The sequence below is a fragment of the Carcharhinus amblyrhynchos genome, chromosome 11, assembly GCF_965287045.1.
Source record: "Carcharhinus amblyrhynchos chromosome 11, sCarAmb.v2.hapA, whole genome shotgun sequence".
In the NCBI taxonomy this organism is placed as follows: Eukaryota; Metazoa; Chordata; class Chondrichthyes; order Carcharhiniformes; family Carcharhinidae; genus Carcharhinus; species Carcharhinus amblyrhynchos.
The window spans coordinates 48,777,447-49,045,266 of NC_137334.1; the positions used below are offsets into that span (position 1 = coordinate 48,777,447).

The following is a 267,820-nucleotide window of genomic DNA, read 5'->3' on the forward strand; positions in this document are numbered from 1 at the left end:
TGGATTTAATGGCATTGGGCACTTTAGTTGTCTGATAATCTATTGTTTACAGCTATCCATTCTTTGCAGTAAGCTTCCATAAGCAACAGTCTGTGGTGACCTTTTTATATATCGATAAATATTGGCCTGGTCCCGTAAGATAACTCCTGCGCTATTACATTCATTTGGGTACAATAGAGAAAATGGTATGCTTCCACACATCAGCTCCTAATGGAACAAAAGTTATTGTTCATTGAAGAAAAAATAGATTTTATGGCTTGTGCACTTAGTGCATAAATTAAAGGTGCTTTTGGATTTTTCCACTTTTTACCTCCAACATGTAATAGAGTCACGGCGAATGGTGAGAAAGAAAAATGGATTTACATCAAAAATATCTAGAAATACTTCGCACGCAATACTTCATTTTCCGATGCAATCATTGTTTTATTAACACGGCCATCAGCCGTTTTGCAGAAGATGTACATACAATGATTAAAATGACTAATCTGTTTTGGTAATTAGAAGAATATTGACAAAGGTAGCTGCAAGAATGTTTTCCTCTTGTTATCATGGAACCTGCGTCGTTCGATTAAATCACCAGCATGTGTGATTGTGCTCCAGTTGAGAGTTTTTGCTGAAATTGAGTTTTTTTTAGATAGGAAGTAATTGGAAGGAAATAATACAAAACTGGGAAGATGTTATCCTATTTTCAGGATGGTTCAAAGCATTTCACATCCAATAAATGCATGTACTGGTTCTGTGTTAGCAAATAGGCAGCAATGTCCAACATAAAATGCTGGAAAATCTCAGCAGATCTGACAGCATCTGTGGGGAGAATAGAGCCAATATTTCGAGTCTAGATGGTCCTTCAACTCTGACGAAGGGTCATCTCGATTCAATGTTGGCTCTATTCTCTCCACAGATGCTGTCAGACCTGCTGAGATTTTCCAGCATTTTCTGTTTTTGTTTCAGATTCCAGCATCCGCAGCACTTTTGGCTCTTTGTTCACTTCATTTGTTGAGCTGGTTACGAGGGGCATATTTGTTTACAACACTGGACCAGCTCCCTGTTTTCTTTTTAGTACAATGGGATCTTGTCCAACTGAAGTTGCCTCAGTTTAATATATCTGAAAGGTGTTTTTTTCCCCAACAGTACAAGTTTCAAATTGTGTTCAAGTCTTGATTTGGAACTTGAATCCACAACATCTGATTTGCAGGTGTACGCTGCGGACTAAGGCAAGTCGCCGCATGGAACAAAGCTGCAGAATGATGGAATATTATTTCCAAACAGCCACTCGTTTTCTGATACTATAGAAAGCTAAAAATTCCAAGTGTTTCTAAACCTGATATTATGCAGTCTTATTGAATTAAAAAAGCTATTTTGCAAGGAACACTCTACGTGTGTGGAGTTTAATTTTCTGTAAAGTAATTGAAGCCATACAAGAATGATAATAACTAGAGCATTTGTGATGGGAGCTCATAATGAACCCTTGGTTGCACAGATGTTTAGAGAAACAAGTAGATGCAGCTGGCTATCTTAATCATAATGTGCAAATGAGATGTGCAAAATGAACCATTCCTGATGGATCAACCGGACGGAATTGAAGCATTAAATTCAGAATTGAACATTTGTTTTCCTTTTTTTAAAAAAAATCCACACTTTACGCAACCTTGCCACCAGGCTAAATGGAGAGTTTTACGTAGCCAGCATTTGTTTTTGTGTGAATGTGACATCCTTTGTAATTTTTATACTTAATACATTATTTTAAAAAGGATTAAATGTTTCTTCGGAGAGCCTGCAAAAACATCAGATAATGTTCAATGATCGAAACAGCTGGTTGTGAATTACTGACTGTTCTGCCGAAGCTTTTGCACTGAAGCAGTGATAGTGAACTAGGAGCATATGCTGATTTTTTTTTAAGTCGCAAAATTAACTTATTTTAGATTACCTAACTACTGGGAGTGGGTCATTCTGTGGCTAAATCTAAAATACTTGCAATTGGCCATCACCGAAGCGAAGGTGGGAAACACGTCTATTTCATTGAGAATAGTCTTCTGTTACTTTCTCAGCCCAGACTTCAGAACGGAGTGGATGCTGGAGGTCCTAGAATATTTATCGTGCCTATTACAGTCTCCATAGGCATTGCTAATGGCTTAAAGAGAAATTCAAACTTCCGGTTATTGACTGAGCGGGGACGCATAACAGGACTTCACATTTTGCTACATCACCTTTTACGAAGAATATTAATTCAACATTTTTTTAAGAGCAGCTTGTACTTTAAACAACTGAATAAAATTTGCCACTTTCTACTTGAATGACAACCAGAAACGCCAATCGTGTTACTTAGTTTCCAGTGGAGATCCAGTTTTTCTAGAACCAATCTAGAGTGATTTGTAGCAGATGGATTTATTTCTGTACTTTTTCTATCTTCCATGGAGTTTTCCTGAAGATTCTTACCTCCAGTTCCAGCTTTGATTTGATTTATCATCAAATGCTTGGAGTGAACCTGCATCCATCACCCTCTCAGGAAATGCATTCCAGTTTTTTTCTCATGTTGTTTTTGTTTCTTTTGCCAATTACTTTAAGTCTGTGCCCCTCCATCATCCTCAATCCTTGGATGAATGAGAGCAGTTTCTCCTTATCCAGTCACACCCCTCATGATTTTGAGTATCTCCATCAAATCTTCTCAAACTCCCCCACCCTCCCAAAGGAAAATAGTCCCAATTTCTCCAATCTAGCTTCATGACTGAGGTTCCTCACCCTTGAAGCCATTCTTGAGTCTTTGCTGCACCTCTCCAATGCCTTCTCACTCTTCCAAATGTGCGGTGCGGTACCCAGAACTGCATGTAATATGCCAACTGAGGCTGAACTAATGTCCAGTACAACTTCAAAATAAATAAAGTACAAGAATAAGAAAGTTATGCCTCAAGAAAGCCTAGGATCTATATACTTTATCAATGACATATGCACATGTACACCCAGATCCCTCGGCTGCCGCACTCCCTTTAGAGTTACACCCTCTGTGGTTTCTTTATGTGCTTCCTACAAAATTGAATTGATGCACATTTCTTCATTTTGAACTTCATGTCACCTTGCCACCCATTCCACCAAATTGTCTATGTCCTTTTCAAGTTTTACACCATCCTCCTCACAGATCACACTGCTTCCAAATTTTGTATCATTGCAAATTTTAAATTTGTGCCTTGTACACCAAAGTCTGAATCATTAATATATTTTAGGAAGAGCAAGGATTCCAATGTTGACCCCTAGAGAATTTCACTACAAAACTTCCAGACAAAAAATATACATTAATCACTACTGTTTCTTGTCACTCAGACAGTTCCATATGTATGTTTGTGCTGTCCCTTTTATTCCACGAGATATAACTTTGCTCACAAGTTTGTGTGGCATTGTGTAAAATGCCTTTGGAAATCTATGTACACCACACTGACAACATTGCCGTCATCAACCTCCTCTATTACCTGATCAAAAAAAGTTAAACATGATTTTGTCTTAACTCTGTTCTTTTTTAAAATTAAATCTAATTTGTGCGAGTGATTATTGATTTTGTCCCCAGTTATTATTTCTAGAAATTTCCCCACCACCAAAGCTAAACTGACTGTTCTGTAGTTGCTGGGCTTTTCATAGAACCCCTACAGTACAGGAGGAAGCCATTCAGTCCATCAAGTCTGTACCAATCACAATCCCACCCAGGCCCAATCCCCATAACACTACGCATTTACCCTGCTAATCCCCCTGAGAGTAGGGTCAATTTACATTGCCAATCAACTAACCTGCACATCTTTGGAGCATGGGAAGATCCCACACAGACACAGGGAGAAAGTGCGAACTCCACACAGTCACCCAAGGCTGGAATGGAACTCAGGTCCCTGGCGCTGTGAGGCAGCAGCGCTAACCATAGTGCCACCATGCTTTTTTGAACAATGGTTTGATGTTTGCAATTCTCCAGTCCTATGGACAATGCCTCTGCAATTTCCAGTCTCAGTTTCCTCACTGTCTTTATTATTGGCCAATGGTTTCCTTATCTTGCTTCAATTGCTTAGAACCTTGGTTAGACACTTTTGGTCCCTTTACCTTTGGAACGATATTGTTGCCATAGACTGCAACAAAGATTTACCAGAATAGTTGGACTGTCCTAGGAAGAGAGATTGGGGAAGCTGGGTCTGTCCTCTTTTGAAGAATGAGAAATGATCTTATTATAACTTACAGAATAACTAAAGGGATAGCCAGAGTAGATTCATTAAAATGTTTCGCCTGGTTGGGGAATCTTCATGTGGAAATGCTGGCGTTGGACTGGGGTAACACAGTAAGAAGTCTCACAACACCAGATTAAAGTCCAACAGGTTTATTTGGTAGCAAAAGCCATTAGTTTTTGAAGTGCTGACTGCCCCTTCATCAGGTGAGTGGGAGTTCTAATCACAAACAGAGAATATAAAGGCACAAACTCAATTTACAGAATAATGACTGGAATGCGATTCTTTATAGCTAATCAAGTCTTAAAGGTACAGAAATGTGAGTGAAGAGAGTGTTAAGCACAAGTTAAAGAGATGTGTATTGTCTCAATACACATTGAGGAAGGCCTCAACTGGGATCTTGGGTTCATGTCACACTGTCTGTAATCCCCACGAGTGGCCTGGACTTGCAAAATCTCACTAACTGTCCTGTCTGGAGACAGTACACATCTCTTTAATCTGTGCTTGAAATTCTCTCCACTCACATTGTCTGTACCTTTAAGACTTGATTAGCTGTAAAGAATTGCATTCCAATCATTATTTTGTAAATTGAGTTTGTGCCTTTGTATGCCTGTTTGTGATTAGAACTCCCACTCACCTGACAAAGGGACAGTGCTCCGAAAGCTAGTGGCTTTGCTACCAAATAAACCTGTTGGACTTTAATCTGGTGTTGTGAGACTTCTTACTGGGGAATCTTCAGCAAGGAAAAGCAAGGTCAAAATAAGGGAGAAAACACTTAGGACTGAGATGAGGAGACATTTGTTTACTCAGAAGATTGCGTAGCTTTGGAATTTTGAACCCCAGAAGGCGCAATCATTGAATATGTTTGTAATAGAGATTGGTATTTAGCAATCTATCAATGATATAAATGGCTTGGGAAGTGTGTAGGAAAAAGGCATTGAAGCAGATGATCAATGATAACCATATTTGATTTGACTTAATTTATTATTGTTGCATGTATTGGGATACTGAGGAAAATATTGTTTCTTGCGTGCTATACAGACAAAGCATCCCCTGCATAGAGAAGGAAAGGTAAAAAAGAACTTGCTATGTCTATAATCCCGTTTGGTACTGGGAGTAACCTGGAAACTATTTTTAAGGGCCTGCTGTTAATTTCCTATCTCTCTAAATTCTGTCTGCAGAATCACATCCGTCTCTCTGCCCAAGTCATGCATACTAATGTAGGGCACAGCTGCTAGCTGTTCACCCTCCCACCTCTGGAAGCCTTTCAGTGATCCTGGCACCAGGAAGGCAACAAACCATCCTGGATTTACATCTGTAACTGCAGAAATGTCTGCATCTATTCCCTGAACTATCAAATCACCTATCACCATTGCTCTTTATACTCTCCTGTACATCTGCATCAGCCATGCTACTGCAGATTTCACTCTGGCTGCACTCCCTGGATGAACAATTGGACGAGAGTCACGTGGTTTCAATTCAACTGGGGATCATTCTCCCGTTTCACTGTCCAGCGTCCCATATTGCTGGGCAACAGAAGGGAAGTAATGTCCGTAATTTAATAACAAATGAAATCCCATTAGGTCATGATGTGTACTGTTATTGATTGGAGTTAATGACAGGATGATTATTGGCTGATTTGTATTAATGTTACTGGATAATGTCCACTGGAAAGGTGAGCAATATGACTTTGGGATTCTATAATTGCCTTCACACAGGCATTGTCCTTCAGAATATCCCGCATTCTATACCCTGAGAACAGGCTTTCCTCATATCATTCTCCCATTTGTCCATTTGGTTAAACAAAGTCACGTGTTCAACATCAGTACACCACATTTTTGAGTCTTTGTATTAGCTTTAGTGGCTATACATAGCCTCAAGAGGAAGTCCCTGTCTACAGGGAGGGTTTAAATTAGTCTGACAGCACAGGGAAACCAGGATATTAGATCAGAAAGTGATACTATACTATATAGAGTCCTGGAGATGTAGATAGCACCAGAATAGGGGATAGCAAGTGAATGAGGAGGGGGTGAGGGGGAATCATAGGGAGGGAGAAAATAATCAAGTCTAAAACAGGGCTAATGTGCACGTACGTGCTATAGTAAATAAGACTGGTGACTTACAAGTGCAGATTATCATGTAGAAATGAATTTTGATTTGATTTGATTTATTATTGTTACATGTATTGGTATGCAGTGAAAAGGGTCGAAAGTAAAGGAGAGGGTACAGGTACGGGAAAAGGCCAAGGATGTCCCAATAATAAAGGGAGTAGAGGGCATGAGTAAGGTTGGTAGCGTTCCTGCAAATAGGGTACAGGCGAAGGCTGGGATGAAGGCACGAAGCATTCGGAATAAAGTGGATGAGCTGGTGGCGCAGATCAGCACAAATGGATACGATCTGGTGGCCATTACAGAGACATGGCTGCAAGGTGACAGGGACTGGGAGCTGAATGTCCAGGGGTATCAAGTGTTTAGGAAGGATAGGCAGTAGGAAAAAGGGTGGGGGGTAGCTCTGCTGATTAAGGATAGCATCAGGTAGTAAGGGAAGATATAGGAGCCAAAGAGCAGAATGTGGAATTGTTGTGGGTGGAGATTAGGAACAGCATTAGGAAGACGCTGGTGGGTGTCGTCTATAGGCCCCCGAATAATGATCTGGAGGTGGGGCGGGCTGTTAACGCGCAAATAAGTGCAGTGTGCAGGAATGGAACGGCGATAATTATGGGGGATTTCAATCTACATATTGATTGGTCGACCCATGTTGGACGCGGTGGGCTCGAGGAGGAGTTCTTGGAATGCTGCTGGGATAGTTTCCTTGAACAGTGTGTGTTGGAGCCGACGAGGGAGCGAGCTATCTTGGATCTGGTGTTATGTAATGAGGCAGGTAGAATTAGGGACCTTGTGGTGAAGGATCCTCTTGGGAAGAGTGATCATTGTATGGTGGAGTTTCTGATGCAGATGGAGGAGGAGAAAGTAGGTTCCCGGACCTGTGTCCTTTGTTTGAACAGAGGGGAGTACGATAGGATGAGAGAGGAATTGGCAAATGTTGATTGAGGGAGCACATTGGAAGGTAGGTCTGCTGGGGAACAGTGGAGGATCTTTAAGGAGATCTTGGTGCTCAGCAGAAATTTATTCTGATGGTTAAAAAGGATCGTAGGAGGAGCGATAATCAGCCGTGGATAACGAAGGAGGTAAAGGAGAGTATTAAATTAAAAGCTGATGCGTTTAGAGTGGCTAAGAGGAGTGGGCACGAAGAGGATTGGGAGAGGTTTAAATATCAACAAAGAATGACAAAGAAGTTGATAAAGAAAGGAAGGATAAGCTATGAAGCAGGGCTAGCGCTAAATATGAAAAAGGATAGTAAGAGTTTTTATAAATATATAAAAAGGAGGAGGCTGGCTAGGGTGAATGTTGGACCCTTATAGGATGAGAGGGGGATTTAGTGGTGAGGGATGAGGAAGTGGCTGAGGCCTTGAATAACTTTTTTGCTTCGGTCTTCACGGAGGAGGACGTGAATAGTTTGCCGGGTGTTAACGATGGAAAGATGGGAAGAGTGGAGGGCCTGAATGACATTATTGTTACTAGAGAGGTAGTGCTCGACAGACTAGAGGGACTGACGGTGGGACAAGTCCCCAGGACCGGATGGAATGCATCCAAGGATTCTGAAAGAAATGGCAGAGGTGATAGTGGATGCCTTGATGATTATTTTCCAAACCTCGCTAGATTCCAGGGAAGTGCCGGAAGATTGGAAAACAGCTAATGTTACGCCGTTGTTTAAGAAGGGTTGCAGGCAAAAGGCAGGGAATTATAGGCCGGTTAGTTTAATGTCTGTTGTAGGTAAAATGTTAGAATCCATAATCAAAGAGAAAATAGCGAGGCATCTTGAGGAGAATTGTTTGATAGAGCAGACGCAGCACCGTTTCGTTAAGGGGATGTCGTGTCTGACGAATTTATTGGAATTCTATGAGGATGTGTCTAGATAGAGGGGAACTGGTGGATGTGGTGTTTCTTGATTTTCAGAAGGCGTTTGATAAGGTGCCGCACAAGAGGTTGTTACAGAAGGTTAGGGGGCATGGAGTTGGGGGTAGGGTGTTAGCGTGGATAGGGGATTGGCTGTCAAATAGGAGGCAGAGAGTGGGGGTCAGTGGGTGCTATTCGGATTGGCGGTTGGTGACTAGTGGAGTGTCCCAGGGATCGGTGCCGGGGCCTCAGCTATTTACCATTTATATAGATGATCTGGAGGAGGGAACCGAGTGTAAGGTGTCGAAATTTGCTGATGACACAAAGATCGGTGGATCGGCAAATTGTGTGGAGGGTGTGGAAAGTCTGCAGAGGGATCTAGATAGGCTGGGCGAATGGGCGAGGAACTGGCAAATGGAATTTAATGTTGGCAAGTGTGAGGTTGTCCACTTTGGTAGGAATAATGTTAAGAAGGACTGCTACTTACATGGCGAAAAGCTGCAGCAGGCGACGGTGCAGAGGGACCTCGGGGTCCTTGTGCATGAGTCACAAAAACCCAGCCTGCAGGTGCAGCAGGTGGTCAGGAAGGCGAATGGGATGCTGGCCTTCATAGTGAGGGGGATTGAATATAAAAGTAGGGAGGTCTTGCTGCAACTGTACAGGGCACTGGTGAGGCCACAGCTGGAGTACTGTGTGCAGCTTTGGTCGCCGCACTTACACAAGGATATTTTGGCCTTGGAGGGAGTGCAGAGGAGGTTCACTAGGCTGATACCGGAGTTGAGGGGGTTGAGCTATGAGGAGAGGCTGAATAAACTAGGCTTGTACTCGTTAGAGTTTAGAAAGATGAGGGGAGATCTCATTGAGACGTACAAGATGATGAATGGGATGGATAGGATAGAGGTGGAGAGGCTCTTCCTGCTCAGAAAGGACAGTAGGACTAGAGGGCACAGCCTCAAGATAAGGGGAGGGCAGTTTAGAACAGAGTTGAGGAGGAACTTCTTCACTCAAAGGGTGGTGAATCTCTGGAATTCTCTGCCCGTTGAATTGGTGGAGGCTGCCTCGCTAAATATATTTAAGACGCGGTAGATAGGTTTTTGGTAGGCAAGGGGATTAAGGGTTATGGGGAGAGAGCGGGAAAGTGGAACTGAGCCACTTCAGATCAGCCATGATCTTACTGAATGGCGGGGCAGGCTCGAAGGGCTGGATGGCCTACTCCTGCTCCTATTTCTTATGTTCTTAAGTATTGTATCTCATGTGCTATACAGACAAAGCATATTGCAGGAGAGAGGGAAGGGTGTTTACCAGGTAGTCAAAAAGGAACAGGCAGGTAGTGCAGGAGTCGCCCAAGTTCATCCCACTCTCCAGCCACTATGACTGACACTGCAGAACAGACACATCAGAATACCGTGCCTATTCAATTTTTAACCCTTTCATTCAAACCATCCAGTCTCTCTGACATTTCCAAATTCTATGTAGTATTCACTCACCCCAAAACCGGAAAATCCTATCTGAGGTCAATGGATCTTTGCCTGGTCCACACCCCCACCCGCTACAATTCCCCTCGCGGGTGCGACGGGAAAATTCTGCCTGATATTCCACAGAGCATTTAATCACCCCTGTCTGTACTTCTCCCTTTATCCTTCAGATATTTAAGTTTAATTGAAAATTCATGGTATGAGCCTCTTTTAGCTATGAATAACTACAGCAATTATTGCAAAACAGTGAGACAATGGGGGGCAGTGGGGGTGGCGGGGGAGGGGGAGTGTTTGGCATGCTGGGCCCCATCAAATACAGCTTAGTTGTGCTAGATTCTTACAGCACTTTAAAATGAATAACTTGTGAGAACACAACCTTTTGATTGTTTTCAGTGCACCTTTACCCAAAATATTTGATCAAGGTCATTTGGAGAGAATGTCATCTGAGTGATTTGACACAAAATTTCCAAATTAGTGATATAGTTATATGTAATAGAAATATGTTAAATAGTCTCTGTAAAGTTTGATGCTATTTCGTACGATAGTAAAAATCCCCTCCTTCAGGCAACTGTAAAATCTTCAGGTTCTGTATTATCCTAATCTTTGTAAAATAACTGCTGTATGAATTGATATAAAAGTTATTTGTTGATGTACTGTGTTACATCTATAATGATTTTTTCCCTTCCCAATCAACAGTTAAGATAATACATGACAGCAATCCAAATGCTAAGGTGTTATATTTTGTCTTTAGTCCTTATGTATGCAATAATCTTTTCCTCATATGGTCTTTCTAACCTGTTAACATCGATCACTCTGAAGATTGCAACCAATACCTTAACGTGAATAATTATAGCTCAAAATATTCTCTGGTTGTGGATGTGAATAACTGATAACTGATTTCAAATGCAAGGGAGTTAATTATAGTTGAGTAAATTACACAGTGCCTTTGAATTCACACAGACATTCCTCTGACTTTCTGCTATAACGTCAGCAGGAGATTAGTGATTACTTGCTCCTTTTTAACAGTGGCACCATTTCTCCTTTTTTCTGAGAGAGACCTGCTGCAGGAATTACACACAATCATTTTCTATTTGAACATCTCCTTGCTCGTCCCTGAAATGTTTGTGACTGTAATGTAATTATGACTGGGAAAAACGCTTTCTTTCCTACCACATCTGTCTCAGCTCATTCCCTTTTTGCTGGATACTGATGCTACAAACATCTTGCTTAAAAGCATTGAATTTGCATTTATTAATCATAGAACCATAGAATCTCCATAGTTGGCAGAAGGAGGCCATTTGGCCCATTGAGTCTGCACCAACCACAATCTCACACAAGCCTTACCCTCATAACCCCATATATTTACCCTGCTAGGCTCCTTACACTAACGGTGGTATTTCACAACTGCATCGCACCTGTTTTCAGGCATGACACAGTCATAAAATGGAGTGTAAAGCGATTAGTGCAATTGGCGCCGGTTTTCACGACCAGCGTCTTTTTATGGCAGTATGATTTTCGGCGTGGTGAAATGGGTGAAAGGCAGATTAATTTACTGAAATTTATTTATGTACGTATTCCAATGTGATTAGCGAGCTCTGTGCTCAATTGTCCGGGCTTGCTCCCCCTGCCCCCACCCCCGCCGCCCCACCCCTTTATGACCTCGCCGGAAAAGGTTCACGCGGGCGAGGAATAGACATGCTCCCCATGAGTGGGGAACAATCAACGTCGCCTCGCCAATGGAGCCCAAAGGCCATTGCGGTCCCCTGGGGAAGAAGAGGTTGGGCAGTCTGGCAGTGCTGCTCTGGCACCTTTGCAATGCCAGCCTAGCACCTGGGCAATGTCCACTGGGCACTTGGGCAATAAGTACTGGGCAGTGCCAGGGGCAGGCAAGTTGGGGGAGGGGCCAATGGGGTGGGGCCATTGGGGAAAGTGGGCCCACTGCCACTCTGCAGATATTGGTGGGGAGGAGGGAGGGAGAGGGGACCTGCTGCCACTCTGCAGCCTTCAGTGGGGGAAAGGCAGCAGGACCGCGATCAGGGGAGGAGGGGGGGTGGGGGGGTCTGCGATCAATCTGGACAGTGGGGCGCTTGGCGGGGTCTGTACCTTGGGCCACAGGCCCCTGCGATTGCAGGGTGGGGGGGGGGAGGTGGGTGGGTGGGGGAGCTGTTTCAGGCTACTTGCAGAAGCAGGATCCTGGCAGTTCTCTTTGTCTATCAGACCCCTTCTACTGCTAATGCGCATGTGGACCAGGGGTCTGCTCATACGCACCACCTCCCTCTGCAGGCTTTGGGTGCATTAAGCCCCGCGCACAGACTTCTGCAATGAGCAATCGATTTGCTCAAAATTTTGCAGCCAGCGGGGCCTGAAATCACATCCAAAAAACAGGTCTGGGACTGTCCCAGTTCCATGACTGCCTGGCACTTAGAAATAAATGGTGAAACTCCAGCCTAAGGGCAAATTAGCATGGCCAATCCACCTAACCTGCACATCTTTGAAGGAAACCATGATACCCAGAGGAAACCCACGGGGAGAACGTGCAAACTCCACACAGACAGACAGTGACCCGAGGCCGGAATTGAACCCAGGTCCCTGGTGCTATGAGGCAGCACTGTTAACCACTGGAAAGCTGTAACAGAATGTTGATATTCACATCTGACGTGCCCATGATAGTTTTGTGTGATTATATTTTGCAGGGTCAGGTGCCATTACAGTAAGCATATACTTCCCTTGAAGTAGAATAGACCCTAACATTGTATTTTTTATAAGATTATATCCTCATGCTCTTACCTTAAATGAAAACTGAACCATACATTTATATACAATTAGGGGGCTTCCCCACTGTATCCTCTCCCTACATTAAGAATACCCCCCCTTGCGACATGATGTCACATGACATGGAAACATGACCGGGCAGTACCCTGGCACTCTGGTGACAGCCACCTTAGCAGCCTAACAGCTACTGGCAGTTTAGCCCACTGGGAAGAAGGTCTTGTCATGATGCGGACTACCAAATAAACCTATTGGACTTTAATGTGGTGTTGTGAGACTTCTAAGTAGGTCTTGTACCAGGGGATTGCTGTGAAAGCTTATACTTCTTGAGGTTCAGGTACTTAAACCTGTGTTGATGATCTTACCACCTTGGAGCTGGATTGCTATATCCACATCCTTCACCCTGTGGATCAGCTGAGGAGTGTGGCTGCTGCTGGGCTTGTTCCTTCATGACCCTGTTGCTGGCAGTTTACTGCCCCTCTTGTTCCTCACCAAAGCCACAAGGCGGAACAACATCAGCTTCTCCCATGTCGTAGTGAAGGCTCACAGCAGGACAGCACAGCTCAAAAGGTGCAAATTGCAAGACAGGTGAACTGACTCCCAAGACATTAGCTGTCATCTGTCAAGAACAAAGTGCTGGGCAAGGTTTTTGTTTCACTGTTCAAAGCCTTCCCAGTCGTTGTTTCACTGACAAAATAATCCCTGCCATGCACACAATTGGTTAAACCCTGGCCAGCTGCTGACACCTTGGGAAATTGTTTTACTGGCTTACTGTGTTTATCTTACTGTTTATCTAATGTGTTAATTCTTACTGTGTTTATCCCAGTCCAATGCCAGCATCTCCACATCAGCATTGGCTTAAAGCCAGGAATAGGTGGTTCAAACAACAGTTAATCATTTATTTCCAAATGACGTTTACCTGGCAGCTCCAAGGCCCTTCTCCATTCACCTGTGTAGGATTGAGTTTATTTTTATGATTAAACTATTGATTGTGTTTAATTGTTGTATCTTTAGGTATATTTACTAACATTGCATTCTGAATATAATGTAACTACAAGCTAGAATAAATAGGCTTAGCTAAATGCTACATGAAGACTTGAAATGCAGGGAGGCGATGTGAAATGGATCATTCAGTTAATGTAAAATGCTTTACTGGAAATGTTTTAAACTGTGAACTGCCTCAGGAAAAATACACTTATCCAGTAAAGAGCTGTAAAAACAGACTCTTCATATATTGATCCTTTTAAGCTGTCATTGTTCAATAAATGACCTCGAGCCTAGCAGCAGGAGGGGTGACCTTTTGGTTTAAGAGCTGTGAAAGACAAAAGACTCGAGTTGTTTGGAATCAACAATATTGAGGCAGTGTGAGTCCCAGACATCAGGGACAGGGACCATATGCCAAGTGTACACTGGAGTCTTGGATTGCATGCCAGGTCAAAGTAGACCCTTGGCAGGACAATGGATAAATTATCAACTGACTGAGGATTTAGAAAAGGAGTTTCTAGGGAACCGCATCAGGACTAGAAGAAGGTTCAAAGTAGGAACTTGTAAGACCTCAAAACGCACGTTAAGAAGAAAAGAGAAGCAAGACTTCAAACAGGAATAGACTGTCCAGGTGACAGCCAGAGAATGGAGAGCTGGTGTTCCTGAGTGAATTGACTTCTTACTGTTGTGAAGTTAGTGCCTGTAAAATTATAAAAAAAATAAAAATATTCAGGGTTGTAAAATGGTCTGTTTAAAAGGTAGTTTTGTTTATTCTGTACTGAAGAGGAACAGAAGCAAGAAGTAAACAGACAGAGCCAAAGTAAAATATTGTATTGTGAGGCTAGGACAGTAAATACTGCCAAGACGACATGTTGTTTTGAATTTTAACCAATCAATTTGAAATAGACATTTGAATAGCCACAGCCTATGGGATTTAAATTTTATGTTTTGATAACTTGTAAACCACTCCTATTGTGCTAATGTTGATATGTCATTGGGGTTATAAAGGACACAGCTCCCAGCTCCAAACAACCAGAAGACCACCCACCAGCGGCTGCCACTGTTCACAGCAGCTAGAGAGAGAGAGAGACAGACACAGGCAGCAGCACTTGAATAGTGTTACAGCCACATTGATGCCGTAAAAGAAAGGCTCATCTCATCTCAGAGGAACAGAACAACAGAACAAAGGAGGTCAGCAAAGAGGAAAGAACATTTGGGAGGATAACAAGCCTGACTGCATCTTGAGTGGGGCTAAGAAATTCTATTTTGTTTTGTTAATAAGTGGGAATTATATTTATCGAAACAGCATCCCATTAGAATAATTTTTTTTGGTTTATTAATAGTTTAGTTAACCTGCTCACTGTTAGAAGAATACAGTGTTATTTGTTGATTTTATGGAGAGAGTCTCAGATAGTTATTTTGATTTGACCACTAGAAGCTGTTGAAGGGCAAATAATTCCCTTTTCTCACACACGCTTTAACAGATTATGAAGGGAGGTACTTGTCTTTGAGTGGTTGAGCATTAGTTCTCAGAGAGATCACCCTGCCCTTCGTGATATTACCACTGCCTTTGCTAAGTGTTGCATTTTGTGTTTATTATGATTAACTTAATAAATTTTGTGAAGCTTGTGACAAAGTACTTGTGCTCAGCATGGTTTGTAGCTAAGGGTCCCATTTAATGTCAGCTCTCCCAAATCTGTCTGGCAATTTGCAGTTGACCTAAAATCTTACACTTGCAAATCCAACCAGGTGAAATCCTGAAGTGGGTGGGATGATGCAAGGATCCCTGCCCATTGCCACATTTAGAGATCTGCTTACAGACCCGAACCCGTCTCCTCTTGACAGTTAATGTTCTGCCCTTTTCATTGATCTCAAATCTGTGTCATCCTTTTTCTCCTTCACCCCGTTCCTTTATTACTTCCACTTCTACCTGGAACCCATTCATTTGGTTCGGATGAGATGCTCTTTCAGAGAGTTGGTACAGACTTGATGGGCTGGATGGCCTCATTCTGCACTGTAGGAATTCTATGATTCATCAAGTATTTTGATACATTTTTTAAAAATAGCCAAGTATTAGAATTTGAAACAATATGGTTGACTATCTATAAAGGAAAACTGCAGGATAAACTGTTCCAATGACTTTGAAATATTCAAGCATACTGCTATTCCAATAAGTATTTTAAATACAAGTTTAATATTCCAATTGATTGATATTCAAATTTTCCACTTATTCACAGCTTCTGAGGCTGGAACACCAGTCTTCTTTCTAAAGCAGCTCCCAACACCCCTTCTGTTTTTGTTTCATTACAGGTAACACTAAGAGCTGTTGAAAAGGTCAACTGAAGCAACATCATGTTACCACGAGGCCTTGAATGCTGGAGATGTTAATCACAATTGATTGTCCAGCACTGCAATGCAAATTGTTTTTCAAGATTTCCATTTTCTTTTGCAATTTTACACAAACATGGGGGAATTTCTTCACAAAAAAATGAAAGAATGTAATCACTGCAACGCCTGGCCCATAACTTCCAATCTCCACAATGGGGCGGAGTGCCAGTCAGATCCTGGAATTTGGGATGCGTCCCAGAAGTTACGCACAAACACTTCAATGGGATCTGCCTGGGAAGTTTAAACTTCCGATGGGCCATTATCTTGCACTGAGAACCATCCAATACTCCAATTTAAATAGGAGACTTTGGATGATCCTGATTCTCTTAGCAGAATGGTTACCCAGGAAATATTAGAAGAATTAAAATCAGTTCTAAATCCTAGGTAACCCCAACTACCCTCCTGACAGTACCCCTCCTCCCCACTCTCCAGCTAACCCTCTACCACTCATCCATCCCTGATTATCCCCTCATGCACCCAACTAACAGCCAACCCCCAAATACCTACCATCCTACCGACTATGCTCAGTCAACTACCAACTATGCATACTCCTCAGGTGCTATTCTGATTGGCGGTTGGTGACTAGTGGAGTGCTGCAGGGATCGGTGTTGGGGCCTCAGCTATTTACTGTTTATATAGATGATCTGGAGGAGGGGGCTGAGTGTAGGGTAATGAAATTTGCTGATGACACAAAGATGAGTGGAAAAGCAAATTGTGCGGAGGGTGTGGAAAGTCTGCAGAGGGATCTGGATAGGCTGAGCGAGTGGGCGAGGACCTGGCAGATGGAGTACAATGTTAACAAGTGTGAGGTTATCCACTTTGGCAGAAATAATAGTAGGAGGGATTACTATTTAAAGGGCGAAAAGCTGCAGCATGCTACAGTGCAGAGGGACCTGGGGGTCCTTGTGCATGAGTTGCAAAACCCCAGTCTGTAGGTGCAGCAGGTGATCAAGAAGGCAAATGGAATGTTGGCCTTTATAGCGAGGGGGATAGAATATAAAAGCAGGGAGGTCTTGCTGCAACTGTACAGAGCACTGGTGAGGCCGCAGCTGGAGTACTGTGTGCAGTTTTGGTCGCTGCACTTGCGGAAGGATATATTAGCCTTGGAGGGAGTGCAGAGGAGGCTCACTAGGCTGATACCGGAGATGAGGGGGTTAGACTATGAAGAGAGACTAAATAGACTGCATCTGTACTCGTTGATGAGGGGGGATCTTATAGAGGCGTATAAGATAATGAAAGGGATGGATAGGGTAGAGGTAGAGAGATTCTTCCCGCTCAGACAGGACAGCAAGACTAGAGGGCATAGCCTCAAGATAAGGGGGGGGGGCAGTTTAGAATGGAGTTGAGGAGATAAGGGGGGGGAGCAGTTTAGAACAGAGTTGAGGAGATAAGGGGGGGGAGCAGTTTAGAACAGAGTTGAGGAGGAACTTCTTCACTCAAAGGGTGGTGAATCTCTGGAATTCTCTGCCCGTTGAAGTGGTGGAGGCTACCTCGCTAAATATATTTAAGACACAGGTAGATAGGTTTTTGACAGACAAGGGAATTAAGGGTCATGGGGAGAAAGCGGGAAAGTGGAACTGAGCCACTTCATATCAGCCATGATCTTGTTGAATGGTGGGGCAGGCTCGAAGGGGTAGATGGCCTACTCCTGCTCCTATTTCTTATGTTCTTATGTTCAACCATCTTCTCAACCCCTTGACTAACCCCATTCTCCCACCTACCCTTCTGTTGGAGGAATAGGTTAGAGAAATTTCAAATAATCGGCAATTTAAGACACTAATAAAACAACAGCATTAAATGAATTGACTTAAAATCAGACTTAATAGACTAACAGAGATGAGGATACCCACAGTAATTTTAGTAAGTATGGGATTTGAATGAGTATGTATGATTTACACATGTATTTTGGATTTTAAAATGTATGCAGCTATACGTTTAAAGCAATCTGTACACTTTGGCCAAAAGCAGGTTACCATAGAGCGTGATGGAACAAAGGAAGTTTGAGACGAACCACATTCTTTAAAACAATGATTACACAGAATGTGCAAATGCTTATCAGCAAAAGTGACTAACAGTAATGTTCCCAGAGCCACTTTATGAATAAGGCTTTTCAAGCTGTTCAGAAAAGGCAGATCTTCTCAGATGTGAGAATGTACAATTGTCTGGTTCGGCCTACCATATAAGGAAAAGTTGGTGGGAACATTTGATCTTTGTAATTAAGATCAGGGGTTGCTAGGCAATAGAGGAAGAAGCATCAGCAATAGGTGGAGGAAGCATCCGGATTTTAAAGATCAATGAAATCCCAAGATGTGAGAGGGTAAAATACAATTGGCTAAAGCTGTTAACAATGATTGATTTGTACTGAAGATGACTGGTTCATAATTAATGGAAGGCAGGAAAAGTAAACATGAGAAATGTATAATTGATCCGTCCGGTACACTGTAATCTCAGAGTGGGTATTGGAATTCTCAGGGCCTTCTCATCAGGGAAGGTGTTGAATTTCCCAATGCTCATTCATCATTGGTCAAATAAAGATACGTTTATAACTGGGACACTGGCTTCGTAAGTCTTTGTAGTAGCTGAAGTTTTGGCATTATTTAGTCTTTGAAAAGACCCCTCAAACACCTTCCAAAACCCGACTACTTTCCTGACTTCACCATCAAACCTCCCCTTCCTCAAGTCCCTCCAGGACCCTCTAAATAATCTCCCAAAACCCCCCACACTACTTTGTAACACTTCACTGAGCAACTGAACCCCCCCCAACAGATGACCTGACCCCATTCACTGATCACCCAATGCCCTCCCAGAGCCTTCTGATACCCCGCTGACCACCTGGTTCCCCCCAAGGCATCCTGCCCCACCACCAACCTCATAATCTCCGCCCAACCACCCTCCACTGACCACCCGACCCCTGCACTGACCACCTGACCCATCCTAGCTTTCCTACTACCACCCCCCCCACCAATAACCCAATCTCCCCCAATGACTAGCTAGTGCCATAAAGAGGGTGTGCCTTCCTATTGTCCCGTGCAGGTGCACTCAGCTGAAGGCTTCTTCTTCTTCTTCTTCTTCCTCCTTGTGATTTTTCTGACGAACTGCACTTTTCTCACATGGCCTGAGTTGGATGGTTGGGTGAAGAAGTTGCTGCTCCTGACTAGGCAGCTAAAAAGGAGCAAGAGTAAGAATGGTTTAATGAAAGTGAAATGCTGCTTAAGTGGATTGGTCATATTAAATTCTCCCTCAGCATATCTGAACAGGTGCCTGAGTGTGGTGACTAGGGCATTTTCACAGTAACTGCATTGCAGTGTTAATGTAACCCTACTTATGACACTAATAAATAAACTTAAACAATATTAATTCCACTTCTCCCCTTGCAGATTCTGCCAGACTTGATGAGTCTTTCCAGCATTTTCTGTTTTTATTTCAGATTTCCAGCATCTACCGTACTTGCTTTTATGTTTGAATGAATAATTTGTTGGTTTTGACACTATTACACAATTGAAATTCAACAAAGTGGAACATGCACTGACCTCACTGTACGTTTCTGGGTCAGCAAGTTTATACAGGTGGAGGCTTAAGCTGTGTAAAGGCTGCTGAAGCTCCCTTCTTCATGAGGAAGGTGGGGGTGGTGGGAGAGTGAGTGGGGGTTGGATAATATAGACCATTCGGCCCTTTGAGCCTGGTCATGGTCATGGCTGATCATCAAATTCAATACCCTGATTTTCTCCCCCCTCACCACCCCACCCCAATCACAATGTTTTGGTCCCAATTACATTTTGTGGTAGTGAATTCCACACATTCACCACTCCTTGGGTGAAGAAATTTCTTCTTACCTCAGTCCTAAAAGGTTTACCCCTTACACATATGCGGGAAATGTCTAGAGGTGCAGAGATTAAGGGCCCGGGTGAGGCAGCTGGAACTGAGGCTGGAGGATATGTTTTTAGTTAGGGAAAATGAGGAAATCATGGATAGGGACAGTAACACTGAGCAGATACCAGGACCTGGGAGGAGAGATGGATGGGTTACAGTTAGGAAGAGCAAAAAGAAAAGGAGTCATAGCACTAGGACTGCCCCAGAGGAATTACCCCGGAATATCAAGGTTGGGGTGACAGCTGGGGTAGAGAAGGCAAGGGAGGGAGATCAGAATACCTCGGAAGAAGGGAAGAGTGCAGGGTGTGAGATAGTGGTGGGGGATGGGAGAGTCAAAGGGATTGACAGGCGGTTCTGTGGGCAAAAGCGGGACTCCAGGATGGTAGTCTGCCTCCCTGGAGCAGGGGTACAGGATGTTTCAGAAAGGGTAGAGGGAATTTTGAAGGGTGGAGGGTCCGAGTCTGATGTGATAGTACACGTAGGAGAGAAGGATGTAGGAACAAAGTGCAGGGGGGACATACGTAGGCAGTTCAGGGAGTTGGGGGCTAGGCTGAAATGTAGGGCCTCCAGGGTGGCGTTCTCTGGGCTGCTGCCGGTGCCTGGCGCTAGCAGGGCTAGAAATAATGAGATACTCCAACTCAATGCGTGGTTGAAGGATTGGTGTAGGGCAGAGGGTTTTAGATTCGTAGACCACTGGGAAGTCTTTATGAAAGAGGGGCAAATATACAAGAGGGATGGGGTACAGTTAACTGGGAAGGGTGTGCATATCTTAGCTGGAAGGTTAGCTGGAGTGTTTCGGCAGGGTTTAAACTAACATGGAGGGGGGGTGGGGATGTGGACGGAACTGGGATTGGGGATAGGGTAAGCCCAGAGGGTAGGAAGAAGGATCGGATTGTTTCTGAGGGTCTTCGGTGCATGTGTTTCAATGCTAGGAGTGTGACTGGCAAAACAGATGAACTGAAGGCAATAATGTTCGAAAGGAAGTTGGAAGTGGTGGCGGTGACAGAGACTTGGTTAAAGGAAGGGCAGGACTGGCAGTTGAATGTTCCCGGGTATAAGTGCTTCAGGCGTGATAGGGGTGGGTCGCTGAGAGGTGGGGGAGTGGCGTTGTTAGTTAAGGATTGCATCATAGCAGTGCAGAGGGAGGGAGGTATAGAGGATATAGGAATCGAGTCGCTATGGGTGGAGTTGAGGAATAGGAAGGGAGATGTTACTATGTTGGGTGTGTACTACAGACCGCCCAACAGCCCGAGGGCTGTGGAAGAAGGGATAAGCAGGGACATTCTAGATAAGTGCAGGAAGAATAGGGTGGTGGTAGTGGGAGATTTTAATCTCCCCGGGGTAGACTGGAAGGTGCCGAGATCAGAGGGCGCTGACGGGGAGGAATTTGTACAGTGTGTAATGGAAGGATCCCTGGAGCAGTATGTGGATAGCCTGACCAGAGAGGGGGCTATACTGGACTTGGTTCTGGGGAATGAGCCTGGGCAGGTGGTTGACGTTGAAGTAGGAGAGCAGGTGGCTAACAGTGACCACAACTCTGTCTGGTTTAAGATATTAATGGATAAAGATGAAGCCTGTCCTAAGGGGAGGGTGTTAAACTGGGGGAGGGCTAGATACAACCGGATTAGGCAGGATCTTAAAGATACGGACTGGGGTAAGCTGTTTGATGGCAGGTCGACGCTGGGTATGTGGGAGTCTCTCAAGGGAAAACTAAAATCTTTGCAGGAAAGGCACGTGCCGGTCAAGAGGAAGGATGGGAAGAGTAGGATTAGAGAGCCGTGGGTAACTAGGGATATTGAGGACCTGGTCAGGAGGAAGAGGGAGGTGTACATTAGATCTAGGCATTTGAGGACAGAGATAGCGTTAGAAGAATACAGAGAATGTAGGAGAGAACTTAAAAGGGGCATCAGAAAGGCAAAAAGGGGCCACGAAATGGCTTTGGCGGGTAGGATTAAAGAAAATCCTAAGACATTTTACTCCTATGTTAGAAATATAAGGATGGTTAGAGGGAAGATTGGTCCTCTCAGGGACAGAGGAGGGGAACTATGCTTGGAGCCTGGGGGAATGGGGGAGATCCTGAATGAATACTTTGCGTCGGTATTCACGCAGGAGAGGGGCCTGATGTCTGGTGCTGTGCTTGAGGAGTTTGAGGATCCGTTGAGGGATATAGTCATCACGAGGGAAGAGGTGTTGGGACTTTTAGACAGTATAAAGACGGATAAATCTCCGGGGCCTGATGGCATCTATCCCAGGCTGTTAAGGGAGGTGAGGGATGAAATTGCTGGGCCTCTGACGCAAATCTTTGTCTCTTCTTTGGACACAGGTGAGGTCCCAGAGGATTGGCGCATTGCAAATGTAGTACCGTTGTTTAAGAAGGGTCAGAGGGATAACCCAGGGAATTATAGGCCGGTGAGCTTGACTTCAGTTATAGGCAAGCTAATGGAGAGGATCCTCAAGGATAGGATGTATGAACATCTGGAGCGCTGCAATCTGATCAGGGATACGCAGCATGGCTTCGTTACAGGGAGGTCATGCCTTACGAATCTAGTGGAATTTTTTGAAGAGGTGACAAAAACGGTTGACGAAGGACAAGCCGTTGATGTCGTCTATATGGATTTCAGTAAGGCGTTTGACAAGGTCCCTCATGGTAGGCTGATAGAAAAGGTGAAGGCTCATGGGATACAAGGCCAGGTATGTAGATGGGTGGAGAACTGGCTTGGGAGGAGGAGACAGCGAGTAGTAGTGGAAGGCTCCTTTTCCAATTGGAGGTCTGTCACCAGTGGTGTGCCGCAGGGCTCGGTACTAGGACCTCTTCTATTTGTGGTATATATTAATGACTTGGAAGAGGGGGTAGGTGGTGTGATCAGCAAATTTGCTGATGACACTAAGATGGTTGGATTGGCGGGTACTGAGGAGCAGTGCCTGGCAATGCAACAGGACATAGACAGGCTGGTAGATTGGGCAGATAGATGGCAAATGGAATTTAATCCGGAGAAATGCGAGGTGATGCACTTTGGCCGGAATAATGTGGAGGGGAGTTATACGATAAAAGGTAGAACTATCCGGAGTATAGATACGCAGAGAGACCTGGGGGTGCAAGTGCACAAGTCCCTGAAGGTGTCGGTGCAGGTGCAGAATGTGATGAGGAAAGCGTATGGTATGTTAGCCTTCATAGGAAGAGGTATAGAATATAAGAGTAGGAGTCTGATGTTGCAGTTGTATAGAACGTTGGTTAGGCCTCACTTGGAGTACTGCGTCCAGTTCTGGTCGCCGTACTACCGGAAGGATGTAGAGATCCTGGAGAGAGTGCAGAGGAGATTTACCAGGATGTTGCCTGGTATGGAAGGGCTGTCTTACGAGGAAAGATTGAATGAACTTGGGCTGTTTTCCCTTGAGAGACGTCGGCTGAGGGGGGATCTAATAGAGGTTTATAAGATTATGAAGGGGATAGATAGAGTAAATGGTGGTAAGCTTTTTCCGCTATTAGAAATGGATAGAACGAGGGGTCACGGGCTTAGGGTGAGAGGGGCTAGGTATAAGACAAATATTAGAGGGCAGTTTTTCACGCAAAGGGTAGTCGGGGTGTGGAATGCACTGCCGAGTAAGGTGGTGGAAGCAGGCACGCTAGGGTTGTTTAAGAGTCACTTAGACAGCCACATGAGCGGGCTACATATAGGGGGATATAGTAGGCCTTACTAAACATTGTAGGCTCGGGAATACGTTTTGCCTCAGGGATGTTAGTCTTTGCCTGTTTAATAATGAATTTTTTTTGTCTCCACAGGCATTTAAGTCCAGCAAGGGGCATGCATGCGGCAGGTTGTAGTGGGCTGCTCTTGGACATTGCTTCGGGAGTTGCCTATTGCTTCATGTCGTTAGTGTGCTTAAACTGGACCATCTCGAGGGCAACATGACAGCTCAGAGACTATCTCTGTTACTGTGCGGACACATGGATTTGGGCCTGTGTCTGTGGGAGTTTGCACGTTCTCCCCGTGGTTGCGTGGGTTTCCTCTGGGTGCTCCGGTTTCCTCCCACATCCCCAAAGATGTGCTTTTAGGCTGATTGATTGGGTACTAAATTGTCCCTTTATTGGACCTCCCTGATCCTCGCACATTAGGCGTAGACTAAAATCATGAATAGGTCACTGAGACAATGGGACGGCGGCGCGGGCTCGTTGGGCCGAAGGGCCTGTTTCCCGTGCTGTGTTGTTCTTTGTTCTTTGTTCTTTGTTTATCCTCAAACTATGATCCCTAGTTCTGGACTCTCCCACCATCAGGAATATTCTTCCTGAATCTCGTCTATCTAATCCTGTTTGAATTTTGTATGATTCTGTGAGATCTTCCCTCTCACTCTTTTAAACGCCAATGAATATAATCCTAACTGACTTAGTCTCACATTACAGTCCTGCCATCCCACGAATCAGCCCAGTAAACCTTTGCTGCAGTCCATCTAATACAAGAACATAAATATCTGGAGGACAGGCAATTACCTAATGCAGCAACAAAATATAACACCAGCTCCTACTTGAAGAGATTATGGTGGCAGCACTGGTATTAGGATACAACCTGGAGCACATAGATAGCAGCCAGATCAAAGATCTGGGTCACAGACTCCAGAGACTTGGGTGAGCCTATTTGAGATCGGTAGCTGGAGACCCATCAACTATGCACAGCAAAGTCTGAGATGTAGATGTGTCATCTTCGTTAACTCCAGCATTCCTTTATATTGCAGGAAGAAATATCTGATCACAGAACAGCATATATGATATCTGTATCCTCATTATGGGCCCTATTTTTACCATTTTAAGTCTAAGTGCTGGGCGGACTTGAAACTGGGAGTGTTTCAGATCCAGCTTTTAGACCTGTTCTCAGGCACCCCCATACACACTCTGCCTGCAAAAATATCAGCGATTCCGAATCACGCTGCACAAGTCTGTGGGTGGGGCTTAACGCACCCAAAACCCTGCAGCTCTAATCAGTGCCTCCAACTGCGCATGCACAGAAAAAGAAATGATAGAATGCTGCTCCTCTGCCACATCCCTTCCGGGCCAGATAATGTCTCCCCCTGACCCCAAAGATATTGCCCCACTCCCACAACATTACTGACCGCCTTATCCCCTTCCACCACCCAGACAAATCATGGGCCCCCTTTCCCCCTAACAATCTCAGAGTGGCAGTGGATCCGCCTTCTTCCCCACTGATCACAGGCAGAGTGACAGCAGATGCCCCCCAACCGATCTCAGGGAGAGTGACAGCGGACCCACCCTCCCCCTCCCACCGATCTCAAGCAGAGTGCCATCAGATGCTGGACACTTACCTCCTCATTAACCCTCGCTGATGGAGCACATGAATTGGACTGATATGAACTATGTCTGTTTTGCTCCAGTTCCGCACGGGCGAATGCAATGGTAAAGTGGGGAGTGTCAGTAAAGTTGGGCATGCAGCCCATTAAGTCAATTTAAATACATGCAAATACATTTAAATAGCTGTCCCACCTGTTCTGGGCACAGTCCCAAACGCAGTTGTTTACAGGCCTTGTAAGGTGGGGATCAGTGCTGAGGTGGGCACAGATTGTGCTACTTGCCTCCTGCCCAACTTTACCAAGTTTTTGTGCCCAAAAACGAGCGCAAGGTGATAGTGAAATGGGACCCTATATGTCTTCATAGAGCCGGTGTGAAGTAGGAAGTAGTAATCAAATCTGTTCCTGACTCTCACTCTTGTAGATTTACACTACCCCTCCTAATTATCCAGTTCCCCACACGTGGTTGAAATCAAGAAATCACATTGTAGGCTGCATATCTTAGTCCTTTGCAATTTCTGTGATCATCATCTCTCTGACTATGGTAGGTAAGGTGGACGTAAATCCTATCAATGTTTGCTTTGGCTCTTTCCCAAAATTTTTCGATGGAAAATCTAATAGGGAATTGGCAATGTAAATGGAACATTTAATCTTTGGAAAATCTTCATTAGCTTCTTTAATTATTCATTGGTAATTTTTATGCCAAATGAGGCACATTTGTAAGTTATTGTCACTATATCAAACTTGGTGAAGACTGAGTTTTATGAAATATTGGCTGATGTAGAAATACTAAGAAATTGTAAGAAAAATATCTGAAGGAACAGAGCACAAATAAACAAAGATCATACTGTAACATGTATCTCTTTATTTGCACTATTTTCTTCTACTGCTTTGACTATTTAGAAAATGTGACAGTTTTGAGAAAATCTTTCCTTTAGTGGCTTTTAAACATGATCATCATTAGCTTTTTCCTCTTCAAAACAACTGAAATACAGGATACTCAGAGTTTTAATCCAATGTCAGACTATTTTAATCCAAAAAATAATTGGTGCATAATAGTTATTTCTTAAAACAGGACTTGATCAATAAAAATTTGACAAATTTAGTTTATACTCTATTATAAAAGATACAATTGTAGGGTTAACATGTAAATTATTGTTCACTAGGCTTTACACAATCATTACGAACATATTTGCACAAATCACATATATTTTATACTATGCACTAATCTTCTCTGTGCTGGCTTCAAAGCATTCAAAATACCGTTGGATACAGATACAGGTGTTGGTGATATGGTCACAACATTGATTGAATTCACTCCATTAAGTTAGGTACAGAAATACAATTGTCAAAAAATTATTGTCTGAAGTTACAGGTCAATTGCTAGTGTCAAAGTCTGTCCTATCCCTATTCTGGCCATTACATACCTCTTAACCATTGTATAACTCCAATGCTGTAACATAATATGGTGATCATTTGGTCCATTACTTTCGGAGTATTGAACAATCATTGGTAATTAATACAGATGTGTAGAATTAGAAGCAGGTAAAACTATCTTATTTAAAGTTTGTTCAGAGGGGAACTTGCAGATGTTCTGTGCTTGGAATTCCAGAATGCATTTGATAAGGCGCCACATCAAATATTATTGTTAAAAAAATAAAAGTTGATGGTGTAGGGGTTAACATATTAGCCTGGATTGAAGATTGGCTGGCTGGGTGTGCATTAGCGGATTTTTGTCTGATTGGCAGGATGTAAAGATTGGAATCCTGCAGGGATCTGTGCTGGGACTTTAACTTTTTACAACTGACATCAATAAGGTAGAGGAGAGGAACAAAAGCATGGTAGCTAAATTTGCAGATTACACAAAGAAAAGCAGGAAAGTATGTTGTGGAGACGGCATATGGAATTTGCAGATGGCTATAGGTAGTGAGTGGGCAAAAATCTGGCAGATGAAGTATGATGTGAAGTTCTTCACTTTGGCAGGAAGAATAAAAATGCAGAGTATTAGTTAAATGGAGAACAACTACAGAATTCCAAGGTGCAGAGGAATCTAGGTGTTGTGTGTCATAAAAAGTAAGTATGCAGGTATAGCATGTAATCAAGAAGGCTAGTGGAATCCTTGCCTTGTTACAAAATGAATTAAACCTAAAAGTAAGGATGTTATGCTTCACCTATACAGAACATTGGTGAAACTATGGGTGTAACCTTACCAAAAAAAAATCTTAAACACTGTTGCAATTTTGGTCTCCTTAAGAAAAGATGTAAATATGTTGGAGACAATTCAGAAGAAGGTTCACTAGACTGATGTCTAGAATGAATGGGTTGTCATATGAAAATAGACAGGAAAGACAGGGCTTGTTTCTACTAGAGTCCAGAGTGAGGAGTGAGATAAGATCCTGAACAGTCTTGACAAGATAGATAAGGAATTGATGGTCATTCCTTTGTGTGAGTCCAAAACTAGGGAGCACTGTCTTGATTAGAAGATAGAAATTAGGAGAATTTTTTTGAGGGTTGTGCGACTTTGGAACTCTTTGCCTCAGAAGGTGATAGAAGTGGGTCACTGAATTTTTAAGGCAGAGGTAGATAGTTTCTTGTTGGGCAAGGAAATTGTAGATGGGAATGTGGAACTCAACACAAACAGATCAGCAGGGTCAAGGGGCTGAATGGCCCACTTCTGCTCCTATTTGGAATGTTTCTAAAGCAATGATTAGCCATATATTTATGTTGTAGTTAGGACATCACAGGCCCAGTGAACAATTCCACTCACTCTCCTACTTAAAGTAACCTGAAAATAATAACAGTACATCTCCTGCCTGTGAGCAATTTGCTCAGGATATTTGTTAACCTATATACAGTAACCTTGAAAGACTATCTGCAAAACTTAAAATTATATGTGTATAAGCTATACATAGTTTGCGCAAATATTGGAAAAGGATCAGATGAAGGAGACACACTAAATACTAACAGATCAACACATTCGGAAAGCAATTTCAGTATGTTACCAAGAAGTATCTTTCAGACGAAGACTATCAATGCTGATTAGGGTTCATTTTGGTTATAGTGGTAGAATCCCAGGATTACCATACAACGAAGCATATTTGCAAAGAACTAATGTAATTGCATATTGAGTAGAGCATGTAACAGGGCAGTGATGCAATATCACCAATTTTGCACTTCTGATCAAGATATATTTATGATTTAGAGTGTCTAGGCTCACACACATCAATCAGGAGTTGGTGATTTTGTTATTGAATAGAATCATCAGCTAAAAGTGTAAAACCTTCCACCTGAAGTGACTGACAGTACATTTTGAAAACCATGATATCAGAATACAAAGATAGGGAGAAGGATCCCACTGTTTTGATACTTTGTGTCATGGTTTATTTCTACTGATTAGTGAACTATTATTTGGAATCCAGTTCAAATTTACTCTCTGGCTTTATGAAAGATGGCTGACTCTGTCACTAAAGCCATCCAACTGCAGCCTGTGATTTGATTATTTTTTTCATTATATGAACTAATGCTCTTTCCCTAATAACAATTGTTTAATGTTCCTTAGTTAGTGATCTGGACGTTTCTACTTAAAATGATGTCTAGATTTCATCTGGCTTAAAAAAAACCGGCATATTCCTATGCTGTTCCATTTAGCTTAGAAATAGAATATGGAAATGGATACAGAATGGTACAAACTCCTCTTCCTTTAGATAGGTTCATTGAGGCATTTATCTAATCAATAATAATAACAACTCACCACCGATAGGCATTCAATTAATAGATCAATAAAGGTAAGCTAACTTATGCCTAGACTCCCTGAATGTGTATCATTTCTGGTTGGCAATCAGGTCTACCTATCCAGTATGTAGTGCACCTTTATAAACATAGCATAGCTTGTTAGAATGGGATGCATATGAGAATTAAGTTGTTTGTCATCTGCATTTTTGAGTACGGTACCATTAAAATTTACAATGAAAGTTGGGAAATAAAGCATTACCTGATCATTTTATATATGGGAACTAATCAATATAGGCTCCAGGGAGAGAGGGACATACCCGAGAAGTGCCCTGACACTTCCCCTTGGGCACCTTGGCTCTGCCCTCTTGCCCTGAACTCTGGGGAGTCCCACTGGGTATAGATTTGTGAATATAGATTTATGAATATAAATTTGCGATTATAGACTGGTAAAAGGAACACCATAAAAACAGGAGGAACCGGGATGCTCTTTAGTTGAAAGAATTTAAAAGGGTGTTATAGAAAACCCAAGTCAACTTTGTCTGCAAAAGGGCAGCACTGATGTTTGTTTTATTCTAAGAGCAGCATTCACTGAATTAGCACCGTATAGTACAAACACCTTACAAGCTATTATCAATTAATTTAAAATCATCAATCAATTAAAATGGAATATTCTGCATTAGTCTAACAGGAATCATTCTTAACTGAACAAAAATATTTGGTCTCTGGATGACCAAATTGAATAAATAATTTAAAATTACTGTTCTGTTTTAAAGTTTAAAAACCATTTTATTGAGAAATAGGTTATGAAAGTAAGAAAGAAGTGAAATTAATTGGAGTTGCTATTAGAATACATTATAAGTATTTATCAAACAGGTAAAAGCTCGCACTGCTCACTTAATAAAGCAAGATTCAACAATTAAATAACTGACCAACAATAGAATGGTATAAACTTATATGGCTAATATAAAAGGACAGGAGTTTAAACAAAGGACCAACAGCCACAGTTGCTGAGGATGACACAATTCAGTTGTTGGGCATCATGATGGCACGGTGGTTAGCACTGCTGCCTCACAGCACCAGGGCCCCAAGTTCAATTCCAGCCTTGAGTGATTGTCTGTGTTGACTTTACGTGTTCTCCCAAGTAAGCGTCGGTTTCCTCCAGGCGTTCCAGCTTTCTCCCAAACTTCAAAGATGTGCAGGTCAGGTGGATTGGCCATGCAAAATTGCCCCCTTTTGTCCCAAGGTGTGTAGGTTAGGAAGATTAGCAGGGTAAATATGTGGGGCTATGAGGATCAGGTCAGGGTGGGATGCTCTGTCGGAGAGTCAGTGTGGACTTGAGGGGCCAAATGGCCTTCTTTTGCCAAATGGCCTTCTATGATTTCGCAAAATGTCTCATATGAAAATAACTCGGTGTGAAATCCATTACAAGGGCTCCATCTATTGGTGTACAGCAAATTGCACAAGTATTTACAAAATCCATAGAATAATACTTAGCAAAATGTTTTTATTTTGTTTATTAATGTCACACAGGCTTACATTAACACTGTAATAAAGTTACTGTGAAAATCTCCCAGTTGCCACACCCCAGCCCTGTTCAGGTACACTGAGGGAAAATTTAGCATGGCCAATGCACCTAACCAGCAAAGTCTTTTGGACTGTGGGAGGAAGCCCACACGGACTTGGAGAGAACGTGCAGACTTCACACAGACAATGACCCAAAGAGGGAATCGAACTCTGGTCCCCGCTGTGAGGCAGCAGTGCTAACCACATATGAAATAAACACAACACGTCTGTCTGATTTATCCTTGGCCCCTCCTACTTCTCATTGACATATTACCCCTCACAGAGTTAGTTCTCGAATGTATGCTGTCTGTACCCAGCTCTACCTCCTCCACTGTCTAAATGATTAGATTGCTTATCCAATAGGCAATGTTGGGTAATCATAAATTTTGTCCAGTTAAAAATTGGAAGATCAAAGCCACTGATGGGCCCAATTCTCCCAAAAAATTTTTAAGTGCTGAATTGGAGGGAAAAATTGTGGAATTCACAATTGTTTTTCAGTGGGAGTTCAGACTCGAATCTCCCTCATTCTGTGCAATGCAGAGTTCACAATCATGAATATCATTAAGAGTTTGGGGAGGGGCAGGGCTATTTGTGCTGGAGTCTGACAATTCTGGAACTCTGCACATACACAGTGGCCCCGATCCGTCAGACTCCTCATTTGCTGGTTAGCTTGATCACTGGCCAGCCCAGGACCCCCACAGTGCTATCCTTACACTCCCTCCCCTCTCTCCCCCATGGCTCGATCGCAGCCCCCACAACCATTCCTCAGCCAGCCCTGACCCCCACCACCCCCACCCCCCGTCCCATCCCGGCATGCCCCAATCTCCAGCCCCCTTCTCTGCCCCTCCCCAGCAGTGACAATTCCCATCCCCGTCACCAGCAGACAGACCCTCCCCCTAGCACCCCCCTGATGGCTTCCCTCCAGCCCTGACCGATCCCCATTGCAAAGAGGCAGCAAGAACACTCACTCCCACTGATCACCTCTAAGCCTCACCCGCAATTGGCCCTGCCCCTTTCCACTACCCCCAGTGTTGGTGGACAGTGCCAAGGTGCCCCTTGGCCATGGACACTATGCCAGGCAGTGCCAGGGGCACAGGTTGGCAGTACCAGGGTGCTCATGCCTAGGGGGAATCAGCCTCCCATCACCCAACCTCTGGGGGCTCCAACTGCCCCCCACTTCACTCCTTCACTCCAGTGGGGCCTCCCATTAGTTTCCTGAATATGGGGAGCTATTCTAAACACTGTTGGAATGAAGTACTCCTGCAGGGTGGAAAAACATATCCGGCCCGAAGAATTTAATCCCAGGGACTGATAATGACATTTAAATAACATGAAAAATAGATTTAAATCACTTACCTGGTCTTCACGCCGGTTTCCAGCGTGGTCTCGACCACGTCTGCTTTCTGGTGGTGAGAGATGGCATGTATCAGGAATGCGTGCGTGAATCCTGCAAAATGGCTGACATGCGATTCTCCCATCCCCACGCACCAAAAAATGAGCGCATCGCGATAGGAGAATTGGGCTATTGTCTTCAGTCCCTGAGACAAATTCTGATTCAGGTCATGACCATTGGTCACTTCCAACCACATCTGCACCATCACTATATCAATTTCCACATCTATAACATCACCCAATTCTGCCCCTGTCCCATCTATGGCTGGAACTCAGTCATGCTTTTATTACTGCTAGATGAATATTCCAACACGTTCCTGGCTGGGCTCCAATATTCCACCCTCCATATACCAGAGGTCATCCAAAGTTCTGCTGTCCATATCCTAATCATACCAAGTTCCTCTCCTCACTGACCAACATTAGCTTCCAGTTAAAATGTTCATTCTTTTCCAAAACCTTCCAGTGTCTCATCTCTTCTTATCTCTAAGATTTCCCCCAATCTTGCTGTAATCTTGAGAGTGTGTTCCTCTAATTATGGCTTCTTGAGCATCATCATTGCTGGCCAAATGTACTGTTACTTAGGCCCTAACCTCTGGAATTCCCTCCTTAAACCTCTTATCTCTTTTTCATCCTTTCAGCCTCTCCGTAAAACCTAGCCCTTTACCAATCTTCCTCTTTATGTGGCACACTGTCAAATGTTTCATTATAACATTTCTGTGAAGTACCATGAGACATTTTGTTACATTGAACGTGCTTTGTGAATATAAATTGTTTTGTACATAAATTGTAAGTATTTTCATGTTTTTAAAGCTGGCATTAAAACAGGAGCAAGAAGCCAGTATAATCTGATTAGAGAGCATATGCAAATCCTACTCAAATAATTAAACTTTTTATTGAAAAAAGATACAAGAAATAAACATAAAAACCACACGTCATGGCAAATGCGTCTGCTGTAATAGATAAAATTATAAAGGTAAAGGAATATCAAGGTTATATTTTCATTGGATGGCCTTTGAATTGCTGCCATGAAATTGAATATCATGAACCAGCAACTGAAAGAACGGAAATCTTACAGAAACAGATCCTGACAATGGAAATAACTCCTGCACTTCACTTGTACAGATTTTAGCGCAAGGGATCATTTTATGATACGAAAACTCATGATAAATTCATAATATAAAAATATTGTTCGATATTCAGGTCTAGAAATGTTTCAAGTAACAGCTCAGTAAAAATGGTATGAAAAAATCAGGGTTTCTCATTTGGTGCTGCTATGTTCAGTTTTTTAATCACGAACTTTATGTTCCATATGTCTGTAGATGTTGGTAAAATTAGGCAATGAATATGAATTAAAACGTAGAGTTGGTTTGAACACAACATTCTGCTTTTTAAACACAACATTCTGCTTTTCAGCATGCGCTCTCCGGAAGGTATGCTGGGCACAGTTACAAGAAGTCACCTTACTTCAGCGCTACCTTGAGCGATCTTTCTCCACACCCCAGCTATGACTGTAACACTACATTCTGCACTCTCTCCTTTCCTTCTCTATGAATGATATGCTTTTTCTGTATAGTGTATAATAAACAATATGTTTCACAGTATATTAGTACATGTGACAATAATAAATCAAATCAAAAAGAAAAGTTGAACACTTGCTTCTGTTTCCCTTGAAAATGTATTTCTTAAATATTTATCTTTTTAATCCCTTTTTAAAATTATGGATTCCATTTCCATCACAGTTTCCGGTAGGTCATTCAATGTCCTAGCAACCATCCAGTTAAAAAAAAACAATTCCCCCACTTGAGATCCTTTCAGTAATTATCTGCAATTTTTATGCTTTGTGTTCACTGATTCATCCACCAGTGGAAAATAATTTTCACTGACTAATGAAGCTTCCTCATTTTAAACACCTCCATCAGAACTCGAGTTACACTTCCAGTTAAAAGAGCCCAGAGTCTCTGCTTCATTCTCTTAACTAAATTCTCTCATCCCTGTTATCATGTTAGTGAATCTCTGCTGTATTCTCCTTGACTTTGACATCCTTGGGGCAGGTGGTCAAACAAAATGAGATATAACAGAGCTAAAGGTTCTCCCAATGTATCTGTAGTATGTTTCACATATGAAGCCTTAAAATCTCTCAAATTTCCTGCCTGGGCCCACTCTAGGCAGAACAGGAGACTACAGCAACAGGATGGATAAAGGCCATAGAGGGATTTGAAAACACGGATGAGAATTTTAAATCAAAGTGTTGCTTAAGCAGAAATCCAAGTGGGACAAGAAGTACAGGGGAGCTTGATGGCAGGACTTGGTGTGAATTAAGACAATGGGCTGCAGAGTTTTGGATGGCCCCAAGCTTACAGAGGTTAAATTTTTAAACCAAACTTCCATTCCACCTTTAAAGGCAAATCCAGTCCAAGATTTTACACCACTTCCTTTAGGATTTCTTTGTCTTGACTGCTGTGTAAACTGTTCACAATTGCTTTAACTCTCAATTCCAAGGCTCTAGTAAAATGGCATCAGACATTTGATTTACCTCTGAAATCTGCTGACCCACTTTAAATTTGGTTCTTGCAATCCTTTCTTTACTTTTCCTTGATTTCTTCTGAACAATGCCTTGGTCTCTGATCTCTTAATTCCAGTCGCCTTAAAATAGTCTCTCTGTCCCAATTCCCTGGTTATCTGGACTGTAACCTGTTTCTTAGGAGGCCCGCATCTTTGTAACTCTCTTGTCTTGTACAGCTTGTCCTGGCACAGTTGAGAGATGGGCAGTCTCTGGTGTCCTGTGTCCAACTACAATACATTCAGCTAAAATTAAAACTTATAAGCATTTCTACTTTAAAAGGGACTCCATTTGCTAAGCAACAGCCACATGCTTATGCCTTTTCGTTATTCTTCACACTGTGACCCTGTCTAAACACAAGAGAGTCACAGTTAGAATTGAAACCAATCCCCACAAATGCAAACAGCTTTGTCTAGCATGAATCTAACTATTGGTTCTACCCTTCCAGGCACACAAACACACTTAAATACACTTAATAGTATCTTATTTCAAATGTTTACCAATACAAATACAAATCCCTCAAAACTACATTTGTTTTCCTAATACTAGTCACAGAAGTGTACTTCAGGAGAGATGTGAAGATTAATCAATTCACCTTGATTTTATGCGTCGTTATCAAACTTCTTATGGTCTAGTTGCCAGGTCCTCAGGGTTAGACTCGGGGCAGGACCTCCTTTGCAATTGGTTCCTGCTTACTTCACAGGATCTGGTTCAATGTCTTCCTGGCTTCCTTCTCCTTCTCCTTCCTCCTCCTCTCCTCTCCCCCTCTCTCTCTCTCCCTCCACCCTCCCGAGATCAGTGTGAAATGCTGACCAGCTCCATGACAGCACTTATGGATTTGCCTGCGGTGCAGTGTCTGATAGCCCATGTCTCAGTTTCCATTGTAGCATTGAAAGGAGCCACCCAATGCATCAGTGCCTCAGTGAAAGTAGCAATGTTAGAAATAAATTAGTTGCTTGTTAATGTTCATTTTAGGTTCAGAAGGATGAATGTGCAAATATTCTCTCACATATTGAATTATTTGATAATGGCTTAGCTACATAAAATGATTTGTTATGGATCATGACAAGAAATCAACAATTGTTTTTATCAGGATTTAGGTTTTCCAACTAACTTTAACATTTAAATGTTGCATTCTCTGAACCTTGTTTTTCAGAAGGCAAGACAGCAGCAGTGGTTATAGTTTTTATTATATCTCTCACTTCAACATGCTTCATTTATTATGATGCAGGTCAGTAACCAAATGTTGTAATTAATTTGAAAGGAAAGAAGAACTATACATTTTGGCAATTTAAATTTATGGCCAACGCTTTGAACATTATGGTTTGAATACAGGAGCTTTCAATGTAACTTACATATAAATTTATTCCTGGGAAGTTGTCAATATTGACAAGGTTGGCATTCAGTGCCCATTTCAAGTTACCCTTGGAATCAGAAAGGTCCTTTTAAAGACAAATCAAAGACAGGCCAAGGGGAAAGGGCTGGCATTGTGATGAGAGAAGGCATTAGGAGAGGAACCCAATGTCTTCCTGCCACTGTGTCATGGATCCCAGATGTTGTGATAATCACACATTAAGCTGGAAAGATGAGAGCTCTTAATGTTCAATATTTGCCATGCTATTTTGTACAATAGGAAGAGCAGATTCAGTTGCACATCACATGATGCTAGTGCAACCATGAAATGTGGTCCCCTGGAATACTCACACCATAATTAGTTCCAAGTTCTTTTACAGAAAATACAGCAATATAACACACCAGGCAACCAATCAAGGCAATTAATTGTCTAATTAAAGGCCAATTAGCCCCCCCATCAACATTTCACTAGCTTTGGAAGGGGCCACCACATGGGGAGACTGTGATAATCCCCTAGTTGCCACACTTTGGCACTCGTTCAGGTACACTGAGGAAGAATTTAACATGGTCAGTGCACCTAACAGGCTCATCTTTCAAACTGTGAGAGGAAACTGGAGCATGAGGAGGAAACCCATGCAGACACAGGGAGAACATGCAAACTCCACACAAACAGTGACCCAAGCCAGGAATCAAACCCATGTCTCTGGCGCTGTGAGGCAGCAGTGCTAACAATAAGGGACTTTGTGTTAATGACCATATTATAGCTTAAGATGTATTTTGTAATCTATTTTAATTTTAAAATGTGTACATTTAAGCTAAGGAGGGAGTAAAGAAGTATTCTATCATAACTCAATTTTTTATGTTTAGTAAATATTTTTTCCTTGTTGTTAAAAACTAATTAGCAGTGCTATGGTTCTGTTCCTCCACATTTTATACAACAAGTAAAATTTGTGGTCATTTGAGGCATCGTTCCATTCTGGGATCTTCCCACTCAGTTATAACATCAACTGGGATTGTAACACTCATGTCTCCAGTGTCACATTACTGAATCTTGGAGCTTGCTCCATGACCTGGTGCTTCATTTTTGTTCACCTTCAGTCTTCCAATATGTCATTTCAATTCTGCAATGCAGCTTCCTTTTGAGGAAGACAGACTGTCTTTAAGAGCCGGACACTTCCTAGAATATATCCAGGTCTTGCTGTTGGGTTACCCATTGTGTGTGTGCAGCCAGCTATAACCATTCAAATGAGAAGACAACACAAAAATAACATGCTGTTTGCCTCCAATGGAGCCAGCACTGACCGGTCACTAATCACAATCTCCACGCATGAATAATTGGAAAACCAATTTTTACCCCAAACACTGGAACACAACAACATGGCTGACCCTCCAGTGCAACACTGATAGACTTCTTCAACAGTCACAACCTTTTAAATGAGATGCTAAATCAAGGTCCCATTTGCCCTCTGAGATAGATATAAGGGATCTCATGGTCCCATTCAAAGAACAAGCACAGCCATTCATATATTGCCTGAATATTCTTCATAGCATTGCAAAAAAAAGTCAATCAAAGCAGGGGATATTGGAAGGGGCGGACTTAAGTTTGTAATTTGGTGGACTTTGAGGCAAATCATGCAGGAGGAGCAAGAGGAAGCAAGCAGTTTAAGGGAGGCAATTCCAAAAATCATAGTCTAGACGTTTGAAGGCAGAGCAACCAATGATGGGACGAAGGAAGTGGGTATGCACAAGAGGCCAGGGTGGAGAAGGCAGATGTGTGTGTGCTAGGGCATGACAATAGTTAGAGAGATGGGGAGCAGTGAGCCATGGAGGGATGTGAACACTAGGTTTAGATTTTATATTGGAGACCTGGCGGCCAGAGGTCTACTGCCAGCCCAGAAACACCAGTGATGGGTGAGCAGGACTTGATATTGTCAACATGCTTTTGGATGAGCTCCAAAACCCCTGGAGATTCTCAAGTGAGAGACTGACCTAGAAACCATTGGAATCAATCTAATCTGGAAATGCATAAACGAGAGTTTTGGCAGCAATCACGCTGAGCAAGGAGCAGAGACATGTAACATTTTGATCAGGAATAGAAAATAAGGTCAACATTTCAAATGTCAATTGGTCGTTGAAAGATTTGAATCTGTTTTCAGATGAGCGATTCAATCTGACATGTAATTGTTCAGATTTCTTGTCATGATCCATAACAATTCATCTTTTTATACAGCTAAGCAATTATCAATTAAATTGATGTATATGTGAAGGATAGCTAGAAATTGCACACCATGACAGCAGTGGATTTTCTATGGTGTTCTGGCCAATACTTATCCCTTAGCTAATACCATTAAACACAGACAGATTTTCTGGCCATTGAACCTGTTGCTGTTTGAGGTACTTCGATGTGTTTCCATACATTGCGCTGGGTCATGATCTTGGAACTCCCTCCCCGACAGTACTGTGGGTGTACTTTCACCACATGGCCCGCAGCGGTTCAAGACAGCGACTCACCACCACCAGGTCAAGGCAATTAGGATTTCCAGCCAGCAGTACCCTCATCCTGTGAAGGAATAGAAACGTTAGACACTTTTAGGTCATATTCCAGAGACCTGTAAACATAATCTAGACTGATACTCCAGTGTAATATTGAGGGGGTGGTGCATTGCTGGAATTGCTATCTTTCAAATAACAGATTAAATCAAAACCTTGTCTGTCTGTGAACGAATATAAAAAATCTTATGCCACTTCTTCAGGATTCACAGGGGAATTATCCTTGATATGCCGGACAATATATAACAAACATCACTGAAAAATTTATCTCATCTTGTACCTTTTTAAAAAAAGGAATTTGTCATAGGACAGAGGCATCATTGCCTAGGTGAGTATTTATTGATCATTCCTAATTGCCCTTGAGAAGGTGGTGGTGGTGATCTATCTTCTTGAATCGCTGTAGTCAATGTGGAGCAAGTATACCCACAGTACTATTAGGCAGCGCGTTCCAGAATTTTGACCCAGCAATAATGAAGGAACGTGATATATTTCCAAGTCAGGATGGTGGTGGTCTCAGGCATCAGCTATCCTTATCCTTCTTGAAGGTAGAGGTTGTGAGTTTTGGAAGGTGCTGTCAAAGGAACCTTGTAGATGGTACACATGGCTGCCCCTATTCACCTATGGTGGAGGGATTGAATGCTGAAGGTGCTGGATGGAGTGCCAATCAAGTGGGCTGCTTTGTCCTGGATGGTAACAAACTTCTTGAACGTTATTGGAGTTGCACCCATCCAGGCAAGTGGAGGGTATTCCATCATGTTTCTGACGTGTGTTTTTAGATGGTGGACAGAATTTGGAGAGGCGGGTTGAGTTACTTGCCGCAAAATTCCTGGCCTCTGACTTGCTCTTGTAGATACAGTGTTCATATGGCTGGTCCAGTTGTGCTCAGTTCATGATAACCCCTAAGAAGTTGAAAGTACAGGATTCAGAAATGGTAATTCCACAGAATGTCAAGAAGCGATGGTTAGATTCTCTCTTGTTGGTGATGGTCATTGCCAGGCAGCTTTAGGATGTGGATGTCACTCACCATATCACTCCAAGCCTGGATGCTAACTGGGCAGCATTGTAGCATAGTGGTTAGCACTGCTACTTCACAGCTCCAGGGTCCTGGGTTCGATTCCCGGCTTGGGTCAATGTCTGTGTGGAGTTTGCACATTCTCCTCATGTTTCCTCCCACTGGCCAAAGATGTGCGGGTTAGGTTGATTGGCCATGCTAAGAAATTGCCCCTTAGTGTCAAGGCTTCTTCAACAGCATATTACAAACCAGTGACCTCTACCAACCAGAAAAACAAGGGTAGCAGATGCATGGAAACACACTGCCTGCAAGTTTCCTTCCAAGTCATTCACCATCCTGATTTGGAAATATGTTGTCCTGTTTGATCACTCTCGCTTGGTCAAAATCCTGGAACTCCTTCCCTAACAGCACTGTGGTTATACTGACACCACATGGATTGAAGCAGTTCACAAAGGAAACTCAAGGGAAATAAGGGATGGGCAAAAATGCTGGCCTAGCCAATAATGCCCGTGTGCCATGAACAAATTACACAACAAACTGCTTTGTATATTTGTGAAGAAAATATTTACTCCTGAATTGCATCTAATTGCCATAAAACCGTGCCCCTAAATTATTTTGTCATGTTAATTTTCAGAGATGAAAAATCCTCGCTTGATGCTCATTATTTACTGTATTAAGACATCTGCAAAGAGAGAAAACCATCTGAAGCCAGCAAAGCTGCTCCTTTCATGGGCTATCTGTAATTTACACGTTCACAGGCACTGAACGGCGCTGACTAACAACAAATAGATTTTCAAGCTAAAAGCTCAGTGAAATACTCAGTCTGACCTATCAAATAATCTGAATGAACTGCCTGGACATCAATCTAATGTAACAACTTAAATTATTCAACCTTGACCAGCCACATTCCATTTTTATGATTCCATCAGTGCAGGGACAATCACGTTTCACAGAGCATTTGATGATTTGTGTCTGAACTGGAGTCCTCATATCCTTCAATTTTCAGCCAGATAGTTATCCAGGTGTTCTCTAAACAAAACATTGAATGTTTTTACTTTGAATCTGTTCCACATCAAATACAGAATGAGGTGAGAGATATTAAGATCATGTTTATAGTGTTGCTGAGCATTGTGAACTTTGAATTTGCATCATCTGGTTAGAAGGTCCCAAATTAGTTAAACAACATATCTACATCAGTTCTACTCAATGTATCCTAAAGATTGAGATCAAATTCACCCCCCATCCCCCACACACCCACCCACACACACACACACACACATACCCACACACACACACACTCACTTCTCCAATAAAAACAAGTGTACTTTTTGGATCATTTTTTCATAGATTTCTGTCTTAAATGTCACAGCTTTCTTTTTTGAACATATTCTAATGTACCCACAGCTTTTTCCGTTTGTCTAAATTTGTACGAATTATTCCAAATATACTGGGGGATGCTATCTGAAATAAAATGATACAGGTGAACCAGAGAGTACTAAGTTTGTATGTTAGGTGCATGTGTGATGAGGATATAAGCAGCAGTCCTTTGTTCCAGTGAGCTGTGGTTAACTGGAGAACTTAGAATCAGTCATCAAGCATACACAACAGCTAGTTAGTTCCAGCACATAGCCATTCCTGATCAAGGCAAACAATTGCATTGCCCAGAGATGTAAAGAAAGAAAATAAACTCAAAATATTTATTAATTGGCTGGAATAAAATGAAATAGTGAACACCTGAGCAAAGTGAGGGAGATTCACTACTGAGCCATCTGGTGGCCAGAGCATGCACTGACATCCACCCTGGCAACTGTGTGGATTTGCAATATTTTAGAATGCATCATACTTCTTTCAATACAATGAACAGCTGGCTTTTTATATCAAACTGTTTTATTGTTAATTAGTCAAAATGGGTGAGACAAACTATGACAACGATAACAACAAACTTATTTTTATAATGTCTTCGATTAAGTAAATGCTTCACAGGCCGGGACTAAGTTTAAGAGGGAAGAAAATGGTGGAGGAGGCCAAAGGCATTGTTGAGATTTTAAGGAAGCTTTCAGAGTCATGGCAGAATAAATGTTGACTGTGGAATTTGGGAAAGGTTCCTGTCTGTGACATAAGGTTGATGGTTCTTCCAGCAATGTTAGAGTGTGAGAAAGAGAGAACAGGCAGTAGAGTGCGATCAGGAGAGTAGAGGATGTAAATGATGAGATGCAGATCTGACGCCCACCTCAGTAATGCAGCAGTGTTAAACCTATTGGCTCCTATTGCTTCCTCCTGTCTGACCAGGAGCCAAGCCTTCCAATAAGATTGATTGCCTAATGGGGATTCTTGGCAGAGAGCCCTGACATCTATTAACAAAGAACAAAGAACAAAACCAGCCCGGGAAACAGGCCCTTCGGCCCAACGAGCCCGCGCCACCATCTCAACACCACCAGTCCCCCTCTCCCCCCCACGACCCCGTCTAATGTTTTATGGCCATCCAGATTGAGGGAAACTGATTTAGGGACAACTGATTTATTCCTGCCAATCAGCCTAACAGCACATCTTTGGGGTGTGGGAGGAAACCGGAGCACCCGGAGAAAACCCACGCAAGCACGGGGAGAATGCGCAAACTCCCACAGACACTGGCCCAAATCCATGTGTCTGCACAGCAATCAGTGATAGTCACTGAGCTGTCATCTTGCCCAGTATCTGGTCCAGTTTAGGCACACACTAACAACATGAAGCACTAGGCCAATCTCAAACAACCAAGGGCAGCCCCAGTATGACCCATCACGTGTATGCCCCTTGTTGGACACAAGGTGGACCGACTTAAAACCTGTGAATGAAAAGAGAGAAAATATTATTATCGTACCATACCCATTTATATTACCAGGGACGCCCCAATGCTAATGACCCTTATTTAAAACAATCTCCTATATCCACCCATCTCCAACCCAGTCATGTGCCTGTCTAAGTTACTCTTAAATGACTCTAGCGTGTTTGCCTCCACCACCTTACGCGTTCCTAGAGCGTTCCATACCCCCACTACCCTCTGTGTGAAAAACCTCCCTCTAATATCTGTGTTATACCTCTCCCCCCTCACCTTAAGTCCATGACCCCTTGTCCAATGTGTCTCTATCATAGGAAATAGCTTACCTCTGTTTACTCTATCTATACCCTTCATAATCTTATATACCTCTATTAGATCCCCCCTCAGTCAGCGTCTTTCAAGGGAAAAGAGCCCCAATTTCTTCAATCTTTCCTCAAACCCCAGTCCTTCCATACCTGACAACATCCTGGTAAACCTCCTCTGCACTCTCTCCAGATCTCCACGTCCTTCCGGCAGTAAGGCGACCAGAACTGGACGCAGTACTCCAAATGCGGCCTAACCAACGTTCTGTACAACTGCAACATTAGACTCCAGCTCTTATATTCTATACCCCTTCCTATAAAGGCTAACATACCATAGGCTTTCTTCACCACACTCTCCACTTGCACTGCCACCTTCATAGACTTGTGCACTTGCACCCCCACGTCTCGCTGCGATTCTATACTCCTTACGGGCTTACCCTTTATCATATAACTCCCCCCTTCCGGCCAAAATGCATCACCTCACATTTATCCGGATTAATCTCCATTTGCCATGAATCTGCCCAATCAACCAGCCTATCAATATCCCGCTGTATTGCCAGACACTGCTCCTCACTGCCCGCCAATCCAGCCATCTTGGTGTCATCAGCAAATTTGCTGATCACACCACCTACTCCCACTTCCAAATCATTTATATACACTACAAAGAGAAGAGGTCCCAGTACTGAGCCCTGTGGCACACCACTAGTGACAGACCTCCAGCTAGAAAAAGACCCCTCCACTACTACTCTCTGACTCCTCTTTGCAAGCCAGTTCTCTACCCATCTAGATGCCTGACCACATATCCCATGAGCTTTAATCTTCTGTACCAACCTACCATGAGGGACTTTGTCAAACGCCTTACTGAAATCCATATAGACGACATCAATGTCTCGTCCTTCGTCGACCGTTTTTGTCACCTCCTCAAAGAATTCTACCAGATTTGTAAGGCAAGACTTCCCCTTGACAAAGCCATGCTGCGTATCCTTAATCAGATCGCAACACTCTAAGTGTGCATACATCCTATCCCTAAGAATCCTCTCCATCAACTTACCTACTACTGACGTTAAGCTCACCGGCCTATAGTTACCCGGGCTATCCCTCTTACCCTTTTTAAACAACGGTACCACGTTCGCTATCCTCCAGTCCTCTGGGACCTCACCTGTGTCCAAAGAAGAGACAAAGATTCGCGTCAGAGGCCCAGCAATCTCATCCCTCGTCTCTCTAAGCAGCCTAGGATAAATGCAATCGGGCCCCAGAGATTTATCAGTTTTAATGCCATCTAAAAGCCCTAACACTTCTTCCCTCGTAATCAATAGATCTTTCAATTGGTCTACCACTCCCTCAATGACCATACTAGACATCAAGCCCCTCTCCTTCGTGAATACCGATGCAAAGTATTCATTCAGGATCTCCCCCATTCCCTCTGCCTCTAAGCACAATTCCCCACGTCTGTCCCTGAGAGGACCGATTTTACCACCCTTTTGTTCTGAAGATAGGAGTAAAATGCCTTTGGATTCTCCTTAACCCTACCTGCCAAAGCCATCTCATGCCCCCTCTTTACTCTCCTAACTCCCCGTTTGAGATCCCTCCTACTCTCTCTGTATTCCTCCAACGCTCTCTCCGTTCCCAGCTGCTTAGACCTGACATACGCCTCTCGTTTCTTCCTAACCAGGTCTTCTATATCTCTAGTAATCCATGGTTCCCGAATCCTACCTTTCCCATCCTTCCTCCTAACCGGCACATGCCTTTCCTGCACCCTTTGCAGTTTTCCCTTGAAAGACTCCCACATGCCTAACGTGATCTTGCCTTCCAACAGCCTATCCCAGTCTGTATCCCTAAGCTCCTGCCTAATCCGGCTGTATCTAGCCTTCCCCCAATTTAGCACCCTATTAGGGTGCTAAAACAGCTGTGCCCCAGGGGAAATTGTCTGCTGATCAATTCTGTCAATTTCACAATGCTTATTTACACTAGCTAAAGAGCTCTCCATTCTTTTCAGTTTCTACTATTGATATTTTATTGAATGATTGACATATCTATTATGCTCTAGTTAAAATATTCTTTAGAAGATTTTAAAGTATATTGTATTGCCTCTACAGGATTCATTGGTTCCATACAGAGCAGAGTGTAGATTGGTTGAACGGATATGAAAATGCCATAGCTTGCCATGCTATTCGGCTCAGTAAAACATATTGCTTGCTTGATGTTGGTACATGGTAAAGGCTGAATTGCATTCATTAGTTGCCAAACTACAATAAATTTTACATTGGTACTGTAGTGGGGAGTGAAGTTTATATTCAGTTGTGATTAAACTGTGCTATTGGTGAGTAAAACGAAAGGGTTTCTATGTTACACATAGAACATGTTCTACCTGGTCTTGTTGTGAAGACTGTGGGCTGAAGTTTACTGTCTTTAAAATTAATTGTGGATCAAGGCCATTTCTGGGTCTCTATTCATTGGCTGCCTCAGCTTCTGGCATCAAATTGAGGAACACAGGTGAAATTGTGAGGCTGCTAGTTTAATCAAAAAGCAGTTAGTCTTGGACATTTGACAGCCCCAATGGCAAAGGTGGTAAAGGATGATCTGCAGAAACAACTGTGACCAGTTCGTCTCTGCATCCTGGTGGAGTTGGAAGACGGGGGGGGTGAGGAGATTGGGGCAGGGGTAGTAGGGGAAAGTGGGGGGAGGGGAAGAGTCTCATAGACCTTCCAAGCCAGCCATCTACAACCTGCTCCCAAATACCTGCTGGCTTTGAACTCTGTCAATGGTCCATCCACCATCAGGAAGACCCCAGCAGAGACTCCAATCTGTTCACAATTGGGTATTTACAAAAGTGCAAATTGGTTACCCACCATTTCCAGGTAAGAAGCCTTGTTGATTCTCTTGCCTCTGAGAAGATCAGTGGAAGGTAAAGACCTGTTGACTCAGTGACATAACGTCTTCCCAATTCCATGTTGAAGTCCACTTCCATGGCACAGAAAGACTCCATTCTGCATGTCAAATAAAAAATAAACACACCTTCTTCCTGCCTACAGTAAATAACAATAATTCATCAAAAAAAGTTAATTGTGTGTATTGTTGCAAATTACAATAAAGGGGCTGATATGCTTTGATTTTTTTTGTGGACCAATCATAACAAGACAATTGTGCTGAGTTTGCAATATTATATCATGTGCCCATCCTAACAGAAGCATATTTCTATGAATTGTAATAACTTAATCATTTGTCAATAACATTGTTACAAATGTACTCAAGTTATCTTTCAATCATTTTATTGTAATTTTAGTGATTTTCTAACAATTTTTCAGCATTAACAGTATAACTGAAGACTTTTAGAGCAATATTGTCAAATTTCATAGAAGAAGAAGCAATGGTTTGACATTTTTTACTCATTTTCACATCTGTCAATAATTTTACAATTTTGATCCTATGTAATGAATCTGTCAATGAAAAATTGGATGCCAATAATAAAGGAAGAGATATTTTTCATGCAAATCCAAATGTGGTATACTTAAAAGCAATTGTGTTTTAAGCAATTATAAACACAAAGTCTGGAAATAGTAAATCTATGTTGAAAAAGTTTCTAGTCATTTACTACAGAATTTAGCGAAATTAACTTTCAATGAAATAGTCAACCAGATTGTGAACAATAATGGCCCTTGGTAAACACGTTGTCATAAATAGTCCAACACTCTGTGCACTAGAAATTCCAATTGGATGAAAGCCTTTAACCTTAAGTGTCAAAGAAGTGATGACTGTAACGAGTGCATGAAAGGATGAATTCATCGGGTGTGTTTATCATCTGATATTCTCTATACGATATTTCTTGGATATCCTGTACAAGGCTATGATCTACTAAAATTACTTTGCAATACAATTCATCATTATGAATGTTGGGGGGGGAGGGTGTGGGGGTTGGAGGCTGGGGGAAGGGGGGAATGCAGAGAGAGACAGTGTGATTTACAGCATAAATTTTCTCCCTGGTCATTGTTGGCTAAATTTCACAACGTGTTCCCTGGCCCAGAGCTCACTGATGTAGAAAGTGAAAGGAGTATTATGATGAAGCTCTTAAAGAGGTTATAGAGATACATAGACTAATAATTACCCCTCAAAAAGATGAATGGATTTCTTCAGATTAAGGTCTATAAAGTTGCAGATCTTTTCACCACTAGTGAAAGAAAGGAGCTTCACTAGTTCTCGGTTTATGGTAGAACCCAGCACTTAAAAGGACTATAGACAAGATAACAAGAGACCACAAGTGGAAAACAAAGTACAAGTACTTAATGGGTCTTGAATAATATTTTACCATAGAGTCATCATTTTTAGATCTTTGTCTTAAAACGATTCACATTGGAACCTTTACAGTGCTTAAAGAAAAAAAATCAAATAATAAATTTCAATGTAGGTTAACAAAAGGCATTTAAGCTACTTCTTTGCAGGTTAATATCTAAGTAACAGAAACAAACTGATCCTCACCACGGTGTTAAAGATTTCCTGACATTTAGTCCTCTGTCTATTTGTCACCTCCTATCTTATTACAGCCATGGGATTGTTACTTATAACTTAGCAATATCTTATGACTCTCTGATAAATACTGTAATTACAAAAGGACAATTGTTAAGTGAGGAGATACGTTAAAAAGCAATTAATCACTTTGCTTTTGTAAAAAAGTCACAGAGCCTCCTACCTTCTCTTTGAATGCTTTCCCTATTCAAGCATGTTTGATAAGCTGGAAGATGAATGGTTTGACTCATGGTGTGAAGTTCAAGTATTCTACCAATAATTTATTCTGATTAATGTAATCACCTTGGCACCATTTAGGAATCAAATATACTTTTATTAATGTTTCTTAATGAAGTAAATTAAGGAAGGACAGGTCTAAAGAGCTGTTGACAGAAAAGATTTACAAAATACAATCTTGTGAATTCTATGATGTTTTCAGTCATTTAAAGATTTTATCAGACATTAAAAGAGGTGCCCAGGCTATAACCTAACTTGCTAGTGTTATATGTCAATGATTTGTAGGTGGTAACTCATGAATGCTATGATTCATATTTGTTTCCAATGTATTTTACTCACTCACACCTCAAAAGACAATTAAATGTCATTTGCTACTTTAGTTCTGTTAACAATTAGAGACATATTCAGAAGTTAAGTCTTCCATTGATAGTTTCCTGGGTTTTAAGTTGTTTACATAACTGGTCCACATGCACTTTTTTGTGAGAGTTGACTCATTGCTTGTTTGATAGTTGTACTAGCTATAATATCTTGGAAAGAGTGGCAACCACCATGTGGAGTAACTAAAAGACTATTTATTAACAGGGGGAATTATATACAGAGACTGAGAAAGATGGCACTGAATACTTTGATTCTAGCTTCCAGACTGCCTGGGAGAATCCACGTTCAGCCTAATTGGCCAAATGGGTCACACGACCCTCTGAACCCTCATCCCTTAAAGGGGCTTGCTACTGCACTACTGTTGTACTGTCACGTGATCTAAGCAAGATAGTTATCTCTTTCAGATAGGTGTTTGATCAGTGGCAAGCATTTAATAAGATGAAACCAGACACAAATTATTAGTTGTTTCATCTGTCAGTAAGATGGACCTACGGAGCTTACATTACATGGACTTACATTTCAATCAGTGCAACACAGTGAAATTACGATGAATTAAAGTCGGAGGAAATGAAATTCCAGATATATCAATCACTCCCATGAGCAAAATAGCAAAGCCCACAGAATGATGTCCATGATGAGTTGAAATTCCACATTGGTCATTCTGGATTAGCTAAACTTGTTTAAGTGTGTCATATTTCTGTGGCAATTGACTAGAACAGAGTTAGGACATACAGGAGTGGAAAACTGGGCAAGCCATTGATTGACATTGCTATCTCCCTGTGATAGAACATGCAAAGCCTGTGAGTAATCATAAACCTGCGAGAAAGTTAAAAGTGTTGTCAATCAGGGAGAAGGTGAAGTTGATATAACAAGTGAAAAAATGTAAAGCATAGCAGAGAGCAACCTTTAAGCTAAGCAAAATAAGATAATGAAGTATTTTTGGTGTTAACTCCTGCCATTTTCCAATGCAAAGCTCTGATCTTTTAAAAAGTCAGGCCATTGTCAAGTGTGAACACATTCACTGCTTTATTGCATTCACTGTTTTCGGCATCTAAATCTGTTGTTTTTTACGCACATACATCATGAGGCATATTGGGTTTATTGAGCTGCGTTCATGTGGGGCGTGAGGGTTAGCTATCTCAAAGATCTGCTTAACATACATTTGGAGGCGCTTCCCTGGGATTTGATTAATCGAGATTCTACTGTAGTATAAAATAAGAAACATGTCATGCTAGTTCCATCAGGGGCCATCTCATAGTGTTTGACTTAAAAGAGATGTCTTCAAAGCATCCTGAGGTATTTATAGCCTCTTTGCCACAGCTGATTTCATAAGAATATAATCCAATACAGAACAAAAGTATTGCAGATGCTGGAAGTCTGAAATAAAAACAGAAAATGTTGGAAACACACAGGTCGGGATCTTCCGGTTGCGCTTTCCCCAAGGAGGCAAATTCCTGCCCGAGGTCAACGGACCTTTGCATGGTCCGCCAAATTTTCTGTCCCACCCACTACAATTTCCCGTGGAGGTGGGATGGCAAAATTCCACTCACAAAGTCAAGCAGCATCTGTGGAGAAAAATAGACAAAGAAAGCCAGGAGAGAAACTAAGGCCAGAATTCTCTGGTCAGTCACGCCGGCAGGATTCTCTGATCCTGCTGCAGGGAACAAAAATTCTCCATTCTTTCTTGCAGCAGCAATGGAAGTGAATGGCTGGAAAATTCCATGATGTGGGTATGCCGGCGTTGGACTGGCGTAAACACAGTAAAAAGTCTGACAACACCAGGTTTTAGTCCAACCTATTTATTTGATAATAGACTCACAAGCTTTCGAGGGGGCTGTCTCTTCGTCAGGTGAATTTATACGTCTGTGCTTTATATGCTCTGTCTGAGGCCAGAACTCTCCATTCACCTGACGAAGAGGCAGTCCCCTCAAAAGCTTGTGAGTATATTATCAAATAAATAGGTTGGACTAAAACCTGGTGTTGTCAGACTTTTTACTGGAAAATTCCAGCCATAGTTAACGTTTCAGGTCAATGACACTTTATAAAATGTTTGATATCATTTTTGAGCTTGAGAATACACTAAAAAAAACTAGATATAACATTTGTTTTCAAATTCTTTTGATAGGAAGTTACCCCAAAAAATCCTAAGATTTGATTGGGTAGCAGGCGACTACTTTGCATCTGTCTTTACAAAGGAAGGAAATGCTGCCATGGTCAGAGTGAAAGAGAAGGTGGCTGAGACACTGCATGGGATAAAAATTGACGAAGAGGAGGTATTAGGAAGGCTGGTCATGGTTAAAGTTGATATGTCACCTGGACTGGATCAGATGCATCCAAGGATATTGATGGGAGTATTGACGATAATAACTGGGAAGTATTGACAGTAATCTTTCAATCTTCCTTCGATACCAGGATACTGTCTGATGATTAGAGAATTGCAAATGTTACAACCATGTTCAAAAAGAGCTCATGGATAAGCCCAGCAACTACAGACCTCTTAGTTTAACCTCATTAGTAGGAAAACATTTCGAAACAAACACCTGGGACAGAATTACCAGTCACATATAGATTAATTAAAGCTGCATGGATTTGTTAAAGACAAGTCATATTTAACTAAAATGAGGTTTTTTTTGGCAAGGTAATAGAAAACATTAATGGTAATGTGATTGAGACACTGCACATGGACTTCCAGAAAGGGTTTGATAGTCTGTTATGTGGCACTCTATCCAGGTCCATGGAATAAAAGAGTCAGGGGCAGCATGGACATGAAATCGGCCAAGTGAGAGGAAACCGAGAGTGGTGAATGATTCATTTTCAGTCTGGAGGACGGTATAGAGCCATGTTCCCTGGGGGTCAATGCAAGAACCATTAATTTCCTTGACCTGGGCTTGAGTGCGCAGGATACAATATCAGAATTTGCTGATGGCGCCAAACCTGGAAGTGTTGCGAACTGTGAGGAGCATTGTGGTAAATGTTCGCAGAACACAAGATGTTGGAATGGGTAGACCCATGGCAGGTGAAATGAGGAGAGGCAATATAAAGCAAAGCTTGCAACTCTATAATGGATTCAGGAGCAGAGGGATCTAGATGGCCACATGCACGAATCATTGAAGGTGGCAGGGCAGGTAGAGAAAGTGGTTAATGAGGTATACAGGATCCCAAGCTTCATACATGGGGTCATAGGTCTGGATCTTCCCCCCCGAGGCTGATGTGTGGATTTGTGAAATTTTCTGGCTTGTCACACCTGCCTCAGGAAAAAGTGTCCCGCTGGTGGGACTTCATTCCTGGGGACATGGATGTGGGATGGAGTCGGTCCTGCCCCCTCCGGACGTGGATCAGAGGGGACCACAGGGTGTTGCTGAGTGCTGAAGCAGGCTATTAAAAAGGCCAACTTTGGTTCTCTGGACCATTGTACCAGTTGTGTTGTTAATATTGAGCCCTTCAGCCCTTAACCCCTCACATTCCATCCACTCTCCATGCATGCTAACTCATGCCTATCTACTCAGTCCCAATAGCCCCTCAAATCCTCTATGTCAACCCCTGCCATTCCAACCAACTCCAAAGGCCCTCATGCCAACCTGTACTGCTCAACCTACTGCCAGTTATCCTTCAGACCCCCCCATGTAAACCTTTGCTTCTCTACTCATCTCCATGGCCCAATGCAATTTAATACCACACATTACTCATTCATCTCAATGACCCTTTATAGCCCCTATGCCAACTTAATGCCAACTGTCTTTTTTTAGTCGTTCATGGGATGTGGGTACCACTGGCTGGGCCAGCATTTATTGTCCATCCCTGAGGGCAGTTAAGAAAGAGTCAACCACATTGCTGTGGGTCTGGAGTCACATTTAGGCTAGACCAAGTAAGAACAGCAGATTTCCTTCTCTAAAGAACATTAGTGAACCAGATGGGTTTTTATGACAATTGACAATGGTTTTTATTAGACTTTTAATTCCAGATATTTTTTATTGAATTCAAATTTCACCATACACTGAGGCAGGGTTCGAACTTGGATCCCAGACCACCAGCCTGGGTTTCTGTCCAGTGACAATACCACTATGCCACTTCCTCCCCTACTCATGCCAACCCCACTACACTTTGCCTTACACCAGGTCTTCTCTAACTGCAGTTTGTGACCTGGGTCGCAAGGTGAGATTTTGCGGTCACAAGTTCTGAGGCAGCAATGGTTGCCATGGATCTCAGACTGATTTCCGACAGCTGACTTAATACCCTTTATGTTGGTGGGCCTGACCGAATGGACTGCTCTCTGAGTCCTGATTACTGCTGCAAAGAAGCCTGTGAAATGATAGGAGTTTGCTGCGTTACTTGAAATAGAAGGGCATTTGGAGAAGGACTTTATAATTTTTAAAAATGCCAGTCAGGAATAATGAGAGACATCAGCCAAAAGGACAACTGCTGATCACTCCCTGTGAAGGAGTGTGAAGGAGGGGTTTCTATATCCCCTGCTTTCTGAGACTAATAAAACAAAGTAGATTAGTTTAAAATAGGGAGTACAGTGTGCCTTACATATATATATCAAAGGTGCCTCACTTATCTACTATATGCAGGTATTGTCTACATAATCACATATATAATCATTTTTGAACAAGTATTATAGGTTTAAACTGTATATTTGTACTTTCTTGTGAGCCTTGGCCAACAAGCAATTTTCCCCTTGTCATAATGTAAAAGAAGTTTAATTAGACAGACCGCATTATTTTGGAACAATGAAGCATAGAGTGTATATCCTATTAACTGGGGCAGGACAGGCAGCTATAATCTACCAAGGTTTTTGGAAATGAATGGATGTATTCAGCCTCCACTGACAAGGAGACAGGAAGCAGACAAGAAAGATGACTCCTTTCTCATTCCCAATACTGCAGGTGTAGGGCAATCCTTGAACCTACCGGATTTGCATAGATGAGTTTACTAGGCAACAGAAGGTTCGGTTGACAATGAATTCCTAATTCTGCTAGATGGTAGAATGCTATTGGCCAAAGCAAATGAAGAGTGTTGATGTAGTTGGACCATCCAGCTTGGATGACAGGTTGGGCGGGAAGATCAAATCTTCAGAAGTATATGTCTGTTGTTCCCATGTGATGTAGTGTCAGACAGAGGTTAGAATCTGACTATCTCACTCCCAATACGTGTTGGTCAAATAAAGAGCAATTTTAATTGCTTACTCTCTTTCACAAGTCTTTGTGTTTGCTGAGATTGGTCGAATACAAGACCCCCTAGTGGGACACCCCAAGAAAATCCACTTACAGAGTGCTACCCTTAGCCTGGAAAATAGTTATAAGGACTGAGTCTGCTGAAGATAGGATGATAAAATAGTGTGCAGTTTTTGCAAATCACTCAGACATTGCTGATGGCAAAGACTGGGTGATGTGACTGGAATGGAGCACATATTTCCCGGTGCCATAGCCAGTGTGGCACAGGAGTGAGCTTTTGAATTAAATTGAAAAAAACATTTTTTTTGAAGAAATTGTAAATCTGTATGAGCTGACAGAGCCATGCCACAGAAATGATTTGCCCTATAGTGACTACAGCTGAAGATGACCCAAATCGCCTCCCCAACTGCACAACAACTAAAGCAACTCCCCATTCACCAACTGAAGCTCCCCTTCTCCCTCCACCCTACCAGCCACTTACCAACACCCCCCAACACACACAGCGCCCCCATCCTCCAAACCACACACACACACACACACACACACACACACACACACACACACACACACACACACACACACACACACACACACACACACACACACACACACCATGCTCAGCAGCACAAAAATGCTTGCATTTGGATTCACCCCCATGGTCAAGCTGTATTCTCTGTTGAGATGATAAATGGGTAAAATCCTCCCTCCCTAATACAAGACAAAATATAAACAGCTTTTTGCAGGGTTCAGTTCTCTCACCAGGTTCACTGCCCTTCTCTCTCATCCCTATGGACTTTATTCTGATATATTTAAAAACCTAAATCAAAATTATTCAACTCAATGGATTGCTGAAAAGGTTCTGCACTGAGTTTCCAAATATTCATTTTAGATTTGACATTTTACAGAATTTTTAAAGCACTGGAAATGTACAGCAATCAGTGTCTCAGAGATTGTCAGTGTAACCTGTCCCTGCTGGTTGTTCTCATTTGCTGATCAACTCACTGTACATTTATAACTTCACACTCAGGCTGTTCTCAATTTAGTCATCACTCCCATGATCCTGAATGAATACTTTGCGTCGGTATTCACGCAGGAGAGGGGCCTGATGTCTGGTGCTGTGCTTGAGGAGTTTGAGGATCCGTTGAGGGATATAGTCATCACGAGGGAAGAGGTGTTGGGACTTTTAGACAGTATAAAGACGGATAAATCTCCGGGGCCTGATGGCATCTATCCCAGGCTGTTAAGGGAGGTGAGGGATGAAATTGCTGGGCCTCTGACGCAAATCTTTGTCTCTTCTTTGGACACAGGTGAGGTCCCAGAGGATTGGCGCATTGCAAATGTAGTACCGTTGTTTAAGAAGGGTCAGAGGGATAACCCAGGGAATTATAGGCCGGTGAGCTTGACTTCAGTTATAGGCAAGCTAATGGAGAGGATCCTCAAGGATAGGATGTATGAACATCTGGAGCGCTGCAATCTGATCAGGGATACGCAGCATGGCTTCGTTACAGGGAGGTCGTGCCTTACGAATCTAGTGGAATTTTTTGAAGAGGTGACAAAAACGGTTGACGAAGGACAAGCCGTTGATGTCGTCTATATGGATTTCAGTAAGGCGTTTGACAAGGTCCCTCATGGTAGGCTGATAGAAAAGGTGAAGGCTCATGGGATACAAGGCCAGGTATGTAGATGGGTGGAGAACTGGCTTGGGAGGAGGAGACAGCGAGTAGTAGTGGAAGGCTCCTTTTCCAATTGGAGGTCTGTCACCAGTGGTGTGCCGCAGGGCTCGGTACTAGGACCTCTTCTATTTGTGGTATATATTAATGACTTGGAAGAGGGGGTAGGTGGTGTGATCAGCAAATTTGCTGATGACACTAAGATGGTTGGATTGGCGGGTACTGAGGAGCAGTGCCTGGCAATGCAACAGGACATAGACAGGCTAGTAGATTGGGCAGATAGATGGCAAATGGAATTTAATCCGGAGAAATGCGAGGTGATGCACTTTGGCCGGAATAATGTGGAGGGGAGTTATACGATAAAAGGTAGAACTATCCGGAGTATAGATACGCAGAGAGACCTGGGGGTGCAAGTGCACAAGTCCCTGAAGGTGTCGGTGCAGGTGCAGAATGTGATGAGGAAAGCGTATGGTATGTTAGCCTTCATAGGAAGAGGTATAGAATATAAGAGTAGGAGTCTGATGTTGCAGTTGTATAGAACGTTGGTTAGGCCTCACTTGGAGTACTGCGTCCAGTTCTGGTTGCCGTACTACCGGAAGGATGTAGAGATCCTGGAGAGAGTGCAGAGGAGATTTACCAGGATGTTGCCTGGTATGGAAGGGCTGTCTTACAAGGAAAGATTGAATGAACTTGGGCTGTTTTCCCTTGAGAGACGTCGGCTGAGGGGGGATCTAATAGAGGTTTATAAGATTATGAAGGGGATAGATAGAGTAAATGGTGGTAAGCTTTCTCCGCTATTAGAAATGGATAGAACAAGGGGTCACGGGCTTAGGGTGAGGGGGGCTAGGTATAAGACAAATATTAGAGGGCAGTTTTTCACGCAAAGGGTAGTGGGGGTGTGGAATGCACTGCCGAGTAAGGTGGTGGAAGCAGGCACGCTAGGGTTGTTTAAGAGTCACTTAGACAGCCACATGAGCGGGCTACATATAGGGGGATATAGTAGGCCTTACTAAACATTGTAGGCTCGGGAATACGTTTTGCCTCAGGGATGTTAGTCTTTGCCTGTTTAATAATGAATTTTTTTGTCTCCACAGGCATTTAAGTCCAGCAAGGGGCATGCATGCGGCAGGTTGTAGTGGGCTGCTCTTGGACGTTGCTTCGGGAGTTGCCTATTGCTTCATGTCGTTAGTGTGCTTAAACTGGACCATCTCGAGGGCAACATGACAGCTCAGAGACTATCTCTGTTGCTGTGCGGACACATGGATTTGGGCCTGTGTCTGTGGGAGTTTGCACGTTCTCCCCGTGGTTGCGTGGGTTTCCTCCGGGTGCTCCGGTTTCCTCCCACATCCCCAAAGATGTGCTTTTAGGCTGATTGATTGGGTACTAAATTGTCCCTAAATTGGACCTCCCTGATCCTCGCACATTAGGCGTAGACTAAAATCATGAATAGGTCACTGAGACAGTGGGACGGCGGCGCGGGCTGGTTGGGCCGAGGGGCCTGTTTCCCGTGCTGTGTTGTTCTTTGCTCTTTGTTCTTTGTAAGCAGTCAGTGTGAAATATAAATAGGCAAACAATGTTCTTGGCTAAATTATTGGCAAGATAATCTGCTGATGATCTGATAAAATTAGTCTCTAGACTTTAGCCTACAGCTAGCCTAAGCTGAGACTATTGTAATGTAAACAGGTCTAGTTCTATATGACATGTTTGAAAATCAATATGATCTGAAACCCAGCCCCAAGGATTTTGAATAATGGATATCTGGGGTATAAAATGTTGCACAATGAAATTCCAGCTACTCTAAACATTATTGATTAAAAATAGTGTACAGGTTAAAAATTGATTTAATTTGATTTATTATTGTATTGGGATACAGTGAAAAGTATTGTTTCTTGCATGCTGTACAGACAAAACACACCGTTCTTAGAGTACACAGGGGAGAAAGAAAGCAGAGAGAGCAGACTATAGTGTTACTTTTCCCAATAGAGTGTGGAGAAAGATCAGCTTAATATCTGATAGGACCATTCAGAAGTCTGATGGCAGCAGGGAAGAAGCTGTCTTTAGTCGGTTGGTACGTGATCTTGGACTTCTGTACCTTTTTCCCAAAGGAAGATGGTAGAAGACAGTACGTCAGTAGTGCGTGAGTCCTTCATTATGCTGGTTGCTTTTCTGAGGCAACGGAAAGTGTAGATGGAGTCAATGAATGGAAGATTGATTTGCGTGATGGACTGGGCTTCATTCATGACCCTTTGTAGTTTTTGTGGTCATGGACAGAGCAAGAGACATACCAATCTGAGATACAACCAGAAAGAATGCTTTCTATGGTGCATCTGTAAATATCAGTGAGGGGCATAGTGGACATGCCAAATTGCCTTAGTTTCCTGAGAAAGTAGAAGCGTTGGTGGACTTCCTTAATTACAGTGTCAGCATAGAGGGACCAGGACATTTGGTGATCTGAAATGCCTAACAGCATCAATAATTTTCATTTAAAAAGCATAGTTTACTGATTTTTGGGGATTCAAATGATTAATGCTGGGCAAACAGTGCAACTGTAGATTTAGAAATGAAATGGCCAATTTTCTTCAAGCTCCTCAAAATTCCTAGCTACACCACTGGATTGATTGCAGGGCAGCAGTCTTTTGTTTTGAGTTTATTCAAATTTTTTCTCACATGCACAGTTAGCCAACTTGAAAGGCTGTGAAAAAGCAGTTGTGTATCTGCTGTCAGTCAGAACATGGAGAATAAAGGATATTAGGAATCAGGGATGTTCCTGGTTTGGTGCCACGAAGCGGGATTGCAAGTGGAGCCCTTGCTTGGAAAGAAAAGTCTGTGTGCCTGAGGAATTAAAATTGTCAAATGTTCCTGGTAAAGCTAGTAGGAGAGATCAGCACTGGAATCATCATAGAGAAAGAAAACTCTGGAAGTCTAAGTGCTAGGCTGGGAAACTGAGGAAAATCAAAACAAATTCCTGAGGGCTGTGGCGCACCTTGACTTGGTCCCAGGAGGTGTGAAGGAACCTTCAAGATCCCAGTAAGTTCTGGCAAACCCTTGGGTGGGTGGAGTGAAAATAGAGGACCGAGTGTCTTGGTGAGACCTTAAAGCTTAAATGATAAGGGTTTACAAAAAATAGTGTTAAGCTAGTATTTGCTTTGTTTAATTCTTGTATGGTAAAAGTTTTTGTTTAAAACAAGAAACCTTATGGATTTTCTTTCAGTTAATAGCTGGGAGTTGAAATTCTTTCTAAAAGTCATTGGATTCCCTCATGGTCTTAACATTAATTTGCAGAAGTGTGTGAGGCCACTATGGGTCATAAAGCCATGACAAGGTCATGGCAATGGCTCCTTCGAACCCTCAGACGATCCTCAGTGAGAGCACTCAAGTCAGCAGCCATCTGGATGGACAGGATCCTTCTGTAATACCGATACTATAAAATATCTAGGTTGCTTCTCCTTAGGTGACAGCTGGTCTTAGTTGTCTTCTTGTCCACTGTTCCTCACCACTGCACCTCTGGTGTTCACGCCTCTGCTCCTTATCATTAGTTGATCTCAGAATAGCTTAACCCACATTTCCTATCATGTTCTGCCTCTCTTTCAATTGGAATGTACGGTCTTCCTGAAACCCCCTAACATGAAACCATGAGGGCTGTAAGCAGCAGGACCTGACATCTGCCACCCCTCCCCCCCAAAAAAACTTTTAAAATGCCCTTATCCATAGGTAAAGAGATATGGCAGCAAATTCACCTGATTTAACTAATTGCTTGCGATGGGACTTTTTGGAGCCTGCCCTCTTCGATGGTGCCTCTAACTGCTGTCCTGTCACTCTGATTTGCTGAGATGGCCTCTGTAGATCCCACTGAGCCTTGTAAAGAAAGTTCACGCTGGCTCTGAACAAGCTGACAACAAGCCCATTATGAGCCTTAACCTGCCAATTTTTATTTTGGGCAGGTTGCTTCTTCCAGTTCTTGTCAAAGTTTCATAAACTTTTGAGCATGATGGTTTTGCATCAAGAAACTGATAAAGAAACCCGAGTGCAGGTCTAAATGAGAGCCACGTTTCCGCCCTTACATTTAAATAAAAATCCTGCCTCTTGTCACGATGTGGGACAAAGGTATCCTTTTAGAAACTCTAATATATTTTTCAACCTCAGTAGTTTCTATCTTAACTACATAGCCGTGATATCAGAGTTGGTACTTCAACATCACTGAACCAGTACTGCTCAGCAAAATTCTAAAAATTCAAACAGTTCTGATGTTTTTTTACTGAATGCTAAGCAAACAATAATGGAGTGGCATGACCCACACTACCTGACATGAGATCACAAGGGGAGAACAGTCTTTAACACAATGCATAGCCTTATTTTCAGTATTTAGCAATGCCTTAAACAACATAAACTCGTATAATTAATATGAAAATGAATGTACAGTGATTAAAGATAGTAAAATTGAGCACTTTGTCTTATGCTGTGTACTAACATGTTTCCAGGCCAGGCTGTGACAAACAGAGTATATTCTGCAGCTGAAAGAGTATCTGATGGTTACTTGGCTGATAACTAAGGCTACGCCTCAATGGAAATCAATGCAGATTGCTGTGGATTGTAGTACACTTCAGTGGTCTCTTGCCAGTGTGGATGTGGTTAGTAGCCTGGAACAGTGGCATCTGTGTCTTTATGAAGTGGATTTGTCTGTAATGCATAGAGCTACGAAACATGAATTCAGAAGCAAAATACTGTAGATGCTGGAAAGCTGATGGAGGGTCACTATTGATGTGGAACATTAACTTTGTTTCTCTCCACAGATTCTGTTTGGCAATAGTGAGCATTGCCAGCTCTTGCTGTTTAGTTTAGGCTGGGAAATACTGTATAGGTCCAGCTGACCAACCTAGCATTCAAAAATTCACTACATACATCAGTCTATTGATTTCCTTACTAAACACCTGTCCAATTTCCTCCTGAAATTACTGATGTTATCAGTCTTGACTGCATACCTCGGTAATCCATTTAAACATTCATCAGCCTCAGTGAACTAATCAAATCCAATCATTATATTCACCTTTGATCTTCTGAGGATCACCCAGTGCTCACTTATTGTATTATAGATTCAACTCCTCAATAGCCTTTGAAGATCTTGGACATTTCAACAAACTATCTCTTTATTCTCTTTTTTCCTTTTCTCTTTATTGTAAACAAACTCAGGTTCTATGGTCTGTCCTGGTAACTCAGATAAATGATACTAAGCAATAGGGAGGCATCCCATAGCCACACCTTTGTGAGCACCTTAATATCCTTCCTGTGATATAGTAACCAGAGGAGCACTTCCACACTTTGGTATAGGCTTAATATTCCATCCTATCATTTGTCTTCTATTCAACACAACATCTGATTTTCTTTGTTTATTGTTGCTGCAGATAATTCCAAACAATGTGACCAAAAATGGCCTGAATTATTTCTAAAACCAAAACTCTGATCATGCCATGGAGATCATGTTTTGCTTCCACTTAGGAAGAAAATAATTTTCACCCCCTCCCCCATACGTGGGAAATAAACATTCATTTGTAAATCTCATTTTCTACACCTTAAACAGAATGACAAAGCTGGCGATATAATTTAGATTCTATTTAAATATAACCAAAATAACACTTGCAAGTTTGTCAATCTTGAATTATTTTGTCACGTCCACATTTACATAAATTGTAGTCTACATTTTCTCAAATGATGGCTTCATAAATCTTCTGATTTTAAAAACTTACATTCTGCGGGGATTATGGAAACATCTTAAAATCAGCTTAAGCTGCTACCATAGCAACACTACCTCTTCAGGTCCATTCAAGATGGTGATAGAAAATGAGTGCATCACAATTGTCTCAACAGCAACAACTGTGAAGCAATTGAAGGGCGTGTTCACCTACAGAAAAGCTAAAACTCAAAAAAGCGCGTGTGTATAATTGTGTTGGATTTACGCACAAGGCAGGCACAAATTATGCTGCCTTTATTCTCCACCTTATTATCATGATCAGAATTAAAAACTTACACTGCTTAACAAATGTGAGATGTATATAAATGAAGACTTTAGGATGGCAGGGTGGCACAGTGGTCAGCACTGCTGCCTCACAGTGCCAGGGACCTGGGTTCCATTCTGGCCTTGGGTGATTGGCTGTGTGGAGTTTGCACACTGTCTGTCTCTTTGTGGGTTTTCTCTGGGTCTCAGGTTTCCTCCCACAGTACAAAGGTGTGCAGGTGACATGATCATGCTAAATTGCCCTTTAGTGTCCCAAGATGTGTAAATTAGGAGGATTAGTGGGGTAAATGTATGGGATTATGGGGATAGCTGCTCTTTCAGAGAGTCAGTGCAAACTCGATGGCCTCCCACTGTGCTATTGGGATTCCTTGGTAAGATCACTTGAGCATCTGATCTCACCAAGAAAATGGGAAATGTCCTGAATGTTATATTTCAATTTTTTAAATGTATTATTAATGAAGATTTTTCATTTTCTACAAATAACAGCACAACACAACCAGTAAATGTTTTAAAGTGCCTTAGCAGACAACAGGATAGGTAGCATTTGCAGAGGATAAAGTTGCTCAGGCAACATGTTCATTCTAATCAAGGCAATTCTACCCAACCAGGAAATCGATAAAGATGACCAATGATGTAAGTCCCACTTAATAGAGACCAATAATGGAGGAAGGTTTGCCTGATATAGCTGCCGAAATCAAGGGCTAATATGAGAAGAAATGTTCAATAAGTACTTAAGCTTCATCAGCTTGGTCTGATTTATACAAATTTGCATAAAAGCTCTTAGAAGTCTCATTAATATCATCTGCTCTATTCCTCTTATTTCCCATGGAGTCCACCACTGAAAAGATATTGTCCTAGTGTATGATTTCTTCCGAGTAACAAACGCCAAACACCTACTCGGCTTATTCCCAAATTCATATAATTTCTGCTTAGCAAACCTCAAACTCCTCTCTGGACACTGGGTCAATAAAGAATCCAGTGCCGACCTAACTACACCAATTCCTTCAGCCTCACATGACAACCATATTCCCTCTCCAATTCACCTAGCTCACTTTCAACTATTGTTGCTGCTCCATTAGTTTTCATCTCTTTCTAGCCAAGAACAAAATGACCAAACCTTTGGCAAAGCCCTTACAGGTCTCCCACAGAAATGAAAGGATGGCAACACAGGAGCGTATATTACGGAAAGGCTGGGCAGAATATATGGTAAGTCAGAAATGTATGGAGAGTGAAAAGTAGAAGACCATAAGAGGAAACAAGTAGGAAATGAAAATGAAAAGGAGGGTAGTGGAAATAAATAGCAATGAAGGAGAAGATAAATGAGGATAGGAAATGGGAAGGTGCTGGGAATGGTACTTTGGGGAGAAGCAGAATCACTCCTTTGGGATGGGAAGAAGAGAAGTGAGTGGTACTTTAGAATGGGAAAAAGAGTGCTAACGTTAACAGAGGAATGGGCAAGAAAAGTGCCAACATAAATTGTAGGGTAGAGGAAAGGGAAGAATAGAAGAAGAATGCACATTTGAACAAAATACAATGCAAAGAGAGGACTGGCTTAATAAATTGCAAATGACAAGAACACCAGATTGAAGTAATGAGGGAGGACAGCGCCAGGCCCATTTTAAAAAAGGTGATAAAACAGGAACAAGAAACTACACATTGTTGTGATCTCTGTAGAGACTGATAACTTCAAAAGAAAGATTCAATCTTCCAGTTATTGCTGGCAGTTGACAAGATTTCACATTTTAAAATTTTTGCTGTAAAAAGACACAAAATAAAACAACATGACTGACAACTATATGTTCCTGCTGCAGGCAACTTACGCTTTAAACTACAGAAAGGACTGTCCTGCTTTTATACTCATATTGCAGTCTCCATGGAATTGAGGTCCTTATAGCAAACAGTCCACAGTTGCTCACAGCTTCCATGTCCCCATTTCACCAAATAGTAACTTTGAGTGACCACCTCCAGGTGTTTCCCTCAGTTTCGGAAAGTTTCCTTCAACTATTACCTAGAGCAAAGCCTGTTCAGAATAGGGGGTCACATCAGAAAGGGAATTAACCAAATAAAAAGCACCAATTTCAGTGTTGAATTATGAGATTAAATTATGATCTTTAAGTAAAGATGCATGACTTCTCCTGGGCCTGGGATAAGGGTGGGCGTTCATGCAAAGAATTCTAAAAAAACTGGAGCGTGGTCAAAGATCACAATACTACTTACACAGAAGCAACCGACTGCAGTATCATCTTTGGCATAAAAGTTAGTCACTCCTGGTGTGACACAGATAGGGGTTGAGAAAAGTGAACTCTTTATCCTTAGAATTCAAAGCTCTCCACACATCCAAATAACTCACCCCTTCACAAGGTGAAGCCAATGCCCTAACTTGCTGTGTAGGAGTGGTCCTTGTAATAGGGAATTTGTCAATAAGTGAATTAAGATGGGAATTAAAATCACCACCCATAGATGAATAATCAGAGTCCATAATATCCTCACTGACAAAATCCAGGGAATAATTGGGGGGACCATGACATTTATTATCAACACATTCTCCCCTTATACCATCACTTGGCAAGATTCCTAAGGTTTCAATCAAGCCATCTCTTACTCTTCTAAATTCCAGTGGACACTAGCCTTACCTGGCCAGCCTTTCTTAGATGTGGAGATGCCTGCTTTGGACTGGGGTGAACACAGTAAGTAGTCTCAAATAAACCTGTTGGACTTTAACCTGGTGTTGTGATAGCAAAAGCCACTAGCTTTTGGAGTGCTGGCTGCCCCTCCATCAGGTGAGTGGGAGTTCTAATCACAAACAGGGCATATAAAGACACAAACTCAATTTATAGAATGACTGGAATGTGAGTCTTTACAGGTAATCAAGTCTTAAAGGTACAGGCACTGTGAGTGGAGAGAGCGTTTAGCACAGGTTAAAGAGATGTGTATTGTCTCCAGACAGGACAGTTAGTGAGATTTTGCAAGTCCAGGCAAGTCGTGGGAGTTACAGATAGTGTGACATGAACCCAAGATCCCAGTTAAGGCCGTCCTCATGCGTGCAGAACTTGACTATCAGTCTCTGCTCAGCGATCTGCACTGTCGTGTGCTGTGAAGGCTGCCTTGGAGAACACTTATCCGAAGATCAGAGGCTGAATGCCCGTGATTCATGAAGAGTCCGCCAAGAGGAAGAGAACAATCTTGCCTGGTGATTGCCGAGCGGTGTTCATTCATCTGTTGTCGTAGCGTCTGCATTGTCTCCCCAATGTACCAAGCCTCGGGACATCCCTTCCTGCAGTGTATCAGTTAGACAATGTTGGCCGAGTTGCAGGAGTATGTATAGTGTACCTGGTGAATGGTGTTCTCACGTGAGATGATGGCATCTGTGTTGAAGATCTGGCATGTCTTGCAGAGGTTGCTGTGGCAGGGTTGTGTGGTGGCATTGTCACTGTTCTCCTGAAGGCTGGATAGTTTGCTGCGGACAATGGTCTGTTTGAGGTTGTGCGGTTGTTTGAAGGCAAGAAGTGGGGGTGTGGGGATGGCCCGGCGAGATGTTCGTCTTCATCAATGATAGGTTGAAGGCTCTGAAGATGATGTTGTAGCTTCTCTGCTCTGGGTAAGTACTGGACAACAAAGGGTAATCTGTCCACCGTGTCCCATATTTTTCTTCTGAGGGGGTCGGAGCGTTTTTCGCTGTGGCGCTTTGGAACTATCAATCGATGTGTTGAGCACCATATCCTGTTCTTATGAGAGCATCTTTCAGTGTCTGGAGGTGTCTGTTGCAATTCTCTTCATCTGAGCAGATCCTGTGTATACAGAGGGCTTGTCTGTAGGGGATGGCTTCTTTAATGTGTTTAGGGTGGAAGCCGGAGAAGTGGAGGTTATCTGCGGTACGGTGAAATGCTGAGGTGACCGTCCTTAATGGAGATGCGTGCGTCCAAGAATGCAACCAAAACCAGAGATTCCTACGAATGAGCCCTCCGTATACACAGAATCTGCTCAGATGATGAGGATTGCAATAGACATCTCCTGACGCTGAAAGATGCCCTCATAAGAACAGGATATGGCGCTCAATTCATCGATTGACGATTCTGATGTGCCACAGGAAAAACTGCACCGAAGACAAACACAACACATGACAGCACAGAGTCGCTGAGCAGAGACTGATAGCCAAGTTTGGCACACAAGAGGACGACCTCAACCGGGATCTTGGGTTCACGTCACGCTATCTGTAACCCCCACATCTTGCCTGGACTTGCAAAATCTCACTAACTGTCCTGTCTGGAGACAATACACATCTCTTTAACCTGTGCTTAATGCTCTCTCCACTCACATTGCCTGTACCTTTAAGACTTGATTAGCTGTAAAGACTCACATTCCAATCATTATTTTGTAAATTGAGTTTGTGTCTTTATATGCCCTGTTTGTGATTAGAACTCCCAATCATCTGAAGGGGCAGCCAGCGCTCCGAAAGCTAGTGTCTTTTGCTACCAAATAAACTTGTTGGACTTTAGCCTGGTGTTGTGAGACTTCTTACTGTAAAATGTCCAGGCCAAAGCACGAAGGCTGTTTTTGAAACACTTCTTGGGAACTGTAGGACAGAAAGGGGACCTAATCTATCTGTGTGGATAGGGGATATTGCCCCCACCCACCCACCCACCATAAAGATGTCACCCCACCCTTTTTCCTTCTACTTGCCCTCCAACACCTTCACCCTCCTCCCTAAACTCTCAACTCCTTCCTATCTTACAGACTTACCTCCAGATGCTATGATTTTCTTCCTGGGACCTCCTTAGAGTCCTAGCAGTGTCCAATATGGAGTTTTGGTGGTGCTGGGACACCTAGAGCTGCCAACCAATCTGATTGGCTGGTAGCTCTTGGAGATAGGATTTCCTGTACACAGAGATGCAGAGGTCTGACCATCAGCCCATTTAGTCTGTCCCAATGTGTTTTCCTGTGGGGCAGCCTTTTTAAATCAGTCCTTTCTGAGGGACTGATGAGTCCTTTCTGAGCAGTCGGCCCTGTGAAATCTAATGTCAAGTTCAGCTCGTTGTCATGTTTGTGCCAAGGCTACAATGAAATCTGGAGCCAAGTGGCCTTGGCAGAATCCAAAATAAGCGTCAGCAAGCAGGTTTTCAGTCTAGTCTATCTAGACCCTCATAATCTTGTATACCTCCATTAAGTTACCCTTTAGCCTCCTCTGTTCTAAGAAAAATAGCCCCAGCTTATCCAATGTTTCCTCATAGCTGCAATTTTAAAGCCAAGGCAACATTCTTATAAATCTCTTCTCTGCTCTCTCCAGTGCAATTATGTCCTCCTGTGGTGACCAGAACTGTACACAAAATTCCAGTCGTGACCAGCATTTTACACAGTTCCATCATTATGTCATTACTGAATAAGGTATAGATACAAAAGCAAAGAAAATAATTTTAAATGCTTTCTTCACCACCTTGACCATCTCTCCTGCCACCTTTAGGGATCTGTGGCCATGCATTCCAGGGTTTATCTCTTCCTTTCCCCATCCCAATATCCTTCCATTCATTGAGTATTGCCTTCTTTGTTTGCTGTCTCCACATTTCTCTGCATTGAATTCCATTTACTTTTCTGCCCATTTAAACAAACTATTGATATTCTGAAGTTGACAGCAATCTTCTTCACTACCAATTACACAGCCAATTTTTGCATTGTCTGCAAATATCTCAATCATGTCTCCCAAAAATCCAAATCATTAATATATAGAACAGACAGCAAGGGCCCTGTGGAAACTGCTTTTCATTCACAAAAACATCCATCTACCATTACCCTTTCTTTCCTGTTGCTGAGCTAATTTTGGATCCAACTTACCATATTGCCCTGTACACTATGGGCTTTCATTTTCTGACCAGTCTGCCATGTAGGACCTTGTCAAGTGTTTTATTAAAATTCACGTAGACAAATCCACTGCACTACTCTCATCAATTCTTGCTCAATAAATTTGAGTAAATTAGTAAGACACAACCTTCTCCTAACAAAACCATGCTGTCCTGGATGAATCCAACCCTTCTTAAACGTTCTTCCTGTCTCTCGGAATTGATACTAATGATGTGCCCACCACCAAAGTCAAATCGGCCATCCTATAATTATCTGACCTATCCCTTGCACCTTTTCAAAATAATGGCGCCACTTTCATCCAATCCTCTGGTACCTCACCTGTATCTGGATTGGTAAATGATCCTCAGAGCACCCATTATTTCCTCCTTTACTTCCTTTAACAGCTTGGGTACAATCCATCCAGCCCTGGTGATTTATCTACCTTCAAGGATGACAGTCCCTTTTAGTACTTCCTCTCTCGGTATGTATATTGTATCTAGTATTTCACAATTTTCCTCTAACTAGCATGCCTGCACATTCCACCTCCTTTGTGAAGGCAAGTACTCAAGAACCCTGCCCACATCATCTGCACCAATGCACAAGTTACTGTGTGCATCTCTGATAGGCCTTACCTTTTCCTTAGTTATCCTCTTGTTTTTTAATGTATTGCTAAATATCTTTGGATTTTCCTTGACATTACCTGCCCACATTTTTTCATATCCATCCGTTGCTTTCCTAGGTTCATTTTTTACTTCATCCCTGTATTTTTTTTATACTTGGCTAGGTTTTCTACAGTATTAAGTTTTTTATGATGGTCATAAGCTTTCTTTTTCTGTTTTACCCTGTATGAACAAAGAACAAAGAACAACACAGCACGGGAACAGGCCCTTCGGCCCAACGAGCCCACGCCGCCGTCCCACTGTCTCAGTGACCTATTCATGATTTTAGTCTACGCCTAACATGCGAGGATCAGGGAGGTCCAATTTAGGGACAATTTAGTACCCAATCAATCAGCCTAAAAGCACATCTTTGGGGGATGTGGGAGGAAACCGGAGCACCCGGAGGAAACCCACGCAACCACGGGGAGAACGTGCAAACTCCCACAGACACAGGCCCAAATCCATGTGTCCGCACAGCAACAGAGATAGTCTCTGAGCTGTCATGTTGCCCTCGAGATGGTCCAGTTTAAGCACACTAACAACATGAAGCAATAGGCAACTCCCGAAGCAACGTCCAAGAGCAGCCCACTACAACCTGCCGCATGCATGCCCCTTGCTGGACTTAAATGCCTGTGGAGACAAAAAAATTCATTATTAAACAGGCAAAGACTAACATCCCTGAGGCAAAACGTATTCCCAAGCCCACGATGTTTAGTAAGGCCTACTATATCCCCCTATATGTAGCCCGCTCATATGGCTGTCTAAGTGACTCTTAAACAACCCTAGCGTGCCTGCTTCCACCACCTTACTCGGCAGTGCATTCCACACCCCCACTACCCTTTGCGTGAAAAACTGCCCTCTAATATTTGTCTTATACCTAGCCCCCCTCACCCTAAGCCCGTGACCCCTCGTTCTATCCATTTCTAATAGCGGAAAAAGCTTACCACCATTTACTCTATCTATCCCCTTCATAATCTTATAAACCTCTATTAGATCCCCCCTCAGCCGACGTCTCTCAAGGGAAAACAGCCCAAGTTCATTCAATCTTTCCTCGTAAGACAGCCCTTCCATACCAGGCAACATCCTGGTAAATCTCCTCTGCACTCTCTCCAGGATCTCTACATCCTTCCGGTAGTACGGCGACCAGAACTGGACGCAGTACTCCAAGTGAGGCCTAACCAACGTTCTATACAACTGCAACATCAGACTCCTACTCTTATATTCTATACCTCTTCCTATGAAGGCTAACATACCATACGCTTTCCTCATCACATTCTGCACCTGCACCGACACCTTCAGGGACTTGTGCACTTGCACCCCCAGGTCTCTCTGCATATCTATACTCCGGATAGTTCTACCTTTTATCGTATAACTCCCCTCCACATTATTCCGGCCAAAGTGCATCACCTCGCATTTCTCCGGATTAAATTCCATTTGCCATCTATCTGCCCAATCTACCAGCCTGTCTATGTCCTGTTGCATTGCCAGGCACTGCTCCTCAGTACCCGCCAATCCAACCATCTTAGTGTCATCAGCAAATTTGCTGATCACACCACCTACCCCCTCTTCCAAGTCATTAATATATACCACATGCTTCTGGATAACCAGACGCCTCTAAATTTGGCAACACCATCCTTTTCCTAATGTTCTCATAAGCCACATAACTAGGGAAGTAGAGAGAATGTTAAATGAAATAATAGGGGCAAGCAAGCAATCAAATTTGGGAAATGTGTACACCAAAGAGTAGAAACAAGACAAGAAAGGAAGATACTAATATGGAAAATGATAAACAAACCATGATAGGAAGGGAAGAACATTATTTTAAGAGTTAGTCAGCAGGTACGGTTGAATGCTACAAAAGTAATAAAAGGACAAACCTAAAGACCAACTCCAAATGCATGTAGTATTCAAAACAAAACAGATGAACTGATTGTACTTATTTTTATTTGCACTGATAGCCATTATAGGCTGCAGGATGAGAGTTTTGGACCTAAATACCAAAGGATGTATGACATTTAGAAAGGACCAAAGTTAAGAAAAGGTGAAAGGGTGGCTCTGTTAATTAATGATAGTAGCATATTAGAGAGGTTGTTTTGACTAAGGAGGATTCCAAAGAATCAAAAGTTCAGACTTCTAACAGTAAAGAAGCCTTTAGATTCAGACTCATGATAAACAGCAGCTGCAAAGGAATTGGATCCATATCAATTAAACTTGCCTGCAGATCTAAGCCACTGGTGTCAAAACAGAATATAGCCACAGTATTCCAAACTGTTGGACAAACACAGAGCAAGAATGATTGAACCCAGAATGATTTGGCTTTAAAATATGTAGTTACTGTGGAATTACAAAGCTGGATTAAAGTTTAGGAGTGTTAAAGCCATGGCACTTCCTTGGAAAGAACTGTGGCAAAACTTATTGAATAGAAGATCAAAAAGATTCTTGAAGGAGAGCATAGTCCTGTATTTAAATGGGAGAAGGGTGACTCATGTGGTTGCCTAGAGACATATTTTTCAAATTTGGGCATTTAATAACCTATACCTCTGAAAGGGTACAGAGATCAGAAGGTAGTATCTTAACAGGAGAGTTGAACGGTCAACATCCTGATGACAATGTAAGATCTGGTTTCAAAGAAAAAACAAGTGTAATACTAAATCCATAGGGTGAAAAGCATTACAAAAGAGACTTTCTTCTGAGTCTACAATTTACATCTACTGGAATTCAAAGATCTGAGAGAATAACAGAAATCAGTAATATTATTCTAGACAAAGTTTCCCAGATTGAATCAATTGTGCAATTTTTTAAACCAATGACATAGATACAAGCGAGAAAGAAGCTACCAGCAAAGCAGCAAATACTTGTGCAAAAGAGGAAGTTTTTAAAATTGAAAGAAACTGGACTTTAATCCTAATTGTTATATGGGATTAATAGGTACAAATTAATCATGATGCTGCCAAGATGGGCTGTTCAATTGGAAATGGAAGCTTAGGGGAGAAAAATATTTTCACTGTATGTAGTAAGTTGATTGTTAAAATGTATGGAATGTTGTAAATAAGTAGTTATATTTTGGATAATATTTATGAAAATGTCACTTTGGTGATTACTTTTCATTCTTTAGGGAGTGTTACAATTATGAGGTTTAAGATTGTTCTGGGACAGTCTTTAAATTTAAGGTATTAAAGGAACAATGTGAGCTGTTATGAGTCTGCCTCTTGGTTTCATTGAAAGATTAAAGGAAGGCTTAGATAGTTTTACTCTAAAGAAGATGCCAGGTATTTATGCTAGGAGACAATGACAGCAGTCTTTCCCAGCTAAGTATTGAGAATGTCAGCTAGTAAACAGGTGTGCTTTCAACTGTCCAATTAGTTCCAAAATGGAAGAGTTGGGCTCTCAAGTACAGCTAATTAGCTTTCTACCAACATACAAGGATTATAGGATTCATACAGATGAAGCCATTGTAGAGATTACAGGCTTTCCGAGAATATTGGAGTGTTTTAGAGTCTGCCTTACCTAGGAGAGAAGGAGCAGCTAGAGGCTAATAAAGTCTCTTATAGCTTGCTGCACAGAAATGCAGATGGAGGCCTGTGTTTGTATTGAAACTTGTGGGGAGCTGGAGAGGGGCTGGATGAGTCCATATGGCCCAAGCTGGATGAGTCTCTAGGAAAAGAAAATCTCACAGTGGAAGATGGTTCTTAGATTGTGAATAACCAAACTAAGAATAAGAACAGGAATAAATCCTTGGGAGCTAAGAATCACTTTGGATTGACTCAACTGAGAATTGAATGGTCATGTAAAGGACATGTAGCATCTTTTTGGTTAGACTAAGAATAAGGGAGTATTGCTTCTATAGTTTAATCTATAAGTTGCAAAGAGCTTTTACTCTTGTCGTTACAAATGTCTTAAAACTTGTGTCATTCTTTCTTTTAGTTAGCAACTTTTAAGTTCAAATTTCATTTTAAACATCAGGGAGGGAAAAAATTTCTTTGATTACTAGGGCTTCGGTTGGAAAACTGACCATACTGTTTTAAAGAGACGCAGGATGGACACACAATTGGCTTTTCCAGATGATTAATTCACTCTTTAGGTACAAGATATTATAGTAACCCGTCAGATTTGTTTCAAAATTATAACCAGAGGACTATCTTGAACTATTTTATTTAAAGTAAATTCGTAAAAATTTGTCTAATCAAGTTATTTATTTTTCTCTTCCCACTAATGTCCTTGCAAAATAATTTTTCAGCATCTGACAATGTGTCTCTAGTACCCATTCAGGACTGGAACTAGGCAGATGCAGCGATAATAGATACTAACTACTTCCCTCAGAGGCAGCATGTTGCACAAGATTCCATAAAACAAATCAATGCCCATTCCTTCCATATGACAAAAATGAATGGAACATAAGCAAATTTTATGACAAAAGGAATAAGTGCAAGGAAAAGTGGGGTTAGGTATGCAACAAGTGGAAAAAAAAAATGGATCTACAGGAGCTGTAGATGGCAATCAAATCCTTACCAGTTTATGATCCAAAACTGTTGAACCTGATGTTGAATTTGGAAGCTGTAAAGTGTTTAACTGAGAGATGAGATACCATTCTTTGAGCTTCTATTGTGCAAAGCAAATCACTTTAATGGACTACTTCTTTGTTCTTTCCACCACTCTCCCCTTTCCCTGCTTTGCAGTTGCTTACATCATTTACTTTTTCCAGTTCAGCCAACAGATTGACTCAAAACTCTTACTGCGCTCTTCACTGATATTCCCTGACCTGGTCATCTGTAGCAGTTTCTGTTTGATTTCAGATTTCCACTATCAGCAGTATTTTGACATTTATACGTCAACACCTCTGTCAGTTATATTCTCATTTGTTTTGACTCTTTTTCAGGTCTTTCTCGATGATTTTCTGGAGAGAATGTGGTTGGTCATTTTGTTCCCATATAACCTGAAAGAAATATTGCTGCTGTCATCATCAATTTTATTTTATTTCAGTTTATATTCTAACATGAGCCCAGATCTTCTGATCTCTGGATTGGAGTACCAGAGAGAATGCAATGGGGACCCTTCAGAAGTCTCAATGCAAAGACTCCATAGGAATTTCCCAGGAAGTTTGAATTCCTGTTGGGTGAATTCTCCTGCATCTGGAACCTTCTGAAATTCTGAGTTCTGACTTACCAGAAAAGTTACCCAGGAAAGATTAGAAGGATTAAAACCAGCTCTAGCTCTCCTCCCTGACTGAACCTCCCCAGGCCCCACCAGAACCCCACAACTTGACAATCCATCCCCACCCCAAGTACCAAACAACTAACTCCCACACCCTCGACTATCCTACCTCCTCACCCTCTTACTTGCCGCTCTATTCTTTGTAGCTTCTCAAAATACTTTTGGGACACAAACTCAATGGTATACAGCAACTAGTGCCATAAAAAAAGTGTGGTTTGTTTTCTCCCAAAGCTCCTGCTGGAAAGTATCCCAAACAGCTGCACTTTACATTTCTCAGATGCATAGTTCGGATGCCCAGGCAAGAAATGTGGATCTCTTGTGCAAGGTAAATAAGGGGAGTGGAAATCCAGGGAAGATTTGGCCTTTATTTTGTTGCCATTTGTTCTCGAGGTTTGTCATCTCTATTTATATCTAATTTAGTGCATTACAAAATGAGGATGACAAAGGACTGGCCGGTTTGATGGCAAAAATTTATAAAGTATGATCTCATTTACACTACATCCTTATTCCAACTCTACAGTAAAAATGGTGGTTTGAGGAACAGTGGCAAAATAAATAAATAGTTGTGATAAACTGGACATGTTTTGAGGCTCAATAGACGTGGAAATGGAAACCATGTGCTATATCTCCAGTGTAATAGGAATTAATAGCTTTGTTACGTATGTGATTTTCCAAGAACAGATCAAGCCAAGTTTAGTGGTGTGCGCAATGTTTAAAATACATTTTTTTTTTTACACAGAACAACCTGAATGAAATAGAATTTTGAATGTTTATTACTGGTTTTGGCTACACTCTCTACAGTATCAGCAGCACCTTTTTTATTGACAGTTAACATTTTATTTACAGTGAAAACAAAGTAGCTTTCAACAACAGGAACACAGGCAACAGCTTAATTATACAACATTAACAAAGCCTAGATGAACCAATTTTGTTTTGTTTGTTTCAGTGTACTAATTACATACAGGTATTCTATAGCATGGCTGTTAAAACAAGCAGTAAACTGTACTAAACAGCAAGATTTTGTATTACTGAAAATGGTTGTAATTTGTACAGCACAAGGCAATTATTCAGAATTAAATGTTTCACATCATACATATCTACACAGAGAAGAAACCAATAATCCTGCAAACACGTGGTCTCATTTGCATTCCCATTTTCCTTCCAAAATAAGTGAATACCACCTAAAATTATTTTACGAACAGGTCAAGGCTTACCAATAAAATGACCTGTCCCTCAAAACTACAAACCTTGTTTAAGATGGTCTCATTTAATGCAAAATTAAGCTTTTACATAACCTCAGCTCTGTGGATAATGTATGAAGGCCATGTTGTAACAAAAACACCATTCAACCTAGCAGCATTGCCGATCGGCAAAAGCTCCATTATTGGAATTAGAGATCCCATTAAGAAAACTAAACAAACAAAGCCAGATGTTTATACAGCCTGTACAGAATCAAACTGCTGTAACTTAACAAGTATAATGAAATCATTTACAACAATATAAAACAATGCTATCTGACTATTATTCTGCACAGTACATTCTACAGTTTGACCTATAAATACACCAGCTGTTCAGAGTAGCTTCAAAACGCAACTGTTTTTGTGCATTGCCAGGTTTTACAAGAGCTACTATAATCTCTCTTCACATAATTTTATTTGGGTGGGCTGTTGTATTTTCTTTGTGCTAAAATCATTTGTTCTGGCCTTATTTTAAACAAAATCAGTATTAAGTATTAAAAAATAGTCCCAAAGTGACTCATTAGGCTACTATGTACAGTGTTCCCAAAAAAGCAGGAGAGGCTGAACAGTCTTCAGCTTCTGAACACAGAGGCTGCCTAATGGGAGTACCGAGTTCTACGGTGTACAGTAATTTGTTACAAGTGCAGCTCATTGTTGTCCATGGTTCAAATTCCATTTGAAATAAATCAAAAGATTCAAAAATTGGTACACTTCAATCATTTCACGGCCTCCCCTTTTCTCACATCTCGACCAGCCCCCCACAAGTTATGTCATCCAGCTGCAAATTAACTTTGAAAGAAGTTCTACAGGAATTGTCAATCTGACTAAAATAAATCTCAATAAGAAACTATGCTTGACATGGGCGAAATAGGAATTGTGGCTGGCCCAGGCATATGTATATTTCCTGAAGAATTTGATCGGCGCATATGAGGGAGAAGGTAGGCATCATTAGCCAGCAGATGCACATCAAAGCGATCTTCTTTGCGATAAGCTAGACAGCGCCTAATGAAAGCCTGGAACACAGAAGCATTAGATTTTATACAAAGTGAACTCCAACAATTAATTGAAATAACTGAAGAAAAAATCACCCATTACCTATTAACAAGGTTACATAAGAACACTGGGAACAACTACCTTTGCTTCATTGCTAACGACTGGTTTAACAGGAAATTGGACTTCAGTAGCTTTTAATATTGTGTTCTCCTGTAAGATGTCTTGCTGTGACTGATTGTGGCCAAATGGCTGAAAAGCAGAAGACTTTACATTAGATCCATCTTTTTTTCAAAAGGCAGAAACAAACCCAGCTATTTTGTTGATAAAACAAACTAAATGAAAACTCTCACCTTACGACCATAGAGACACTGAAAGAAGATAACTCCTACAGACCAGACATCCACTTTGTTTGAAATTTTGGGTGGCTCTTTTCCTACAACAAAACACTCGGGAGGCAAATACCTGTCAAAGTTGAAATATTGCTACTATCAGTACAGTCAGTGCAGATTAAAAATTAGACTTTTTATTAAACAAGAGAACCTCAAATCAAGTTATGGTTTAATGCAAACTGTATTTTCCTGTACAAGTATTTAATTGCATGGCAGAGCTAATTAAACAAACTAGGGTGGCATTTACACTTTGGACACAATGGTGCGATTTGGCACAAATTGTGCCAGTTAGGTTACATCTCAAGTTTCTGATATAATACATTTATATAAATCACAAATATAAAATAATAACCAGTGCAACAGGTCTGCACATTTTCTCTGCATTAAAAATACTCAGTTGATGCTTTTAGGAATGGTGCAGGTTTATTAATACAACTGAAAATTGATTGATCTGACAAAAAAAGCATTTTTACAAGCATCTAGTCCTCTACTAGATTTACGCTACTAGAGTAGCTAGATTTAAATCACTGAAAATGGTTTTAAAATATTTGTTACTGAACCATTTACAAGTCTCATTAGTTTGCATTAGTCAGTTTTGTAGAAATTAAATATATTTTACTATCAAAACTTTTAAAACATGTCCATTAGTGCCTTTGCCTGCAAGAAAATGAGTTCAAACTGAATGCTCTCCTCAAACTGATGCATACAATGGGAAGTTGCCACTTGTTCATTTGATTTGGGATCACAGCCAATTTTGTGGATGAAGCTACGGTTGGGGACATTTATTTTTAAAGCAGCATTGGAAATTTATGCTCAAGTTTCGGTGATCCTTTGTGCTGCTTCAACTGGCTTGCACTCAATGCTAATTCTGCCCCATTGTACTTGGCTGTGAAAAATCAGATTGATAGTTGCAATTTTTCAATCACTTTCTGGTCGTAAAATTCTTAAAATTACCCTAATTTGGGAAAGTGTCCAATTTATTAAAGTTGCAATAAACTGACAGCTTCATTCAGAGACAAACGTGAAACATGGAATGGTACGTAGATGGTTAAAGTCTTTTTTGAAAGGTGTCATCTCCAAATGTGTAGCACATGTTCAGTACTGCACTGTGTCAGTCACAGGTGTCTGTACTTATGTAAGGTCACAATCAATGTACAACACATTCTTCTTTTGATACTCTGCAAAAATATTCCAATGTGAAGGTCTCTTAATTGCACAATAATATTGTGCGTACATAAAACAGAACCATAGGATTTAACAGAACAGAAAGGTACCAAGAGGTCAATTGTATCTTTGCTGGCCAAGAAATCGAGCCTAGTTTCACTTTCCAACTCACGCATCTTGTAGATTAACAACATATATCCAAGTACTTTTCAAATTTGATGAGGATTTTTGTCTCAATCACCATTTTAGATACAGTTCCAGATCCCCATCAAGCTCAGGGTGAAAACATTACTTAACTCTTCCCTAATCCTTCTTCCAGCAATTACTTTAATTCCATGCCACCCTCTGACTGCCTCCAGAGAAGAATACGATCGAGTTGGCCAGTCACAACTTTCCCATAACAAATCAACCTTGACTGCATGGGATTATCTTAACAAAACATCCCATCAAAACTAGAGAGTAAAAGTAACAAATCTCAAAACACAACAACAGAAATTTTCTCTGATACATTCTGTGCTGAATCCACCAAGTTGCTTGGAATTGTGCCTGGAATGCATAAGTGCCACTTTCTTTTTGAAAATCCTATTTAAGGTCTAAGGTACAAGTGTGATATCTCAGGAATAAACATATTTTCAAATTTCACTCCCTACAGTCTTAAACTTAGAGCCATACCTATGCCTCCAGTCTTGGGTTTCCCAACCAGCAGAAATAATTTCACTCTATCTATCCTATTTGCTCTCCTTAACGTATTGAAAATATCATCAAATCACCTCTTAACCTTCCAAATTCCAGGGAATACAACCCTAATTTGTGCTATCTCTCCTTGTAATTTAACTCCTGGAGTCCTGTGATCATTCTGGTAAACTCTGCATTGCAATACTTCCAAGGCCAATGTATCCTTCCTAAGATGTGGTGCCCAGAACTGTCCACAGTAGGCCAGGTGTAGTCTAATGAGTGTTTCTACATAGCCACAGCATAACTTCAAACCCCTGTATTCTAGCCCTCTAGATATAAAGGCCAGCATTATAATAGAATTTTAATTACTTTATGCATCTGTTCATGATATTTTAATAATCTATGTATCTGGACTCCATTTCTTTGGGCCTCTACTATTTCTCACTTTTAGGAAGTATTCACTTTGATCTTTTTTGGGTTATCTTTTTTATAAGGAGAATTACTGAACATCTTCTGAAGTCCATACACAATAATATCCAGAGACATCCATTAGAGGGAGGCCACAGCACAGTGATAATATCACTGGACTAGGGACCCAGAGACTCTGAGCAATGCTCTGTGATCACAAATTCAAATCCCACCATGGCAAATGGTGGAACTGAAATTCAATTAATTAATAAATCCTAATTCCAGTAATGGTGACCATTAACCTATTGTCAATTGTCATTAAAAACCCATTTGGTTTGCTAATATCCTTTAGAGAAGGAAATCTGTCGTTCTTGTCTGGTCTGGCCTGAGATGTGACCCAGGCCCACAGCATGTGGTTAACTGCTCTCTGAAATGTACTTCAATTGTACCAAACTGCTGCAGTAAACTCTATAGACCACCCAATCACTGAAAATGACAATAGCACACACAGTCCTGTTGACTCTGTAATGTCCTCCTTGCTAACTTTTGGGGGCTTGCGCCAAATTGGGACAGCTACCCCATACACGAGCCTGACATTGAATCATACCTTGCAGACAGCGAGTATGACCACGTCAAATAACAAAGGAAAACAGAGCACAGGAACAGGCCATTTAGTTCCCCAAGCCCATGCCGGTCATAATGCTGTAATTAAAGAAAACCTTCTGCCCTTACTCAGTCCATATTCCTCTATTCCCTTCCTATTCATGTTCCCACCATGCCTCTTAAATGTTGCTAATGTGCCTGCTTCCACCACCTCCTCTGACAGCACGTTCCAGGCTCCCACCTCTCTGCACGAAAAACTTCCCCCATACATTTCTCTTAAATTGATACTGCCACCCTGCGGAAAAAAGCTTTGACTATCCACCCAGTCTATGCCTCTCATAATTTTGTAGACTTCTATCAGGTCTTCCCTCATCTTCTGTCTTTCCAGTGAAAACATATCTAGTTTATCCAACCTCTCTCCTCATAGCCAACACCCTTGAGACCAAGCAACATCCTGGTGAACCTTCTTTGAAATTTCTCCAAAGCTTCCATACCTTCTGGTAGTGTGGTGACCAGAACTGCACGCAATACTCCAAATGCAGCCCAACCAAGGTTTCATATGGCTGAACATGATTTCCCAACTCTTGTACTCAATGTCCCGGCTGATGAAGGCAAGCACGCTATATGCCTCCTTATTCACCCTGGCTGTGTTGCCACTTTTAGAGAATTGTGGACTTGCATGCCCAGATCCCTCTATGTTAATTTTCTAAGCGTTTTGCCATTTACAGTATAATTCACACCTTAATTTGATCGTCCAAAATGCATCACCTCATATTCGTCCAGATTAAACACCATCTATCATTTCTATGCCCGAGTCTCCAATCCACCTATATCCTGTTCTTTGCTTCGACAATCCCCAGCACTATCAGGAACTCCACCAATCTTTGTGCCATCCGTGAGCGTACTATTCAGACCACCCACATTTTCTTTCAGATCATATATGTCTATTCCACAAACAGAGATCCCTGCACGCTCCCTGTGGAGCACCAATAGCTAGATCTCCACTCTGAAAAATACCCTTCTACTATATGTCTTCTATAATGAAATCAGTTTTGTATTCATTTAGTCAGTTCACCTCGAATCCCAAATGATTTTTAGTTTTTGTACCAGTTTGTGGGATTTTGTCAAATGCCTTGCTAAAGTCCACATAAACAACATCCACAGCCCTACCCTCATCAATTATCTGTGTCACATCTTCAAAAAATTCAAATCAAGTTGGAGAGAGATGACCTTTCCCATACAAAACCATGCTGCCTGTCACTAACAAGTCCATTTTCTTCCAAATGTGCATATATCTTGCTTCTCAGCAGATTCTCCAAAAGCTTCCCTACCACTGATATCAGGCTCACCAGCCTATAATTTCCTGGATTATCTCTGCTTCCTTTCTTAAGCGAGGGAACAACACTGGCTATTCTCCAGTCCCTGGCACCTCGCCTGTAGGCAAAGAGGATACAAAGATATCTGTTAAGGCCCCAATCATTTCTTCCCTTGCTTCCCTCAGTGACCTGGGATAGATCCCAACCGGCTTCAGGGACTTGCCCATCCATATGCTCTCTAACACTTAAATGTACCACTTACAGAAAGTGTACCAGACACCACCATTCTTGAGTCTGTCCTGTCCCACCGGCAGGGTAGTCCTGCCAGTGGTGGTGGCATAATGGCATACAGTCAGGAGGGAGTTGCCCTGTGAGTGAGTCCTCAACATTGACTCTGTATTCCATGAAGTCTCATGGCATCAGGTCAAACATGGACAAGGAAATCTCCTTGCAGATCATCCCTCCTCAGCTGATGAATCAGCAGTTTTCCAAGTTGGACACCAATCTGAAAAAGCACAAGGTGACCAGGGACAGATGCAGCTATGGGTGAGAAATTTAGAACGCATATGCCAACTCAGAATTGGGCACTCAGGAGATGCTATTGGCCATCAACAGCAACAGAATTTTATTCAACCCCAATGTGTAAAATAATGGCCCAACATATCCCTCACTTCACCAGCACACCAAGCCAGAGGATCTACACTGGTTCAAAGAAGAGTGCAGGAAAAACGCAAGGAGGAAAACCAGACATATCCAAAAATGTGGTGTCAACCTAGTGAAGCCACAACATAGGACTACTTGCAAGCCAAATAATGAAAGCAATGTATGATAGACAGAGCTTAGCGATCCCACAACCAACAGTAAACAATGAAATGTCAACACTTGCTTCCCTAAAGTAGATCTGTGAATTAGTATTTAATGCTCCACTGGAGAATGAGCTTACAAGCTTAAAAAAAAATCATATATCTTGGATGATGCACAACTGCTCATCTCCATTAATTGGGCAACAATGAATGGCAAGTTTTATTGGCACCTAAACTAGGCACATAGCATCCAACAACATTGGTCCAATTCTGCCCAAAATTATATCAATTTTACCAAATTGTTTGATTCAGAAGCTTTGTGCAACAACAAACAATAATCATCTCTAGCCTAGAAACTTGGCAAAAGGTTCTATTTACATGCACATATTTCTGATTTCTACTGATCTGACACCTTAGAAGAAACACAAATTTATATAACACCTTACACAACTGTAGGATGACCCAAATCTTTTCACATTCAGTGAAGTACCTTTGAAGTGTTATCACTTTTCTAAAAAAAGTGATAACCTGTTTACACACAGCATGGTCTCACAAACAGAAATATGATAAATAAGTGCAAATTTTATTGATACCTTTTTGCTGAAGGCATTTTTTTATTGAAGCTTTTCATCTTACACTCAGAACAATGTCAGAGAAAACAATAAACTTACAGTATATGAGAAGAGTGTGCTCATTGGTTGGCAAGTGGATTTTGGTTGGTGGAGGCACTGCGATGGAGAATGCACCAGTTGATGGTGACTGACCATTACCAGCCAAACAGTCTCTGAAATTTATATCAGGCGACTTGATGCATATTGGTCAAGGAGCAATGAATCAGCAAAGGCTAGCATTTACTGCGTTTAGCTGAAACAGGTGCAACATGTGTACCTATTCTGTCTGCAGGGCCCTGCATACTAATACATGAAGTTTCCAGTAAATGTAAATTGTGCCACATTATAAGCCCGACTGACAACCTTAAATTGGATGTCAACATAATTCTTAGCACACTGAGGATTATTTAGCAAATGTTGCAAAATTGTGGAATCACACTTAATGTTACACAATGTGTTGAGTTTTGTGCACATGGGCTGGTTGTGTAATATGTGTACCTTGAGCGAACAACAGAAGGAACATGCTATCTGATGCATTCAGCTGGTCTTTGGGATGCATGGCTTACATTCAGAGCATCATATTGATACAAATTCATATACAACATTACTCATTTGCGTAATTTGAGGACTCATTTGTGTGACAGGTAGAAAGTCATTTTGGCTTGATATCAACTTTGTTAGTGGTGAAGACCATCAGTGCTGCTACTGGATAGTAGGAGCCAATGTTCTGCTGTTCACAATGGGCAAAGTACAAGCCATACCCAATCAGCCTATATTTGTAAAACGTGAAACAAGTATCCAATGTTAAAATGCAATTCTGTGATTGCACAACACTTGCTAAATAATTCTCAGTGAGCAAAGAATTACACTGACAACCAATTTAAGATCATCAGTGAGACGTGGTGTGGTGTGTGTGTGTGTACTGGAAGTTACAAATACTAACGCACAGGGTCCTGTTCTTCGCAGACAGAAAGAACAGGTATATACGTTGCACCTATTTCAGTTAAACAAAATATGTGACAGCCATTCACTGATTCATTCCCCAAGGCAATGTCTTGAACAGAGTCAAGCTGCCAGGTTTAAATTTTAAAACATGCTTGGCAGTTAACTATCTGCCAATAACTGCCTCTACCAATCAGCATCTACTTGCCAATCAGCACACTCTTTTCGTACAGTATAAATTTATTTCCCCAACACCGGTAACCTTGTGAAGTGTCTTGAGCCAAGATGTAAAGCTAAAGCATGTAAAGATGTAAAAAAAAGTCTTGTTTCAGCAATACTTACACTGCTAAACAACTATTAGCTTTTTTTTTATTATCAATGCTGCTGGGTGAGGGATAAACATTAGTCACGACATTTTGGGAACTCCATTTTCGGAACTCCATTTTCCTTAGCTGACTAACGTAATAAGACTTTGACTTAATGTATTATTGGAAAAACTACCTCAGACAATATCAATTTGGATTGTGTTGCTCTGCAGTAGGGCTATACAAAAAGTATTAAATTATATTAATTTCATTTTCACAGAACAACATCAGTTTAAAAAAATCTACTTAACCAACTATAACAAAAAGAATATATCCTTCAATAAAAAAATCTTTCAGAAAAATAAAATGTAATTCAGGATGGTAGATCTTTCTTAACACCTCATCAGTTCAAATCGAAGGCTTATGCAACCATTTTGTATGGTATAATTCTAACGTGAAAAAATATCACTATTCTTATTCAAATTGATTTCAAATTTCCATTCTTTAATGCAATGTTTCTAAGCAGAATCATTACTATACATGTCTTTAAAACAAAAACATCCAAAATCTCAAAAGTTGACTCCAATTGCATCAACTGGGGTTACTTGTTCGCAGGACATTTTAAAGATTATTTTAACATCAGAAGTCACTTCCAAAGAGAACCTCCAAGCTGTGAATGAAATGACATTTCACGAATACTCAGCTGAAATAATTTGTATGGTTTACCAGTATGTTCCAGCTCCTTGAGATGTCAGATCCATTCCATCTACAGCATTATAATTATCATCATCCATAATTTTTGATAAGCCAAAATCAGTTATTTTTATTTCTCCACATGCAGTTCCATCAACCAAGAGGATATTACCTAAAATGTAAAATAAAATATCCATGTTACCTGCATTTTACTTAGATTTTTAAAAAATTATATAATGGCTTTCATATTTGTCAGGGTTCAAGATCCGTATAGCCACAAAATATAAATATTTTTCTTGAGACTTGCAACCAAAAGATCAGCTGTTAAAATCTCTTTCATTATCAGCAATGTAAAGATCAGTTAAATGGGCTGTTCCAGCAGCAGGATTGTAACTTGGTGCTAACATCAAAACTCAATGGCATCACTCATATTATTCTTTTCTAGTGTCATCAGGCTGCTTATTCTGCCAGTCCAATAATCCATGCAAACATCACAGCAAGCCTATAGCTTGCTCAGTGCAGGTAAAGGAAAACAAGCAGCTCAGTCACCTCAGTCTCTCAGTACCGTGGCCAAAATGCAGAAACTGTTATCTATTGCCAGCTTTCCCTGATCATTTATAGGCAAAAACAGGTGTGGTACCACGTCAGCCTACAAAGATCAAACATTGGATTCCATGTCTGTGCAGAATTATCTAATATCAACAGGAATGAGATAGGCTGGTGGGCCTGTGCCAGAGGGCTGGAAGCAGCAGAAAGGGGAGCCTGCATCAAAGGCAAGAGAGTCTCTAGGAGCAGCATAGAGGGAGTCTCTTGTGGTTGCTGTTGTGCATTAACCACAGTGTAAGCACTGCAGCCACTTTTCCAGGTGTGTGTATCCAGTCTGACATGGGTACAGAGCTATGTTTAGGATCTTGAGAGTAGGTAAGGAACAGAGTTGACAACAAACACTTACACTCCCTCACACGCCAATCATGCAACCTTCCCCTGCAAAGTTTGCATGGCTCACCTTGTAATTGAAGTATGATTTCCCCCACATCGACACAGTATCCAACTCACTTAGTAACCTCACACCTGGTTATCTCACCAATAACACTAAAATGACGGGGGCCAAATTAATTCCCTCCAGTTCTCTTGGAGTGCCTTGAGCTGTGGATGCAGATGGCAGCTGGGTCCAGCATGGCCCATGGCTGAGTGACAGCTCTCCTGCTCCAGCCTTTTAACTTGCAGAGTCTCCCTTCTCTTTGTTCAGTTTCTGATTATTTTCCTTGATCTCTCAGGGGATTTTGAGCAATTGATGACGATGCAACTTTAAGTCTCCTGCTTGTCATGCACGGGACTGGCTAGAATAACTGCTCCAACTCCTCCAGCCATAGGTTCTGTGCCTCGAGCAACAGCAATCGCAACTAGGGGGGAAACCTGCAATGGGAGTACCTCGAGAGACAGAATCTAAGATTGCCGGAGCAGCTCTGACTCTCTTACACATGCTGCTCCTCCAGGTCAACTCTGCCATCAACTCCCACTCTCATCTACATCAGCGTTGTGATTTCAGAGACTTGAGGTGGAAATTTCTCATCCATGTATCAGGCAAAACAGCAGAAAGGGATTTATAACTAGCAATTCCAGGTGGAGACAACACCTTGCATTTATACAGCACTCAACACAGAAAAAACACTTCAAAAGGAGCTTGGAAGAGGGAATTAGGAAAACATTAGCGCATTCAAAGTGGCTGAACGTTGGAAGTGGCTGATGAGATTATGTAGGCATTGGCTGTAATCTTCCAAAATTCCCTAGATTCTGGAAAGTAGGTTGGAAACCACAAATGCCTCTATTCAAGAAAGGGAGACAGAAAGTAGGATACTATAGACCAGTCAGTCTAACATTTCACATTGGGAAAATGCTAGAAGTCATTATTAAGGAGGAAGTAGTAGGGTATTCAGAAAATCAGATAGTTAACATGGTTTTGTGAAAGGGAAATTGGGTTTGACAAATTTATTAGAGTTCTTACAAGATGTAAGAAGCAAGGTGGATAAAAGTGAACTAGTTGATATAGTGTATTTGATTTCAAAGAAACATTTAATAAAGTATCATATACAAAGGTACTGAGAGAGAATTGGTGCTGTGGTTGATATATTGCCATGTATAAAGAATTGGCTAATTAACAGGAAACAATGTCAGGATAAATGGGTAATTTTTAGATTAGCAAACTATAACATGTGAAGTATCAGAGGGACCATACTTTAGCCTAAATTATGATAAATTTTAATGATATGGATGAAGGGATTAAATGTATTGTAGTCAAATTTGATGATTAAAAAAGGTAGGAAAGGAAGTTGAGAGCATATAAAAATGAGAAAGATACACAGAGTCTGCACAGGAACATTAGATTGAATGTTCAAAAAGGATTATAACACTGGAAAATGTGAGGTTGCCCACTTTGTTGGGAAGAAAAGCAGAAGATTATATTTAAATAAAGAGTGACTGCAGAATGCTGTGGTGGAGGGGGATCTAGGCGTCCTTGCACAAATCGCATGAAGTTAGCATGCAGGTACAGCAAGTAATTGGGAAGCTAAGTGAAATGTTGGCCTTTATTGCAAGGGGAATGAAAATATAAAGTAAGGAAGTCTTGCTACAACTATACAGGACACATCTGGAGTACTGTGTACAGTTTTGGTCTCCTTACTTAAGGAAGGATACACAAGCATTGGCAGCAGTTCAGAAAAGATTGATTCCTGGGATGAGAAGAGTTGTCTGACGAAGAATGGCTGAGCAGGGTGGGCCGATACTCATCAGAGTTAAGAAGAATGAGAGGTGACCTTTTTGAAGCAAATAAAATTCTGAGGAGACTGTACCAAGTACATGCAGAAAAGATGCTTCCTCTCATGGGGGAATCTAAAACCAGAGCGGGGGGAAATTAAAAATAATGGATCTCCCATTTAAGATGGCGATGAGAAATTTGTTGTCTCAGAGGGGCGCTAACCTTTGGAATTCTCTTCCAGAGAGCAGTGGAGGCTAGAATATATTCAAGGTTGCGTTAGGACAAATATTTTAATCTACAACGGAGCTCAGGGTTACGGAGGGGAGGCAGGCAAGAAAGTGGAGTTAAGGTCACAATCAGATCAGCCTTGATCTTATTGAGTGACACAGCAGGCTTGATGGGTCAAAAGGCCAACTTCTGCTTCGAATCCTTAAGATCTATGCATTGCCAAATGCTAAAATATACAGTGGTGACGTCCCTGATAGTCTTGCATATTAAGGGTGACCAGCTGCATTGTAAGATTGTGGAGGGCTACCAACATAAACTGCTACATTCAGGAGAGGGATGGCAAAGAAGATTAAAACATCAGAAAAGTCATTATTATAATGACTCTGTAGAGCCTCAAAACAAAGTCCATCCCAATACATTTTAACATTCCTATTCCTTTATGTTCTGTATGGAATATGATGTTGCACATTTTTACAAATTGTAAGACATCAATTACCACAACAAACTGCATTTATTCTGATATTTTATTTAACTGAAAACCCATTCCAAAACACGAAGGCTGAATTACACATCAAAAGGCTTCTGACATCTGAACATCAGTTCACAAGTTAAGAAACTGACAAGACAGTAATGAAACTTACCAGGCTTTAGATCGTAGTGTATAATGGGAGGTTTGATCTCATTTAGATACCGCAATGCATTTGCGATCTGCATTACAATGGATCTTGCTTCCTTCTCAGACATCAGTTTGTGCTGCTTCAGATAGAAGTCTAAATCATTTCCTTCACAATATTCTAACACTGTACAAAATCTAAGGAAAAACAATTTACATTTTATTACACAATTCATTCGTCAGCACATTATGCAGATTCTCCGCTTCACACTATTCGATTTGCTTGGTCTAGCTTATTTTGAACTGTTCTTTGGCGGCTTGCTCCTTGGGTGCTACTGACTATTTTTTAAGAGCTGGCCACAACACCACCTTAAAACTACTATGTTTTTAGACAGAATGAAGATGACCTATTTTTCAAGTTTTCACAGTTGTCACCAACCTTACTGGGGCTAGTGACAATACCAAGAACTCAAATAATTCCCATTATTTTGTAGTGACATCATGATGCAGTACCTTGACATCACTACCATAGGCACCTAAACTGCCTAGAATGCCAAACTAGCAAGGAATATTGGACCTCCACAATGCAGTTAGTTTGTGGACAAACTGATCACATTTTACAAAACAAAATACATGCAAAAAGGGCCTGTTCAGGTTACCACACTCTTGAAATATAAAGACACTTCATTTTCGTTCTGTTGAAGTTTTGGCAAAACTGCAAGGATGAGTTTTTGTTTCAAAAGATAGTTTATTAATTGTGAAACTAAGGAAACCAAGCTGCTAACCTGATGTAATCTTATTACCATTTTGAAGATGGTGAACTTCCAAGTTGCCACATATTGTTCTCAGTTTTGACAGCCCACATCTACTCTGAACAGCAGCACAGAGGACAATTAAATATTGAGGGTTCTGATGAGGTTCTCAAAGCTCCAAAAACTTTAGCACATTATGCATTAAAAGCAGGTACATTTTACATTACTTCTGTATGTCTGGTTGAGGAAAAAAAGACCTGTGCAGCATTTTACTTAACTATTTGTTAAAATTACAGAACATTTGTATTTCATACTCCTAGATTTAGACAAAATAGAATTTGTTTGTATTTATGTGGCTTTAAGTACTAGTGTTGCTACCACTTTTAATAACCTGTTTATCTGTACATCAAGGTGCTCCATGCTTAAAATATAATTTGAGGCATTTGTCCATCCCATGTCTCCTTGCACTACTTCACAATCATCAAATATTGTTCTCTCTTAAAATGGTGTCATTGGCAAATTCCAACATTATTCCCACAATTTCCACCATCCATGCGCAATAAAAATACGTTTGTTAGAGAAAAATATTAAATTTTAGGGACCCTTTTAGACTAGTAAGCCATACTGTAATTTTTCTTCATTTACTGCATTATTCCCTCTTTCGGTGTAATTAACAAGGGTCAAAAATGTGCCAATTTAGAAAAGTCATTATCAAGATTTTCCCAAAGTCATTTGTATTTCACTAATGCAAAATCTGCAGTGAACCAGCTCAATTGACCAATATTTCAAAACTTAAAAAAAGTTTAAAGCATTTTCTGTGATATAGTTAAGAGTGTTAAATGGGTGCAATTTGATGCTGAAAATCGGTCTATAACAAAAAATAAACAACTAGCCTCCAATAAATAATATTTTAAATGACTGAAAAGGGCTCAAAGCATTATGAACCCATTCCCTGGCTGTATTAGGGTACGGTAGCAAGATTTTTAACAAATTAGAATGATGATATTCATAAGTTTTTATAAGTATTAGCGCTTTTCGTCCCAAGACAACCATTTTCGATTTTAGAACCTCCTCAAAAGATCCTTACATCAGACTCCTATTTATTGACTACAGCTCAGCCTTCAACACCATGAGTCTGATGAAACTCATCTCCAAACTCTGTGCCCTGGCCCTCGGCTCCTCTCACTGTGACTGGATCCTGAACTTCCTAACCACCAGTTCAGAATCAGTAAGGACAGGCAATAACACCTCCTCCATGATCATCCTCAACACTGGGGTCCCACATGGCTGTGTCCTCAAACCCCTGCCCAACTCCTTACACACTTATGACTGTGTGGCCAAACACTCCTCCAAATCGATTTTCAAGTTTGCTGATGACACCACCGTAGTAGGTTGAATGTCAAACAATGACAAGACAGAGTAGAGGAGACAGAGAATCTGGTGAACTGGTGTGATGACTGTAACATTCTCCCTCAATGTCAACAAAACGAAGATGATTTTAATCGACCTCAGGAAGCATAGTGGAGAACATGCCCCTGTCTACATCAATTGGGGCGAAGTAGAAATGGTCGAGTGTTTCACGTATTTAGATGTCAAGATTACCAACAGCCTGTCCTGGTCTCCCCATGCCAACATTATAGTTAAGAAAGCTCATTAAAACCTCTACTTTCTCTGAAGACTAAGGAAATTTGGCATGTCAGCTATGATTCTCACCAACTTTTACAGATGCACCACAGAAGACATTTCTGGTTGTATCACAGCCTGGTATGGCTCCTGGTCTGCCCAAGAAAGCAAGAAACTACAAAGGGTTGTGAATACAGCCCAATCCATCACGCAAACCAGCCTCCCATCCACTGACTCTGTCTATAATTCCCACTGCCTCGGCAAAGCAGCCAGCATAATTAAGGACCCCACACACCCCAGACATACTCTCTTCCAACTTATTCCATCAGTAAAAAGACACAAAAGTCTGAGATCACGTGCCAACTGACTCAAGAACAACTTCATCCTGTTGCCATCAGACTTTTGAATGGACTTACCTTGCATCAAGTTGATCTTTTTCTGTACCCTAGCTATGACTAACACTACATTCTGTACTCTCTCCTTTCCTTCTCTATGTATGGTATGCTTTGTCTGTATAGCACATAAGAAACAATACTTTTCACTGTACACCAATAAATGTGACAATAATAAATTCAAATGAAACTCCTAACTGTGATTAATTCACCCTGAGAGCATGGTCGTCTTTTAGGGCTATTCAAAAAAATTGTAGAGAAGATTTTGGGAACTTTACATGTGTTGAATGTATCTTTTGCGCCAGCTACGTCTATTTCATGTCAACTGCACTGAAAAGCAGTGCAGTCAAGTGGAAACTGCAGGCCAATATATGAACTTTGCAAAGATATGTAACAAACTTAACTGGAAATCAGCATCTACTGAACTGAACTGCTACTATACTAATAAATGGGCACTGTAACCAAACAATTACCATTGGAACCCATCATGACCAATATCGACACAAAGAAATTATCTTAAGCAAAACACCATTGCAGTGTTTGCTTTCTATTTTACATGTAAAAAAGGAGCATCTTCTCCAATCACATTTATATTTTTCCTGTTTTTTTCAGCATTTGCCATCAAGATAAATGGCCTGAATCATGCTATTAAAATACTTGGCATCCTACAGGAAGAATGTTAAACTGAAACTATAAAAATATAAATGGAGTCTGTTAAACAATTCTAAATAGGATATGCAAATTCCTTCCTTTTGACATATGTTGATATTGTGAATTTACTTTCCTCAATATACTTGCTGAATTATGATCTCTAAGGCTAATCTTCAGCTGATTGTCTCCCCTTTAGTCTGACTCTTTGTACAAGGAAGGTTCCATAAACTCATATTTACATTAATATTTAAGAATATATTTTACATAGGAACATAAATGTAAGCCATTGATTTCTGAAATGAAGCTGACCTATTGCTTTTTCAAAGAATGGAACATATTCATTCTGAAATTAAAGCAGCATATACTTACGTGTCTGTATCCAGAGAGAAATAGTCATACAACTTAACTATCCTGGGATGATCCAGTTCTTTGTGTATTCTGTATTCTCTACATGCATGCCTAAAACCAACAATTAAAATAGTGCATATAATTCTACTTCATTCTGAAACTACAGAAAATTATGTTAGAAGTATTAAGGATAAATACATACTTGTGATAGTTTTCTTTCTTTTCTTCCCTCCAGTTTTTGTTCAGTTGATGGATTTTCACTGCTGCATACCGCTGTTCAATCAAATCAAAGGCCTAACCAAAAAATATTAAAAACTATACTTAGAAATGAAGTTTGATATTATTTTGTGATGACATTAATAGTATTTAAAATACCCTTCTTTCAGGGCTTCAGATAAATCTTGTTTAAAAATAAAACAAGCCTCAATTATACTATCCACGCAAAGCGCAAGGGGTTTTGAAATGTCGTAGTACATGCTAAAAGGCCTCGAATGAGATATTTTACTGATGGACAGTAAATCTCAACATTACTGTGTGTCAAATCATCTTACCCAAGGGCCACCATCAGGAATAGTCCTACACATTTGCACCGCAGAGTGAATGAGACATGGATCTACACTGGAGAACATCCTAGCTATGACCGTAACATCACATTCTGCACTCTCCCCTTTCCTTCACTATGAACAGTGTGTTTTGTTTGTATAGCGCGCAATAAACAATACTTTTCACTGTATACTAATGCATGTGACAATAATAAACCAAATCAAATCAGCAAACAGCGATTTTGATCATATCAATGTGGGCAATAACAAGCAGAAGCCAAGTATCTACACAAAAAGAGCTAAAAGGTAATGCAATATCAAAATTCTACCAAAATAAATTGTATAGCTTTACTAAGAGGCCTTTCTCCTGTCATACAGATAATGAATTGGTCCAACAGCAGCACTCCCTTGCAAGAAGAGTATTAAGCACTGACTTTTAGCTTGGCAAACTGAACAGAAACCCAAAAATACATAACAGCATCATGATGGCTATGAATGGCCTCAGAAGGAGCAAGATGGATCAAAAGCAGCTTCCAAGTAGTATTATTTATCTAAAAGAGGCCAAATAATATTATAAGAGCTATTGATATCTATTACTATGTAACATTAAAGGAAATATAGGATCATAAAATGGGAATAGATGAGGAAAGCCATTCAAGCAAAGCAAATTCACCTAAAGAGAAAGAACCTGGTACATTGCAGGACTGTTCAATCGGGGGAGGGACGACACCACAACATCTTCCAAAAAGCTTACTTGAATTAAAGCTGATGCTCAATATCAACAAACAGACTCAGAATGGTGCTGCCACTTAGTGGCTCTGTAAGGAGTGGCAACTTTAAAGATCCCTCCGAGCATAGCTTTCGGCATCTAATTTATTCAGATCTCAAGGGTTCCTCATTCTGAACTATAACAGGGATAAAAAAACTGATCCACAAACAATTCCCTTTCAGTTGGTGGCCAAGTTAATTGGTGAGCAAGGAGAAGCAGATTGAACTGTTGCTCAGGTTCCATCCTTTATTTTGCTGGTCTTATATTACAGCTGATGCTTTCCACTTGTGTTGAGAAACATCTGCAACTGTAATTTCCAGTCACGTGGTGGTGAAAATCTCTCTCGCACAACTGTCCAGTCTCTCAAATAAAGAAAAGTGAACAAGAGTCTCCAATCCCTTAGAAGCAATATTAAATGTGATGTCCTAAGGATAGCTTAGAAATGAAACAGTAAATGTTCAGTAAAGCAAGAATTTAAACTCCTTTGATCCTTCCACGTACTGTGATAATCAAAGACACCAACAAACTCATTTCAAGACAGATGCGACTGCAGGGTCGCAGCAAAATGGATCAGAAATAACTGAGTTAACGATTCTAGGAAATCAATAACAAGAAATAAATAGGGTCTAGATACTAATTGCAAATTCTACCCCTAACAAACTCTTCTGACCTGACTGCAGAGAGTTTACGTGCATGCTGACAGAACCAAGGGTTATGGACTTTCAAGTGCATTCTATGTGCCCCATGAGTTCATAGGGAATATCAGGGCTGTTTTCCTAACATGGAACTTTAGGAGAGTTCTCGCTTGTTCAGTCTCCAGGCAATGCCTCTAGCTCAGCAGTTCATAAACTCTTGTCATGACCCCAATTTTGGTCATAGAACAGTGAATGGGTTCACTGGCTCCCTCCCCTCAAACTGTGCACTGCGTTGAAAACCAGGCAGATTCCAGCCCTGCCCATGTCTCAATCTCTCTTTCCTGGCCATGGGCTTGTATCTGTGGCCATTTCACCCTGTCACTGAGGAACATTGAGAGCTTGACTGAAATTTCAGTGACCAGTGACTGCTGTATGTTATGTTCTATACCTGTTCAGCTTTTCACATTCCACACTGGCCCTGACCATAAATTTAAGTTAATATTCAATGCACTTTTTAACGAGTTTCTCAATTGCAAAGTATGTCAGCACGGCCAAGTGCCACAGGCAACTGTAGCACGCAAAAGCAAATGTTGTACCTCAGTACTAGCTTTTAATGAAGATTGCATGCTCCGTGTACTTTCCAATCGTCTGTACTCTTCACACTGCTTCTTTACCTAAGTACTTGTATTCTATTGTCTCTGCTTATTCCCTCTGCCAACAATTATTTTTGACTGACTTTATTAGCAGAAGAATATAACTACACACGTCCTGTAATCTCTATACACTTTGCAAGGGATCCAATTCCCAAAGGCAGAAATTAGAATTATATGCGGCAAGTCAGTTAATTTAAAACAGGAACACCATCATCCTGGTAGGGCAGAACATCCTGCACTCTAACCACAGCCACTTCAAAACTCCCAACCTGCACTTCCACTCTTTCCTGTCCAAGAGACAACAGCTGGAGTGGCTTAGGTTAAGTTATGGACTGGTGATCATACACAACAACTTTTTAACAAGTACCTTGTTTTTACAGATTTTCATATTTATATGATTAATATGTTGATCTATAATATGCAAACTTTAATAATTACATACTGAATGTTACTATGCTGCTTTGCTTTTGTGGGTATCTAGAATTACGAATGTTAAAATGTTAGATTGTGAGGAAGGGTGTCGAAGTTTGCAGGGTGACTTGGACAGGTTGCAGAGCTGGGCTGCAAGGTGGCGGATGGAGTTTAATGCGGAGAAGTGTGAGGTAATCCATTTCGGTAGGAATAACAGATGTGTTGAGTATAGGGCTAACGGGAGGACTTTGAATAGAGTGGAGGAGCAGAGGGATCTAGGTGTATGTGTACATAGATCCCTGAAAGTTGGGAATCAAGTAGATATGGTTGTTAAGAAGGCGTACGGTGTCTTGGCGTTTATTGGTAGGGGGATTGAATTTAGGAGTCGCAGCGTCATGTTGCAACTGTACACAACTCTGGTGCGGCCGCACTTGGAGTACTGTGTGCAGTTCTGGTCCCCACATTACAGGAAGGATGTGGAGGCTTTGGAGAGGGTGCAGAGGAGGTTTACCAGGATGTTGCCTGGTATGCAGGGGAGGTCCTATGAGGAGAGACTGAGGGATTTGGGGTTGTTTTCACTGGAAAGAAGGCGGCTAAGAGGGGATCTTATAGAAACATAAGATGATTAGAGGTTTAGATAGGGTGGATGGTGATAGCCTGTTTCCTCGGATGGAGAAATCTAGCACGAGGGGGCATGGCTTTAAATTAAGGGGGGGTAGTTATAGGACGGATGTCAGGGGCAGGTTCTTTACCCAGAGGGTGGTGAGGGACTGGAATGCCCTGCCTGCTGCAGTTGTAAATGCGCCTAGTTTGGGGGCGTTTAAGAGATTGGTGGATAGGTTTATGGACGAAAAGGGATTGGTTTAGATTAGTGGGTCAATGTTTTTTTTTTAAAAAATAAGACTGGTCGGCGCAACATTGTGGGCCAAAGGGCCTGTTCCGCGCTGTAATGTTCTATGTTAAAATGGAGTTGCATTAGAAAATAGCTTGTGAAGTACAACTCTAAAGACTATCCTCCAAAGTCACTCACTCAGTTTCCTCTTTAGCCACAAGATGAGGAAACTACCTTCAGCATGGTGGGTGGATTCACTCAGGAACAATGGCAGGAGGCCAACTGCCTAATTTTTGTTAATGTTTAATTCCAGTGCCAACTACTAGGGTTCACTCACCAGCAGCTACAACATGTGAAATACATAGCACATTGGAGTTTAGCAGAGGTGTCCTCATTTTGGGATTGATTATTCCTGATACTTAAGTACAATTTACTTTTACCATTGCAGTGGGTCAGATCTCAAACAATGATGAGGTAGTGATAAGAGAATCTAGTGAAATGGTGCGATGCCAGTCTACATCAATGGTGAAGAAGTGGAAATGGTTGAGAGCCCTAGATGTCCAGATCACCAACAACCTGTCTTGGTCCCTCCCTGCAGACACCACAGCTAAGAAAGTCCACCAATGCCTTTGCTTTCTCAGGAGGCTAAGGAAATCTGGCATGCCCGCTACACCTCTCAAATTTTTATAGATGTACCATAGGAAGCATCCTTTCTGAATGTATCACATCTGTATGTCTCCTGCTCGGACCAAAAATCAAAAAAAAAACTACAAAGGGTTGTGAACGTAGCCCAATTCATCATGCAAACCAGCCTCCCACCCACTGACTCTGGTTACACTTCCTGCTGCCTTGTTAAAGCAGCCACATAATCAAGAACCCCATGCACCCAAGACATGCTCCCTTCCACATTCTTCCATTGGGAAAAAGATCCAAACATCTGAGGTCACATACCAATCGGCTCAAGAACAGACTCTTTCCTGCTGCCATCAGACTGTCACCTATCAGATAGTAAACTGATATTTCTCTACACCCTATCAAGAACTGTAACACTATATACTCTGTACCCTCTCCTTTCCTTCTTTCCTAAGTACTCTATGAATGGTACATTTTGTCTGTATAGCATGCAAGAAACATTACTTTCCACTGTATCCCAAGACAATAAATCAAATTAAATCAATTTTTAAACTCTACACTATTTTTAAATCAATAGTGTTTAGCTAGAATTTCATTAATCAACATTTTATATCTCAAGTATCCATTATCCAAAATCCTCAGGGCCAACTGGAGGAGGATCCGAGTAGTGGAGTGCCCCAGGGGTCGGTGCTGGGGCCTCAGCTTTTTACCATTTATATAGACGATCTGGAGGAGGGAACCGAGTGTAGGGTGTTGAAATTTGCTGATGACACCAAGATTGGGGGAACGGCAAATTGTGTGGAGGGTGTGGAGAGTCTGCAGAAGGATCTAGATAGGCTGGGAGAATGGGCCAGGAAATGGCAAATGGAATTTAATGTTGGCAAGTGTGAGGTGGTCCACTTTGGTAGGAAGAATGGTAGGAAGGACTATTACTTACGGGGCGAAAAACTGCAGCAGGCGACGGTGCAGACGGACCTCGGGGTCCTTGTGCCTGAGTCGCAAAAACCCAGCTTGCAGGTGCAGCAGGTGGTCAGGAAAGCAAATGGGATGCTGGCCTTCATAGCGAGGGGGATTGAATATAAAAGTAGGGAGGTCTTGCTGCAGCTGTATAGGGCATTGGTGAGGCCACAGCTGGAGTACTGTGTGCAGTTTTGGGCGCCGCACCTGCGCAAGGATATTTTAGCCTTGGAGGGAGTGCAGAGGAGGTTTACTAGGCTGATACCAGAGTTGAGGGGGTTGAACTATGAGGAGAGGCTGAATAAACTAGGCTTGTACTCGTTAGAGTTTAGAAGAATGAGGGGAGATCTCACTGAGACGTATAAGATGATGAATGGGATGGATAGGATAGAGGTGGAGAGACTCTTCCCGCTCAAAAAAGACAGCAGGACTAGGGGGCACAGCCTCAAGATAAAAGGGGGGCGGTTTAGAACGGAGTTGAGGAGGAACTTCTTCACTCAAAGGGTGGTGAATCTCTGGAATTCTCTGCCCGTTGAAGTGGTGGAGGCTGCCTCGCTAAATATTTTTAAGACACGGGTTGATGGGTTTTTGATAAGAGAGGGGATTAAGGGTTATGGGGAGAGGGCGGGAAAGTAGAACTGAGCAGCGACAGATCAGCCATGATCTTATTGAATGGCGGGGCAGGCTCGAAGGGCTAGATGGCCTACTCCTGCTCCTATTTCTTATGTTTCTTATGTTTAGGATACTCAGTTGGAGAGTTGGTGCAGACTTGGTGGGTTGAAAAGCTTCCTTCAGCACTGTGATTCTACGATTCTCTGTGTAAAAAAGTTTTTCCACATGTCCCCTCTAATCCTTCTACCAATCAGTTAAATCTATGCCCCAGATAGAGAGAGAAAAAAAGAATCTCCATCTACCTTGGGCCCCTCAATTAGGTCACCCCTTAGCATCCTCCATTCAAAAGGAAAACAACTGTCACAAGAGGTTATTGCAGAAGGTAAGGGGGCATGGAGTTGGGGGTAGGGTGTTAGTGTGGATAGAGGATTGGTTGTCAAATAGGAGGCAGAGAGTGGGGGTCAATGGGTGCTATTCGGATTGGCCGTTGGTGACTAGTGGAGTGCCCCAGGGGTCGGTGCTGGGGCCTCAGCTATTTACCATTTATATAGATGATCTGGAGGAGGGAACCGAGTGTATGGTGTCGAAATTTGCTGATGACACCAACATTGGTGGAACGGCAAATTGCGCAGAGGGTGTGGAGAGTCTGCAGAAGGATCTAGATAGGCTGGGCGAATGGGCCAGGAAATGGCAAATGGAATTTAATGTTGGCAAGTGTGAGGTGGTCCACTTTGGTAGGAAGAATGGTAGGAAGGACTATTACTTACGGGGCGAAAAACTACAGCAGGCGACAGTGCAGAGGGACCTCGGGGTCCTTGTGCATGAGTCGCAAAAACCCAGCCTGCAGGTGCAGCCGGTGGTCAGGAAGGCTAATGGGATGCTGGCCTTCATAGCGAGGGGGATTGAATATAAAAGTAGGGAGGTCTTGCTGCAGCTGTATAGGGCATTGGTGAGGCCGCAGCTGGAGTACTGTGTGCAGTTTTGGTCGCCGCACTTACGCAAGGATATTTTGGCCTTGGAGGGAGTGCAGAGGAGGTTTACTAGGCTGATACTGGAGTTGAGCTATGAGGAGAGGCTGAATAAACTAGGCTTGTACTCGTTAAGAGTTTAGAAGAATGAGGGGAGATCTCACTGAGACATATAAGATGATGAATGGGATGGATAGGATAGAGGTGGAGAGACTCTTCCCACTCAAAAAGGACAGTAGGACTAGGAGGCACAGCCTCAAGATAAGGGGGGGGGGGGCGGTTTAGAACGGAGTTGAGGAGGAACTTCTTCAACTCAAAGGGTGGTGAATCTCTGGAATTCTCTGCCCGTTGAAGTGGTGGAGGCTGCCTCGCTAAATATTTTTAAGACGCAGGTTGATGGGTTTTTGATAAGCGAGGGGATTAAGGGTTATGGGGAGAGGGCGGGAATGTGGAACTGAGCCACGACAGATCAGCCATGATCTTATTGAATGGCGGGGCAGGCTCGAAGGGCTAGATGGCCTACTCCTGCTCCTATTTCTTATGTTCAATCCAATCTCTTCTCAGTTTCAATTTTCAAGGTGTGGCAACATTCTTGTAAATCACCTCTGCATTCTTTCCAGAGCAATTATGTTCTTCCTGTAACGTGGTGACCAGAATTGTACACAAACCTGTGACCTGACCAGCATTTTGTGCAATTCCAGCATAATGACCATGCTTTTGTATTCAACACCTTGCCTAATAAAGAAAGTATTTCATATGCTTTCTTGACCATCTGTCCTGCCACAGTCAAGAATCTGTGGATAGGCACTCCAAGGTGTCTCATTTCCTCAAACTCTCTCAATATCCTCCCATTTGCTGAGTATTGCCTTGCTTTGTTTGCCCTTCTCAAATGCATAACGTCGCACTTTTCCAGATTGAATTCCATTAACCATTTCACTGCCCATTCAACCAAATCATTGCTGTCATTCACTTGGAGATCAGAGAAGTCTGTCCTTGGTGACACAGTTGACCCTAAGATGAACTCTCGACCATATATTTATGGTATCACCCAAGACTAGTTATTTCCCACTCTGTAAACCCACCCTCGTCTCAATTGGGTATGGTCAGTATCTTGCCTGTTGTGAACCGCTGAAGAGGCATACTGTTTGATACAAATCGGCCAGTTTTTGGGACTTGAGGTCATCTAAAACTCTGCTGCTTGTGCTCTGACCATACCAAATCCTGTTCACCCATGTGCTTGCTCAACTAGAGATTTTAAAATTCATAACCTTGTTTTCAAATTCCCTCCATGGCCTCATTCCTCCCAATTGCTAAGATCGCTTCCAACACCATAAATCTACAAGCTATCTGTGCTCATCTAATTCAGAACTCTTACTTAACTTGATTTTAACATTCACCATTAGTGGTGAATGGCTAAACCAGTGGCCCCCACATCTTCTCAAGTTGGTGATCCTTGGACAAAAAGAAGCAGAGATGAGAACCATACTGTCAAAGTGGCCAGGGTGAGAGAGAGTAATCATTTTATTGGGGATTATGGCCTCAAAGGTGGAGGCAATGGTGCAGTCGAGAAAATCAGTAGCTGCAGATGTGTGGCAAACAGAATGGCACAGGCCAGGCAGTTGGGATTTTGTTAGTGCAGTTGTAAATGAATTGAATTTTCCCCCCCCAGGGTAAGTACATAATGTGGTTGGGTTAGCTTGTGGAAGAGGGATGTGGAAGGAGAGTAGTGAAAGTGATCAGAGATGGCCTTATCTATAATAAAAGCAGACACTCAATGCTGGAAATCTGAAATAGAAACAGAATGAACTGGAAATAGTAGATGTGGCAATATCTGTTGGGAAAGAAAAAGTTAATGCTGCGAGTTGAAGATGACTCTACTTTGGAACTGCAGGAAAGTAGAAACATGTTGGGTCTTATTCTGTTAAAAGGGAGGATGGGGTAGAACAAAAGGAAACATCTAGGATAGGGTAGAGGGCTGGAGAGATTAAAAGCACAACAATGTCATGGAACAAAAGGCAAATGGTCTGGTGATGATTGTGATAAAGGGACAAATAATTGTCCCAGCTTAGGTGTTAATGGCATAATAATGAACAGCTCTGCCTGAAAGCATGAGCTTAGTCCCTTAGTGTCCCAAGATGTGTAAATTAGATGGATTAGTCATGATAATTGTATGGGGTTATGCGGATAGGGTGGGGGAAGAGCCTGGGTAAAATACTCTGTCAGAGTCAGTGCAGACTTGATGGGGCCCTTCTGCACTGTAGGGATTCCATGAATTAGATTTAGACTGGTTTAATCATCCACAATAAGCTCAGGAACAGCAAGGGCCTCACTCGTAAGTGAGCAGACATTTTGGAGGGAAATGTATAGGAATGCTGAGAATTGATCCACTGACAGAGTCTACAGGGTCAGCAGTGGGAAAAGTAAGGTGAACAGGAAGTGGGTGGCGAGATAGACACAAGCAGGGCACTGAGTGGGATAAGGCAATTGGGATTGCTGCTCAGAATAAACCAGCACCAGAGGCCTTCATGAATACCATGAGAAGCACATAGAAAACTACAGTCTTAAGAGGGCATCAAGCCCTCAATTAAGGCAGCAAAAAGATTGAGGACCAATGACTGCCGCGGTAGGAAACTGGGAGTGGCCGAGAACAGGGAAGTGAAAGGAGGCATGATGAAAGAAGAGAGGGGTGAAGGAGGGGTAATAAGAAAAGTTAAAAAAGCGAAAGGGCAAATAAAGTGATATCCTTTGAGTGTGTGGTATTGTTCAATTTGACCAATCTGCACTGCTGAATCCAAGTCATGATTTTTCAAAGAAAAGCCAAACATTGTTTCCTAAACTCTTAGACTATTAAGTGCTTGCATCATTCGTGAATAGCACCGATGTAGCCAATTACCAGTTGTCTCACTGTTACCCAAGACATCATAAATTACTTCATCATTAAGCATGCACATCTTATGTTTTGCCTTTACCATGAAGTCTTCCTCTATTTCATTTAGCACTGAGTTGAGCAATTTTTCTATTCTATAAAATCGATATTGCAAAATGCACCTATATTCAAATAAGGAATTAAAACAACTGATATGCCATGTGATTTATTTCAATCTTCACAGATGTTAATAAACTCAAATACAGTTTGGACTTGCATTCTTGGACAAAAATAATGAGGCACCAAATTAATCATTTTGCAATTGCAGATGTGGAACACATTTACAATTACTCATATATAGATTCGGTCCCCAAAACTTAATTCATTTCAAATGAGACAAAATTGAAAAATTTAGTAAACAATAAAAGGATTTCCCAAGGTGGGCTGTGAGATAAACATCATTTATTTGCTGAAAAATATTTGTCCAAATGTCACTATGGTATATTTGAGATTTAAATATTAATTTCCTACAGGCTTGCATAAGTGATGAACAAACATTATCTATTGCAGCACACAAAATGCACTGATAGAAATAACACTTATCAGATACCCCTTATTAATTCAATGTGAAATGAGCTCATATAAGAACTGTCCAGGACAGGTGTATGGAGTTTCACAACTTTTGTCAGTCATTTAGTAAGTATACAATTCTTTCTTAAAAGCTGCTCATTGTTCCAAGAAGAATACATCACAAAAAGAGAGCTGAGAAATTACTTCAGCTCTGACAAAAGATCATCTAGACTCTCAATGTTGGCTCTATTCTCTCTCCACAGATGCTATCAGACCTGCTGAGATTTTCCAGCATTTTCTGTTTTTGTAAAGTTCCACTATTGGTAACAATATTGATTTCAATCATGAAAATTTCAATTACTTCAGTACCCACACATTTAACCATAGTTAAACACTGATCAGAGAAGTTGGTAAACCTGAATAACATCATGGTAAGAACAGAGATTTTATTTTGATATAAAATGTGTTGAGACAATTAAAACCAGTAGGATGATGTGGTAATCACTGAACAAGCTAAAGTTAGAAAAAAAACTTGCCAATCATTAATTAATTGAAAGAGTATCATTAATTAATTGAAAAAACACGTCCAAGTTTTTCATTTTGCACCAGGACATTTTCAAGAATACCAAATACCTCAAGGAAGCTGTAAACATTTGCACTGCAGTACAATATCATAGCAATCAAGACCCGCCACCATTGTGTAAATCAGTATTCATTGAACTTATGAACTCAGCAACTTGGGCAATTGAGCTAAGTTTTAACAATACCATGTAATGCCAGAATAGATGGTGTTGCCAAGGGATTCAATCTAGGCCTAGCTCTCTCAATCATCTTTGTTGGGTTCCATGAGAAACACGTCTACACATTGCATATCTCTGATATGTAGATGATATATTCGCTAATTTGAATTCAAAGCTGCATGTCAGACTTTCCTTACACACTTTAATGTGTATCTTCAGGTATTCAAATTCACCTTTGAAATGAAGCAGTCAAATAAGCCTCCTTTCATGAATCATGATCTCACTTAATGGAGGAGGAGGCTCGATGGGCCAAATGATCTACTTCTGCTCCAACATCTTATAATCTTTCTTTGACATGCTAGTTGAGAAAGCTGCTAAAGGGTTCTCCACTACCATCTATATTTATCATCACTGATCAATATACTCATTCAGATTTCTGCAAACCCATGTGCTACAAGAATGGTATTGGCAACCTCAAAAATAGAGCCAGAGCAATTTGCTCACCATGCAAGCTTGATGCTGTCGTAGGACACATCAAAGCTACCCTGTTAGATAATGGTTACCTTAATCACACCCATTGTTCACTATATCACGCAAACTCATGAATGGGCCTAAGGCTGCCACTTTCGGTCCTGAATAGTTCCCAGTCTACCTCAGATTACCTGGCACAGATAAGATACCCCAAAAGATTTGAGCAACAGGTGAAGTTAACTGTTTCACACAGCTACAATGCAATAGCAACAATAATGGTGTTTACCACCAACAGGATGCTCCTGCCAAGCCAAAATGACTTCTGCCTATCATACAAATGAGTAATGTTACTTAGGTATTTCAGTGCATCTGTGATGCTAGATATGTTGGCTGCAATGTCCCAAAAACTGGCTGATTGTATCAAACAGTATGCCTCTTCAGCTGTTCACAACAGGCAAGATACTGACCATACCCAGTCAACGCATGTTTGTAAAGCTCAAGACAGTGTCTAACAGTAGGTGTGATTCCACAATAGAGCAACATTGTTAAACAATTTTGACTGTGCTAAGGATTACACAGTCAACCAATTTAAGATCATCAGTTAGGTGCGCTGTATGGCACACTTGCACATGCTGGAAGCTATAATATTAATACACAGGACCCTGTGTATTTGTGATAGAAAGAAAACATATACACATTGCGCCCGTTTCAACTAACAAAATAGGCAACAGCCATATTCTCTGGTACATTCCCTAGGGAAATGCCTTACTCAGAGTCAACCCACCTGGTTTGAATTTACACAAAGTTTGGCAGCTAACTGTCATTCATTGGTCAACTGGTACAGTCTCAATGGCAATGCCTCTACCAATCAACACTCTATTCTCATGAATATAAATTGTTGTTCCATTTACATTTGGTATTCTTATTACTATCCTGATGACTGGGAGATAAAAAGAGTGACGTTTGTTTTTCAGCAATACTCTATACCATTAACAACTATTTGAATTCATAGAAATTTAAGAATAAAGGAGGAAATTTGCCCATCATGCTTGTGCTAGCTCTCTGAAAGAGTAGCCATGCTTATTCCTACTCCCCACTTTTAGATCACAACTCTATGTTTTGCATCTTCATGTATCTCTCCAACTTCCTTTTTAAATTTACAAAATCAACTGCATCATACTTTCAAGTAGAGCATTTCAACCCAAAAACTCAGTGAAAAATCCATTTCTATCCTGTCATTAGTCCGTTGTCAGTGATTTAAAATTTTTGCCCTCTGGTAATTTTCCTACTCGGCCAAGAGAATAGTTTTTCTCTATTTACTCTATCAAAACCTTTCAACATTGTGAAAATCTCTATTAGGTTACTTATTAATTGTTTCTGTTCCAGGGAGAACAGTGCCACCCTTTCCAATCTCTTAGTAACAGAAGTCACTCATTCTTAGTAAACCTTCTCCAAAATGTCCATTTTAAAAAAAAACCTTTCCTGAAGAATCCTATCAAGAGTTGTCTGCTATAGGCTAGCTGAGGTCCAACCCATGATTTATAAAATTCTAGCATAATCTCTTTGCTTTTATAATCTATGTTTTTACTTATAAAGGCCAGTGACTAATATGATTTTACCACAGAATCCCTACAGTGCAGAAACTCACCATCCAGCCTTTGAATCTGTACCTACTCTCTGAAAGAGAATTCCATCCAGGCCTTCCTCTCTGCCCCATCCCCATAACCCCACACATTTACCGTGGCCTAACCAACTAACTGCACATTTTTGGACTGTTTTGGGTGTACGGGGTGGAATGTGCCAACTCCAAACAGTCACCCAATGCCAGAATTGAATGCAGATCCCAGGTGCCACCATGCTACCTGCCCATTGTATTAACTAGATTAACTTACCCTACCATCTTTAACGATTTGTATATATCGCACCAAGGTCTCTCCCGGTTCAGCTACACGTTTCAAAAACAATATCTAAATCATAATAATAACCCATCTTTGTAATCTCAATGTGCTGTTACTTTACCAATTTAGTCACAAGATACTCCCTCAGTACAAACTGAAGTAATTGCTGTGCATCATTTTACAAAGCATATCTCAAAAGGAAGTTGATTAGTTAAGTGTACTTGGTGACTAGCACCAGCCATTATGTTCAAAAGACATCTGAGCTTTAACATGTTCTTGTTTTGCATTCTGAAAATGTAAGGTTTCAGGTGAGCAGTATATAGTAAATGTATAATAACAGAAATACACTAAATAATGCATTCTGATGATCAGCACTTCAGATGCACTGAAACGCTGGGTAGGAACTTTCTACCACATTCAGATCTGAATGGTTGTTCACTATTGTTTCTTCATTTATCTCAGTGGCTTAAACCATGCTCAAGACATACAAACTCCCTTCATCTGGGCTTCGGAGTCCTAAGGTAATGTTTATTTGTGTGCCCTGCCTGTAAAGTAAAGCAATTCAAAGGATCATACTTGGCTAGGTTTCCCTGAAAAACCATCTTGTTCTAGTTTCTTACCCATTTCCCTCCATGCCCGCTTTTTGCTTCCTTGACCTGATGACCCAATTTCCCTTTCTGGTCCCCTCATGCTAGCTCAAACTGCAAATAGTGCCCACTTGACAGTTTCTATATCTATTCCCTAAAAAAACTGCAGAATCATCTATATTCATCTTCAAGTATTCTATCCCTACAAACTGCCACTCCATCATTCACCTCTTCCATGTTCTTGAGCAGATTTGGGAGGTATAACCTGTTTATCTTTCCTGCAATTCTGTTTGAATCTCTCCAATTAGGTTTCTCATCCATGCCACAGCATTGAAATGGCCATAATCAAAGCCACAAAATTACATCCTGAAACTAAGAAAGATAAATCTGAAGGATTGGAGCTGCATATCCAAGTTTGCAAAGTTACAAAGCACAGAATGTTGTATATACAAGAGCTTGAATTCACAAAGTGACTGAAAAATAGAGTTCAATGTAGGGAAATCAGAGGTCATCTTTACATCGAAGGAAGACAAATAATATTTTCTTAACAATGAAAGATTAAGAGTTGTGGAAGAGCAAAGGGATTCAGATATCACTGTACAATAAACCACAAACCTTGTGCATAGATAGAAACAAAAATTGAAAGAGGCAAATGTGTTGGCCTTTTATCTCAAGTGGATTGGAATTCAAACATGAGCAAAACGTGCCTCCATTGCACAGAACCCTGGTTAGATCTAAACTGGAAAACGTTTTCATCTTTGGGCACCATACCACACATACTGGTCTTGGAAAGGATACAGTACACATTCATCAGAAGGACACTAAGGCCTTACATGTTGGGAAGTTGCGTAAGAAAAGCTTGTATTCTTTGAAGTTAAGGTTGAGCAGTGATATTACAGTTGGCAATGTAGAAGTGAACCATCAGTCTTTGCCTTCAGCACACTCAGACTGAGCATACACAACTCTCTGAAAAGAAAACTCCAAAGAATTGGAACATGTTGATTGAAGGTATTTCTCATAAATGGCCAATTTATCTTATTATATCCTTGAATTCTGGGCGCTGTAGCCAAGGGAAACAGCCTCTTAGCATCTACCCTATCAAGCATTCGCAGAATCGTTCCAGTGAACTTTGGTTGTATTCCCTCGAAGGCAAGAATACCTTGGATTTGCAGGAGAAATCCCTACACTGTAATTTTAGTAAATTCTCACCCATAGGATTCCTGACTGTTGCTTGTAATAAAGGCCAACATACCACTTACTTTTCTAATTGTTTGTTCTCATCTGCATGTTGATATTGTGTTTCTTGCACTAGAACACCCAAATCTCTCTGAACACTAATATTTAATAGTCTCTCACATTTAAAAAGTATTCTATTTTTCTATTCTTCATGCCAATTCACAGATCCCCAAATTATATGCCTTTTGCCACCACCTTGCCCATCAACATACCGTGCACGAATAGATGCACTGGTCGCTATTTTCCAAAATTCCCTCGGTGCTGGAACAATCTGACTAAATTGGAAAGCAACAGAAGTTATCCTGTTTATTCAAGAAAGGATGAAGGGAGAAAATTAGGAAATAAAGGCCCAGCTTTTTTGCAGCCTACGTGTCTTCCTTGCATCTTACTTCCCCACCTTGTTTTGAATCGCCAGCAAACCTATAGATTGTATATAAAACTCCAGTCCTGATCCATGCAACATTTCTGCCAACCTGAACGTAACTCCTTTATTCCTACTGTTTTCTGTTCAAAATTCTCTATTTGCGCTAATCATAGAATCCTGAACCCAATAAGCCCTAATCTTCAGTAACAACCTACTGCATGGCACCTTATCAGTGCCTTTTGAATATCCACTAGTTCCTCTATATCTATTCTTCCAGTTAACATCCTTAAAAATACTTAATTGATTTGTCAAACATTTTCATAAACCATGTTCACTCTACCTAATCATATTATGATTTTCTAAGTGTCCTGTTACTAATTTCTTAATAAAGGAATCCAACATATTCCCCAACAACTAATGGCAGGCAAATCGGCTTATATTTCCCAGTTTTCTCTCTCCATCCTGTCTTGAATAGTAACATAAGAAACAGGAGCAGGAGCATCTAGCCCCTCGAGCCTGCTCTGCCATTCAACAAGATCAGGTTGATCTGATAATGGTTCAGTTCCACTTACCCACCTGCTCCCCATAACCCTTAATTCCCTTACTGGTCAAAAATATGTGACTTAAATACATTTAACGAGGCAGCCTCTACTGCTTCAATGGGCAGAGAATTCCAAAGGTTCACTACCCTCTGGGAGAAGTAGTTCCTCCTCAACTCTGTTCTAAATTGACTCCCCCATATTTTGAGGCTGTATCCCCTAGTTCTTGTTTCTATCCTAAGTGGAAAAAACCTCGCTGCTTCTACCCTGTCTAGCCCCTTCATTATCTTATATATCTCTATTAGATCTCTCCTCAACCTTCTAAACTCCAATGAGTACAGGCCCATATAACTTTTGCTGCTTTCCAATTTGCTGGGATTGTTCCAGGACTAAGGGAATTTTGGAAAATGGCAATCAGTGCATCTATTCTCTCTACAGCCATTTCTTTTAGAACCCAAAATGTAGGCCATCAGTCCAGAAGATTTGCTAGCTTTCAGTCCCATTAATTTGTTTTTTTCCCACTCATGTTAATTATTTTACTATTTTTGTAAAGTATTTCGTGTCTTCTACTGTGAAGAGACAAAAATATTTGTTTAATGGCTGTCTTTTCCTAATCTCCCATTAGAATTCCTCTTGGCTCAGTCTCAAGGGATCCATGTTTACCCGTGCTACTTTCTTCCTTCCATCTTACTTGTGAAACATCTTTTAATCTGTTTTTATATAGTTCAGGCTTCAAGGACTGCAGGGCCAGGAAACAACAAAGCTCTGGGGGAATGTGTTGGGCCAAAAAAACAGGGAGATTCCAGAGGAATGTGCAAGGTCAGAAAACGGGGAGATTCCAGAGGAATGCAAAGGGCCAGAACAGAGGAAGAATCCAGGGAAATATATGGGACCAGAAAATGGAGATTTCAGAGGAGAGAGCAGAGCTAGAAAACAGGGAGGCTCCAGAGGAAGGAGCAGGCCACAAAACAGCAAAATTCCAGGGGATTGGTTAGCTAACAGGAAACAGGGAATAGGGATAAATGGATCATTTTCAGGTTCATGGAGTGCCACAGGGTTCAGTGTTGGCATCTTAACTATATATAATCTAAATCAATGACTTGGATTAAAAAGTGAATTTATGGCAACTCAATTTGCCATAAATTGAGGACATAAAGAATATACAAAAGAATTTAGACAGGTTAAGTAAGTGGGCAAAAGATTGGCAGGTAAGTGTAATGTGGGAAAATATGGATTTGCCTACTTGGCAAGAATAAAAAGTAGTATATTATTTGATTGGAGGGAGACCAAAGAGCTACAGTACAAAGGGATGTTGGCGTCCTGGTACGTGATTCACAAAAAGTTGGTATGCAACTGTAGTAAGTGATAAGGAAGGCAAATGGAATGTTGATGTTTATCGCAAGGGGAATTAAATATAAAAATTGGGACATTATGTTACTGTTTACAGGATATTGGTGAGATCACATCAGGGGTACTGTGTACAATTTTGTTTTCCTCATTAAGATGATATAATTGCATTAGATGCAGTTTAGAGAAGGTTCACTCGACTTAGCCCTGGGATGAAAGGGTTTAGTTTGCAAGGACAGGTTGAGCGGATTGGACCTAGAATTTGCAAGAAGAGAGGTCTAATTGAAATGTACACAAGATCCGGGGAGTGGAAAAGGAGATGATGTTGACATGTTTCCCACCGTGGCAAAGTCTAGAACCTGGGGACACAGTTCAAAAATTAAGGGTCTCCCATTTAAGACTGAGATAAGGTTCATTAGTCCAAAGGTAATTCGTCTGTGAAATTCTCTTCCATGGAGAACAATGGGAGGACTGCATCATTGACTATGTTCAAAGTCAAGTTAGATAGTTTTTTGATTAGCAAGGGAGTCAAGGGTTATGGGAGCAGACAGGAAAGTGGAGTTGCAGCTACAATCAGTGCTGGGACCTCTGTTGTTTGTAGCATGTATAAATGATCTGGAGGAAAACATGGGTGATCTGATTAGCAAGTTTACAGACGACATGAAGATTGGTGGAGTTGCTAAGAGTGCTGGGAATTGTCAAAGGATACAAAAGGATATAGACAGATTGAAGACTTGGGCATAGAAATGGCAGGTGGAGTTTAATTCGGCCAAATGTGAGGGGAAGCTTTTTGGAGGATCAAATTTAGGTGTGAATTGTACTATAAATGGCAGAACATTAACAGAGGGATTTGCAGGTCCACAGTTCCCTAAAAGTGGCAACACAGGTGGCCATGCTTGCCTTCATCAGCCAGGGCATTGAGTATAATAGTTGGGAAATCATGGTGCAGCTACATAAAATCTTGGTTAGGCTGCATTTGGAGTATTGTGTGCAGTTCTGGTTACCACACTATCAGGAGGATGTAGAAGCTTTGGAGAGTGCAAAGAAGGTTTACCAAGATGTTGCCTGGTCTCAAGGGTGCTGGTTAGGAGGTCGGATAAACTAGAATTGTTTTAATTGGAAAGACAGAGGGTGAGGGGAGACCTGATAGAGGTCTACAAAATTATGAGCAGCATACATAGTGTGGATAGTCAGAAGCTTTCTTGCAGGGTGGAAGTGTCAATTACAAGGGAGCACAGGTTCAAGGTGAGAGGACGAAAGTTTAAGGGAGATGTGCAGGAGAAATGTTTCACAGAGTGGTGGGTGCCTTGAACATGCTGCTAGGGGAGGTGGAGAAAGCACAAGTAACATTTAAGAGGCACCTGGATGGGTACATGAATAGGGAGGGAATATATGGTCTGAGTAAAGGGCAGAGGTTTTTTTCTTTTAAGTCGGGCATTATGATCGGCACAAGTTGGAGGGCTGAAGGGCCTGTTCCTGTGCTGTATTTGTCTTTGTTCTCTGTGTAATTGGATCAGATGTGATCATTTCAAATGGCAGAGCATGCTTGACAGGCTGAATGGCCTACTCCTGCTCTTAATTCTTGTGTTTTTGTATTCTCATTTTTCATTTCCCTCCATCAACGTTTTGGTTATCCTTTGCTGGTAGTTAAAACTCTCCCAATTCCCAGGTTTACTTATTATAAACCTCATCTTTTATTCTAATACTAACCTTGATATCTTTAGATAGCCACAGATGGATCACTTTTCCCATGGTATCTGTGCTTCTTAATGAGTTGTAGATTGTTCAGAATTTTGAATATTGCTTTAAACCCTCAGAATTGCTCATCTACTGACACACCTTTTAATCTAACATCCGAATCTATCCTGGCAAACTTGCCACATGTACCCATGTAATTAACTTTAAGTTCAATACACACCCCTCTCTTCCCCATCTCTACTTTTATGTCTGTGAGCTTAATACATTTTCTGTAAGTCACAAAATACAAAAAGCATGCATGCAATAAATAACTGCCATATCATTCCTCTCCCTCTCACTTGCTTTTTTAAAAGCATAAATATTACCTGAGTTAATGCTTTGAAATTTGTCCTCAAGTGTTTCTTCGATATTATTTTGAAGTGAGCAGGTACTGCAAGAAGCTAAACAATTTTCCATTAGTACAGTTGACTAAATGGTATTAATGCATCCTGGGGAAACTGGCTATGCTGCTCATGCTGAGATTTTATACTCCAAATTCACCTCATGGATTCAAAGTTCTGAGCCCTCAGGTTAACAAAAGGCATTAAAAGATTTTAAAAACTACAATATTGCAAAAATGTAAGACTTTTTGGATAAACTTTATTCAAGCCCTTATTGCCATCAAAAACATCACTTATTGAGGGGGAAGACAAATGATATAATCACTGCAGAGTTGTACTGGAAGGGCATCAACTAGGTTCAATGAGCATTTCAGGTATTAATAATAGCTTTCACCATTCAATCCCAGTTGACAAAGGTCTTTTCAACTCGAAATGAAACCTAGCGCATCACATTTAATACAAAACACCTCAATCTCCCACAGCATTGCAGACAGTCAAGGTTCAAGTTAGCCAGCATTGGATAATTGTGGCATAGAAGGACTGCAAAACGGGAGGTCAAAAGGCAAGGGCAAAGCAGGATCAGGAGGAAAGACTAGTGTCAACCAGGGTTAGACAGGAGAAGTTAGAATAGAGTGGCCAAATGGGCCATCTAAAATGGCAATTTGTAAAGCACTCTGGGACAATTGGGCAAGAATTAAAATGAGACGCTGCAGCCTAAAAGACAGAGATAAACTGGCTACAACTCAGATGACTGACTACACAGGATATGGATCATCTCATAAGAACATAAGAAATAGGAGCAGGAGTAGGCCATCTAGCCCTTCGAGCCTGCCCCACCATTCAATAAGATCATGGCTGATCTGTCGTGGCTCAGTTCCACTTTCCCGCCCTCTCCCCATAACCCTTAATCCCCTCTCTTATCAAAAACCCATCAACCCGCGTCTTAAAAATATTTAGCGAGGCAGCCTCCACCACTTCAATGGGCAGAGAATTCCAGAGATTCACCACCCTTTGAGTGAAGAAGTTCCTCCTCAACTCCGTTCTAAACCGCCCCCCCTTTATCTTGAGGCTGTGCCCCCTAGTCCTACCGTCCTTTTTTGAGCGGGAAGAGTCTCTCCACCTCTATCCTATCCATCCCATTCATCATCATATACGTCTCAATGAGATCTCCCCTCATTCTTCTAAACTCTAACGAGTACAAGCCTAGTTTATTCAGCCTCTCCTCATAGCTCAACCCCCTCAACTCCGGTATCAGCCTAGTAAACCTCCTCTGCACTCCCTCCAAGGCTAAAATATCTTTGCGCAGGTGCAGCGCCCAAAACTGCACACAGTACTCCAGCTGCGGCCTCACCAATGCCCTATACAGCTGCAGCAAGACCTCCCTACTTTTATATTCAATCCCCCTCGCTATGAAGGCTATCTCCAGGACAAAAGGGACTTTCTGGACAAACTGGGTTGTTTACCAGACGTTGGGGTGCCATAATCCCTTATTGGGAGGGAGGTGTGTGTTCTACCTGCCCCCAGCACCTTCAGACTTAGCCGGCGGGGACACACCCAGATATTGGTGTGGCAGCACCCGATTGGACTTTATCAACCAGGGTGATCAATTCCCGATTGATTGGCAATAGCCAAAAGGGGTGCAAAACCCAAAAGGGTATAAGGGGTGTTGCGCAACCAAGAATCTCTCTCTCTGATCCCACGAATGACCATCGCCAGCAACAACCAGCATGAGGAGAGCCACCACACCCGAGAAGGAAGAAAAACCAGAGCCAGAGTGCCAGGCCAGACTAAAGGACCAGATTATACAGAGGATGACCGAGACCAATAAACAGACAAAGGCCAATATCTGCTTGGGTACTTGCCAGTCACACAAAGTTAAGTCAAGGTACTGGACTTGGACTTTAGTATTTTCTGTAAGATAACATTGTTGGTTGGGTGAGTGATTATCGATTGTGTTTTAAATAAATATTGGTTGTACTAACAAGATGTCTACTTGCAGTTCTTTGTCCACCGTAGAAGGGTTAAAACATTGCGGCAAGCACAACAATAGCCTTAGAGGGGAGTAGATTTTGCAAATGTTATAAGATCACACTGGACTAAACATCTAGGTTTTAAGGGAATATAGAACTGGAAGCAATTATAGCAATATACATATTAACAGCAAGAGTAATGGAGAAAAAATGTGGTGGAAGGAAAGGCCACATACCAAAAGGTTGAATTATTTAAAAATTACCTGACTGAAGCAAAATGGCACCTCACGGTACCAGGGACCCAGGTTCAATTCCTGGCTCAGGTCACAGTCTGTGCAGAATCTGCACAATCTACCCATGACTACGTGAGTTTCCTCCGGACGCTCCAGTTTCCTCCCATAGTCCAAAGACATGCTGGTTAGGTAGGTTGGCCATCCTAAATTCTCCCTCAGTGTGCCTGAACAGGCGCCAGAGTGTGGCAACCAGGGCATTTTCACAGTAACTTCATTGCAGTGTTAATGCAAGCCTACCTGTGATTAATAAGTAACTTTACTTCATACAAAACAATTAGGACTATTATTTTAAGGCTGAGCATCATAAGACAGTAAGTGTAATTTAGGTTTGTATATGTTAACTAGGAACGCAGAGAGAGAGATCTGGGGTAGATATATGTACAAGTTGCTGAAGATGGCAGGGCATTTTGTGAAAATGATTCAAAGGACACACAAGGCAGAGACATGTGGTGAAAATGGGCTGTGATAATGCCTCAACAGAGGTACTGTATCCAATTCTGGGCACCATACATTTAGAAAAGACAGGAAGGCTTTACAAATGCTGCAGATTTAAGGTGAATAGTTCCAGACATAAGGGACTAAGGGTTTTAGTTACATGGAGAGACTGGAGAAGTTGGGGCTGTTCTCAGAAAAGAGAAGGTTGAGAGGATTTGATAAAAGTATTCAAAATCATGAGAGTTCTGAACAAAAAGATAAGAAACTGTTTCCATTGGCTGAAGGAGACATCAATTTAAGGTGAATGGTGGCATGAGGAAAAAATGTATTTTACGCAGCAAGTGGTTAAGATCAAGGTGGCACAGTGGTTAGCACTGCTGCCTCACAGTGCCAGGGACTTGAATTCAATTCCAGGCAACTATCTAAGTGCAATTTGTGTGTTCTCCTCATGTCTGTATGGGTTTCTTCCAGGTGCTCAGGTTTCCTTCCACATCCAAGTAAGTGCAGGTTAGGTGGATTAGCCATGGTAAATGAGCAAGATTATGGGGATAGAGCGGACATGAGGGCATGAGTAAGATACTGTTTTGGAGAGTTGCTGCAGACTTGATGGGCCGGATGGCCTCTTTCTGCATTGCAGGGATTCTATGGTTCTGTGATCTAGAATGAACTGCCTGAGATTGCCATGGTTTAACCAATAGGATAAGGACCAGCAAAGAAAACAACTGTGCAGGGCAAAGGACAAGGGAGTGGGACTAGCTGAATGTTCTCACAGAAAGCTAGGACGAACATGATGACCCAATGGCCAGCTTCTGTGCTGTAACAATTCTACAGTTTTGTGGAGTGATGGGGCTGTAAAGGAATCAAACTAACAGTCAGGAGATATGAGAAAGCTGTAGAATCAAAAGGATATTAAAACAGAGATCAGGGCTAAAAAGATGAAACAGGCGGCATGGTGGCACAGTGGTTAGCACTTCAGTCTCACAACAACAGGGACCTAGGTTCAATTCCAGCTTAGGATCACTGTCTGTGTAGAGTTTGCACATTCTCTATGCGTGTGTGTGGATTTCCTCCAGGTGCTCCAGTTGCCTCCCACAGTCCAAAGATGTGCGAATTAGGTTGATGGCCATGCTAAATTGCCCCTAGTGTCAGGGGATCAATAGGGTAGATATATGGAGTTGCGGGAGCGGGGTCTGGGTGGGATTGTGGTCGGTACAGATTCGATTGACCACATGGCCACCTTCTGCATTGCAGGGGATTCTAAACTCCAACAGGCATAAATGAACTTTTCATCGCAGGAGATGTGTGCAGGGCCAAGGCTCATTGAAGACAATAGCAGAAGACAGCCTAACTGGGCAAAACAAAATTACTATAAATTCTAAAGGTAAAGCTATGTGAAGAAAATTAGAAAATCCTGGATATAAAGCTTCCAAGTAAGGTTTAAGAGATTTGGAACAGGACAGTAGATGTAATAGTTGTGAAACATTTAACACACACTTGTCACCCTTTGATGTTATTCACAACTATTTGCGTATGTTACCATTGCATGAGACACAGACTGGATACGTATGAACCCTCGACATTGCAAAATCATTTTACAGTGCCAGCTACAATGAGATAATATCATGAATTTTGTTCATGAGGCATGGCTACTATTAGAAATTTCATGCAACGCAAAGTGAATGTCTAACCGTGCCAACTGTTTCGCATGCGTGACAAAATAAGACATTTGCAAGCGCTAATAATGTTTTTAATATTACTTTTGGATCCTCCATGGTATTACTCAACTTAATTGGATGATGCATTCTTTCAAAAAGCAGAATTATTATGCCACGTAATACACAACATATCTTCAGGTGGTTGTGCCCTCGCAAGCCCATAGTCTACCCAAATGTTAAGTAAATAACTGGTGAAGTGAGGATTTAATCATTATTAATCCATTTTTTTGTTGTCAGGAAAATGTGATTTATAGTTAATTAGCAAGTGCTGCGTCATCTTTTTACTATTCAGTTTTTGATGTGCACAAAACTCTCCAAAGCAATTCACGATTACAGTTCAGCCTTTCTACTCTCTTGGTGAACCAAATGAATCAAGTACTTTAGGGAAAGAAAATCCATTATTTATCCCTGAATAACTGAAACTCCTGATGTCAAAAAATTAAATAAAGTTACATATTTCACCATTTTTCCACACCCTATTTGTTGACAATTTAAATTTTCAAAATAACACAACTAAATGTATTGATTTAGTTATTTTGTAACTTTTATCACCTTCATTCAGGATTTTATCTAAAGGTTTCAGTTTCTACTAAAATCGTGGACTATGACAATGTGTTTCTTAGTTGAAGAACATGGGTTACACGTGCAATTTGAACAGTTAAGCTAGCCAAATAATAGAATGGCTCTCCATCAGCCTTTAACAATAATTATTCAATTACTGAGCACTACTCAAAAAGATTAGAGTAAAATTTCAAACAAGCATAAGATTTAATTTATACTGTTTTATTTTAAACTTGTGAACTATAGTGAAAGAAGTATAATAGAATGATGGCACACCTGTTTCTGTTCAAGTTGACATTTGAAATGCATTTTCAGAAAACATGTTTGAGGGCAGAAAAAAAAATGTGCTGTCAAACATCAGGAAACTCACTCCACCTCTATCCCTTATCCCACTGCCCCTACCTTGAACTAATTTAAAATAGATCTTATTCTATTGCAACATGTGGCTAACAGTCTGTGAAGAGCCTTGAATGCAAGTTGTTTTACGAAGCATTATATAGCATCTTCAATGTAATCACATCCAAGGCTCTTCACAGAAGTAAATTCAGACAAAAGTAGATATGAAGATACAGGAAAAAATATTGAGGAATAAATAATGGCTTATGCAAAGGACTGAGCTGCAAGCAGGGCCCTGAAGGAAGTAAGTGCCCAGCGTTAGCAAGGCAATTTCCAGCACATTGGTGTTTCACACATGCTCAAGTTTACAGTTCTTGGATTTGGGACAATGATATACTAGGGTGAATGGTTTTTGCGGTGGAGCTGGTGGAAAACAAGAGCATCGAATAGTGATAATATTTTCTCCAAATAAAGATAGGCAATTAGTGTAACATCTTTCATGGTTTCAGATCATCCAATAGAGTTTTACAGTCAAACAAATAGTTTTAAGTGTGGTACTGCAGGAACATGGCAGCAAATTTTGCACGCCACAAATTCCTACAAGCACAATGTGATAACGATCAATAATCTGTTTAAGTGAGCTTAATTGAGGGGGAAATATTGGCTGGAATGCAGGGAGAACTTCCTTGCTCTTCTTCAAATTAGTGCCATAACATCTTTGATACCCATCTGAAGGGACAGAGGGGGCCTGAGATCTTATCCAAAAGACAACACCTTCCACAGTGCAGCAATGGACCAAAGCTTAAATCATGTTAAGTGTCTGGAGTAAGGCTTGAACCCAACAGCTGGTTCAACTTAAAAATACTGAGAAACAGGTGCAGAGGAAAGAGCTGGAAATGGCCTTACTATAGAAACCATGGGAGTCGAGAAGCATGCACAAAGGCAAGGCTGAAGGAATAGCCCATGTGTAGGTGGGAGAGATATACAGGGAGCAGAGGGTATACAGGGGCTAGTGGGAGAAGTACGGGGAGGAGACGTTATGTAGAGGGAGATGTACAAGGAAGAGGTCAGTGAATTTAAAAGGAGAACATACAGACGCAGCTGAGATTGTAAAGAATGAGCTGCAGTTAATGCAGAGGCTGAGGATGAAAAAGGAGGCAGATGAGAAACTTGGGTTTGAGTTAGTGAGGAGGAGGAGGAGGAGATGGACGTGAGAAAAACAAAGAACAACCCAGCACGGGAAACAGGCCCTTCGGCCCAACAAGCCCGCGCCGCCGCATCACCCTACACCTATTCTACCCTGCGTGTCTACGAATAGAACCCCTGACTTAGCCAGATTCAGGGGAGAATAGTGTCAATTTGGTAAAACCAATCAGCCTAAGAGCACATCTTTGGGGTGTGGGAGGAAACCGGAGCGCCCGGAGGAAACCCACGCATCCACAGGGAGAATGCACAAACTCCCACAGACACAGGCCCAAATCCATGTATCTGCATAGCTAGCAGTGCTATTCACCGAGCTGGTAGGAACAATCAAGATTTTTAAGAGATGGCAAGGGTGGAACAAGGTGACGTACACAAGTGGTGAAAGTACCAAAGGATTTGTTGGAGAAACCAGGCTATGTGGTGATCAGGGTTATATTACCAATGTGACAGTTTTGACAAGGTAAGTGGTGGGAAACTTAGCCAGGCAAGATGATTTCAGCAAAGAGTAAGGGATCACCATCATCTGTGAACCAAGTTTCAAATCCAGGAAACCAATGTGATTATCTATAACAAAGTCAAGCACAACCCCTACACATTATACCTGGAACCATGTCAACAAGTCTTGCTTAGACCCATGCCCAAGGTTGCCGTGCCCTTCCTAAAGGATACTGCCCAGAGTTTGACATATTTGCATCTAGAAGGATTCCTGAAGGCTGCATATATGGTGTGTAACTGTAAGATCATTGAAATGACATGCCAGCACTGGACAAAGTGCGAAAACTGCAGATGTAGGAACTATGAAATGTAAACACAAAATGATCAGAAATATTCAGTAGGACCATGAGCAACTTTGGAGATAAAAGTAGTTACATTTCTGCTTGGAGAGCTCCCATCAGAACTTGCAATGGCTTATGTATGCATGAGGGCCTCGGCAGTGGGTGCAGGGGGAGGCGCCCCGGCAGCAGTGAGAGAGAGAGAAAGAATTAAGCTCAGGTAAAAATACTAAGATGGCATGTTGGCTGCATAATTTATTTGTCCTTCTACCTGAACATCCAGATTAAAACTTACACCAGAATGGTGGACTGAAACCCTGTCTGTTGTCTGGCTGTAAAAGATCTTCCTGAGAAATTAATCTACTCAGTTTCAACCCAGTTCCCAGTGGGCATCCATGCACATAGCACAAAAAATGCAGATCAGTAACATCAGCACCAACTTGGCAATCTCACTCAGAAAAAGCAAAAAGCATGGCTATTCCAGTGATTCTCATAAAAAGAAATATTCGTGGTGTCATGCTACTGTGGACAGTTACTGAATAGAAGCCAAGTATCACACAAAGGAGGAATCAACATCTAATAATGAAACTGTAGTATAACATCTCACTTGCTTTACGAGTGCTCGTCTCGCCTCTCAATAGCATTCACATGCTCCCCCCCAACCCTACAGCAAATAAAAGACACGGACAGTAATAAGGGATGTATTCACATAAAACATTAGGTTTTCTAGCAGCCACTGATAAGGCAATAGGCTATACTCTGAACGCAACTTTGCAGGACCCTGTCTGGAAAATAATAGCAAAGAAGTTGTGGAAGCAAAGCTGAGGGATCAGTGAAAAAATGGGCAGGTTGAAAATATTAGCAAAGATAATGTTGCCCATCAGAACTGCACATACATAGTACCACTATGTCACTTACCTTCCTAATGATCTGGACAAAACAGCAAGAAAATGTCATACTATGTCAGATGAGAAAGCCACACAGAATAAATTCTTGCAAAAGCTATTTCTATGGGGAAATCATTTAAGAATGAAGAATGAAAAAACTTTGAGTCATGACATTTGAAGTTTCTTAAAATTGATATTGCATACTTAATTGTATCAAGTCGCATTATATACAAAAATACACTTTACCTAGCTAATCTAACACAACTCGTCATCTCAGTTCCATTTTATTGTGAAAGCAGAATTTTGCTGACTAAGTTACTCAGCAATCTCAAGTTCTCATCCGCATCTGCATACCTTATATACTTCACTGAAGCCACCTCGTCCAAGTAGGTGTAGTAATAAATATCTATCATTCAACGTAGGGTGATCTTTGAATCTAAAAAACATAAGACTAATATCAGCCAAACATTCCAGAAACTAACTCTTGTTTGTTAAGGTGGACATTATGAAAAACGTTAACAGGTTGAAGTTTTCAGTTGGATGAAACTGGATACTGAACATATTCTAGATATTTTGTTAAATACAGCATAAAATGAGTTAACATATAAAGATATGATTAATCAAGTCATCATTACTTTAAAAATTCAAACTGTAGTAGTAGTATAATTTGTTCCGTTCATTGAGTAGAAGGGTGGTGACTGCTCCTTTGAAGGAGAAATGTATAATACCAGACATTGGTAATAAGATTCATGTTCAACAAGTAGAGGTTTGAAGAAACACAAGTCAAGGCAGGAGGTGGAGTTCACTGATTGGAAAATGGATGCTTACTTTGAATGAGAAATGGAGCAGAGGGACAATTTGGAATAAGGAGCTAGAGAGAACAGCCAGGTCTGAAGGCAGAGACACAAGTGGGATTTCCCTCAGCTTTGGAAGCAAAGTTAGTTATATACTTATTACATTTAAACTGGTAGGAACAAACAGGGACAGCAGTAAAGAGAGATGGAGGGGACTGAAATTGCTTCTACTGCAAGTTCATTTTGGAATAGTGGGCAGATTTAGCTAGGGAGAAGGAATTATAGTAAATATTTAGATGTTCAAGCTTTGTTTGGCATGAACTTTCAGGTCAGACGTGTTAGATAATTTGAGATTACAGATGTCAGTTTGAGGCCACTAAGCTGACAGTATTAAAAGGGAGGCATGAAGGGATTACCAGCCTGGAACTGAGGCAGTTATGGAGAATCACGGAGATTTTGATATCCTTCTGGGGAGAGCCAGAAAAGGGGACAATTGGAGTCCAAGAGAATTCCATTCTGGGAGTTGGGGTATTCTTTTCTAAAAAGGGTGAGGAATGAAGTAGGTTGGGCTGATTGTATGCAGCACATCCTGACAAACAGAGAGAAACAAGCAAGTGATCCATGAGCTCAATCACAAATGGAGCTATAAAAGACCCATGTGGCACTGAGGTCAAGGCATGGCAATGTCCATAACGCAGAGGGGCTGTGAAACTTGGAATTCTCAACTCCAGAGAACTGTGGGAGCCCAGTCACCAAGAACATTTAAAACAGAGATTAACAGGTTTCTAGATACCAGTGTCATAAAGTGATGTCGAAATCATAGTAACCATAGAAATCCTACAGTACAGAAGGAGGCCATTCAGTCCATAACTGACAACAATCCCACCTAGGCCCTATCCCCGTAACCACACATATTTACCCCGCTAATCCTACTAACGTACGTATCCTGGGACACTAAGGGGCAATTTAGCATGACCAATGCACCTAACACACACCTTTGAACTGTGGAAGGAAGCCAGAACATCCAGAGGAAATCCACACAGACACGGGAAGAATGAGCAAAACTCCACATAGACAATGATACAAGTCAGAAATCAAACCTAGGTCCCAGGAGATTGCGCGAGAACAAGGCATTGAAGTGAAGAACAGTCATGATTGTATTAAATGCTAAGCAGGCTCGATAGGCTGACTAGCCTATTTGTGCCTCTATGCTCCTCAGGAGGATAAATGTGGAGGGTGAAATGTGTTGACTTGTAAAGTCAGGCCAGCAATCTGAATTGAGATGAACTAATTTTACGTGATGGATTTTTATTTTTTTGTTTAGGCAATATACACAATAAAACAATGCTTAAAAGAACTGTATTACCCAAAAACATTGTGTATAACTGGATCTTGTACTATGGGTAATATGCTATTAAAGACGTTTGTCACCTTTATACTAGAAAATTTAATGTTAAGTAGCATCAATCAAAATTCCCCCTAAACTAATAGTACAAAAATAAGGAATTTCAAAACGTTATTACAAGAATGCAGTAATGAAATAATAAGATACCAAATTCTCACGGTTTTTTCCCAATATTTAGAAAATGCACGTCAAAAGTAGCTATAAAAATGAATTATTATACTGCTTTTGATCCAACCAGAGGTAAAAATAAAGACAAACTAACTGCCCTTTTAAAAAGGACATCACTACTACAGTGTAACAAAAAATCTAAATGAATGGTTATAAATGAGAATCCAGACAAGCAGTTCAATCATTTCTCAGTTATATGAGTTTGTCATTTAATTAACTAAAAGTACAGCAACATTTCAATATGATTTGTACTCCATTGATTCTGCCGTTGTTGGACAGTGTTTGGGGGTTGTTGGGAGTGGTTTAAGTGTAGCCAAAGATATCAGAGAACTATCAAATTATTAACTATCAAATTCAGTCAGTATAAAGTTGGTAACTTTAAGAATTATAGCTTTATTTATTCAGTTTTAACTGCTAAGAACTCAATTTTGTGCTTTTAAATTTGGATTGGTTAGCATTTACGGTGCATTAACTGACACAGAAAACCAATTCCTATCATATACTATTTCCATAATAAAAAAACAAGCTATCATAATTAGTGAAAACATGCAAAACATTTTTACTTCCAACTCCGTGACAAGTTCAGGCTCTAAAAAAATGACTCGTACATGGAAAATTTTCAGTAATCTTTCAAAAGTAATATGGAACAGACTGAAAAATTAATTGCAAAACTAAGGAAAATTTGGTGATATGCCTTGGAGGTTCTGAATAGTAATTTACATACAGTAATTTAAAGGAGTACAGAATATTAGATCAGTCACTTCATTTTTTAAAACTATAACAAATTCCAATGGAAAAAAAGCAATATTTTTACATTTCTGTAAGTGGCCTTTTAAGATAAAAGTTTAGAAAGGTACGTCTTGTCCAGTTTGTTGAAAATTGGGTAGAACATTGTCACATTTTGCGAGGTGACAAACCGATGTTTAAGTATAGAATGTTGTCTAACAAGAAAAAAAATCAATTACACTTGGTTTAAGAACAAACTGAATCCTGGAAATTAATGATAACAAACAGCAAAAATCAAATAATAGTATTTGCAAAACCGAAAGATGGATTATACCAGGTGAGTACACTGAGTCTATCATGGATAGAAGATTAGTTAACTCACAGAAAGCAAAGAGTAGGGTTAAATGGGTGTTTTTCTGGTTGACGATCAGTGACTAGTGTGCCTCAGGGATCAGTATCGGGACTGCAATTATTTACAATTTACATAGACGATTTGGAGTTGGGGACCAAGTATAGTGTGTCAAAATTTGCAGATGACACTAAGACAGGTGGCAGAGCAAAGTGTGCTGAGGACACAAAGTCAGAATTGGGATATAGATGGTTTAAGTGGGCAAGAATCTGGCAGATGGAGTACAGTATTGGTAAATGCAAGATCATCTATTTTGGTATGAATAGTAGCAAAATGGACTATTATTTAATTGCATGCTGCTGTGCAGAGGGACCTGTGTGTCCTTGTGCAAGAATCACAAGGAGTTGGTTTGCAAGTGCAGCAGACAATTAAGAAGGCAAATGGATTACTTTCCATCATTGCTAAAGGGATGGAGTTTAAAAACAGGGAGGTTGTGTTGCAGCTGTATAAGGTGCTGGTGAGGCCACACCCAGAGTACTGTGTACAGTTTTGGTGTCGTTACTTCAGAAAGTCCTGCTGCTCTCCAGCATAAAGTCTCACTTCTCTCTCTCTGTTCACCCACCATCTTTGCTGCCCTTTACCATTTTTATTCATAATTATTTGCCAAAATCAATTTCTACAACTGCATCTCTTTCCTCAGCATTTGCCTGCAACTTCGACTTCTTTCATGTGAATGCCAGCTAATGTTTCATTATTCCTCTTTTAGATCCATTTGTGATTACCAATGTAGCCTGGGTATTTAATTCACCTTTCAGTATTTCACTGAATGCAGTCTCTTCTCTCCCTCTTCCCTTGCATTGTACATTAGTCCTTTCTCTTCAGCACCATTGGCATTTGTAGCACAATTTGTGACATTTTCACCTCTTATTATTAGACCAAGGTCTGCTTGCCCACTATGGAACCATTTCAAGAGGAAGAGGGGAGTTCCCTCCAGTATCCTGAGGTGGATATTTATCCCTCAGCCAACATCACTAAAAAAAATTATCGCATAATGTTGGAACTTATTTGGGAAAAAAGCTGGCTGCTGCATTTCCTTATAACACAGGTGCACTTCAAAATACTTCACTGGCTGTAAAGCATCAGAAATGTGAAGTCGCGAAAGCTGCTACATAAACGCAAGTTCTTTGTTTGTTTCGACTGACTAAATCAATGTTAGCATTCTCCTGGTTTGCCGTTCTGCATCATCCTTTTCTCATCTGTCACTTTTCCAAAACCTAGGCATAGAGATGTACAGCACAGAAAGGGTCCTTTGGTCCATCACACCTGCACCAGTCAAAGACAAATCACTTAACTGTTCTAGTCCCATTTTCCAGCACTTGGTCCATAGCTTTGAATGCCTTGGCATCGTAAGTGCACATCTAAATACTTAGGCGCCACCCTTGCTGACAATGAGTTCAGCCCCTTAGTCATTGATCCCTCCACCAGGTGGAAATGTTTCTTCCTTGCTACTCTTATTAAAATTATGTCCTTCATAATTTTATACATCTCATCAGTGTCCTCAGCTCAGGAAAACAACCCCAGTTTATCCAATCTCTCTTCATATGTAAAACTATCCAGCCCAGGCAACATCCTGGTAAATCTCCTCTGCGCCATTTCCAGTGCTATCACATTTCTCCTATAATGTGGATTCCAGGACTATACACAATACTTCCTATCAGGCAGCAACCAAAGGGACAAAAATCCTCCAATGCCAACTAATTACTGATTCCTGATGGTTCTCGCTTTCTTGAAATTCTTTTTTAAACTCAGTTCTATTTACAATCCCTTCTAGCTTCACCTTTTGTAATTCTAAATGATGTATCCTGAGCAAAGGTCATAAGCCTCATGCCTACATGACCACATGATGCTACGGTCATCTTCTGTTACTTTGCTTCCACGTTTTTTTTGGCTGGGGTCCATCTCCTGAATCTGATACCTTCTCCTATCTTTAGCCCTTTTGATCCCGTAGAAAAAAGTAATGCTCACCTTGAACAACATAGCTCAATTAAAGACAGTCAACACAGGCACATAAAAGGCAAACCTTGTCTAATGAATCTGTGAAACAATGCTGCACATTAAGGGAAATGCCAAGGATCTCGTTCGTATATATGGATGTTCGAAAACACACATCGCATCAGAGGCTCGTTGATTTAAGTATTACATTACTCAAGGGAACATAGCAGCAAGGATCAGAAATTGGTTAAAAACAGCAATTCACTAGTGGGAGTTAGTGAATCCAGAACTCAACTTTGGGATCACTGTTCTTTACAACTAATATGGACTTGGCTACAGGCTGTATAAAAAAAAAATGCAGGCAACGTAAAGACTGAGTGTAGTTAACAGTGGAGAATAAGTGATTTCAGAAGGGCAAGGTCAAGTAAACAAATTGGATAGATAAATATCAGATCAAATTTTATGCAGAGAAATGAGATAATGCTTTTTGGAAGGAAAAACAAGTTAGTAACAAATACACCAGGTGATAAAACTAGGAGTAAATCAGGGCCTTAGACGTACAGATCTTTAAAAGATCAGAAGACAAATTGATAAAAAGAAGAAAAAATAATTCTAGAACCTTAGGATAAATAAAGGCACACAAACAAAAACAAAGAGGTAATTTTAAACCTATATAACTCTTTGACTAGTCTTGAGTGTTTGCTTTAAGAAAATGTCGAGGCCATAGGGATGATGCAGACAACACGTCGAGAATGAAACATTTTAGATGAGGGGTGACCTCTGATGACCAACAGGAGATTTGTTTTTCAAACAACAGCTATTAATACCATGTCTGCTATTGCCATTTACACCTTCGCTTGACCCATCTTCTGTTACCTTACTTAACCCATTATCAACCCCTTTTGTCTTGCACTATCATATTGTGCGTCATTTAATCTTCTTGCCTTCCACTCCCTTGCACTTCCTTTCCTCCCCTTTTCCCTGCCTCTGTATTTGCTTTAAGCCAATTACATCTCTACTTTCTGAACAAAGGTCATCAAGCTGAAATGATAACTATTTCTCTCTTTACAGATACTGCTAGACCCGCCATGTATTGCCAACATCCACAGTATTTTGCTGCTGTGAAATGGACTGGATTTTCCTGGACCAGTGGAGGCTGGGTTAGAGGTGGTGGGAGGGAAGGGGGGACGACACATACTTCTTTGATGCATTTGGGGAAGTTTCCCAGGAGTGGCTAGGAAGCAGGCTGGCTGCCCACTCCACAGAAATCCATTTAAGGCCCATCTTTAGGCCTTATTCTGAGCAGGCAGGCACAGGTATGTCATAGATCACTGAAATCTTAGAAACCCTACAGAACAAGAAGAGGCCATTTGGCCCCTCAAGTCTGCACCAACCACAATCCCACCCAGGCCCTACCCCCATACCCCTACATATTTTATCCACTAATCCCTCTAACCTACGCATCTCAGGACACTAAGGGGCAATTTTAGCATGGCCAATCAGTCTAACCTGTACATCTTTGGACTGTGGGAGGAAACACACACAGACACGAGGGGAATGTAAAAACTCCACACAGACAGTGACCCAAGCCGGGAATCGAACCCAGGTCCCTGGAGCTGTGAAGCAGCAATGCTAACCACTGTGCTACTGTGCCGCCTGCATAGTGGCAGCACCCCTCTGTGTAGTGACACCACTGACTCAATTCAGGTGGTCTCTCTGAGGCAGACCAGCAGGCAATCAGGTGGGGCTCCTTGTCTCAAAGATGATACCACAGGGATGAAGGAGCTCAGCCTTCACTAAGAATAGGCCTGCAGTAAGGTTTTCTTCCATCGCACTCTCCTTACTGGTTTTTAGCCTTTAGCACAGCTTTTCTGCACTGACAGCCTCAAAGATGAAGTGCCCTCATGGTTTCCAAACTGCCTCAGAAGCCTGCACCTCTCCTGATGAGGGTGCAGAGACTCTAGAGTTGCTGGCCCTCTGATTGAACTTGCAGCATCGGTTGTACACCTGCATCCCTATGTAGGACAAGCACAGAGGTGGCATATTTGGAATCTACCTTATGAAAACTGCACCTTTACTCTCTCTGCCAGCAACTGCAGGCTTAGGACTCCCATATGGCCCTGAAATTGGGGTCCTGAAGCCCAACAAAAAATCCAGTTCTTTTATTTTATGCAGAGAGTTGACAGAATGGTCCAAACACAAGCAGAAACAGTGGTGATAGCACAACAATTTTCAAAAGGGAAGTGAATAGACACTTGAAATTTGTTTATAAAAAATCAGAAGAATGTAAAATTCAACAACTTTTTCCCTCTTTTTAATCGCTTGCCTTCATTCAAACTTCTCACTGTGAATTTTTGAAATTATAACTCTGTATTTTCTCAATTCCAAACAGTGATCAAACTTGTCAACAAGTGAGTGCCACTGACACATGATGGATTGCTCTCGAGATGGAGATCCACTACGATCTGTACTTCTTATTCCCATGGATCATGACCCACAAACCAGTTGCCCAGGTGACCATATTTACTATTTCTTCTCTTTAATATTTACATACCTTTCTCTTTTTTAAATAATATTCCATACATGTATTGCCTCAATGACCTTTCTTCTCCATGTTAAGCTTTTGTTTTTTTAAAAAATGTCACACTTGTTTTGCCACAATGCAAAATATTCGCTCTTCGTCTTGCACCTGGCCATCTGCCATTTGTTCTTAAAGTTGCTACTTTTGACTGTAGCTTCTTTTGCTCCACCATTCTTCCTCCTTTCAGTTCCAATGAAGGGTCTATGACTTAAAAGTCAATTGTGTTTCTCTCCAGACAGATGCTGGCATATCTACTGAGTTTTTCCAGCTTCCTCTTCTTCTTTCAGATTCCAGCATTCGCAGTATTTTGCTTATTTTACTATTTACAAGATCTTTCCCCCAACCTCAACGTCCAAGATAAACAAGTAAATCTGTTGGTTCAGCTTGCTTCTGTTCCACGAGGTTCATGTTTTTGGATTATTCTTTTGCTCCCTCCCCCCACCCACTCTCTTTCCAGTACCTACCAACATTCATAATTCTTTTGATACCCTCTACCACTTTAGCGATTTCAATTTCCTTTTAACATGATGTGTCACTTATTCTCCAACTCTTACTAGCATCGTTTCTGAACATCATTTCTATTTTGAACAGCCATACAGCCTGCCCCACTTTGGCACCACCCTATGCAGTTTGGCTAAATTTATTCTCACCCTGAAAAATTTCCCTTAACCTCACTTGCCTCCTCTAAATGAAAGTGGGTGGATGTGGATATACATGTCTTTTTGCAAAATACATGGGGCACTGTGTTCCATCCTAACAAAGATCCCTGTCCTGACTTTCTCTGTTACACCAGTGACTGTTATGGCTGTTTAGTGCTCCTAACTGGATCAGAATTTCATTACTTAGGGTTTTCAATTTTCTGTCACCTTTGAGCGGAGTATCTCGACCTCACCTGGGGTTCTTGATCTCTTTTTCTGGCAACGAACACTGCATACATCTTATAACGCACACTTCTGTAACTACCAGGATCACTCATCTTTCCAGACTGCTGCTTTGAAAGCCTCCATGTACCCATACTGTTGTTTGCACTCTGGTAGTTTCAGTATTCACATTGCAGCTTTTGAAATGTAATTTGTTCTACAGCTGAGGCCATCCTTCACTTGGACTCTGTCAAGAGACCTATCTCATTTCCCATCTCTGCTTTCATATGTTCTCATACAACGACATGGTACCCTTTGCGCTCACCTTCTGCCCCACTAAACTGATTTTTCATTAGATCATCTTCCAACCTCTACAAAAACACATTTTTCTTCCAGCACCATACTCACTCCCAAACTCATGGCAGACATTCTGCTGATATTGCATATATAGATCTTAAACCAGAACACCACTCTAGAAGGATTTGTACATGTGCTGGCCTGTCTTTCCTACCTTTGCGTGTTGTGTCTGTGATGTTTCTAGCATTTCTATTATTGTAATTTAAAGCAGTTACAACTATGTTTTCTTTGGTTGGAACTTTCTTTCCTTTAACGTCTTTCTTGAAACTCATCCACCAGTTTTCATTTCAAGTATTTAAAAACCTTACTCCTTTCTTTCCCCTGCACCTGCAACACCCACCCCTCAACACCTGCTATTCCATTCAGTTGAGTTTATTAAATAGTTTGCTTCTCTTCCAGTCTGAAAGTGGGCCTGCAACCAAAATGTTTTCATTTTACCGACATTGATTTACTGAAGAATTTCAGGAATTCTTTTTCCAAGTTTACTAAAATGTAAACATTTTGAAGCTACTTAAAATGATGACTATTTTATGCTAGTATGATTAAACACTTATGGTTAGATGAAGAGTAAGAGAGACAGTAGGGGGAGAAAGTGAGCAAGAGGGGGCAGGAGAGGGGGAGCAGGAGCATTTTCCTTTGAAATACAAGCAACTTAACTAAATGTTAGCCTTGGTTCTCTGTTAGAATATCCTAGTTTTACTTCATGACCTGAGTACATAATCTATGTTGATTTCCAAGGGAATGTTGCACTGTCAGAAGGACTATCTTTCAAATGAAAGATAAAACACAGATCAAACATCTTCAACCTTTGGGCGACAGCTATGATTCTATGGTACTACTTTAAGAAGAACTGGGAAATTTTCCAGTGCTAACTTTTATCCATTCATTAACATCACTAAATATTTGGTCATCTATTTTACTGCGTTGTACACATTTTCCTATCTTACTACAACACATCATCGACTGAAGTGCTTTAGAACATTGAGGTTATGAAAATTACACTTTAAACAAAAAAAAAATCAACATCCATTAACCTACTGTGAACTGTCTTCATTATTTATTCGTTTAAGTTCACGTATATGCAGATTTCGGACTCTCTCCAGGCGTTCAAGCTCTGCTTGAATTTCAGCTTCTTCCTGTTTATTCAAAAGGGAAATAAATTTGACCATTGTTCAACTACTCGGTCATCCACACAAACTTACAATCAGATTTCTTTCAGTGGTAAATTTCGTAATTCATCCAGGTAATGTACGAAGTACAGTTAAGAATTTAAATTCAAGAACAATTAGCTATCATGAACTAAAGGTTGGCACAACTGGTACCAATCTGAGCCAAGGCCCCATCATCTTTTATATAGATAAACACATTGGTGATCTAGACTCAAGGGAACTATATTACTATTTCCTTATAATACGAAATTGAGGGACATGGTAAATTATTAAAAGCTAACAGAAGATATAGACTAGAAAAGTAGGCAGCTAGTTAGTAGATACAGTTCAAAAGTTAAAAAAGTGAGGTAATAAATGTTGATGGTCAAAATAGCAAAAGGATATCTTAAATAGAGTAGAGGAACAGACACACAAGTCATTTAAAGAGTGTATTAAAATTGATTTGATCAGAAAACAGATAAATCTAATCTTTGGTTTTAAATTTAGGAGCAAAGAGTGCAATAACAATGCAATGATGCTCAACTTGTATAATACTTCAGCTGGGCAGCTGTGAACAGCTTTAGACATAAAAATAATAGGAATGGTGCAGTGCAGACTCACTACAATATGTTAAAAAGTGGGGGATTTGTTACAAGAGAGACTTAGCAAGCGCAGACTTTTTGTCCTGTAGGAGAATGATTTTTTTGAAAATGGAACAAATGTCTTCATAAAATGTTATACAAGGTATATAATAACAAAGTGACTTCTATTGGCTGGGAAGGCAGTAATGAGGACAGAATCATAGAGGTCTACAGCACAGAAAAAAGCCAGTCAGCAAATCATGTTTGCATCAGTTAAAGACAAACCAGCACACTATTCTAATCCCATTTTCCAGCACTTGGTCCATAGCTTTTACACCTTGGCATTGCAAGTGCACATCTAAGTACATCCTAAATGTTATGAAGGTCTCTACTTCTACCATCCTTTCACTTTCAGGCAATGAGTTCAAGATTCCCACCATCTTCTGCGTGAAAAAGCTTTTCCTCAAATCCCCTCCTGCCCTTTATCTTAAAGATATGCCCCCTGGCATTTAATATAATCACAAATTAGAGAGTGGGGGGATATCTAAGAAATCCTTAATCATATGATTTCACTGCCACTATCCATTAATGTGGCAATAGTTTTAAAAAAAGCCATTTTAATAAAAATAAAAACGAATGGGAGGTTGCAATCTAGGTTTTACACCAGATAGCTCATGTGGAGAAAATATAATAAATATTTAATGGACTAAATTACTTATTTCTGTTCTCTAATATGATGTTTATAAAAGGCCCACAACTCTATCAATTTAATAACATGTAAACTTAAAAATAATTCTAGTCAATTAATTCTAAATTGAACTAATTTCCTTTGGTTGAGATGAAAACATTATCATAAATATGTTCATTAAATTTTTTTTTACAAGTACATTTAACTCAGAAGTTGTAAACTTCTAATTTTCTTAAACAGCAAATAGGGTCATCTTAAGAATGCCCTAATTATAAATAACAATTCCACAGAAAGAAAGCATCAAATAAACATACTGCCAAAAAAATTTATGAGATTTGTATAATTGAGAGGAACCAAGTTGTCTTTCAAAATCAGTAGGAGAGAGAAGAGGATATTTTTGAAGTCTTTAATTTAAGGTAAGATGGAGGAATGAAAAGGGACCAGTCATCTGCTTTGCATTCTGCCCAACATAATTAAATAGTAAAATGATGGGGAAGACAACGCAAAATATTTACACGCTATATATAGACAAAGGCTCAAGCATCCATGCTGTGAGGCAACGATTAATCTCCAAATGTCACAGGTGTTAGGAACATCATGCTTTATAAACAGATATGCTAGCTAGAATGGATTTTGGGGTCTAGAGGTCAAAACAGTAAATCCGTAAGAACCTGAGGGGGGAGAGCAGGTGACAAAAGCAGCTGGCCCCGCACCTTAAATGCGCAAAACTTATTGTTCCCGATGCAAAACCTTGTGGCAGCATGCAATCAGATTAAAAAGATTCTTTTCATGAGAATTTAAAGGAGGCTGGAAGAATCTCCTAGCTTGGGTTAGAGAGCAGGAATCTCCCATGTAATCCTCAAAGCAAAAGCCAGGTCTTAGATTAGGTGTTAACTGGCTGGGTAAGGAAAAAGGAACCAGACCTCTGGGAGCAGAGAATAGCTTTGGACTGGTTCTGGGAGAGGAGGTGCCTATGTAAGTGTAAAGGATACATATGGCAGTCATTTTTAAAGGTAAATGGGGAAACCTATCTGTAGAGTATAAATTATCTATAAGAATCTTGTTTAGTGAACATTGCTTTTAGCTTATTACGGCAAAACTCTTAAAACGTTAAGTCTTGCATGATCCTTCCCGGAATTTAAAATATTTTAAACCATTAACCAGTCTCTACCGAAATTGTAACATCGTTAAATCTTTTAAAAGAAAATATTGTCTTCTTGTAGAGAATTATCGTAAAGGAAAATACGATTGATATTTCAGCATCAATTGTTTTACATAATGTTGAATTATCTTTCAACTATTAGGTAATTCATGATAAAAACACAATTAGCAAGTGAGAAAAATCAGCCGTGGCTCAGCAGGTAGCATACTTGCTCTCGAGTTAGAAGACTATGAGTTCAAGTCTCATTCAAGAGAGTTAAGTCCATAATCCAGAGATCTGGGAAGTACTGAGGGAGTTTGCACTGTCAGTGATCATGTCTTTTGATGAGACATTGAACTGATGTTCATCTGCCTCCTCAGCTGGACATACAAAATCTAATATTTATCCCTCAACCAATAATGCAAACAGATTATTTAATTGTGGGATTCTGCTAAATACAAATTAGCTGTGCAGCATATCCCTAAATTAAAATAGCAACTACATTTCAAAGTACTTAATAGTAAAGCTCCTTGGAACATCTTCACATGGTGAATATCACTAAAATGTAGACATTTTCCTCCTTTCCCTTCAGCTTCAGTTATTTCAGATGTGGCCACACAAAATTAATAGTCTTTGGGTGGATATTAAACCTCTTGTAAGATACCTACACAAACATGGAATCTCATGGTTTTGATGTCTCCCCTTCAATCCTTCCACTTAAAACTTAACAAAATTAACACACCTTCTTCAGATGTCCTAATCTAAGTTTGAAGATCTCTTCCTGTTCATGGTACTCTGCTATTGTCAACCTGGTTAAGAACATCAAAAAATCAGTATTACCATTAGATTACAAAATTGACAAGCTGCTGCTGAGGAAGAAAATTCAAAGTTTATCGTACATCCAAAGTAACCCAGGTAAACCCAAGATTCTAACATCTCCTAACCTTTTGTGTTAAGCCAATTCTCAAAAGAGTTGAAGATTATTAGTTTTGCATATGCTGTATTTCTGATAGCTACAGGACAATGCTTCTATGTAAGTCCTAATAACTTAATGTCCTATTTCTGTAGGATAATACAGCACTTGATTAGCACAAGAATTCTTGGCATAGGTTTGATTTCCGACTTGGATCACTGTCTGTGCGGAGCCTGCACATGCTCCCACTGTCTGCGTGAGTTTCCTCTCACAGTCCAAAAGATATGCTGGTTAGGTGTATTGGCCATGCTAAATTCTCCCTCAAAGTACCTATGCCTGAACAGGCACCACAGTGTGGAGACTAGGGGATTTTCAAAGTAACTTCATTGCAGTGTTAATGTAAACCTACTTGTGACACTAATAAATAAACTTAAATTTAAGTATCAAAAATGAGGCGCCTCAACATTCAAGTTGCTTTTTGGAAAAGGTAGCTTACATGCATTATTTCCACAGGATATAAAAATATTGAGCATGGCTTGCTTCAGGTGTACTAACCTAGGCTTTAACCTCAGTCTCTTAACATCAAAGGACAGGCAAGAATGCACAGTGAAGTCCACAAGTATCTGGTAAATAACTTGCAAAATTAAATGAATAAAGTATCTTAACATAAATCCTTTTCTTACATTATTCAGCAAATTAAATGAACCACTTTAAATGAAAGGCAACAATCCTGAAACATTTACTTTCTAACACTTGCTTCTACTTTGGTCACCTCTTATTCAACTGGCATATAAGACAGTGTACAGGAAACCTTGCTGCTTTCCTAATCCTTCCAAATTCAGCTTTAATTCAACTGAGGAACAGAACAATCAGCATTAGGGCAAACTGTGACATTGGTTTTAAGATGGCAAGGACATCAGAATCAACGGTATAAATTAGGTAACATAATAGGAGCAAGCCTTTGCTCTAGTGGCAGCATTTCAACTTGAAACAGAAGAAGCTGCTCTAGTCAGTCATTGCAAGTGGAGACTGAAGTTTTGACTCTGAGTTCATCCATCAGGAAACTCGCATCTGCAAAGTGTAGGTGACCTCACCACCGGTCCGCCTCCCACAACTTCATCGTACAAATTGTCAGAGCCCAGGATTTCCTGCAGTAAATAAACAGTCATTTCAAATTAATAAAGGGGTTTTCAGGTAAATGCACATTTCACTTGTGGGCCCTACAGTAGCAAGCCAATTTTAACTTAACTGTGAAATAGATATTCAGTTGTTGGTATACATTGTTAACAGAGAATTTGATTCTTAAAACGGGAATAATGGTATTGTCCATATACAGCAGGGTGAAATAAACTACATTCCAGATTGCTCCAGTTTCATCACCTTCCCAAGCATGTGCAGTGAAAGTTCCATCAGTTTGGAAAAGTCTTGTGAATAACAGTGCATTGTTAAAAGCTTCAGATTTATTAAATTGACATGAAAATCTAAAAAGTAATTTATTAATGTTGCAAATATTTAAGAGTTCAAAAGACAATAATCGATTTAGATCATGAAATGCATTAGTACATGTAGGACTGACACATGCATGCTTATAGTGAAAACTGCTTGTGCACAAAATTTCTGAAATCCCCATCATGAAATTATAAGTATTATTTACATTTTGTTGGGTATGGACTCACTGCATAGACTATATAACGTAATAAGACATTTCACAAAAAAAAATTAAAAATAAACTTACAACTGTGGAAGGTTTGGTCTAACAAAAGGATCATTTTCTGCACCATTGACAGCCTTAGTTTTGCGTTGTTTTAGCTCAGAGTTTGCTGCTGGGGTTTGCAAACTTTGAGTTGGAGGAGGTTTTCTCTTTGCTAACAACTTCCTTTGTCTTTCTATTTCTTCTCTCTGTTGATTTATCCATTCCTGTTGTCTGTATTCAAAAAGCAGATAGTAAGATTACATGTGAGCACATTTTAGGATTAACTGCATCTCCTCAATGCAACTCACTCACTGAGCCAAAGGGTGTTCAATATTTGAAAGATTCTCTGTCTGGAGGAGTTGGAGAAGTGGGAAATCTTCAATGGAGTTGGGAATAGTTGTGGTGTGAATAAAGACATGAGGAAGAGGGAAATTACACAGGAAGTATTAGTTGGGGGTGCTGATGGAGATATATATGGCTGGGTGGTCAACTGTAGGAAAAAAGGCAAGGAAAAAGGTAGACTGCAGGGAAGAAAAAAAGATGCTGGGGGGGGGCGTCCAGTTCTAGTCGCCTTAATACCGGAAGGACGTGGAGACTCTGGAGAGAGCGCAGAGGAGGTTTACCAGGATGTTGCCTGGTATGGAAGGACTGGGGTATGAGGCAAGATTGAAGAAATTGGGGCTCTTTTCCCTTGAAAGACGCCGACTGAGGGGGGATCTAATAGAGGTATATAAGATTATGAAGGGTATACATAGAGTAAACAGAGGTAAGCTATTTCCTATGATAGAGACACGTAGGACAAGGGGTCATGGACTTAAGGTGAGGGGGGAGAGGTACGACACAGATATTAGAGGGAGGTTTTTCACACAGAGGGTAGTGGGGGTATGGAACGCTCTGCCAAGTAAGGTGGTGGAGGCAAACACGCTAGAGTCATTTAAGAGTAACTTAGACAGGCACATGACTGGGTTGGAGATGGGTGGATATAGGAGATTGTTTTAAATAAGGGTCATTAGCATTGGGGCGTCCCTGGTAATGTAAATGGGTATGGTACGATAATAATGTTTTTCTCTTTTCATTCACAGGTTTTAAGTCGGTCCACCTCGTGTCCAACAAGGGGCATACACGTGATGGGTCATACTGGGGCTGCTCTTGGTTGTTCAGGATTGGCCTAGTGCTTCATGTCGTTAGTGTGTGCCTAAACTGGACAAGACGACAGCTCAGTGACTATTGCTGATTGCTGTGCAGACACAGGGATTTGGGCCGGTGTCTGTGGGAGTTTGCGCATTCTCCCCGTGCTTGCGTGGGTTTTCTCCGGGTGCTCCGGTTTCCTCCCACACCCCAAAGATGTGCTGTTAGGCTGATTGGCAGGAATAAATTGTCCCTAAATCAGTTTCCCTCAATCTGGATGGCCATAAAACATTAGACAGGGGTCGTGGGGGGACAGGGGGACTGGTGGTGTTGAGATGGCGGCGCGGGCTCGTTGGGCCAAAGGGCCTGTTTCCCGGGCTGATTTTATTCTTTGTTCTTTGAAAGAGAGAGGGAGAGAGAGAAAACATTGATACTTACTTTACAAGGTTCTGAAATGCATAGCCATCAGTCCATTGCTCGGTGAACGAAGCACCATGTCGCACTGTAGTGAAATGCCCCAGCCGTAGTCTGTCCTGCATGCTCTTCTCTCTGCTAGACTGCTTCTCTTGCTTACTCTAAACCACAAGAATTGTTTTAATAGCTTATCCTTCTATTTTCAGAAAATTGTAATTTATTTTCATCTGGTGCTTCCTGCAAATGCTTGTGTAAGCAGGCTAAGTTCTTTCTAACAGTTAGAAAGGGTAAATTCATTCTCAGCTATGGGAGCTGAACAGTTAATTAGCTAACTCGTTACTGTAGCACCAGTTCAATTCTCTATAAATTCAAAGTCTTCAGTGCAATCAAGGGCAAAAAAGGAGTGTCCCAAGGATCAGAGTGCAAGCTCCACAGGAAAAGGAGTTAGCTGCTTGGTGAGAATCTGATAAGTAGATAAATTCTACTCCTTCCCTAGAGTTCAAATCAGTGCACAACTTGGTGGTTATTCAATAAAATATATAAACAGCACCATAAATAAGCAAATGATTCAAATAGGTAATTATTTAAAACACGTTAAGGATGGCAGGACAAGTGATGTGTCAAGGCTGCAGCAGTGGGAGCACATCCTAGATAACATTGTGATCCAGGACAAACACACCTACAGTGTTTGCAATTTGAGGGACTTTGGCTCAGAGTCATTGTACAGGAGGAAGATCTGCAGACACTGAATTAACAGAGCTTCCAACGTTATAATCTCTGGATTATTACTGAGCCACATGCAAACTGGCATAGGGTATGTAAGATTAGAGAGATGAATATGTGGCTCAAAGACTGGAGTGGAAGAAGTGGATTTTGGTTTGTGAGGCACAGCCATCAGTACTGGGGACAGCAGGGTGCCTACACCTGAATTGTGCTGAGGCCAATGTTCTTGCAAACTGCATATCTAGGGAAGCAAAGAGCATTTTAAACTTAATGGTGGGGGGGGTGGGTGTTTTCTGGAGAGGTGATAGATAGACTTAAAGAAAATGAATATGGCAGCATTGCAGGGCAGCAATATAGGTAATGATATCCAGAGTGCAACAGAAAAGAACAGGATGTACAAACATAAAACAAAACTGTAGCAAATAAGATCAAAGGGGGAAATAAATGATAAAAGGACAAACTTAATGGCTCGTTACTAAAATGCATGTAGTATCAGCATAAAATAGGTGAAATAATGGCACAAATTGAGATTAATGACCATGATCTTATAGCCAATACAGAGACGTGGTTACAAGAAGGTCAAAGCTGGGAGGAGATATTCAAGGGTACTTAACCTTCCGCAAGGACAGGCAGGAAGAAAGGTTGGTGACATAGGTTTGTTAGTACAAGATGGAATATATAGAAGATCAAAAATGATCTTCAGTCAGAAGGTGTAGAATCCATTTGGGTGGAGGTAAGGAAGAACAAAAGGAAGAAATCACTGGTATGAACAGTCTATAAACCCCCTAACAGTAGCTATACTGTAGGGCAGAAAATAAATGTGGCAATAATGAGGGCATGTAAAAAAGACAGTACATTAATTGTGGGTGACTTTAATTTTTTTATGTGGATTGGGAAAACTAAATTGGTAGAGGCAGCCACAAGGAAGAACTGATTGAATGCATTTGCGACAGTTTCCTAGAACAATATGTTGTGGATCCAACTGAGAATACACTACTTTGGACCTGATGATGTGTAATGAGGAAGGCTTACTAAACAATGAGTAAGAGATCCCCCAAGGAAACAGTGACCATAACATGACAGAATTTAGCATTCAGTTTAACAGTGAAAAACTTGGGTCAGAAACAACTGTGATAAACCGAAGGAAGCGTATTTACAAAGAAATGACAGCAAAGTTGGCTGGAATAGACTAGGAAAGGAGTTTAGCAGAAAAGACAATTGATGAGCAATGGCAGATGTTTATGAAAATAGTTGATGACTCACAACAAAGATACAGTGAGGAAGAATGATTCAAAAAAGAGGTTAAACCAATCATGATTGACTAAGGACATTAAGGATGGCATTAAAACTGAAATAAAATACATACAATGTGGCAAAGATAGTGGTAAGCCAAAGGATTGGGAAAGTTTTATAAGCCAAAGAAAGATAACCAAAAAGAGAGAGAAGAAAGAAAGTAGTAAGTAATATAAAAATGGACAAGAGCTTCTTTAAATATATAAAAAGGCAGGGACACCCATGTGAACAAATGAATTCTAAGGAAAGATATACTGCCATTAGAGGCAATACAAAGATGATTCACTAGGTAGATCACAAGTATGGAGCACAGGTTCAGCCTGTACTCACTGGAGCATAGAAAAATAAGAAGCAACCTTCTGAAGCATATTGATTCTTTGGGGGCTTGATAGGGTAGGTGCTGAGAGGTTGTTTCCCCTTGTCCGATCAGAGTGAAGGGTTGACAAATGAAAAGGAATTTATCTCAGAGGGTAGTGATTCTGTGGAATGTTTTACTGCAGAGGGCTGTAGAGGCTGGGTGGTTAGTATGTTCAAGGCTGAGATAGACAGATCTTAAATCAGTAAGGAAATCAAGTGTTATGGGGATAAGACAGGAAAGTGGAATTGAGGAATATATCAGACCAGTCATGGTCTCATTGAATAGCACACTCGAAAGGCCGAATGGTCTATTTCTGTTCCTACATCTTATGGCGTCAAAGTAACATGTGTACATTTGCTATAAACAGAACAGATGCTCAATGAGATGGAGATGTACAGCAGTTAAGACTGGCACTCCACTGTGGGATTACTTCAAAAACATTTTACACCTTGCACTATTTAGCTATCAGGTAAATTAAGGTATCTTGATAATTTAGTAAAGGAAAAGGTAGATGCACCAGAAACGCTCCTATCCAAGAGCGGAAACATACAGACAGAAACTGTACACAGAGGTGGGAGTAATTTACTTCACTAAGACAACTTGGGAAGGGGGAGGGAAGAAAGTTTGAGATTTTACACAGTTTAGATCAACACATTTAAAATTCAAAAATCAAAATTGAAAACAAGCGTACTTCACAACTGCAGTTCAAGATCATTCACAGCTGTAAAACTTTTGCTTTTTTATTGAATAATGTTCTGTACAACTTTGGAAAAACTTCTAGTTGGAGTGCTGGAAAGTGTGAGGTCAATCATCAGATTTGTAAATGTTGAGAAGCTAAGAACTGTGGAGAAGCAGTGAATTTAGGGGCCCATGTAATTTTTCAAAGATGTGCAGGTTAGGTTGATTGGCCATGCTAAAATTGCCCCTTAGTGTCCTGAGATGCATAGGTTAGAGGGGTTAATGGGTAAATTATATAGGGATAAGGGGGTAGAGCCTGGGTGGGATTGTGGTCAGTGCAAACTATGGGCCAAATCGCCTCTTTCTGCATTGTAGGGATTCTATGATTCTATGTGTGAAAATCACTAAAAGCTATGGCAAGAATAAAAATGATAAAATGGTCAATAGAATTTTAACTTTTATTCTAACCAAAGGATGGAAATTATGTTTTATTTGTATAAAGGTCTGATTACACCACATCAGGAGTACTGCATTCAGTTTTGGACACGGTTTCTCAGGAAAAATTTTTGTCTTGAAGGGCGTGCAGCTCAGACTCAGTAGATATGGGAGCAGAAAGGGTTAGATTATGTGGACAGGTTGAATAAACTAAGCTTGTATTCCCAGTGCATTGATGATTAAAGGGGTATCTCATTGAAATGTTTAAGATGATTAAAAGGATTTGATAGAGTAGATAAGACTATTTCTTCTAGTGGAAGAATTTAGAGCAAGAGGGTATGACCTTGAATTACAAACAAGGCAGGTCAAGGCTGATGTCAGGAAACATTTCTTCACAAAGCATAGTAGAAATTTGGTACACTCATCCCATAAACTGGTTAATAGAACAAACTAGAGCAGCAAAATTACTTCCACTTGCTCTCATGATCTCGAAACATACAGTGTAAAGTTATAGTTCTACTTATCATCTTACCTTTTCAATTAATAACTTTTTGCTCATTGTCATGCACTTGTTTAACCGTTCTTTGTACTTTTCAAGCAGTTTTTGTTGTTCATCTATTTGCCTCCTTAAATCACAGTTAGCCTGTCAAAATGCCAGATAATATTGTTACAAAGATTATACCAAGGGAAGGACAATAATTGAGGCGTGTATATTTTTATGATCAGATTTGCATGCCTGCAATTTACACAAACTGCAGATTCCGAATTCAAGAAAACTTGAGACAAGGAATTGGCAAATACTGAACATCCTAAACTTTAAAAACGTTTTGCATTGACCAAATGTTGAAACACAAATACAATTACATCCTTTCAACAAGTGTGAAAAAAGTATTTTATTGCTCCCACACACAGCATAGCAATCCATTTCCAATTTCATATTTTTCAATAATGTTCTCATATAGCATTAAAGATTATTGAAAATGACATTGTACCATGCAGGTTTTTGATATAATCATCCCTGAAGGGTATTTTAATTAGCAGCATGTTATGGGTCTATACGTTGCCTTTTCCCAATTACATGAACCTAGAGAAAGTTACTAATTGTTCATTAGAAAAAGACAGATTTGAATTTATGTAGCAGCTTTCACAACTCAAACCATCTCAAACAGCCAACAAATGAGCATTTTTAGAAAAGGCACAAGAATGCTGGGCAATGGATCTCCCTGATGCCCACATTCTGCTTTCCAAAACAAGAGATTCAGAAAAGAACTAGACTAACGTAAAATATAATTGAACTTGTAAATACAAATGCATTCTTGGTTCTAATTAATTTAGGACTAATGCAAATAAAGGAGCAGAGAAAAGTATTGGTAGCGAGGGTACTCAATAATGCAGGTCATACAGGTTGCAAGTTGGATGCAGTTGTTTATGTTATCCTAGTACAATCGTATGTACATCAAACCAAATGCAAAGTCTCTGTAGCTATTTGTAGCAGAAACCAGTGTTGTTTTCCAGGAAGAAAAACCACATGATGCAGTATATCTCAACTCGCTTTTAATAAATAACCACATGAAAAAGATACTGCATTACAAATCAGTGCACATCAAGAGCATGACATAAAAGTGGATTTTAAAATTGTGAGGGTAGCCACTCATCTTAAGTTTTTGTGAAATGGTGGACATGAATTATATCCTCTGGGGCCCCTCCTGCTCCTTTGGTCAATAAACACATCTTGCAACATTGCACTTTTAAGATAGTGGCCTGGTTTTACAGAAGTAATTATGATGAAACTGTTAGTGTTTGCCAGGGAACCACGGTTTACTAAAAAAGTTGAATCTCTCGTGAAGAGGAAGAAGGAGACATGTCAAGATGAGATGTGAAGGCTCAGTTAGGGCGCTTGAGAGTTACAAGTTAGCCAGGAAGGACCTAAAGGGAGAGGTAAGAAGAGCCAGGAGGGGACACGAGAAGCCTTTGGCAGGCAGGATCAAGGAAAATCCTAAAGCTTTCCTATAAGTATGTCAGGAATAAAAGAATGACTAGGGTAAGATTAGGGCCAGTCAAGGACATTAGTGGGAAATTGTGCGTGGAGTCCGAAGAGATAGGAGAGGCGCTAACTGAATACTTTCCGTCAGTATTCACACAGGAAAAAGACAATGTTGTTAAGGAAAATACTGAGATACAGGCTATTAAACTAGACAGGATTGAGATTCATAAAGGAGGAGGTGTTAGCGAAAGTATGAAAATAGATAAGTCCCCTGGGCCAGATGGGATTTATCCTAGGATTCATAGAGGCTAGGGAGGAGATTGCAGAGTCTTTGGCTTTGATCTTTATGTTGTCATTGTCTACAGGAATAGTGCCAGAAGACAGTAGCATAGCAAATGTCTCCTTGTTCAAGACGGGGAGTAGAGACAAGCATGGTAATTATATGTTGTGGGCAAAGTTTTGGAAAGGATTATGAGAGATAGGATTTATAATCATCTAGAAAGGAATAATTTGATTAGGGATAGTCAACACAGTTTTGTGAAGGGTAGATCGTGCCTCACAAACCTTACTGAGTTCTTTGAAAAGGTGACCAAAGAGGTGGATATAGGTAAAGCAGTTGATGTAGACTATATGGATTTCAGTAAAGTGTTTGATAAGGTTCCCCATGGTAAGCTATTGCAGAAGATACAGAGGGATGGGATTTAAAGGTCTGGATCAGAAGACAGAGGATGGTGGTTGATGGGAAATGTTCATCCTGGAGTTCAGTCACTAGCGGTGTACTGCAAGGATCTGTTTTGAGGCCACTGCTGTTTGTCATTTTTATAAATTATCTAGATGAGGGCGTAGAAGGATGGGTTAGTAAATTTGTGGATGACACTAAAGTTGGTTGTGGACAGTGCGGAAGGATGTTGCAGGTTACAGAGGGACATAAATAAGCTGCAGATCTTGGCTGAGGTGTAACAAATGGAGTTTAATGCGGAAAAGCGTGAAGTGATTCACTTTGGAAGGAATAACAGGAATAGTGTGTACTGGGCTAATGGTAAGATACTTGGCAGTGTGGATGAGCAAAGAGATCTCAGTGTTCATGTCCATAGCTCCCTGAAAGTTGGCACCCAGGTTGATAGCGTTGATAAGGCAGCGTACGGTGTGTTAGCTTTTATTAGTAGAAAGGATTGAGTTTTGGAGCCATGAGGACATGTTGCAACTGTACAAAACTCTGATGCGGCCACATTTGGAGTACTGCATACAGTTCTGGTTGCCACATTATAGGAAAGATGTGGAAGCATTGGAAAGGGTGCAGAGGAGATTTACCAGGATGTTGCCTGGTATGGTGGGAAGGTCTTTGAGGAGGTAACTAAGTGTGTAGACGAAGGTAGAGCAGTTGATGTCATATACATGGATTTTAGTAAGGCGTTTGATAAGGTTCTCCATGGTACACTCATGAAGAAAGTAAGGAGGTGTGGGATAGAAGGAAATTTGGCCGATTGGATAACTGGCTGTCTCGTAGAAGACAGAGGGTGGTGGTGGAGGGAAAATTTTCAGACTGGAGGCAGTTACCAGCGGTGTACGACAGGGATCGGTGCTGGGTCCTCTGCTATTTGTGATTTTTATCAATGACTTGGAAGAGGGGCTGAAGGGTGGGTTAGTAATTTGCTGAAGACACCAAGACTGGTGAAGTAGTGGATGAGGTGGAGGGCTCTTGTAAGCTGCAAAGAGACATTAATAGGACACAGAACTGGGCCAAAAAGTGGCAGATGGCGTTTAACCCTGCTAAGTGCGAGGTGATTCATTTTGGTCGGACAAACTTGAACATGGATTACAGGGTCAACGGCAGGGTTCTGAGGAATGTGGAGGAACAGAGAGATCTTGGGATTCATATCCACAGATCTCTGAAGGTTGCCATTCAAATGGATAGAGCTGTGAAGAAGGTTTATACTGCGTTAGCGTTTATTGATGTGGGTATGCCGGCGTTGGACTGGCGTAAACACAGTAAAAAGTCTGACAACACCAGGTTTTAGTCCAACCTATTTATTTGATAATATACTCACAAGCTTTCGGGGTGGGCTAACCCCGAAAGCTTGTGAGTATATTATCAAATAAATAGGTTGGACTAAAACCTGTTGTCAGACTTTTTAGCGTTTATTAACAGGAGGTTCGAGTTTAATAGCCGTGGGGTTATGCTGCAACTATACAGGACCTTGGTGAGACCACATTTGGAATATTGTGTGCAGCTCTGGTCACCCTACTATAAGAAGGATGTGGAAGCACTGGAGAGAATGCAGAGGAGATTTACCAGGATGCTGCCTGGTTTGGAGCGTAGGTCTTATGAGGAAAGGTTGAGGGAGCTGGGGCTTTTCTCTTTAGCGCGGAGGAGGATGAAAGGCAACTTAATAGAGATTTATAGAAGAAACCCTACAGTACAGAAAGAGGCCCTTCGGCCCATCATGTCTGCACCAAACACAATCCCACCCAGGTCCTACCCCCAATCCATTCATATTTTACCAACTAATCCCCTAATCTATGCATCTACGGTCAATTTAGCATGGACAATCAACCTAACCCTCGCATCTTTGGACTGTGGGAGGAAATCCACACAGACACGAGGAGAATGTGCAAATTCCACACAGACAGACAGTGACCCAAGCCAGGAATCGAACCTAGGTCCGTGGAGCAGCGAAGCAGCAGTGCTAACCACTGTGCTACCGTGCCTCCCATTTATAAAATGATGAGGGGGATAGATAGAATGGACATGCAGAGACTATTTCCTCGGATGGATGTAGCTGTTACTAGAGGGCATAACTACAAAGGTACATGGTGGGAAATATAGGATGGATGTCCGAGGTAGATTCTTTACTCAGAGTGGTTGGGGTATGGAATACACTGCCTGCTGTGATAGTGGTGTTGGACACTTTAGGAACTTTCAAGTGGTTATTGCATTGGTACATGGAACATACCAGAATGATAGGGAGTGGGGTAGCTTGATCTTGGGTTTGGACATAGCTCGGCACAACATCGAGGGCCGAAGGGCCTGTACTGTTCTATGTCTTATGAGGAAAGGCTGAGGGACTTGTTTTTGTTAGAGAGAAGGTGGTTAAGAGTGACTTAATAGAGGCATATAAGATGATCAGAGGATGAGATAGGGTGGACAGTGAGAGCCTTTTTCCTCGGATGGAGATGGCTAGCACGAGGGGGACATAACCTTAGATTGACAGGTGATAGATATAGGACAGATATCAGAGGTAGATTCTTTACTCAGAGAGTAGTAAGGGCGCAGAATGCCCTGCCTGCAACAGTAGTGGACTCACCAACACTAAGGGCATTTAAATAGTCATTGGATAAACATATGGATGATATTGGAATAGTGTAGGTTAGAAGGGCTTTAGATTGGTTTCACAGGTCGGTGCACTGAGGCCTGAAGGGCCTGTACTGCTCTGTAATGTTCTATGTTCTATCATCTGAAACTGACAGCAACTCTGCAGTCCACGTACTGACAGAATAATGCAGAAAGCCAGATCACTGCTATCACTGATTCTCTCTGCAGATGAGCTGTTGAAGTCCTCCCAAAATGCACTCCTCAAATAGAAATCGCTGAACTAATGAGAACTTCCCAATTTCACTATTAACCTTTCTGTAACCTCTTGAAAAGTTACACCTTATTGAATGCAGTGTATCCAGGGTTTTGGCAGCATACTAAATTCAATGGCCCTCACGGCACAATTCTATGGGCTGTATCTTATATGTCCTTGCCAGAGGTGTATGTAGCGACAGGGGAGCATGTCGAACAGGGCAGGTATCCACCTTATAACTTACCTTGAGCTCACTTCCACAAGACAAGAATGGAGAGTGGATGGTAGTCAAAATCAGCAGCCTGCCAGCCATATTCAAACAGGTATTCAAGGGTCAATTAAGCTTATTATCAAGACATTTGACCCTAATAATGTACTGCCCATGTCAAAATGTTTGGCATGGTCAGAAAGGCATTAGCAGCAGTCTAATTTTATTTAAAGGGAACAGTCAAAGTGCAGGAAGGGTTTGATCACTGGGGGCTGTCCTTTTCAGATTCGGGAACAGCACTACCACTACCCATCCCTCCACCACCCCTTCTTTGACCATTCCCCACTGCCTGAAATCCAAATCTCCGCCTCCTCCCTAATCATTCAAAACACTCTGTGGCCAACATCAACAGCTTCAGAGGGCCTTCGTCTTTGTCTTCTTGTAGTTCCGGCAGCAGCCTCGAACTCATGACATCGCCAGGACTGATGGAGCTGGTGGCCAATCGGATTAGCTGGCAGCTCCAGAGGGAAGAACATTCCACCCCTATGAGGTGCAGAAGTTCCACTTGGCCCTTATTAACCCCGAGTTCCCAGTATGGCTGTGGGGCAGGCCACCTGTCCCCTCTGTTTTATTCATCCCTATATTTATGTAATATTAAATTTCTCCATACAGATAGGTTTCACGAATCAATTTTTTCAGGTTTATAATATTTTAACTTCTACTATACTCAAATATGCCCTATTTACCTCATCATCTGTAAAATTTAAAACTACAACTATTGGAATTTGGTGTTTTGGCTTGCTGGAATGTCATCTGTGTGAATATTTTAATATGATTGACTGTCTGGTAACATCCCCAATACTGGGACACCAGAGGGGACCCACACATGTGCACTGAAGATTTGTGCATGACAGTGAGTTTATGTTTGCGAATGAGTCCATGTGAGATCATGAGTCTGAGAGATAGCAAAAGCCCTGAGACTGGGAATGAGTCACAAAATGTTCCCACAGAGCAAGCCAGAAGAAGAAGAAAGCCCAGGTTGAAAGGCAATCTACTTCAAACCCCATTTTTGTATGACTTCTGCTGGTGCTAGCAAGGAGTGTGTGTCATTTGAGGTGATTGGAAGTTCAGTATTAGTTAAACCTAACTGCTTAGCTCAGGCTCCCCACCCCTTCTCGTGACCAGGACTTGTGGCAGACGTTTTGGCCCTGATTTTATTGGCATGGCTACCCTGAAATCAGGACAGGTGAGGCTCGCAGAACAGCATTCCCCGTTGGCCTTAGGCCCGATCTTACGAGCCTCAGGCGGTGATGCTAGTAAAATCAGGACCTGTCTGTTTCTCTCTGCTTCATAAGTGAAAAGGCAAAAAAATTTTATTGGTGGACTCTGGCACTTTTTAATAGGTTTTTTTTGAAATCTTCATTTTATTGCTTGGATATTGATTAATTTAAAAATTCATGTTGCGAAACCCTATTTTACTGAAATCTAATCATTGGCCCTTTGAGAGAGAAAAATATTGAAATATGGACTCCCTCGCACGCAAAAGGTTGGACAAGCCTGGAGTGAACAATTAACATTTCCAACCAATGCAGATCAACAGAGCTAACAAGTTTGAACTATTCAGATGGAACAAGTAGAACATGAATCAAAGGCAACCATGAGTTCCAGTTCTGATCAAAGCATGGAAGTACATAGAATAGCCACAAGCCTAATATCTGGCAAAGAATTAATTATTTGCTTTTTCAGCCTTAAAAGGATGCATCTGAGCTGCTAATAGGACTACATAATAGTATAGACAAAACTATAAAGGGTAAATTACTGAATAGTACAGTGCCACACAAGGTTCAAAATATTAAAAAACAAATGAGCTGTACAGTTATGTAACACAATTCAAACCATAATGCTGGGTACATTTTTAATTTACTTAAATTTTTGTTTCATCTTGAAATGAATCCCAATTATTTGGTAACCTGCAACTTATCTTGTTGGAAAATTAACTCTGACTTTTTTCCTCCAAAATGACAGAGAAGTATATTATTGATCATCAACATTACTCATTGTGGTAGCCATGTCGACCTGGGAAGATTTCAGAAATCAAGCTCATTACAAATATTCTTGCAAGAATCACTCCACTGTATCTTGTGCAGCAAGATTTAGATTCACACTTCCTTTGTCAGCATTTAAATATCCTTGTTTAATAGTTTTCATTTGATTATTTAAGTAATATTGGTTCAGAAAGCCACTGGCTATTGGTGGAGTGTAATCAGCAGATTGCATTGTTAACACGATTACTTACTCTCAGCAAGTCATCTATTCTGCCTTCTTTCTTCTCAAGGTCCAGATTCTTATTGCTTTCAAGTGCAGCCAATTTTCCCATGGTGAGTTCAGTCTTCATAAAAATAAGGCATTAATTATTACAATCAAAATATGCCAAAAGTGCATACATTGCAGGAAAACTTTTTTTTAATCCCGTGCTCAAGGTTTGCATACTTAATTTACAATATATTAAAACTGCCAGTCTCAGAATGTCAAAAGGCACTGTAAATTTAACATTACATGGTAAATCGGAAACAATGAAACTAAACCTGACATTATAGTAGAGCATTAATACCAGTCCTCAAATAGAAAAGGCAGCAAGACAGAAATCATGCAAGCAGCCTGCCTCTAATTTAAAAAGCAAGTGGAGGACTCATGGGAGCTCTAAAGTAAACAGAGTGCTAAAAAAAAAGAATAATAGTGAAAATGAATGATTAGATGTTAGAGACCCAACATGACAAATGCCATGAAATTCCAACAGGATACAATTTCCCCTCCTTCCCCCACACAAATACGCCATCCCACTCTCCTTATCCACGAAGGCGGATGAAATAATCATATACTCTCCACAACAAATTTAGAAAGGAGCAGCATCAAAAGTTATGGCAGGTGACATTTGGAACACAAACTGAAGGAGGTAGCAAAGGAAACTGCCACCTCATTCACAAGCAGCAAGCTGTTCCAGCTCAATTCAGACAACACCGTTCAATCAGCATTTACCTGAGTCGTCTTGCAGGAGATAGAAATTAGTTTTGGCTGTAAAACGGAAAGGTCCGCAAAAGCTAGTGCAGTGGGGGATGGACTATTTTGCCGAACCTAAAACAAAAAAAAATTTTACAACACTGAGTGGGGTATTATACTGATAATTGCAAAGGGACAGGTAAATGACCCTCATTTTTAATAAGTGAAGACATGTGGACAAATGACTAGGGAATGCTGCTGAAAGTTAAATGAAATTGAAAAAAACTAACTTGGTTATCTAGTTAAACATCGTTTGGAAAAATACATGAACGCTACCAACAAATTTTTGAATTGATTGACGTAAACCAAGTTGCAGATCTTAAGCAGAGAAATCTGGACTAACTTGCTTCCAAATTATCTACCATGTCTAGTAAAGGGTTAACTGGTTAACTGTTTTGTCCAGATTTTCACTAGCGTGTGTATTTCAAAGGCTTGGCAGTGACTCATCACAAATAAAACTGTTAATAAAAAATTGCTGGATAAATTCAGGAAGCTGCTAGCATCTGTGGAGAGAGAGAAAGAGTTAACATCGAGTCTGGATGACTTCGTCGGAGGTCACGTAACAAATGACTCAAAACCAGCTTCTTTCCTGCCATCAGACTTTTGAATGGACCTACCTCGCATTAAGTCTTTCTCTACACCCTAACTATAACTGTAACACTACATTCTGCTCTCTTTGTTCCTTCTCTATGTATGGAATGCTTTGTCTATATAGCACACAAGAATACTTTTCACTAAATACTAATACACGTGACAATAATAAATCAAACCGAATAATATCCTAATTGAATAATGCTCCCTTCCGATGGGCTCCATCGCCCTCAATGGCTGCTCAATCAAGCTGAACAAGTCATTGACAAGACCACCTCTTCGCTTTTATCCATCTCCAGTAACATCCACATTTCTTGCTTCTGCACCACTGTATAGCACCTACCTCACCTGCACTACACTGAACCTTCCCCATGATTTAGTCACTTGTAGACCTTTTTTGAATATTAAGAACATAAGAACATAAGAAATAGGAGCAGGAGTAGGCCATCTAGCCCTTCAAGCCTGCCCCGCCATTCAATAAGGTCATGGCTGATCTGTCGTGGCTCAGTTCCACATTCCCGCCCTCTCCCTATAACCCTTAATCCCCTCTCTTACCAAAAACCCATCAACCCGCGTCTTAAAAATATTTAGCGAGGCAGCCTCCACCACCTCAACGGGCAGAGAATTCCAGAGATTCACCACCCTTTGAGTGAAGAAGTTCTTCCTCAACTCTGTTCTAAATCAGCCCCCCTTTATTTTGAGGCTGTGCCCCCTAGTCCTACTGTCCTTTCTGAGCGGGAAGAGTCTCTCCACCTCTATCCTATCCATCCCATTCATCATCATATACGTCTCAATGAGATTTCCCCTCATTCTTCTAAACTCTAACGAGTACAAGCCTAGTTTATTCAGCCTCTCCTCATAGCTCAACCCCCTCAACTCCGGCATCAGCCTAGTAAACCTCCTAGTAAATATTCTACTGCATTGGCTTTAACTTCTCTAACTTTTGATTGGTCAAAACCTCTACTGCCAGTGTCCTCTTACTTGCCCATCACAGCTGTGCTTAGTGACATAGATTAAGTCTCTGTGCCTCCAAAAGACTGGACTTATCGTCACCCTTATCTGCAAATTGCTTTATGGCTCAACTTTTTTGCAACCGTCTCCAGCCTTGTGACCCAGTTATCTTGACCCTGGCTTTCTGCACACTCCTCCCACCTCAATTTTGCTCTCCAGAACTTCCTCCCTAAACCTATCCAACTTTCTAATGTTTTTGTCTTCAAAAGTCTCACACCTCTGATCAAACCTTCAGGCCCCTCACAATTCCCCAAAGCTTCAAAATCTATGAAGTGCTGTGGGACATTTTCATACTTCAAATGGGTTACAGAAATATAACTCACTGCCTTCAGTGGAATGAATAGGTATACCTTACAAGACAATCAGTGCCTTGAGCAAGTAGTGCAAATATACATATGGTTGCTTAAAAAACCCAGAAGAGACCATTCCTATTACAAGACAGCATTCATTTTAAGGGTTTGATTTAAACAGCTTGGCGAACAATTGAATAGTTATTCTAATTACAGATGTCTTAAATTATGACTTGTGCCATGTGATTACATTATGAAACATTTCCTGTCAATAATTTAATTCGTTAAACATTTAAAAAAAATGGAAGAAATTCAATTCAGATCATACAAATAGACTTGATGGCACGCTTTTTTGATTGTGCAGGGTTTATTATTTTCTCCATGCCTAGATAATTCAGACAACATATTACTCAAGTTGAAACCCATTCCTTTTACATTTCTCTGACACTTTACACCACCATGCAAGATTCCTTTAATGAAGCTAAATAAATGCTCACTCCTTGTGCTCTTACACAAAGAAGTATGCAGAAATTTTTTGTTTGCTTTTAATTTTTTCTGCTTTTTAATGGAAATCATATAAGTCAGCTAACACTCAAAACTTAAAAATCAGAAAAGTTTTTGTTTTGCCAAGAATAGATCTACAACCTTTTATACATATCAGTAACATGAGGTCAAGGTTTGCTAACAGTTTATGTATAGGAAATTTCAAACTTACAGATGAAGTAGCAGAATGAGAAAAGGAATTCTGAGGGGATCGAATTGAAGGTGGCACTCCTCTCACTGGACTGGTACCATTGCCGCCTGTGTACTGGAAAATTTGAAGAAAATCCATCCTGTAATTCCTGTGTTCTTGAGACATTCAGAAAACTAAAACGATCTTTATTAAAATAGTAGCCTCAACAAATTAATCCATTAAAATCAAACAATGCTATTGTAATTAGCACAGGACAGGAAATTATCAGCATAGCAAAACGGCAGAAATGGAATGCCAACAAATCACATTTACCGCAACTGCTTCTGAGGGACAAATATGCACCAAGTTTTAGAATTTGTATTCTCAAGTTTAAGTAAATAAACAGAAATAAACATTTTGGAACATTCTATGATTCAAAATAATCTATATAGTGCTTACATCAAAATAGTCACTAATTTTATGTCCTCTTCCACCAGCTTTACCTGAACAGAAAATAAAAATAATTATCTGATAATATACAACTGCATATAAATACTGTCAACTGAAGCATTTATCTCCCAAATTATCTTTAACATACTGTGATATCTAGTTAATCCTTGACAAACTATTGAACTTTGCAGGAACACATCTCATTGTTTATCCATATTCCCCAAAATATCTTACTTTAAAAGATACTACACCACCCTGTTACACACATCCACCCACCACTAATGCAGAGTGCCAAGATCAATTGTCACGTCAGACATTTTGTTTTCAAGAGCTGTTTACAATGAAGCACCAATTTAACTTCCTTCCGATTAGGAAATTTGCTATGCTGGGAATTACATGGATGCATTGGTAGCCTATTAGTGCAACACAATATGCTGAAACACCAAAGTGTTGCATAACCATATAATATCAAGAATAGTATTATTAGTCAACCAGTTAAAATTAACCTGATTTTTGGGTTGGGAGAATCATCGTTTGGTCAGTAAATTCTCCATTTTGTTTTAAACAATGCAATTTAGATTCCGTTCAATGACCCATTTGTCATTCCTACACACTCGGAACTTGAACTAAATGTAATATGGTAAAATTCCAAAGATGTGCCAACATTCTTGCCAATGTGGAAAGATACCATCTGTATAAGCATCTATGATTGCTTTGCAGCAAGGACACCAATCCACCATCTACACGGACACGGATGGGAAATTCATCAAGAATGTGCTATATATTCTACATAATCCTACATACATATAAAGAACAAAGGAAAACACAGCACAGGAAACAGGCCCTTCAGCCCTACAAGCCCACGCCGCCCATTTTAACACTGAGTGCCTCATTCCAATCCTCCTTCTACCTACGACTTTTGTCTACATCTCTTGGACTCCACAGGAAAGGGGTGTAAATTTAGAGAATTATATGTACGCCAGATTAAGGGAGGTCCAATTTAGGGACAATTTATTAACACCAATCAGCCTAAAAGCACGTTTTTGGGGTGTGGGAGGAAACCAGAGCACCCGGAGAAAACCCACACAAGCATGGAGAGAATGTGCGAACTCCGACAGACACCGACCCAAGTCGGAGATCCGACCCGGGTCCCTGTATCTGCACAGCAAACAGTGATAGTCACTGAGCTGTTGTGTTGCCCATCAATTGGTCCAGTTTAAGCGTACACTAACGACGTGAAGCACTAGGCAACTCTCGAAGCAACATCCAAGAGCAGCCCTCGCACGACCCACCATGTGTATGCCCCTTGTTGGCCAACAAGGCGGACCGAATCACCTGTAGACGTAAAAAAGAGACATCAATAAACATACACAGCCTATACAGACTTTCACAGAAGATCCCCAGTAGCTCCAACATAAGAGACAGGTGAGCCATAAAATATGTTGGATGGCCCATAGGAATCTATTGATTTCCAGGAACGTCCTGAAGCTCTTGATCCTTAACTAGAACATTCTTTTGTATCCCTACATGACCCAGCTGCAAACGTCACTCCCCTATCATGTCCAGGTAGATACAAAAGCAAAATATTGCAGGTAATGGAAAAGTTTTCTTTAAAGTTTAAAAGTCAGAAATACTCATATACCACATGTCTGTCAGCTTTGTGAAGACAGAAACAGCACTAACGTTTCAGTTCTTGACTTTTCTGATCGGTCACAATGTTTATTCTGCTTTTCTTTCTTCTAATAGAGATCATTTAGTTTTCTGCAATATTTTGCTTTTGTATCTACCTGGATATGACAGAGAAGTGACATTTGCAGCTGTAAACAAATATATAGGTTACACGTATGTAGAATTGTATAGAATATACAGGACATTTGGACCAACTAGTCCATGCCAGAGTTGATGCTCCACACAAGCATTCTTCAATCTTATTCATCTTAGCCCATATATATATTCTTTTCATTTGTTCCTCTTATGTTAATCCAGCTTCTCCTCAAATACCTCTATTCTATTTGTCTCAAGTGCTCTTTGTGGCAGGTTCCACACTCTAACTTTGAATAAATTTTCTCCTAAATTCCCTGTTAGATTTATTAGTAATCATTTTATATTCTTGACATCTAGTACATGTCTCCTTTTAGCAGAAACATTTATCTACATCCAGCTTACCAAAGGCCACCCCTCAGTTTTCCCTTTTCTAAAAAGGGAAGTGTTAGTCCAGCTTGGTCAATCTTTCTTGGTAGGATTTACAAGAATGATAAGCTTTCTTGCACCTTTGCCAATCCCTTTATACTTTTATCATCTGGAGGTCAGAACTGTTGATAGCATTCAAACTGCAGATTAAGCAAGGTTCTATATCAAATTAATATAACTTCCTTGGTTTTCAATTCCATCCCTCCACAAATAACTTCCAGTGGTTAGCTTGCTTTTGTTTATACTTTCAGCAATTTGTCCATCCGTGCCCTGGGCTTCTTTGCTCCTCTACCCCACTTACAGTCATTTTCTAAGGGCAGCATGCTCGCCCATCTTCACACATCTTGATTCAAAGCCTGTCCACCATCTACAAGACAGTGTGATAATATACTCTCCACTTGCCTACATGAGCAGTTCCAACAATCAGAAAGCTCAACACCATCCAGGATAAAGCGTCCCATTTGATTGACACCCCATCCAACACCATAAGCACTCAATGGCTTCATCAGGTGCACATTATGGCTACAAGACGGAATGCATAAATCCATCAAGGTTTTGTTGAAAGTAGCTCCCAAAATTTGTGACCACTACTGCCTTGAAAGACATGGGGAAGGTAATGTATGGGAAAACCAGCAGCTGTAAATCACATGCCCTCTCGCTTGGAAACACATTTGTTACTTCAATCAATGTCATCAAAATTCTGGAACTTCCTAAAAGCACTGTGGGAGTATCTACACCACAAAAACTGATGCGGTTCAAAAGGTGACTCACCATCACCTCCCTGAAAGCAATTAGGAATGGATAAAAAAAATACTGTTGTTGTCAGAGAAGCCCATAAAAGAAAAGCAAGATTAGTCAAGCTCAGTTTTCCATTTTGAAATCTGTTCTGACTACTTTATCTTTTGGTTCCTACATTTTTCCCTATTACATCTTTGAGTAATGATTCCATTATCTTTCCTACCACTGACATTAAGCTAATTGATCAGCAGTTCCCTGAAATTGTTTCACCTTCCCTCTTCAAATACAGGAATCAAGTTAACTGTGTGCAAGTCCTCTGGTACTATTCCTTTTTCAAGCGCATTTTTAATTGTATTAAATATTAGTGCCTTTGCTACCTCTTCTAAACTTTTAATATAGCTTGATGCAATACCCCCTCTTTCCATGTTGAATGTCATTACAGCTTTTCTGATCGCTTCTAACTCCATGACCACCTTGTTAGCAGCCTGGTAAGTACTGAGGAGAAGTAGTTGTTCAACATTTTTGCCATTCCACAATTATTTGCAAACTTACTTTGTGCATTCTTTAATGTCCCTATCCCTACCCTTGATTCTTCTTGTATTATTTGTCTGTAGAATGTTCCTTTATGATTTAAGATTCATAATTCCAATTGTTTTAAATTTTTTCCTAACCTCTTCATAGCACCTTGAATTTGCTGTCTACTTTTTTATTTCAATTTTACTCATCTCTATTAATCCATGTATTTCAATACTGTTTAGTTTTGTTTAATATACTGAATTTATTGATAGCCTTAAAATATTTCTAACTGCTGTCATTTTATCATTCTTGGTTTTATTCTCATCCTCATAAAATTGAGATATTTTTGTAAATTTATTACTTTTGTCTTACTTACATCTTTTGCAAATATTTTAAACCTATTACATTGTGAAAATGTGGATAGGCCACAGATAGCTTAAACTAAATTGGATAGGTCTATCGAGGTTTTGAAATTACTGTCCATTAACCCAATTGGATTTTTCTACATGTATTTGATGTCTCATTGCATGTCAGTCTGACTTTAGATTTTGTTGAGTAGTATATTCCTTATGCTGCTACACACTAATAAGAAATGATAACAGTTTTCCTTTTGGTAGCTGACAGTTCTTCAGAAATAGAGGGATTCCTGGGAGTCTGTCAATGCTTGCTGGGGTTTCTAATACAGCGATATTGAGGGGAATTGCTTGATAGAGCAGACGCAGCACTGTTTCGTTAAGGGGAAGTCGTGTCTGACAAATTTATTGGAGTTCTATGAGGATGTGTCTAGGGCGGTGGATAGAGGGGAGCCGGTGGATGTGGTCTTTCTTGATTTTCAGAAGGCGTTTGACAAGGTACCTCACAAGAGGTTATTGCAGAAGGTAAGGGGGCATGGAGTTGGGGGTAGGGTGTTAGCGTGGATAGAGGATTGGTTGTCAAATAGGAGGCAGAGAGTGGGGGTCAATGGGTGCTATTCGGATTGGCCGTTGGTGACTAGTGGAGTGCCCCAGGGGTTGGTGCTGGGGCCTCAGCTATTTACCATTTATATAGATGATCTGGAGGAGGAAACCGAGTGTATGGTGTCAAAATTTGCTGATGACACCAAGATTGGTGGAACAGCAAATTGCGCGGAGGGTGTGGAGAGTCTGCAGAAGGATCTAGATAGGCTGGGCGAATGGGCCAGGAAATGGCAAATGGAATTTAATGTTGGCAAGTGCGAGGTGGTCCACTTTGGTAGGAATAATAGTAGGAAGGACTATTACTTACATGGCGAAAAACTGCAGCAGGCGACGGTGCAGAGGGACCTCAGGGTCCTTGTGCATCAGTCGCAAAAACCCAGCCTGCAGGTGCAGCAGGTGGTCAGGAAGGCTAATGGGATGCTGGCTTTCATAGCAAGGCGGATTGAATATAAAAGTAGGGAGGTCTTGCTGCAGCTGTATAGGGCACTGGTGAGGCCGCAGCTGGAGTACTGTGTGCAGTTTTGGTCGCCGCACTTACGCAAGGATATTTTGGCCTTGGAGGGAGTGCAGAGGAGGTTTACCAGGCTGATGCCGGAGTTGAGGGGGTTGAGCTATGAGGAGAGGCTGAATAAACTAGGCTTGTACTCGTTAGAGTTTAGAAGAATGAGGGGAGATCTCATTGAGACGTATACGATGAATGGGATGGAATGAGGTGGAGAGACTCTTCCTGCTCAGAAAGGACAGTAGGACTAGGGGGCACAGCCTCAAGATGGGGGGGGGGGGGGGGGGGGGGGGGGGGTTTAAGAACGGAGTTGAGGAGGAACTTCTTCACTCAAAGGGTGGTGAATCTCTGGAATTCTCTGCCCGTTGAAGTGGTGGAGGCTGCCTCGTTAAATATTTTTAAGACGCAGGTTGATGGGTTTTTGATAAGCGAGGGGATTAAGGGTTATGGGGAGAGGGCAGGAATGTGGAACTGAGCCACGACAGATCAGCCATGATCTTATTGAATGGCGGGGCAGGCTCAAAGGGCTAGATGGCCTACTCCTGCTCCTATTTCTTATGTTCTTATGATATTTGAAAATCACTGGTCTATGCAAACAGGTTCAGATTTAGCAATGATGTCACAGATTTTTCACTCTTTTCAGATCCATGCACATCTGTGTCAACTGTACGTATGGCAACTGAAGTTAAAGCTGCTTGAATTTATTTAGTTCTACAATCTAAGATTCTAGAAGGCTAATGCACTGTAAACATTGTTAGTTCTTGACATACACAGGGGCTGCACTCAGTGCTTCAAAGGTGGGCTATTTACAGTTAACTAATTCTCCACATAATCAGATACCAACTTGTATTCACTTGTAGGATTCCCTGAATATTTTATAGTAATTCTATAGTATGCATTACAGGATGAACAGTACATTGAGCATAGAATTACAGCCACTGCTCAAATTTTTGTACTTTAAATTTTTCAAGGTGGTCAGCTGAGGTTGAATTTTAATAACAATCCCCAGTAAATGACAATCTTTAACTTGAGATCAGACAGGCTCTGTTTAGCCATTTCCTGTCATGGTGAATTGAAGGCACCTGTCAAAATATTTACTTGACACAAATAGCAGGGCAACCAATGCATTCCAGAAGAATGCCTGATATTCTTCATTCTTTAATTTGTCATAATTGTTCAAGTGCCTGAGCAAATACTTGAAGGCTTCAACATATTGTGTAGCTATATGGCCTTCAAGTGCCTATTCGTCCTGCCTCAAGTTCAATACTCATTTAATTGATAAATACTTTGAAGAAATTAGTACTGAGCAGTCATATGTGGGGAAGATGACAGAAATGCACTTAACATGTGAATAGCTAAAATATGAAACTATGCTGTGCTCAAGAGTTGAGCAATGTGGAAATTTCTAAGGCTAGACAAAGTACAAACAACTCTGACTAGCAGATGAGACAACACTTCACAAATACCTGCAATACATAAGATTGTAACACACACAAAAGTGTTTACTTTAACAGAAATTAATCCTTACTTCTCCTGATTCCCTCGGTTGTGCTTTGCTCCTTACTCAGAAGGACCACCTACACAAACCTTTTGCTGGGCTTCTGTTAGAAAGTAGGACCAGACATTAGAGAAGGAATATCAGGCTAAACCAGACAACTGGAAATCACAGTAGAGCTTGCTAATTTAGCACATACTATTAGAGGTCAGGTAGTTGAGAAGAGGCCATTCGGTGTGAGGTGAGACAGAGCAGTAGTTAGGTTTACATCTGCATTAATGATAATTAATTATGAGAGTTGGAGAAGGGGGGTTGATGCAGGAGACAAGAGGGGCTTGGCAGACAGTACAGAGAGGCTGACCGTGTTGGCACCTGGTCACACGAAAAAGAACGCATACTGAAAATAACACAGAAACTAAAAAAGGAAAATAAAGTTACAACTTTGCTTGTTTGTGTGGCAATCTGATTAGTACATTGGTCCATTATGGAGGAAATGTAGATTAAAGGGTTCACATCTGGGGAATACAAAATGCTGATGGGGAAGTATCAGATCATATGACTGAGAAGCGAGAGACATGTGGAAGGAGGAGTTCTCACATTCTCACTGTGTCTGGGTGCTCTGGTTTCCTCCCACAATCCAAAGATGTGCAGATTAGGTGAATTAGTTATGCTCAATTGCCCCATTGTGTCCCAAGACGTGCTGGTCGGATGGATTAGCCATGGGCAATGTGTGGGATTACAGGGATAGGGCGGAGTAAAGGGCCTAGATAAAATACTCTGTCAGAGAGTTGGAGCAGACACGATGGACCAAGTGCACTGTTCTAGACATCTATGAAAAGCTCCAATCCTGTGTAGGGGTACCAACATACTTGCTACAAATAAGAGTAATGGTTTTAAAAAACTGCAGGCTAGAACTATATACTTTGGAAGAATGGACAAGCCCAAAACCTGTCTAAATCTTAACCAACCACACAGAACATTCTCTACATCACAGTTGTGCAGATTTTGTCTTGAGAAACTGCTTTACATTAAAAATTAATTTCATATAACTGAATATTGAAATGAATGCAAGATATTGCAAATGTTGGGTATAGGAACAGACTCTTGCTGGAAATATTACTTCAGTGCTCTGTGCTTCACTGTCTCTGGACATTTACTCATCACATTCATTTTTTCCTTTAAGATGCTTGCAATGCCACAAAAAGAGTGGACCTTCCCAGGTTGCTGACTAGCCATTACTATCATGCTAACTTCATCCTAGCATTTGAGATTTCCTTGGGTTACTAAACATTACAAACTTTTGGTTGTTACCATCTCAGATGAAAGTTCCAGTAATCCCTTGATCTGCCACCCAGAGATCTGTGCTTCCAATTAAATATGAAAGTAGAAACTTCGAACTAGTCTTTCTAGGTGTTGAGTAGGAGGATGTGGAGGAAAACTTCTTTCTGATTTCAAGGATTTTCCTATATGGCAGCTGAAACAGTGAGCTGATGAAACTTGGTAAAACTTCCAGGTGGAGTCTTTTTAAATAGAAAAGAACTGAAGTGACTGCATTGGCTGTCCATCAGTAACCTCTAGAAATTTTTTACACATCTCTTACCTTGGCTATTATCACTCTGAGTATCTGCCTTCCGTTTTCTTCCTCTCGCAGAATCAGGTTGCTTTTTTTCTGGAGTCTAAAAAAAAACAGAAGTCAAATTTGAACTACAACCCTGACATCTTAAATGTAAAAAAAAATCATTTTTCACTTCTTAAGAATTTGTACCTTGTACTGTAGTCAATTTTGTGAGTGAATATCAAATCATAAATTTTTGGGGCGATGCAGTTACTTAAAACTCTAATGCCACAGAGCTCTTCAGCTACAGCAAATATGTCAGGCTACAAAGTACACCACTTTCTCCAGGATATTCTCACTGTGCTCATTGCTTAGTGAATTGAAAGAACCTGGAGAGGCTTTGCTTCAGGGAGCAAAGAGCACTAGACCTGCAAGAGACACACTTCTGGGTGTGGAGCAAAGCTTAGGGCCCTCAGTTACCTTCGGAAAGCGGAGAAAACCAGTTCTGCAAGGGACACTCTTCTGGGAGTGGAGGACAAGGGAGCACAAGGCTCAGAACCCTCACTTAACTTCAGGGAGCAAAAAGCACAGGAAGCGGAGACAACCGGACTTGCGAGGGACACGCTTCTGGGAGCACATGATAAAGAGAGTGCGAGGCTCAGTCCCTCACTCACTTTTGGGAAGCGGAGACAACTAGACCTGGGAGAGATGCTTTTCTGGGAGTGGAGTTCAAAAAAATGATGTGGAACCAACCAAAGCAGCTGATTGGTGGATAAGTCCTGGTGATTGATTAGTACATAGGTAGGGACTAGAAAAGAATGTAGCAGGTAGTGTTTGATATGAAACAAGGTTCCTAGTTAACATAAATAATGACCTTAACTAACATAATTTTAAGGGAGTCACTAGGTTAATTGAGAGAATCATCATGGCATGAGACCACAGATCCATGATATGCTCCTCTTGCACAAATGTGGGAAATGAGGGATGCTGATGACCATGTTTGTAGAAGGTGTCTCCAAATGCAGCTTCTAGATAACTGGATCTCACAGCTGGAGCTGGGGTTATCCCACCCGGAGCATCCATGATGCTAATCATGTCATGAATTGCATGTTTAACGAGGTGGTCACCCCACAGGTGAACAGGCAGAAAGGGAACGGGATAACCACCAGGTGCAGTAAATGACTCAGGAAGTTAGTACACCAGTCCCCTCTGGTCAATCCCTTTTAAGCAGATATACCACTTTTGATACCATCGGGGATAGTGTGTGATCTCTCAGGGCAAAGCAGCAGCCAAGTTCATGGCAGTGAGCATGATTCTGCTGCTCAGAGGGGTGGGTGGAAAATGAGTGGTAGGGCTATAGTGATAGGGGATTTAATATTAGACACAGGCAGAAGCTTCTGTGGCCATGAATCAAGGATGGTTAGAACCAGAACTAGGGAGCACAGCCTCAAAATAAGCGGAAACAGGTTTAGGACTGAGTTGAGGAGGAACTTCTTCATACAAAGGGTTGTGAATCTGTGGAATTCCCTGCCCAGTGAAGCAGTTGAAGCTACCTCATTAAATGTTTTTAAGGCAAGGATAGCTAAATTTTTGAACAGTAAAGGAATTAAGAATTATGGTGAGCAGGCGGGTAAGTGGCGCTGAGTGCATGAAAAGATCAGCCATCATCTTGACAGGTCAGATGCCTACTCCTGTTCTTAGTTCTTATGACATATTGTCTCTCTAGTGCCATAGTGTCACGGAGTGGTGGTGGGGAATTCTGGGGTGGGAAGGTGAACAGTCAGTGGTTGTAGTGCGCAATAGTACCAATGATAAGAGGATAGAGGACCTGCAAGCTGAGTACAGAAAGTTAGGAGATAAATTAAAATGTAGGACCTCAAATCCAGTAATCTCATGATTACTCCCAGTTCCATGCACTAGCAAGAGATTAGACCAAATGAACAGATGGCCGGAAAGATGGTGCAGCCAGGAGGGATTCGCATTGTTGAGGCACTGGGGCCAGCACAAAATGGACGGGCTGCACCCAGGCAAAGCTGGTACCCACATCCTCACAGAGGCTTTTGCAAGTGCTGTTGGGGAGGATTTAAACTAGTGTAACAGGGGGATGAGATCCCAGGAGCAGGATCAGATAAGGAAAATGGAGGCAGAACATTAGCTAGTGATATAGAAGATATAGTGACAAACTTGGAATTACAGAAGAAGCAAAGATTAAAAAATGCCCAGCAAGGGAAATTGACACAGTTAAACTTCAATGCAACGAGTATTATGAACAAAGTGGATGAGATATAGTGGCAGGATATCATTGATTTGAGAGAAATCTTAAAGGGGTAAAATTGGTTATAGTGACTTCAGACACGATAGACTGGGAGATGAGAGGGGGAGAGTAGTACTAATGGTTAAAGAATCAGTTCCAGTTGTGAAAAGGGATGATATACTGAACGGGTCAACAAACAAAAGGTTTACGGGTTGAGGTTAGAAACAAAAAAAAGAGGCAGTCATATTACTGGGAGTATAATAAAGACCCCAAAAGAGAAAAGGGAGATAGAAGAACAAATATGTAGGGAAATCTTTGCCTGTAAGACCAAGAGGACAAGAATAATCTTAAGCCATTCCAATATCAATTGGGATTCAAACAAAATAAAGGGCACTGAGGCAGAAAAATTCATGCAGTGCATTCAGGAAAATTTTGCAACCAGTGACAAACTGAATGAGAGGAGATGCAATTCTGGACTTAGTATCAGGAGCGAAGAAGTGCAAGTGGGCAAAGTGATAGTTGGCAACCATATTGGGGATAGTGATCACAATTCAGTTAGCTTCAGCATTACCATATATGAGGACAGAGATAAAACAGGAGCAAGGCAAGTTTTGCAAGAACGAAAAGGAACTTGGCTGAGGTGAACTGGACAGCACCACTAGAGGATAATCAATGGAAAACCAGTGGGAAGCACTAAAAAGCAAGATCCTGATTGTACAAAGCAGGCATGTCCCCTCCAAAAATAAGAGTGGTATTGCCAAATCTAGACCCCTCCACCCCTGGCTGTCAAGAGGAATAAGGGGATTATCAAACAGAAAAAGAAAGCATACAATAAATACAAAGAAATAAGCACTGCAGATAGCCTAGGTGAATATAGCAAGTGCAGGGATGAAGGAAAAAAGGATTTAAAGAAATGACAACATAAAAAAAAGCAACGTTAGAGAAAACCCAAAGATGCTTTACCAATATATTAATGGTTAAAATCTAGTTAAGGAAAAGTGGGACTGATCAGAGATGAAGGAGGGAACTTGTGCGTCGATGCAGAGGTTGTGGGAAGGGTTTTAAAATGAATATTTTGTTCTGTGTTTACAAAGGGAAGGGATGATGCAAACAGAGTCATCCAGGAGGAACATTGATGTTGAACAAAATAATGATAAAAGGAGAGGAAGTACTCAAAGGATTGTAGTCCTTGAAAGTTGATGCCAGATGGACTGATTCCAAGTCTGCTGAAGGAGATCAGGGAAGAGATATCAGATTACTCAGAGGATGATTTTCTAATCCTCATTATGTACAGGGCAGGTATCAGAGGACTGGAGAAATGCAACTTAGTTCTATTGTTTAGCAAAGGATTGAAGGAAATGCCAAACAATTATAGGCCAGTTAGTCTTACAATCGGTGGTAGGCAAATTAGTAGAATCAATCCTGAGAGAAAGATAGGATTAACTGTCATATAGAAAAGCATGGATTAGACATGATGACCAGCATGGAGTTGTTATAGGAAGACCTTGCCTCTCAAATTTGATGGGAAAAGTGGCAAGAAGGATTGCTGAAGGTGGTACAGTGGATGTTGTGTACATGGGTTTTATCAAGACATTTGACAAAGTCCCACAAAAAAGCCTACATGGTGTTCCACAGGGTTCAGTTGGGGCCCTTCCTATTTGTGTTACATAGTAATGATTTGGACATGAACGTGGGGAGGAGACGATTGGAAATTTTGCAGACAACAAAGATTGGCCTATTAGTAGACAGTATAGAGGATACTATAATCTCCAAAAAGATGTAGATGAGTTGGTACAGTGGGTGGTAAAGTGGCATATATTTTAACACAGAAGTAGTGAGATGACATGCATTTAGGGAGGCCAAACAGTTTTAGGAAGTACTCATGCTAAAAGGTGTAGATGAAGTGAGAGATCTTGCTGCGCAAGTACACAGGTTCCTAAAGGCAGCAGTTCAATTAGACAAGGGTTGTAAAGAAGGCATATGGAATGCTCTCATTCATTAACAAAGATACAGGATATAAAAGTAAGGGTAATGTGTCGGAATTATATAAAACATTGAGGCCACAACTGGAATAATGTGTGCAGTTCTGGTTACCACATTACAGGAATTGACGCAATTGTTCTAGAGAGAATACACAGAAGATTTATGTTGCCAGGACTAGAAAAGTTAGCCATGAGGACAGACTGGATAGATTGGTATTATTTTCCTTGGAACAAAGGCAGTTGAGGGATGAGTTGACTGAGATGTACAAAATTATGAGAGGAAGATATAAAGTGGACAGGGTAAAATTGTTTTCCTTGGTGGAGAATTCTCTTGAACACTTACCTTGATTCTATATCCCCTAGGATCAAGATAAGGGGCAGAAGGTATACAGGGGACATCAGGAAGGCTTTTTACATAGAGGTTAGTGGGCATCTAGAACTTGCTGCCCACGTTGATGGTGGAGGCAGGGACCCTAAGCTCTGCACCTTAAGTGTTATAAGTTCCAGTGCTATGGGCTAGGTGCAGGAAGATGGGATTAGAAAAGGCACCTGAATGTCCTTGGGCTGGCATGGCTGCCTTCTGTGCTGTAGCTTTTCTTTTTTTTTAAAAAAGTACTAAATCTAACTGACCAGGAAGGTTTGATCCACTGGACCTTATTCATCAGAATCACCAGAGTGCAGTATATGTTCCAAACGGTGGATGAAATAGCTTCTGCTCTCATTGTAGTACCTACTCCAATACACAAAGGCAGATTTGAAAATAAATTGGAAGTCTGTCCAGTCTCAATGGCAAAATACGAAATTGATGTGGAGATGCCAGTGTTGGACTGGGGTAACTGATAAGAGTTGCTACCCAATTTTGTTCAGGTTTCTTAACTCTGGCAATTTCACATTTTTAGTAAGAAGTCTGACAACACCAGGTTTAAGTCCAACCAATTTATTTGATAGTAAACTCACAAGGTTTCGGCGTTTGCCCTTTGTCATGTGCTCTTTCCACTCACGTTGTCGGCATCTTTAAGACTTGAATAGCAGGTTAGTTGTAAAGACTTGCATTCTAATCAGTAATCTGTAAACTGTCTGTGCTGTTACATGCTCTGTCTGAGGCCAGAATTCTCCATTCACCTGACGAAGGGCAAACCCTGAAAGCTTGTGAGTTTACTATCAAATAAATTGGTTGGACTTAAACCTGGTGTTGTCAGACTTCTTACTGTACTTAAAATATGAAATTGCCAGAGTTAAGAAACCTGAACAAAATTGGGTAGCAATTCTTATCAGTATTAGCAAGAGCTTATTGCATTCCCTAAACCTCACCAAAGAACAGAAAACCAGCCTGGTGAAATTTTGGAAGCCTCAAGAACCCACTTTGAGTCCTTTATTAATGTTACTTATGAACCCTACATGTATGATGGCAGTGTCATATCCATGAATCAGTACTTGGAGGAATCTTCATGCAAAATGGATAGCCAGCTGTCTTGGCATCCAGAGAATTAACTCAAACTGAGCAATATTATGCACAAATTGAGAAAAAGTGCTAGCTATTGTCTTTGCTTGTTAGCATTTTAATTAGTCCCTTTTTGGGAGAGAGCAAAGTGACAGTGGAATCTGACCACAAGCTATTTCAAAGCATTGTTCTCAGATCACTTTTATCTACCTCTATTTGCAGAGGTATTGTTTGGAAGTGACGTTTGAGTAGGGGAAGCAGACGTACATTGCCAACATACTGTCATGAGCTGCACTCCCTTTGAAGAATGTTACTGATACTAATGCAAAGTGTGAAATCTTCCAGATTCAACACAAAGCAACAGCACAACATGCTCTGGAAATCATCAATCCAGCAGAGTCATTGAATAAGAGGCAAGTGTCTCACTCAGATCAAGCAAACTACGCAAAAGGATATAACTCTCTAAGTGCTGCAAAAAGTAGTGATGAAAGGAATGCCATCAAGGGCACTCATTATTATAAGACTGTATTGGGCTTACAGGGATGAAGTGAATGTCCAAGTTAGCATCTCGTACAAAGGAACTAGTGTCTTATTTCCAAGGAGGTGAGGAAAAAGATGCTGAAGAGCGCCTATGCAGACCATCATGGAATTGAGTCTAGTCTTGAAGGCGGCAACAGAAGTTCAAGCAGGAGCAATGAGATAAAGAACCAGATCAGCCAGTATAGTGCTTCCGATACGTGATCCATGTTTCAGCTCTATACAGTAAGAAAGGGATCACAATTACATGGTATCCCTTGATTTTGGTTTCAGTTTTGATGTCATGATCTTCAACACAGGAGTCATGCCAGCAACGCTGCCTATGGAAGATCTTGCATATTAAATGGGAGGTGGACACCAACATCAGTATCCTCTCATAAGCAGGCATCATAAGCATTGAACTTATGATCGATCATCTGCCATCAGCTACTTTGGACAGGTCATACAGTTTGGATATCAGATACAGTGCGGACCCGTTATAACGCGATGGTTGGGGTCCATAAAATGCTATCGCAAAAAAAGCAGGGTCGTGCTAAATTGGGGTTCAAGAAAATCAGTGTTCAAACTGACCCAATGTTGACTTAACATTCTAAAACAACCCTATTAATCACCCTATTTGACCCTTTTTTTGCATGTTTACCATCTGGCAAGTAAATTACCTTTTAATTAAAGAATTCCGTGAATAAATCACTGTTGTTACAGTAGAAATTAAAACAAATTAATTTTTAGTGAAGATTTTTAATAAACAAAACAAGTTTATTGTTTAAAAAAGTTTTCCTTGTTTGAACGTAGCATTTCACTGGCTGCGAACGAAATCTAGAATGCTTTTAGGGTTGATCATGTTGAGTGTGTGAAGCTTATCTTTCACAGAAAAAGATTTTCTTTTTCTAGCAGTTTGTTCCATTTTGATCTAAGAAAACACAAAATTAACTCACCAAAAACTTTTCAGTTCCCCAGAAGGAGCAAAACAAAAAGGGCCCAATGATTCATTGGGTTACATCCAAATTCACACTAAATGGGGGTGCGCAAAATCGAGGTTTCACTGTACCAAGCTCCCAAAAGGTCATCTTTTCCCAGCTCAGTCAGGGCAGACAAGCCAGAGGAGGACAGATGAAATGGCTATTGCTCTCAAGTCTTTACACCAAAGATGGCAGAGCTCACATGGCTATGGAAAGCCTAAAGTTACTTTAAACAAATGCACTTCTTCAAACTGTACATTTGGGATTAGCACCTCTGGGCTAGGAATAAAAAAGAAACAAACAGCCAAGATATCTGCCCCTGACGAAAACCCAGTAATTCTTGCACAAACAAAATGAGAGCATGGCAAAGATACGAAACCCAGTCACGTCTTACATACAAGTGTCTTCTCCAGATTATGAATTATGCAAATTAAGTTTTAAAAATGGTATGATCTATGAATGCTATCTATTTGTCACATTTTATTCATGAGATAAAGCCAGATTGATGATAAAATAGTTCTAACTTGCCTTACCTGTGGTTGCAGTTAATTGTGTGGAGCCAAGTCTGAGGCTGGCAAGAATTAGGGTCCGGGCTAGTGTATGGAGGGAGTGTAAAGCTAAGTCTTGAAACTGAAGGGCAGGATCTGAGGTAGAGCCCATGACTGAAATTAATTATAATCTTAGGGGTACAATTCTAAAGTGGATACAGTAGCAGAGAAACCTGGGTATAATGCACAAATTACTAAAGCTGGCAGATCAAGCCAAAATATGGGATCCTGGGCTTTATAAATAAAGAGGAATAAGATACAAAAAGTAAGGAAGTTATGAGTTCATTATTCATACTGTTTAATACTGCAGAGATCTCAATTAGGTATTCTCCCATCCCTTCGCATTCTTTAATGTACTTGTCATGAGAACTGTAAAGCTGGACCCAAGAACCAGCCTCGTGCCAGACAGACAATATAATGATGTTTCCCTCTGAACTGCAAAGCTCAAGTCATTTCAGTCTTTTTTCACTGATCAGCCTCTTCACAGATGGGAGATTATTTTATCACATATCTTTGCACCATTCCCAATACATGTATATCCTTTTTCAAGCAGCCAAAATTCTACATGGGATTCAATGCATGGTCAACCAATACATTGCAAAGCAGGAGCATAACCTCTGCAGACTTATTGGGTTTCACATTCTGTTCAGGACCAAAAATGTAGTACAACTGAAAGGTGCATAATCACACCTTGCACTGGAGACACAGTACAAGTCTTGTAAGATTTTGCACAGTCAATGTTCCCTGGATAGAAGTTGCGCTGTGCTGCAGGCCCATAAACAAAAGTTCAGCAATTTTAAAAGTTGTACATTGCAAAAGGATAGCTAAAGGCACACTAAGGAACAGGAAGGGAAGATGTTGAGGCAGGTGTAGCAAAAGAGATTTCATCTTTGAAGTAATGATGCATTTTTCTCAGTACACTTTGGTCCGTGCTAACCAGGAAGCAACAGAATAGCTGAATACTACTTCACACGTACAAACACAAAGTTCAATACGGAGGAAGTTTCCAATATAAATACACTGAACGTGGCTGCTGCAAGAGTACTAATCATTTGCAGTTATCATGTCACCTTAATGAGCAACTCTCGATTTTGGGTGAATAATGATCTCTTGTCAAGCCTTTAGCTATTCTTACACCATGAAATATTCTAATGATAAGACTTGTACCAAAGACCATCGCCACTTGCATTTGCATTTTCAATGATTCATAGTCTGGGAAGATGATTGTCTATTTGCTTGGCAATATCTAAACTCTTCAAACCAAAAGCACTTATGTTGTGTCAACCTTCCATCTCATAAAATAATGGCTTGCATGGTGCTGAAGAACTCTTGTGCATGATCTGGTGTGGCTCAGGAGTCCCAATCTGGCACAGAAATCTTTGTTGCTTTTGCTACAGAGAAAGATGCACGCTTACCAAAAAAGGAAAATGCTGGAAAATCTCAGCAGGTCTGGCAGCATTTGTCAGGACAGAAAAGAGCTAACGTTTCAAGTCGAGATGACCCTTTGTCAAAGCTGTCAGCTTAGAGCTGTCTTTTTAAACATTTTTTGAAAGACTCATGTTTTCCTAAGTGTTTTCAAGGAACAGCATTCAGCAAAACTGGTGGATGCTCATCCCCTGCACTCCACTCACAAAACACCAGTACAGGACATATATAACGCAAGGACCACTTATTAAATGACAGTAGGGGGAAAAAATGGGTGACAGTGCATCAGGACAGGAGCAAGTTCAAATGAAAGTAGGAGGAAGCAGCCAGCTAAACAGAAATTTCAAGGAAAGCCCCAGTTAAAGTTGCAGAATTTGTATTCAAGCTTTGATTGACACTAACAAGTGTTATTTAAAAGACTGTCAATTTATTGATATGAATAAGTTCATGAGCTATATCTGTGTAGTAGTGTTTGACTACTACAAAGAACAAGAATACAACCTGGAATATTTGGTAACTGTATCCTATCGCAACCCATTTATGATATTTTCACATATTGTAAACTTTATGCAACTAAAACATATTTAACCGGAGCTCTCCAAGCACTCATTTTAGGTAACATGCAGGACATGAATGCAACCTATTTCCACTTTGGCTCTTTTTAACTTAAGTATTGCTTGAGAGAGGAATGCTGTCAAAGTTTTTAGTCTTGCACTCATCAAGATCTATGCAAGAATGCCAAATTTCAAACAGAACAACAACGTATTATGCAAAAGGGACGTGAGTTGGTTGGCAATCACAGCCAACTTGCCAACCAATCAACACCTCTTGTCATGTAGTATGAATTGTTGACCCCTTTGAAATTTGCTACTCTTACGTCAGTCCTGATGAGTGCAAGTTAAAAAGTTTTTACTCATTTTCAACTTCTCTCTTTACCCATCCTACGTACTATTATCATACCTCTATATGCTCCCCCAACCGCCCTCCCAATTCTCAACCCCAATCTATTAGATACTTAAGTCTTCCTGCTCTGTTGCCACCATCCCAAGCTTGGTTCCCTATTAGAAAAGCCTGGAGCTTCCCTGTGCTTTTTTTGATATCCTTTACAACCCAAATTGCCCCATCCCATTCTCCTGTCAACCTTTCCATCCAGTACACCTGTAGGGGGCTAACATTAGCATTCTTTTTCCTGTCCAACTCATTCCTCCCACTGCTGACCCTATGGATTCTGCTAGATCAACTATTTCAGCCTCCTCCGGAATGGTCATTAAATTGTAAACAAGGCCTTTACCATCCATTAACGTTATGAGTGATTGCAGTGACATTATAGCCATGATGGAAACCTGACAAGAGGAGTGATGATCTTACACCACTCATTGTGGCATAGTATGAGTAGCGCTCATTATAAGGTCACACCTTGGCCTAACCCCCTACTCCTCCGGCACTTTCTTCTCCATAGAGCATCTCAGTTCCACCACTTTTTCATCTTTCAAAATAATCATCTGAACGGTCCTCCCTCAGCCTACACTCCAAACATCTTCATACTCATGGATTTCAACTTCCATCTCAACGTGCGTTCTCTCTTCTAAGTTCACTGCCCTCTTCCCCTTCATGTAAATTCTCCCATATTCACACCTTATCTTACCATTTCATGTAGTCTTAGCATTCTTATTGTATCAATTAACAATAAGGCCATCAATCACGACCAACATTTCCCTGCCACTTCCTTTCGTATCTGTCCCTGGAAAGAGTTACCACTCAATTCATTTTCAACTGCACTTTCAATTACTGAGCGTTTGGTCCTGTATTCACCATAATATTTCTACAGCTACAGATTTACTTAACCACACCCTCACCTAGGCCCAATAAAACAATTATGCTTTCTCACCCTGGCCGTTCACCATTGTATGGCCCTCATTTCCACTTTCTAAAGTCTTGGAAGGATATGGCAGACAACTTTAGTCATTTACTGCCAGATTTGGCTGGACCACGTAAAACACTACCTTGTCCGAGCCTTATGTGCTAAAATTGCTCATTATTCCAGGATAAGCCTGGAATGCAATGATGACGACTGAGGGAAGGCAGTGAGTGTATTACAGCTGATACAAAGATAGGTAAGAAAACAAGTTCTGAGAACACAATTTGCAAAGAGATGCAGAAAGATCAAAATGAGTGGGCAAAAATCTAGTAGCTGGAGTATAAAGTAGAAAAATGTGAAATTGGTCATTTTGGCACAAAGAACTGGAAAGCAGAATAATTATTTAAATGGGAGGAATGGCACAATGCTGTGGTACAAAAGGGTCAAAGTCTCCTAACATAAGAATCACAAAAAGTTAGCAACTAGGTGCAGCAGATAAAGCACATGGAATGCTGGCATTTTGTGAAAAGGGAAGAGAGTATAACATTAGAGAAATCTTGCTACAACTATACAGGGCTTTGGTGAGACAACATCTGGAGAACCCCATACAGCTTTAGTCCCTTTACTTGAGGGATATATTAACATTGAAGGTTGCTCTCAGAAGGTTCATTGGGTTGATTCCTGAAATAAATGGGTAGTCTTTAAAGGAAAAATTAGCAGATAAGACCCTATAACCATTGCATTTACAAGACTGTAAAATGATTTTATTGAAACACAAGATCCAAAGGGGGCTTGAAAAAGTAGATATAATTGGAAAAAGGGAATGTAAACAATGATGAAGGCAACTGGGGAAAGTGCTAAAAGTGTCCATCAAGTGTTCAGAATGTGTGAGTGGCAGAACAGAGATACAGATGGTAAAGGGCCTGCCTGAGGATTATGGCAGTTGCCCTGAAGGGAGGTGGGCAATGAGAGCTGGAATGGAGAGGTGGAGAAATAGAAGTGAGAAAAAAGGGTGATAAAAATGGACAAATGAGATGAAAAGAAGAAACAAAATGAAATAAGATAAATGGAATCGGGGTGAAGGTGGAGAGGAGAGTTCATGATCTGAAGTTTCGAGCTCAATGTTCAGCCCAATCGGAAGATGAGGTGCAGTTCCTCCACTTGGTCAGCTGTTGTACCCAAATATTAAATTTTAGTGATTCATTTACAGAACACCTGGGTCTTTCTGTATCATCAAGTTCTGCAATCTTTCTCTACTTAAACAGTATATTACTTTTCTATTCTTCTTTCCAAAGTGGACAAATTCACATTTTCCTAAATTGTACTCCTATCAGCTAAATTATTTGCCACATACTTGACCTGTCCATATCCTTTCGCAGAGTCTCTGCCTCCCCTCGACAACTTACACTCCTACTGATCTTGATGTCATCTGCAAATTAGCTACCGTACATTAGATCTCTTCATCCAAGTCACTGATGTAGTGTAGACAGTTGAGGCCCCAGTACCAATATTTGTGGCAATCCTTACAGCTTGCCAGTGCAAAACAGGGCCATTTATCCCTCCTTGCTTCCTGTTGGCTAACCGATCCTTTATTCGCCTTCTGTCTGGAAGATCTGGGTCACTGTCTAGCTTAAATGCACTGGTGCCATTTGCTTCAACTGATTTTTGTGGTAACGAGTTCCACGTTATAACCATTTTTGGGTAAAGTAGTTTTACTCGAAAAATGAATACCTTATATTTATGCCTTTACTTAGACCCCAGTTTTGAATCCAGTTCATGCTATGGAACCGAAATCATCATTTTAAAGGCTTCCATCAGGTTTCCACGAAACCGTCTCTTTTCTAAAAGGTCCCAGTTTGTTCACTGTTTCCAAAAGTTACAATCTAATCTCTCAGTTCTGGTATTATCCTTGAAAGTCTTTTCTGTACCTTCTTTAGTCCTTCTATAGTGCGTACTATACATGGTTCTGTCTTCCAAGTACAGTCGAAATTAAGTTCTATACAAATAACGCGACTTCCTGATTTATCCTTGTGAAGCAAGCCCCGCTGCTAGATTTGCTATTTCATGGTTTTATTAACATAAGAACATAAGAAATAGGAGCAGGAGTAGGCCATCTAGCCCTTCGAGCCTGCCCCGCCATTCAATAAGATCATGGCTGATCTGTCGTGGCTCAGTTCCACATCCTGGTTCTACTAATTAATTTGTGTCTCTTTTAGGCAAATGGGGATTGGCCTGGCCAGTTGATGAATTAGCACAAAACATAAGAAAATAAACATTTGTAATTATATCAGAGACTTAAAGATAAATAAAAAGGAGAAACAATAATTTTCTCTACTCCACAATAATGTTCTAATTTTCCCAGTCTACTTTTAAAAATGTTTTCTTTAATTTTTTGGAGGCTTTTCCGATTAGAAATAATTCTCTAGGCAAGCAAAAAATCAATTTTTCACAAAACTTCCAGGTCCTGTTAAGATAGCTTAGACGTATGCAAAACGATCAGTTTTGGAAAATACCAGTAAGTCTTTACGTTCTGATTTTTCCATCACAGTGTAGGCCAAATTGTAAAAACTACAACGCGGGGTATATATGGGTGAAAACCTGAGCTTTGTTGTTCCCCTGATGCAGCCAATGGAGCACTAACATAAATTATCTTGAAGAAAACACCTTCAATTTAAAGCAACAGGAAGCCAATTACCAAGCTCAGAAGAGATAGACAGTACTACTTTGCAGAGTTTTTTTGCTTCAAAATGTGTCAATTGTTTCAAATTGTACAATACTGTTTCCCATTTACCTGTGGTATATCTTTGCACTCTATCTAGGTTTCAACTTGCTGGGAAAAAAAATGTTCTAATATTTTGCTTGTAAAGAAGATAAGAAATAGGAGCAGGAGTAGACCACATGGCCCCTCACTTCTACTCTGCAATTCAATATGATCATGGCTGATCTTTAGGCTCCACATTCCCACCTGCCAAATCCCTTTATTCCCTGAAGAACTGAAAATCTAGACCTGTTTTAGTGAGGTCAATGTTAACTTTGGCAGACAGTTACTGATGGCATTAACTGAATTCAGTTGTGAGCATAAATAGATAGGATCCTGAAAATAAAACAAAGCTTACCAGTGTGTCAGAACACTATGATAAGATAAAAGTTAACTCTGTATATTTTAGCTTTTACAAATTAAGAATTGTGGAAATAAACAGCTGGTTTAATCAGTATCCATTACAATACAAGTTCATGCGATGTTTGAATCTTATACCTATCAGGTATCTGCAATACCATTCCAGCATCTTGACTCTACTTCAGATTTCTAATGTTCCCTTATTTGTATAATTTTAAGCCAACTTTGGTCCTCAAAAACTGATGGTAATTTCTAGAGTTTGCACATGCTCAGTTCAAAGTGAAAATCCTGAATTTGCAATCAGTGATTCTATGCCTTCTCAAAGAGTATGCTGTGGAAGGCCACCCAGGCTGTAATTAAATAGAAATTTGTGAAGTGACAAGAACTTGCCTCTTTTCTACTTAGTCTCATTTAAAACAAAAAATCAGAATCCTGAAAAGGTAACACTGTTGAACGAGGTACAATTTTTTAAATGGCGTACTAATTTCATAATTTCTATTGAAAATATTGGCCTTGAAAACCTAAAATCATTGTTACGGAATGTCACATTTTCCCATTATAATAAAACAAATTCATTTTTTTGAAATAATATTTTTAAATATTTGCTTCTACAGGTGAATTCCATTTTTACAAAATGGGTCAGGGCCATGTTCTTTCTGTAAAAAAAAATTTCTTTAAAACTAGTGTAGTTCACCTGTAGAAATATTGTAAAACGCACAAAGATATTAACATTGGAGGGCACGGGAAATAAATGTGTTGATTATTGAACACGGAGGTCTGTGTTCAAGTGATTTCACGTGTTTGAGGAGAATAAGCCAGTGCCACAGCACGTGTAACTGTCAGTTTAAAACTCAATCACTGACATTCCATAAAACCGGCATTTCCAGTAAAACGGTACTATAGAAAAATGGGATTTATCAGCACTTCAACTCTGACTTTAATTTCATTTATTTGTCCCAATCATTTAAATTGCTTAGTTAAAATTTTAATTCAAAGTGAAATTTCAGTGCACTTTAAAAGGAGACAGTGTTTTTTTAACTTTCAGGTATGTTGCTGGAGAGAACACATGAATGGGATTGGCTGCTTGCCCTATCTGAAGCCATCACTACTGCTAGATACCTGGAGATACCCTTGACTCCATGCCACTCAAACTGCCATCAAGGGGAAATCACCACCACTGATATCGTCACATTGTTGCAGCAACTTTCTCTGGGGTCGATGCTGAACAACAGCACCTTTACCACTGAATCTAATTTAGATATCTGAAGAAAATGCTCATTTGTCCTATCCAGAGTTTCCAAAATATCTTAACAGTAAATTTATATTTTGCAAACTACACTTAAATATTAGTTTAAAATGCGTAATACACATGGGTTAGTGAGTCTGTCTCAAATACAAACTATGCATCATGTTTTTCAGAATTACTGTTGGGATGATACTGGTCTACCACTTCATCACTCCCACTCAAAAATACATTTCAATTTGGTTTCCACAATTAAAAACTAACCAGAAACAAAATTGTGTTGCACTGTCAGGACAGGTCACAAGAATACCAATAGTAAGGGGAATAACAAATTAGACTGCACAAGAAGAGAGCACTGTTTGGTTGGCAAGTGGACTCTGATTAGTAGAGACATGGAGAATGCACCAGGGAAAAGTTTACTGCCAAGCTTTTGTTCAAATTCAAACCAGGTAAGTGAACTCTGGCCAATCAAGGTATTGCCACAGGGAATAAACCAAGAAATGGCTGTCCAAGTCTTTTTGTTGAAAAAGGCAGGTTCTTTCTGTCTTTATATATAGGTTCCGGCATGGGGTACTATTTTGGGTTGAACCAATTAAACTAAACAAACTGAGGGCAATAAAACAAGCAGCCCTTAAAAGGGTACTGCATTAAACAAAATCAAATCGTAAAATAAACTTTGAACAGGTCAATAAAACACCCAGTGTGCACCAGGCATGCATCATGATGCTGCTGGCAGACACCACGTGCTCCCACTCCAAGGGCATTCAGCCACAAATTTAGTCACGGTAGCTAGGCAGACAGTTGGGTCAGATGACTACATCCATTGCCCACTGCCTGGACTTGTTTGGCCAGTCCAGGAAGAGGCCCTCCTCCTTCCCCACCCCTCTCCACACTGCGTGCCCATAAATCAGGACCGTGGGAGAGAAGTGCAAAGAAAACTGTAATAAAAGGTTTTCCAAATAACAGAAAAGGAGGTACAGTCCATTAAAACTTACATGTAGGTGGTCCAAGGATTACACAAGGCTGCAGAAAAACGCAGACAGCTTGTTAGCCCATGAACCGGCACATCCTGCCATTGTATGGGACTACTGCATGCCACACCCTCCACCAGAGGTTCTCAACGGCAAGCAGGAGGACTCCCATGAAGAGGCACCACCACCGATGTCTTCCTCCACCAGACGGCAACAGGGCACTGGGCAAGGACAAGGAAATGAAGTGTGTGCAGCAGCAGCGCATTCAGAAAAACCTTCTATGCAGTGCCAAAGGGCACCAAAGGCATTTCTACAACACAGCTCCTGTTGTGAGGCCCGACTCCCTCGCAAGAGGTCAGAGCTTGGGGGTCAGTGTGAAATTCCATCCCAGCAGGGGTATGCTCAGACAGCAGTTCATTGAAAATCTGCACCTCCTCGAGACCACAAGTGCCATCAGATCACAGCAGAACCGTCTTAAGGTCAGAGATGGCATTGGCCACGAGTTGGATAATCATGTATGTGTCCCACACTGAATCTGACCGATAACATTAAATTGTGCTAAGAATTACAATCAGGATTGTTCAACAAGTATTGCCCAATCACAGAGTCATACCTAACGTCAGAATATTATTTTGAGTTTTTTAAGCAAAGACTGGTTAGCTACAGTGTGTATTTTGCTTGTTGCAAACAGCAGGAAGAGTTGTTTGATATGATCTGCCAGCCGCTGGGATGTACAGCCTATCTTGCTGGCATCACACTGGCACTGACATTCATATGCCACATTTCTCATTCGTAGTAAGGGAATAATATCTTTTTGGCCAGACGACAGCATCCCATTAGTGCAGTGTTGTGAATACCAATTGTGTTGCTAGTGCAAAGTAACAGCGTGAAAGGGATAACTTTGATTGTACAAAGTTTTGAGAAACCTTATCTGTCCAAAGTAATCCGCGGTAGACTGGGCACTTTTCAGACCAGAAGTGGCATCCTTAGGCCCATGCGTTACACAATATACAGCAAACAATGATCTGATCAGGGTAGCCATTATCACGCATGATATTTTGATGTGCTCTATTTCAACACCAAGATTGCACCATGAAGCTTGAGACCTATTTGTGTGTTTGTAACTGGATATTAAAAACACAGAAGGAACCTAATTGATGCACTTCTGCCTAGAAAGTTTTTTCTGCATCACAAATGAATAGCCCTGATAATTTTTTGTGGAAAAAAAACTAATCTTCCTTTTTAAACGGACACAAAAAGCCTGGAAGGTGGCTGCTAAACAAAGTCAGCTTCAACGTGGTCAAGCTTCCAGAAAGCTTTAAATAGATTATAGGAAAACATATCCAGACATGTAAACACATTTGTGCATTTCCACATAGGTAAACTGAAACTAATAATGGCTTCCCTTGGAATGTGACTAGCTCTTTCCCATTTCCTTAAACCTGGGAGAATGAGAGCCATTTATGTGAATGGCTAAGACATTTAGACGATGCATTACCTCAGCTAAAAGAAAATGAATGGGATGTCCCCATGCTAATCCAATACCTAATATGGCAGCATGATTTGACAAATGGGGTAGCAGCCTTAAGTTCTGGAACTGTTTAAAGACGGGTTGTAAATGGCCATTTTGTGTGCAGAATCTCAAAGAGCTCAGAAAAATCTTCAGCAAGGTGCCAAGAGAGAGCAAAGAAGAAGATATTAAGAAATTAAATCAAAAAAGGTCCAGGCAATCTGCGAATACCGTGACCATGATTGGAATTAGTAAGGAACAGGAAATCTTGCCTTGCTCTCCCAAAAACTGCTGAATCTAAAAAGTAAAAACTAACTGGTTGACTATAGAAACTCTTGTAGCAACTAATTGAACCTCAAGTTTCAATCCCTTCACTTCTGGAGGAAGAAACTCAAGCAACATGCCCAAAACAATACATCAGATTAATTTGAAATCTCATCTTTTAAGTATTTTCCCTTTATTTGCATTTTCTAGTTAATAACTTTGTCACTTTTGACTCAAGTAACTTTCAGGGTAACGTTTACCTTATTTAAAGATTAAAATTTGTATCCTGGGTTACTTTTTAAAAATTGAACCAAAAATTAAAATGCATCTACACAAATTCTACGCTCACGGGCAACTTTAAGAAAACGCCCTTAACATGGTTGAGAACAGTAATTTTGATTAATGTGCTTAGTATAACATTACTTTCCAAAGTTAAATGTGAATTCCAAACCCATAAGCCCTAAGTGTATGCTAAACCAAAAAAAATGAAACTCCATGCATACCTCTGACTCTTTGTCACTTAATGATCCAAGACTTCCAAAACTGTGGTTAGAACATTCATTATTTGTTAAAGCCTGTTTTGAAAAGTAAACAAAAATTAGTGAAAACAAGAATTTAAAAAGTAAATTACAGAGGAAATATACACCTCTATTTGCCCACTTATGTACATTTTAAATGTGTTGTAATCATTCGCCTCTGTGCACTGCTTATTAGTTTTGTTGCTAGTTTGAATGTCTAGTTCATGGCTCAAGTTAACATGTCAGAGGTAGTGTTTTGTTCTGGAAAGATTAAAGTTAAGCTGGAGAAAAAAATGGGATAAATGTAATTAAAGCAACTTGGAGTCTATTACACATAAAAACACTTGGTGTTTTGTGAACTTGCAGATTCTTTTTTCTTAAAAATGTCATAGTACATGCGCATCGCTGGTAAGGCCAGCATTTGCTGCCCATCCTGAATTGCTCTTAAGCTGAATGGCTTGCTAAGACATTTCAGATGGCAGGTAAAGAGTCAACAACATTGCTGTGGGTCTGAAGTCACATGTAGGCCAAACCAGCCAAAGATGGCAAGATTTCCTTCCCTGAAGGATAATAGCAAGCCAGATGGGTTTTTGCAATTGACAATAGCTGTCACAGTCACTATTACTGTCAGGCTAATTTTCAATCAGTTCATAGCTATAAAGGTAGGATCATAGAACAGTACCTGAGCATACTTAGCTGGACATGGGATGGGATGTCTACATTGCTTGCAAAGGACTGTTGTCTAGAAAGATGTTTTATTTTGGGAGTTAGGGCTAAATTAGTTTAAAAGCATTCAATGAACTTTGAAAGATTATGTCATCATGGAGATGGGTGAAGGTTAAGAATGGTCTCTGGTTTCAATATATGTGTGTTTGGCAGGAGGGGAAAATAACCGCAGTTATAAATTTGTGCGGTTTGTAGTTCGTAAAGAAGCCCTGGGAGCCATCAGTGCAATTAAGGCTCAGGAAATTTCCTGGGGAGTTAAGAAGGTGGCAGGTCACTGGTTCCATACTGGAGTGGGTGAGGGCTCAGAAGTAGCCCTGGGAGTCACTTAAAGCTCAGTTCAGCTTGGAAATGAAGTCTGGAGAAATTCTAGGGCAATGATAGCTTAGGTGAAGCCAGCAGTTTGCAAAAGCATTGCGAGTGAGCAGGTAATTAGAGATGGAGTTCAGCTTTGTGAATCCCATGAGCCGCAATCTTAAGAGGATACGTAACCATTGGCGGGGGTAGGGGGGCAGTTGTCGAGGCAGACCGAGTCCAGTAGCATTTTATTGGAATTCAGAGGCTAGATCTTTAAAAGTGAAGAATTGAAATCCCTTGCGAGGGAGACAGATTTCTAATCAAGTTTTGTAGCTCTCAATGGCCACTGGTGGATTGCTGAGAAATCTACGATTTCTGTCTCGGTTGCATCTGCCCTTAATGTGCATTATGGTATGTTGAACCACAGCTGGCCTGTTACTTCAAATTTACCTGATGTTAATTGTCAATGTTAGAGTAAAAGAGTAAAACTGTTTTTAAACCATCACATAGTGTGGTTTTATTCTCCTAGTGGGTTACTGGGATTTCAAAGTTTGTCTACTTAAAACAAAATGTTACAGATCTCACTGGATTATAAACAATTTTAGTGGCTGATATCATCCTCATATTTGTGGTCAGAATTCCAATATCACATTTATCTCACTGACATTACTTGTATTTAGAAATGTGCCAAAATATCTATCCTTAAACACTTCAAATATATACAATTAAGAATGGTAAATTAACTCCACACAAACTGAAATGAAGAGAACCATGAGGTAACACCTGGTTAAAAGGGCCATACAGTCAAGAACAGATAACCATAGCAACTTGCAGAACCTAGCTCCAGCTTGGCTGGAGATGTACTTAACTTGGCTAGATTAATTAACACAAATAAAACACAAGAGACATGAATCACTGTACTTGAAGTAGCTTATTGTTGATAAGCAACTATTCCAGAGAAATGGTTCAAAATTAAATGGACTAAAATCCCCAACCAAGTAAGGAAGGGTATCCTTATTGCTCTGCAGTACTTTACTGCTTTCCACCTGAATGCCGATTTACAGCTTGTTTCTAGAACTGCTGACCAGGCTAGATAAAATTGTATTGTACTACAGACTGGGGCCATCAGGATATCTAATTGATTTCAACAACCCTAAGCAAACAATGTATATTAAGACTTTTATTAAGGGGTGAGTTTTTTTTTAAATTGTAAACTATATTGCACATTAAACAAAAAATTAAGTCATGTGATCCTCTAGTCCCATGATAGAAAGTAATTTTCCCAAATTTAGTAATTTATATTCACATAGCACCTTTAACATAATGAAACATACCAAGGTCCTTCAACATGAGTATTATAAAACAAAGAATGACACTAAGCCATATGTGGGGATATCATCAGATTTCAACTTCCATCTCTGCAATACCCTCCCCTAAACAAACTATGAATTGAAACAGGCTTACTTTAGCTCCTGTGCTTCCACTTCCACTCCCAGTACTCACACCGCCTGTAAACCTTGCCTCCAGCAATTCCTGCCGCCGAGGATCCAGGCTATGAAGTTCTTCCATTGCACCTTTAAATAAATAGAATACATTAGGTTAAATAGCTTTACTCTGTAAGAAAGTATTTTCTATCAATACTCCAACAAGGTTAGAAAATGAAAGTTTAGATTATTATTTAAATAGAAAATATTTTAGATATTAAGATGCTAACCAAACAACCAAAAATGTGACTGTAAGTAACGTGAATTACTAAACAACTCCCCCCTCCTGCCAAATTCTACTCCCCCTTACCCCACTTACTACTTCTCCACTGTTACAGAAATGTGCTTAAAGTACAAGATTAAAAAACTCATCGCTTCTATCACTCGTGTTTTATTTGAAAACTAAAAAGATAAAAAAAAATCAGATTTGGAGGTACATGCATAAAGCAATCTTCTCTCCTTCACCTCTCAATTGTGAACGTAATTGAAATTAAAAGTGAGGTTTGCACACAATATTGCATTCATGAACCAGACTACATATTCAATGCAGAATTAGTTATAATTTTTAAATATTCACACCTGGTAGAGCTGCAAGGTAACAAACTATAGAATTAAGTAAAGCAGCAATTCCTCATCTGAATCAGTTAATGGGATTTGTCACAAAGTGGAGTTAAGCCAGTTAAAATTTTCTATCATAAATGTTGATTACTTGGGTTTGGAGGAAGGAAATATATAAAAAGGCTTGCAAGACAAACACAGAACCAAGAACAAAAAATTATGGCACAGGAACAGGCTCTCCAAGCCTGCACCGAATATGCTGCCCATCTGAACTAAAACCCCCTAGCCTTCCAGGGACACACTCTATTCCCATCCGATTGATGTATTTGTCAAGATACCCTTAAAAGTCATTATTGTACCTGCTTCTACTACTTCCCCCCAGCAGCAAGATCCAGGCACCACCGCCTTCTGTGTAAAAACACTTGCCTCGTACAGCTCCTTGCTTCTTAAACCTATGCCCTCTAGTAATTGCCTCTTGCACCCTGGGGAAAAAGCTTTTGACTATTCACTCTGTCCATACCCCTAACCTGACCTTTGCACTTTTGAATTTGCACACTTTCCCAATGCAAAATCATGTACAGCCAAAGGGATTGCTAGTGCAGGATTGAGTAACCATTTTCATAAGCTGCAAATTAATGTATGTAGTTGGGCTACAGATCACCATTACATCTTTCTATTACTTCACTGTTCCAATTTTGTCACATGGCTTGTCCACATCCAGCACTAGATGAGCAGAAATTTTCCCTAACTACTGGGGAGACCAAAAATAGTCTTCAGTTCCTGCGACAAGCTTCATATCCTAACCACCAAATTCCATCATCTCGCCACACATTTGTCTGAGGCTGGAGCAAACCATTCATAATCGTGACCTCCTTATTTGATGCAGTTCCAATCACATATCTGTTATCAAAACTATCTAATTTCAGTTCCTTAAAACATCACCCATCTCCAGCCGTAATATTGCTCATCTGCTGCTCACACCCTCATCTTTGCTATCTCCATATTTGACATTTCTAATACTCCCCTGATCAGACTCCCATGTTTCACATTCCATAAACTTGAGCTCATCCAAACCTACTGTTCATACTCTAACATGTACCAAGTTCCAATCACATGCTCATTGATATTGGGTCCTGGTCCTATGGTACCTTGTATTAAAATACTTACCGCTTTGACAAAGGGTCATCTGGACTCGACATCATTTCTTTTCTCACCTTACAGATGCTGCCAGACCTGCTGAGATCGTTCAGCATTCTCTCTTTTGGTTTCAAATTCCAGCATCCGCAGTAATTTGCTTTTATTTAAAATACTCATTCTGGTTTTCAAATACCTTCGTGATCTTGCCCCTCTCATCTTTTTAAACTCCCTTAGACACACGACATTCCAAGATCTGTGCACTCCTCAAACTCTGCTTTCATCCACAACCCTGATTTTAATCAGTCCCCCAACGCTGACTATGTTTTCAATTGCCTAGGCCACAGGCTTAGGAATTTCTCCCCAAATCTCCCCACTTCCATAGTGCTCTCTTCTCCATGAAGACACTACTTAGAATCTACTTTGTCCATAATTTTAGTCACCTAGCATAACGTGATATGTTCCTTGTGTGACTTGGTGTCAAATTTGGTTAATTACCACTTCCTTGAAGAATCTGAGAACATTTTACCATGTTAAAAGTACTATGTAAATACAAGTTACTTTCAAATTGATCGGGATCGTTGTGCTTCTCCAACATTATCAGCTACCAAAGACACTATAGGTTTAAACATTATTTGGCTCCAAGTTTCTACTTCAATTTGGTTAAGTTTTAACATGCCTCTTCAATTATATCAAAGCACATAGAGAGTAGAGAAAAATTGCCACTCTCTCCAATCAGCATCGTCTCAATACTTTACCGCAAAAACAAAATTAAAAAAAATCAAATCTACTAGAACAAAGAAAATTATAACACAGGAACAGGGCCTTCAGCCCTCCAAGACTGCACCGACCATGCTACGCGACTGAACTAAAACCCCCTCCCTTCCGGGGACCATATCCCTCTATTCCCATCCTAGTCTTGTATTTATCAAGACGCCCCTTAAAACTCACTACTGTATCCACTTCCACTCTCTCCCCCAACAACGAGTTGCAGGCACCCGCTGCTCTGTGCAAAATATCTGCCTCATATTTAAACCTTGCCCCTCACACCTTAAACCTGTGCCCCCTAGTAATTGACTCTTCCACCCTGGGAAAATGCTGACTATCCACTCCATTGATGCCTCTCATAACCTTGTAGATTTGATGAGGTCGCCCCTCAACCTCCATCGTTCCAGCAAGAACAAACCAAGTTTCCCCAACCTCTCCTCTTAGCTAACGCCTTCCATACCCAGGCAACATTCTGGTAAATCTTTTCTGTACCATCTCCAAAGCCTCCACATCCTTCTGGTAGTGTGGCAACCAGAATTGAACACTATATTCCAAGTGCGGCCTAAGGTTCTATAAAGCTGCAACATGACTTGCCAATTTTTAAACTCAGTGGCCCGACCGATGAAGGCAAGCATGCCGTATGCTTTCTTGACTACCTTCTCCACCTGCATTACCACTTTTAGTTACCTGTGTACTTGTACACCCAGATCCCTTTGCCTATCAATACTCTTAAGAGTTCTGCCATTTACTGTATATATCCTATCTATATTAGGCCTTCCAAAATGCATTACCTCACATTTGTCTGGATTAAATGCCATCTGCCATCTCTCCGCCCAAGTCTCCAACTGATCTATATCCTGCTACATCTTTTGATGGTCCTCATCGCTATCTGCAAATCCACCAACCTTTGTGTCGTCCGCAAACTTACTAATCAAACCAGTTACATTTTCCTCCAAATTATTTATATATTTTACAAATAGCAACAATCCCAGCACTGATCCCTGAGGAATGCCACTTGTCACAGCTCTCCATTCAGAAACTCATCCTTCCACTGCTACCCTGTTTTCTTTGACCTCCTTTTTAATCTCAACATGCCTCAAACTATATACATATCCTTTCCCAGACTCATCATCCACCAAGTCCTTCTCTTTATGAATACTGATGCAAAGTACTCATTTAATACCTTGCCCATTTCCTGACTCCACACATAGATTCCCTCCCTCGTCCTTGAGTGGGCCAACCCTCTCCCTGGCTACCCTCTTGCTCTTTACACGTGTGTAAAAAGCCATGGGACTTTTCTTAATCCTGCTGGCCAATGCTTTTTTGTGATCTCTTTTAATCGTCCTTATTCCTTGCTTAAGTTTCTTTCTACTTTCCTTGTATTCTACACTTGCTTCGTGTGTTCCCAGCCTTCTAGCTCTGACAAATGCTTCCTTTTTTAATTTGAGCAGGCTCACAATATCTCTCGTTATGCAAGGTTCCAAAAACTTGCCATACCTATCCTTCATCCTTACAGGAAATGTACCAGTCCTGAATCCTATCAGCGTACACTTGAAAGCCTCCCACATGCCAAATGTTGATTTGCCCTCAAACATCTGCCCCCAATCTACATTCTTCAATTCCTTCCCAATATTGTTGTAATTTGCCTTTCCCCAAATTAGCACCTTAACTTGAGGACTACACTTATCTTTATCCAGCAGTACCTTAAAGCTTACTGAATTATAGTCACTGTTCCTGAACTGCTTTCCTACTGAAACATCAACCACCTGGCTGGGCTCATTCCCCAATACCAGGTCCAGTATGGCCCCTTTCCTAGTTGGACTATCTACATACTGTTTTAAGAAGCCCTCCTGAATGCTCCTTACAAACTCTGCCCCATCCACACCCCTAGCACTAAGTGAGTCCCAATCAACATAGGGGAAGTCTCCCACCGCAACAACCCTGTTACTTTTACTCCTTGCCAAAATCTGCCTACATATCTGTTCCTCTATCTCCCACTGGCAGTTGGGTGGCCTCTAGTAAACCCCTGACATTGTGACTACACCTTTCCTACTCCTGACCTCTACCCATATTGCCTCACTATATGAACCTTCCAAGGTGTCCTTACGGAGTACAGTTGTGATATTCTCCTTAACTAGTAGTGCAACCCCCCCCCCCCCACTCCTTTTACATTCCCTTCTATCCTGCCTGAAGCATCTGTATCCTGGAATGTTAAGCTGTCAACCTTGTCCTTCCTTTAACCAAGTCTCTGTAATGAAATAACGACATAGTTCCTAGTACTAATCATAAGTTGCACTTCTCGCACTGAAACAGATGCACTTCAGTCCATCAGAACTTCTTTAATTAGCAAGTCCACCCTGCCTGCTGTTTCTGTGGGTCTTGTAGGTCCTACTCTCTGGTTCCCCTTCAGCTAATTCACCTTTGCTTTGTTTCTCACCCCCCACCCCCACCGCCAAACTAGTTTAAATTCTCCCGTGTGACTCTAGCAAACCTCCCAGCCAGAATACTCATGCCCTTCCAGTTTAGATCCAACCCGTCCTCCTTGTACAGGTCCCATCTGCCCCGGGAGGGACTCCAATGGTCCAGATATTGGAAACACTCCCTCCTACTCCAGCTACGTGTTGAGCTACACTATCTTTCTATTCCTAGCCTCACCAGCACATGGCACAGGGATCCTGAAATTACAACCTCAAGGTCCTGCTATTTAACTTTCTACCTAACTTCCTAAACTGCTGCTGCAGGACCGCATCACTCCTCCTACCAGTACCAATACGTACCACGACCTCTAGCTTTTCACCCTCTCCCTTCAGAATGCTTTCTGACCGTTCAGAGGCATCCTGAACCCTGGCATCAGGGAGGCAACATACCATCCTGGAATCTCTTTCACGTCCATAGAAACACCTATCTGCACCCCTAACTACAGAATCCCCTGTAACTATTGCTCTACTGCTCTTTGTCCCGACCTGCTTAACAGCAGAGCCAGTTGTGCCAGTAGTAGCAGCTTTGGCTGCTGCTACTGTTATCCCCTGATAGCCCATCTCCCCTAATAGCATCCAAAACAGTATATTTGCTAAATCCTACTTTCATCAGTTTCCAGATTACCTTAAACAGGAATCTAAAACAGACTGCAAGAGTCTGCTGAGAATGACAGCAAAGCACTTCTGAATTCATATCGAACTTGAAATATTGACTATTCCTCTCTCCACAGATGCTGCCAGACTTGCTGAGTTTTCCAGCATTTTTGTTTTTATATCTGCTGAGAATGTTAGTTTCAATCCATGCCATCAAGTCATAAAAAAGGCATCCTAAAGTTCTGACATTCAATACACATTATTCTAATGCCATCTGACAATACTGGAAAGAACATTTCTAATGACTCCTCAACCATGAATCCACAGAGGCAGCTGACAGCCTGGCATGTAACATCCAGTAGTTTGTAGAAGTGGGTGAGCCATCATCGATGGGAGAGTTGCAACAAGCGATCAAATGGATGACAATTCTCCAGCTAAGCAGCGTTTTATAACGGTTTTAGCAGAACTCCCTTGCTTTTGTGCGCTATTCTAATATTAATAAAATCAAGAAGCTCATCTGCTTTTTATCTGAAAAAACCTCTCAGCTTGCCTATCACTTTCAAAAATTTGAGTACATACATTCTCAGGTCAATTCTTCTGCCCCTTTAAATTGTACCATTTAGTTTGTATCAGCTCTCCTCATTCTGCCCACCAAATGTATTAGATAAGAACACAAGTTAGTTTACAAGTGTATATACAGGTAACCGTCCACAAATTGGTTGTTGCATAATATATAATTCTCATGAGTACAACCCAAAAAAAAAGCCTAAGCTTGATATTTTTTCACATTTAAAAACAACATTAGACAGAGGTTCATTTCTCTGCTCTTCTCCAAATCAGACATAATGGTAAGATTGTTCTAACAATAATTATTTTTTATATATAGCTTTTTTAAAAACTGCATTTTTTCATTGCTGCATTTTACACAACTAATAACCCAATATCTCAGCACTTCAACAGAGAATAGTGAAGACAAAGCCTTCCTTTAAATTACTTTATCTAATAGTTAATCCTGTATCTGTTCAGAATCCACATTGGCATTGAAAAACAGCAGAATGGTACAACATGGATCTCATTAGACTTTAACTTCCAAGCCAAGTTATGAATAGTAAATGAACAAGTGAATTACACTAGTTGAAAGTTACACACATTTTATATTGATTAAGCTCAATTAACGTATCTAGGAGAAAAAAAGTTTGCAATTCTTTCTTTAATTCATTTTAATTAATCTTAAGAATGAATGTTTCCATTTCTCATCACTTCAATGGATGTCATCTTTTTAAAAATCTTCAAACTCCAAGACAGACTGTAAAGACTCCAGATAAAAATTAAATGATCTGAAAAGTCCCAACTCATAAACATCTACATAATTAACAGTATTTAAGTTTATATCTGATTTAAAAGCAGTTGACAATCAATCAGAGACATAGCTGAACCACTCTGCACATGTTTGAATTGAATAAATTCACTTCCCCTTCTAGAAGTAAAGTGTCTGTAAAGTGTCAGTCTAGTAAACTGTCCGACCAACTGGTCATTAAAATATTATAATGAGTTAAGCTGGGACCTGATTTCGGTGCAGCAAATTGGTTTGTAAACTCACAGACATTAAAAGGGAGACAATACTGAGCTAAGTCTTAACCAAAATGCTTCATTTATATTGTAAAGAAATGTTTGCTTATTAGGCAAACTTTGATTAGTAGCTTACTACGACAATATTGTGTTCTATTAACCAAGACCATGGCTGCTAAAACATAGCAAGAATTGAAATAACTGTAAATCTTATCAGAATACAGTATGCCCTTCAACACATTTTATTTTATCATACATTTCATGACACATCTGCTGGACCACAGTTATTGTGGGGATACAGCACCACTCCCCAACAGAAAAGTAATGAATGTCGAGTGCATTCAAGATCATTGAGTAATATGTTCTAGAATCAAGAAGAGGACAACCATACCAGATTTTGTAATGAACCAGATTTAGTTAATAATCTAACACTGAGGGAATACTTAATTAACAGTCATCATAATATGACTGAATTACCCCATAGATTCAAAAAGGAAAAACTTAACATTTACTAAGATTCTAGATTTTGGCAATCCTAACGTTAATGTGCTGACAGACACCAACAACAGCAAATTGGTTCAAATTGTTACTGGATGTTACTAAAGCAGAAGGGTGGGAAATGCTTGAAGATAATTTTAGCAGGAACAATATACACTCTTAAAAAGTAAAGACCTCTTATAAGCAAATCAAATGGCTATGGTTGACAAAACCAAAGAGATAGAATATGAAACTTAACTAAGATAGCAAACGTTACACAGAGGAACGTGAAAATAGACAAGAAAAATATCAAGGTTAACAAAAAGTTTTTACAACTGCATTAGAAAATAACATAGTCAAGGGCAATGTGAGTCCTTTTAAAAACAAATTGAGTTAATATTATTTATGATACAAAGAAAAAGCAACTGGGCAGATATTTACTTTGTATAAATCTTCACAGAAGGAAGGGATAACATAACAGGAAATTAATAATGAATCAAGGATAAATATTCTTCATATAAACAAAAAAAAAATCACAAATAATGAAAACGAATAAAACAATCCCCAGGACCTGATGATTTATATCTCAGAGTTTTAAAAGGAAGATGGTGAGCACATTTCTTCCATTTTGCCCATAATTGTTCCAAGCTCTCACAATTCAGGAATTGTCCCTGTAGGTTGAAAAATTGCAAATAACTCATTCATAAAGAGAGATGGGGAGAAAAAAAAAATCAGGATATTATAGAGCTGTTAGTCTAACACATATTGTGGGAAAGTTATTGGAATCTATAATTAAGGACAGTGATTGAATACTTGAGAAATTTGGGCCGATGACCTATGCTTAGCAAATGCACGTGAGCTGTGTTAGCTGAAATTAAAGCTTATAGAATTGAAACTGAACTACTGGCCTAGTGAGAGACAGTAGAGATAATAGGGCATGTATCTACATTGAAAGGAACTGCTTAGGGGTATGACACAATGATCTGTGCTGGGGTACCTACTATTCACTATATTTATTCATAACTTAGCACAATACTGAACCATATATCCAAGCCTGCGAATGACAATGACAAGACCATCAATTACAAAGCAACACTGATAAAGTGGGAAAATTGTGACAGATAGATTTCGATGCAAGGATTATTTAGAATTACAACTCTACAGTGCAGAAAGAGGCCCTTCAGCCCATCAAGTCTGCACCGAACACAATCCCACCCAGGCCCCACCTCCATATCCTTACATACTATACCCACTAATCCCTCTAACCTACACATCCCTGGACACTAGAGGGCAATTTCTTAGCATGGCCAATCAACCTAACCTGCACATCTTTGGACTGTCGGAGGAAACCGGAGTACCCAGAGGAAACCCATGCAGGCACAAGGAGAATGTGCAAACTCCACACAGACATGACCCGAGCCGGGGACTGAACCCAGGACCCTGGAGCTGTGAAGCAGCAGTGCTAACCACTGTGCTACCATGCTGCCATTTCATCCATTTGAAATCAAAAATAAACATGAATACAACTTAATGGTGAAAAACTAGGAACAGAGGAGGATCAGACAGATGTAGGAGTCTACGTGCACACATGACCAAAATACTACACAAGTCAGTACACAAAAACAACAAACAGGTTAACAGAATGTTAGTCTTTGTAACTAGAGGACTAGCTATACGAGAAGAGGAAATTTTGCAATGACTAGACAAAGTCCTGATTATATCCTATCTGGAATGCCTACGTACAGTTGTGAATTCTGCACCATAAATGATACACTGACCTTAGAAAAGAATACATCACATGTTGACCAGAATGTCACCAGAGATAACATATGGGAAGAGATTACATAAAATAGGCTTGTATTCCTGGAATATAGCAAGATAAGGATGACTTGGTCAAGGTTTTCAGAGATTTGAAAGGAATTGAGAGGACAGCTAGTGAGAAAAGTTTCCATAGTTGGGGAGTCTAGTACAAGAGCACATAATCTTAAAATTAGTGCCAATTTTAGGAAGTTAGGAAGCATTTCCACACACAAAAAGGTGGCTGAGTTGTGCCACCATTTTACAAAAGACATAAAATCCCTACAGCATGGAGGGAGGCCATTCAGCCAATTGAACCTGCACCAACAACAATCCCACCCAGGCCCTATCCGCGTAAACCCACATATTCTTCCTGCTTATCACACTGACACTAAGGAGTCATTTTGCATGGCCAATCTACCTAAACTGCTTAATTTTGGTGTGTGGGAGGAGATTGGAGCACCCAAACGAAACCCACACAGACATGGGAAGAACATGCAAACTCCACACAGACTGTGACCTGAGGCCAGAATTGAATCTAGGTCCCTGGCACTGTAAGCCTTCATATTGCTCAACTAAATTTAAATTGGAAACTGATTTGTCTTCTTCTAAACCAGGATACAAATGGGTATGGTGTCAAGGCAGGTGGATAGAGTTAGGATCCAATACTGGTATAATTTCATTGAATGGAAGCACAGGCTTTAAGCGTTGAAGGGCCTACTCCTCTGCTTCTATTCCTATTGTTGGGGGCCAGGATTTGAAATCCCATGAGGCAATTTGGCCTCAGCTAAAAATGGATAGACCCTGCCTCCCCTTTAATTTTTATCCCTCATTACTTTATTTTTCCATTTTTACACATTTACTTATTATCCTTTGCAATTCATAAGGTTACTGAAGAAATGTTAAATATACTGTACCAAGGAACATGTATGGTAGTAGATGGATGCTTGAGAGCGGGAGAGGTACTTTGTGGCAATGTCCCAAGGATCAGTGTTGTTTAACAGGGAAGGTTTATCAGGACAGGGGATGAGGGACTGTTATTGAGAGAGGTCAGAAAATTTAGGACTATTTCCCTTGGGACTGGGAAGATAACCTCATTGCGAAAACCGCTTGGTCTTGACAGATGGAAAAACGCTTCCCTTTGGTGACCGTCTCATTAACCAGAAATCAGAGATAAAATCATTACCAAAAGATTTAAAAGAAAGATGAGCAGAAATTTTTCCATTCAAGATTGGTAGGATCTGAAATGCCTGACCATGAAATATGAAGGCAGCTGAGTCCATGAATAACTTTTTAAAAGGAGTTTGACAGATTCTTGAGGATGAAGTTCTTTCAGGGTTACCAAGATAAAGCATGGATATCAGACTACAAACAAAACTGCTCTTTCACAGAAGCCAGGGCATGCATGACACGCCATGTGGCCTCCTTTAAGCTGTACGTTTTAATGATTCTAGGTAAAGTCATCGTAGTCTCAGATGATGATAGGTTGCTCTGAGACAGAGAGCTGACTCGTGGTGATTTAACCTGAGGGTCACCATACCTCAGGTAAGGGGCAAGGTTGAGAAGGCAGGCCTTCATGAATAACCTCAGCCATTATGGGAACTGAACCCATGCTTTTGGCATCTCTGCATCACAAGCCAGCTGTCCAGCTAAGCTAAACGAACGCACTTCCCCCCCCCTTCAATGATTCTATGAACATGGTAACATTCTATGTTTTAGTCTCAATTACCCAGAGCTGAAGCATGAATTCAAACAGAAAATAGATGTACATAAGAAACAGAAGGAGTAGATCAAATGGCCCTCTCTTCTGTTTAACCAGATGATGATTTCAACTCTACCTTCCCATCAACTGCAGATCCTTTAAAAATTCTCAGCTTTGAAAAGCTCCATTGTCAAGTATTTAGTTTTCGAGGGTACAAAGTTCCAAAGATTCACAGCCCTCAGTGAAGATAGTTCTCATCTCAGTCCAAAAATGCTGACCCCTTACCCGAGAGGATACCCACCAATTCTAGATTCTTCTGCCAAAGTAAACAACATCTCAGCATCTACACTCTAAAATGTACCAAGCATTGAAAAAAATGCTATTGTGTCAAATTATTTGACATACCTATCTACAAAAGTAACAATTTAAATTAATATATTGTGAACTCTATAGGTTTGTCATTTTCTTCCATAAACGATTAAGTTCCTTCAAAAGAATGTGTTAAATTTTGTTTGGTAACATTCCTATGAAGCACTTTAAGATGTTTGACCATGTTAAAACTGTTAAATAATTGAAGTTGTGTATGTGTACTCAAGTCTGAAAATAATTGAGCTAGAATTAAAGCAGTGAAATCATCAGATTAATCAACATTTTAAAAATAAATGATACCTTCTCATTTCAGGAAAAAATATTTTCCTCTTGTTGCTGATAGGCCTATTCTATACTGCAGCACTTTCATGTTTCATATTTCAGATTTTAAGTATTGCAACGCGTCCTTTTGGTCATTACTCCTGAATTTTGGGGTGCTTAAACTGTAATTTTAGCATTTTTTGCTTTACATAAAAACTTAAGCTGCAGCATATCCAAGTAAGCAAAGATCTACACTGGGCAAAATCAAAATTCAAGCCAGAGAGGTTCTGCCTAGCTACAACCGATACCAACCAAATCTGTATTGTAAATACACAACAAAAGTAGTGTAGCTGCTTGAAGTACACCAAATTGTACTCCAGCATCCATACTCAAGAAGTTAGTTTAAAAATGTATCACACAAATCCAAATTGATTTCACATTTCTTTGAATAGATAATTGTTCACTAAATATCACAATCAATTATAAGATGCTGAATCAGATCAATCTTAGGATGACTTACAAGTTCAAACTAGCAAGTTGCAGGCACTTTTGTAATGTAACAGCTTGTGACACAGATGGTACAACCCACTTCCAAATTAGAAGGGTGAGAGTTCATGTTCCACTCCAAACCTAGCTCAAAAATCTATGCTTACACTCCTGTGTAGTACTGAGTATATGATGCACCATCAGAGGTGCCTTTTGGATGAGGAGTTGAACTGTCACCACCACACCCTTCAATCCCCCAATCTGCTCTCTCAGGCGGACAGAAAAGATTTCAATGTGCTGTTCTGAAGAAAAGCAGAATGGTTACTCCAGTGTCCTCATTAATATCTATCCTTTAAATCAACATCACTAAATAAGCAGATCATCTGAGCATTATCGCACTGCTGTTTGTGGAGGCTTGCTGTCCACAAATTGGCTGCCACATTTCATACATTACAACAATGACTACACCTTAAATGCAATTCATTGGCTGTACAGCGCTTTAAGACATCCCAAAGTGCCATTTAAATGCAAGTTTTTCTTTTCTTTGATTCAAATTTCAATGGTACCTTACTGTAGAAAATCAAAAATACTGTTTCCATGTAAAATAATTCTCATTGTTTTTAAAATGAACATCCAGTAAAGGTCAGGCTACATTTCTCCCTCTTGTCATGTCAGATCATTTGGAACTAAAAAGCACTGCAGTATCAGTGATGCTGAACGGTAGAGGATGGAAAACAAACCATCACTGACGCTAAAGCTTCACACAACCTCTAAAGAAAGAGAACACTATTAGCAGGACCAAAGGTAATTAAGAAGGCATATGGCATGTTTGCCTTCGTCAGCCAGGGCACTGAGTAGAAGAGTTGGGAAATCATGATGCATTTATACAAAATCTTAGTTAGGCTGCATTTGAAATATTGCATACAGTTCTGGTCACCACACCACCAGAAGGATGTGGAAACTTTAGAATGTGTAAAGAAGGTTCACCAGGAAGAAGCCTGGTCTCCACTGGCGATGAGAAGAGGTGAAGATGGAGGTGGAAGGGAGACCTGATAGAAGTCTACAAAATTATGAGAGGCATAGACATTGTGGATAGTCAAAGGCTTTTTCAAGGGTGAAAGTGTCAATTACAAGGGGACACAGGTCCAAGATGGTGGGGGGGAGGGGGGGAAAGAAGCTTAAGGGAGATGTGTGGGGGGAAGCCTTTCCACACAGAGTGGTAGATGCCTGGAATGCACTGCCAGCGAAGATGGTGGAAGCAGGCATATTAGCAACATTTAACAGGCATCTGGATGGATACATGAATAGGGAAGGGATAAAGGGATATGGACCAAGTAAGAGAAGGGCTTTTACGTTAGTTAGGGCATCATGAGTGGCACAGGCTTGGGTGGCTGAAGAGCCTGTTCCTATGCTGCACTTTTCTTTGGATCCCTGGAACTATGGTCCTCAAAGCTTGAACAAGATCAAAAATGATTCATTGCTGAATGCATCTTACTCCCTGCTGCCATCAGACTTTTGAATGAACCTACCTTGCAATAAGTCGATCTTTCTCTACACCCCAGCTATGACTGTAACGCTACATTCTGCACTCTCTCGTTTCCTTCTCTATGAACGGTATGCTTTGCCTGTATAGTCTGCAAGAAACAATACTTTTCACTGTATGCTAATACATGTGACAATAATAAATCAAATCAATTTTAACATACTTACATAACACCCATGCAATTTTAACAGTTGCATCCCCCAAACTTTATATTGGTAGCACCTTCACTCAAAAATCTTCAAAATTTTAGAAGCTGAAGAGACAACAGTAGCAGACACATAGGAAGACTACTAGCTGCAAACTCCCCTCCAAGCCACACACCATCCTGACTTGGAACTACATTGCTGTTTCTTCACAGTTGCTGGGTCAAAATTCTGCAACCCCCTCCATAACAATACCATGGGTGCACTGGAGGAGCTGAACATGCCCATTGCTCACAAAAATCCTCTTTAACATACTGATCGAGCATCCAAGCAATTTCAACAATTGCATTCCCCAAACTTTACATTTGGTAGCATATTTACTCAAAAGTCTCCATGCTTTTAAAAGTCAAAAAGACAACGTACGCATGGGAACATTAATAACTGCAAGCATCCCTTCATACCACACACCATCCTGACTTGGAACCACATTTCTTCTCGTTCACCATTGCTGGGTCAAAATTCTGGAACTCCTTCCTAACATTATTATGGATACACCGGATGGGCTGCAGCAACAAATTGTCACAGGCAATTACAAATGGGTAATAAATGCTGACTCAGCAATTTTTTCACATGCTGTGAAAAAATTTTGAAAAATTCAAAGTTTGTTCTTGCCCTGCAAAAATTGGAATTAAGCAATGGAAGTAATACAGAAAAGGAATGCAATGCCAAAAATTGTATTGTTATATAAAATGCAACTGCCAATTGTAAGGGTAGACTGTGCTAAGAAGCCCACGTATAAGCGCCTTGTTGTTAACCAGTTAAAATTGTAGATTTAATCAACCCATGACTGAAATCGCTTGGCACTGTTTCAGGAATTCATGTTTATGCAAGTGACGGGAAAGCAAAATTAAACAAACCAGAGAAAGCTGCAAAGAATACTGAATTGTCTGTTCTGTCTGCATCTTTTTAAACTTTCTGAATTGGATCTGAATTGCTCAAAGGTGTCATTCAACTTGCAGTGAATCATCTCATCACAAGAGACTGTACAGTCATCATTTACAATATTTCTTTCCCCATTTGTAACTTGCTCTCACTTTTGCCAGGGTTCACATCTTAACTAAAAATCTAAAGGACAATAGGTAGACAACAAATCATTTATAATCATTGGCTACCTAAGTGTTCAGAGCTACCTGGGTTAATCTCTAATAATGAATTTCCTACTCAAGTCAAAGCAATTTTTCAAATTCTCAGCATTAAAAAGTGCAAAACTGGTTCAGCACAATACACAGAATTTTTGAAGCTCCTTCTATTGATCTTACTATGCGTGCTCACTCAACTTAACACCATCACAGGCAGGCACATCTGCCTGAACTCAAACGTGTGCTGGAGGCGGCCTTATGGCACAGTGGTAGCATCCATGTTAGAACCTAATTCCAGATTTGTTGGCCACGGAAGGAGTGTTCAGGGGCTAATAATTAGCTCGGGAATCTTTCCACAATTTTCCACCACCCAAAGGATAAAAAAAACGTCAGTGCAAAAATATGCTTTAAAAAAAACTTGTGTTAAACAATATTTTGCAGGCTCAACAAAATGAGAATCTGCGCACCTGTGAATTAATTGCCAATCAGAAGTGGCATAGAATTATCATATCCCTACCGTGCAGAAAGAGACTATTCAGCCCATTGAGCCTGCACCAACAACAATCCCACCTAGGCCCTATCCCCATGTAACCCCACATTTTACCCTGCTAATCCCCATGATACTAAGGGGCAATCAAATATGGCCAATTAACCCTCAAATCTTTGGACTGTGCGAGGAAACCCAGGCAGATAAGGGAAGGTGCAAACTCCACACACAAAATTACCAGAAGCTGGAATTGAACCAGAGTTGTAAGGAGAGTTTATGCCATGGATATATTTAACAATTAATGTCAAAATAATTGAACAGTTTGGAAAGTGTTTTTTTTATTCAACATTGGCCAACATTTATTTCCCACCCCAAGATGCTCGAGATGGCGACGGCTTCTTGAACTGCTGTAGGTAACCCCCAGTGCTGTTAGGGAGAGAATTCAGCCATGACAGTGATGAAACAGTGACCTATTTCTAAGTCAGAATGCTGAGTGACTTGGAGAGGAACCTTCAGGTAGTGATAAGTATCCACTACCCATTTTCTAGATGGCACAGGTCATTGGTTTGGAAGGTGCTGCTTAGAGAACCTTGGCGAATTCATGCAGTTCATCTTGTAGATGGTACACATTGCTGCCGCTCTCCATTGATGGTCGAAGGATTGAATTTTTGTGGAAGGGGCAGCAATCAAGTGGGCTGCTTTGTCCTATATGATGTCCAGCTTTGAGTGTTGTTGAAGCTGCGCTCATCCAGACAAGTGGACAGCACTCCATCACACTCCTGACTTTTGCCCTGTAGATGGTGGACAGGCACTGGGGAGCCAGGTGGTGAGTTATGTGCTTCAAGCTCCCATCCTTTGGGCTTGCTATTGTAGTATTTATATGACTAGTTCAGTTCCTTTTCTGATCAATGGTAACCTCCCCAGGGTGTTGATAGTAAGGGATTCAGCGATGGTGATGCCATTGCATGTTATGGGGTAATGGTTACATCCTTGCTTGTTGGGGATGGTCACTGCCCAGCACTCATGTTACACAAATGCAATGTGCCACAGGTCAGCCCAAGTCTGGATATAGTCCAGATCTTGCTTCACTCAGACATGGACTGTTTCAATATCTGAGTCGTGGATGGTGCTGAACATTGTGCTGTCTTACCAGGCACAAGTCAGGGATGTGATGGAATACTTGCCATTTGCATGGATGGGCTCAGCTCCAACAATGCTCAAGAAGCACACATTACGCAGGACAAAGCAAACTGCTCGACTGCTGTCCGTTCCACAAACATTCAATCCCTCCATCACCAATGACAGCGGTGTGTACCAACCACAAGATTGCACTGCAGTAACTCACCAAGGTTCCTGATCACTTCTGACCTTACGATGGAAGGAAGATCATTGATGAAGTAACTGGATATGGTTGGGCCTAGGGGCGAGGAACTCTGCAGCGATTTCCTAGAGCTAAGATGATTGACCTCCAGTCACCACAATCATCTTTGTTTTTGCCAATGTCAATGATAGCTAAACAAAAACTTTTTTAACCCCATTTTTTGCTAAACAAATCAGCAAAAATGATTTTCGGTCCAGAGAATCTATGGGTTAGGTATAGTGTAAAGTTCCCTTTACATAACCAAAATGAAATGCCTCTGCCCAAAGCACCGAAAGAAAACCTATTCTAATACAGGCATAACTGCTCCCGTATCAGTCATTGTTGTGGCATCTCAGAAGATTGCCAAAATTTGCTTTGAAATTAACTAAATCAAAACCAACTTAAATTATTTCTCACAAACTTAAGTAGAGACTTGTACCTGATTAGTCAGGACTGACGTTTCAGCTAAAGCTCAAGGCGAAGGTTATTTCTTCAAATTCCCTGCACCACTTTCTCACTATTCACAGTAAAAGTGCCATCACATGATACAACTGTGCAAAATCCAAGATTCTTAAAAATAATTTTTAGACCATTGCACTATATATACAGCTGTTTCAGGGAGTAGGCTTGACAGGATTGCTCTGTGGAAACTAGCATGGACATGATGGGGTGAATGGCCTTTTGTGCTAAATATGGTTTTGCACAATGCAAAGATATCAGATGAAGTATTCCAAGTCTTAGATTCTTAAACCACAAATAAACTACAAGGGTGGGATTTTCTGGCTGCCTTCACTCCAAAACCGGAAAATCCCACCCAGGTTCATCAGACCTTTTCATGGTCTGCCCCTTGCCCGCTACAATTCCTATGGCAGGAAGGACAGGAAAATTCGCCCCCAGATGTCGGACTTCCAAAGAGGAAAACAAACAAACCTACATTTATATACCACTTTTCACAACCACCAGGATGTTCTGAAGTACTTCAAAGCCAATGAAGTAGTTCTGAAGTGCAATCATCATTGTAATATGTGCATGTAAATGGATAATGAAACCAATGAACATACAAAACGTCTGGCAATTCCAAATGGAAAACTCCACTGTATTCTAGCTTCAAATCAGAAAATTTAATCGTCCACAGGACATAGACGTAGAAAAGAATAACATTTGGACTAAACTTCTGTAAAGAGCAAAAACAATATTTAAGGTCGCAACAATTTCCCATTTACAGAAAAAACAGAGTTCCTCAAGCTCTAAGAGGAAAGGTGCAAGTTTAGTGTGTCATTACTTATTTGGTCCCCATCTTAAGCAACTGTCTCTAGGTACAATTTCTAACTCGGAGTCCAAAACTTTTATCAGATTTGTTTAAAATGTAACAATGCAAGGACATGTTATTTTAATACTAGCGTGCGTTACATACCATCACAAAAGAGGTATTAGTTTGAATCTTAACCAATGTGGCACTAGTTTGATCCTAAAGCCTTCGGCACAAATATCACCTCAAGGAGGTCGGCACTACTTGAGAACGACCAATAGAAAATGTATCAAAATTAAAAATGTCTATATAAAGTATCAGATTATGACTCAGCTCTCACCAAGGCCGAGGATATCCTATAACGTCCAGAAGTTTTTCAGAGACCTGTGCAGACAATACGATCTCACTTTACAAATTCCCAGCACACAAACATTGTAAACAGGTGACAAAAATTTCTATTATCAAGTCAGCACATCCTGACAATGTGAATTGCAGTTTCCATCAAGTGCAGGAGGAGCTGACCCTCAAGGAGAATATTAGAATCCAAAATAAATTTAAACATACGTGTTCTGTACATATACAAGATCTCAAATGCTGCTTTATATTAATCACTGCAAGAAACTTTAATAAGATGTTTTAGTTGAAAACATACAGCACACATTAGCATTCAAATCATCCGGTTGCATTCAAATAAATTCTCACAGATAAAGCAGGAAATGCTGGAAATACTTCGATCAGGTAGCACCTGTTTGATTGACATGGTGATCTGAAACATTAGTTTGGATCCTTTATTAAAACAATGCAACTCATCCAAATTTCTCGTATTTTTGTTTTGGTTCTGATATCTATCATTCACAGCTTCTTGATTATAAAAATGTGTCAGTCAGTTTACAATTGATCTGTCATCATTTGCCTTCAAGGAGGAAAGGTAGAAAGCTTTAGGGAGGACATTACAGAGGTTAGAGACTCAGCAGACATGGTTGCTAATGCTGGAATGATGAAGAATAGGGGTGTGCAGTGGAGGAGTTGAGGTCTCAAGAGGATTATTAAAGATAAAAGAGTGAGGAAAATGAATAAGAATTTTAAAACCAAGGAGTTGCCAGGCCAGGAACCAACGTAGATCAACAAACACCATGGATGGATGAACATGGCTTTTTGCAAGTTATGATAAGGTCAGCAGAGTTTCAGATGAGTTCAAGTTTACAGAGAGCGCAAGGTGGGAAGCCAAACAGGGAAGCATGGAAATAGTCAAGTTTAGACATGCTAAAGAACTGGTTGAGTGTTTCATCAGCAGGTGAACGGAGGCCAGGGAGAAATGGATAATGGTGGATGTAGTCAGCAGCTCAGTTCAGGGTTAAAAATAGGACATCAATATTGCGACTGGTGTGGTTCAGAATCAAGACAGTGATCACAGACTGGAATGGAGTAAAAGTCTAGGGAATGAAGTTTGTGCTGGGGAACAATGATAATGGGGGCAATTTCCCACTCCAACGTACTGCTTTTTTAGTGCAGCGGGCCAGGAGACTATCAGCGGCCGATTCGCACTCGACGTCTGAGCCTCCGAGCATCAGGAGGCCCTTATATAAATGCGATTCAAATCTTATTAGGGGGCCTGGGACTAAAACCCACCCCACCTCTCCCCCAAGGAGTATTTCACTCCAGCAGGGTTTACAATAGCTCCCCAACACCATCAGAGTGGGGGGAGCACTGAGGACCCCCAGTGGGGGTGGAACCCAATGGGCACTGCCAGCCTGGGCCCCTGCCACCACCCAAGGGGCTGGGGGTACCTTAGCATTGCGAATCAGGCAGGGGCCTCGGGGAGGGGGCAACACGTGGGGTCCCATTACCACTCTGCAATTGGGCTGAATGACAGGGGGAGGGAGGTCAGCGATCAGCAAACTTCATGGCTGGCGTGCTGGGGTCAAGGGGCTGGTCAGTAATCAGGAGACCAGAAGATAGGGGCCCTTGTACTGACCCCAGTGCTGACAGATTGGCATATATGCAACAGCCCGCTCAGCGCTATGCTACCAGCCTCTTCTGCAGGGATACACCCTGCCCACAGCTGTTCAACGGGATTTACACTGAGGCACTCTGCAATACACAGAATGTGAGAATATCCTTTTTAAACTCTCACTGAAAAAAAAGCACGATTTACCCCAGTTGGAAGTAACGTGGAATTGTTTGGGGAGAATCACCCCCAATGACCAGAGGGCACAGCCTCACGATGTGTGTGTGTGTGTGTGTGTGTGTGTGTGTGTGTGTGTGTGGGGGGGGGGGGGGGGAGCTGGTGGTGGTTTAGAACAGAGTTGAGGAGGAACTTCTTCACTCAAAGGGTGGTGAATCTCTGGCATTCTCTGCCCGTTGAAGTGGTGGAGACTACCTCGCTAAATATATTTAAGACGCGGTTAGATAGGTTTTTGGTAGGCAAGGGGATTAAGGGTTGTGGGGAGAAAGCAGGAAAGTGGAACTGAGCCACTTCAGATCAGCCATGATCTTATTGAATGGCGGGGCAGGCTCGAAGGGCTAGATGGCCTACTCCTGCTCCTATTTCTTATGTTCTTTGATCTTGGCAATATTTAATTGGAAGAAATTCCTGCTCATCCAATACTGAAAGCTAGAGAAGTAACATTACCAATCTGAGGCAAGTGAGGTGGTAGTGTGGTGAGAGACAGCTGAGTGTCTTCAGAATACAAGTGGAACCAGACATTATGGTTTTGCGTGAAACTGCCAGGGACCAGCTTGCAGATGAGAGACAGAAAGAGGATGAAGGATAAACCTTTGGAAGACCTCAAAGTAACATTGCCTAAGCAGGAAAATAAGTCTCTGCAGACAATATACAGAAGCATACTGGTAATGATACAGGACCAGAAATCCAGAGGGCCTAGGCAAATGCTCTGGAAACAAGTTTAAATTCCAATATAGTTGGATGAATTTCAATTCAGTTAATTAATAAACCTGGAATAAAATGTTAGCTGCATTGATAATGATCATGAAGCTACTGAACTATCACACAAATCCATCTGGTTCACTAATGTCTTTAAGGGTAAAAAAAATGCACCATCCTTATCTGCACTTGCCTACACATGATTTCATACCTATAGCAATGTAGCTGGCTCTTTGCCTTCTGAAATAGCTTAGCAAACCACTCAGCTATATCAACCACCATAGAAAGGCTGAAGAGTAATAAAACTGGATGGGCCCCCTACCACCAACCTATGCATTAGAAATGACAAGCTCATATCATGTCTAGTCAAATCTGCGAAGTGCTCCTGATCAACATCTGAGGATTCCAGAATTGGGACAACTGTCCCACTCATCAAGTGACATACTAACATGGAAATAATGGAATCATACCTTATAACCGATGTCCCAGGCTCCTGCATCATAACCCCTAATTACGTCCTGCTCACCAATAAGTCAAGTGGCGGCACAGTGGCATACAGTCAGGAGGTGGTGGTCATGGGGTCCTCAAAATCGACTCCAGATCCAATTAAATTTCATGGCTTAAGGTCATTCATGGATAAGGAAATCTGCTCATTATCACCTATTGCCCTCCCTCCTCCATTTTGAGCACCATTTGAAAGAAGCACTTTGGATAGCAAGGACACAGAAAATAACTCTGCTTGGGAGACATCAATGTCCATCATCAAGAGTGGCTCGGTAGCACCCCCACTGATCAAATTGGTTGAGGTCTGAAGGCATATCCACTAGACAAGGCCCTTAGTAGGTGATGTCACCAATCTGTTGCAGATGCTCTGTCCATAACTGCACAGGTTAAGAGTAATTACTGCACAGTCCATGTGGGGACAAGGCCCAATTCTTCTTCATAGCGTGAACAGTCCATCCTTTGATGTGACATACCACTGTGCTTTTGATAGACTTACTATAGATCTGGCAAATCAAAACTGGACATCCACAAGGCACTGCAAACCATCAGCAGAATTGTATTCTAACACAATCTGTAACCACATGGCCCAGCATTTCCCTCACTCTATCACTAGCATCAAGTCAGGGCCCCGATCCTTGTTCAATGGGGTGTTTGAAACAATAGCTCCCCAACCCCATCAGAGTTGGGCGGGGGGGGCAACCAAGGACCCCCAGAGGGTTGGGTGGTGGTGGGGCCCAATGGCATTGCCAGCCTGCCTGCACTCCCCCCAGAGCATGCTAAAAACGAGGTGCCAAACTGTTGAAGCTACTACTCAGGACTACATGCATGCAACCAATAGGCCAGATTAAAAATTCCTGCCGCATTCAGTATTGAATGGTGGCAGACAATTAAACAAATGAAGGAGACTCAAAATGATGTGGGGGCCTAGCAAGTCGATGCAAAGGTCAAGACTGGACAAGATAATATATTTCCAGCCAGAAGTGCAAAGTGGATTTCTCTTCTCAGCTTCTTCCTGAAGTCCGCATCAGCATAGACGACAGTCAACAGACAATTCTATCCACTCCACATGATAGCAAGAGACGGCTGAGAGCCTTGACAGCACTGAAGATGTGCTCTAGAATTAGCTGCACTATTACTCAAGCTGTTCCAGCACAGCCACAACTGGCATACATCAGAGAATGTAAAATTGCCTTGTGGGATGTTAGCATGTTAGACTTTTTTTTTTTAAATCATGCTCTCTGCAGCTTGCAACCTTCGCTGATGTCATTGGTAACGGATTGTCTACCAGGAGCCCCTTTATTGCTCCTTCAGTGGTTTAAATGGGGGTTGTTCATTTTTACTTTGGGAACTAGTTTTATGATACCTTATTGTCAGGAGGAAGAATGTTTGCAGATCAGGTGCTTTTTCATTTTCAATTCTGAGTGGGAGGTTTTAGTTTTTAGAAGGGACATCAAGCTGGAAAGAATTTCCCTGGTTTTGGGAAATTCTGCTGGTTAGCTGAAAGCCTTCCTGGAGTAAAGGATCTGCTGTTGATGGTTTGACCAGACACTCTCCCTGGTGTTCTATAAGCTGTTCTGACCATTTCACAAGAACTGTGGCATTTATCCATAGGACTGAGTTCCAGTATCATGTGAGCATTAGTCTTTGCTGTGTTAAACCTGCTGAAGGGTTTACGGGACCAGTTTGATTAGAATATCTTGGGTATTTTTGTTAACGGTTATACTTTATTGTGGTTGTTTTGTTTGTAATTAATAAGTTATTGCTAATATTCGGACTATACATGTTAACTATATCCTTAAATAAGCTTTGTTTGATAAAAGCTCCCTAGTGGGTCATTTGAATCATTTCTAAGGTGAACCATATCATGCCTATCCTAGCCAAATTCAAGGTGCAAAAAAAAATCCATGCGGATTTCATAAAACGCTATGGAGTTTCTGACCTGAATCATAACACCAGATATACCCTGTCCTCAAAAAACCTGAAGTATCCAATTCCATCTGTCACCAACCACTCAATCAACAAAGGTGACAGAAGCAGTCATCAAGCAGTACTTGGCTTTAGCCTGCTCACCAATGCTCAGCTTGGGTTTTGGCAGGTTATGGCAGGTCATTCAGTTCCAGGCCACATTACAGACTTGGGTCTAAAACTGGATAAGAGCTGGATTCAGGAGACAAGCTAAAAATAACTGCCCATGACCATCATTAGCATTTGACTGAGTGCGTAATACAAAGAACAAAGAAAAGTAATGCACAGGAACAGGCCCCTTAGCCCTCAAGCACATGCCAATCATGATCCCAAACTAAAAAAAGAATCTCCTGCCCTTACTCTATCCCTCTATTTCCTCCATATTTGTGTACCCATTCAGATGTCCCTTAAAGTTCCTATTGTGTCTGCTTCCACCACCTCCTCTGGCAGGATGTTCCAGGCACTGACCAGTCTGCATGAAAAACTTCCCCCACACATTTCCCTCAAACTTTCCCTTCTCATCATGAATCTGTGCCCCCTTGTAACTGACACTTCCACCCTGGGGAGAAAGGTTTTTTCAGCAGGTTTAACACAGCAAAGACTAATGCTCATGTGATACTGGAACTGAGTCCTTTGGATAAATGCTACAGTTCTCGTGAAACAGTCAGAACAGCTTACCAGAACATCAGAGAGTGTGTCTGGTCAAACCATCTGACTATCCACCCTGTCTATGCCCCCCCAATTTTGTAGACCTCTATCAGGTCTCCTCTCAGCCTCCATCTTTCCAGTGAAAACAATCCTAGTTTTTTCAACCTCTTCTCACTGAGAGCACCCTTGAGACCAGGCAATATCCTGGTGATCCTTTGTACTCTCTGCAAAGCTCTTATGTCCTTCTGGTAGTGTGGTGACGAGAACTGCCATAATACTCCAAACGATGCCTAACCAACATGCTGCAACATGATTTCCCAACTCCTGTATTCAGTACCCCGGCTGATGAAGGCGAGTATGCCATACACCTTCTTAATTACTTTGGCCACTTTTAGGGAACTGTGGACCTGCATGACCAGATCCCTCTATGTTAATATGCCTAAGGGTTCTGCCATTTACAGAATAATTTATATCGAAATTTGATCATCCAAAATGCATCATCTCACACTGGTCCAGATTAAACTCCATCTGCCATTTCTATGCCTGAGTCTCCAATCTATCTATATTCTGTTGTATCCTCTGGACGATCCTCGGCACCATCAGCAACTCCGCTAATCTATGTGTCGTCCTCAAACTTACTAAACAGACCTCTCACATTTTCCTCCAAATCATTTATACATATAACAAACAACAGAGGTCTTGGTGCTGATCCCTGAGGAACACCACTAGCTACACGTCTCCATTCTGGAAAAAAAAACCCTTCCACTCTATTCTGTCTTCTATAACCAGTCACGGCATTCGGCCTCTGATCTTCAGGTAAGCGTTCTCCAAGGCAGCCTTCATGACACACAACAGCGCAGAATCACTGAGCAGAGACTGATAGCCAAGTTCCGCACATGAGGATGGCCTCAACCGGGATCTTGGGCTCAAGTCACATTATCAGTAACCCCCACAACTTGTCTGGGCTTGCAAAATCTCACCAACTGTCCTGGCTGGAGACAATACATATCTCTTTAACCTGTGCTTAACCCTCTCCCCACTCACATTGTCTGTACCTTTAAGACTTGTTTACCTATAAAGACTCGCGTTCCAACCATTATTTTGTGAACTGAATTTGTGTCTTTATATATCCTGTTTGTGAACTGAAATCCCATTCACCTGAAGAAGCAATGCTTTAAAAGCTAGTGGCTTTTGCTACCAAATAAATCTGTTGGACTTTAACCTGGTGTTGAGAGACTTCTTACTGTGTTTACCCCAGTCCAACGCAGGCATCTCCACATCATTCTATAATCAAGCCAGTTCTGTATCCAGCTAGCCAGCCCATCCCAAATTCTAAGTGATTTAAGTTTTTGTACCAGTTTGCCATGTGGGACCTTGCCAAACGCCTTACTAAAGTCCATAAAAACTATAATCACAGCCCTTCCATCATTAATTATCTTTATCACCTCTTCAAGAAACTCAATCAAGTTGATGAGACACGACATTCCCCACACAAAACCATGCAGCCAGTCATTAACTAGTCCATTTTCCTCCAAACGTGCATAAATCCTGTCCCTCAGTCCTGTCTCCAGAAGTTTCCCCATTGCCCTGTAATTTTTTGGATTATCCCCGCTTCCTTTCTTAAACAAGGGAACAACACTGGCTATTCTCCAGTCCTCAGGAACCTCACCTGTGGTCAAAGAGGATGTGAATATATCTGTTAAGGCCTCTTCTCTTTCTCTCCTCTTCTCTTGTAGTAACCTAGGATAGATCTCATCAGGCCCCTGGGACTTGTCTATCTTAATGCAATTTAAGGTACTCAACACTTCCTCCTTTGATATACTGATATCCTCTAGAACATTCATACACCTATCCCTGACTTCAACATCCATCATATCCTTTTCCTTTACGAATACTGATACAAAGTACTCTTTAAGGATTTCATCCACTTCCTGTAGTTCCATGCAAAACTCCCCTCCATTGTCCTTGAGTGGGCTTACACTCTCTCTTGCTACCTTCTTGCTCCTAATATATGGTTAAAAAGCCTTGGGATTCTCTTGCCCCTGTTTGTAAAGACATTTCAAGGTCCCTTTTAGCCCTCCCAATTCCATGTTTAAGTTTATTCCTACTATTACTGTACTCCAAGGGCTTTTAGTTTTTAAGATGCCTAGACCTATCATATACTTCCTTTTTCCTTATCAAGGAGCTGTAGCAAAATTGAGGTCTATGAGAATGAAGGGAAAAGTCTCCTCATAGCTGGCACCAACAGACAACAACTCTGGTTGTTGTAGGTCAATCACAGGACATCACTGCAAAAGTTCCTCAGAGTAGTGTCCAAGGCCCAATCTTCTTCAGATATTGCATCAATGACATTCCTTCAATCGTAAGGTCAAAATTGGAAATGTTCACTGGTGATTGTGCAATGTTCAGTCCTATTCACAATTTCTCAGACACTGAAGCTGTCTGTGCCCATAGCATAAAGATCAGGACAGTACTGAACTCAGCTGATAAGTGGCACATAGTATTTGTTCAACACAACTGCCAGACAACAACCATCTCTAACAAGAGAATCTTACTATCGTTTAATAGCATTATCACTAAATACCCCACCATCAATATCCTAGGAATTATCAATTACCAGAAACTTAACTGGACCGGCCATATAAGTACTTTGGCTACAAGGGCAGGTCAGAGGCTGGGAATTCTGCAGTAATAACATATCTCCTGATGCCCCAAAACTATCTACAAGACACAAGTTAGGTGCAGGATGGAAAATTGTACACCTACCTGAATGAGTGCAACTCCAAACAATGCTCAAAAAGCTTAACACCATTCGAGACAAAGCAGCCTGCTTGATCCACACCCCATCCACCACCTTAAGTATTCACTCCCTGCACCACTAACACAAAATGGCAAAACGTGTACACCATCTATAAAGTTCACCACAGCAACATGCCAAGGATCCTTCAACTCAAGACCTCTGTTACTTACAGGAACACAGGCTTCAGCCGCAAGGGAATACCACCACTTTCATGTTCCCCTCCAAGCCACACGTCATCCTGACTTGGAGGAACTATATTGCTGTTCTTTCACTGTCAGAGTAAAAATCCTAGGGCATCCTTCCTAAAAGCGCTGTGAATGCCAATGCTACATTGAGTGTAGTAATTCAAGAAAGTGGCTTACCAGCACATCCCCAAGGGCAAATAGAAATGGGCAATAAATGCTGGCCTTGAGAGCCATGTTTACATCCAAAGAACAAATAAATAAAAACGGATAGCTTTTGATTAAAGGGGTCAAAACCACAGTTCATAATGTAAATGGTGGACAGGCTTTGGTGAGACAGGTGAAGAGTAACTCATCTCCTGAATCCCCAAAATTGTCCACAAGTCACAAGTCTACAAGGCACAAGTCAGGAGCGTGTGATGGAATGCTCTTCATTTGTCTGAATGAGTGTAGCTCCACCAACACAAGAAACTGAACACCATCCAGGAAAAACAGCCCACTTGATTTGCACTCTGCATCATTGATATACAGTGGCAGCAGTGTGCACCATTTACAAGATGCACTACAGAAACTCACTATGACTCCTAGGACAGCACCTTCCAAACCCACAACCACTACCATCCGGGAGGAAAAAGGCAGTAGACACATGGGACCACCACTACCTGCAAATTTTCATCCAAGCCATTCACCATTTTGACTTGGAAATACATCACTGTTCCTTCACTGTTACTGGGTCAAAATTCTGGAACGCCTCCCTAACAGCACTGTGGAAGTACCTACTACACATGAACTGCAGCAGTTGAAGAAGGCAGCTCACCACCACTTTCTCAAGGGCAATAAAAATGCTGATCTAGCTGGTGACGTCCACATCCATGAATTAATTTAAAAATCCTAGTGTAATACGATTCCTCTTTTCAATTTAGAGCACAAACTGACCAAGGTCAATTTAGAACCTGTGCCCATCTTTACTTTTCACTTGTGCTCATGTAGATACAAGCCAGAATAAAATACAAATGTGGTCAAAAGCAAAAAATCCTTAGTCAATCAAAACAAAGGCAGATATCAAATACATCTATAACTGCAATTGCAAACGTATTTAAAATGGCAGCAATTTAAACACGTCTGGAGTGCACATCTTAAACTATGCCAATCACGATCTCCTCTACATGTAAAAAAAAACATTTGAAATGTTGTAATGTTAACGTTGATCTAATTGGAAAATCCAATGTTTTCATTTATTGTGGTACACAGGACTCCTAAATATTTTAATCTTTTCTTTTTATCATCTATAATCAAACAACAAAAGAACAGACCGGTTGCAAATCATTTAAAATGAATGTTATTGCCTGCAGACAATACGCAATAGGTTCCAGAGTTTAATCCATGTCTCTCATAAGCTGGTGAGGGGATGATTCATTGGCAGCACTTTCTAAAGAACAAAATTTATTCAACAATTACCTTGATAACTATTATCTGGAGCGAATAGAATGTTTGGTTGCATTTACAAGATAATGAACTACAAAACAAAGCATTCTATTTCCTCCATGCACAAGTTCTTGGTTAGCTGTCAATTAGAATACTGCATCCAGTTTTGGTATCCTCATAGGCAATACAATGTTTAAGGCTTTGGGAAACTTCAGGTGAGGCCACTAGATTCATTACCACTTTAAAGCATCTTAGTGGGTATGGTACCTTAAAGGTTATATTCATAGATTCAAAGAAACCAACAGCACCAAAAGGAGCACCATCCAGACTCATACGCTTCTACTAGCTCTTCAAAAGAGCAACTGTGCTTAGTCACAAGCTCTTACAGTGCTCCTGTAAGCTTAAAAGTTCCTCATTCTTAAATACCTGTAAGATAATTTAAGGAATCACTTTGCACTACCTTTTTAGATCCTACATTCCAGATCCCAAAAACTCAAGAAAGAGATTCCTCAGGAGTCCTCTAAATGGTGTTTTTAAATCTATGTTAATTTACCAATTGGGAGCAGGAGGAGTTTTTTATTTCTTTCTTTATTTTTTAATATAAATTTAATTCATTAAAATCTTTTAATTATCTTGAAAACCTCAATTAGGTCACCTCTTAACCTTCCACATGATCAAATTTATTTCTATCTTTGTTTCTTTCATAGAACATAGAACAGTACCAGCCCTTTGGCCCTCAATGTTGTGCCAAGCTATGCCTGAACCCAAGATCAAGTTATCCCACTCCCTATCATTCTGGTGTGTTCCATGTGCCTATCCAATAAGCGCTTGAAAGTTCCTAAAGTGTCCAACTCCACTATCACAGCAGGCAATGCATTCTACATCCCAAGAACTCGCCGAGCAAAGAATCTACCTCGGACATCCCTCCTGTATCTCCCACCATGAACCTTATAGTTATGCCCTCTAGTAACAGCTACAACTACCCAAGGAAATAGTCTCTGCACATCCACTCTATCTATCCCCCTCATCATCTTATAAACCTCTATTAAGTCACCTTTCAGCCTCCTCCACTCTAAAGAGAAAAGCCCCAGCTCCCTCAACCTTTCCTCATAAGACCTACCCTCCAAACCAGGCAGCATCCTGGTAAATGTCCTCTGCACTCTCTCCAATGCTCTCCATTTCATCAATCTAGAATATATTCCATCCAGAACAATTGACTTACTTTTAGCAATACAACTTTTTAAATTAATTTCTTCTCTATCCAGTATTACCCTGTCCATAAATCCCCTCTTCTCTACTTTTATTGTAACCTTCACATCATCTGCTTTGAGACAACTGATACAAAATATATTCTTATGTTACGTTAAATGTGTAAGAATGTTGGCCATTTCAAGTCCTTCAAGCCTGCTTTGTCATTTAGTAAGATCATGAATGTTATTCTATCTCAACGTCATGGTGGCACACTGGTTAGCACTGCTGCCTCGCACTGCCAGGGACCTGGGTTCAATTCCCGGCTTGGGTCACTGCCTGCATGGGGTTTGCACATTCTCCCTGTGTCTGTGTGTGTTTCCTCTGGGTGCTCCAGTTTCCTCCCATAGGCCAAAAATGAGAGTTAGGCAAACTGGCCATGATAAAATTTGTCCTCAGTGTACCTGAACAGGGACAGGAATGTGGCGACTAGGGGATTTTCACAGTAACTTCATTGCAGTGTGAATGTAAGCCTACTTGTGACTAATAAGTAAACTTTAACTTTCTCAACTCCATTTTCCTCCACAATCCCAATATCCTTAATCACCTTTTACTTGTGCCTTGAATATACTCAATCACTAAGCTTCAACAGCAATGGAATAGTGAATTTAAGATTTAAACCCCCCACCCCCGGGACACAGTCTTATTCTGACAGCCTGATCCCATGCTCTAGGTGCTCCAGCCAGGGGAAATATTTTCTCAGCATCTACCCTGTTGAGCAACTTAAGAATTTTATACACTCCAATTAGATCTATCATTCTTCAAAACTCTTAAGCAATTTAGGCTCAGTCTACTCATCTCTCCTTCTAGGACAAGCCACTCATCACAGACAGCAGTTTGTGAATCCTCATCGCACACCCTCCTGGACAAGTATTTTCTTCCTCAGTAAATAAACCAAAACTGCACATTATACTCCAGGTGTACCGTCAATGTCTACATAATTGTGATAGGTCTTCTTTACTCGCATACTTCAAGCCGTTTATAATGAGGTTTGAAACTCACCATTTGCCGTCTAATTGCTTGCTATATTTGCATGTTACCTTCCTGTGATTCAAGTACAAGGACATCCAGATCCCTCTGAAAGGAAACATTTCCCAATCTCTCACCATACAAAAATATCACTTTCTTTCCTAACAAACTGAATAACTTCAAAATTTCACCACCTTGGCCAATTACCCAACCTATCTATATTCCAGCATTGTATTCCATCTGCCATGTTCTTGCCCACTCATCCAACATGTCTATATGCCTTGGCAGCCACTTCAATGCTTACTTCCCCACCCAACTTTGTATGGTCAGTATTGTCAGCAAACTTGGAAACATGACATTCTGTTCATCTCAGTCATTAATATAAACTGCAAATAGCTGGGGCTCATATACTGATCCTGTCTCTGCCTAGTTATAGCCAGTCACCCTGAAAATATCCCATTTATTAGGAACATGGAAACATAGGCACAGAATTCAGCCTGCTCCACCACTCAACTACATGATGGCTGATCATCCACCACAAGCTATTTTCCCCATAGTATTTCCATATCCCGTGATACCTTTATTATCTAGAAATCTATTGATCTCTGTTTTGAGCAATACAACTGAGTCCTCAGGGCTCTCTGGGGTAAAGAATTCCAAAGATTCACCACCCTCTGTTCTTCTCACTTCAGCGATTGTGTCCCCCTATGCTGGAAATCACCACCAGATAACAAGACCAAAATGGTACACAATACTCCAAACAATTACAGCAAGGCATCTTTACTGCTGTACACAAATCCTCTTGCAATAAAGGCCAACATATCAATTGGCTTCCTAATTACTTGTTGCATCTGCATGCTAACTTTCAGTGACTTATGAACAAGGACACCAAAGTCTGATGGACATCAATACTTCCCAATCTCTCAACATTTGAGAAATACTCTGCATTTGTTCTCCTATCAAAAACTTCATATTTTCCCGCATTGTATTGCACTTGCTATGCTCTTGCCCACTCACTTATCCTGCCTAAACCCCCTGAAGCCCATTTGTGTCCTCCTATTCCTAACTAGTTTTCTGTCATTAGCAAACTTGGAAATATTTCATTTGGTCCCCACATCCAAATCACTCACATGGATATTCCTACTCTGTTTTTATTTGATTAATCAATTCTTGGTCCATGATCATCTTATTATCCCCAATGCCATGAGCCATGCAGAACATTCCAGAAAAGGGAATCAAGAGTCTAGCACAAACGAGGAAGTGAAAGATGTCTGTATAAGAAGTGATACTGGAGAAATTAAATGAACTAAATGGTGACAATCCCCTGAAACCACCAATCTGCATTCTAAAGTTCTAAAAGTGCATTGGTTTTAATACTCTAGAATTTCTTACATTCCAGAACTTTTCCAAAGGTTTGAAAGCGTGCAAACATAACCCTGTTATTTTGTATAATATCCTTGCGTAGCAACTTATCAAATGCTTTCCAAAAATCCAAATACATTGGGCGGGATCGTCTGGCCACATTTGCCTCAAAAATGAAGAATTCCACCCGAAGTCAATGAACCTTTGTATGATTTCCCCTCCCTACAATTCCTGTCGAGGGCAGAATGGGAGAATTCTGGCCACTAAATCTACTTGTTTCCTTTTGACCATCTCACCAGTTACATCGTCAAAATAAAAATGCAGATTTTTCAAACACTACTTCCCTTTCATAAATATATGCCGAATCTGCTAAATCACAATGAATTTCTAAGTGCCCTCTTTTTGCATCCCTAATAACGGATTCTACTATTTTGTCTACTTTTGACATCAAGCAAATTTGCCAGTAGTTCCAGCTTTCTCTCCTTCCTTGATTGGAAGGATATGGTATGCTGCCTTCCAATCCTTACAAACTGTTCAAGAATCAAAAGGAATTCTGAAATATGCACCCTCTATCTCTACAGCTACCACTTTTGAAACCCCAGGATGTAGATTGCCACTTAGTCCCATTAATTTCCCCAGGATTACTTGTTTCTTTATACTGCTTTCTTCAAGTTGCTCATTCTCACTAAACTCCACATTATTTCAGTAACGTTCTTCGTGTCTTCCTACTATGAACGAGATGCAAATTGTTTAACTACATTGCAATTTCCTTATTCGCTAATATAATGTCACCTGTCTCTGTCTCTAATAGGTCAGTCAGCATTATTTGCATTATTCTCTTCCTATTTATTTACCTATTGTAAGATTTACAATTTTTTAAAATCTTTTGCTAGTCTTCCCATAATCTCTTTTTCTGGTCCTCCTTTGTTGAATTCCAAAATCCTCCCAATTCTCAGGCTTATTCCTCCTTTGGCAGCCGACTGACTCGAAAACAGCTTCTTCTCTGCTGCCATCAGTTTTGAATGGTCCTATTGCATATTAAGCTGATCTTTTTCTTCATCCTATCAGTAACTGCAACACAACATTCTGTACTCTATCCTTTCCTTCTCTCCATGTACTCTGAAGGGTATGTTTTGTCTGTATAGCTCACAAGAAACAATATTTTTCACTGTATCCCAATACAAATGAGAATAATAAATCAATTCAATCATTGTGCTGCTTCACCAGACTCGATGGGCCAAATGGCCTCTTTCTGCGCTGTAGGGTTTCTATGATTTCTATGATTCTACAATATCTTAAACTTCCCTGAGATTTTTCTGCCTAAATGAAATGTACATTTATTGTAAAAAAAAATTTAATGCTAGCCATTGTCTACATACCGTTATTTCTTTTCATGTATTTTCCAACCTACCTTGGCTAACTTACCCCTCATATCTACACAGTTTGCTTACAGATTTAAGATCCACATTTCAAATTCAATATGAAATATCATATTATGGTCATTCTTCCATAACAAGGTGAATTAACCCCTTCTCATTAAACAACAGCTGATTCAAAATAGCCTATGCCTTAGTTGGTTTCTTGACATACTGACCTAGAAGACCATCAGTTCCAATGAAGGGTCATCGAGACTCAAAACGTTGGCTTTATTCTCTCTCCACAGATGCAGTCAGACCTGTTGAGATTTTCCAACATTTTCTCTTTTTGTTTCAGATTCCAGCATCTGTCGTATTTTGCTTTAACATGTATGCCATAAATTTATCCTCATTATACAGATTATTTGATTCAAGTGATGATTAAATGTGCTATCCTTATAACAAATACCTCAATTTCCTGATTTATACGCTACTTTTTGTTAAGGAGCCTAAGAATAACTCTCAATGTTTTCTGTCCAATGCAGTTTCTTACTGAATTCATATCTTGATTTTCTGAGCCAAGAACCTTTTTCTTTCTCTTATCATCCTTTATTTTCACTTCTATCCCTCCCTCTCTTCTGAATGTTAAGAATGCTGGAATATTTAGCTCCCAACCTTGAACACTTTGCAACTATGTATCAAGAATGGCTATTAGACCAAAGCTATTATTTCATCTAATTTGTTATAAATGTTTTGTATATTCAGACAGAGTACCTTTAATTTTGATTTCTTTTTTAAAACTGACGTCACCTTAGACACTAATACCCTATTTATGTGTTACACTCACTGTCCCTTCCTGCCTTATGTGGCTTATTTTTATTCAAAACATTGCTCAGTTCTAAAGCCTCGACATTTCCCTTGCTGCTTTTGAACTTGCCCTTTCCTGAATCTTCTCATCACTACCACCCACCCTTCCCCTTTATTACTTTAAAATTATGTCTATTGGCCTACTTATTTTATTCTCCAGGTCAGGATCCCCAGTCCGTTTAAGTGGAGCCCATCCCAACATAATAGCTTCCTCTTTCTGCAGGTACTAGTGCCAATGGCCCATGAACCAAATCCCGTCTCCCACACCACACAGTTCAGCCTTGCATTTAACCTTCTAGTCTGTTTATCTCTCTGCCATTTGGAATGTGGCTGAGGTAACAATCCAGTGATTATTACTTTTAAAGGTTCTGCGCTTTAATTTAGACCCTAACTCTGCAAAGTCTCTCAGCGGATCATCATTCTTAGTTATATTCATGTCATTTGTTCCTACATAGCTCGTGATAATTTGATCCTTCCTCTCCTATTCCAAGTCCATCTCAAGTCACAATATGACGTCATTGATCCTGACATCAGGCAAGCAACACAACCTTCAGAACCCCTGCTCACAGTTGCAGAGAGCATTTTCTACTCCCCTGAATATACTATCACCATCATATTTCTTTTTACTTCCCCCAGTTGAATAGCCTCCTGCATCAGGATGTTAATGGTCAGCTTGTCCATCCACCCTACAGTCTTTGTCTTCATCGAACTCAGTAGCAAATACCTTGTCTGTTGATCAAAGGCCAAATCTCCTCCACCACGACTTCCCATTCAGATTTACTTTGTCATATCCTCCTGTTTGACCATTGACTAGAACAAATTGAAAAACAAAGAACAGTGCAGCATAGGAACAGGCCTTTCAGCCCACCAAGCCTGCACCAACACATCATGCCTTTCTAAACTAAAAAGTTTTCACTTCTACACGATCCGTATCACTCTAATCATTACCTGTTCATGCATCTTTCAAGATGCGTTTTAAACATTGCTATTGTATCTGCTTCTGCCACGTACTCTGGCAGTGCATTCCAGGCACTTACCACACTGTGTAAAAAAAACTTGCCTCTCATTTTTAAATTTCCCCCTCTTTTATCTGAAACCCATGTCCCCTAAAAATTGGCATTTCTACCCTGGGAAAAAAAACTCAACACCTCTCATAACTTTCTAAACTTCTATGAGGTTGCCCCTCAGCCTCCGATGTTAAAGTGAAAACAAACCAAGTTTGTCCAATCCCTCCGCACAACTAATATCCTCCAAATCAGGCAACATCCTGGTAAACCTCTTCTGTATTCTCCCCAAATCCTCCATATCCTTCTGGTAGTGTGGTGACTAGAGCTGTTTGTGGTATTCCAAATGTGGCCTAACTAAAGTTATACACTGGTGCAATATGACTTGCCAATTTTTATACTCTTATACCCCCACCAGTGAAGGAAAGCATGCCATGCACCTTCTTCATCACCTTACCCACTTGTGTCACCACTTTCTGCGAATCTTACCCCTAACATCTAGACCCTTCTCTATATGTTAATGCTTCTAAGGGATCTGCCATTTACTGAATACTTCCCTCCTGCATCGGACCTTCCAAAATGCATCATCCGGCATTTGTGCAGATTAAATTCCATCTGCCATTTCTCCACCAAGTCTCCAGCCTTTGTGTATCCTCTGGCAATCCTCCTCACTATCTGCAGTTCCCCCAATCTTTGTGTCATACACAAACGTACTAATCAGGCCACTTACATTCTCCTCCAAATTATTTATGTATATTTAGAAACAGAGGTCCTGTGGAATACCACTGAACACAGATCTCCTGTCAGAAAAAAGCACTCTTCCACCGCTACACTGTCTTATATGCCCACGCCAGTTCTGTATCCATCTTACCAGCTCACCAGAAATCCCATGTGACTTTACCTTCTGTATCAGCCTACCATGAGGGACCTTGTTAAAGGTCTTGCTGAAGTCCATGTAGACAACATCCAACTTTGCCACTTCCTCAAAAAACTTAAGTTTGAGACACAACCTCCCCTACACAAAGCCATGCTCCCCATCATTAATAAGTCCATATTTTTCCCCAAATGTGAATAAATCATGTCCCTAAGAATCTTTTCTAATGATTTCCCTACCACTGACATAAGGCTCACTGGCCTGCAATTTCCCAGATTATCCCTGTTGTCCTTCTTTAAAAAAAAACATTGGCTATTCTCTAGTTCTTTGAGGCCTCTCTTGTGACTGAAGAGCTATCCAAATATCTCTCCCCGCACTGATGCCCCATAATGTTCCCAATATAACTAACTAGGATGCACAGCAGCAACTCACCGAGACTAAAAAAGCACCTCCCAAACGTATAGCCTGCACCACCTCAGAAGTCGCAAATTGCAGGTGCACAGAAATACAAGTTTCCCTCCTAGTGACATTATCCTGACTTGGAAAAATATTGGCATTCTTTTATTGGCCTGGAGTAAAAATCCTGGAATGTAATGTTTAACAACATTGTTGTAATATTCTCATTGTGATGGCTCAAGAGGCAGCTCATCATCATCTCCACAACAAGGAAAAGGCAATAACATCCACATCCTGATCACTTTTTCATATAAAGGATGGGCTCAAAGATTTTATCCATACCATAGGGATTTGTGTGTGGTGGTGGTGGTGTGCAATTTGATTGATATTTATAAAATAATTTAAGGAATTAGCCCATTTCTGTAGACAAAATATTTCATCTGAATAAAGTTGCGGAGGATCAGGGATTACACTCAAATCGTATAATGGCAAGATTAGGTTAGATACGAGGAGTTTGCTCTTTTCACAAGGAATAGTGACCTTTCTGTACAACAGTTTGGAGGCTCAGGGTGATCAACTGGATAATTTTAGATCTTATAAAAGGTTTGTACATCGACTCTCCAAATTTTCAAACCCACTGCCCCCCACCCCCCCAAACCCCACCAGTTTGGTCTGTCATTTTTAATATGTTGATGTTGATTTGCAATATGAGCACTGCAATAGTCATGCAACACCACTAGATTCTGGGGTTCATAAGTCAGTCATGTCAAAAATATTTTCAAAACAATCTAAACGTAAGAGTCAAGTGTGGCAAAGCCATATCAACCTTAAAGAGAGACTTAAGAGCATTTCTTACCGAAAACCCAAGAACTCTCCCATTATTTAAGATTTGGGCTTAGCTTGACTATCCATTGTGCTATTACGTTTAAATAGGTCCTTTATATGTTAAATATACATATCACCAAAGCCAGGAAAAATTAATTCTTACTGTACATCATATAGTTCAAATATTATAACGGAACAACTGACTTTGTTCTTCCAGGAATGCACAAGATAATTCACTTCAGGGAAAATGTTTACATACACTGATCTGAGGTGTGCAGCACCCACAAGTGCCATTTTAGTCAGTTAATGCTTTCAGTATGTTTAAACAGTCTCACCCCACAGGCAAATGGAAACATCAAAACCATAGTGTATTGAAGGAGCAAATCCCAAAAGATTTAAGAAATTAAAGCAATAATTGATAAATAGGCCCCCTATTCTTTCACCTATAAATTGTGAAAAACCAAAAGTAATTCTAAAATTCTACTCACAAACACAGCTCATGTTTACAACATTTCAGATATAGATAGTGATTACAAGTTAAAAATCATACCAAAATCATTTGGTCCATCTTTTTGTGAAAGGCTATTTGCAAATGCCTGAATGACATCTTTAAAATTTTCCCTCTTTCATATTTAGATGTTTTTTGAAAAAGGCAAATTAGATAGTATAGTGATACAGTGTATTATAGCACAAAGTTAAGTTTCAGGCTTAAGTTTACAATTCACACCAAAAGAAGAAAGAAGCTGAAATTTCAGATTTAAATAACACAAATATTCAGACTTTTCTGTAGTCACTTAACTATGGATTGAAGAATATTGCAAACAGTCAATTTGGCTTCTTAAAAATTACTTCACAAATACGTTGATATCTCCAATTTATTAAAACGTGGAACACTGGAGTTACTTAACCAGCTCCCATATTTATTATTCTAATTAACTACAACATTCTTTTTAGTCAACAAATCCTTCAGGGAAGAGTGACCTCTAAAATCCAAAACACAATCAACCACTTTTTTTGCTCCCTGTTTTACAGCACACTACATTTTCACATGGATTACACCAACATTCATTCAGCTTCCGATTTCTGAATACTTCAATCAAATTCAATAGCACCAAGTCTGTATTTAAAAGAGAGTCTTCAAGATTTTAAACAAACATGTTCTTGGAAAATGCTTGCATATGAGGGGATACAATCAACATTGGCCTTTTCAGTAGTCTTTCCTACAAACATGTTTCACTGAAAGAATGCTTTCAATGGCTTTCCATATAATTCCACTTTGAACATTCAAAATTGAATACATTTATCATGCTAAAATTCATTTAGAGTGTACTTGCTCTCCAAATTAACCTTACTATAATTATTTTTCAGTCACGAGGTATTGTGGAAAAATGCAACACCGATATTTTGCATAATAGTATAGGCTACATCAACTTTTGCATACTATACTAATTCCAAACTCCCAAGAGTAGATGGTGCTATCCAATCTCCCCACCGTTCATTCACTCACTCTCAACTTGTGAAATTTGACTGCAGACATGTGAAACTGATCTGTATGTATACTGTATTGTGTGAAAACTTTTGATAATGCCACAGCCCAGTTCTTTGCCGAACTGACATTGCATTCTGAATTCTGTGGGCCCTATCATGGAGTGCTACTTGCCACTGTAGCATTTTGCCTTACTTCCTTCTCAATCCGACTCAGTCCTGCCCTCACATAGCCATTCTACAGCACAGCCACTGTTTCCTATTGCTCTAAAGAGGATTTAAGTTTTCAGCTTGTTTTCTAACCAATTTTGCCAAATATAGCTGCCTACCCCAAACACTCCACTTTTATATGAATTTGCACTACACCAACTTTAGCTTCCCTCAAACTTCTATTGTGGCACGTGATCATTCTTGCAGGTTCAGGGGTCTATTGTCTATACAGTTCTAAGTGCTCTACCAACCTCTTTTCTTCTCAACTACTTTCCATTCCACCTATTCCAGAAGTATACTCTAGAGCCACAGTCCTCTTCCCAACTTTTTCTCTGACCCACTGAATTTCTGACCATCAGCTCTGCTCTGTACTCCAAAACTGCAACGGAAGGCCACACTTGTACTGATGCCACTGCCTTAGGAGAACCCATTAATTTTCCAGCCTAACTCTATCCTACTCAAATTTTAATTTAACCTACTGATTCCATCGATTTAATATGCATTTTTGTTTATCCAAATCCTCAAAATAAATGCTTTTCTTTTATTAAATCCCAGGCACAGTAAGTAGTTTCACAACAGGTTTATTTGGTAGCACAAGCTTTCAGGTGAGTGCTTTTGAAGCCACTATCACTGATCATCCCTCCCAGAAGCAACAAACCCAAGACATTCTCCATTTTCCAAGAAGTCAATTACCTGACAAGCTTCCAAGACCTTTTTCTACTTTCACGCTGCTGAAGAAATCCACTGCCTACCTCAGCTTATGCTTTTATTTATTTATTTCTTTTCTCTTCCAAATACTCAAATATACAGCTCACTTTTTTTCTACCATACTGATACAAGATTTATTAATCTTTCCCCTACGTTCACCTCCCTGTTGCAAGAAGGTTACAGACAGAATTTCCTCCCCAATTACTACTGCTTTTATTTAAATAAGAAGTTTAATAAGTCGCTCGAATGAAATACCAACCCAACCGCTTCATTTAGCGAACAGTGTGTTAAATTCTACAGACAAGACACACTGACTCAGTGAGCAACGCTGAGGCAGATTACTCGAACAGAAAAAAAAAATCAATGCCTCATGGAGAAACAGAGCCTTCAATTTAACTTACATTAAAAAAATGTAGTCAGAATATAGGGTTTGGTCACATTCAAATACAAAGATTTAGCTGCAAAGTAAACTACTCAAGTTAATCCAACTATATAGTTAAATGAGTTCAAATACTGAAGTGGCATTCATATTTCTGCATGCTGCAGTTGACAGTTTTAATGTCACATTATCTCAGACTAGTGAAAAAACTATCTGCCACCATTTGAATCATCATAATCCTTTAGCATTTGAGGTTCCCATCAGACCTTTCCTTAACTTTCTCACCACCAACAGAAGAGTCTCATTTTGACAAGTCTCTCTTCATAACTCTCTCATCCAGTGCAACTTCCTAGTGAATCTAAGCTGCACGTTTTCCATCACTTCTCTTCTTACTATGTTGGGTTCTCCAAAATGGCTTAAGGATTTGGGACAAATTCAACATCACCTTTGTCTAAAAAAAAAGTTGCTGTACTTATAATCACCACCCTGAATGGCCTACACATTTGCACAAATCCATTTAAGATGCATATACATTCCCTACTTTCTTACAAAATATATTTTATGTATTGACCCATTAAGTTGCATTACCTTTCTGCTCATCCTGCTAGTTGCCTTTCACAATCCTTTCCCAATTTGTCTCATCTGTACCCCACTACATTCTAGTGCAAAGATTTCAATAGGTTCATGGACAATGTCATAAAGCAACATCTAGAGCTGGGATGTATTTATAAAACACCTGGCAATAAAACAAAGCATACTATTTTGTCCTTGTCAGTTAAGAAACAATGCCCAGTTTAGATCTTCTCATACTTTGGGTGAAATTAAGGTTCAGTAAAGCGCATCTCTCTATAAAAGAAAATACTTACACAGTACCAATAAAGTGGAGAGATAGGGAAAAGGGAAAAATAAAAAATAAACTAATTCAAAATATTTTGTAGGTCCAAGTCCTAAAAGTCAGTTGGAGTGTAGTACACCAAAAAAGCTATATTTTACGCTGTACATAAAGACTGATCAGATACAAAATTTAGATGCTGGAAGATTTTCAAAAGCATGTGATCAAGCCAGAATCAATCTGGGATTATATTCAAATATGGGATTTCAATCAAACTTGGTCAATTGAGATTTGCAGATAAAATCTATTTTCACAAATGAGCAAAAGAAACTCAGAATATGTCGCAAGTTCATGGAGCCCTATTCCCTCACTAATTTATTTGTAACGTACAATTACAGATCTGAGATGCTGTGCCATAAAGCTACCCACACAGAGCAACCATATTTACTCAATGTATAATCCCCTCCAGTGTTAGGCACATTAATCTCTCCATAAGAGAGCCGGCTGTCCTTTAATAAGAGTTCAGATGTGCTTCATATCAGCTTAATTTTCTTACTTCTGATAGACTATCCGAGTCCAGTATTGGTATAACATACAATCCCAATAAAACAAGTTTGCAATGATATAGAAAACCTGTACCATATGCCAACAAAAACAGTGTCACACCATCATTCATTAATAGAGACTTCGACAGCCATTAAAAAGTTGCACTGCAATCTTTCCTAAGGGTCTCGCATTCCCCACAGGCATCAAAACCCCAACTGTCATTAGTAGAAATAACTTGGTGTAATCTTTTCCACCAGAACTTTGATTTTCTTAGAAGAGTTCATTTTTGGGGGAGAAATACAAGCAAGCAGCTAGAAGACAACTCTTCAAAATAATGCTAACTTTTACCCAGTCAAGATTTTTGCTGTCCAGGCTGAATAAAACAAGCCTGCTCTGAAAGTTCAAATGCTATCTTCTAGCATGATAATCTGTCTTTAATAAAGCTGTCATTTAATGAAGATTAGGGAGAAGATCCAGCTAGCAACAGACCTACCTGGTTGAAGGCTTAAATCTCATTGAGACGTATAAGATGATGAATGGGATGGATAGGATAGAGGTGGAAAGACTCTTCCCGCTCAAAAAAGACAGTAGGACTAGGGGGCACAGCCTCAAGATAAAGGGGGGGCGGTTCAGAACGGAGTTGAGGAGGAACTTCTTCACTCAAAGGGTGGTGAATCTCTGGAATTCTCTGCCCGTTGAAGTGGTGGAGGCTGCCTCGCTAAATATTTTTAAGAAGCGGGTTGATGGGTTTTTGATAAGAGAGGGGATTAAGGGTTATGGGGAGAGGGCGGGAAAGTGGAACTGAGCCACGACAGATCAGCCACGACAGATCAGCCATGATCTTATTGAATGGCGGGGCAGGCTCGAAGGGCCAGATGGCCTACTCCTGCTCCTATTTCTTATGTTCTTATGTTCTTATGTTCTTAAATGATCAAGGAACATTCCTTTTTCCAAGACTACATATAAAAATCACTCCAGATCAGGAATAAAAGCAATTATTACAATGGGCACTTTAAGATCCTGGCTATTCAGGCATTGTGCATGACAGAATTACACAAGCTAATCATGTTTAATTCTGAAGAAAATAGTACCGATTTCACACATCTAGGAATGTCTGGAATCCCCTCCATTCTTTCTGTGCAGGAAAACATCCTTCTTCCAAGCAAAACTGACTAGTAAAGAATGGGACTGTCACAGGCAAATTCAATTTTGGATAAATGACAGTAGATATATAAAATCTACACTTAGAGGATCTTTTACTTTGCAGTATAAATATGGAATACATTTTCTCATTTTCTTCAGTACTATATTCAGGTATCACAAGTTGTGCAAGTGTGGATAAAAAGTCACGCAGTTATAATACATCTGACACAAGAGGAAGAAGATTATAATAAAAATAAAAACTGCATGCTCTAAACTGACTTGAGTAGATTACAGGAATATAATATTCATAAACAATGGAAATGACTGTTTTCTATTAAAATGCAATAATATTAAACAAGAAAAAAAAATCACTTGAAGTCATTACATGAATGCCAAATAAAACCAAGAAAGCAAACTAGTTTTCAGCGTTTATAGTAGGTTTGGTTTCAAACACATTTTAAATTTGTTGAAAAAACTAGAATTGTTTTGTATCAACAATTAAATCTGAGACAGACATGAATGCACTATTTCTAAATTTTGACATTTGAGGTCGCTATTTAATTTTAAGCTCCAAGCATCTATTGCTCAAACAAATTGATAATCATACTGAATCTGCTGAAGTCAAATACAATTGTTGCAAAAGAGCTGAAGAAGTGTCACTCTAGCCAAGTGGTTAACCGAACAAAGTTCACCAAAAATGAAGCTTCACCAAATTTACCTCTAAGCTACATGTACCTTTTTCCAGAAACCAAGTAGACACACAAGTCCATAACAAAGTTTAATTTTTGAAAAATGCTGATTACTTTCTACTAGGTGAATTGCATTAAAAATTAGTAGTAAACTGTAACATTCATATTCCAAACTAATTTTTGTACAAAATATATTCTTCTTCAATAGCATGGTAAATGGGAACCCCTCCCTGCCAAATTTTATGTCTCGATGTTGATATTACATGCTAGTTATAAGGTAACACTCCAACTGTTTGTTCCATCCCATAGATTATGCACTTGCACATATTGGGCAGGGTGAAACAATCCATAACCGACCAATAACCTAAATAGAGACTACCTGCACAGAGATATCTCAATCCGATCTAGACTTGTGCTGGCCTTCACAGCGAGGGGGATTGAATATAAAAGTAGGGAGGTCTTGCTGCGGCTGTATAGGGCATTGGTGAGGCCGCGGCTGGAGTAGTGTGTGCAGTTTTGGTCGCCGTACTTACGCAAGGATATTTTGTCCTTGGAGGGAGTGCAGAGGAGGATTACTAGGCTGATGCCGGAGTTGAGGGGGTTGAACTATGAGGAGAGGCTGAATAAACTAGGCTTGTACTCGTTAGAGTTTAGAAGAATGAGGGGAGATCTCATTCAGACATATAAGATGATGAATGGGATGGATAGGATAGAGGTGGAGAGACTCTTCCCGCTCAGAAAGGACAGTAGGACTAGGGGGCACAGCCTCAAGATAAAGGGGGGGGGGGTTTAGAACGGAGTTGAGGAGGAACTTCTTCACTCAAAGGGTGGTGAATCTCTGGAATTCTCTGCCCGTTGAGGTGATGGAGGCTGCCTCGCTAAATATTTTTAAGACGCGAGTTGATGGGTTTTTGATAAGCGAGGGGATTAAGGGTTATGGGGAGAGGGCGGGAATGTGGAACTCAGCCACGACAGATCAGCCATGATCTTACTGAATGGCGGGGCAGGCTCGAAGGGCTAGATGGCCTACTCCTGCTCCTATTTCTTATGTTCTTATGTTCTTAAGTCTGCACCAGCATTCTTTTCTTTGCATATCTAATAAAACAATACAGCCGCACGGTATTTTGCAAATTAGTCTGATTTTGCTTTAAAGAGAAAAATCTTCCAGGGCTTTGTAGCTATTTTGATGCAAAAATCATAATAGTGCACCAAAGGAAAGCAATAAAATGTTTGTAACAAACACCAAAATAAATGAAACATTAAATTATGTATGAAGTTTTGCTGGCCTGGTTAGAATTGCTATTTAAAAAACACAACATAATAATTATTATGATACAGCTTGGGTAACAAATCTCATCCAGGCATTCATGTCCCCTGTGAACTGGAAGAGTTTTATGTGAAATGAGATAGACGCAATCCAGCTTGTAAACTGTTAGAAAACAGGAAAGGTCTGGATGAATAAAACCATCCCGTTCTAAGTTTTACCCTTCCAGGAGCATTAATTTGGGGTATGCCACAAACATTTTCTCAGCTTCAGGTGATATCAATCACTATAACAATGGATACTGTGCTTTACATTCCACAGCAGACTCTCCCTGCCCAATATCTCCAATTGCATAATCTATGGGATGGAACAAATAGTTGGAGTGTTACCTTACAACTAGATGTAGTATCAACATCGAGACATAAATTCTGGCAGGGAAGGGGTCCCATTCATCGTGCTATTGAAGAATAATACATTTTGTACAAAAATTAGTTTGGAATATAAATGTTACAGTTTACTATTAATTTTTAATGCAATTCACTTAGTAGAAAGTAATTAGCATTTTTTAAAAATTGAACTTTTAAGTATTCGACATAGACATGGTGGACTGAAGGGCCTGTTTCTGTGCTATAACTCTATTGCCATTATAATATGAATTGTTACCAGCTTGCTTACAAACTTTTGAAAACCATTTAATCAAATACGTTTATTTGACTGATCTCACCCACTACCTTAAAAATCATCTAGTTTGAACTGTTGTATTTGGGAGCAAGGTCTCTAAAAGAACACCTTGTAGCTACCTGACCTGGAGCAATGACATCAGTAGAACAGCGCTGTCAAAGAAAGGAAGCAAGATAAAACTAAATAAAGTTATCCACCAAACGAACAAAACAAAGTCATTTATAAGTATTATAGTGCGCACCTGTGATGTTATCAGACACCATTATCAAAAATAAATGCATTTCAAAACTCCACCATTCTCTAATTAGTCTTAATCCATTTTTTGGACCAATTAAGAGCCAGGATCATATTGTAAGAAATGATAATAGTTTACAAGCTGTGTACTTCAAATTTTTTGTTAATGTGGCGCAACAGGGAGAGATGTTAAACAGCCTAAATTTTGCAAGACTTTCAGACCCATATAGTCTTCTTTTTAGCCTTCACTAGGAAGGTAGCACATTCTCACACCTTCTTTCCATGCTGCTTATCAATTTCTTCGTACCACGTCCTCACTTTCATTATTAGTTTTTCCTGAAGCGTCAAGAATTGTTGCCTGTATTTCAACAAGCAGGTGATACAGGGAATGATTTGGCAAGGCCTGGAAGAGAGGATAGTGGGGCAGAAGAGTTTCAGTCCATCTTCATCTTCCTCATTCTCAAAGTAGTTAGCTTTGCCAGTACTGTTCTTCCTCCTCAATCATCATCACCTTCCTCCACTTCCTCCCCCCACTCCATTGCTATATTGGATCTACAGGGAAGAAGGGCAGAAGCTAAGATTAGATATGCAACACCCTTGGGAGAGTAGGATGTGGAAAGCTTCCATTTATGATTCACACAGATACCAAGGTATGTCATTGTTACACCAAACTATCACCAGCAATATGCTGCTCGCATCAACATATTTGGCAACAGCAGATTGCCTCCACAGAAGGTTTATCGCCTGTTTCTTGTGGGGCAGTAACAAGCTTCTCATAAGCATGTGAGAAATTGCCCCTTAGTGTCCAGGGATGTGTAGGTTAGAGGGATTAGTGGGTATAATATGTATGGATGTGGGGGCAGGGCCTGGGCGGGATTGTGTTCGGTGCAGACTCAATGGGCCGCAGAGCCTTTCTGCACTGCAGGGTTCTATGATTCTACGAGAAATGCATCTGCTGCAGTGGATGAGTGTTTTAGGACTTCATGTGCAAATAGCTTCAGCCAGCAATGCCAAGTAGATGATCCATCTTGTTCTCCTTCCGAGGTTCCCACTAAAACAGATACCAGGGTTGAGCTGATTCCAGAGATGAAAGATTAATTTATGAAGAAAGCCTTAGCAAGTTGCATCTATACTCAGTGCTGTTTAGAAGAGATGATCTTATTGAAACATAAGATTTTTAGAGAGCTTAACAGGATACAAGTTAGGAGGGTGTTTCTCTAATGGGGGAAACTAGAACAATGGGATACAGTTTAGAAAGGTCTGCCATTTAAGGCAGAGATGAGGAATAATTTCTTCTCTCAAAGGGCCAAAGAGAATTCCCTTCCATAGAGAGCAGTGGAGGCTGGATCATTCTGAGTATAGACAAGGCTGAGTTAGCCAGATTTTGATCAGCAAAGGAGTTTAAACATCATGGGATGTATAGGTAGGAAAGGAAGTTGAGGGCACTATCAGATCAGCCATGATTCTATCGAATGGTGCAGTAGGCTCAATGGATCAAGTAGCCCACACCTATTCCTATTTCTTATGATCAATTCAAAACTCTCCCCAAGAGACAAATTAACAGCTAAATGCATTGAGACCTAAGCATTATGTCCTGACAACTTCCCAAATGTAGTACTGCAACTTGCCCTTCGGAACTAATCATGTTTCTCACTAAGTTGTTCCAAGTAAGCTTCTTCCTCAGGTGCCAAGTTTTACCATGTCCGCAATCGTGGCTCTCCAACACTACACTTGATAGCGGCCACAATCTTGATGTTGTGCTCAAGTCTTATACCTGTCCTGTGAAACTGTCAGTGTTTTCCCCTTTTTTTTCCTTTTACGCTGCTACCCTCAATTTTGGTGTGGAGATGCTGGCATTGGACTGGGGTAAACACAGTAAGAAGTCTCACAACACCAGGTTAAAGTCTAACAGGTTTATCTGGTAGTAAACGCCACTAGCTTTCGGAACACTGTTCCTTCATCAGATGAATCCTTCATCACCTGATGAAGGAACAGCATTCCAAAAGTTAGTGGCGTTTACTACCAAATAAACCTGTTGGACGAGAACCTGGTTTTGTGAGACTTCTTACCCTCAATTTTACCGGTTACTACCAGATGTTCTAGATTCTCTTTCCTCAGTACTTTCCCAAATAATTATAGTTGCCCCCGGCACCTGCAAAGGTTCTGTGTAACTGCTTTCCTCAAAACTTTATTTGTGTGCATTATCCAATTTATCCTCATCACATGTCTCAGAAACCACATCCTTACATCAACAACACTGAAATCTATGCAAAGTGGAGAGTTGCCTAGGTACTTACTGCGCACAAAAAGCAAGACAAAATCCAATCCAGCCTTTTACCAACTCAAGCTTACTCTTAATCAGTAAAGTGGTGCAAGGTGTTATCAAACAGAATTTATTTAATGCTAACCTGCTCAGCAATGCTCAATTTGGGCTCCACTGGATTCAGTGAGCTCAAAACAAATTACAGGTTAGGTCCAAATATGGATAAAAGTGATGAATTCCAGGGGCTGATTGACTGGCTGGACATTTAGGCAACATTTGACCAAGCACAGCATCAAGAAGCCCTAGCAAGATTAAAGCCAATCATTTCAGTCAGGATCTACAAAGGGCTGCAAAAGACATCCACAATACTGGTTCCAGAGATGAGACAACTTTAGCTATATGGTTAGGCTGAAGAAGTTGGGGTTGCTTGTCTTGGTGCAAAGAAGGAGATTTGATAGATGTGTCTATCTAATCCAAACTGTCATAATCTTGCAATGAAAAACTGTTGCCATTCGCTAACAGGCTCAAGGGTGAGGGAATACGAATTTAAGATTTTGGGCAAGAAATACATGGAAAAATTTTTGGGTTTTTTTCTGCATCAAGAGCCGTGTATCAATGACATCAGAAGGAAGTTGGATAAACATGGGGGAATTAAACTTGCAGAGGCTTTGGGACTGACTGAACTGTTCTACAGAAAGGTGGCATGGACTTGAATGGACTAAATGGCCACTTCACGTACTATAATAACTATAATTCTGAATGTAATAGTTGAGGCGAACAGTACATGTATTTAAGGGAAAGTCAGATACATACACAAGCAGAAAGTGATAGCATGGTATATTGAAGGTGCTGGATGAAGGGGACTGGAAGGAGACTCGTGCAACAGAGGTCAGTTGGTCCAAAAAAACCTATTTCTGTACTATGGAATGTAACATTCTTTGTTGACATAATAATCAGAGTACCACTCTTGTACACAATTTACAGTGGAGGGGTGCTTTTGAAAATTAGTCACCCCTTCTTGCCAAAGTGTTTCTGGCATAGGAATTGACACTTCCCAGCAACCATCTAAAATTTAGCAAGGTTGACGGGCAAAAAAGTAGGAAAAAAATGTACATCACCACCAGGTATGTATGTATACCTTTAGAAAATTGTTGATTATAGGCTCTCAAGTTAATGGAAGAGCCGCTATTCCAATGAACGATCAAATATCCAGCTCAGTAGCAGTACAAAATAGAAGAGCTGGCTTGTGTCAGTCACAGTTTCTGGCTTTCCTTTTGTTGCTGCTGCAGATTCTCAACATGAGCAAAAGTCAAAAACCATACATGCACTTCTGACTCACCTGAGGGATAGTTTCCCCTCAAAAAAGCCTTTTCTGATTAGTGATGTATGAAGAAATGAACAGGAGCCAAACAACGCGTTCATTCACCTCCTACACTACTCTAAATAAAGCATATTTTACACAAACAGGAAAACAAAACATCCCTTCTTGAAATCACAGATCAGGTTCCAAATGTGGGGACCAATTGATCTTGGAGGCCAAAAATGCAGGTAGAGTTGCAGATATTCTAAAAACACATTGTACACAATATCTAATTCCACATGACGGTTACATATTATTTGGGTAACATTATTTCATTGCCCCCTCAGGATAGCTGATTTGACTTATTAATAATCCAATCAAGGTATGTTAACTGCAATGTGCAAAATTAGAGATAACAAATTAGATTAGATACAAGGTGAGAAGGATGCCCAATCTGTGGCTGATTTAAATCAAAAAATGCCATTATTTCCTCAATTCTGAACCGTAAAGCCTTTTACCAGTGAAAACTCAACTAACACTTTTGATGATTTTGCCACAAATCTGCATTGTGCAGATATGAGGATCAAATGAGAAGATAAACCTTGCTGTCAATTTTGAGTTTAAAAAATATTTCACGGATATGGGCATCACTGGAAAGGCCTGCATTTATTGCCCATCTCTAATTGGCCTTAAACTGAGAGAATTGCAAGGCCATTTCAAAGGGCAGTTAAGAGCTAACCATATTGCTGTAGGTTTAGAGTCACCTGTAGGCCAGACCAGGATACGGGTGGCAAATTCCCTTTCATAGAAGGATATTAGTGAACAAGAAGAATTTTACGACAATCGATGATAGTATCAGTAATGATAACAATACAACTAACTTTAGGTTCCAGATCTGTTTTCAGAGCATTAGCCTTTGTCTCTGGATTACTATTCTAGTCGCATTACCACTATCTCTCCAAGTACAAGTCACCAAACCATTTCTCCAAAAGGCAAGACAAGACTACACTTGTTCATCTCTCATAACATTACGCAAAATATTTCTTAAAAAAAAATCACAATTAATCCGCCAAATTCAACTAGCTTGAGAATCAGTTCTGATCCAGTGTCTACACGGAAACATTAACCTGCCTTCCATATTTCAATAACTTACATTTATATAGCTCCCTTAATGTAATAAAGCATTGCCAAAACTTTTCACAAGAGAATGAAAAAATGAGACAGAGCCACAAGATATTACGTCAGATGATCAAAAAGCTTGAATAAATAGGTTTTAAAGAGTATCTTAATGGAGGAAAATGAGGTAGCAAGACAGGGGTGTAGAAAGGGTATTCTGAAGTTCCAAACAAAAGGCGGCATAACCAGCAATGGAAAAGTGACTAAAATCAGGGATACTCAATAAACCAGAATCAGAGGTGAAGAGATCGGAACGTTGAGAAACTGGAGGAACTTGCAGAAAAAGGGGGGAGGCCATGGAACGATTTGAAAACAAGGATGAGAATATTAAAATCTAGACCCTGCTTTGCCAGAAGCGAAAGATGGTCAGCAAGCACACGGGCAACAGGGGAATGGAACTTGGTGCATGTTAAAACATGGGCAGAGTTTGGGCTGACCTCAAATTTACAGGACACAGAATTTGGGAGAATATGAGACCAGCCCCCCCAAGTAGTGCTTTGGAATAATAAAGTCTTGAGCAGCAAATGCATGAATGAGGCTTTCAGCACTAAACATTACAAAGGTGGAAACAGGCAATCTTAGTGACAGCAGGAATATAAAGTCATAAGCTTATTGTGGGGGTCAAACGTGAGCCCAAGTTTGCAAACAGACTGACTTAATCTCAGACTGTTCCCAGGGAGAGGGATGGAGTTGGTAACTAGGAAACGGAGTTTGGAGCCAGATCCAAAAACAATGGCTTCGGTCTTCCCAATATTTAATTGGAGGAAATAGCTACACATCCAGTTCTGGATGTTGGATAAACAGTCTGATGCTGTAGCAACAGTAGACGAGTCATGATGTGGTGCTGTCAGTGAGATTGAGCTGGGTGTCATCAGCGTACATGTGAAACCTAATGCTGTGCTTTCTGATTACATCATCGAGCAGCAGCATGTAGATGAGAAACAGGTACTAATTAAAGGATCTACTGTGCATTCCTAAAATTTTCCGTTTCAATTCTGCTCTAGATTTCTCCCCCCCCCACCGCCTTTCTTTCCTTTCCCCAACATTTATTTTTTGTTGAGCATTACAATTATAATTGGGGAGATCTAAAAACTAGTTCAGGTTCCTAGATAAAGGTTTGGTATACGACAAGCTACCAAAATTCAAAATTTAAAATAATCCACAGGGCAACCTAGTTAAATGCACCAAAGTGGTAAAACTGTGTCCATAGTTCACAACACATCGCCAACCTTACCAAAGTCTTTATAAGTGTGCAGTTACTTTACGAAGATGACTTGATACTATTCAATAAGTGAGAAATGCAACCAACTGTCAGGAACAAATTGCATTAAAGAATAATATGCAGCAAGGGATGCAAGTTAAACAAGTGCAATCAGAAAAATTGGGAGTCGTCTCAGATATAAAAATCAATTAAGAAAGCATATTCATGGATCTAAAATTTGCAGACAGTATAAAGGACATGCAAAATATCACACGATATCTGTGACAGACATTTGCTGAAATTGCAGTTAATTCTGTTCCCAAAACCACCTTAGTAAAACTAAAACCGCAAATTTGTACATGAGTCTGTTTTGGGCTTGCTGTACTCTTTAGAGAGAAAGAACAATCGTTATAACATGCAGGGAATAAAATGCATGTTAAGTCCAATAACTGCAGGTTGACCAGGTAAAAAAGCTTGGTTTGGGATGTATTGCATTAAGAACATGAAATATATACTGCAATTGACTGTTTCATCTCCCCCTACTAACCTTAAAGTAGCGTTTGCAATCTTTTCTTTAAGATCATCTAGTAATTAAAATTACACAAATACTGAGGTCCTACCTCATTTTACTTACATTATTTCAAGTTATTAGATAATTCAGTTCTTTAGTACGCAGTGATCATTTTGAATTATCAGGTACTCACTAGAATCCACATACAATACTAATGTACATTATCTTTCCCCAACTGCATCTCATCCAAGAAAGGAAAAAATGTTTTCCAGCATCATGCATGTTTTGAATCAGCAACAGATCAGTCAAAAGTAAAAGTAATGTCAGGTACAGATTCCCCATTTTTAAATTAGATGAGAAATACACAGATTTGGAACAGTAAGTGGGCCAATAAGTGTACAACTGACATGGTTGCCCCGAAAACATTCAATTCTTGGGTGAAATTGGGAACACCACCACCAAATGGGCGAAAAGGAAATCACTTGAGAACATCTCTTCAGATACTTCTACAAAGTCAACTGTACAACAAACACACAGTTTAAAACAGGAGGTGGTCATCCAAGTAAAGATCTTCTCTCACAAAAGAAATCCAAAAATAGATTTGAACAATATTGTTATAACTTTACAACAAGCTTCAGCACACCAAAAACTTCATACCTGCACAAATATATTCCCATAAATCCTTTCCAGCTCAATAATTATACTAACATTTAAGCATAAGTTGGATATTCTGCCAAAACTGACTGCAGAGTAAAGTACAGCAAGACACTTCCCTAGGGTCTCAATCCACTTCGTTTCAATGTCAGGTCAGTCCAGACTCCAGCTCCCCTCACTATAAATTCATCAGTGCAAAGTAAAATTATTTTGCACCAAAATTGCAGCTTTATTATAAATGGTCCCTAAAATAGTTAATGTCTCTTATGGATCATATTTTTGAAACAAGGAATGACCTGCAATAGAACACAAGATGCATTTCACCCAAACAAATCTCACAGGCCACAGTGTACATATATTATGTAAAAAGTTCAATATCATGAAAATTTCTGTAAATCACAGGAATATATCTGATCACCTACAACATTAAAAAATGAAATCTGCCTGTTTTAGCAGGAGAATGTCCCTTTTATCCAAGATCTGCCTCTTTATAATGATCTTATTGCGAAGAGAAAATTTAAAGAATGTGACAAATCTTCTACATATTTTCATGTAAAAAGCTATGCTGTTGTGTAATATGGATTTAGATTTCAATTCACCTTAGATGCAAGATTTATTTCCTCCTAAACCTTTCTGTCTTTTTCTCTGAAAATTGCTTCTCCTTTTGGAGTTCTCTGTCCAAAGATAGGTCTGCCCACAGTACCACTAGCTTCACCATGGAAAGACAAGGTGACAGGTCGTGATTCTACCCCAGCCATAACAGGGATCAAACCCTATCCTGTTGGCAACAATCTGATCCATACTGTCCATGCAGCCAACCAATTTCCATAGAATCAGAGTTGCTGTGGCAACATACACTCTTACATGCATGTCGTAGCCTAGAACTGTGGATCGAAACGGTTCAGGCTCCAACTTCTTTCTATCATGTGGCTGACCAGGAATCCTCCTCTTTCTGTTTGACATTGCCATTTGTTGGAAGGAATTATAAATTGACACAATCTGTTTGGCCGTGATATGAGCATACCTTCTTTGGCCATCAGTTTTAAAATGAGACTTGAACCTGGAACTTCTTACTCAGAGGCAAACTGCTATCCATGACACTACAAGACCTCTTTTGACTAGGACTACTTATTGGAAACCAATAATTTTACGATCAACTCTTGGACCAATTATTGAAAATCAACCAATACAACAAACTTTGCAGAAGTAACCACTAGTGTATTATTCACTATTTGTAAGTACAAGAAATTTTCAATTTGGAATGTCAATGGGAACTTGTTGCATAACAAGTATTTATCTCTTGTAATGAATATTAAAATTGTAAGCAAGAAAGAACACATTTAATGTAGCAATTACAGTTGACTATTAGTGAGACAAAAGTTTTACAAATAATCTGTCAACATACTGTATTTGAAACTTCCTTCAGTTTTGCAAATGTTATTGTAATACACTTAAGATTAAATGTATTGGAGAATAAACTAACAAATAAAAAATAAATTTCACCTCCCCAGTAATGGACCAAGTTATCCATTGTGACATGTTTGTTGAATATGGCAAAGCATTATTCATTTTTTTTCCACATTTCCCTAACAGGAAAATTAAAGCTTATGAAATAATTTAAGTGAAGATAAATAGCACGCTTTTCTGTCATTTCAATTAAAGAATTGGTGTTTGTCGTTCAAACACAGCAGTTAATAATTTTCCCAGAAAACTATGTCAACTTTTCCTAAGTAGTTGTTTCTTTCCAAAGTAATTAAATGCTCATATTTTGTCATGTTTGGAATATATCTCACAATATATGTGAATGGACATAATAGTTATGCAAAGGCTTAAATCCAATTTCAACCAATGAAAAACTCCCACAATATCAGGCGTACAGAACAGTGAAAATTGTTTGTCCTAGTTCTATAATGCAGTTGTGTAACATGGTTTTACAAAAATACATAAAAATCATTCTGATGACTCAGCAGTTGCTGTTACCTTTCAACAGTAAAACGCTGTTTAACTTGCAATGCAATATTTTTAAATGCAATGTATTACTAACTAATACATTTAAAGTATCTGTGGATTTTATAACTGGTCAAAAATTGCACATTGGGACTTCACCTGTGGCTAACAATTTTAAATTCTTCCTTCCCTTTTAAATAACTATTATTCACACATCCTTATGCAAACCCAAAATGACTGCAAACAGAAGTGCTTTACCAAGAAACGTGACGAGGATTTGATAAAGCTGCTAAATATTTTAAGATTAATTGGTGGATCCATTTATAGTATGAGGGTTTTAAGTTTTTACAAAATTTGGAGGCCATTAGGTTTCGAAATCTTCTGTTTCAGATCGTGAGAAGGATGGCTGCAGTTGCCAAAAAGACAGTCTCCCTTTGATCTGACAATCCAAAATCTCCCCACGCTTTGCTGCGTTGTGCTTTCCATACTGTTTGATACCTTCCACTTACTGTAAAAAAATCTCATCAGTGACTGGCATTGCCAAAAATGGCAATGGAGTTCAGCCTGCTGGTTACGTTTTCAGAAACAATTTACTTAACCTCTCAGGATCATGTTGCAAATCAATATGTCAACCGCCAAAACTCGCACTGAAATAAGATCATGGACTCCCCAAGTCAAGCCCTGACCCTCTTCATCATCTCTCGCTGAGGGAGAGGGCACCACACAATGGAGTAAACATAACATGTTACAGCTCCACTAAAACCTCAGCTCCACTTTTTGTCACTTCATAACCAAGGGTCTGTGGAGCATGAAGATTTTAAAATATATCTGTAATGTATTCTGAAGCGGCACCAGAGCCTGATTAAGTCCTGCCTTAAGATTTTGCCCGAGGGTTTGTGGCGTGTGCACCAACAAGACCAACCATTAGACAACCTCATCCTCATGTTAAATGTACCCGGGGCCTGGAGAGTAACCCGCCTGGGACCCGGCGTGCCACCGCTTCACACACACACACACACAAAAAGAACAACAAACAAAAAAAAATAACGAAATGAAACATTTCGAAAGACATCGGAGAAGACGGGCGAGAGTTGAAGCCGAGTGAGTGTGTGGAGCAAATTACCTTCTTTAGCCTTTACAGGTGCCGTGTTAGTCTGCAAAGCTCCCGGCGTTGGGGACGTGGAGAACTGGGACCAAGATGGCGTCCCCTCCAAACTTCCACCACTTCCACTGTTACTTTGGACACTCATCAAAGCTACTTTGAGACAAATAAAACATACACACACATACACACACACCAAGTGTCACCACCGACACAACGCCCAGTAAACCCCCTCCCCCCCAAAAAAAACAAAACCCCTCAATCAAGTCAGCAGCAAACCACCTCAGCCAGACGAGAAAGTGGTTTTAATTTCCTCCTCCTCAGAAATGCCCTCTTTAATGTCCCCACCTTCACTCACTCACAGATATAAAATGTATAATTCTCTCTCTGTCTCTCCCCCCCCCCTCCCCGTGACAAACGTTCACACACCTCTGCACTGCGTCTTCAAGTGGCCCCGTCACCTTCGCATCAGTTAAGCGTCACGCATCGTTTGTGCAAATACTATCGCGAGGTTCGTGCACCTCAGCGGAGAGATGGAAATGGCAAAAAGCCACAATAATAATCATCAGAAATAATAATAATGATGATGATGATGATCAATGTTTGCGGCCTTACCCTCCCTTCCCCTCCCCTCACTCAACCGGCGGCCAGCCTGCCTCCCTCCGCCGGCAGCCGAGGTTGACTTTAAACTTTGGGAGTGTAAGAGTGAACCCCCCTCTCCCTCTCCCTCTCCCCTGCTTCTCTCCCCTCTGGCCCGGGGACAGCTCTATCTCTCTCTTTCTCTAAGCTGCTGCTGCTGTTTGGGGAAACTTCTCTCTCATTGTCTCACCAAACGTCAATAACTCTCTGCTTCCCTCCGCACATTCAAAGCTTCCACATTAAAGGGGCTCCGGCTTCCACTCAGCAAACGAGATATGTGTATGTATATATTTTTTTTGCGACAATGTCGCGCCAAATTCCTCTGTATGGTTTCTCTTTAGGGGGAAAATAAAGTAACTGAATCCAACCCCGCCCCATTCACAGTTAGATGTCATGACGTGAACCTGGGTAACTCCAGTGTGATGTGTGTGTGTGCAGCCTATTGAAAATTAATCTTCAGTAAATGCTGGCTCTTTTGGAGGGTGGCAGTTTATAGTCACCCCATTTCTCTTTCACCTGCAGTGATGTAAATTTCCATTTTTCCTAGAAAAAAAGACAAACACTACTTCATCACTGTTGAAATTAAGGATTTCAAGTACTGGGAAACTTGTATTATTTCAAACTTTAGTTAATGTTTAGGAGCACTCAATAGCTTTGCTTTAACTCTCCCACCTGGTCTCAGACATTGCCCATTTTCAGGAGGAACAGCCACCTAATGTACAATCACAGAGCTGTTACAGCACAGAAAGAAGCCATTCGGCCCATCATGACTGTGCTGGCTCTCTGAATGTGCTATGCAGCTAGTGTCATTTCACTGCCTTTCCCCATTACCTTTTATGTTCTTTGTTTTCAGATAATAACATAATTCCTTCTTGAATGCTTCAATTGAACCGGCCTTCACCAAACTCGCAAGCAGCGCACATCTCACTGCATGAAAAAGTTTCTCCTTATGCCTCCATTGTTTCTTTGGCCAATTATCTTAAATTTGTGCCTTCTTGTTCTGAATCCTTCTACCAGTGGGAACAATTTTCCCTATCTACTCTGTCCAGGCCCCTCATGATTTTGAATTACAAACATACAAAATAGGAGCAGATGTAGACCATTCGGTCCCTCAAGCCTGCTCCACCATTCAATAAGATCATGGTTGATCTGTTTGTGTAGAGTTCCACATTCTCATCTATCGCCGATAATCTTTGATGCCTTTCATTTCCACCTCCACTGCCTTCTGAGGCAATGAGTTCCAAAGCTGAACAACTCTCTGAGAGAAAAAAAAACTCGTCTGTGTCCTATAAGGGCAATCCCTCTGCAAATTCAATAAGTCTTCCGCACGACATACTTTCCTGTCTATCTTTGTATCAGGTGCAAATTTAACTTCCATGCCTTCACTTCCCTCATGCAAGTCATAGATATTAATTGTAAAAAATTGAGGCCCCTGCAGGACTTCATTCGTCACATCTGCATTTAGACAAAGACACATTTATACATACTCTGTTTTCTGCCAGCCAACCAATCTTCAATCCAAACTAATATGTTAACCCCTACATGATGAGCTTTTATTTTTTGCAACAACTTTTGATGTGGCATCTTATTAAATGCATCCACAACACGCGTTAGTCCTTCAAAGAACTCTAGTAAGTTAGTTAAACATGAGTTCCCCAATTTTCCCGATTGCCTTGATCTTGTCTAAGTGCCCAACTATAAACTCATTATGGATTGATTCTAACACCTTCCCCATGACAGACATCAATCTACTGGCCTATAGTTCCCTATTTTCTGCCTCACTCCCTTCTTGAAAAGAAGGGTAATATTTGTTTTCCAGTTTGATGGTACCTTTCCAAATCTAACAATTTTTGGAAAATTAACACCAAAGCACCTACTATTTCATTAGCCATCACTTTTATGAATTCCTCTATCAAATCTACTCACAGCCTTCTTTTCTCAAAGGGAAACAGTTTAAATTTCTCTGATCTACTGAAGTTCCACATCCTTGGTATCATTCTTGTGAATTTAATTCTCCTGCTGAGATTTAACAAGTGGCAGGAGAGGCACATTCCATGCGCCCAGTCCAGCAGCTGTTCCTGTGCAGGCTTGTGGTGAACTCTGGTGGAAGGGATGCCTTCTAGAGTCCCTGGGCCTATTGGAGGGACCTCCACCTGCAATATCTCTTCCCCCCCACCCCACTGGTGTCTTCTAGCCTGACTCTGTCAAAACCTCTCTCCACCCACCCCTGTCTGAATTTCAGCTTCATGTCTTCTTGCCACTGGTTATAGGATGCACTTCCAGAAGTGGCCACTGCTCCTAGTAGTGCTACTAAGATTAAAGGGTTGCTTGCCATTTGATTGGTTGACAGCTCCCAGAGATGGGTCATCCTGCCAAGACAGGGGTGGAAATACCACTTGAATGCATAAAGTGAATGTTTAAGATTTGAAATGCACAACCTGAGAGCTAGATGGAGGCAAGGCTTTCGAAAAGCAATTGGATCATTATCTGAAAAGAAAAACATTGCAGGGCTACAAGGAAAGGCAGGAGGTGCATTAGGTGAATTGCTCCTTCAGAGGGTTAGCACATACATGTCTGGCCATATGGTCCCCTTCTATGCTGTAATTATTCTATGAAAATCCCAAGTCCCCAAAAGTCCTAAACCATCACTAGATGAAAAATATGCAAAAGAAAAATTTGTAAAAATACCCATAACATCTCAAGGCCATGAGTAGATTTATTTAAAATTTCTTAATGTTACTAGGGTTAAATGTCATAAATGAACAGGCTGTACCAGTTGCAGATGTACATGAAGATGGTGAAGCCTGAGACATGCTTTAACAATTAACTGGCACATTGTGAAAGCCCTTGTTACCAGTAAAAGGATTAATAGGTAGCTTTGTTTTTTGAAATTGAGTCCAAAATCTTATGGTGGTAGCATTAAATCATGACATGCTAGTGTGCTTCTTTCAGTTGTACATCTACCAGCATACTGGCTGAATGATATGTTGGACTGTCACAATTTTACCCTTGCCTCTTTTATGCAACAGTTCAGGCCCTGAAATAAATTCAGGTGAACTTCCACTCCAATTTCTTGAAAGTTTTTTGGAATAAAAATCCACTTGTTGATCGAGGGTCAAATTATCTCAACTAAACTGTTAGCGTTCTGATTGATCACCTCTCTTGATGGTGCTATTTTCCTGATTAGGTTCTGGGATGACATGGCTCAATTTCAACCTAGATTCCCATGAGTTACTTTACAAAGTGAAGGGAGTCACTCAATTTGACAACTTCGAGAACACATACATCTAATTTGTTGAAACTGAAGACCCATTCGAGAATCCACCAAGACGCCATTTGAAGGAAAGAAAGGAGCTGACAATCTTGATTCTGGAATGTGAGGTTCCTCAAATCCACTGGCACCATGACAGGGCTGTCACTGCAAACCTATCTGTGAGAATCTATCTAAGTATTACAAAATACCCCCTGACAAGAAATATAAAAACAGATTATAAGAGTTTCCATTAATATTTAAAAAAGAAACAAGTTAACAAAGTGAGCATTGGTCCGATAGAAACTGGGTCTAGAGAATTGATAATGGAAACAAGGAGATGGCAGATGAACAAATATATCTCAAGGATATAAGGAACATCACAGAAGCAGCTATAAATCAGGAAATGGAAGGAAAGGGAGGAACTCAAAAAAATTACAGTCACCAGAGAAGTGGTACTGAGTAAATTGCTGGAGCTGTGGGTTTGCAAGTGTCAGTGTCCTAATGGAATTCATCCTAGGGTCTTAAAAGAATTGGTGGTGAGATGCATTGGTTTTAATTTTCTCAAACACCCTAGATTAGGGGAGGTTAGGTTGCAAAATAGCAAACATAACTGCATTATTCAAAAAAGGAGGGAGACAGAGAGTGGGAAACTACAAACCAGTTAGCTCAATATGCCATAGGGAAGATGTTAGAAACTATTATTAAGTAAGTTATAGCAGAGCACTTGTTTAAGGTAATCTGACAGAGTCAATATGATTTTGTGAAAGGAAAATCATGTTTAACCAATTTATTGGATTCTTAGAGGAAGTAACATGTGCTGTGGAAAATAGAAGCTCATGGTACAGGGGGGTAACATATTGATCTAGATGGATGGGATTGTTGCCGAATATGCTGATGACACAAACATAGGTAGGAAAGTAAGTTGTAGAGAAGACACAAGGCATGGGTTGGTATGGAGAGTACAAGGAGCTATTTGAGGTGGGTAAGGATATGATACAGACAGGTTAAGTGATTGGGCAAAAATCTGGAAAATGGAGTATAATGTGGAAGAATATGAAATTGTCCACTTTGGCAGGAAGAATAAAACAGAAGCATATTATCTAAAAGGTGAGAGATTGCAGACTTCTGAGATGCAGAAGGATCTGGGTGTCTCTGTGCATGATTGCAAATGACCAGTGTGCAAGTATAGCAAGTAATGAAGAAGCTAATAGAATGTTATCATTTATTGCAAGGGAAATTGGATACAAAAGTATGGAGGTTATGTTGCACAAAACACAAGTGAGCCACATCTGAAGTACTGCACACAATATAGGTCAACTTATTTAAGGAAGAATGTAAATGTGTTGAAAGCAGTTCAGAGAAATAATATCTGGAAAGGTTCAATACACTAGGCTTGTATCTGCTGGAGTGTAGAAGAGTAAGAGGTGAGTTGATTGAAATATACAAAGTCCTGAGGGGCCATGACAGGGTAGATGTGGAGAGGATGTTTCCTCTTTGGAGAATCTAGAACTAGAGGTCACTGAAAATAAGGCGTCTGCCATTTGAAATAGCAATTTGGTGAAATTAATCTCTCAGATTTGTGAGTCTTTGGAACGCTGTTCTTGAAAAAGTGGTGGAAGCAGAGTATTTGAATATTTTGAAAGCAGAAGGGGATAAATTCTTGATAAGCAAGACAGTGATAGGTTAGGGGGTAGATGTGATGCAGATTTACGGTTACTATCAGGTTAGCCATGATCTTATTAAATGGCAGAGCAAGCTTGAAGGGCCAGATTGCCTCCTCCTGCTCCTTGTTTGTATGTTTGTATCTCAGGAGGAGGACAGTGAAGAGAATGAGGAAGTTTAAGATGTAGTGGAGGAGGAGACCCCTGTTCAGGGTCATGAAGATGACACAGAGTTGGTGGAAGAGGGAGGCAATGGGACACCATCTGAGGGACAGGTCCATGAAGCTCCGGCAATTCTTTACAGAAAGCGTTCATTGCTAGAAGCCTATTAATTGAGAGCATATTCTCAAGGCTCTTGAAATGTCACCAAATACTACAGCAGGTGGATATTGGGTGAGTTAGCATGGAGGGTTTAAGGACAAAGGGTGCCTGGCGGGAAGGCATGTGTTGGTATGGAGAGTACAAGAAGCTATTAGAGGTGGGTAAGGAAGGCATGGGTTGGCACAGTGGGTGGGGTGTAAGTGGATGAGGAGGCTTGAAAGGGGAGGGCTGGAGGACCTTTCACCAGTTCCGCTCGGAGTGAAAATTATGCCATTCTGAGCACTTTTTCCTGAACATGGTAAGTTGAGTCAGGTAATTTCCCAACTCCAGCTATTCATCTCGGGTGCAAAATTCTGGCCCCTCACATTTACTAATTTGAATTAGATATTCATCTCTTGTAGAACCTAAGTAACTACATTAAATTCTAGTGTAAAAAGCACACAGCAGCAGATAACACAATATGGGCACCATTTTATGATGGACATAATGAAGCTTTTTAGCAACCTATAAAAAGGTGGTATGATACATTGTTAATTCTTGCGTGATCTAATTTTGGCAATAAACATAATAAGTTGATATTTTTCCCCAGAATAGATGTTTAAAGTTTATTTATTAGTGTCACAAGTAGGCTTACATTAACACTGCAATGAAGTTACTGTGAAAATCCTTGAAGCAATAGGAATTACTGCCTCATTTTCCTTTATATATTGCCCAAGTTCAATAGAAATAAAAGGTATTTCAGAGAAATATCCAACTAAAGTGTTGACTAAAGATTGATGGGTAATAGTAGATCTAAAACAATGCTTCCAATATCGGAAATGTACAAGTATCCAGATACTGTATACAATTGAGGAAAAAGATCGTAAACCCATTTAAACATAAATCACTGTATTGATTCTTTAGAGTAAAATACTTCAAAATAGGTAACATTTTTAAATCTCAAAGGCTCAGAATTTGCAGTGTCTATGACGTTAAATCGTCAACCTTAGCTGTTTTTACCCGTTGGAACATAAATGACAGACAACTCCAGGTTATAGCAAAAGCACAGATTAACGTGGAAATTCTGAAATTGTGGTCTGTTGTTCACTGTTCCACCAAAGACTGTGCTGCACACACTACCCATCCCACCACACCCTCTCTCCCCCCAACTACTGTCAAAGTCAGCAAACAGGAAAAATCAATTTGGCGAGAACTGTTCTTTTCCCATTCTCATTTTACTGTTCGAAAAGCTATATAAATTAAACCTTGTTTGATGAAGTGTAATTGGGATTCTCGCAGTAAGTAATAACTTACTGCATACTAACTGACCTAGCCCTGAAAATATACTGTCAGTTTATATTTGTGGAAGTGGTTAAATGTTGCCATTATTCTTAATTACTAGATTTTTTAAATAATCAAAAAATATATCTTGTGATATTAGTGTACCTTTAAGAAAGTTGATTTCATGATTGTTGCCCTAATGACATGATTTCTGGAACTCTCACAGCTTCATTGTTTCTTAGCTCATAGCTTCAGTGATGTAATTGTTGACGACTTGGCCTTTTATTGCTACTTCAGTGGCTTAAATGGGGCTGTTGGTGTTTGCTGTGGTATTAGCTTTCTGATCCTGCATTGTTAGGAGGACAGTGATGTGTTTTTGGACAGTTTTTCTTTCATTTTCAGTTTGGAGCTGCAGGTTTGAGTTTTAGTTTTAGAAGGGACAGCAAGCAAAGAAGCGGTGTTTCCCTTTCTCCATGTTGTTTTGAAAATTCTGTTGGTTAGCTGAAAACAAAATCTTGTTTTTTTTTAAGGATGAAAATCTGCTGTTGTTTGGGGCTGGGTCAGAGTCTCTCTGGTGTTTTGTGAAACTGTCTTGTCTTGAAACTGTTCCGAGTGATTCCAGAGAACTGCAGATTTCAATCATTATCACATGAGCAGTAGATTTTGCTGTAATGAACGTGTTTAAAGGGTTTTGTCTATGGCAAAGGTTTTGGTTTGATTGCAACACATTAGATGTCTTTGTTAAGGGTTATACATTATTGTGGTTGTTTTATTTTTGTTTGTAACTGATAAGAGTTCTTGCTAATTTTATTAATTTTATTACTACACATGTTAGCTATATCCTTAAATAAACTTTATTTGATAAAAGCTCCCTGGCAGTCACTTGAATTATACCTGAAGTGACACATGTTATGCTTCTTCTAGCCAAATTCAAGATGCAAAACTTATGATCTAGGCAGGCTTGATAGAACACTTTGGAGTTTCTGACCTGAACCATAACAATACTTAAAGTTCATTCATATTTTGGTTTCTACTTTAACCCAAGTCATTGAGCAATACAATTATAGAGTCATTACAGCACAGGAGACAACCGTTGAGTTAATGCCTGATCTCTGTAGAGAATTCTCCCACAATATCCCCATGGTGTTGCAAATTTATTTTCCTCATTCCTATCCATTTCCTTTTGAAATTATCGATTGCCTCAGCTTTTAACATCCTCAAAAGTAGCAAGTTCCAGGTCATTGCTTACTTGCTGTAATAAAGAAAAAAAAAGTTCTTCCTCCCATCTCCCCTGCATCTCCTGCCCAAAGCCTTAAATTTATGTTGCCTAGTCCTTGTTCAATCACAAATTGGGCTTGGTCCCCAATCTTTTGTAAAAAAAAATTAAAAGTGATTTGGTTATTAGTCTTTTTAATTTCCTAATTGGCTGTCTTTTGGAATTCTTTAATGTTTTTGGCTGCTTGCACAGCTCGGTGGCATCACCACTGCAGCTCCACACTGAGAATTCCCATTATGGATTGTTGCAATCAATTGTATGTCAAAAGAGTTAAAATTCTTGCCACAGGTAATGCTAGATCTCTACTTTCTTCGAGATTAGCAGCAAGGACACTTGCTTTGCAAATCTAGGCCAATGATCTTCGTCCTAAGTGCATTAGACTGCAGTGACCTGTATCCCTCTTTAGGTTATATAATTCAGGGTTGGAATTATCTATTCTCTCTCTTACACTGAAGAGTTTATAAAAATAAGTTGGTTTCCAAGTCCAAATTCACATATTTCAATATAATATTCAATCCACAAATCAGTGAAAAGTATAAATAAACAAAACCAATTATCTTCGTTTTGCATTCTCACACATTGATTTAATGATAGTTAATCACAATTTTAGAAGTGTCTGGGAATTGCTGCCCCAGAAAAATTGTGTTTTTGACTTTCAATTTACTCTCATGCCCATTTTAGAAGAGGTATATTGGAAAAATACCAAGTGAATTACCAGCGGCTATGTGGACACAGTTTATATCCAAACCTAAAGGAAAACAAGGTATGGCCTTTGTGTTGTTGCTTCCTAACAAAAGTAAAATCAGAAACAACATAATTTGCAAACTGGATGCCAAGAGTCGGATACTGATAAAGATTTGCATCTTCTAATAAGTTTCATGGATGAAGTTTACAAGAAAGATGATCAAGAAGATACGTATGAGGCATGGTAAGACTTTGATACATTACGAAAGATGGATGGTCATTCCATCAAGGAATATACCATGGACTTTAATAGACTGAACAAAAGATTGGAGAAATACAATTTGGAGATTCCTTATTCCATGCCCCCATTTAAATTGTTGGATTCTGCTAAGGTATCACATATGGATAAGTTCCTGGTCCTAATTGGCAATCAGTTCTCAGAAAAAGACATTGTTTTAGAGCAATTGTCTGCTGCTTTAAAAATGTTCCAGAAAAGTAGTCATTTCCAGAAGCTTTGATGGTGCAATTGAGACATTCTCAGGTGTTACAAAGGATGCAGATCACAATTATTGCAACATTTCAACATCATTTAGATATTGGGATGGGTGGAAAGAAGAAGAGAACAGGCATGTACAAGAATTATATACAATAGAAATGAGGATGAAGGCATTTTTAGCAGATCTGGTAGATAACAGGCCTGAAACAGTAGACAAATGAACCCCTGGAATGCCTGGGAAATTGTTAACCAGTGCTTCAGGTGGGACTCAAAATGTCATTATACAATGAATCACCCAAAGCAGAACAGCAGACTTTTTGAAGTGATATATGATGCGGAGTTCGTAAGTTGAAGAAGATGAAGATCATGACCAGTCTGAGGAAATTCCACCAGTCACAAAAAGCTTCCATCAGGTCTTGAGCGAACTACTCACAGAATCATTTAATTGTGACATGTTAGATCGTGGTTGCATCACCACAGTGCATGGAACAGATTGGTTCAAATATTATTTAGTTTCACACAGTGGTAAGGATCCAAGTGAAGTCAGTGTAATGGCACAGCAGACGGTAAATGTCCAAATCCCAAAAAGAAACTTGGAACAAGCTGCCATAACATTTGGCAATTTGTAGATTATGAGGAGTTACCTGAAGTCAAGAGAAGTAAATTCCAGACCACTTTTGATTATTTTAAATATTAAATTTAAACATTTATTAAAAATAAAAGAAAATAACATTTAAAGATACAATAACATCTTGACACAGTTAACAATACTTAAATATTTCCTAAAGGATACTGGGTTAAATAAACTCAGAGCTAAACCACGTTTTGATGATTTCTAAACTATAAACTTATAATCTATAAACTTCCAATAACATTACCACTCAATGCCCTGCTGCTCTCCTCTCCTCTCTGAGAGTGATGGTAAAACTGATGTTCATATGCTGGGCAGGTTCTTCTGGTCCCACTAATGGTGAACCCCACACAGCAGGAGGTGGATTCAATGGGAAATCCCATTAAAGTGGTGGCACCAGAAGATCCCGTTGCTGGCCAATGGCAGGCTGCCTCCGCTTCCAAGAAACACACCACACGGGGCATGGAAAATCCCCCTCACCAACTTGTTCAAGACTTTACAGCCATCCACAACAGCCTTCAGTCTCACTAAAAATGTTTTCCTTTGATCTTCCACTCTATTATTTCTACACTCCTTTAGAAGTTCCTCTTCACAGCATTGATCAATCTTTTTCTTTTATTACTTTAAGTCTCCTATATTTTTAAAGTAAACTTACTATTGTGCCTCACACATTTCCAATTTCCCAATTGTACATTTTCTTTGAAATCCAACAACCAACTTTAAAATCACTTTTCTTATTTGTCTAATGTAAATTCCCGGTCAAGCTGCTTCCCAGTCCCCTTGTTCATTACCATTTCAACCACTTGCCTTTCTTCACCTTTTCACTCCTTGACAAAGCATATTCCCCAGACAAATTCACCTTCTTTATTCCTATTTTTCTGTCAGACACAACTCCTTTATTGATGTTTTGATCTTTGCAGTCTAATTGTCTCCAGATTAATTAAACCTGTCACACCCATGCTCCTACGGACAAGTTCGTTTCCTGGTATATAAAAATATGACAATGATGTTGCAATAAATATTAAGAGCTTTCATTTTCCTCACATTAGGGAGAACTAATGTTCTACTTGTTCTCAATTCAAGGATGACAACATTGAGGTCACTGAAGAGTGTGGTGATTCCACACAAAACAGCTGGAGTAAGCCACTCTATTAATGCAGGTGTTGGCTTTGGTAAGATACTCTTTCTGCAGAGTAGCCCTTTATGGAAAAGGCACAGATGAAACTGGGCATGGAATATAATAAGTAAACTGTTTTTAGAAAGTCAATGAATTTACAGTTTACCCAGTCAGAACATTATCACATCCCCTTAGCAAAAGTTGCTATTTCTAATCAGAATGTTAAGGAACTGTTTATGGTGACGGGTACATAAGAACATAAGAAATAGGAGCAGGAGTAGGCCATCTGGCCCTTCGAGCCTGCCCCGCCATTCAATAAGATCATGGCTGATCTGTCGTGGCTCAGTTCCACATTCCCGCCCTCTCCCCATAACCCTTAATCCCCTCGCTTGTCAAAAACCCATCAACCCGCGTCTTAAAAATATTTAGCGAGGCAGCCTCCACCACCTCAACGGGCAGAGAATTCCAGAGATTCACCACCCTTTGAGTTGAAGAAGTTCCTCCTCAACTCCGTTCTAAACCGCCCCCCCTTTATCTTGAGGCTGTGCCCCCTAGTCCTACTGTCCTTTCTGAGCGGGGGTAATATGAATCTGAGAGAGAAAAAGCAAAATTGTCTTAAAGTTTCAAAGCCAATTTGCTCATGCTTCTTCTCAAAGATTTAGAACCTTACCAAAGGATGCAGGTGTGGATGATGGGAAGAGATTAGTGATATACGCAAAAAGTATTTGAGGATGCGACTATATCCCAATGTAAACCTTTCATCGGCACAAAACTTGAATGAAGTAATAGCCATGAATTTAAATGTATAGGATAATGACATAAACATTTTCATTTTACATTTTACACACATGGCAACCAGATTCAGTCATTCTACAGTAATACATGGTAAGCTCAAAAGGGTGATTGTAGATAAAGTCATGCAAAACCATGGATAGGAACTGGGAGCAGCAGCTAACCTTCTGACTGATAATAGGGAGGATTTGTCAATGATGAGTATAGAGATATGTGCAAAACATGAATATTGTGATCATGAACACCACAGCTGAAAGTATTTTCAACAATGGACTTTGTGAAAGAAATCATATGATCAAATTCCCCATAAGATCTTGGTCAATCAATCAAGTCAACAACTGACCAAGTATGGGCGGTCCAAGCGAAGAATTTGCTTAAAATGGTTGCGGGTGATTGCACTTATCAACTGATCAATGGGAGGAATCCAAAATACCTTCTGTGCTGTATGTTAGTTCCCCCAGCACTAGAATGGATTGCAATTAGTTCCATTACTTCTGCACACATGAATGCTTTACACGTAGGGAGAAGAGCATCCATCAAGATCAAAGTATTGGAGAAATTCAGAACCCCATGGAATTGCATTAGATTGTCTAATGTACTAAAAAAGATTGGGAAGGTCCTGATAAAGTGAGAGTATGTGAGGGGGAGACAGTGGTTTTCGAACATGGTAGTCAAATGATTAATGTCCATTCATTTTGGTTAGTTGGAATTGATTACAAGCTTTTATAAACTGAAAATTAATGGAAGGCAATGAGGCACTCCACACCTCACATAGTCATATGTTTGACAGATACAAGGAACAGAATATGGTAGATAAGGGGTCGGATGGCGATGGGTAGATTGATACCAAGGCACAGAACAGGGCCATTGAAACCAAAGGACAATTGTCTAAAGTTGGCACATACCAGATGAGTCCGGTGAATGGAGGTTTGTGATTATTGTAGGAAGAGCAGGGAAAACCACTGGCAAATTCAAACACTGGTTCAATGTCCAAGGTGATGAATAAGAGTTTGGATATATGGATTGGCAAAATGAGGTGAAACAATGGAAAACTAGATAACGCAGTGCGAGCTTATCTGGAAGTGACCCTTGAACTTAGAAACAATTACATACTGGCAACAAAACCTCTCATCATTGGAAGGAGAGTATTAATAGCCCAGAAAGACATAAAAGGACAAGTTGTTGCTGTAGTTTGACTAGGTTATGCAATAGAACAAAGAATACAGAGCAATCTAGGAAAACTGCTGGAAGTAGAAGCCATTATGGCCAGGAATTTTTGCTGGCTGACAACAAATTAGCAGATAAGTTATGAAGACAGTCAAAACAAAAATAATTGGATAGTTGGAAGGAATTTGGTGTCTGCTCTGAAGTGCCTGGTAGAGGACAGCTAATCTCACTACAAGGGTGGATATATATGGAAAAAAGTTTTCCCCAATGGGCATATAAGGCTGAAGCAAGACAAGTGACTCAGGGTTTGAAAGAGATACCATAATTTTACTGGCACGTCTGCCCCGGAATCGGGACGGGCAAGGCTCACAGAACAAAATTCTCCTTTGGCCTCGGATGCAATTTTACAAGCCATGCTTGACTGAGATTGTAAAATACTGGCCTCGAGTCTTGGAGATCAAGGTGTTAGATTAGATTCCCACAGGGTAGGAAAAGTAAGCCTGAAAATTTTCTTTGCTCTGTTGGCCACATATTTGTTAGAATGTAGGTCGATCAACATAAATGCCACATTTTTGAGGATGAAACACTTCATCATCAGTCCCCAAAATAACATCTTAGTTTAATTTTGAAAAGATTCCTTTGTAATTTTATTTTAGTTACAGTGCCTCTTTAAGTGCACAACCATTTGATTATTTGTTCATTTGTTGTTTTGATTGCTTGAAAGAGTATAAAGGGTGTCAGTTATGGAGATGGCAGACATGGGTAATGTTGCATTCTATAAACAAATCTAATATTAAGTAAAAAGGTTGGTGTCTGGTTTCCTATTTCACCATCTGGCCTCAGAATTAATTAACAAGGACAGGGGAAATCCTATCATTCTTCTGGGAGGGAGGGGAAGAGTAGAGGACAAGAGTGCGAGAAATGTGGTGGACACGGTCGAGGGCCCTATCAATATTGGGGTGGGGGTCCTTGGTTGAGAAATAAAGGTCTCTCAGAAGCACTGATGTGGAAGGTTGCATCATAAGAACAGATGCAGGAGAGACAGAGAAACTGGGAGAATGGAGCTGAGTCCTACAGGATGTTGGATGTGAGGAAGTGTATTTGAGATTGTTGTGATAGTCTGGACTATAATGAATTAGTTCTTCAATTACCCCCATGGCACCCATCCATGTAACATCTGCCCTTTTAGCTCCCTCGTAACCATCCAAGGCCCCAACTATTCCTTTCAGATGAAGCAGCAATTTACATGTAACTCTTGCAGTTTAATTACTGTATTCACTGCTCACAATGTGGTCTCCTCTACACTGGGGAGACCAAGTGCCGATTGGGTGACCATTTTACAGATCATATCTGTGCATGACCAAGCTTCTGGTGTTTCTATTAATATTTTTTGAGATTTCACTTGTGCCTTTCAGATCCTTCAGCAGCAGGTGATCACCTCCACAAGGTCCATGGAGGATCACCGATTGATCTCCTGCTGCAGCTGGTTGAATATGAATTCTCTTGATAACAGATAGTGACCTGCTCAGTTGGGAATCATTATCTGAACATTTTGTAAGGCAGACGCAGGACTGGATCTGCTGAACTATAGTCCCAGGCAGGGACCAGTACATGTATACCACAGCAAAGGTTTTACTTTGCATTCTGTAATAAACTATGTACCTTTCCAGTCATTACATGCGGAATATACAATATTCTTCATATAAGATAGTGCAATTCACTAAACTGAACAGAACATTGTAACTGTATTGTTGTGGTCATTTCAAACTACAGATTATTTCCTTGACTTCTTTCAAGTTGTTTCTTGCTACAACAATTAATGTTTTTAAATTTCAGAGTGCATCCTCCTAACCATTTTTCTTCATTTCCATGCAAACCCAAAAGCTACACCAGCTAAATGGTGGTACAAAGATAATCTGAGACATATTCTGCATTGGAGAAGTACCCCTTCCCTCTCACCTCTTACAAGAGTGCATGATGTTTGAAGGAGCAGAGCCCCTTCTACTTCCCTCAAGGTTTTGCTCCTTCAAATATCATGCATTGTCTGCTGCTCTTAAACTTGCTTCAAACTTTTAAAAACTGCACCAGAATTGAATTCCTCTCTATTACAATGCAATAACCCTGTTGGGAGTGTAGGCAGTCAAGTGGGCAAACAGTAGTTCCTCTTCATCAATCCAAATTCATGTTAAAGAATTCACAATGAATCTGCAAAGGACTTCAGATGATTATAGAAGAAGTGTGAAATATTATTTGTTGGAAATATTTCTATAGGCCAGAAAAATAGATGAAAAGCCTTCTTCCTTACACCGCCTTTATAATATATTGTGATAACTTGTTGCATTTACCCAAACAGTAATTTCCTTCTTTTGATATATGAGGAAAGTGAATGCAAGAATACAAAATAATTGTGACCTTTGGGATATGCAGTGCAAGACTTTGTCTTTTGTAGATTCTTTTCCATTTTAAAAATAGCCAGACGAAGACATTAGCCAGAATATTATATGCGCAGCAATGAGCTTGATGACAGACCAAAAAGCAGAGATAATTCCTGCGTCTGGCTTTTGTGGGAATCATGGCCACATGTTTCAGCCATCCAATAGCTAATTAGATGTCATTTAAGTTGAGGACGCCATGGGAGAAGGCTGCCTTTCCTACTCAGGTAAGTGAGGTGTTGAAGGGGGGTGGGGTGGGGTGGGGGGGGCGGTGGCGGTGGCGGTGTTGGTTGTTGGCAGTCAGGCAGGTCCCACTAAGAATGAGAGTTTAGTGAGGGCAAAAGAGGATGTCATGAGGGTGGCCATTATCATGAGGAGGCCACACGTGGGCCACAGAGTGCCCAAATAGGAGGGACCTCCAGCCTATCTGGAGACTGCCAGCGTTCACATGGTGGAGGGCTCAACTGTTGCTGATAAAATGGCAGAGAAAAGGTCCTTGGTTGGCCATTTAAATGGCTCAATTGTTTATTCATTAGTGTCAGAAGTACGTTTACATTAATACTGCAATTAAGATAATGTGAAAATCTCTTTGGATTTCAATTGGCCTAAAATTTCCCCTAGAATCCAATTGCTCTTTGAGCGGGAGGGCTGTCCTCCATCTATAAGCATCTGGACTCTGCTACCATGTTCTACCCTGAACAGCCACAAGATGAAGGACAGTATTGCAGAGTCAAGTACTCAGTCTTACATTTATTAACAGAGTGTAACATTGCAAGCATATATCACCCTACACAACCGCATTACAGTTTCAGTAAGTATCTCTTTATATGTGCTCAAATGAAATTCAAATGAATGACTTTTATCTACATATAGTTATATACAATTGATTTACAATTTGTATGATGCACTATTATTCACTAAGATTCCAGTAGAATTGCTCTGTAAAGACATTGAGAAGACATGGCCTCCTGCTGATAATCCTTTTACCCTTCCTCCTCCACTATCTTGTCCTCCTCATGTTGCATCTGTTCATGTTCCCTGTCATGCTACCAAGGAGAATACAAACAACTGCATCCATGTCTGGGAGCAAGCGGTCTGAACGAAATCCTTGAAGACCATCAGCACATGCTGCACAACTCCCTGTTGACTTCAGTAATGTTAGAAAGAAGAAGGAAATTAGAGAGATGGGGAGTGGGAAAGTTGTCGAGGTATTTGAGAACAAAGATGACAATCTTAAAGAAGAATTTGAGGCACTACTAGACTGAGAGTGAATGTGGTCAGCAAACATGGGTGATGGGTGAATACTATCTCATGGGCAAGATAAGATTCAGGGAGCAGAAGTTTACGGTAACTCTGGTGTATATAGGGTAGAAATTGAGGGGCCAGCTAGGAAAATGTTGGAAGACCAACCTAATTGATTTTTCTTGAGGAAATAACAGCGAGTGTCAATAAATAGTACTACAATTTATCTGGATTTTCAAAATACCTTCGATAAAGTATCCCATAATAGATTAATAAATAACATTAGAGAATGTGGAGTCAGGGAACAAGTGGCAAAATAGATTGGTAGCTGGCTTCAAGATAGAAAGCAGCGTGTGAGTGAAGGATAGTTATTCAGAGTTGCTCAAGGTGGGAAGTGGTATTTCATCAAGATTAGCGCTGGCACCACAGCTGGTGACAATTTACTCTACTTGGGCTTTGGAATCAAAAACACAAAAATATTTGGGAAATGAAGTTCAATGCAGATAAATGAGAGTCAGTACATTTTAGACACAAGATTAGATAGGTCACATATTACTTGGAAGATGCAAGTTGAGGTTGGCTAGAGGAACAAAGGGATCTCACAGAACAAATACACCAATCATAAAAAGTTACATCACAGGCCAGCAAGGCCATAAAAAGCTAACCTCGCACTAGACTTTATTTCTAGATGGATAGAATTCAAAATAGGAAAGTTGTGCTAAACTTGTATCAAACCTTGGTTAAATGTCAAGGGTACTGTATGTAGTTCTGATCACCTTATTATAAAAAATGTGGAGGCATTAGAGAATGTGCAGAGAAGATTTAAAAAGATGAATGCATAAATATGCAGGTATACATATCAGAGAAGGATTGACAAGATGAAGGTGGAAGCAGGCAGCCTTGCTTATTGAGGGGCTATGTGGTCAGAAGCTTACCTTGGCATCCAATATAACATTAAGGTGCTGAACAATCTGATTCGTACTCAGACAACTGCCAGGGAAAAGAATAATATTGTTGACTAGGCAACGGAGTGTTTTTGAGAGGGACCAAAAACAATGACTCCACTCTTCCTGATATTTAGATGAATGTCATACATACAGCATGATAAATTAGAGACAGTAAAGGGTTCAGGAGAGGCATTAATGAGGTAGAGTTGAGTGTTTTCAGGGTACATACTGAGTCATTTAAATTATGCCATCAAAAGGCATCATGTAGACGCAGACGCAGCACGGTTTCATTAAAGGGAAGTCGTGTCTGACAAATTTACTGGAGTTCTATGAGGATGTGTCTAGGGCGGTGGATAGAGGAGAGCCGGTGGATGTGGTCTTTCTAGATTTTCAGAAGGCGTTTGACAAAGTACCTCACAAGAGGTTATTGCAGAAGGTCGAGGGACATGGAGTTGGGGGTAGGGTGTTAGCGTGGATAGAGGATTGGTTGTCAAATAGGAGGCAGAGAGTGGGGGTCAATGGGTGCTATTCGGATTGGCGGATGGTGACTAGTGGAGTGCCCCAGGGGTCGGTGCTGGGGCCTCAGCTTTTTACCATTTATATAGATGATCTGGAGGAGGGAACCGAGTGTAGGGTGTCGAAATTTGCTGATGACACCAAGATTGGGGGAACGGCAAATTGTGCGGAGGGTGTGGAGAGTCTGCAGAAGGATCTAGATAGGCTGGGCGAATGGGCCAGGAAATGGCAAATGGAATTTAATGTTGGCAAGTGTGAGGTGGTCCACTTTGGTAGGAAGAATGGTAGGAAGGACTATTACTTACAGGGCGAAAAACTGCAGCAGGCGACGGTGCAGAGGGACCTCGGGGTCCTTGTGCCTGAGTCGCAAAAACCCAGCTTGCAGGTGCAGCAGGTGGTCAGGAAGGCAAATGGGATGCGGGCCTTCATAGCGAGGGGGACTGAATATAAAAGTAGGGAGGTCTTGCTGCAGCTGTATAGGGCATTGGTGAGGCCGCAGTTGGAGTAGTGTGTGCAGTTTTGGGCGCCGCACCTGCGCAAAGATATTTTGGCATTGGAGGGAGTGCAGAGGAAGTTTACTAGGCTGATACTGGAGTTGAGGGGGTTGAGCTATGAGGAGAGGCTGAATAAACTAGGCTTGTACTCGTTAGAGTTTAGAAGAATGAGGGGAGATCTCATTGAGACGTATAAGATGATGAATGGGATGGATAGGATAGAGGTGGAGAGACTCTTCCCGCTCAAAAAAGACAGTAGGACTAGGGGGCACAGCCTCAAGATAAAAGGGGGGCGGTTTAGAACGGAGTTGAGGAGGAACTTCTTCACTCAAAGGGTGGTGAATCTCTGGAATTCTCTGCCCGTTGAAGTGGTGGAGGCTGCCTCGCTAAATTTTTTAAGACGCGGGTTGATGGGTTTTTGATAAGAGAGGGGATTAAGGGTTATGGGGAGAGGGCGGGAAAGTGGAACTGAGCAGCGACAGATCAGCCATGATCTTATTGAATGGCGGGGCAGGCTCGAAGGGCTAGATGGCCTACTCCTGCTCCTATTTCTTATGTTCTTATGTTCTTATGTACAACCAAAACAGGATAGGGCCAAGATTAGATCCTTGAGGTATTGTGGAAGTAACGGTACAGGAGAAAGAAGAGAACCCATTGGAAGTAACTCTTTGGCTACACTTGGATGGGTAAGAATGGAACTACATGAGGGCATTCCCATGAGAATGAGAAATGGCATTGGAAGAAGATGGTGTGGCCAACCACGTGAAAGGCTGCAGCTTGGTCAAGAAGCATGAATTATAGAACATGACTAAGCACTTTATTATTTGAACACTGCTTAGTTAATCTTCCAATGGCGCTGACTAGCTGCCCAATATTTTCAAGAAGATAAAACATCAAGAAAATTTTTGCCCAAATTATTATATCAATCGAAGTTACAAGCCATGCTGACAATATTGTATTTACAAGAACACATTAAACATCAAATTGATATCTTATAGATTCTGGTTGTTTCTCCATAATCATTCATTTACTTACTCTCACTCTTAATAAGAAAGTTATCTACATTTTTTGGAGGGTGTCCATATCCTGTGGAAATGGAGATTATTCTAATTTTTAACCTTGCATAAACTTGTTAATTTTACACCTGTGACCCACTGTTCCATACCTACATTCAACATCTGCTCAATTATCTGTGTTTGCAAAGCTGCAATTAGCAAATTGAACAGTTTTACTGAACAGTTTTGACCAGTCCAAATCTGTAAAGGTCTGCAGCCATCACACTGTGGTGATATTGCAATCAGTTTGCACCTTGACACTCCTCCATTCAGCTCTGCTCACCGAAGCACACCTGGAACAGGCAAAGGGAAGGGGCTCCCATGCTGATACCTGGGCTTGGATTTTTAAAGGGCTATATGATCAGGAATCCAAACCCGCTGCTCCCAAAACCATATTGGGATCCTGATACCCCCGAGACAGTTTTTGAATTTGGCTTCCTAAGGGTACCTTCTTCAGGAGCTGTCCAATTGACCCTGGCATTTTCATTGTTTTCAGTGTTCAGTCTTATCGCGAGACCCGCAAGTTTTTTTCAGTATTTGATCTCGATTAAAATGTATGGAACTTGATTAAAATGTGTGGATATAGATTAAAATGTCTGGATATAATTTAAAATGTATGGATATAGATTAAAATGTGTGGATATAAATTAAAATGCATAGGTACAATTTAAAATGTGTGGATATAGATTAAAATGTACAGTTAGAGATTAAAATGCTGGACATATGTTAAAATGTATGGATCTAGATTAAAATATGTGGATCCAGTTTAAAATGTATGGATCTTTATTAAAATGACTGGATATAATTTAAAGTGTGTGGATCTAGATTAAAATGTATGGATATAGGTTAATATGTGTGGATACAGATTAAAATGCATGGATCTACGTTAAAGTCTGTTGATCTAGATTAAAATGTATGGATCCAAATTAAAACAAATGGATATAGATTTATTAAAATGTATGGATCTTGATTAAAATGTGTGGATCTAGATTAAAATGTATGGATATAAATTAAAATATATAGATATTTAACGTTTATGGATCTAGATTAAAACTTGTGGAAATAGATTAAAATGTTTGGATCTAGATTAAAATGTATGAATATAGTTTAAAATTTATGGATTAAAATGTGCGGATCTAATTTAAAATGTGTGGATCTAGGTTAAAATGTGTGGGGTGAAGCAGCACCTGCAGAACACCTTGTCCTTTATCCGGTGCGCTGGTGGCTGGAAGCAGCAAGGTTGTTGACACTCCCAATGTGGCTGTCACATAGATGTCACTAACTGGGTGCCCAGGTTGCCAATTAGACTATTTAGCTTTAAAAATAGCATCTCAAAAGTAAGGAAATGCAAATTTGGGACCCCAAATCCATTTGGGTGTAAAATCAGAGGAACGAGTTATGCAGATTTTAAAAAATTCTTCCTCCATAGGATGTGAATTAAAAGAGACTTTACAAAGTTATCTGAGGTTGAAGGATTAATCCAGACATCAATTTCAAATGAAGAACATGGTTTCAGCATTATAGGTACAAACTGATAAAAAAAGTAAGTTCAAGGCCAATAATCAACTCTTCCTGTTAATGATGATAATGGCTTTCTACATATCACAATGTAGTAAAAAACACTGGAACTAGACAGTTAGATGTTGTCATGTGGAAGAGTTGGTTATATGAGCCAGAACTTCCTTCATTTTTATTTAATCATGATTTTTTTTTGTTTTCAGCAGTCTTTCTAAAATCTGATCAGGTTTTCCTTCAATCTTTCCTTCTGAAAACAAGTTCCATTTTGTAAGAACCCAGAACGCAGTCTTAGAATCATCATTCACCATTTTTTGTAAACTGTGTTGATGCACTACTAATTTTGACAATACTGCTTGGATAAATATCTTTGTACTTATTGGCTTGTCATAATCAAGCAACCTCAAGTCAAAATATGTAAACAAAAGCTTGAGGGCAAGTAGTCATTTGACACACCACATACAACTGGTATTGCATACAATATTACAAACATTAATGTACCACTAAACCAAACAGCGTGGAAATAATTTATCTCAGCTTTCTAAATTCCCTCAAGATGTAAACTGGTATGTGATTAGATTGTTAATAATCTCTCTTTCTCTTAGGCATCCCTCACGATTGAGGATTACTTGCTCCCAGTCTGGTTTGATGGGTTCTGGGATGGCTGATACATCTAATGTGTGACCTGTAGACTCTACCTTATACTGAGCAGGTGGTGCTGGAAAGATTGGGTAGATGAGATGTTTGGAATTTCTCTGCTCTCTCTGAGCTTCATCTTCAACTCTTTTCATTGTTTTGAACAACACCAGATGAATGATTTTGCACCAATGGACTTTTCCTTTTATTATTCAAGTCATTTTCTAATCTATTCAAGGTATAGGCTACAGTGTCCTGCACACGTTCTTATTCTTCCAGTTGAAGTTTCAAAAATAGAATCTCATTTCTACTTAATTTTATCCAAATTTTTGTTGACTTTTTCATTTTCCAATTATTTTCCAAGGTTGTTAATGTTTTCATCCAATTCAGCTACTACTTTGGCTGTGTTCCAGGCCTCTATTATACTCCTTATACATCTATGACTGTGTGGCCAAATTGCCCTTCAATTCAATTTTCAAATTTGCTGATAACACCACCATAGTGGGTTGGATCTCAAACAATGATGAGACAGTACAGGAATGTGATAGAGAATCTGGTGAACTGGTGCGGCAACAATAATCTCTCCCTCAATTTCAACAAAGTGAAGGAGATTGTCATCGACTTCAGGAAACACAAAGGAGAACATGCCTGTCTACATTAATGGGGACGAAGTAGAAAGGGCCGAGAGCTTCAAGTTTTTAGGTATCTAGATCACCAACAACCTGTCCTGGTTCCCCTCTTGCTGACACTATAGTTAAGAAAGTCCACCAACATCTCTACTTGCTTAGAAGACTAAAGAAATCTGGCATGTCAGCTACGACTCTCACCAACTTTTACAGATGCACCATAGAAAGCATTCTCTCTTGTTGTATCACAGCTTAATGCGGCTCCTGTTCTGCCTAAGAATGCAAGGAAATACTAAAGGTCATGAATGTTGCCCAACCCATCACGCAAATTGCCCTCCCATTCATTGACTCTGTCTACACTTCCTGCTACCTCGGCAAAGCAGCCAGCATAATTAAGGACCCCACGCATCCCTGACATTCTCTCTTCCACCTTCTTCCTTCAGGAAAAAGTTACAAAAGTCTAAGGTCATGTACCAACTGACTCAAGGACAGCTTTTTCCCTGCTGCTGTCAGACTTTTGAATGGACTTACCTTTCATCAAGTTAATCTTTCTCTGCACCTAGCTATGACTGTAACACTACATTCTGCATTCTCATTTCTTTTTCTATGAATGGTATGTTTTGTCTGTATAGCGCGCAAGAAACAATACTTTTTACTGTATGTAAATTCATGTGACAATAATAAATCAAATCAAACTTCAGTTGTCTTTGTCCCAGAGTAATCTGAGGAACCTTTAACAAGGTTGCATTTTGCGTGGGCATTCAGCTCATTTCATAATCTTTCCACCGCGGTTATTGGCTGTTCTTTACACTTCAATTCACTTATTAGCTTCTCAATCTGTGTCTTAAGATTTTTCCTTTCTGCTCTAAAATTCTGAATCTGCTCTTCCATACCATACATCTCATTCTTTCGGTTCTCCAAATCATATCAGAGTTCAAGAAGCTCTTTTCATAACAAAGTTCCAACAGTTCATCAGTTGTGGTTTTTAACTCTGCATCCAACCAACTACTGTGGTTAACTAACAATTCCTTTCCTGTTCAGGGTATTTTTCATGATACTTCCTATGGACTTGAAGTTCATTATGTTTTTTAATTGAATCTTTTTTCAATTTGATTCTACAAGTTTCACATTTGGACATTTCAAGTCCTCATTTAAATGTTCTACTTCCTGGGACTGACGCTCAATTATTATCAGCAATTCTCATTTTTCGTTAGCAAATTCATCTTTTGTGCATGAAAATTGGTTCTCCACAATGATCAGGTTTTTCTTCAATTACTCGTTATCAGCAATAAACCAATCCTATTTGGCCACAGTAAGGTTTTGGTACAATTAACATGATCAAATGCATGCTGCTATATAGTCACTACCATGTTGCTGTCTCCTATAACCAAATCATTACCCAGAATAAAATCTACTCCTTCCATAGACAACTATGAAACAATTCTGTCTATTAGGTTACTTCATAAGTTGACACAAAGGAACAGGTTTACAAATTCTCTGAATATCTCCTCTTGATAGTTGTTTTTCATCACACTATGTAGAACACAAACTGCATCATTAGTCACCATCAATGACTGATCTGTTCTAGGGCAACATAATGGCATCACTGCTGCCTCACAGTCCAGGGACCCAGGCTCGATTCTGACCTTGGGTGACTGTCTGTGAGGAGTTTGCACGTTCTCCTTGTGTCAGCATGAGTTTCCTCTGGGTGCTCTGGATTCTTCCCAAAACCCAAAGATGTGCAGGCTAGGTGGAATGACCATGCTAAATCGCCTCTTAGTGCCCCACTAGATTAGATGGATTAGCCGTGGGAAATGTGTGGGGTTATGGGGATAGAGCAGAGTGGATGCTCTTTCAGAGATCATTGCAGACACAATGGGCTCAATGGCCTCTTCGTGCACTGTTAGAATTCTATGGTTCTATGATTCTATGGTATCTTTCAGAAGTTTAATTTAACTAATTTTGTTGGAGGAGTAATAGAACACTTTTCTCTTCAAGATTAAACATCCATAATCTCCAATAATATTATAGATTAAATATCCATAATCTCCAATCTCAAATTTTCTCTCACAATCTCTGGGCGGCACGGTAGAATAGTGGTTAGCACTGCTGTTTCACAGCACTAGGGACCTGGATTCGATTCCTGCCTTGGGTCACTATCTATGGGGAGTTTGAACAGTGGTCAGATACACCACACTCCAAAATAAATCAATGATGTAACAAAAGCAGATTCCATGGAGTTCTTAAGAACTCACCAAGGTGCTCGTCACATTATGAGTGAACCAGTCTCACTGAAACTTTGTCTCTCTCACGAGGTCCACCTCCAGGTTTTCAATCACATCTTCGTTTGTCTGGATCTCTAATTCTGCTGAAACTTATCCCCAAATACAATTTCAGATCTTCAGATGTACCAAGCATAACACAACTGCCGCAGTTGTGTCTGTGTGGCTTTCCTCCAGGTGCTCTGGTTTCCTCTCACATTCTGAAAGATGTGCTGGTTAGGTGCATTGACCCAAACAGGTGCCGGACTGTGGCAACAAGGGAAATTTCACAGTGACTTCAGTGCAGTGTTAATGTAAATCTTACTTGTGGCTAATAAATAAACTTTAAACTTTAATTAAGTGAGAATTAGCTGGACTATCCTGAGTCATATTCTTCTTTCTCGTAGGTTCTACTGGAATAAGTTTCACCTCTACCACTGCTACTATTTGAAAACTCATTTTCTTTTCTGGAACAATTTTTTCTGAGGATTCTGTGAGTGTTTTTATGACTGCTACCGGTTTCCTGTTCAACTGCCAATATGCCAAACTTTGAGATGTTTTAACCTAAGGCAACTAAAGCATACCTGTTTATTTTCAACCTTTTTTATACTCTACACTATAATTTTTCTTGACTGGGACATCTTTCACTTATTCTATAAATCTGGACTTTTTCCTATACCTCCAGTTTCGGTGTTGATTCCTACGTCAGCCAAAATTGTTGATATTTATTGCTCATCTAAATCTTAATGATTACTGGAATGCTATTTGGAATTTCTCATAATCATAATTTCCCGCAAATTCTCAAATTTTCTCAAACAACATTGATCAAAACCACTGATTCCCATAGCATTCCTTTTTCCCCAGCACATTTTATTCCTGCAGACAGTTTCCCAGTGACAAGGGGTGCATTTAATGGGAAACACCATTGACAATGACAGGACCAGAAGATACTGCCACCACAAACCATGTGGCAGGTTGCATGAAAGATCGCACTTTCTGTACTATTAAGGTCCAAGCATCTTTTGGCCACTTCAACTTCATCGCTATCTTCAATTGAGGTGTAGCATCTTTGAACTCCAACTTCTATAAACCTAGACGCTAAGCAAAGATTTTTAGTTAAATCAAAATGCCTATTGGAATCTGAATCATCCTTTAAATCACTATCTCCCCTGTCTTCCCTTATTCTAAGCTTTTCTCCAGGTGGGTCACGTTATGCACTTTCTTTCTCTCTTTGAAACCCAAGCTCAAGCTTTTGCATTTCCATTTTTTTCAATCTTTCTTTTTCTTCCCATTCAAATCCTTTCATTTTTTGCTTCTTGCTTTACAAACTTCTCTCTCTCTGGGGTTCAAGTTCAAGCTTTTGCTTTTCTCTATCCCTTTCTTGAGCTGCTTCATTTGCAAGTGAATTTTAGCTAACTCCAGCTTCGAGTCATCAATTTCACTTCCTTTAATTCTATACATTGGGTAATTTCATTAATCATATCATTCTTAGAAAATTCTGCTTTTATTTCTACCTTTAAGTTATTTGCTAGCTTTCTTGGTGTAGCCTTACCCAAGGCCACTGTTACATTTTCTACCCTCAGAAAAATCTTAGCAAGCATCAAAGCCATTTTTGAATTCCAACCAATGTAATATGCTTCACAACAAAATTTGTTCTTAAGCCCAATACCTCCATGTACCTATTTCTTTAAAGATTCACAGATCCTGCTTAAATTCAAGGATATTTAATCCTAGAAAAGCCCCCACTTTGTTACAATCCCAGCTGATGTTAATATTGGACAAGTCAGATCCCAGCGTGAAAGCTGGCTTTGTAGATCCTATCTTTTTTTAAAAACCACGAAAGAAATTACTGAACAAATTCTCAGGAGTCTGTTGATGAGATTTTAACACAAAAAATGAAGCATTTATTAAACAAGAAAGATGAATTATAGTGCAACAGTCAAAAAGGTTGGAAAGATTTTAATATGAATACAAGAATATGATTCAAATATTCACTTTTCCTTTACTTCAGCTATATCTTTATGGACACACATATATATTAGGAAAGAGATAATAATTTACTTTATCTATCTTATACAATGACATTCAGGGTAAATATGGGGTATATGTGAATTAACAGATGAACAGTGGTCAGATACACCACACTCCAAAATAAATCGATGATGTAACAAAAGCAGATTCCATGGAGTTCTCAAGAACTCACCAAGGTGCTCGTCACGTTATGAGTGAACCAGTCTCACTGAAACTTTGTCTCTCTCACGAGGTCCACCTCCAGGTTTTCAATCACATCTTCGTTTGTCTGGATCTCTAATTCTGCTGAAACTTATCCCCAAATACAATTTCAGATCTTCAGATGTACCAAGCATAACACAACTGCTGCAAGAGGTCCACAGTCGGGAATCACCAACCTTTGGCTACCTCCTTGGAACTTCAGCGCTTCGCTCAAGTCTGCTTCACTTCAAGTCTGTTCCTCACAACTCTTTCTTTAACTTAGAGCCCTTTTCTCTGTTCCAGCCCTATATCTTGATTCAATGGGATCTGTCTCTAATCCTTGACTTTCAAAGAACAAGAACAAAGAACAAAGAAAATTACAGCCCACCAAGCCTGCACTGAACATGTTACCTGACTGAACTAAAACCCCCTACCCTTCCGGGGACCATAACACTCTATTCCCATCCTATTCATATATTTGTCCAGATGCCCCTTAAAACTCACCACCGTCTGCTTAAAAAAAATTGCCTTGTACATTTCCTTTACAGCTTGTCCCTTGCACCTTAAACCTGTGCCCCCTAGTAATTGACTCTTCCAACCTTGGAAAAAGCTTCTGACTATCTACTCTGACCATGCCCCTCATAATCTTGTAGACTTCTATCAGGTTGCCCCTTAACCTCCGTCATTCCAATGAGAACAAACGAAGTTTCTCCAACCCCTCCTCATAGCTAATGCCCTCCATACCAGGCGACATCCTGGTAAATCTTTTCTGTACCCTCTCCAAAGTCTCCAATCCTTCTGATAGTGTGGCAACCAGAATTGAACATTATATTCCAAGTGCGGCTTAATTATGGTTCTATAAAGCTGCAACATGATTTGCCAATTTTTAAACTCAATGCCCCAGCTGATGAAGGCAAGCATGCCACATGCCTTCTTGACTACCTTCTCCACCTGCATTGCCACTTTCAGTGATCTGTATACATGTATACCCAGATCCTTCCTATCTTTGTCCCTGCCTCGGGCTTTATTCTGGGATCAATCCCTGCCCCCCCCACCGGCATGTCTTGCTTCTTTGGACACCTCTAGAATGGCCCTCTGGTTCCAGGCCACCTGGCCTGTTTTCAGATCACCTGACCTGTTTTTTGCACTTTTTGTTCTTCTTTACGTCTACACAGGCAGGTTCAGTTGGTTCCCAGCCTAAAGAAGGTGAAATTGATAAACTGCATATCTAGCTACTTCCTGATCTGATTCATGCACAGGAGGCATGAGGTTAGCTGGAAACTAGAGTTCCTGACCTCCAAATTTAAAACTTCTTAAAATTTAAAAAATGCCTTTAAAATTTAAGGCATTTGCTTTTTTTTCATAAAAGATTTAGCTAAACTTCCTTGCTTTGGCATTCTATGGGTGGAATTTTATTGGCACATCTGCCCAGGTTTGTATGATCCTGCCCGAGGCCAACAGAGAATATCGTTCTCCAAGCCTTGCCAGTCCTCAGAATTGGGATGGATGAGCTCGTAAAATTCCGGCCTATACCTCTATTTATAAGACCAACAACCTGGTGAGGCTTTTTAAACAGCTTTCTTGACCTGTTCTGCCATCTTCAAAAACTAGACATCCCAAGTTTCTTTGTTCCTACTCCTACCTTTCAGGATAGCACCATCTTTTGTTTTAGAGTGCTTCCCCTCATTCTTCCTAAAAATTAAATGGCACTTCTTTGTTATAAATGTAATCAGCCATGTATTTGACACTTTCACCAGTCTATCATCTGAAATTCGTTACTATCCACCTTACTGTTTACTACGTTTCCAAGTACCATGTTATCTGCAAACATTGAAATGATGCCTCCATATTTAAGTCCAGGTCAATTTGTATCACAAAGAGCAGTGGTCCCAAAACTAACCCCTGGTGACATTATTGCAGTAAGAAGTCTCACAACACCAGGTTAAAGTCCAACAGGTTTATTTGGTAGCAAAAGCCACTATCTTTCATGCCTCGGATCCTTCGTCAGGTGAGTGGAGAGTTCTGATCAGAAGCAGGGGATATAAAGACACACACTCAGTTTACAGAATACTGATTAGAATGCGAGTTTCTGTATTCTGTAATCAGTATTCTGTAAACTGAATGTGTGTCTTTACATCCCCTGTTTCTGATCAGAACTCTCCACTCACCTGACAAAGGGTCAGAGGCCAGAGAGCTAGTGGCTTTTGCTACCAAATAAACCTCTTGAACTTTAACCTGGTGTTGTGAGACTTCTCACTGTGTTTATCCCAGTCCAATGCCGGCATCTCCACATCATGACATTATTGCACACTTCCCTCCAGTTGGAAAAGCAGCCTTTCAGTACCACTATTACTACTATTTTGCTTTTTGTCCCTTAACCAATTTCACAGCCATATAGCCATTTCCCCTTTAATTGCATGACTTTAATTTTGTTAATAAGTCTATTATGTCGAACACAAGTTAGTCAAACAAAATTATTTGCCTTTAACAAACACATATATCTTAACCCAGCTATTTCTAAGTGTTAATTAATTTTGCCCTGGATTCTACAAGTTTTCTCACTATCAGCAATAGGCTGATTGGTCTGTATTATCAGCTTTATCCTTTTATCGTTCTGGAATAGGGATGTAATATTTTGTAATCCTCCAGACCTGTGACATTGCTCCCTTTGCTAATGAGAATTGGAATAGCCAATTCTCGTTAGCAGAGAGCCTCTGTTATTTTCAGCTTTTCTGCCCTCACTAACCAGGATACATACAAAATGGACCAGGTGGCTTTTCTATATGCTACCATTTTTTAAAGTATCTTCACTTTATTTTTATCCTATCCAATTTCTGTTTCATTACTGTGACATTGGCAACATCCACTTTTTAAACAAAGACAATTTAGTACCTTAACCATGCCTTCTACTTCCACAAGAAGGTCCCTAATCCACTCTTTTACTATTCACACATTTAAAAAAACTTCTGAGATTCCTTTTATGTCATTCATTAATCTATTCCCCTATACTCCCTTTCCCCCTCTTCCCTGTGTTAAATTTGGCTGAACCCTCAATGGAATTATGAATCTGGCAATTATCTTAAGATATTAGTTTAATTTTTCCCTTGCTTTTGTTTTTAGATGGCACTTGGTCATCAATCTGCCATTCACATGCCTTCTAGACATACGCTTTATTTCCTTACTTGTCCTATTGCCACTCATTTGAGCTTTGAATCACCAGCTCTCCTCTCTTCCACCAGATCACAGGCCACCTCTTTCGTTTTTGTTCACATTTCCTCCTTTCACTTTCTTAAAATCTGTTACATTTCTAACTGTTCCCAGGTCTGATGAAAAGTCATTCATCAGAAACATTCGCTGTTTCTCCCTCCACCGATGCTGTCTGACCTGTTGAGTATTTCTTACATTTCCTGTTTCATTGAGACAACCACTATGCTTCTGTATCTGATTGTATATAAAAATTGGATCACATGATAAAAAGACTTTGTGACTACATCACTTCAAAATATCGACCCTAGCATCTTCTTATTGCAGCAGCTAGTTGTCGTGGTGTCAAGCACTGTTCCTAATATCTCTTGATCACTCTTTATGTAAAGAAATATAAATCTATAGCAGCTCTTTCAGGAGCAATCCAAATTTAATTTCACTGCCTTACCTTCTCCCCGTAGCCCTGTATCTTTCTCTGCTTCTCTCTTCTTATTTATGCAATGGTTTTCTCTTCAATCCTTCCTAATGTTAAAAACATTCCACGATATAATAACATGCTGCATTAAGAAGTTTCACCTGAACTCTACTGGCATTTACTGCATCACTTTACTTCCATGCAGCATCTCTTTAATGATTTTACCTCTACTGCTTTATCTACCAGTCTATTCAATCTATTGATTGCTCTTTGTGTAAAGTCTTAAATGTATCTTTTACTAGTCTTGACCCTGTGTCACCTCCAATTGAAAGTAATATTCTAAATTTACCCTTCCCTTAGCTTTAAAAAAATGTGTAAGACAGCTTTTAGGATGGTTCCTATTTAGTCGTTTTTCATAAATTAGATCTTTTCTGCACAGCTTCAAGAATAACTCAAAGGCTTAGCAAAGGGTAAAATTACTCCAGTTGACTTTCCTGTTGGTTCATCAAGTTGTTTTAGTTGAGTCGTTGAGCCACATCGATGAAATGCACTCAGAATGATGCCCATCATTGTGTTTCTATCAAGCCAAGAAAAGACCAGTCTATATGAATAAAAATTGAAGATGGAATTATAATTATAGATGACACCTAAAACACATATTGGGTTAGTTAAAAAAATTCTCAAAAATATTTTATCAATTATTACAATTTGTCATCCTAAATTGTTAATGTTAGCACCTCTAATTTTTGGATGATAAAAATTCACTGTCTTAGACAAAGGCCGAGATTTTCCATTTCCATTTGCGGTGGGTGTCATGGCAAATGGGAGCGGAAAATCTTGTGAGATCACAAAAATCAGTTTTAAAATTGGTTTTATCTCATCGTAAAAACAGTTCGCAATCCACACCTCCTGCCAGTCATGGGTGGCATTTCCCACTCCCAAACATAAGGATCATCATTAACATGTAATTATAATTCCTGCTCACCGTCATCTTCTCCCTAAACTGGATCATGAGACCACATGGGTGTACAACTACGCTGACATGTTTCACAATGGTACAGAAGTAACGTGTACCTGGTGACCTGCACATTGCTCCTCCAGCCAAAGTTGTTTGCCTACTTCGTGTGGGCAAAACTCATGTGATTCAATTTCAGTTTCATGGGGGCGGCCTCCAAAGAAAGTCCCACCACGCCAGTGAGACGGTTTCACAGCAGCTGCAGGATTTGGGCTGGCCTGGTGAACGGGGAAAAATTATAACCCAGATAACCCTGCTTCCAGATGCAAAAACGTCCGGAAAGGTCAATTGCCAGATGACAGGGAACTCCCTGCCAATCCTGTGCATGTACACATGAAGATCATTCTGTGGATCTATAACAGACGCATATTGATGGAGTAAAATTCCTTTCGGTTAATGTCCTGGATGATCTATGGCTACCTTAATTATCAGATGTGTGCAATGGGTGATTGCACTCCTGAACCTATGGGGAGCCACACAGTATTTGCTCATTCATATTGGTGTTATTGATCTAATAACTGGCTCTGGCAAACAAGCCATCAGTCACCAGTCAAGTGTGTCGGTGAGATGCCCATGATAAGATCTTGCAGATGTCTCCAGCAGAGCCCTGAAAGAATCTAAAAGCAAAAATGTTAAGGCTGGTGGTGACTTTAGCAACCTGTGCCACTATTTATGCATAGCCACCAGATCCAGTTGGTAGTAGGTCTTGTTCCAGCAGTCTGCATTGACTAATACCACCTCGCACAACACCCTAAACCCTCTGCTGTTCCAACACATCCAGGAAGCTTATTCTCTGCTTGTTTACCCTGTGTTGTGGGTACAGCCTCCTGTAAGCTATACATTGTGTGCAGAGTTATAGTTTGTGACCAGCAGTGGATACAAACCCAAACTACAGTAGCCTTCAAGAACATACTGGATAAATACTTGAATGAGAACAATTGCAGGGACATGGGTGCAGACTTGGTAGACTTATTTGTATTTAGTCGATGATTCTATTGTTGGCATTTTCCCCTGGCATGGTTTCTGCCCCACATTTGCTGCAGCATACTTGAAGTGCTGTCACTGGCAAGTTCCAAGAAACCTGCAGAACCAAAGTTTAAATTCAAAATCCATCACAGTATCTCACTGAGAAATTATCTCATTCGGTTGCAAGCCACCTTTCCAGTGGAACTGCCCACGTTCAGCAATTCTTGGAAGTTGTAATAGTTGAAACCAACTTTGCAATGTGCTGTCAATTTAGCCAACTACTCCCAAACCTACATGTTTGGGCACATCAAAATCTAACCCAGTAAATCCACTGGGAGAGAGATCTAACTTTGCAAATGATACCAAATTGGAAGTAGCACAGAGCAGCTGATTCAGTTGTAGTAGTCAAAGAAAAATCTAAACCAAGTTTGCTATTAGGCAGAACTATAGAATTCAGGAGATAAATGTAACTTGGCATACTTTGGAAAGAAAAAGGGACATTGTTACTCAATATACAATGATAAAAAGGTGACTGTTCCTTGGTTTCAGATGATTGGGTTTTTAAAACAATGATTTGAGGGGCCATAAATTTATATCTAAATGGACTAGAAACCCAGTGTTATTTCAAGTTAAACCACAG

At 40.4% G+C, this 267,820-nt stretch overlaps 1 protein-coding gene across 5 annotated transcripts; it reads right to left on the reverse strand.

The window, feature by feature from the left end:
* Positions 1-72,676: 72,676 nt before the first annotated feature.
* Positions 72,677-235,246, reverse strand: tlk1a (tousled-like kinase 1a). Of its 5 annotated transcripts, none has more exons than XM_080199046.1 (22): positions 235,178-235,246; positions 234,370-234,501; positions 178,583-178,692; positions 176,084-176,155; positions 157,516-157,591; positions 149,528-149,571; positions 149,111-149,203; positions 146,483-146,578; positions 145,743-145,835; positions 138,221-138,331; positions 134,226-134,362; positions 132,702-132,890; positions 130,796-130,862; positions 127,534-127,631; positions 117,618-117,699; positions 89,585-89,676; positions 89,404-89,493; positions 85,645-85,814; positions 82,054-82,192; positions 74,462-74,573; positions 74,253-74,360; positions 72,677-74,131 (listed from the first exon to the last, which is right to left on the reverse strand). In XM_080199046.1, the coding sequence occupies exons 2-22, from the start codon at positions 234,494-234,496 to the stop codon at positions 73,955-73,957; spliced, it is 2,283 nt and encodes a 760-aa protein (XP_080055172.1). In that variant the 5' UTR covers positions 234,497-234,501; positions 235,178-235,246; the 3' UTR covers positions 72,677-73,954. The 5 variants fall into 5 exon arrangements, with proteins under 5 accessions (XP_080055172.1, XP_080055173.1, XP_080055174.1 ...); XM_080199047.1 differs by lacking the exon at positions 235,178-235,246 and adding an exon at positions 192,324-192,428 and having other exon boundaries at positions 234,370-234,477; XM_080199048.1 differs by lacking the exons at positions 234,370-234,501; positions 235,178-235,246 and adding an exon at positions 234,778-234,960.
* Positions 235,247-267,820: the final 32,574 nt, after the last annotated feature.

Excerpts from the sequence above, each read along its gene's own strand:
- tlk1a (XM_080199046.1), bottom strand. The coding sequence starts at position 234,496 with ATGAGTGTCCAAAGTAACAGTGGAAGTGGTGGAAGTTTGGAGGGGACG. Across the intron at positions 146,579-149,110 it reads CTCATTCTGCTACTTCATCT|GTTCGGCAAAATAGTCCATC; the intron begins GTAAGTTTGAAA and ends TTTTTGTTTTAG. Across the intron at positions 74,574-82,053 it reads CAAGGAGCTGGAACATACTG|GTATTTGCCTCCCGAGTGTT; the intron begins GTAAACCATACA and ends CAACTTTGACAG.